At 40.9% G+C, this 243,793-nt stretch overlaps 1 protein-coding gene and 1 long non-coding RNA gene across 10 annotated transcripts; one reads left to right on the top strand and one right to left on the bottom strand.

The window, feature by feature from the left end:
• Window positions 1–106,014: 106,014 nt before the first annotated feature.
• On the top strand, window positions 106,015–243,427 carry NR3C2 (nuclear receptor subfamily 3 group C member 2). 9 transcript variants are annotated; one of them, XM_081875254.1, is made up of 10 exons: window positions 106,031–106,170; window positions 110,697–110,763; window positions 114,424–116,209; window positions 189,037–189,188; window positions 209,507–209,623; window positions 218,095–218,430; window positions 219,678–219,822; window positions 229,130–229,260; window positions 233,955–234,112; window positions 239,345–243,427. In XM_081875254.1, the coding sequence occupies exons 3-10, from the start codon at window positions 114,426–114,428 to the stop codon at window positions 239,498–239,500; spliced, it is 2,979 nt and encodes a 992-aa protein (XP_081731380.1). In that variant the 5' UTR covers window positions 106,031–106,170; window positions 110,697–110,763; window positions 114,424–114,425; the 3' UTR covers window positions 239,501–243,427. The 9 variants fall into 9 exon arrangements, with proteins under 9 accessions (XP_081731385.1, XP_081731380.1, XP_081731378.1 ...); XM_081875255.1 differs by lacking the exon at window positions 106,031–106,170 and adding an exon at window positions 106,700–106,790; XM_081875258.1 differs by lacking the exon at window positions 106,031–106,170 and adding an exon at window positions 107,319–107,407.
• Window positions 225,768–228,688, bottom strand: LOC309349515. Its single transcript, XR_014159994.1, has 2 exons — window positions 226,950–228,688; window positions 225,768–226,856 (listed from the first exon to the last, which is right to left on the bottom strand). It is a non-coding gene; the product is annotated as an uncharacterized lncRNA (long non-coding RNA).
• Window positions 243,428–243,793: the final 366 nt, after the last annotated feature.

Genomic DNA, 243,793 nt, shown 5'->3' on the forward strand with positions numbered 1-243,793 from the left:
GTTGATGTCCCATTGCCATTCAAATGGTGTGTTGGGCAGAGCTCACCTGCCCCCCACATTTTATTCAAGTTGGCACCCCTGAATTTGGTCAGTGTTATCAAATGGCTTTGAGAGAGCAATGAAAATAATAAAGGTATCTATCTCCTGACAAAGGTCAACAGTTAAGGACAGCTGTGTAGACAAATGAATGCCCACCTAATGTTATACCACTGCCTGGTCAGTCGTGCTGTGCAGCATCTTCTCTCTGCCCCTTTAAGTAGCATAGGAAGCACTTGCAATCAAAGTGGCTCCATGCTAAGCATTACAGTCTTTCTGAGCATTAGTGTTCCTCTTTTTCTCTTGTCTTTATCAAGTACTGCCCCCACCCCAGCTTGTTCTCAAATATGCTAATATCATCCATCATTGTTTCTTATTGGCTTATGTTACCCTGCCTTGAGTGTTGGAGAAAGAGTGTTAAGCGCAGAAAGGTTAGAAATCTGACGAGCAAGGATGAAGATTGTGTGTTTTACAGGTTAGAACCTCCTGCAAATCCTACAGCCACATAAGTGGTCAGAATAATACCGGAAGGAATATGCCTCCTGTCCACTTTAGGATGGAGACAATAGGCTCCTTTCAACAGTGCTTTCAGAGCTACCATAGCTGTTTAAACTTATCAAAAAGAAGAATAACCTGGTCTGAGGCAGCATATAATCATGTACCTTGCAGAAATAGGGGGTTAATAGAGCATGCATTTGGACAGCTGAAGATTTGCTTCAGGATACTGCATTACACAGGTGGCAGCCCAATTCTGGCAGTTGATTGCATGGCCCACATTGCACAACATGACTATATATGACTAGAAGTGCTATCTCACTGCCACTGCACTGTGCGATGGGTGAGGTCTGCATGCCAGTGGAAGCAGCATGGTGGAATAGGAAGTGTAGGCATCCGACTTGATTAACTATGGATTTGTGCGAACGTGCAAAGGACGTCTTATAGACTACCAAGTGATCATTTCACAATATCATACCACACTTTCTGCACCATAATAAGTATTTTTGATTATTTTGGATACTAGCACAACATTTATTGTGTGGCAGTGGAAGTGGCTGTGCTAGCGTTTTGTGCGCATCTCCTGCAAGTGCATCACAAGCATTGGATATGAATCTTGCACTAAATTCATCACCAGGTTCTTGTAAGCAGAATAGCTTTTCTACAACATTATACAGTATAGCATTGTGGATATGACCCTTTGATGGAAAGGTGGGATATAATGCTGGGAAATGAAAGAGGACAGGGATTGGGTCTGTCTGTACCCTGTACTTTCTGAAGAGAGTCTGGTAAGATTCAAAGTAGATTCAGCTTCATTTGTCATCCAATAGCATCTATGAGATGAACATATTGTTGTATCACATAGTGACCCAGGCCCATTCTCTCCTGATCTCATATTTCACTCTCATTTTACATCAGGTCCAGACAGTAGCTTAAGCCTTCCTCATCTGGGTACATCTGAGCTAAGAAACCCATATAGAACTATTTGATTCAAGGGTGGAAGTTCCTAGCCTCCCTACTCCAAACAGGGCAGGTGGACTATCTTTACTTCCCAAGAGCTTCTGAGACAGAAAATGTATTGACTATATTGTGAAAAGAGTCAAACATTAACCTATGTAAGAATGGAAAGCATCTGCACTTTAAAAATGGGTTTTGGTAATAAGTGATATAATATTCAGGAAGATCCAGCAACAAAAGGTTTATTAAGATAACTGTAAGCAGAGGAAAAGCAAAGCCACTTTTTGTTTCAGCTGTAAGAGGACAGTGCCAAGGTGTGGTGCTAAAAATATGTAGATCTGGCTATAGCAATGCATTTGGGATATGTGATGTAGCCTTTTGTTGTCAAGTTGAATTGATTTCATGTGCATCATAATGTCACTTTTTATGAAAGCACCTAGGATTATTATAGCAAATGCCTTCCAAACACAATGTACACATGTTTATTCTTCTTAGAACAAGGTACATTTGTAACTGATTTGACCATGTATTTCACACAATAAAGTGCTTGTGTTTGGGGGTCACTGGTATCAAGTAAATCTTTCCGTAGATATGGAGAAAGAATCCGTTTCTATCTACTGTATTCTTCTGTGAAATTCTATTGATTTCAGATGCAATCCAAACTCTTCCCGAATACCAGAGCTTTATGAAATGGTGGGGTTGTGCATGGTGACCAAGGCGGAAAGTTGAGGATGCAGTAAGCACATGCACCAGCCAAGAGCTGGAACTGCTATCAGGCCCACATCAGGTCCAATGTTGTCATGCATTGGCAATAAGATCGGCTCAGTTCCAACAGATCATGGGATGGCTCACTCCCTCACCTCTAAAATGTCACATCTGGGGACCTTGCACTGGCTATGTCAGGAATGAGCCAGCTCCAAGTGAAGGTTTGCAGTCAACTGCAGAAAGCAGCCAGGAACAGAAAGGCTTACATGTTAGTCAGGCAGGGGTGAGCCAGCAGCCGCAGACTTAGGCTCCTCCTGACTTTGACAGGCAGGCTGATAAGGCAGTAGCTGAGAGCAGGCTAGAACACAGCCAAAGCTTGCAGGAAGCACAAAAAGGCGTGAATACTCTCAGAGGTAGCCTCTCAGACCAGGAAGAGGTTGAAGCTGATCCACTAAGTCCAAAGAGTCGCCAAATTGGAGGGCTGTTAGATAGGAGGCAAAACAAGAGGTGTAAGAGCAGTAAGTTCAATATCTTCTGTCGACACCAGAAGGAGTCTCCAGAAGGGTCATCTTGAGTAATTATGCCAGAGGCTTTGTTAGAGCTGTCCGGAGCTATCTGTTTGTTTTTGCAATAAAGCCTGGTGGAATGGTAGAGTGCTGCATCTTCAGGGTTCACTCATATGTCACTCTCTCTGCAATGGCTGGCAGGAGCCTGGCTTAGCCATGTGAGCTGGGCAGAGGGACACGTCAACCTAATCAACCACTTGGATTGCTGTGCCCATGACATTTCCTTTGAGCATTAGGCCCAATCTGAATGACTGGGGGCCATATTAAGGGCATCACTTGTAGGCTTCTTGAAACATCATTTGAAATGCAAATACTGTAATCTGCGCAGCCGGCAAAAGAGGTAGAACTTCCCCTTATCTGGGTTGCCAAAATTGAATGACTGTCTCCATGCCCACTGACACATGGTAGTATCTTAGTAGTGATTTGCAGTGCTGTGGTGATTGCCTCTATCACATGCGTAATCTCTTGTTATGCATTGTAAAGGTGGTGTTTCCCCTTCGCAGTAACACTCCGGCACAGTCAGTGTGGTATTTACAGTCTCTATTACATATATACAAGAAACAGCTACAGTTCAGAATTACGTGTCCGAACCTGTTGAGTCAGAGTCGGGGAGTGGCTTCCTACGATTCCCGCGCCAACAAAATAGGCGTGGGAATCGTGTGAGTCGTCTTTGATCCTTACGTTTCATTTCCCTCCTTGTTGGTGCTGATTTGAAAGCCCCCTCCCTTCCTGAGTCTGAACTTCCTTCCCGAGCCTGTGGGTGGTTGCAGGGCTCTTCAGCATCCCTGAGCCCTTGCTCTCCCTGGCTACTCAACACCCTCTCTTCCATTTCCTCTGTCTCTGGGTGGTTGTGGGGTTCTTCAGCATTCCTGAGCCCCTGTTCTGCCTCTTCTGTCCATTGCTCCTCCAAATCCTCCCTGCCTTGCATCCCTTCCCCCACCCACCACCACCTTAGTGGTAGGATTCAAAGACCTTTATTGAAAGAACATCTCAGGCTTGATTCTTATCAACGATGCATGTCTGGAGATTCCCTACATGCAGTTTAAGAACACAAAACAAGGAAGCATAATTATTTGTAAATGCTCTTTGTCTTGCTACATTAAGATTTTAGTTTTAAATCAAAGACACTGGATCTGAATTTAATAACATGCAGTGGCATAGGAAGGGGGTGCGGTCCACCCCAGTTGTCATCACTGAGGTGGGGGTGACAAAATGGCAAAAATATGTGTTTTTAAAATAAGAAATTCCCATCGTGAAAAAAAAGTTTTTAAGTGTTTATGCTCACAATGTTAAGTAAATAAACCAGAAAATAACACCTGCAGCTGTAAGTTCCTTATTTTCCCTTCTTTTAATAATTTCAAAGTGGGGGGGCTGACAAGAAATTTTTCGCACTGGGTACCACCTGACTTTGCTACGCCACTGATAACATGCTCTTGGAAACTAGAACTTGAAATCAACTTGTGGGTTTTATTTACTAAGAGTCATATTATTCAAGCAGTGGAATAAAAGCAACAGGAAGGTAAAAGTTTCATTTGAAAAGGTAAGTCGTATAAAAGGAGAAATTAAAATTAAAATACAATGAGGAAGTTTAATCTATGCTTTTAGGAAGGAAAAAATAAGTGACTCATTAGTAATATTATGTTATATTAATAGTGACAAATGTATTCAGCTTTCTTCATACATGATTAGATATTCAAAATCCTTATCAGTATAAAATATAATGCCAGTTCTTGTAATTAATATATGACTAATTCTTACTATGTGACTGTAATATAACCATCTTTGAAAGGAAAGGCCTCAACATTTAGTAATGTGATGGATTTGTGAACTTCCTTTTGCTTGAACTTTCAGAGCTGTACTGAACATGCCCATCGGATGTGCAGCCACCCTGGTGTGGCAGCACATGTATCACGTATTTGACCTTACAAGATACACTCCTCCATTTGAAGTTGTCCGGCCCAATTCTGATTTAAAGATAAAAACAAAGAGCAATAAGAACAGAAGGCAGAGACAGTGGAGACACATGAGTCATGTGGTCAGAGTCTTTCCCACCATGGTGAAAGATTTCTTCTTACATAAATTAGCATATGCTTGTTTGGTGGGGTGATCCGTTCTCATTTTGGGAAGGGTGCATATATAACCCACATAATTACTTTAATATCTCTGCACATTCTCAGTAAGAGAGTTGAAGCAGGGAGAAGTCACCATCAGTGGCGTAGCGTGGGTTGTCAGCACCCGGGGCAAGGCAAGTAATTTGTGCCCCCTAACCCTGGATTTGCGCCCCCTAACCCTATCCCTAACCCTAACCCCCAGATGTTGCGCCCGGTGCGGCCGGCACCCCTGCACCCCCCACGCTACGCCACTGGTCACCATTACGGGCAGTTCACCTACCTCAGTGCAGTTGGCTATCTCCTCTCTGTAAGGCCCTGCACTGTTAAGCACAAGTGAGATTTCCTTTTTAAAAAATAAAATGTGTCATGAATGTCTTCCAAACTTTAAGCTCGTTGTTTACGTTCTTTTATGTTATAAGGGGTCTGTAAATTCTATTTTCCCAAGTCAGTGGCACTACCAGCCATTTTGAGAAGACTGCTGTGGAGCTGAGGTGAATGAGAAGAGGCAATTTCCCTTCTGCTGCCAGCAAGATCAAGCTTCAAGGAGAGCAACTGTTGCTTAGAGGGACTGACTGGAGAGCTTCTGTAGCAGCAGCCAAAAAGACAGGACTCTCAAGGAACAGTGTTCTATTTTATAGTTCTGTGTCATTTATGTAAAATCTTTATATATATATCTATGAATATGTCATTAAGGTAGAATACTATTGTCATTTGATGCTTGAGAATTTTATGCCATTTACTTCTATAAAATTCCTTTGTTCTGTGTTTCTCCAGAGGCCTTCAATAAAGAATATTAAATATAGAAAAGAATATTTAAAATCTTTAAAAAGAGTTACACAAATGTGGCCACCCTAAGCCAAACTGAGGCCATATCCAGGGACCTCTTTCTTTATTCTTATTATTCTTTATTAACTTAAGGGTGGATCAGAGTGAAATAGCCCCTTCCCAAGTCCACTCTCAATCACGCTCCATCACTAGCCCAGCCATACTGCGCAACGCTGTCTAAGAGATGGAAATTAGGCACTCCTGCTCAAAGCCAATTGTTCAATGATTCAGGTAGCATGCTATTAATAAGTATTTGTGGTATTTCTATTTATTTATTATTTGCCTCTGTGCCTCAGTTCCAGGCCAGAACAATTGCAATAAGAATCCAATTTAAACCAAGCAATAAAACAAGATAAGGTGACAGCACAAAACTAAAGCTACAGAATCATTTTTAAGCAATGTATCCTACAGCAGGAAGGTCTTCACCATCCTTAAAACAAAGGCAATGCAGGCCATCTAATCCTCTCAAGATAGGGAGTTTCCTAGAGAGGGTACCACCATAGAGAAAGCTCTAGATGAGACAGACAGCCACCACACTTGAAAGGGTGAGAGTACCCGTAGCAGAACAGGGAATATGTTGTTTTTGGCACATGTCTGTCTCAAGAGACAATAGAAAGCATCTTGAGGGGTGAAGATAAACTGCTGCGTTAGCAGCGCCAAAGTGACCTCCCCAGGGTTCAAGCCTGGGCAGTGTGTATGGAGGTTCTGAGCTGCCCAGACAAGACCCCACTCTTGGCCTCACTAATGTGGTCCAAAGGAAAGCAGAGCAAGATGTTTGGCACCAGCTTGACTGCAGGAGTTCCCAGAAGGAGGCATATTAGGTGCCATCCAACAGTCATAGGGATTCAACTCTGGATTTGTGTGGGGGTTATTCCTTAGCCTTTTCTTCTCTCGAAGGTGTCCCACAAGGCAACAGAGTTTTCCTTCTTCTAGATCGGCTACCTTCCCAGGTTAACGAGCTCCATCTACCCACAAGGAACATAGCATTATGAATTCATAGTATTGTTAATTTAATTAATTTAACAAAATACTGGCTAGAGAAATCTAACCAATTTACAAGACCTCTTCACATGGCACACAGAGGACAAAGCAGAACTGTAACTGCTGATGCTGCCTAGTTTCCTAAAAGGCCATGTTGTCATGTGTAATATGGTGGTAAGCACATAATGTACTAGCTACACAGTTCTTCCTAGGCAGGGAATTCTAGAGAGTCAGAATAATAAACAAGTAAAAACAACAACCCTCTTTCATCGTTCCATCTAGCTACTGTAAATAAGACAACTCAGAATAAGGCATCTCCATGTAAGATAGTAACTTGAACAAGGCTACTCAGTGAGTTTTAGAGTGAAATAGGGATTTCAACTCTATTATCTCCAACCCATGCAATGTCACAGCCCAGCTTCCCCCACCTGATGCTCCCCAGCATGGCCATGCTGGCTGGGGCAGATGGGAGTTGTAGTCCAAGCCACTGAGGAGCCCCAGCCCCTACTATAGCTGCCACACTTGCACAGCACACTTGCCTTTTCAGCCTCTTTATCATGTCACTTTTCAAACCACTTAAGATTCTCTTCACCGAAACAATTACAGCTATAGTTTCTCTCATGATCACATCTTGCTTATTCCCATCAATATGGGCTAGAATGATGATAAAATATGACTCGAAGGGCTATTTTTGAAAGGAGGAGGACAATACAGTTCTTCTCATATCATTTTCTCTGTGGCTTTTCAGGTTGCTGCGAAAGAAATCTCCCAGAGAGAATGGGCAGAATAGGGGAGGATTCTCTGATCATAGTGCTGTGTCTCTTCTTCCCTAGGGTATTATGATTCAAGCCACTTTTATGTTTTAAAATGAAGGGATGGGAATATAATGGATAATAGAAAGTGTTTTATTTAAATTTAATAATTCACAAATGTTACAATTTTATAAATTAGAGCCCTGAGGACAAATTAGATGATTGTGAACCTTGCAGATGTGCAATGCAAGCTGATCTAATCAGCCCATGGCACTTGATGAACTGTAATGGAAAGAGAGAATCAATGTTAAATAGATTCTGCATTAATATATATTATCTTATCTAAATATTTATTTTTCTTGATGCGTCTCTGATGCTACTGGGAAATCATTAGAAAGAGAAGATGCAAAACACTGGAGGCTAAATTCTCTTAATGCATCAACTGACGGCTCAGGCTGATGTATTGCTTTGTGTGTTTTGCTCTAGACTTAAATAATGGATATTAATATAAGCGATGATAGGCAGACTGGGATTTCATACACCAGTGGTTCTCAAGTCAGGAGACCTAGCGCCCATCCCATAGCAGTTGTGTGATAGCGCATTTTCTTTCATTCAGTTTCTGTGACCTGTTTGTCATTTCAACAGTTTTCCACACTTATTCCAGTCGATGTGGTTAGGAAGAGGCTCATGCAGTCACCGCTCCGAATGGTGCATTCAGAAAACTGTCCTTAGTAAACACTCACATTCCTTTGTTTAGTTCCTGACCACTTATTCAGAGTGACCATGCCATCCAAATCACAACACAATGAAGCTGATTAATTATAAGTTCGAACAATGGTCCTTCTAGTCAAATACTGACAAGATGCCTCAGGTGGGAAAGCAGGATATTAATTGGGTAAAATAAAAATAAAAGAAATATTCTTGCTTGCTTTGAATCTCCAGGTGTCTTCCTTAGCTCTGCAACCTAAGGTCTTTCTTTAACTTGAGCTATCCTGGGGTCTTATACATGCAAAAACATGTGGCCTATGACTGAGAAAAGCATGTTTGGGATTGAAGCTCTATGTTTTTATATGTCTGTGTACATAGCTGAGATAATGAGGGAAGGGACAGAGAAGGGTCTCAGCACAAAAGACATGAAAGGTGGTGTGAGGATAGGGCAAAGAGGATCAATAATCACATTCCCAGATATATATATAGCACAGTAATGAGAAATCTTCTATACAACAATTGTATATTTTCCTATATAAAATATTTTTAAGTTTTAACATATGTCTATGTCCGCAGGAATCTCTCATTTCCTGCATTTCATATGTGTCTGGGGCTGGTTCAGCAACCAAGCATTCGTGCAATTGGTGTGCATTAGAAGTCCAACTTTCCATTTTGTATTTACATTTTGGTCACTGCAAAATATGTCTTCCAGCTGGTTGGCTTCACTAATAAGCATTATTTTAAATGAAAAGAGCTGTGTTGCCTTTTGCTTTAGTGGAAATGTTTTTCTTTATTCTAAATATTCTTTTCAGTGGACTTTACTGATCACGCCAACTGGCACTCGTTGGCTAATTCAGTACCAAGCTTTGGAGAGGAAAACAGAGAAGCGTTGGACAGTGAAAAAGAGACATTGACAAAGGCCAATTCTGTCCTAGGCTTACCTTAAATAGTGTAGTCTTTTTGGAAGCATAGCTGTGGTGGTAACTAGTCAATCTGTACTTGGCCTGTTTTTAATCTCTGCGCTCTCTCTCTCTCTCTCTCTCTCTCTCTCTCTCTCTCTCTCTCCTAGTCATGCAACCCAGCACCAAGATTTGACCTTGGCCAGATGTTTTGCCACTTTCACAGCAAGGAAATGTATGGCACTTGTCCACCAGGCTCCAGATATGCTTAGAAGCATGTCTGTTAAAAAGGCTTCATGAACGGCCTCCCTGTTGATGTAGCTGATCAACAGCAAACACTCATCGGATTTTTGTTTTAATTTGTTTTAAAAAAGCTTTAAGGCAGCTCTTGCAGCTCCTGGTTCCTACTGGCTAATAGTTAGGAGGAACAGTGTAGGCAGGAGCAGTCAATAGAATGAGGTACCAGGAGATAAGAAAGCTAAGAAAAAAGATGCCAAGAGCCTTGAGGAAGGGCTGCAGACCAATGGTAGGGCATCTGTCTTGCCTACAAAAGGCCTCAGGTTCGATTCCCATCATCTCCAGGTAGGGCTGGGAGAAACTTCTGCTCAAAATCGCTGCCAGTCAATTCTGAGCTAGATGAACTGAGGCAGCTTCCTGAATTCCTGCAGTGGCTAAGGAAAGAGGACAGAACAGGCAAAAACACAAAACTGAAGGAAAGGATATATAGATCTGAAAAAGAAAGCAAAGCAAAGAATAGGTGTCTAAAGAAAGGAAATATGAAAAACCTTGCAGAACCTAATATGAGAAGTGTACGCTGTTAGCAGGAAAGGGGGACAGAGAGACATGTTGAGCAGGAAGAAAGAGTCAATAAGGAAGTGAAAGAGGACATGTGCAAAGCTGATAAGCAGGAGGATGAAGAGACATTGCTGGAGGCATCATGGCATTTAGGAAACAGGGAACAATGGGATAGTGAAGCCAGCCAAAACACCACATAGGATCCAAGGCAGGGCTGGTATGTTGTTGGTAGGAAGGATGTAACTGGGCAAAGTGGCACTGAAGGTTTGAGGACTGTAGGCCAAGGAGACTAGGGGGTTGAGGTCACTAAGGCCACACCCTGAGATGCTCCTATATTTTACATGTTACATATAGAGACACAGTTCTCTCGTACAGCTGAGAATGTAGAATATTCCATTTCAAGCCCTCACTTCTCCAGTTAAAAGGGTTGTATAGGAGATGATGGGTATGACTTCTGCCTGCCATGCTACCAGTCAAAGTAGACAATTTTGGCCCAGATGGGCAAATATTCTGACCCAGTAGAAGGCAACTCCTTACATTCACAGAAGGTGTCAACCCATGTCCCAATAATTCAGCACTATGACTGGAAAACAACATCCCTGAAGAAATGTTCTGTTTTAAAAACTGTACAGAATCGTTCTCGGGAAGGGAAGAGAGTCAAACTTCATCAACACACCAATTAACCAATTATTGTGGGGCATGGTAGGGAAAGAAAGCTTTGGGTTGCTCTTGTAGATACGAATGGGTTAAGTTGGTGCTTTGTGGCCTGAGTGGCCTCCTGTGGCCTTTATTTTCATTCTAGCAGCTAAGTGGGGTTTTCTCCTCAGTCTAGTTATGTTATAATAAAGTATGGTTGTATTTGAAGGCCTGATTGTGTATTGTTTTCTCCCTGAACCCCAACACATCAGCTGCATAGCTACAAGCAGCAACCTCGCAATGATGTGCATGAAAGTGAATGGAGGCAAAGGAGAAGACCAGAAGGATGCCTTCCATCATTCCTTCACTGAATCTTCGAGCTGCTCAAAATATTGACTAACTCAAGAATTGGGAAGTAAGAAAAGCATGATGAACCTAGGAAAGTTGGAGTCATGAAAGGCAGGCAGCCAAAGTAATCAGAGGGAGGGGCTGCTCAGAAATTAGAGCTGAAACTCGGGACAGGGAGTTGCCCAAAGGAATAAAAGGGACAAAGCCAGAGAAAGAATCTGATCCTCTTCATTCCTCTGAACAATCTGGAAGAGTAAATAGGCAATCAAGAAAGGCACATGGCCAGTAGTTGCAGAGGTGAAGGTAGTTGAGACATTGGCTTAAAATAGCATGCAGACCTCTCTACAAAGAATAGTCAGCATGGTGCTCTTCAAATGTTGATGAAATATGATTCCTATCGTCTATAACCATTAGCCATGCTGCCTGATAGGATCTGGAGTCCAGCAATATCACAAGGGCTTCATGTTGATGACCCCTGCTCTAGACAATTGTAATATTCTAACACCACATAAAAACATATTCAAGAATCAGTATTCAGTCACAGTAAATACTGTGGGTCATCATAAAATAAATTCAAATGGATACAGAAGCAGAGGGAAACAGTCTGACTGCATTACAAATATATTTATATTTTATAGATATATAAAGTTGATGAAAATGTTAAATTTCAGTGTGTGCAAATCATTTAATATTCACTTCCCTGGCTCAGCTATAGTTCAGGACACATAGAATGAACAAATAAGTTGTCATTCTTTTGTTGTTTTTGACAGATCTGACAATGTCTATTAAGACTTTTGATTACTTGCTTTTACAGACTCCTAAATGCATCTGGAGCCTGTTTTGCTTTTGTTTATAGCCAAGTTCTTAATTTGCACTTGATTACACCCAGTCTTCTAGGTTGTTAGGCCAAATGCTGGAAGATCCTGAGTGCCTACAGCTCCCCTAGAAATCATAATTTCTCCACAATGTGATAATTATTGCATTCCAAGAGGATTAGCATAATAAAAGCCATACTTATGGTAGAATAAAATCTGATTATAACGAGGGAGAAACTTCCCTCTGGTCATAATCAATTTTCACACTATCTAAATGGAATAAAAACTCACTGAAACAATTTGGGACTTGCTCTCTATTCACTGAACATAAAATTTACCCAGTGGAGCATGGCGACACAAAAGCATTTTCTATGTATAAAAACGTGAGACATCCTTGTGGAGATAATCATTTGTGAAGGTTGCCCAAGTGCTTGTTTCATCATGTATGTGTACAGTTTATATCTGCTGGAATATCCAGCCAATCACAACTTTCCAGAACATGTACACACAGTGACAAAAATGCATGACATGTACATGTTCCATGCCATTCGATGCATGGCTTGCTGGCCATCTGTCATGTATGATCTAGTTGTTCATTGCTTCATTGTTTGTTTTCATGTTTTTTAATGATATTTTGATTTGCTGTACGCTGCCTTGGTGCTTTGCAGAAAGGTGGTATAAAAATATGGAAGACAAATAAATAAATTCCACAGGACACTTTTGTGAAGGGTAATTGGAAAGTAGAAGCATGCCAATATCTGAACACAGGATTAAATAGACCAACCTTAATGTATATAAAAAAGGGGAAATCCTATGGGTACATCTAAAGGAACCTCAATTCTAGGGTGCAAATGTATCTGTCAGAAGTCTCCCCGGCCCACACCCCTCACTGACCGTGCGTCAATTTGCATTTAAAGGTGAAGCATACTCATTCACACTTTCCAAAACAATACGTGAATTTTGCAAGGGATATTTCCAATCAAGCATTTGCACAAAAATGTCCACATTAGCTTTGAATGTGCATAAAAATGCATCATATATTGGTGCACATAACATACAAAAGTGCATTACACTGCAGGAAAATTACTTTGAAGAAGGAGTGTATCAGAAGACATTTGCACTAAAATGTCATGTATGATCTAGTTGCAATTCCTACATTGCAGGAAGTTAGAGTAGATCAACCTTGGGGCCCCTTCCAACTTTACAATTCTATGATTATATTATATGTTTATGTCGTAAAAGTTTAACATTTGATTCAAAATGGGGAGTTGCAACTGCTGTTAAAAGAAAAGCTGATGTTGCCATTGCTCATTTGTAGAATGATCCTTTTAAATCTACTAAAAATATCCATTACTCAACAGTAAAAGAACTTTTTTTAAAAAAAGATTCGTGTGGCAAAACCTAAGCCCATTTAAATCCATCCTTTACAACCTAATCTGAAATATATTGTGCACTTGCAAATATGAGTACAAACTAACTTTAAGGCTTTAGAAATTTAAGCAGAGAATTCATATGGGAAGGATGACGTGCTCCAGGAAACCGGGAGCAAAGCAGCAGAATCTACTCCTCCACCAGAGAGATTATCAGTGCCATCATATCTGACATTACCAAACATCTGTTTGGTTGTCAGGAAGCGGGGGCAGAAGGCCTCTGGTCTTAGTCAAACACCTGCTTCTCTCTCTCCCTGCCAAACCGGTGACTGATACTGTCAATAACCATGTTGATCCTTGCACAGGCAGGATGTACACAGTGCATGTACTGTGAGCACATTAGGGTCCAAATGTTCAACTGTGGTTTTGGAGACCCACAAGCAAAACCAGAATCTGGCTGAATAAAATGCAGGACGTCTATTCCCTGAAGGTATCAGCAGAGAGCCTTGATTCAATGTAGTGTAGAGTCAACTCATGTGCTTTTCTAATGTAACTATTTTCATAATGATATTGCTATTAGTTTTTCTGATTTTCTGGAAATTCTATATATGTTAGGAAGCGAGACTTCTCCTGCTTCACTACGCATTTTTTCTATCTGCTTTATAAAAATGCATGAGAATAAAAAAGGCACATGATGTATCATACTGATAAGCTGATTCTAATAGGAAATATTTGAATCTAATAGTCCATATGCCTCTGCAGAAACAGATACCTTTGCTCATATCACAGTCTTGCTCTGCTTAGTTCTCTACACGTAAACTATGATTTAAATTTAGTATAGTTTTCTGTGTCACTCTAAGATTGTGGAATGCACTACACTCAGAACTATGATCAGTGCCCACACTCTCCACTTTTAGAAAAAGTGTCCGGAAGCATCTTTTTTATTTGGCCTTTAAAATGTTTTCCTTCTTCTTGCAAGGTTTTGTAAAGGATGCTTCATTGTTTGTTTTCATGTTTTTTAATGATATTTTGATTTGCTGTACGCTGCCTTGGTGCTTTGCAGAAAGGTGGTATAAAAATATGGAAGACAAATAAATAAATTCCACAGGACACTTTTGTGAAGGGTAATTGGAAAGTAGAAGCATGCCAATATCTGAACACAGGATTAAATAGACCAACCTTAATGTATATAAAAAAGGGGAAATCCTATGGGTACATCTAAAGGAACCTCAATTCTAGGGTGCAAATGTATCTGTCAGAACTCTCCCCAGCCCACACCCCTCACTGACCCTGCGTCAATTTGCATTTAAAGGTGAAGCGTACTCATTCACACTTTCCAAAACAATACGTGAATTTTGCAAGGGATATTTCCAATTAAGCGTTTGCACAAAAATGTCCACATTAGGTTTGAATGTGCATAAAAATGCATCATATATTGGTGCACATAACATACATTGCAGGAAAATTACTTTGAAGAAGGAGTGTATCAGAAGACATTTGCACTAAAATGCTGGCGAATTTTCATGGTGGAGGGGAAGTTGCAGATTGCTGTGGAACTGTGGGTTACTGAAATTAAAACTGGGAAAGTGAGAAACTGAGAGAAATCAGATTTGAATGATTTGCCCATTCCTACTTTGAGCTGTGAAGAACTTTGAAGGTCAAAACCATCCATCACTTTGATTTGGGTGTTGTTTTGAAGTTGTTTGGAGCTGGTGAAGGAGACTGGGATTCACAGTATTTGGGCACTGGGCTGTCACAGTTCATGGCAGGCCCTTGGCAGGGTTGATGGCTAAATTGGTATAGGGCCCCTGCCAGGGACAAGCTGCTTTTTTGTTTGGGTTTATCACTTTATCCTAAAAAGACTTCCACCCCAGGCCTCAGACAAGCTCTGTACAAGCCTGGTTCATTGAGTATCAAAATGCAAAGCCCCAGACCTTCTCTGCAGCTTGGAGATAGAGAGAGGATAGGGGGATCTCCCTCTAAATTGCATTACACTTCTGTAGCGCTCTGTGTGCCTTCAAAGCACAGTGCAAGAGCAATCTGCCCCACTCCTTAGCTCATCAAACTTTTATGGTTGTAAACCACTTTGAGGGTGGTTTTATTATTATTATTATTATTATTATTATTATTATTATTATTATTACAATCAAGCAGTCTACAAATTTTATGAAATAAATACATGAATAAATAAATAAATAAATAAATACTTGCCAGAGGGCAATGGAACCCTAGGGAATGGGACAAGTAGAATGGTGGAGCTCTGCTTATGTCCAAAAAATCAATATAATTTCTGTTTCACATTCGAAATGGAAACTTCAGTTCTGCAGTTCTGTTGAGAATCTATCTTTTAAAGAGCGCTATAATGTTTTGGAGAAAAGAATAGCTAAATCAATAAATGGAAATCAAAGCTACTCTGCTTCAAATTAGAAATGAGGCACAAATCTTTAATGACAAAGCATAATTAACTATTCACATTGCTTGCTGGGGAAATACATAGAATGGATAATCCATTATTTACTCATTTAGTCATGAGTAAGCACTTTGTTAAAAGATGTGGTTTCATCCAATAACAACAATTGAAAATGGCCTATGTTTTATGTAATACTGACAGAGGCAATCACTATTTGAATATATACTTGTGCTCAAGTCCTATAAGTGTGCAAGTCTTAAGTCATAAATAAATAAATGATGTTTTATCTTACATAGTGTACATCACCTTGATATATTTTGTGATATGGCTGTGATATACAAATACTATACATCCTTCAGGCTGAGGGAGCCGGCGTTTGTCCACAGACAGCCTTCTGGGTCATGTGACCAGCATGACTAAACTGCTTCTGGTGCAACAGAACACCATGTCGGAAACCAGAGCGCACAGAAACACCATTTACCTTCCCACTGCAGTGGTACCTATATATCTACTTACACCGGCTTGCTTTTGAACTGCTAGTTTGGCAGCAGCTGGGATAGGGCAGCAGGAGCTCACCCCATCATGGGGATTCAAACCGCCGACCTCCCAATCAGCAAGAGGCTTAGTGGTTTAGACCACAGTGCCACCTTTGTCCCTATATATATGTAAAATCACCATTGTGAAGATAAATAATAATTGTACATGGTTTTTTTAAAAAAATCAAAGGTTTATAAAGGTTGTTGTGGTAGATATTTAGCAACATCAGATATTTTCTGATGTTTTAACATAGAAGCTGTCTTACACTGAGTCAGACCATTGGTCCCTCTAATTCAGTCTTGTTTACACTGACTAGCAGCCACTCTCAAAGGTTTCAGACAGGGATCTTTCACAGCCCTATCTGGAGATGGTAGGGGTTGACCCTGAGACTTTCTGAATCCCAAGCCCATGCTGTATCACTGAGCTCCATCCGTTCCTCAAGCACTTTAAAAACTAAAACATAAGCACTTCAAAAAAATGGACAATCAAGCATCTCAGTTGAAAAGATTTACTGTTTAAAATATTTATATTGTACAAGCAGTAGTAGACCTCTGCAATGTCAAGAGTTCTGTCTCTTCTTGATTATTATGGGGCGGCGGGGGGGGGGACATAATCAAGCACTATAAAAGTTTATTGCAATCAGCAGCCAACAGACAGTAAGTAAACCACAAGACTAAAATGTCGATTCATTCAGTCAGATGCCATCTGTGAAAATTAATGTGTTGAAAATTTGATATATTTAGCAGTTGCACCTGGTTCCTCCCTCTTTGACTCTGGACATTCTAAGAGGCCTGCAGTTCTGGGGAGAAATGATTATATGCATTGGCAGGCAACAGAATGTCCAAATGGAGCATGATCTCAAATGATCTCAAATGCAGCAGGATCTCAAATGAGGCAGAGAAAAAAAGGTGAGCTGGGGGTCAACGTCAAGAACCGCCCCCCCCCATAAGTCGTCTAATTTTAATTTGAAAATCAACTTTAGTCTTGCAGCAAGATAGGCTACTCAAACTCTCTACCGTTGGAGGTAAATACAAGGGCTGCACACATCCCTCAATCTGATTTACAACCTGATTTGGCAATTCCCATTGGCCTCAATCCAGATTGATGTGGACCCAGTCCAGCCTGCCTCCCAAATCTGGATCATGATTGGGGGAAAACAAATATTTGGAAATCATTTGATTTGCATTGGCAAACCAAAATGGCAGTAGCATGCTGCATGAAATTTGAAGGCATGGTAGCACCTACAGAGGAAATTAACCCTGACAAATTTCAGACAGGTATCTCCAGGATATTTTGTGCTAGCCATCTTTAAAGTTGCTCCCCGCTCCTTAAGACTACTTAAGACTACATTGAGGTATGAAGTATCACACTGTATGTTTGCTGGTTGTGTACTTACTGTGTACAATACATTGGACCATGTACAATGTATTCACAAGACAGTCAACACACATATCAATAGATACCCTAAAGTTTCATTGCCAATTTTCAGACCTGTGGTAATTTGAATTTAGAGAAATATCACATTTGAGTTTGTTTGCTTTTCACAAAATAAATGTCCTCTGGTCTTACATATTCCTTCTTTTTCTTTAATTAGTTCTAAAATTTTGTCCTTGGATCTTTGTCAACAGTGTTTGACATAATTTAGCAGATGCACACCAGACATTTATCTGAACACTTCCTTCGATGAAGACAGATGCAAAGAATTCACTCTAAGGTAGCCTTCAAATGTTGTTGAACTACAGCATTTTTAAAAGAAAATTATCCTGCCTTTTATAGTCATCTCGACTCTGCTATTTAACCAAGTTGACATCATCATGTTTTTTTCCTTTCTACTCTATAATATCCATTTTGTTTGAGCTCTGGTCAATTCAAAACATAAAACAAAAAAGAGAAATTCTGTTAAATGTAATTCTTATGTATTACCCTAATTGCATTGGTAAGTTGGAAAAATTATTAACATGGAGAATTTCACTTAATTAAGACTGGGTAAATGGGCTAAACTTTTTGCAGTAACAAAACCTTAACAGTGGAAACCCTTTAAGAAATCATTCTTCACAATTTAATTTTTTGCAGTTATTTAACATGGTAGGCAGAGCTTATACTGTTCTTTTGTTGGAGGATCTGCTTTTGTTTTGTAATCTGGAGGCTGAACAGAATGTGCAGTGCCAAAAAAAGCAAACAAGCTGAGCAAATACCAAATGCAGATTTTAATTTCATCTGATAAATAGCAGTCCTAAAAATCAGTTCTACTGTAAAGCTGTTCATTTCCAAAGGTGCCAATTCATCCTAGGTGAGACAGCTATGGTTACTTCAAATTCTCTCACATATAGGATTATAAGCATCCCTTTTCTGAAATAAGGCATACACACTTAAACAGAAAGTCAATGAAAATAATTTTATTTATTTATTTTATTACAGTTATTACATTTATATACTACTTTTCTTCCAAAGAGCTTAAGGTAACATACACGACACCCTTTTTGCCTCACAACACCCCTGTCACAGTGAGATCATGGCTGACTGTGGATTTGAACCCAGGTCTTTGCAATCTTAGGCTACATTCAGACAGCACTTTATTCTGTTTCTGTATCAAATCTTTTTTGATATTATACTATACTACACTGAAATGTTTCAACGTTCCTTTGATTGTCCTTGAATCTCCCTGCCACACCAGGCCGGGGCAACCCCTTATATACCTGCTGGGATTGACAGCTGAATCTCACAGCTCTGCTGTAGCTGCCTCTAATTAGTTATAATTAAGTTGCCAAACCAATTAAGAACGAGAAGGGATACTGTTAATAGCACCAGTTTTCCTATAGCTTGATATTGCTGGATAGTTTTGATGAACTGCAAAAGCATTTTTAGTTTGCTTTCTGTTGCCACCTTGGAACTTTTCTTTATTAGTACCACTTGCACGATTCCTTGCAAATGAAGGAAAAAAACTTTTCTGCTTGTATATATTGATAGTATTGTTTTGGTTACTGAGGACAAACAAGATTGTACAAAAACAAGGTTGTGTGCAGGACTGGCCAGGATATAGGCATCCTGACTCTGACAAAGGTGATCTGTGTCCTTGCTTTCTTGCTTGCTTGATTAACAGCTGTTGGGAACTTCAAGGTCCCTGCTCTCCCTTCTTATGGTCTTTGTACTGGACCTGGAGACTCCAATAGCGAGCATTCCATGTCAAGAAGGACAGCAAGTGGGCATTCTATCAAATGACAGGGCAGGAGTTACATGGAGCAGGGCCTTTTCACTGGTGGTGCCCATTGTATGCCTCACTCTTCCCAGACCTGCTCTCTTTTGGCCTGTATTTTGGAGCTTTATAATTTAGGAAGACTTTGGAAGAACTGGTTGACAAGTCTTATCAGTTGCTGAGGTATGAGCGAATTTTATTTGCTGCTATTCGGTGCTTCTGGTGCACCAGAGTTTACACCAGCATAACAGAGTTGGCCAGGATGCCAGAAGGGATACAATTTACAAGTTTTCTCCATTATCTGCACAGTGGGGGTGTTCAGTCAACAGTGCAAAGGCTGAGCTGAAGCGTTCCCTGCTGGTGACCTGCTTTCAGCAATAGGGGTCGCTGATTGGTAGTACCCAATTGGTTAGCTGTCAGATTCTAGAGCTCCCTATTGGTGGCTCTCAGGTAATTCACAAAATACAGAGTCCATTCATAAAACATCTCCCCTATGTTTGGAAGCAGAAAGTGGTGGAGCACATAAAAAATAAAGAGAAATAGTATGTCTGTGAATCTAAGCATATTACCTTAAAGCAAGACTTGAGGGATTATTGGTCCATTCTAAGTGCTCAAAGTCAGGTGTGATGCAACCTCACTTCTTCTCAGTGACTATTTGACCACCCTATAATGCTACACAAAGAAGGGTGAACATAAGAGCAACCTGATAGAACAGGCCAATAGCCCTTTTACTCCAGCATTCTGTTCTCACACATACATGGAGGCATTATGTACATCATGAAGCAGGTAACAAAAAACCCCAATGTGTTGTGACATAGATTGTTTGTTTGTTTGTTTAAATGATTTAGAATCCCTCCCAACCTAATTCTCATGTCCTCCTAGCCTTTATAGAACAAGTGTGAAGAATGGTGTCATCAAAGTAGCTGAACAGAAGAGTAACACTATGTTTAAAAAAAATTGCAGTGTGTTGCTTTAGAAATATGCAGCAGATGTTTGCAAATGAACTGAGAGCTTCCTATGTTGGTGACAGTCATGAACTTTTTAAAATGAAGGAAATGTTTATTGAGTTTCAAGCAGAACAATTATTCTTCGCATGAAGTTCCTGTATTTGTTTCTGAAGCAAACTTAGGGTAATTCTGAAGGAATTAGTATATATATTTTTTAAAATCTCTGCACAATTTTAAAATGCTGAATGCACACAAGCTCTTTAGTTTCAAGTTTAGCTAGAGAAGAACAAGAATGGAACTATGATGGGTATTGGTAGGAGGATATATTAATTAGATTTAATCCTCAACAGACCCACATGTGTGGAAAAATGTTTGGTGCCTGTTTTTAAAACCATAGGGCTTGCACACTGAGAACCCCAGTAGTGGAGCTTCAATCCCATCATTAGGCAGATTAATGAAGCATAGGAAGAGGCTATTAAACCTTATTTTAACACATTCCAGCTGCTTGAGGCAGCTTCCCCCCCCCCCTTTCACCCGCATGCAATAAAACAGATCACACTTTGAAGTAAGTTTAAAAATGCTTTACTTACTTAATCTGAGGTCACAGTCACACACTTTCCTTTTTGCAACAATTATAAATGCAAGTAACTGTTCTTGAGTAATAAAATACAGCAAGGGCAGCCTCACATATCTGAGGCAGAGAAATAAGTTGAGGCATGTCTGTCTCTGTTGCATGCAGCAGGGAGAGAGTGTGGAAAGAGAGAGAGAGAGAACAGGAACAGGAAACAAGCCTAGTTTCGTCATCTCAGGAGAAAAAGGTGGGTGATCTCACTGAGCCTACTCTAGCAATTTAGAACTCTGTGGTCCTTAACCACAGAAAGTGCAAAAAGAAGAAACGCCATGGTACACCTGCATCAGCACAACCAGACACCTTCATGTGCCCCACCTACAATAAAACATGTCTCTCCCATATCAGTCTCTATAGACACAGCAAGTGCTGTAACTCTCCAACAGTTTGGCTTCATGCCTGAAGGCACACTCTTCCATTGTCTCCCAAGACAGGCGGATGCCAACCAGAGTCATTAACCCCTTTCTGTACTAACTTGCAAAATATGCATTGTTAGGTTTTACTGCTAAAATCTCCCACAGAAACAACTTTGTATTTTATTTTTTACCTATATATCATGCCTCAAATAGCACACCTTCCCCCTGCTCCCTGACTATTAGTTTATCCTCACAACAACCATATAAAGAAGGTTAGGCTGTGAAACACAGTGACTGGTCCAAGGCCATCCACTGAGCTTAATGGATGAGTTGGCATTTGAACCCACTTTCCTAGTTTTAGCGCTGTCCTATTCAGATTCCTAATCCTAACTGAAGAATTTCAAACAGAATTCTAGCTACCAGAGCTATAATCCGTCTGCTTCTGGGAATCAAAGGAAATGCATTAAATTGCTCAGGGTATTTGTCCATCTCTAGCCCAGTATTTTCTTCCCTCACTATAAACAGCTTTCCGGGGTCTCATGAAGAGTTTACTCCCATCAGTAACTTTCTGACTTTTTACACTGTAGATGCCAGAGATTGAACTTGGGAGAGAGCGATGTATTGAAAGCATGTGCAGAGAACTACAGGTCCCCTCCCAAAAGAGTCACAACAATAGCCACCAATTGCAAAGTGGGTCTTGCTGATATCCCTGGTATCAAAATGTTTTTTATATTTAGGGTGGAAAATAATCCTCCATGTTCCTGTTCCATATGGAAATATATTCAGCGTATAGCATTGCCAGGACTGAAAGATCAGTTTTCAATTTCCATTTCACCTACCAAAGGATCTTTCTAAGAAAACAGGAAAGAAAAAAAGGAAAAGATGAATAGCAATACTGCAGATGTGTATTATAATGTCTGATTCAGGTTATAGCATGAAAATTCCTGTGAATTCTGACAACTCTGAGAGCCGGTGTGGTGTAGTGGTTAAGAGCGGTGGACTCGTAATCTGGTGAACCGGGTTCACGTCCCCGCTCCTCCACATGCAGCTGCTGGGTGACCTTGGGCTAGTCACACTTCTCTGAAGTCTCTCAGCCTCACTCACCTCACAGAGTGTTTGTTGTGGGGGAGGAAAGGAAAGGAGAATGTTAGCCACTTTGAGACTCCTTCAGGTAGTGATAAAGTGGGATATCAAATCCAAACTCTTCTTCTTTGAGGCTTTGGGGTTATAGTCGCAGTACCACCTACCCCTTGTTAGTGTCTATAACTCAGGTAGACAGCAATCTGGATTAATAATGGCCACAACTTTATTGATTACAGAATGTAGGTGGAATTTTGGCTCAAGCATTGGGTATAATAATATAATAATAATTTATTATTTATACCCCGCCCATCTGGCTGGGCCTCCCCAGCCACTCTGGGCGGCTTCCAAAAGAATATTAAAATACTATGATACATCAAACATTAAAAGCATCCCTAAACAGGGCTGCCTTCAGGTATATCCATTCCAGCCTTCTGCTGAAGGATTGAAGTGCTGCAGGGTCGTGCCAGGATTGTGGCCTCTCCAAGACTGAGTTGGCCACCCTAGGGCTGGCGCTGGAAGCCCTATAGACCCATCTGCCATACGCTTGGCCTCAGGGCAGGGACATCCACCAAAACCCCTTTAACAGGATATGCTGAAAATGCCGCTGGATCATATTGGGTGATGCACCACTTCACCCCATGCTTGAAGACTAGGATTCCACCCAATGCCTTAATTGCCAAAGTTGTGATGATTTGCTACAAGAAAGGCAAAACCTCTAGACCGGCCAATTTGTCAACAGAGAAAATTCCTTCCTGGCCCCGAATACAGCAACCATCTGCGACCATAGCAAGGTCAGGCAGCAAGGTCAGGCAGCAACCTGAAAGGCAGAAAACATCTAAGAACAAAATGAAATTGACCTGGAAAATAAAGAAGATTAGCGGTAAAAGGGGGGGGGGGTATGTTTCTCCGCCAACTGTGCTAAGACTGGACAGTGCTGCCGGCTTTCATGCCTTGCCGTCCGTGAGGGCAGGCGTGCAGCCAATGCCCTCCCAGACTGCGAGGCACACCCACTAGGGAGGCCTCTGATTGGCCCATTTAAGATGCTGCAGCAGGCAGGAACTTTAGCTGGGAAAATTTCCCTAACGGACATGTGTGCCCAGCTCTGACTGACCAGGAATGGCGGTTGAGCACAAGAGGTCACAACAGGCGCCCACCCAGGAAGGGGTAAGCGTCCATTGTTTTTACAATACCTATTGCCTCTTTCCTTCCTCTTCTCTCCCTTACATATAGCCATTTTCCTTCCTGTTTCTTTCTCCCTTGCATTATTTTGCTGGGAGTGCATCTGCAGTGTGTGAAAAGCACTTGAGTGTGCTTTGTGAGTGTGAAATAAAGCCTTTATTGTAGCATTAAGCAGAGCCATAGCTATTGGGGGCGGGGCTAGCCTGGTTTTTGTGCCCCAAAGTGAAGCCTCCAGAGGGCACCATTGAGGTTCCCAGCCTGGGGGAGGGGGGGAGTTCCAAACTGGGTCTTTGATCCGAGTGAAATAAAGCCTAGTTTTGACCCTGAGTTAAATGATGGGTTACATTTGGGACTGGGCCATCAGAGTTCAATTTACCACAGATTGATGGATGATGGGAGTTCTATTTCTGAAGAAAGCAAAACAGGGAAGTATCTGTATCAGGCTTGGTGGATCTCTTGAGAATTACTAGATTGATGTTTTTGCATCTGTTGGAAATATTTACAACCATGTATAACCAATCGTTGCCCTGGCATGTTTGAGATAAAGGGAAACTGCAATAGCCTCTTTCATGTGACTAAGCATGTGACTATGTGTACAATTTAGTTTTGCCTAACTGGTTTAACAGCATCTCTTATCTTTTTAATCTACTTCTTATCTCAAAAATTCTGAAGTCTCAATATGACCATGGCGAGAAGGCCCAGCCTGTGCAGCTGCCAAAAATGTGTTATTAATCATCCTGAACTCAGCAAGAGTAATTTTGCACAGACCTCCACATGATAGATCGTTGTCCGCTGCCAAAATGCTGGCATAGAAGAAAATCCTACATCCACCAGTGCAGGTGTGGTGCTATTGAGTCAGTATGGGAGGGAAAATAGAGATGGAGCAGGATTCTTGAGCTTGTGGGGAATGCATCCCAAACACATGCTTGTATAGGCAGACACCCTTCCAGACCTGTATAGTGTTATATATTCAGTGGTCTGTGTTTGCCTGAGCTTGAGTCTGGACTACAGATTCTGAGCCCCTGTGTTCTGATTTGATGCATGATATCCAATCACAGAATATTTCAGGATTTGGGCCTCTGCCATTGGCCCTTAAACTCTGAGTCATGATTCGCAGCTTGGAAGTTTAGACAGCCAATCACGTTGGGAGTGGGAGTGGCACAAGCCTTCAGAAATGTACGTAAGCAGTTGCTTTGCCCTTGTTGTCCAGTTCTGTTAGTTCAATAAAGGTTCTTGCTGTTATCACTGTGTCTTGCCTCGTGGGAACCCACCTATACTTCAATAGTATATGTATATGATCACACACCATCCTGCTTGCCCTTCACCTGTCATAAAATACTTGAAAAGGGCTCAAATGACGAGAAATCAAGGGGTTGCACATATATGAAGCAGCACTTTTCCAATATTTGTCTCTTTAAATTGATTTGTTGAAAATCCACATTCTCATTTCATCTCTTAAGAGAATCAAAACCAATTCACACAATTAAATATTGCTATAAATTGTCTCACACTACCACCCTGTCTTGGAATGCATGCTCACCTGAAACCACTCAGCTTCTTTAGCTGATGCATCACAGCAGCCTCTTCCACAAAGAAGGAGCAAGGCCCTGATGACTGATTTGCACACTGTGAACCTCTCTACTCTGTTCCTTCTGCTTTCCTGGCTCTCTCAGGTTGTCCTGAATCATGCCTGCATGATTTACCTGCTTCCTGCTCCTTTTTCCCATTCATGCAGGTGAACAGTGTGCATCCTGGGGGACTCACACAGCCCCCAGCCTCATTTTATGCAGCCTTTGGTGCTTTCTGAAACCGCCCCATTTTCTTGCCTCATCATAATCTGTTATTTCCTGTTTGTTCATTTCCATTGCTTGTGTCTCCAGGATGTGTTTGTAAAGTCAGAAAGAAGTTGTTTTCCCTTCCTTTTCAGAACAGTAGCTGCCTTAGTCTACTGTACTAAAACAAAAACAAAATCAAAATCAAAACAAAAGCATTCTTTATGCAAAACCAGTAGGGCTTACTTCTGACTAGACATGCATAGGATTTTGAATTCTAATTTAAGGTAGCTAGGATAAAATATGGTCTTTATTGTGGAGTAGTCTATCACTTTTTACTCTGCTCTTCATTGGCTCTGGCTTCAGCAGAACATCCCTTAACAGATTAACCACCCCACCCCAGAAATGTGGCCCTCAAGGGTTTGGGGAAGCCTATCTCATTCCTGATTCTTCAGTGCACACATGTGGATCAAGAAGCATTTACTCCCATAGGAAGGTTGCCAGCAGTAAATCAGAAACCTTTGATAATTTGTAAATTGAAAATATGCTGAGTTAAGCACTTGCACGATCACTTCAGCATATGCTTACCTGCACATGGGTGGATCTACTCTGCCCATATTCACAACATGTTCATATAGTTGTGCATGTTGAGCATTCATTAACTGTATGCAGAGCCAACTGAAACCAAGGAATACAAGTGAGCCATGGACCAGAGAAGGAACAACATTTCCATTCTACGTTACCTACCCAAGTGGGGTTTTGAATTTGCATTTGTACATTTTATTTTATTTTTCCTCTGTCTGTAAATATAGCAAATGTTTTGAGACTTTACAGCCTCTGAACAAAATTTATAGGCCACCCAGTTTTCCTCCATAAAAATATTCTCCCATAATTAAAGTGTAAGCAGCTATTATCAAGCACACTGCCAGGAAAATAGTCACTCCTAGTCATCAATTCTGAGGGAAGCACTAAAGCTGTGGCTCTTTCTGGGTGAAATATTTATGTGCGTGTTGAAACACATGAAAACCCATAGCGAGTGTTTGGGGAGAGTATTTGGGGGGGGGGGGAGAAGGGAGCTGGCAAAATGACCAGGAGGACATTGCAGTTCCTGTTAAGTTGCCATAGCCTGACAAGCACCTTCTGAAAGTTTGGGATGTGGCCTCCCAGAGGAATCCCTAAAGCTTCCTGGTAAACATATTAATACAACACTACACCTCTAGATTCCTAGGCAGCCTTTAGCAATCTAACAGGGCTGGGCAAGCTTTGACTTATTTAAAACTCAGCAATCAATCAGTTATGTTATTTAGGTCCCAATAAGCAGATGAATGACATGATACTGTCTTTTTGAAAAGTGCTAGCCCCTAGGTCATTCACTGCTTGTAACACTGCTTTGTGTTCACTCCCTGCTCCGTCAGGCCAGCCTTGACTGCAGACCTTTCTGCCTTCTGTTCACCAACAGAACATGTAGGGTTCCCACCTGCCCAATTTTAGAGAGGACAAGCCTTTATTTGAAGGGCTTCTGGTACAAGTCTGGTTTGAAGATAAGGAACTGAGCAGGCACCCAGGCCACCTGATCACAGGCTTCCCCACAGAAATAAATGGTATTTCTATTTAAATCATAGTTGGGCTGCCATACACCTGAGATTTCAAAGGCGGAATTGAGGAAATGTGGTGCTTTGTCCTAGATCTTAGGCAAGTCAATAAAAAAAAATCGAGCTTTTTGGGGGGGCAATTCGGGGGGGGACTCAACAACTTTAGGGTATCCTGGTTTTTACTTTTTGAAATATGGCAACCCTAATCATAGTAGGTGCTTTTACATTTGTATCTATGGCTATAAAGCAGCAATCACACATTTTTTGAAGATCTGTGTCATCTCTTGTCCTCTTTTGTTGATGCAAATCCTCCTTTGGGGGGTGAAGTGACCTCCCTATCAACTTATGTTACCCCTTTCCTTCCTTATACTGTCAAGGGGAGCCTCTGGTAATGAGCCTTGTTCTATAGATGTTGTTATCTGAACTCTCTCTTCCTTCCTCTCTCCTTCTTGCACAAGAGCTGTTATTTTTGCTCTTTGTTTTTAGCTCCTGTTAGTGCATAATTTCACTGTGTTGGTCTTTTGTATTTGAAAGACCTAGGCTCCTATGTAAAGATGCATACTTTTAGTACCTCTACACTTAGAAGAACATCTACTTCTGCTTCATTGACTATGCAAAAGCATTTGACTGTGTTGACCACAGCAAACTATGGCAGGTTCTTAAAGAAATGGGAGTGCCTGATCACCTCATCTGCCTCCTGAAAAATCTCTATGTGGGGCAAGAAGCTACAGTTAAAACTGGATATGGAACAACTGATTGGTTCAAAATTGGGAAAGGAGTACGACAAGGCTGTATATTGTCTCCCTGCTTGTTTAACTTATATGTAGAATTCATCATGTGAAAGACTAGACTGGCTGAATTGACTGGATGAATTGCCGGAAGAAATATCAGCAATATGCTGATGACACAACCTTGATGGCAGAAAATGAGGAATTAAAGAACCTTTTAATGAGGGTGAAAGAGGATAGCGCAAAATATGGTCTGAAGCTCAACATAAAAAAAACAAAGATCATGGCCACTAGACCCTGGCAAATAGAAGGGGAAGAAATGGAGACAGTGAGAGATTTTACTTTCTTGGGTTCCATGATCACTGCAGATGGTGACAGCAGTCACAAAATTAAAAGACGCCTGCTTCTTGGGAGAAAAGCAATGACAAACCTAGACAGCATCTTAAAAAGCAGAGACATCACCTTGCTGACAAAGGTCCATATAGTTAAAGCTATGGTTTTCCCAGTAGTGATATATGGAAGTGAGAGCTGGACCATAAAGAAGGCTGATCACTGAAGAATGGATGCTTTTGAATTATGGTGCTGGAGGAGACTCTTGAGAGTCCCATGGACTGCAAGAAGATCAAACCTATCCATTCTTAAGGAAATCCATTCTTAAGCCCTGAGTGCTCACTGGAAGGACAGATCGTGAAGCTGAGGCTCCAATACTTTGGCCACCTCATGAGAAGAGAAGACTCCCTGGAAAAGACCCTGATGTTGGGAAAGATTGACGGCACATGGAGAAGGGGATGACAGAGGTTGTTGGACAGTGTTCTCAAAGCTACCAACATGAGTCTGACCAAACTGCAGGAGGCAGTGTATGACAGGAGTGCCTGGCATGCTCTGGTCCATGGGGTCATGAAGAGTCAGACATGACTAAACGACTAAACAAAAACACTTAGGGATGCTGTACAATGAAGGTGTCAGATGCATTTCTGGTGGAGAGGGAGTTCCACAGCTTAAGGACTGCCACACACAATACCCTTTCATGGGCCACCCTGCCCAAAAGCCTCTGAAGGGAGAAGCACTACCAAAAGGGCCCCCTCTGCCAATCTTTGCACCCAAGAGAGACCATAGAGAAGGAGATAGTCTTTCAGATACAAAAGACCAACACAGTGAAATAAAGCACCAACCGAAGGAGCTAAAAACAAACAGCAAAAATGGAGAGGAAAGGAGAAGGAGATGAAGGATTTCTTATTTTTATTATTGTAAGTTGCTTTAAGCTGTTCTTAATGTTGTGTTTTAATGTTGTAAGACACCTTGGGACCTTAGAGTGAAAGGCGGGTAGTAAATTAATAATAAATTGATTTCTTCTGCTGCTGCTGGGGTAGGGTATTTTCATTTTATTGTGGATTTTATTGTTATGCTTTAAATTCATTTGCATGATATCTAGAAAATGACTTCACAAGGCATCTAAGAAGCAGAAGTAAATATATGTATGTCTCCTACTCAGCCCCTCCTTTCCCCATGAAATTCTCTAGGGCTGTTTCAGAGAGGCATGCTTACCTCGATGCATCCACTGCTTTCATAGTTTTGTGCCATTAAAGGGGGACTCTGGGGCATGTGTGGGCCATGGGGCACACTTTTCTGTCATTTTATAGTGCATGCAATTTTTCTGTTGAAATCCCAGAGCGAAGGCTGCGTAACTTTGCTTAAGAACCTCCACATCACATCAACACACCACCTGGCAAGTACAGAAGTGGAATACTGATTCCACGGCCAGCAGACTTATTGCTTTAGAATTGGTGATTTTGTGGCTTGTGTATAACAGAAACTCATTTCATGGAGAATGAAAAATGGATCCCTTCTATTATAGAAGACTCACCTCAGCATACCTCATCCATTGCTTATCAAGGCAGTGACTACCCTTGCAGGGAGGGTTGCCTTTTCAGCAATAGAAAGCATTTAAAAAATAATAATACACCAATGCAGAGAAAAATTGCTTCATTATCATTTATGCTGTGCTACTTTAAAATGTGACCAAAATTTAACACCATAAATTATATTATACATGAAAAAGATTACATTATCAAGCTATCCACGTACCTGATTAATCCCAGCTACTAAACTGCACATTAAATAAAAATATGTTGTTAGGATCAGAAGGTGCTTGGGCTTTGGCCAGCTGCCAAGAAAAGAGTTTCGTGGGAGTCTGTTGTAGCATAAAGACCGAAGAGTCCCATGGCACCTAAAAGGCTTAAGAGTTGGCTTCAGAGCAGAACCATCAATAGCAATGGGACAGTGATAGGAGTTATCCTAATTGTTGTTGTTGTTTAGTCGTTTAGTCGTGCCCGACTCTTCATGACCCCATGGACCAGAGCACTTCTGTCTTTCACTGCCTCCCGCAGTTGGGACAAACTCATGCTGGTAGCTTCGAGAACACTATCCAACCATCTCGTCCTCTGTCGTCCCCTTCTCCTTGTGCCCTCCATCTTTCCCAACATCAGGATCTTTTCCAGGGAGTCTTCTCTTCTCATGAAGTGGCCAAAGTATTGGAGCCTCAGCTTCACGATCTGTCCTTCCAGTGAGCACTCAGGGCTGATTTCCTTTAGAATGGATAGGTTTGATCTTCTTGCAGTCCATTGGACTCTCAAGAGTCTCCTCCAGCACCATAATTCAAATGCATCAATTCTTCGGCAATCAGCCTTCTTTATGGTCCAGCTCTCACTTCCATACATCACTACTGGGAAAACCATAGCTTTAACTATATGGACCTTTGTTGACAAGGTGATGTAAAGTGAGAAGCAATTTCATGGATCTGCCATCTAGCAATGGAAAGATCTGCCAGTTTCAGTTCTCTCTGTGTCTAATCCTAATTCAGTTCTCCACATTTCTTCCAGCAATTTGTGATTTATTTATTTTTAATCCTCATGAAAATTCTTCAACATTGAAGTGAAAATTTCTACTAATAAATACATTTTTGTATACCGTTTTGACTAATATACACAGTTCTGCAAGTAATTTTCCCAAATATAATGCATTTTTGTATGTTATTCTATATATATATATATATATATATATATATATATATCATTATTATGCACTCTTTTCCTAATATATGCACTTTTGTAAGCACTGTTTTGTTGGAGAGTTGAAAAATTCAGAAAGGTGCAAATTTTGAGGGATGGCTGTGTTTTGGAAAATACACATTTGACAGATGTGACATTAAATGCAAACTGAATTAATTTTCTCCCCATCCTGACTGCCAACACATCCAAGAGGCTGCTGGCTCATGCTTGCCAGGGCAGAAGCAGGAACAGTTTTGCCAAGTTTTTCAGCACATCAGGTTTATCCCCCCGCCCTTTTTTTTCATTGCTATGTCAAGTCCAAGTTGGCACATATGAGGTGCTCAAACCCTTTCAGAGGAATGGAGCAGCTCTGGATCCAGTTGATCCATAGTCAACTGTGCCTGCACAAAATGCTCCATTTCAGGCGTCTGCATTTGCAAGAACACTGCTAGTGGTAACTTTTCATGCACCAATATCTCTACTTACTCAGTGGAGGCCCCCGCAATAGTGGCATCCTTCCACCTCCACCTAACCCACTCCAGCAGGTAACATCAGCATTGCTTAGCCATGACTTCAGCGAGTCTACTCTAAGCATGACTGACTCTATATCCAACCCTAACACTTTAATCTTGGCTTAAGGTTTTGGATACAACAGCCAACTACAGGGAAGTGGTGTCCCATAGTAATCAGAATAGCTAAGGCTAATAGCTCCCCAGGTGTTAGATTTTTCAGCCTCAGTGCATCCCATATTTTTAGGAAACAAATCTATCCCCACTCAAGAAGGTGGAGTATTCTTATATTTCCAGTGTGCACAACTGTGTAAATATTATGAACCAGAGCTCTAGCAATACTCATGAACTATTACATGCAAGGAAGGTGTGTATATATATAAATTCAAATCAACTTGAATTATTTGAGTATGTCCCAGGGGGAAATGGCTTGTAATTTGATAGAATGTCTGATGGGAATTTCATGGACTCTTTAGAGAGATAACAATCCTTTCATCTGTAAAATGGGGTAGTGATATGTTCGCATCCACACAAGATTGATGTGAGGCTTAATTCAAGTTTAAAAGCCACTTGAAATGCTTCAATGAATTATAGATTAGGAAATGTGCATAATATAGAGTTATTATCTTTAATGGTGACCCTAACAGCTATTACTTTATTAGGTCAAGGACCTCAGTTTAACTGTCACTTTTCACAGTTCTTAACTGGAAGAACAGGGTTAGAGATGGAGTCAGAGGTGTTTGTCACCTTATTACATTTATTAGAAATGTTTAAGCCTCTTCATTTATTCCCAGGTATATAATCCTATTATTCAGCTTTCCATAAAAAGTACCAACTATTCTTAGCTAATCACTGTTTCATGGCTAGAACCTCTTTGTAAGTTTTTTTTTTTAAAAGAAAGCATTGTACTCTTTGGGATTTAAGCAGAATTAAATGTATTAAACATTTTTTGTAGCAGAGGAGACAACTTCCACAATGAGCCACTACATACAACTGGCGTGAGTTGACCTACACACATACCTCTGTTTGCATGGGAGCTACTTCTCCATGGTGCATCACACTAGTGCAGTACATCTGCAGGCAGGGCCAAAGATACCAGGGTGCAGCGAAAGGAAAGACATGAAGAAGAAGAAGAAGAAGAAGAAGAAGAAGAAGAAGAAGAAGAAGAGGAGGAGGAGGAGGAGGAGGAGGAGGAGGAGGAGGAGGAGGAGGAGGAGGAAGAGGAGTTTGGATTTGATATCCCACTTTATCACTACCCAAAGGAGTCTCAAAGCGGCTAACATTCTCCTTTCCCTTCCTCCCCCACAACAAACACTCTGTGAGGTGAGTGGGGCCGAGAAACTTCAGAGAAGTGTTACTAGCCCAAGGCCACCCACCAGCTGGAGGAGCGGAGACGTGAACCTGGTTCCCCAGTTTATGAATCTACTGCTCTTAACCACTACACCACACTGGCTCTCAGCTTGGGATCAAAATGGCCACAACTATATTGATTACAGATGTAAGTTATCTTTGGCATATGAACTGGGTATGTATCCTGAATCAGCCAACCCAGCTGCTGGCTGATGTCTTCATCAGGGTTGAACTTGATGATAGGGATACCTCACTGATTCAAATCTAATGAGTGATCCCACCGGGTCACCATTTGGGGATGTTCTATGGCTTGTCAGTCCACAGATTAGTCATGCTGGCCCCAGAAAGCTGTCTGTGAACAAACACCGGTTCCCTCGGCCTGAAGTGAGATGAGCGTTGCACCCCGCAATCGCCTTTGACTCAACTTAACCGTTCAGGGATCCTTTACCTTTCTTTCTTTTTTACTCACTTTCAGGGGCTTCAGACAGAACCCAGCCCCTGGACCCCTTTACTATGGTACCCTGAATTTTATCCTGGGCCAGGAATGGTACACCCATCCCCTAGGTTTAGACATCTGGTGAAAGGGAGCATTGAGTTGACAATGAGGAGGGCAAAACCCTCAGACAGCCCAATTCACCTGCAAGCAAATTCCTTCCTGGCATCAAATACAGTGACTGAAAAGTTCCACAGTGAGGCCATACACGTGTGCTGCCCACTTACTTTGGGGCAGGGCCATAACATACAGGGTTAGTGGATTGGTTGACTAATTCCTGGCTGTGCTGCCTATGAGCACAGCAGCCAGCTTTTATAGCCTGCTGGTGGAACCAGCAGAAGACTGCCTCCATCACGTCCATCACCGGGGCATCACTGCTGCTCTCCAGGGTCTTGATTGGCCCATTCAAATGTAAACATTTTTTTGGCAGCCAAAGCCTCCCATAGCATCAGCCAAGTGTGCAGGCAATCTGCTTTCCCCACCACCACCACCATCACCCCTGGGTCTGTGGAAGCTGCGCCAGACCACAACTGCTGCCAGCAGTTGGAATATAGTATGTGGTCTGTGTCAATGCCAGAGGCATGCAGGAAAGCCCAGGCTGGGTTTAAGGAGCTGGTGTTGTCCGATAGAGTTCAAATGGCTTCAGTCTCAAGCATCTGAAGGAACACCTCTCCTTATATGAGCCTGTCTGATTTCTTAGATCTGTTACCTTTCTTGTGTCCCTAGTATTGGGCAGAATGCATCATGTAATAAGAAGATAAAGGCCTTCTTCCGCAAGGGCACCTCAGTTGTGGGGTGCCCTAAGCACAGCTGGTACCAATGTTACCTGTTTGTATAATGCTAATACTAGTCTGATGCTCCAGTGGGTTGTTCTGTGTGGGCTTCTGATTTTAGGGATCTATTGTGTCATAGTTTTCTCTTTAATCTTGGATGGCTCTAAAACAAGGTTGGACAAAGGCTATCAAGAGCTATGAATCTAGATGGATATGTTCTATATCCATGGTCAGAGACTTCTGAATACCACAGGAAGGGAGAATATATTTGTGCTCAGATCCTGGTTATGGGCCTCCCATGGGCATGTGGTTGGCTACTTCAAGAAAAGCATGCTGCACTAGATGGACCACTGGCCTGATCCAGCAGGGCTCTGCTTGTGTTTTTTATGTTTTATTCCATTGTAACCCATCCTGGGAATGATACGGTGAAGGGCAGTTTTAAAAGACATTTAAACAAACTGGCTCAAGTTTTTTTGCCACTCCAGGTAGGTGAGGAAGGAAACAGGAAGAATGCATTAATTGGGACCACAACTATCTTTCTCTGAATGCTTACAATTATATTTATAAAGCCATATGGAATCTTTTATAAGCATCCATGCTGTAAAACAGATGAAATTATACAGTGGGTTACATGAGGACCTCAAGCTAAATGTATTATTATACCAAGGCTCTAATTACGCAACTCATGGCTCTTCACTAATCAATGCCAGTTAAAATGTTTCAGGCAAGCTTAAAGATATAGATATATAATCAGATATTAAGTACCTTCACAGGGCTCACTCTTCTCAGATGCTTTTCGTTTTACATTCTGAATGCTTAAACCATTTTAGCTGAATCAGTATGTTTTCTATTCTAACATCATGAATTTATCATATTAATTTTATTTCATTCTGTTCCATTTCCTCCTATTGTTGTGGCCTTCGTTGTTTTGCCATGCTTAACCACAGTCTCTGGTAATTAGAATGGTCACGGTCATTATTCAAACCGAGCGCATATGCCAGGGCACATGAATACAGTGAATCAGAAGGACCTTTTAAAAGGTGAGGTCAGGTCATTATATAAAGCTGTACATACCTGTTTATCCATGACTCACCATAGCTGAAGAGGTTTTTTAAAAGCAATTAATTGCATTTGCTCAGTAAATAAAACAGCTGGATACATTTGGGATTGACTCCATATGTCAACACACAATTTAATTATTCCACAATAATTACATGGAGCCCAGTACTACACTACAGTATTCAAACAAGGGTGCAGATCTCTTGGCTGAAAATGAATTAAAGGTCCAGATTAAAGTGCAATTAGGAAAGTTTTATAAATTTGATTGCTTATATCTCCAAATATCTCTTGGCAAGGAACAAAGCCATATAAAGTAGTTGATCCTTGAGAATTACTCTTTCACTTGAACAAATCACCTTCTGTTCATAAAACATTTTTAAGAGGCCACTTTTCATTGCAAGAGAAGTTAAATCTCAATTTGATCCCCTTGATGCTTGAGCTGAAACAGAAGACTTTTGTGTTAAATCAGAAATAACCGTACCACTTAGTGTGCTTTATACTTTGAATAAGACAGTGAAAAATCTTGCAGCGGGGAAGGGGCTGTGTGGAGGGAGCCCAATCCACCGATTGGGAAAGGTAGCATACAAGTTTCATATAGTGTCCATTGATATGACCATTTATAATGTGTGTAGTATATTGTGGATATTGTAAATTAAATACAGCTGTAGTACAGTGGTACCTCGGGTTAAGAACGTAATACGTTCTGGAGGTCTGTCCTTAACCTGGAACTGTTCTTAACCTGAGGTACCACTTTAGCTAATGGGGCCTCCCACTGCCGCTGTGCTGCCGCTGCGTGATTTCCGTTCTGATCCTGAAGCAAAGTTCTTAACCCAAGGTACTATTTCTGGGTTAGTGGAGTCTGTAACCTGAAGCGTATGTAACCCAAGGAACCACTGTACTAGGAACATTATACATTCATGCTATAGTACTTAGACTGTCCACTTATCACTGTGCAGACCAAAAGTCAGATCACCACTCAGACATGAATCTCATTACCGGTAGATGACTTTGGGCTGGTAACTCTCTCGTAGCCTAACCTAACTCACAGGGCTGTTCTAAGGCTAAAATGGAGTAGAAGCTCCTTGAACTCCTTGCAGCAAACATGGGATATCCTTACCAGGCTCTGCTGAAGATTTCCATTACTAGGGGAGTTCAGGGAGTGGTGGTTCATAGCAAGGCCTTCTCTGCATTGGCTCCCTATCTCTGGAATACTCTCTGCCCTGAGACACATTTGTCACCATAGCTATTAACTTTTTTGTCACTAACTTGGACAAGGCTACCTATGCATTAAGATCTGTGGAGGAAGGTCTATCTTGTTCCATCAGTGGGATGCAGTAACACGGGATAGAGTCTTCTCTGTGTTGGCACCCAGACTGTGGAATCCCCTCCCCTCTAAGTTATAACCGGCACTGATGTTGCTTGCCTTCCACCACCAATGGAAAACATACCTCTTTCCCCAGGTTTTTACAGTAGCTTCCACAGTCAGCTAAAGTAATGAAGCCAGCTGAAAATCAATGGTGAATCTGTCTTCTTTTGCTGTGCTGATTGCTGGCTTGAACTGGTGTTTCAACTGTGAGCTGTTTTATCATTACAGGTAGGTAGCCGTGTTGGTCTGCCATAGTTGAAACAAAATAATAATAATAAAAAAATCCTTCCAGTAGCACCTTAGAGACCAACTAAGTTTGTTATTGGTATGAGCTTTCATGTGCATGCACACGTAAGCTTATACCAATAACAAACTTAGTTGGTCTCTAAGGTGCTACTGGAAGGATTTTTTTTTTTATTTTTTTATCATTGTAACCTGCTCTGGGATCCTGAGTCAACATAAGGGCGGGCGAGAAATGGAAACAAATATATAAATAACTCTATTGATTCTGGCATAACATTTTTTTCCTCCATAAAAGGAATATATGTGAAAATGTTACATCAGAACTTGGAGTTAGGGGGAAAATGTTGAACAGGAACTGTGATCAAAATAATTATGATTGGGATTTTCTAATAAGCAGAGAAAAAGGCTACATCGCTTTGTCAGCCTGTCTCCTACTGAGGCATTTCTTTCACAACCTATTTTTCGCTGCAGTCTTGTCAAATAATATATATGTGGATTTTTGCCCCAGATCATACAAGTCTATTTTATATTATAGCCTATTCTTTCCTGCAGCAAAGGAGTCAAAAACATAGAAAGGAAAGAGAGAGCCAACAATTTCCAGCAATTACCTGGCTAACCCTTGATTTGTAGTTTTACTGCATAAGGATTGTCTGTAGGGAGAACTGACCTAGCAGCACGCTATGCGCTTTTTGCCTGACTAGACTCTCTATTAAATGCTTACATTTGGCAAGGCAGGCAAAAAATAATAAGGCAGGTTTAAAGAGCGGCAAAGAAAGAAAGTGCATTAGAAATGGGTCATTCCGCTATGTACTATGAAATGATTTCTTTTCGTTTGGTTTCCTTTCCATTTTTCATATACACTGTTACATGCAACTCTCAAAAAGTGGCAAAAGAACTGAAGTCCACCATGGCAATGACTCAAGCAGTTGCGCCAAATCATTCACAGTTATATAGAAGCACTCCACCCACTTTAGAAGTCACACACATTCAGACTCCAGTTAAGCGGTAACATGATCCAGCAGTGGCCATCAGGGAGGGTGTCCCATTAGCAGCGTTGCTGCAGTGTACTGGAAAAGTACAGTGATGTGGCAGATGGCAGTGAGGTCCAGTGCTTTGTGTGCACTGGCAGGAGTGCTGGATTGGCTACTCTGGTATGCCCAAACTACCCTGAACTCACCATTGCCCTGCCCCACCCCTTCACCATTCAACAGGGGTGCCAACTATAGTGGTCTCTGGGTGCCTGAGCGCCCACAATGTTTTTGTTGTGGGTGCTCAGCACCCACACTGCAGGGCCCCCAACACAACTTCCAGTGCCTCACAAAGCACCAAAAGTCACATCCAATGCCTCGCGAGACCTCAAAGATGCTGTCTGAGGTCTTGCAATACCTCAGAACTTGAGTTCCGGTGCCACCGCCAGGTTCTGAGGCCAGGGGGGTGCATGTGATGTCACAACGTGATGTCATGTCGTCACATGCACTGGGCACCCATAACCTCAGGCCAAGTCGGCTCCCCTGCCATCCAAGTACATGGCAGTGGTGCCACCTCCAGGAGACTTGGAGGACTATGATGACACCTCTCTGCACCATCCACTTCTGCAACGATCTACACACAGAATCAGAATCGTAGTGTTGGAAAGGACCGTGAGGGTTATCTAACTGAGCCCCTTGCAATGCAGGAATCTTTTGTCCAACATAACCCATGGCCCTGAGATGTACGCACCTTCCTTCTCAGAGCCACTTCCAAGGGACACAACTCTTTAATGTCATGTCCACACCATATATTTAAAGAACGTGGTTTCCCCAGAGAATTCTGGGAGCTGCAATTTGTTGTGGGTGCTGAGAATTATAGTGCTGTGAGGAGCAAACTATAGTTCCTAGGAGTGTTCGTGGAGAGCCACGTGCTTTAAAGGTAGCCATAGTGACATTGTAGCCATAGCGGTGTTCTTACATGCTAGTCTATTTTCCGAAATTCTTTTACGTTTTTCAAGATACCTCTGAGGAAGACTAAGCTCTTCACTTTAGCTGCTAGCGTTTGGTTATTCATCAACACTAAACATCCATTGTCTGCTTCCTTTTATCAAGTCATGAAACCCCGTATCCAACCACAAATTATACACCCCAGGCCCTTTATTTCCTTGATTTTAAATACCCCTCAGAATCTCAAATTGTACATCTGAATTCTGAATTCCATTCTGAATGCATATAGAGGACTACTTACTAGGATACAAAGAGCATTTTATTTTGGGAAGTAGCAAAAAAAACAGCTATTTCAGCAGCTGAGCAGCAAACACCATATTATCACATAACTTCCACCACACTGCTGCCATGTGGCACTGAAGTACGACTTTCTTTATAAGGTGGGAGATGTAGATCATAACAGTCAATGTCAGATATATAATAAAGAATCTCTTGATATCTATATTCCTTGGGAAAGCTAGAAATTGCATTTTTCCTTTACATAAGAGAGCATATAAGGTATAACCCAGGAAATGAGGAGTCCTGAGGTGGTACTTCTGCTTCTGCAATGGAATGTGTTCTCCCATGGGCCCACTGCACGCTCCCCAATTCCCCTGTGGAGCATTGGGAAAAACCTCATAACAGATTGAGGGAGAGGAGGGGGGGAAACATCCTTGTTGTTGTTTAGTCGTGTCCGACTCTTTGTGACCCCATGGACCAGAGCACGCCAGGCACTCCTGTCTTCCACTGCCTCCCTCAGTTTGGTCAAGCTCATGTTAGTAGCTTCGAGAACGCTGTCCAACCATCTCATCCTCTGTCGTCCCCTTCTCCTTGTGCCCTCAATCTTTCCCAATATCAGGGTCTTTTCCAGGGAGTCTTCTGTTCTCATGAGGTGGCCAAAGTACTGGAGCCTCAGCTTCAGGAGCCTCCTTCCAGTGAGCACTCAGGGCTGATTTCCTTAAGAATGGATAGGTTTGATCTTCTTGCAGTCCATGGGACTCTCAAGAGTCTCCTCCAGCACCATCATTCAAAAGCATCCATTCTTTGGCGATCAGCCTTCTTTATGGTCCAGCTCTCACTTCCATACATCGCTACTGGGAAAACCATGGCTTTAACTAGACGGACACACAGGCAGAAATCATTGCACTAGCAGAACTTTTTCATTGACTGTCACCCCTGATTTCAAATCCTTAGTCATGAAGCTGACTAGTGGGAGGACATAGACATAAGTTTTATCCTGGGTTGGCCATCCAGTGCAGTATTGTCTACACTACCCAAAGGCATCTTTCCATAATTTCAGACTGGATTCTCTCCCAGCCATATCTAGGGATGCCAGATCCCTTTTGCAAGCAAACATGTGCTCTGCCCTTCAGAAGGGTGGCTTCAGGTCAGTCGTTACCTGCCAGCTTAGCCTACTTCACACAGTTGCTCTGAGCATCCAAGGAGAGAGAGAGAGCGCCATCTGTAATGTCAAGAGCTTCACAAGAAAACCAGTGGACTATAAATAAAATAAACAAATAAGCAATCCCTGAAAATAAGGAAGGCTCTACATTAGAGAGATTACCTTACAAGTCATTATTATTTGGCTTTCCATGTCGCCAGCTGCACTGCATGCATCAGGGAGCTATAAAAATAAAGATCAAAATTTTAAAGTTGCATTTTTCATGTGGTAGGATGGAGATTTTCCTTTAGAAGAGAAGTAATGTGCATTTGTACTGTTGGGTCCATAAGCAAAATGGGCATATAGCTCAATATGTTTACTTAAGGACAGGTGAACAAGGAATTATTTATGAACTGAACAAGAAATATAATTCTGTATATTGTGCATAATTGAAAAGATCCTTTCAAATTTTGGGCAAGTTGCAATGGGCACCAGTCTCTATAGGCAACCCAACACAACCTGTGAATAACCAAAGAGAGATTTTCTCACCTTGTAAGTGTGGCACGTAAGAAAGCTGAATGGAAACAGAGCAGAAAGACTGCTTATTGTAATTTTTAGAGTGGGAGCAGCTGTGGCCTGTTGCAGCCTGGCACAGCTACTGGGGAGTCAAGGGTGGAAGGCTAGAGGTCCCATGTAGTCAGCCAATGTCAGCTGTGGCATCCACTGGCCCTGGGGGGCTAGCAGGATTTCCCACCAATAAAATTTAAATTTAAATGGGCCAATCAGTGGTCCAGAGGGGCAGGGGTTATCCCACATGTAGACCTGACTGGGAGTATGTCTGGAACTGTGATGTGTGCCTGCAATGTTCTTTGAGTACCGTTTGGAAAACCCTATGAAACACCCAATCATTGGTCCAATAAAATTACATTATCTGCTTTGTGAATCTTGGGTTCTTTAATGATCCCTGGATATACCTGAACATCTTTGTGTTACAAATTACACAGTGCATTGAGCCTAACTCTTACATAATAGACCCTGCCAGTTTGTACATTTGAATTAATGATGTGCAAATAATGCAGATATTACCATGAAGAAACTATAAGTTGATTATCTTGATCCTGTGTTTTCTTTGTGCATACAAAGTAGCTTTTCGCTCTCTGAAGTTGCCTTGATGAAATCCCATATCATTGCATTATCAGTGAATTCCATCCAAGAATTCAAAATTTAGCATGCTGATATTTTAAGCAACAAGCTTTATTTGGTTCAGTAATAAGGAACATCAAACTTGTTGAGTAACATTAAAGTGCAGTGATTAAAGTTTAGTACAAAACGAGTTTTGGAAGCAAGGGGAACCTGTGAAAGAAAGAGGACAACGTAGACTATTTAGCAAACACTTAATAAAAAGCAGTTGTTTGAAGACTCTTTTGGAAGCAACTTTACATAATTTCTAAGTAAATATTAAAGTGGTGCAGAACTGAAGTAAAAATAAAGTCCTAGGAGTATTATGAAAAATGTGCATATTCCCATTCCATTTTTTAGTTCTAATATATGCTTGCATGTATTTAAAAGCAGTGCTTTTTTTAAAAAAATGTTTAGGGGTACTCTCATTTTCCTACTCATATTGAAATACTGCCCCTCAATGAGGCCAGACTTAGATTCACAAAATGTTTAGGGGTATGCGTACCCCTGCATCCCCCCAGAAAAAAGCACTGTTTAAAAGTCACTATTTCCAATCCTTTTGAACCACTGTGTCAATGAAGATAAGACTGAAACCAAAATGTAAAGAAAAAGTGGGAACATTTTATCATATGTGGTGGGACTGTAAAAAGGTGAGACCCTTCTGGGAAGTGATATATAATGAACTGGAAAAAAAAATGTTGAAATATACATTTGTTAAAAAACCAGAAGCTTTTTTGTTAGGAATGGTTGGAAATGAAATAAGGATCATAAATAATTTTTATATGCAGTAACAGTGGCAAGGATACTACTGGCCCAAAAATGGAAGCAGGAAGAATTACCATCGATAGAAGAATGGAGAATGAAACTGATGGACTACGCAGAATTAGACAAATTAACAGGAAAGGTTCAAAACTGACGAGATCACAAGTTTACCAAGGACTGGAGTAAATTTGTAGACTATATGAAAAGCATATGTGATGTACAAATAACGTTTGTGGATTTACAGGAAGCTTTGTGAAGAAATAAGTACTAGAAACGTTGTAAAAAAGGGAACAAGGGAATAGGTTTATTTAAAATAAAAGGCAATGTTAAATTTAGAATTGCGGATAGAAGATTAGAAAACGGAAGATTTGCGGATGAGCTGAAGGAAGTCAAAATATGCATTTGTGACAATATTGAAAATGTATGTTTAAATTTTATATCGGAAATTGAATAAAAATAATTTTAAAAAAAGAAAAGACGGAAACCTTCATATAGGTTTCAGTTTCTACTGAAGTGCTCAAGCAATGCTTGGGCTCTACCACTGCAGGCGACAGGTTCACGTAAATGAATGTTCTTGATTTTTATAAATAATCCTGCACATAGAAAACTAGTCTTTCAGGGAGAAACTAGCCTAGGCCAAAGTTGCTATCCCTGACACTTAGATTTTATGTTTAAAAATTGTTTAGAATAGACTAGCTATGTTTTTTTTACTACCTTGAATATTCAGTAGAATATTGAAGCCAACTTGAAAATTCAGTCAAAAAGTGGACTATATGTTTTAGTACTGTATTGAATATATAACAAATAAAATAGGCTAGCTTCACCTAAGAGGTTCCAGAGCAGCTACACCATGCAGACAGCGCCAGAGAAACACACCCTTCCCATTAGTTCAGGCTTCCTCAAACTCAGCCCTCCAGATGTTTTTGGCCTACAACTCCCATGATCCCTATCTAGCAGGACCAGTGGTCAGGGAGGGTGGAAATTGTAGTCTCAAAACATCTGGAGGGCCGAGGTTGAGGAAGCCTGCAGTAGTTGATCCCAAAGCAGAAGTGGCATGTTGTGCAAGTGCCCCAGAAATCGCTTTAGAAAAAAACAGCAAATACCATTTTTATAGTTAAATTAATGGAGTACATGGGGCACAATTGGACACTTTGAAAGGAAGGCTACACATTTTAAAAGTAATCTCCGTGCACCTACTACCTCTGTTCCACCCCATTCCTTCACACACAAATGCCACCAACCTAGGAACATAGGAAGCTCTCTAAGACAGACCATTGGTCCATCTAACTCAGTACTGTCTACACTAGCTGGTAGCAGTTTCCCATGGTTTCAGTCTTTCCAGACATTTCCAGCCCTTTCTAGAGATTTCAGAGACTGAACCTGGAAAAACAGAACAAAGCAGATATTCTGTGACGGAGCTATAACCCTCCCCTGTCACTCAATCAGTTTCATTTACTGGTAGTTTTGGCCATCTTCTCCCCCCCCCTCAATAACTGCTCAAGTGTTTGTTCATATAGAAAGAAGGCATTTAAAAATATTCACATGTACTTTAAATATAAAAATTGCATCCAGGATAAGATGATTTGTAAATGGAGGAGCAGAAGAGAACAGATGAAAAGCGGTGACGCCAAATACTTCCACATGTCTTATTACAAATGTGGATATGTATGTAATTACCCAAAGATGCCATGACACTGGTTGTTACACAGAGCTACACTACTGTGCTTAATATTGAGTTGGGAATTATATAAGAGCTTGCAGCTCTGTATCCCCACAGTCTTGATTGATTCATTGCTCTGAATGAAACAGGGCTCCTTTTTATTTCAAAGTAGCTTGGAACAAGAATGTATGGCCAATTCTTTTCAGCAGTAGGAACAAAAGAATAGTTCAAAGATGGAGAGGTTTTAAACCCCAAGGCAAGTTGGAACGCTATGAGGAAGTTACAGCGTCACAAGCAGTCTGGCAGACATTTTGAAACACTCTGCCTAAGGACAGACTCATAACTTTTCGGGTTTGAACTATTTAATCACTGAATGATTAGAAGAGGGCAAAAGCACTTCTTAAAACATATTTCTCCACAGCTATGGAAATATATTTTCCAAGTGGTTCTCAATTCTGACCACTTTTAAGGCAGAAGGCAGATTTCATAACAGGATGTAGTGCTGAAAGATTTGTTGGGAGAGGTAACTGGAGGACGGTTTCTTCCTCACCCCTCTTGATATATGCAGACTGCAAAATGTGCAGCGGTCCAATGATGGGTTGCATTAACTTTTTTCCCCATAGGAGTGAATGGCTTCTATATTTCTGTGGGGAAAGTAAGGCAGCTTTCACTTCCATGTGATAAGTCCCTGAAACTGGAAGACCTAGGAGACCCTCTCACAAGGAGACATTAATCATCTTCCTGGCCTAGCCAGCTGTCTTCTCCCTGCTAGTTTTTATCAGCCAGGAGGGGCAAGGGCACTGGTGGTTGCCCGGACTGATCCAGGCACCTTGTCCACATCCTCAAGCCTTACAAACTAAAATTCAACCAACATGCCAGGATTAGACAGTGCCCTGGGCACCTCTCAAGATTCATCTGCTATTAACAGTAGAGTCAAGGTCCTGGTGATTGTCAGTGAATTTATACTTAAAATGCTTTGCAACCAAGCTATAGCCAGTTCTACCACTTCCTTTGGGCCAGAATGTACTGTATTTTTCCGTGCATAAGATGTCCCCATGTCCAAGACAACCCCTATTTTTTTGAACCAGAAATTAAGAAAACAGTATTTTAGGGTTGCCAGAACCCTAAACTAGAAGCGAAAATCCACATGATCGACGGCAGCAGCAAGTTGCCAACCCTTTTGGTGGAGATTGCCACAACCCCCATGACCCTGCCAAACACACACTCCAGCCCACCCAAGCCAAAATCCTGGACATTTGCTTAAAATTGTTTTAAAAAATCTGCCCAGATGACTATGTTCTGTATATAAGATGATCCCCAATCTTTGACTAAAATTTTAAGGAAAATAACCTTGTCTTATACACAGAAAAATACAGTAAAAGGCCCTGCACTGCTTGGAAAAGCTCTGCCAGGCAGCACAATGAGGATGCAATGGAGGCAGTAAAGTATGCCTTCTTTGCTGTCTTCACTGCCACTGAGTAGGCTCAATAATGAGCCCCCAGCAGTGTCCAATTTCATTTGACGAGTTTTGCTCCACTTGCATTCAAGCCATGTTCCAATTCGTCTCATTGCCCTGAGCTCTGGAGTATACCAAGGAACCAACTCTGCTGTCCCTAACCATTGGCCATGCTGGGATTTGTATTCCAGTGACATCTGGAGGGTTGCACGTTTCCCACCCCTGAAATGAATGATACTAGTAGTGTTGAGAGATCCTACCTATTTTGGGATGCTGAGCAAGGGATCTTATTGCCAGTGCACTGTGTCATAAGCACCTCAATGCATCCCTGGCATGCTGAGCAACAGAAAGAAATGTTTGCTTGACAGGTGCTGGCCTCAGTATGACCAACTGAGACTGAATTCAAACATGCAGATACAGTGGTACCTCGGGTTACCGATGCTTCAGGTTACAGACACTTCAGGTTATAGACTCCGCTAACCCAGAAATAGTACCTCGGGTTAAGAACTTTGCTTCAGGATAAGAACAGAAAATGTGTGGCCGCACGGCAACAGTGGGAGGCCCCATTAGCTGAAGTGGTACCTCAGGTTAAGAACAGTTTCAGGTTAAGAACGGACCTCCAGAACGAATTAAGTTCTTAACCCGAGGTACCACTGTACACTTAAACATGCAGACGCACATAGAGCGCCTACTTCCACATCTCCCTCTATTTCAAAGTATATGATTACTTTGAGAAACAAGATATTTCTATGAATTGACTTTTTGCACTAATCCAGCTCCTGTACACATTCATTACCTAGGCCAGATATTATACCTGCTGGGAGGAGAAGTTGCCACCTCACTCCTCCAAAATACCTGCCAGAAAAGTTTTACAATGATCCTCCCTTTCCTTTGGCAACCATCCTAGAGAACCACAGCAATTTTACAGCATGCGACTCTCTTAATGGAATGATAATTAGAGACACGGCCTTTCACTTCTCTGTTGTTGATTCAGCTGTAGTTCAGATGTTTGTCATGCACCCTATTGGTTGTTTCATGTGAAGCAGGATAGAGTTCCTTATCCTGAATCTATCTCTAACTTCTACTAGCACAGCCCTGCTGCCTTTATGGGCCAGCCATGTCATACCAATAATTACTTATTTCGTGGGTTTGTGTTTTTTTTTAAGGGAAATCACGCTTAATATCAGAATTGTTTGTTTGTCTGTTTGTTTTACACATGCATGTTGCATGGAAAGACAAACTGAATCTTTGTCAATCAAATTTCTTAACAAATAAAAACCACTGAACCCCCATTCACCAATATAGGCAACTTAAGTGCTGTTTTTTCTTATATATAGAAATGCTAATGTTTTAGTTAATAGTGAGAATAAACAGAATCCAAATTTGAATAGGAAACATCTATACAAGGCCGCCATGCCAACACCACCACAATGTGGTTTTTCCACATATTTGCATAAGCAACTGTCTAGATTTTTTGGAAAAACGCAACTCTAATGGTTCATATCCCACATTAAACTCTTTCAACAGCAATGATAATGAAGCATAAAACATGTTATTTCTTTGGCAAAACAAAACTGACAGTATGAACAATGTGCCGAAAACAAAGCCGATTTAATAATGAAACCATTACCAGCTACATCAATCACTGAGCAGGGTCAGGCGATGCGCCTCTGCCTCGTTTCTACCCATTCACAGAACCCAGAACGTGTAGGCTATTTGCATAATGCTAATTACTCCATCAGCCCAGGGAATCCCCTTGCACGTGATGTCTGAGGGTGAGTCATATGAAACTGCTTCAAATAGGTGTGACTAAAATGACAGTGCCAAGTCATTTCAGCAGCACATGTGGGACTGCTCTGAGGTGAAGGAATGGGTATTTCTGAGCACTGAGGCGAAGCAGATGTAGGGCTTTTTTCCCTCCTTTGGCTAAAAATAAGGCACAAAGGAACCATATTACATTTTCATGAACTGCCAGCCTGTTTTGTTTGGGAAGATTTGTTTTATTTTATTTTTTATTGGCTCCTGGGCCCTCTCACAGTCAATTTGATGCTTTTAATAGCAGCTACTATCGGACTTTGACTTCAACAATAGCCACACACAGAAAAGCCAGTGACTGTGCATCTGCTAAAACTATTAAGTAGTTAATCCACTTATGGACTCTACAGTGTGCTTTTATCGTGCATAGTGTGTCTCCCCCACTGCTCCCATGCCACGGATTCTGACACAGTGCTGAAGTCCTGAAAAATAAAAGGATCCTGTTAGAGATCCATTGGGTCCCATCCGTAAACTTTACTTAACGCTGTCGAATCTGGAATTTGTTTCTGAGCATGCATTTCCTACATGAATGTCTAACTATTAAATCTTTTAGCAAAAGTTATGCTTTTTGCTGCTCTCCAAAATCCATTTGTGCCTCGGTTCATATGACAAATTGGAATGTGACCTGTGTATGTATGTATGTATGTATGTATGTATGTATGTATGTATGTATGTTTTAAGCCAGACCTCCTAGGGGGACACACCACAAATGAATGATCTGGATCATTCATCACGCTCAACCACAAAAATGGCATGAATTTGCATGTCACCACTTAAGTCACATTAGGCAGTTCACGTTTGCAGTTCACATGCAAAATCAGGGCTTCTGCTCATGACTGAAAGATTCAGACATGCATGGTGTGTTCTGAGCAGAGAAAAGGAAAATAAGTGCCTGGACATGTTGAAAGTGAGTAAAGTAGCTTATCATTGCCTGCTATCAGCAGAACATGAAAGCCACATTTTTTCAAGCTCACACAATAGAAATGTGCCAGCTGCATGTGGCAATTCCAGGTGCTTCTATGTGTTTTTTACATGGAGCAGAAATATTTTATCTTCTGGACTATGCTAAAAACTGTACCTACAGCTTTTCAGATTATTTAAACTATCCACCTACAAAATAACAGCCATGCAGAAGCAACTCAAAATTAAATCTGCAGTTTGAATGCCATGGACACCACAGGGAAAGGAAACTAGCACATGGTTTATCCCCATAGTTCCAGGAAACATCCCTATCCATTGTTTATGAGAGCATGGATAAATCTGTGTGGTGGCAACCAGTTAATTAGGTAGATTGTAGCATCTAAATGGCTCGACATGTGCAGAATTAACCATGTGGGTGGAAGTTCAACTGACCTCCATTTAATTATGTATGCCAGTGTATGCCAACTGGGACTCATGTGAAGGATATAGAATTTTGCTGAAGGGGCTGGGAGATAAAACACATAAACACCACTTCAGGCTGCATGTGGTGTACTCATTTTTTAGTCATTTACGTATATGAAAATATCTCTGTGTGTTCAAAAGCTTCTTTGACAAGGCAAAGGATAATTTCTCCTTGATATTCACAGGTTTGTATGCTCAGAGAAGGTTTCGTACGAAGAATCCGTTCCACCCCCCCCCCAACCACACACACACTGGACCTGTCTAAAATAGTATCTGCATAACAAGGGGCAATGTTTTATTTCTCAATTAAATGAAAGTTTCCAGTTGAAGTGTTTTAAAAGAACCATTAATATAATCATGATCAGCCCTTCATTCATGGAGCAGGGAAAGTATCCATGAGAATGCAAAGGAACGTTTATAGCCAAATCTAGACATAGATGAGGCATGATAAAAACCCATTTGTTTTATGAGCAAAGGGTGTTTCGTGAGCTGTGCTGCGTTGCAGCTAATGTTCTTCTGTATTTATGTTTCTCCTACTGATTTCCTTACAAACGCTCCAGTTCTCAGAAATGTTACCAGATTTGCAGCTTTCTTCCTTGTAAAGTCATCTGTAAAGGAAGGATCTATTTCAAGGCTCTCTTTCAATGAAGGTGAAGCAAAGGACTGTAAAATATGTCACGGTGGGAGGATATGATTATAGCTCTGATTAAGAGCAGCAAGTTGATTGGCACAACCTATGCGAAAGGCTGGACTGGATGAATCCCAAGCCGGAATTAAGATTGCCGGAAGAAATATCAACAATCTCAGATATGCTGACACAAACTTGATGGCAGAAAATGAGGAGGAATTAAAGAACCTTTTGATGAGGGTGAAAGACTAGAGTGCAAAATATGGTCTGAAGCTCAACATAAAAAAAACTAAGATCATGGCCACTAGTCCCATCACCTCTTGGCAAATAGAAGGGGAAGAAATGGAGGCAGTGGGAGATTTTACTTTCTAGGGTTCCATGATCAGTGCAGATGGTGACAGCAGTCACAAAATGAAAAGATGCCTGCTTCTTGGGAGAAAAGCAATAACAAACCTAGACAGCATCTTAAAAAGCAGAGATGTCACCTTGCTGACAAAGGTCCGTATAGTTAAAGCTATGGTTTTCCCAGTAGTGATGTATGGAAGTGAGAGCTGGACCATAAAGAAGGCTGATCGCCGAAGAATGGATGCTTTTGAATTATGGTGCTGGAGGAGACTCTTGAGAGTCCCATGGACTGCAAGAAAATCAAACCTCTTCATTCTTAAGGAAATTAGCCCTGAGTGCTCACTGGAAGGACAGATCCTGAAACTGAGGCTTCAGTACTTTGGCCACCTCATGAAAAGAGAAGACTCCCTGGAAAAGACCCTGATTTTGGGAAAGATTGAGGGCACAAGGAGAAGGGGACGACAGAGGACGAGATGTTTGGATAGTGTTCTTGAAGCTACCAACATGAGTCTAACCAAACTGCGGGAGGCAGTGGAAGACAGGAGTGCCTGGTGTGCTCTGGTCCATGGGGTCATGACGAGTCGGACATGACTAAACAACTAAACAACAACAACAAAAATTCACCAAAAGATTACATAAAAGCTTCCTTCCTGGTGAAATAAGCACTCAGCTTTTTCTAAATTTCAGCCCACTTCTCAAAGTTGGCACAGCTAAGTCAGCAGTTTTCCCTGGTTTTGGCAAAGCTTTGGTTTTTTTGCTCCTGGATTTTTTGAATTTCAACCAATACATATTTCCCATGCATTTTGTTTTTTAAAAAAAAGATTCAGTAGCATTAGTGTCTAAATTATACCTATAAATATATGGCTACATGTAAACTCATAAGTATTAAAAGTCTATATTCTGTTATCTCCTTTATAGGTGTGTAAGAGAAGGCAAAGGTTATAAGGGATACTTGATTCTATTTTCGTATTTCCTGTCTCTGAAAAATGATGTCATACCTTTGTCCTTCCAGAGGTTGTTGGACTCAAACTCCCATCAGCCTTGACTATTGGTGAAGCTAGGGAGATGTAGTACAGCAATATATTAGAAGGCCAAAAGTTCTCCACCTTGGCATATGTCATTAACTGTTTTGGTGTTTTTTATTAAAAAAGAAAAGCAAGTGGCAATAATTTCTTAAAGTTATTTATAAAAGGTAAAGGTAAAGGACCCCTGACAGTTAAGTCCAGTCGCGAACGACTCTGGGATTGCAGCGCTCATCTCTCTTTACTGGCCAAGGGAGCCAACGTTTGTCCACAGACAGTTTTTCCGGGTCATGTGGCCAGCATGACTATGCCACTTCTGACAAAACTAGAGCAGTGCACGGAAACGCCATTCACCTTCCCGCCATTCACCTATTTATCTACTTGCACTTTGACGTGCTTTCGAACTGCTAGGTTGGCAGGAGCTGGGACCAAGCAATGGGAGCTCACCCCGTCACGGGGATTCAAACCACCAACCTTCTGATCAGCAAGCCCTAGGCTCAGTGGTTTAGACCACAGTGCCACCCGTGTACCAAAAAGTTATTTATAAAAGTAGCAAATCTGAGTCAATGTGCTTAATTCTTATTTCACTTAATTATTATATCACAAAAGCACAGAGACTCAAACTCTATTCAGAAGGCTGTGCCTCATGTCTTCTCTGGAATTAGGACTGATCACTAGCATTCCAGAGATTAAAGAAGATTGCTGAATCCTTACAACTACCTCTTCACATGGCACTACATGTGAATCTTGATGCCACACTACGTGCAAGACTATATTTGCAGCATGATGCCCATATGCCTTGCAATCAACATTCCTATTTTATATGCAGTTAGGATGTGGTTAATAACCTGACAAGACATTCCAGTTTAAAAGTGCCCGTGTCTTTATACTGTATATCTTTGTTGTGCAGTGAATCAGTCTCAAAATGTCATTTTTATATGGATGTCTTACAGAGGAGCTGACTAGCAGCTAGACCTAAGTGCCACCTCTGTAAGTGGTACAGTACTGTAATAATTTTGTGGCAACCCTCACAACGAGAAGGATCCAAGTGCAGGATGTGAATGTGGCTCCCAGGTGTGAAACCAGACCAATCTTGAAAGGTGTAACCAGTTCTGCAGGACCAATAAAAAGAATGTGAAAGGCTGATGGTTCATAACTCTTAAGGGCTTGTCTGCAGTATAATTTACCGTCAGGTGACCTCCCTTGAACTCCTTTCAACTTTCAGTTTGTTTACATATAAACAGAAGGGAAACTCAAAGAGGAAGAAAGTTAAAAGTAGGCACAGTTGTTTTAACAGGTTCAAAGCCTGCATACTGAATAGAAAAGTAAACAAAGGGGTATCCGGTTTAAAAATGGGAATTTTCTGTCTACGTATTCCTGTTCTGGGAAGAGGCAAGAGGACATTCTCCATCCTTTGGTGGTTGCTCCTCCTATGCAGTAAGGAGGCAAGGACAGCTTGCCAACAGGCTCCTCCTGCTGAGGGACCCCCCCCCCAACCTTCCACATTTTCAAGAATGCTGACTGGAAATAAAACAGCCCTTGCCTCTGCTGGCCTTGAAGCCCTCAGGAGCTCTACAAAATCTCCTCCCCTTGGTGGGGCAGAGGGAGAGAAGTCAACAGAGAGGGAGCCTGATGAATGAACAAGAGGAAGTTGCCCTAGAAGTGAGGTGCCACAGCTCTGTTCCACACTGCCAACCTTTAGAGAAGGTGAGGTACTGCAATGGGGCAAAACTTGCCTACCATGCTGAACTCAAGGTGGATGTCTGGGTCAGACATCAACAGTGGACATATGGTGGGAGGGAGGAATGCCAAAATTTTAAGGGAAGGGAAATTTCCTTCTCAAAAAAAAATGTAAAGCAGGTTTTGAGGGCAGAATCGTTCCTTGCCACTTTTCCTCATGTCCTGGAGGCCACATTCAGTAAGATGCACAGAGCCAAGTTTGGAAAAAATTGACTTGGCCCCATCCATTGCTCTGCCAATGGCAATGGCCTCAGCAAAGGATGGGAGAATGGGAACTCAGTGACACTATCTCTTCCTCCTTTTCCCATCCTCCAGCCATCAAACCTGACAGATCTAGTGTTTAATTAAAGCCCCAAATTAGGTACTGGTGCGGTGTGTGCCCACATCAAATAAGCAAGCCCAAGCTTGTCTGGTTTTCCTATTACTTTCTTTGGTAGAGGAAGTCAGGCAGAAGCTGTTTTGCCATTTCTGATATCTCACAATTCTTATCCAAACGGGGTTGTCTAGTACAGGTGTGCACCAGCCACAAGATTCAACTTGCACTGCTTTGGGAAGCAGCCCGATCTCTCGTGGAGATGCGCTGTGTCTTTCAACCTTTCTCATTATTCAGTACAGTGGTACCTCTGCTTAAGAACTTAATTCGTTCCAGAGGTCCGTTCTTAACCTGAAACTGTTCTTAACCTGAGGTACCACTTTAGCTAATGGGGCCACCGCGCCACCGCCACTCAATTTCTGTTCTCATCCTGAAGCAAAGTTCTTAACCTGAGGTACTATTTCTGGGTTAGCGGAGTCTGTAACCTGAAGTGTCTGTAACCTGAAGCGTATGTAACTCGAGGTACCACTGTACTGAATTAGATCTGCTAAAACAAAATCTCTGTTTTCAACCCATTCACTATAAAGAGCTTTAATTTTTTTCCCCACAGAATTGAATGCAATTTGCTGACATCATCATCCTTCCTGAGGGGGCAAACTTTGCCCAATTTCAGACTGGTGTCTGCAGTGGTTTTCTCCTTTGCCATTTTATGATGGATGCCATAGGAATCATAACTGGTGACAGCGACTTGCACAGGAGAAAGGGAGTGGGGAAAGAGCATGGATCACTCTCCCAGCAAGGACCCTGTTGGGTCAAGGATTATTGGTGGCGGGTGCCTCCCTTGTCCTAGCCCCTTCATGCATTACCTAGAGTGAAACATGCTAGTTATATAAGGCTGCATTTCCCACAAATCTCTTCTCTGGCTAATATCTTTTATAAAAATTGAATTAATTTTCAAGAAAATATATAAACATAAACATTATCAATACTTTTGCTTTCCCCTTCCCTTCCCTTCCCAACCCCCAAAACAGAATACTAATGAGTCAATTCTTCCAATAAATTGATATGCCTAGTTGGTGTGTGCCGGTCACCAGGATGTTCATTTCAATATTTTCTAAAGGGGCATCGTATTTCAACAAAGTTGTCCATATCAAATATGTCATTCAGGCTGTGGATTCTGTTAGCTAGTGTCTCAGACAAAGCAATTGTCCCTATGTTCTGATTCCATTATGTGATGTGTAAATGATCAAGTCCTTTCCAATGTTTTGCTATAAGTAATTGTGCCACTACCAAAAGGAAAGCGATAAGTTTTTTGTGTTGTAATTTAAGTTGAATATATTTGAAGATAGTTAATAAACCTAGGCATGGATAGCATGGTATATCCTGGTTCGTGATTTTGCTTAGTTCTGCAAATGCTCTCTTCAAAAATGGTTGCACTAATTCAGAGGTCCGCCACACATGAAAAGTCATGTCAATTACCTTGCAACCTGTCCAGCATGCTGAAGAGGATGCTTTACCCAGTGTTCCCAACCTTGTGCCTCCAGCTGTTTTTGAACTACAACTCCCATCATCCCTGACTAGCAAGACCAGTGGCAAGGGATGATGGGAATTGTAGTCCAAAAACAGCTGGAGGCACAAGGTTGGGAAACACTGGCTTTACCTATATAGCTCAGTCCTGCAGGTGTTAAATGTCATCTATGCATTAGCTTAAAAGAATTTTCTCTGATGTCGATTTTAGATGGGTTTTTTGTCCATAGATTGCTCCAATTTGTGTCTTCAAATTTTGTGCCTAGGTCCTTTTCCCAATTTTGTTTAAAAACTGAGCATTGTCCAATAGCCAGATCAGTATTTTATATAAAATTAACAGTATATTTTTGAATGTTCAGTCAGAGTCAATCTTTCAAATGGTGTTGCTAATCTAATTGCTTGAGATTTAACGGTTGAATTTGAGATAAAATGCATCACCTGATAGATTAATAACCAGAATCCCTATATTCTTTCCATGATTTGCCTTGCTATAAGTATCATTTTTACAAAAGTGTTATCAATCTGCAAAAGCCTTTTTCTTTCCGTTTCGTAACAACCAGTTTTCTATTAGGTGTGCAAAAGGTCAGGAAGTACATACCTCTAAGTACTTAGAGCCTACCAAGTTCCCTTGTTGTCTTTGGCACAGATAATTAGAATTCATTATTACGTAGATGATCTTCCCTACCTTCCCCCCAATTCAAATCCAGCTGGTCTGGTCTGGTCTATTCCTTAAGTAGGGCCAGGAAGTCAAAACAGACTGGCAAGCAGCACAATCCTCAAAGTTTTCTCCCTATTAAAGTAAACAGAGCTTCTTCTGTTAAAATACTTTGATGCATCAGGCAATGGGTAAAATAAGATGTTAACCGTGACAAATGCCTGTGCCTTTCCAGGTACGGTACTGAGGATTTATAACAACACCATGAATAATAAGCATGATTTGGAAATTCTAAGAAAATGCAGAAGGGTACAAGCCATTCTGAGGGACATGCCCTTCCGTACCTGGAAGTAGTTTAACCATTTCAACCTTTTCCTATGTATAATAATAATAATAATTTTTATTTATACCTCACCCTCCCCAGTCAAGGCTGGGCTCAGTATGTTTCCTTAGAACCGATTTCAGAAGGCATTTACTCCTGGTGGGCATAGGAGTGCAGTTTACACTCCTATGTAACACTTGTCTATTCAGAAGAAATAGACATATGTAACACTGTACACTCCTATGTAACACTTGTCTATTCAGAAGAAAACTCCACTAAGTCCCGTGGTACCAAGTCCCAGGTAAAGGTGTATAAGGTGGAAGCCTTTAATCTTCAAGGGCTGGTTGTGGTTATTCAAAGGTGTGGGAGAGGCATTCTGCACATGCTTAAAAGGGCACCCTATTTTTGCTTCAAATGTTCAAAGTGCTGAAATTGCTTCCAGAGCTGTTCACTAAACTGAAACCAGCACTAGACTTTGCGATTCCAATGGTAAACAGGAAACACAAGTCACTCAGGCTTTCACATGGACCATGGAAGTTGTCGTGCTTGAAGCCAGTCTTTGATTAAGCACTGCTGCCTGCAAACTCCTCTCATAAACTATACTAACACTCTCAAAACACTTCTGGCACGAGGTTTGCTTGTAAGGATTTGAGGGCAAAGTGTATGGTGGTCATTAGTGCTGTGGTGAGACCTGCCATGTGACTGCCTATCACTGGAAAGAGGAAGGGGTCACACATTACAGGCAAGAACAGATACAGAACTGGTGGGGGTGGGGGCAGACAGATTGTGAATGTTCCAGTTAAGCGGGAAACAGGTCAGGCACTAAAATCTTCCCTCAGTCACAGTGTCCTCAGTTGAAACTTAGGGACGCCTCTTCCGACGCCAGCCTGTCCACATTCTTAGACCATCTAGTGGGGCACCAAAGTTTCTGCTTTGGACGTCTCACTTTTTGAAGCAACACTAGCGGCAACCAGGAAGTGAGCCATCACAGTTGTGGCCCTGCAACTTTGATAGTCCCTCCCCAGGGAATCTTACCTGGTACCAACACTGTTGCCTTTTCAGTTCCAACTGAATACCTTTCAATTCTTTGAAGCTTTTGAAATCTTTAAAATTCTTTCAAAAGCTGCTTTTGAAATTGGTGTTTTATCACTACTTTACACTAATGTTTTTAAAGCTGTTTTGTGTTTTCTAAACTGTTCTGGAAACATTTGTTGAAGGGAGGGGATATAAAAGTAACTAAATAACAAGCCCCACGTTCTCCCCTCTGGTGATGATCCGTAAGGCTGCCATTGACATGATGCAGAATAGCTTAGCACTCATTGAAGCAGTAAACCTGCGTCTGGGCTATTCTTTTCTTACTCAAGGAAGAGGAACTAGTCTAGCCTTCTCCTTGGCACGCTTCTCCCTGACACGCTGTGCAAAGATTTATCTCTGCTTTCATTTATTTTTGGATGTAGAGCATTCAATCATATGAGCTCCCACCAGAGTTCTGGCACAGGTTTACCACCTCACTGAAAACTGGGCTATATCCATACTTGGATTATAGTATAACAGCAGGGATCCCAATTTGGCTGGGACCCTTTTCCCATGCTAATTTGGTTGTTGGTCAATCCAGATCTGGCAGCTATATTGTTGTTATGGTTTAGGTTATGAAAGCCGTACTTGTTTTGATACCATTATCAGTTCAGTCAACAGCGATGAAGTATCAGCTGTTAGCACATCTAATGCTTGCCCCACCCTCCTGTCTAATTTTGATCCCCATGAACCCCCGCCCACAAGAGAAAGTCAATTATCTCATCACCTTTTCTTCTTCAAAACACTCCATATTAGCAGTATCACCATGTGGTTGTTTTTCTTTCCATGGAAATACATGGAAGTATACACATGTTCTCATGTGTCCAATTCATCTTCCCACATCTCTTCTTAAATATACGGTGTTTTATTTATGATGGATCCATTGCTGTCAATGGCACCCAGATGTTGATTCTTGCTGCCCCACAGAAGCCAACTGAACTGGGTGCTGGGTCTTACTTCAACCCAGCATCCTCCACTGGACCTGCAGACAGATGCTAGTTGAAGGACAAGTTGCATGACATATTCTGCTTTGCACTCCAGCACCTTGATGCCCTGCCATTTCCCCACAGTGTGTGCTGTCTGACATGACCACCTCACTCTGCCTAACGGTAGGGGTGGCCCTAATTCCACGATGCGGGGAGGAGAGATTACAAAAATGGCATGCATGCACTTCAAATTCCTGCTGAAAGAGAAGTGTTTATTGGCCTATGAAGAGGGCATTTTTTTGTCAGGATCACAGTGATTGCTTCAGCCGACTCCCTGCACTGTGCCACTATCCAGCGACTGCTATTATACAAGGAGGGAAATGTACATTCCGTGTAACATCTAGTTTGACTCTCATTAAGGCATATGGCGAGGCTTAGGACATGCTTCCTAACAGGACAAAGTCTCCAATTCATCATGTGCCTATACAAAACAGAACCTTGTATAAATAAAGTGCATGTAATGTAGTCTTCATTCAGCTACTATTTTCAACTCCCCATTATTCAGAAAAGCAATTAACCTACATTTGATGAAACTTGTTCTTTATTCTAAATTATTAATAACAAAAAACATTCTTTCAGCAAAATCTATATACTTTAATCATTCAGCATGAAAAATAGGATTGAACACATTAACAGTAATAGCACTTTTCTTTGATTAAAAATGTAGCAAATGGTCTCTGCTTTCTTTGCTTTGCATATTACAATTAGGATTTCTTTTAATATATTGACCATATTTAAAGTATATTCATATACCTTTTAAAAGGCTTGTATTTTAGGAAACAAAAGGTTAGGGAAAGGTTGTTTTCTTGTGCATGGTCCATCCCATAGCTTTGCAAAATAGAGAATAAAAAGATTCCAAAGTGCTAAATGCTTAAAATCAAAACAAAGCAAAACCTTGCATCCAAGTGAAGTGTGTATCACTGTTTATGAGCTCAGTTCCATGTATTTTTTGGCATGGTGTTAATGCATACCTTGGTGTGGATTCGTATGAAATACCGTGGTACCTCGGGTTACAAATTTAATTTGTTTCGGAGGTCCGTTCTTAACTCGAAACCGTTCTTAACTTGAGGTACTACTTTAGCTAATGGGGCCTCCCGCTGCTGCCATGCCGCTGGTGCACGATTTCCGTTCTCATCCTGGGGCAAAGTTCTCAACCCAAGGTACTAATTCCGGGTTAACGGAGTTTGTAACCCGAAGCATTTGTAACCCAAGGTACCACTGTATATGCAACCTGGAGCAATGACACAGTTTGATCTGTTTGGGCATAGGACATTGTCAAAAGAAAATGTTAAACATGAATTAATGGTTTTTAAATTAATTTGATTTAGCATTATTTGGATGTGACAGAAAGGGCAAGTTATTGCCTTTTAAGCATAAAATTCCACGTTTCAGATTTCTACTTAAGAATTTCTATTAAAACATATATAATGTACATAGCACTAAAAGGTACTTTAAAATATCAGAACCAAAAATTATATATTTCAGTATGTGTTTTGTTGCATTTTAGTTGCTACAGTGTTGATCAGGGTCAGTTATGGCATAAAAGGGCAGCATGGACTCCAAAGTCTATCATAATAAATCATGCAGAACAACTATATTTGCATATACTGACACATTTATGGATTTTCTAAATCCATTTTTTTCTAATTAATCTTTTGCATTAGCACTAAGATGATTTTCTGGCTACAATTTTATTGTAATATTGCATTTGGTGTTTTAATGCTAATTTTTCAGCAGCAAGAAGAAGAAAAATATTCAGGTCATTGTTATTTTAGCAATATCATTTCTCTCTCTCTCTCTCTCTCTCACACACACACACACACAAACATTTCAATCAAATATGTCCAATTTTGCTTTCTGATCCATTTTTTCAAAAATATTAAAATATTGGAGAAAGAGTCATACAGTCATATATTTGTAGAGATGGAAGGGATTCCGAGGATTAAATTGTTTCATTTACTTGCTAAATGAGAGAGTGTAATAACCAAACTGCTGTATTAAAGCAACAACAACAACAACCCTGTTTTGGTCAACACAATTTTGTTGACATGGCTTTTTCCTAATTGGGGGTTGTTGTTGTTGTGATGATGATGATGATGATGATGATGTAGTGGCGGTGGTAGAGGTGTTAGACTTCTCAGAATATAAATGGCTCCTAAGGAGTATTGCACTGCCTCCTTTCTGTCCCATGGCACCAATATCATGACTAGAGATGAGCAAACAAGTCAGCTTTGTTTTCTCACCTCATTTTTCCAAGCTTCAGCTCTCCACATCCATTCTGCAGCCATTTGAACTTGGGCCTGTGAATCACATTGCTACGTACTGAAAAGACTCAGGCTATAGGCTCATGACAAAAATGTGCACAATATTTGGATATTTTAATTTATATTATAGATACAGATTCTTGTCTCTAAGCAAATTAAGACTTTGTTGGCTGGAGTCTTAGAGGGACCCTGTAAGCAAAATAAAATATGAATTGCAACCTTAAGGCATGAATTTGGGAGATTCCTTTCACAACTGGTGAAAAAGAGCAATAACTGCTTGGAGCATTTCTGTTTAGGCAGATATCTCCCTATTGTGAATATACAACAGCAATACAGTTCCTTATAAGTGACTACAGACCGCTGAGTGATAATTGACACAACCACAATCTTCTTTAGGCATGCCTTTGCTGTCTCAGTACAATCAGGTTTCTGAAAAAGACAAAACATAAGACTTTTCCTGTTTCCTCTTGGCTTTGTTTTGGTTAGTTCAGTCGTTCAGTTCCCTCACGTCCAAAAGTTGTCTCATTTCCTCACTCCACTTGTCCATTTTTATTTAAATTGTTTCCTCCTTCTGCAAAAGTAACTAGATTTCAAATGTTGGGATTTAAAATAAAAGATAAAAATCTTCAGTCCTAATCTGCAGATCATCCTACAGCAGGGGTAGGCAACCTAAGGATGCGGCCCAATCACCTTCTAAATCTGGCCCGCAGACAATCCAGGAATCACCATATTTTTACATGAGTAGAATGTGTCCTTTTATTTAAAATGCATCTCTGGGTTATTTGTGGGGCATAGGAATTCGTTCATATTTTTCCCCAAAATATAGTCCGGCCCACCACATGGTCTGAGGGATGGTGGACCGGCCCCCTGCTGAAAAAGGTTGCTGACCCCTGTCCTATAGTCACAGCAGAACCCTTGGTTATGTACAAAGCAGATGTTCTGTACATGCAAACCCATTCTGGATTCTGCAAAGGGGAACAAAAGGGCATATGTAGAGATTTTCTCTCTATTCAATAGGTCAGGTCTAGATGTTTATGCTGTAATACATTTGTTAGTCTCTAAGACACCACAAGAATCTTACTTGTTTTTGTTTCAGCCACCGAACATAGCTGCCCCTCTAGAAATGTTATTAGATGCTGTATGAACTGTATGGCCTTTGTTTGCATCATCTGTGTACTGCCCAATTAACAGTCTTCTGGATGGTTAACAGGAAAAGTTCAAAGCCATAAAAACAAAGCAAGAATTCTTAAAATGGCAGTATGACATAATGGTTAGAGTGTTGGACAAGGTCCTGGGAGGCCAGGGTTCGAATCCCTGCTCAGCAATGAAGCTCGGCTGGCTTGTGGAATGCTCTCCCCAGGGAGGTTTGCTTGGCACCTTCATTTTACACCTTTAGGCCCCTGGCAAAACGTTCTTCTTTAACCAGGCCTTTGGCTGATTGACATCTAATGTCCTTTTAACATATGTTGAGAAGGGGGGTGGGGTACTGGCAGTGGCATCACAACGGGGGGGCAGGGGCCGGTGCGCCCCAGGTTCCACATCTGGGAGGGTGACAAGTCGGGACACCACGGGGTGCTTTCCCTGCCGCCCTGGCCCAGGTATGGCGGTGCGAGCAGCCATCATGCATGTGGATCCCAGTGCTGGCGGCAAACCGCTATGTACAGCGCATTTGTGGCATTGCGACATACAGTGCATGTGTTGTGCGTAGCAACGCCACACATGTGCCCTACGTAGCAACGCCCCACCCCGGTGTCACGGCGCCTTCATTCGCCCCTGGGTACTGGGTTGGTTTTGTTTTGGTTTTTATTATGTATTTTGTGTTTTGATATTGTGATTTTATGTTATAACCATCCTGAGACCTGCAGGGATAGGGCGGTATACAAATATAATAAATATAATAATAAACCCACAGAGCAAAACTAATTAAACAAATAAAACCAGCAAAAGCCAAATATAAATTCACACAGAGGAACTAAAGACACTAAAGACCTTGAAATGACATTAATATCCTTGGGAAAGTAAAGAGGGGCTGAAAATACAATCACATAGACACTAGGCAAGCCTCTGCAGTGAGGGTGTTCTACAGTTGGGGCACCACCACTGAAAAGGCCCTTTCTCTTGTTGCCACTGCTGTACCTCATTTGTGGTAAAAGGAAATGATACAATGTCTCTGGAGCAATGCGTACAAGTACTATGGCAGTTGACAGAAATCGGCTATTTTGCTGCCATCACCACTACCCCTGAAATGAACAGGCACATGGGAGTCCTACCAAATGAGAATCCCACACACAACCTTTCATTCCTCTGTGCATTCATTTTGGAATACTCTAGTGAACCAAATGAGCCGCCTTCGGTTGAATCAAAGAGAACTAAGCAGACATTTCCATTTCAAATACATCCACAGCTAAACCAGTGATTATGAATGTCTAACTTCTTTCTGATATATCCTCTGGGCATTATGTTAATCACAAATATGAGCTCTCTTATAGAGTCTTCTGCAATAGAAGAGCAACCAAGGATGGTGAATTATATTAAACAAAACAATCATTAAACAAAAATAACCAGGTTTGATCATCCTCATTGTGTGCACATTGAACTTTTCTAAAATACTTGTTGTTTCCAGCAGGTTCTTATTTTAAAATAAAAATATGAAAGTTTTTAAGCCAATAATATAAAGAGTTATACTCCTAGCTCTTCTTTCTGTCCGGATTCTTTTTGTGTAGGAGATGTTCAAAATATAAATAAATAAAAAAGAAATCATGCTTCGTATATCCTGTCTGTTTTATCCTTAATAGAGACTTTTATTTGGCCACCGTTCTGATAATTTCTCAGGTTAAACAAAGTTATAAAGTTTGTCTTTAAAGAGTAGGCATTTATTTAATGTACTCCTCTGTATTTTCCAGGACAGAGGACCCATCGAATGCTGATTGTCCTTTTACCATCCTTGCTCCTCTCCTCTTATGAGATGACCTTCCCAGACCAAGGATTTCAGCAGGCAGTTATGAGGTATGCTCACCCACAATGTCTTGATTAGATGTCTCTATAAATCTGTCTTACTGCTTCTCCAGTTCAGTAACTCAGGCCTCCAGATAGCATAGAAACCTCTGTCACTGCAACCTTTGCTCTGTGCTTGCACACTTTTGGGCAATAGGGCATGTAACACACTTTTTTTCATCTGCCAAGATGTAGAAAATCAATTTTAATGTCCCTATATAAAATGCCTAGTGAAGCAGAAGGGTATTACATCAGCCACTGTATTAAGGCTAAACGTTTGAAGAATAGCTCTCTATAGAGGGGGGGGGAACTAAATTCCATTTTCAATCAATTGTTATTGTGGCAGCAATTATCAGTGTATAGCACACAATGAGGAAATGAACTTTTTTTAAAAAAATAAAAAACACATTCTCACATTATACTTCTTCAAAGAAGAGTATTAGGCTTTTAATGAAGGGGAGAGGAGAGATGCTGTATTCCTCCTGGCTCAGGAGATTCTGATTTACCAGCCGCATGTAGAAAGTATAGATTAAGATATTGATATACAGCATATAAATCCAGAGATTTTCATGTCACTCTCTGCAATCCAGCCTGCTGTTACCTACAAGCAGGGAAGCAGGATATTGCTTTCTCTTCCAAACAGCCTACTGTCTCCCTCTAGCAGATGGAGAAGTTGTAATTTGGAGGGGGCCTGGGGGCAGGGCTCTCTGCTTTCAGAAAAGAAAGGAGAAACCTACCATTGTACATCCAATTTCTCCATGTTCTCCTGCCTTCCAGATTACAATTATGAATGTAAAACTATTGAAAATTATAACAGCGGACCCACCCTTCAGATGACAGGCGCTTGAGAGGAAACACTTGATCATCCCGTGGTCAATATAAAAAGCATCTCTAGTGTAATGGGGGTGTATGAAACAAGAGGCTGCCTTTCTGCATGAAGTTCAGCACATTTTCCTTCATGGTTATGCCACCCTCCAGAGCATTTCATTCTGTTAGGTTCAACGGCTACATATTTATTAACACATTTCTTAACACCTGAAGAAGAAGAAGAGTTTGGATTTGATATCCCGCCTTTCACTCCCCTTCAGGAGTCTCAAAGTGGCTAACATTCTCCTTTCCCTTCCTCCCCCACAACAAACACTCTGTGAGGTGAGTGGGGCTGAGAGACTTCAAAGAAGTGTGACTGGCCCACGGTCACCCAGCAGCTGCATGTGGAGGAGCGGGGAAGCGAACCCGGTTCCCCAGATTACGAGACTACCGCTCTTAACCACTACACCACACTGGCTCTTGAACCAGATTGGATATACAGAAGCCAAGGGGTGTGGTGATTAGAGTGTTGGACTATGGTAGGAAAGAGCCAGGTTCAAATCCCCCCCTCAGCCATGAAGCTCACTGGCTGACCTTGAGCTGAGCCAGTCAGCCCAACCTACCACACAGGGGATAAAATTGGATCAAGGAAAAAGCTTGAATTCCTTAAAGCAGCAGTAGTGAGCCTACTGCACATCCTGCAGCCCTCATGCTGCCTTCCCAAAGCCTGGTAACTGAGGTGCTGGGTTTGGGGAAGGAAGCGTGTGGGCTCTGACAGGGGGCTGGAGTACCCCTGCCTCCTTCTCAAAGCCCAGTGTCTCACTTAGCCAGCTTTGTGAAGGTAGTGCATGGGTTGTGGGGGCGTCAGATTTGAGGCTTGCTCCCCATTCTGTGTGACTAGGCAGTGTGCAGCCCATGGGTTCTGTGTCAAAGTACTCTTGCAGTCCACTTCAGATGAAAAGTATAACAATATAATGTAAAAACAACAAATAGTACTAATCAACTCCAGTGGAATTTGTATGTTACTGTTTTATTTCTGTTATTTTTCAATCTACCGCTACTTGCATTTTTCTCTTGCTCTATTTAAGTTAAAATATCTTATTTATTGCATTTGCTGTTTTTTAACGTTTCTACTTTATTTTGATGGAAATTCAGCCTATAAATCTTTTATACAAACAAAAATGAATAAACTCATTTTGCATGCTCGGTTCTCTGCCATCTGACTACATATAATCAGCTGGAGATCTTATGGTCCTCATCCATCACATTCACAGATGTATCACACACAGAGGCTGCCCACAGGTCAAAAGCTCATGTTCTTTGTTTGACATTTTGAAGAATTAAAAGTGTGGGAAGTGCATCCGTAAAGGTCATGTCACCTTGCCTCTTTGGACAGCACTAGTTGTGAAAAAAAATGCTGGACAAGACCACATCCATGGCAATAGGCAGCAAGCGAGTGCAGGATGAAACTTGTAGTGTATATGGTACAAGCTACATAAGTACCAACGCATAAGCACCACCCAGAAACCTGGCCTGCATTGCAGTCTCTCTCATTGCCACAGTGCTGCTCATTTGCTACAGAATTCCTTAACCGTGAATATCGTGATTAACATGCATAGTTAGGCAATTTTTAGTGTCTGGACCATAGTAGACAACTCCTAAGAGCCGAAGTCCCTTCAGCCCCCCGCCCAATAAAATATTTGAGGGGCAGAGGCTCCCCAAAGTTTATGGCCATTGCCATTCAAATACCTCCCCCCCCCCAATATTTTATTCAAGTAAATAAAAAATTTGACCGCACACCACAGGGCTCAGGTTCAGGGACCAAATGTGGTCCTCCAGTCTTCTCTGTCTGTCCCTTGAGAGGACTCTCCCTAGACCCCACCCTTTGCTGTCTGAGTGCTCTTGCCTAGCTGAATGCAGACATAATAATAATAATAATAATAATAATAATAATAATAATAATAATAATTTATTATTTGTACCCCGCCTATCTGGCTGGGTTTCCCCAACCACTCTGGGCGGCTTCCAACAGAGATAAAAAATACACTAAAATGTCACATATTAAAAACTTCCCTGAACAGAGCTGCCTTCAGATGTCTTCTGAATGTCAGGTAGTTGTCCATCGCCTTGACATCCGATGGGAGGGCATTCCGCAGGGCGGGCGCCACCACCGAGAAGGCCCTCTGCCTGGTTCCCTGCATGCAGACATGTGCATGCAGAAACCTTTTGACTTCCATGCGACTGGAAAGTCACATTCACTGCTCCCCCAACTTTTGCCTCTGGTTTTGCCCACTGATAAAAGGTTCCCAACCCTCGTTTTAGATCATGACTCAATTCTATCTTTATTTGCATCATGTTGTTTTGTTTGGATTCATCCCATAGCCTCGCTTGTAGAGACAGTAGAATTCTAGAAGATAGGTCAGGCCCTGAAACAAAACGTTGCAAAATGTTTCTGGCATGCAGGTGTTACAAAACCCTGTGGCCGAAGGGGCTGAAAAATAAAACTGAGCATCCGAGAGCAAAGGTGGGCATTTCTGCTCTCACTTGAGTCTTACATGCAGGCTTTGAGCATTTGCAAGTGTATCCAGTCTGCTTGTGAGACAATTGAGCAAGGGGAGGAGGCTGCTTGGTTTGCTTGGTCTCAGAGAAAGGGAAGGCTAAGTTTAAGCAGTTCCACCCTGAAAATAAGAGTGGAATACATTTCAGGACTGCTGACAGCTGCTCTCCTCCTCTCAGCCCACCAATCCAAATTGCAACAGGGGTTACAAGAATGAAATATACGGCAGCACTGTTATGTACTACCTTTCAACAAAAACCAGCGCTGTGTGGATAAAAGCAATGGATACTACAGCAGAGTTGTCATGAGCTAGGGATTCCTCCAGATGATGTGCTTATTCAGCATTCATCCTGATTTGCTTGCACAAAGCTTACACAGTTGTTAGACTTAACGTCTGGTCTTTATTGAACTGATTTGTTAATGGGGCATTTATATGACCAGGATCATTCACTGTGATATACTTGTGGTGTATTTACAGGTCTTCTGTTAATCATTTATTCATCCCAAAATGTTTAGTACATTTTCTCTTCACTTTCCTAACCACAAAAAGTCCATTAAAAAAAGGAACAGATTTGTGCTTGAATCCTTCCAGCAAAAAAGTGACAGTATAGAGATACCCTTATTCTCTCAACTTCAGCCCAAGCTGCAATAGGGGCTCGATATCTCTGCAAGATTGTTGTAAACCACTCAGAACCTGACCTGCAGAGTTTAGTTTAACTTAGAGCACTACTGCTGGGGGGCAGCTTGAGCACTGACAAAATAGTGGCATAGGCTGGTAGCTCCTTTGCATGACGGTAAACCATCCCTGACTGCTGTTCTTCAGGACATCTGCAGTGTTCCATATTTGATTTCTGAGTGGGGTATGCAGTCAGGAATGAGCAGGCCCAAGGATACTAGCATTCAATGCTATTTTATAGTGTCAAACAATTAGGGAAGTTTGGGGCATGAGAATGACGCTGATTATTTTGCAATCAGGTGTGGGATTGCCTTGCTGTCTTCCTGTTTGTAATGATAAAGGAAAATGTAAAATGAATTAAATAACAATAATAAAAGAATGCTGCTGGTGCAACAATTTAGTTGCTGAATTCTCCAATATCTGAGCTTTGAGTTCTCCTAGCCTGCTTGGTTGCTGTTGCTCTTAGCTACCTTAGTTTTATCAGCTCAGTGGCATGAGCTTCAGGCTATCTCACCTTTGACGCCCATCTATCTGTGATGAGCTTTGTTGTGTTAGCTCTCAGCTTTCTAGATATTTATCCTTTTTGAGGTTGTTCCTTATAGCTAGCACAGCCTTCCTACAAGCTCTAGGAAAATTCATTTCTAACCACAATACAGGGGAAACTAGACGTGACCTTAAGCATGTGACTGGTCCCTGTGTTCCTTGGTTTTTTTCATTAAATAGAAGCTGGCGTGTTTTTTTGAAAGGGGAATAAAGATCATGCAACAGATTTGGGTATAGTGAGGAGCAGTGGTGATATGAGAAGATGGACCTGTGTGTGTCATGTGGGCTGTACTGCACCCTCTAAGCTGTACACCTTTCTTCCTTCTTTGGTGGAAGACACTTTGAAGGAATTGCCAGGCTGGTCAGCTTCTCTCCATGAAAAAGGAATATGTGACATCTAGACTGGACTGAGACAACTGTAGCCACTTCTTGGGAAATTAAAATACTCATACGGTAGCTCAGGTGAAATCTAGCCACGTCTGAGCATATTTCAACCTTTTAAAAACTGCATCCTTTATCTGGAATAAATGACAGCAGAGCAAACAGGTTTAGCTTCTGTTTTATTTTCCCTGTAAATGTTTCACATAATTATAGCATCCTGGAGCTACTTCAGAAAGAATGTGAAGAGTGGAAGGAGCCAAGTGGAGCAAAGCGTTTATGAAAGTGTTCATCAATCCATTTACATGTGCACCAGAACTGAAGATCTATAGCTCTCCAGAAACACCTAAAATAAACAAATGTTGGTGTGAATAACTGTTTCCATTACAGCCCATCTGCTCTCAAGATTTATCACATTATTCTGCAACAGAAGTGGTTTAAATGTATTCTTTCTGAAGCATTCGTGGAATGAAAGGTTTGCATAGATACAGCACTGGGGGAAAATATTTCAGCATACCATGACTTAGCACTTCAAACATTTATGAAGTATATCCACACAATGCCTGTTGTTGATGGGGACTGCAATCCCCATCATCCCTAACTAGCAAGACCAGTGGTCAGGGATGATGAGAGTTGTAATCTAACATCAGCTGGGGATCCAAGTTTGAGAAACACTAGAATAATGGGCAATCCAATAAAATGAAGAGGGTCCAGCAATAATCAATACTGCATTGATAAGTAGTGCTATGGAGGTTGCATGTTACGTATTAATTGTGGCTAGATAATTTAAACACTGGACTTAATTGCCTTCCATAAGGAGGCCCCATTAGATAGCTAAGTGTTGTACTTCAGTTATGAAGCACACAATTAACATTTATACAAACACCAGCAATAACTACCACCTCCTCAATTAAGATGACTTTTGCATGTTTCTTTCCTAACTGTTCAGCAAGGGTTCACCACAAAGCAGCTGATATTTCAGGCCAAACCAAAAGTGGAAATTTAACATTACAGTTAGGGATCTAGATCTTGTGAGCCCCAATTTAGGTGTTGTCATTGCAGACACCACCATCTCAAAAGACAAAACACAAAGGCAGCTGTGTTGACTTATAAGAAAAACTCCAAAATACTCCGTAGGTCAATATGTTTATCAGGACTGACCAAAAACTTACAGAATAGTGAGTAAGTTAGGGGTTCTCCAGGTTGGGTATTAAGCAAAGTGGGAGCAGGAAGGAAGAGAGAAGCTAGCAGGGTGTTAAAGCCATCAGGTCTGCATTGGTTGCAGTCTTACGTGTTCTGCAGAAAATGAAAGCTTGGTCACCACTGTTTTTTTGACTTTTTGTTGATCCTAAGAAAAGTATCAACCCTCTGTGTATTTTGAATGTTTTCATATTGTATGGAATCCTAAAACTAGAGGAAGAGTATTTTATACCTCCTGAAGATGAGGTTTTATTCTTGGGGGGGGGGTACATTTCCTCCAACCACTAAATAAAGCTATCTATATTGCTTTCTACTGAGGTTTCTTTTTGCTGCACCACCTAGAATTAATCTCTGGCTTTGCCAGTATAAACACTTACATGTTTCTCTTAGTCAAAACAAAATAAAAAAATTCCTTCCAGTAGCACCTTAAAGACCAACTAAGTTAGTTCTAGGTATGAGCTTTCGTGTGCATGCACACTTCTTCAGATACCCTCTTAAGCGCTGTTTCTCTTAAGCGCTGTTCTCTACCAGAAGGAAGTTGTGTGTTTCACTTAAGACTAGAGGAAGACATGGGCAACTGTTGGGTTTTCTACTCTCTGCCTAATTAAAGAGCCTGATCTTCTTCCCCTTCCCTGCTTGACATCCAGCTTGATGGAGAGTTCTAGGTAACTTGAAAGCTTGTTTGCAATTTTGTGACCTTTGGCTTGGTCCTAATAAAATGCATTGCCCTGCTGTGTATTTTGGAGCATCTCAGAAGGGGCATTCTCTCCTGTGGGAGAGAGGAAGGGAAATGCCTATTCACCGACAACTACCCATATATTTGTAAGTATTTATACTGGAAATAATGGACAGTTCTTAAACAACAACCTGAAGCACACCTTTTTATGGGGTTATTTGATAGGCTAGTTAATTTAGTGACTAAACCAGGGGTGGGGAGCCTATCTGTGCAACTTTTCAAAAGACCACATGCCAGTGCTGGAAAGGGCTAGAGGCAAAAGTAGACAAAACAACAAATATGAAGTTACATTTGGACAGAAGAGTAGTTTCTAGGCATGCTATTTTTCACCTAGGTGAGCAAGAGGCATTATCGGAGTTTAGAGACACATTCCAGCCAGGCAAAAACATCCAAGCTGAGCCAGTGAGCAGGGTGGCCTGGTTGGAGAGGGAGGTGGGGTATGAGGAGAATCCTGATGGGCATGTAACAAGTCCTGCAGCAGTAATTTGCCACCCTAGAGTGTGGCCTGTCTCTTCCCTAGGTAAAAAGGGAATTAAGCAAGGCAAAACGCCCCTAGTTGGGATTAGGTCTATTAAGAGTTCTCTTGAGAGGAATTCATCCTTCACATCTAAAATGCAATTTTATTCAGTCGGCACACATTATTCATTATTAAATAAGCCTAAATCTTTTATCTTTCTGTTTACCATTTGCAAAGGACAAACTGAATTAAACCAGCAGATAACTGTCAGCAAGAGAAGAAACACAAAAAGCAAATGTTGTGTAAATTTATCTTTTTCATTTAAGAAGTGAATATATACATTTTTATTTTTAAAAAATATCATGGGCTTTGTTGCATTCTTGTTATTCTGACTTTATGAAAATGTGACACTTTAAAAAGTATTCTCTGTGCCAGATGATTGTACAACAGGAAACATCTAGACATGAAGGGAACAATCTGGTGGAAAGTTATCATTTAAAGGAGCTGGTTGAAAGTTTTGCACCTGAAATGTAAGAGAGATGGTGCTGCTAGCCAAGAACCTCTTAGCAGCTTCACCTGCCACCTTCCCAAGCCAGAATTGCTTTTTCATCCCTGGCCAAATTCAAGATTGCACAAGCCCTCCTCTTCAGGGCCACACAGGATGCAACATTAACTGTTCAAATGCGGTTAACGTGCACATTTAAAAATAAAAATAAAACAGCAGCTGAGGGTGGCAGGGAGTGTGAACAGTGTCAGGATCACTGGCACCACCACCCTCCCATATACAGTGGTTCCAACAACAAAAAACCTCCCAGATGATATTTGCAGCAGGAGATAAGTCTCCATTAGTAGCACTGGCACTAGATCAGGACCCAGGAAGCAAAGACAGGTCAAGCAAAACTCAAGTTCCAGCAAGGTCAGACAAAGCAGACAATAGGTTCAGATAAACAAGAGCGAGCAAAGCAGAGGTCAAGGTCCAAAAGGCAAACAAACAAGGTGGTAGCACCCTAGATAGGTCCAAGTGGACATGACATGAGGCAGGCTGAAATGTTGCTCCACCTACCTGCAAACTCAGACCAAGCTTTAAGCACATAAGAAGAGCTATGATGGATCCAATCCATTTTGTCATAGTGGCCGACCAGATGCCTATGGGGAGCCAACAAGCAGGGTCTCCGTGCAACAGCTCCCTCTCCACTTGTGAGTCTCAGCAACAGGTATTCAGAAGCATACTGCCATCCTCCATGAATTTGTCTTATCACCTTTCAGAGTAATCCAAACTGGTGGCCATCGCTACCTCTTGTGTGAGAGAATTCTATAACTTGACTATGCACTGTGTGAAGAAGGCTTAAACAGGGTTGCACTTTCCTCTGAGCAGCTACCCCCTACTCCATCTTACAATTAAAGGACCATTGTCTCAATTGACTCCAGTAGTTCAGGACAGTCTGAAGTTTTCCCATGACCTCTGAGACTAATGAAGACAATTGACCTCTTCATGCTGTATCAACACTGAGGCATCATGGTCTTGTGACTGCTTGTCTTGGGATCAATGAAGAGGCAGGGACATTAAAGGCTGGTTCTGAGGGCAATTCATCCTCCTGCACTGAAATGTCCATGACTTCTCCTCTGGGAGTCAGGACCCTGAGCCATGACACAAAATATCATCTATCTACCCAGTTGCTCAGCTCTTGAAGAATTATCTATAAGAATGTGTGAGCTCACTGTGAATTGGGTGTGGAATCTGTAACTCTCTAGATGTTGCTGGACTGGAACGCCCACCTTCCTCTGGGCTGATGCGAGTTGGAGTTTAACAGTATATGGAGGGCCACAGGTTCCCCCTCCCTGTTCAGTTAAACATCGCCGTCTCCAAACGTTTAATAATCCATATAGACCAAAGATATTCAGACATCTCCTGCCAACACCCCTCATCCCAATCAATTTGTTCCTGAGATTACTATTTTAAAAACTTTCCATTCTTTCAAATCATGCTGGTAAATAAAGTTTGTGGGAGTGTGCCTGTACAACCCACTCCAGCTTTGGGGCTGTTGTGGATTTAAGCCAAACACACATACACACACACACACAAAAGTTAATCCACTTCACCATCAGCCCCTCTGGGGGTTCATAACTCAACCATGAATGTTTGTTTTGAACTGAAACTTGTTATGCAGGTTTTAGGCCTAGGAGCAATTTGAGAGTGGAATGAGAGAACATTTGAGCAGGAGTCTTGCACGTTGGCTAGAGGTTCTGAGAAACAGTGGAAGGAGGATTACTTCTAAGACGACGAGAAACAGGAAACCCTTACAATGGTATCTAATACCATGTGGTTGTTTCATTTAAATGTTGCATTATGTATCTACCACAGCCAATCCATCTGATTTAAGCTTAGAACTCTACAGAGAAGAACAATTATTTCCTTAAAATGTCGGCTTGACACAACGTACAAATGACTGCTCACAGAAAGTTGGGAAGGGCCATAGCTCAGTTGTAGAGTGCATGCACTGTACACAAACGGTCCCATGTTTAATCCATAACATCTCCAGGTAGATCTGAGAAAGACTCCAATCTCAAACTCTGAAGAGTTGATGCCAGCCAGTGCAGACCAGGGATAGGGAACCTGTGGCTTTACATATATTGTTAGACTCCATCTCCTATCAACTTTGACCATTGGCCGTGCTGGCTGGGGCTCATTAGAGCTGGAGTGCATTAACAAATAGAAGGTCACTGCTCCCAATTACTAGTATAGACAATTCTGTGTTAGATGATCCAATGATCTGATTCAGTTTAAGGCAGCTTCCTGTGTTCCTAATGTTGAATGTGTCTATTCATACATATGTATCCTAATAGATCCCTGGCTGAGGATCTTTGGAAATTTTTAACTAGGGTCACATTTTGTGTGAGAAGGTCAAACTGCCTACTGTCAGATACAGTCTTTGGTTTCTAACGTTTCCCAGTTATGATGACTCCTACTTACATGTTGTGGTGGTGGTGATAGTACTTAGACTGCAATCCTGTAGGTACTTCTTTGTATTCACTGAATATAATTGAATTCAATAGGGCCTTATTTCTTAGTAGGACTGCACTATAATTTAAAACTCTAATTATATTGGACTTTCTTGCAACTGAAAACACTGGGAGTTTCCATCCCTATCCTCTGGCACTTTCTCCAAGAGCCACAATCATATGGATGGACTCAAGTATGCCGGCTGTTTTTCACAAAATATGTTGTCTCTGTTGGGTACTCATTTGTATAATGCAGTAGAGAAAATGAATAGTGTGCACCAGCCTCTTCAAGAGCGAGCAGGTCTTCTGATTGGACAAAGTGGAAGCGACAAGCACAGAGCCTTAAAGGAACTGGGGCTAAAACTGATGTCCTGGAACATAGCAGGTTGGCATTCAAAGCAGAATAATAAAAGCTGATGAACTATTTGGAGCAATTTGATATTATTCTGCTACAAGAAACATGGCACAATGATTCTATAATGCTTAACAGATACAAATATCACTCACTGACAGCCACTCCCTCAACAAAAGGTGGTAGGCCCAGTGGGATCTAGCATGCTTCATCTCCACAAAGTTGAATGCAACCACAACAGCCATGATTTCATGTAACCCGTTTGCAACTACTGTCTTGGTTATAGTTTTAAAAGTATGTTTAATGCTGATTAACGTCTACATACCACCTTGTCAAAAAAAATCTGTAAATACTATCTGGACAGAACTAGAGAATTATATAGAATCCCTGGAGTCCCTATATCCTACTACAGTGTTTATCACTGCAGGGGATTTTAATGCACGTATGGGAGCCAATGATGTAAATTTATACACCCATTACAATCAGATTCTGGAACCAGATATTTACTTAGCTGGAGGTACCTCCTATCTGTCTGAAGATCATAGATGTAATTATTCAGGGCTTTGTTTAACCCAAATTGTAAGGTGGGGGGACTTGCTAATATTAAATAGCATGATAAAGGGAGATTGGCCTGGAGAATATACCCACTTTACAAACCATGGAGGCAGTGTGATAGATTATATTGTGATTTCACAATTTGCCTATAAGTTTGTCATGGAGTTTGAGGTGGGCCATAATACTGAAAGCGATCATTTACCTCTAATAATGGTACTATGCCCAGTATTTAACAATTCTTCCCACAAAATTCAATTCATCTATAATGCAAACTTAGGTGTGACTGCAGGCAATAGAATTTAGTGGACAGCAGTACTCAATCCAGCGCTGACTCACCTTCTTCATACAAATGACTTAAGGGCTATTCATACTGCTATCATCTAAACTACCTCTGCTGCTGAGACTATGAATTTACTTAAGATCTTGACTGACAGGTTGCAAGACCACTTGAGAACTGAGATCAAGAACAGTGGCTCAGGAAGATCAATGGGATCTTCCAGCTGGTTTGACAAAGAGTGCAAGCAGCCTAAAAGCCAACTGAAGAGAGTTTACCATAAATATAGGAACACTAATTTACCCCTCTTAATTAATGAATGTTTCCCTCAGACAGAAGTATATGTCTATCCCTTCTCCACTCCAGCTCACTGGATCCCACAATAGGAGAGGGAGAGAAAAGGGGGCTCGTAAAACCTTTATATTAGCTGGCCCCTCCCTGAGTATAAAGCAGCAAGCCGAAGAATGGGATACTGTACTTGAGCATCCTTCCAATTTTTAATTCATAGCTTCACCTTCCTTTTCTTCCTCTTTCTTTTACATTTGTTTTTCCAATGATTTTATATTTGAAATGAATATGTTCTTATGAGAAGATTGTCAGGCTGTATGTGTGCACTTTATTTTATATTGAATTGACGTTTTTGAACTCCAATCTAGAAAAACACATGAGAAGAAAGGAACTGTCCTGAGAAAAATGTGCAAATGGCTTACAAAATTTTGTAAAAATGGCTTTGCAAAAGCTTCCATCTTTTGTAAATGCACTTTTTTGGGGGGGGTGAGGGGGGGTGGAGAAATATAGAAGGATCCATGCCTGTGACCAGACAGCAAGATGGGCTAGAGATACATTATGTTATAAAATACATTGGGGAATGATTTAGAGAGGGAAAGTGACTGGCAAGGAATTAAGTGATCACCTGACCTATCTCTGTGATGGATTGCAGCCTCTAGTGGCTACTTTTCATTTAAAAAATATCATGTGGAAGTCATATGAAAGCACATCATTTGGTCCTGCAGTAATCAGTACTGTCCTAATAATCTGCAGTACTGATGGGAGAAAGACCAATGTAGGGCATTCTTAAGGCTGCAGAAGGTAAAGTGTGCACAGAAGCACATTGAATGTGTCTCTGGTACCCATTGGGACTAGTAGGATGAAAGGCAGGGAGCGCAAACTGCAGGTGGAGCCAGAGCCAATGGCAGGCAGAGCCAACTAATTCTAGTTTTTTTGTCCCTAGCCTCTTCCCTGTTGAGTTCTACAAGGGCATCTTGGAGACTAAGGCAGAGGAGAAGGAAGCTGACAGGCAGATCAACCCCTTGTACTGGCTGTAAGTAGGAAACTTGGCAGATGGGTGCTGGTTGAGGGCAGAATGAGCTTGGTGGTGCCCTGTCTGCCCTAATAAACTAGTCTTCACTTGTCCAAGGTGAGTTGTGGGAAGAAGCAGTGGTACACCAGTTCAACACATTACCCTAGGATACAACAACCCCAGTGACAGGCCACAGTTTCCTCCTTTTACAGATGAGTGACTGAAAGGCAGATACTTTCTCTGGGGCTTGCAGTGCCTCTCCTCAGACGCAGGCACCTCTTCTAATGATGCTTTACTGATGGGAACAGGAATATTGGTGTGACAAGAACCTCTTTCAGCCTTGCCCAGCACATCTCTCTGGTGCCTCCTTAAGAGTGAGGAGAAAGCGGCAGGTGGATTATTTCTGACTAGGCTTAACTCCTCCCACTTTCCAGGAGTAACCCCCCCCCCCAAAGCATGCATTGCATACAAAACCTGTATTGGGTGTGCCTTGTTATCCCATGGAAGCTATCAAAAGTTAAGTAAAGAAGAAATATATAACCAGTCAAAACTGTTGCAGCTTGCAAGCTGTGCAAGGCTGAGTGGTAAAGCATGAAAATGCTGACACTGTGTAGGTGTGGATTGTTGGTGATCTTGTGTTTATAGAGTTTATATGTATTTAAACTATGGTCATTTTCATAGTTTGTATGTATTGCACCCACACCCACAATAAGACATATGCCAGTGGACTGAACTAGGCCACACCTAGTTACAAGAATAAAGTTACCTTTTACAAAGAATACGGTGGCTAAATCCTAGGGTAGAGGTAGGAGCTGCTTAGCAAGCCTCTACCTCCCAGCTGTAATGGATGAGCTCAGAGTCTGAGATACGGCTCCTCATCTGATTCTTCTTGTCACATTTCTTTTTGTATTGAAGGAGGCTTGTCCCATCAACTTCCTTCAACCCTGTGTCTGAGTTTGTATCAGATGTGACATGACTAGGGATGTAAGAAGGGCATAATTTTCCATCCTGCCCTGTGTTTATTGCATGCTGTGCTGTTTCCATTCCGCTGCAGTTCACCTTTCGCCAAAAACAATGTTATATGTTTCACTGTCTGCGGTGGTGAAATAATATAATTTGCATAGTTTATGGAGTAAATTATGTACATTGTGCAAATGTCATTGTCATTACATTATTCTACCCTATTCATTTCACTAGAAAGGAAATGTAATGCTAATCAATTAGGCTTCATATGTGAACTGAAAACAAAGAGGACAGCAAATACTGATCATATTAGCTGAACTGATTTCTGTTCTGGACATGGGATGAATAAGCAAACATCAGTAATGTCTGCTTTCATCGGAATTATCAGACATCCCTAGACATAGCCCTGATACAGTCTGAAAGCTAATGAAATACCCCCAAATCCATATTGGGGCAATGCCTTTAATAGGTTGCTGTTGTTAATCAGTGCATGTCCTGTAACTTTCTGCTAAAATCCTGTAGCTTTTTATATCCCAAATGTTTTGGTGGTGGCAGTGTTTTTCCACGCTTGTTGCTTTATAGCGCAAGAGTTCACCTCCAGACAGCAATAATGCATTAACGTTGGGGAACCACCCAGAACAACTAATGAAGCAGAATGTTTGTGGATGCTCCAGTCAAAATCCACCACGAAGATACTATTATTGTGTCAATGACATGTTGGAAAATACCCCTTCCCCCTTAAACAAAAACAAAAACCAAAAAAACCAGTAGTCAGGAGCGGGGCTCTGAAGTGTGCAAGCTTTTGGGCTCTTCAGAAGCTAAATACTGTTGGCGCTAACAAAGGTGGAGGTTACTTTTAGGTGATAACCTAAGAGCATAATACAAGCCTGCTGCATCAGTCCAGGGGCCATTGAGTTCAGCATCCTGTACTCACAGAGGTCAAGTGGATGCCTATGGGAAGCATGTAAGCAGAACCTGAGCATGGCAGCAGTCTCCCCTCCTCCATCAGCTGGTATTCAGAAGCTGCTGCCTCTTGTCAGTGGAAGCAGAACATATCCTAAGGTGATGTGATAGCTTAAAAAAAAAAAAGATAAGTCAATGGAAGCTACATTTGGTTGGCAGTTTTATCAAGTTGTTGGAGAAAATGTTTCCTCCAAGGATAAAGACCCATATTCAGACGCTATGAGGATCTTTTCCTTCACTTTAGTAACCTGATGCTGAACAAGCTACGTTCTCAGGTAGCTTCTGTTTTGCATATTTGTAGAATAGCTACTATTTAGCATACTGGTCCTTTAAAACTGTTCACACCATGGGATTTTCCGAAATGATTGAAACTGGCATAATTGTTACTATTAAGCTAGTTAATGCTTGGCAGCTTCAGGAATTTCCCACTTTTAATGACTAACCTGCAGCTAATTACACCTCAGTAATATTTCTGCATGGCTCTTAACAGATACATCATGACAAGCTTGATGCTCCTTACCATGAATGTAGTAAAGCTTATGTGTGATCTAAGAATAGAACGTTCTCCCTTCCCCAGGAAAAAAAAGCCCAACCCTTGAGGTTATTGGCCAATCTTCTGAGTGATATGTGTGGTTTCGAAATGAGGATGGAGGTTTTGGCATCATCCAAATTATGCCTTGGGATCCAAATACTGTACACACATCAACTGGAAGGAATTAGCAGCACACATGTGAACAAGTGTGTTCGTCATAACCACATGTGCTAGACAGAATATAGTTCCCTGGTAGGAAAGAGGAAATCTGTTAGTTTCACATAAAAGGAGAGCCACATAAACCACATTTTTGTAGATTAGATTAGAGGAAAAGGTATCTTGCCTTTGGACTCAGTGTGCCAGTTACTATACTCTGCTACAATGCAGCAACAGATTGTCATTATATATAAAGACCTACTAATCCTAACATTTTTATGAATAATTCTTAATACAAGGTATGACCAGAAAGTTTGGTGAATTGTCATAGAAATCAGACAGCGAGAAATATTCGAGCATACATGCCTTTTGTTGTTTAGTTGATTAGTCGTTTCCGACTCTTCATGACCCCATGGACCAGAGTACGCCAGGCACTCCTGTCTTCTACTGCCTCCTGGAGTTTCGTCAAATTCATGTTGGTCGCTTCTCTAACAATGTCCAATCATCTCGTCCTCTGTCATCCCCTTCTCCTTGTGCCCTCAATCTTACTCAACATCAGAGTTTTTTCCAGAGTGTCTCATCTTCTCATGAGGTGGCCAAAGTATTGGAGCCTCAGCTTCAGAATATGTCCTTCCAGTGAGCACTCAGGGTTGATTTCCTTCAGAATGGATAGGTTTGATCTTTTTGAAGTCCATGAGCCTCTTAAGAGTCTCCTCCAGCACCACAATTCAAAAGCATCCATTCTCCGGCGATCAGCCTTCTTTGTGGTCTAGCTCTCACTTCCATACAGGCCTTCAAAGTAGGCCCCCTCTGATACAGTGCACCATTGACAACGTTCGTAGAACTGTTGGAAATTTCTGGAGAAGTCCTCTTTTTGTACTGCTTTCAGTTCCCTCATCACAGCAGCTTGGATATGTGAAATGTTGAAAAATCTGTGCTGTTTTCAGTTTTGGAAAAAGAAAGAAATCCGGTGGTTCCATATCAGGAGAATATGGAGGGTGGGAAAACACAGTAACCTCAGTAATGATTTCACGCAGAATATGCAATTCTTCTGCCATCATTTGGATGTACAAACAATGATACCGCATCACGAACTCTGTCAATATTTGCCGCCGTTCTGCTCATCAACGGTCTGCCAGAATGAGGGTCATCTTCGATGGTTTGCCGCCCTTCACAGAAATGCTTAAACCACTCATACACTGTCTTTCGAGTTGCAGCTTCATCTCCATACACAATTGTGAGCATTTTGTGGGTTTCCAATGTTGATTGTATTTTCGAATATTTCACGCTGTCCGATTTCTGTGACCATTCACCGAACATTCTGGTCACACCTTGTAGATTTGTAACCATTCCTGGAAAATAGCCATTGTGGCTAGCAGCCATTGATAGACCTAAAATCTACTTCCACTGCCAGAGGCAGTATGTCTTTCAATATCAGTTGCTGGGACTCACAGGTGGGGAAACTGCACTTGCCCTCAGGTTCTCGTGAGTGTCCCCGGGGATCTGAATGAGCCCTGTGGCCTTTGGCCTGACCCAGCAGGCTCCTCTTCTTTCGTTCTAAGAATATACAACTCCTACAAGATACAAGGTTTGCAAATTTGGTTCCATTCACCAGCAGGATTTGTCCTGCTTTGTCAGCATGTTGAGATCTGTCCTTTGTGTTTATTTCATGGAAGATGTGTTGTTTATCTACACAACCAAAGTCCATTGAAGTAGTAGAACCAAGGCCTGTATCTTCATGTTCCTTTCATTCAGTATCATTCACCGTATTGTGCTCTGCCCCTGAGCTAGAGGCTTTCAACACATCTTAGTACCATGCCAGGCTAGGAAAAGGAGCTGCTGTTCAGCAACATCTGGAGCTGAATCCCACTGACTACCCCTTCTCTAGCTGGACTATTTTTTGCTAAATTGAACTTACTTCAACCTTTATGGGCCAAACTAGGCAATACATTAAATGTGTGATTGCATTGTTGTTGATGTTATTTTGAAGAAACATGGGTGTGTGGAAGGAATCCAGATCAGATCAAGACTGTGAAACAAAAATGGGAGTTTTAGCGCATTCCACATGCTGTTTTCCTGACAAAAATAGCCCCTACACCAAAGCTACTATTTGTTTTGGGAGATAAGTAAATTTTGGGTGCAAATAGCAGCTTGGAGGAGAGATTTTTAACTGGGAAAAGACACAGGAAATCCTCTCCCCTGCTGTCACAGACCCAATCTGGGTTTGCCCCTCCACCTGCTGTTTTATGATTCATATTTAATATATCTGTTGCTCTCGGAGTTCATACAATGATTTTCATGCAACACATGAATTCCTTGGGATGGAGAGAAGAACTGTGAATATATTGCACACTATTGCTCATGTCAGCTTTGGATAGTCATGCAAACCGTTCCACGAGTAAGGTTGCAATCCTATGCAAACCTTAGCATTAAAAAACCAGGATAAGAAGAACATAGAATACATTGATCCTATCTTTCCTGGGATTGCACAATCTTACGGACTCTTTGCCCCATGAAAATAATGAACTTGCATTTGAACAATACTGTTTAGGATTTCAGTGCATATGCTGGGTGGGCTGTGGGAGAAATTTGATAATCTCCACCTGATCTGGTCTTTGGAGTAAGCTGACCCAGAACAGAGCGGACTTGGTTTTCTACACAACTTTAGATAGCTGGCTGTGCATATAATGTACTAGTTTAAACACTTTGATGGAAAAGAATTGTATGCTATACCAAAGGCCTTCAGAGCTGTCAGCTGATGCCCTTCTCCCCTGCAACAGCATCTGTTCTATAACAGAGTTTCTTTAAAATCACAAGATGATAAGATTTCAGAAATGTAATATATTTTCAATAAATTGTTCACTATTTCTATGTCGCAATGCTTTCTATTAGCTGAGATAGCTCAGTCAGTAGAGCATGAGACTTGTGATAACATGGCTGTGGGTTCAAGCCCACATTGGGCAAATGATTCCTGCATTGCAGGGGGTTGGAGTACATGACCCTTGGGGTCCCTTCCAGTTCCACAATTCCATGGGTCTATGCATGTACCTGTATGTATCTGTCTACCGCCCTTGCATCTCACCATCAACTAACACTGACTTAGGTGGTAAAAAAAGATTTAAAGGTCTGGTTGGCCTTCCTCGAGGCCTACAATGGAGTTTCCTTCTGGCAGGACCTACAGAACTCCCCACAATTTCCAGGTACATTCTGATGCCTCCAGCAGTCTGGGACTGGGGGTCTGTTTCAGGGGTTGTTGTTGCTCCCGGCCATGATTTGATCATTGATGGGAGCAGGGGATCACACACAATCTCACCTTCCTGGAATTCGTCTCCATCCTAGTAGCCATCCACTTTTAGTTTGACTTATTCCGCAACTTCAGGGTGTTATTCTAGTCTGGCAACGAGGCAGTGATAAGGGTTCTGGTAAAGCAGTCTTCTCAATTCATCTAGATCCTCAGGTTGTTACAGGGCACTACTGAAATTTGAGACCCCAAGAGCCGCCACTGTGTCCAGACATTCAGACAGGGGCTGGTGTGGCATAGCTCCACCAAGGTGATCTTGAACAAGTCGCCCTGATTTGGTGTGCATCATAAGGTAACCCACAACCTTGGTTAACACTGGCAAAATAATCAACCAACAGATGGATTGGTTGGCTTGGGGTTGACACCCAATACCTATGCCAAAACCTGTTAACATCTGTAATCAATAAAGTTGTGGCCTGTTTAAATCCCAAGCAGTTGTCCTGTGTTTGCTGCAATTTTGACATGCTCGGACCCCACCACTTGAAGCCTGCAATGAAATGTCCTTGCTTTGTAGCTCCAGCCTTTTAAATCACAAATGCAGGAGTAAGCACACCAGCCTTTGGTGGGGCTTGCAGTTCGCTGGATTTAGACCAAAATAATCATTTGATCTACTCAGGTCCTCAAGAGGTTATCATGATTTGCTAAATTTAAACCTAATGGGGCATCCATACACTGAATATATTCTTTTAGATGTAATTTCTCAGCATGAACAGCCTAAAAGATCTGAGGATTCTTTTCTTCCCTGCTCTCTCTCCTGAAGAGGCTCTAACACAGAAGTAGACTTAGAAAACAATCCTGCCCTTAACACATTGCTAAATAGCTTATATGTACAACATGTCCATGTCAACTTCAAAAATTAATTTACCTTTTAAAAAAAATTACAAACAGATTTCAGAGCATGTAGCATCACTTTCACACTAGTGGTTTCATCATTAATGAGTTTCATCATTAAGATGATTGATATTCTTAAGCAACATTTTTCTAGACTTAGAAGTTTCACAGGGATTGGTTCATTATTTATAAGAAACTACATATTTTATATGGTATTGGGGATTCGGTGTAATAACAAATCACTTTTGAACCACTTCATGATTTTAAAGTTTTGTTCTATGTTGAACACATTTAGGTAGATGCTTTCTGAATACATACAAGACATTAATGTAATTTGGAAACCTAACAACTACCCCCCTCCCCCCAAAAAAAGCTCATCAGAGCAGGAACTATGACAGCAGCATTCAAAAACGCCTTTTAGTCAGGGTGGGTGGTGATGGTGCGAATTTCATTGGCCCCCATATTAAACATTTTAGCTGTTAATAAATTCACTTTTGGAGTTAGGCAATAACTGATATTTGATTATATATATATATATATATATATATATATATATATATTCTGTTTTACAATTTAAAATACTCATTCTGCATCCTTAAGGGAAGTCAATGACTTCCCTTCTTCTCTTTCCATGATTCATTTTACATATCATAAATCCCTGAATATTTTACAGAAACTATACCATTCAGTATTCCATTATTGCATTCATCAAAACTTATTTACACTGTTGAATTTATCTTGATACTGCCAGCATTTTCAGCTGTACACAATTATTTCCCATATACGGTATTCCGCAAATGTTTTCCAATCTTCTTTAAACGTATGTTCTTCTTGTTCTCTTATTCTATATGTTAAGTCTGCAAGTTGTGCGTATTGATTATTCATTCTTAGGACTTTTGAATAGGTCCACTGATGTGCACACCTTAAATCTCCTTGAGTCAAAACCAAAACAGAAATACCTACCTTATGCATATAAAAAAGCCTTGCAAAAGTGGGAACTTTTATTGTGAAAGCTGCCGTAAGAAAGAAACAGTATGCTTATTATTGCCCATCTTTAAGATAACTAACGAGTAGATCTTATCTTGCCATTCTCAAGGTCACTCTGTATAGCCATGCAATCCCTCCTTTGGGAGAAATTTCCCAATATTTGTGTTCAGACTTGTCACTTCCCAGACCACAATGGGGTGTGGATATCTGAAAGCCAGGAGCTGCCTGTGAGGCCTAGCTATGAGGAAATGTGGTTTCAATCTGCTCAGCCAAGCTCAGGCGACTAGGGGGCAAGGACACCATATTTCTGGCCTCTACAGCTTCACATGGTTATTGGAAAGAAAACATCACAAAATGATTGCCAATTATATTGTCTCAATCCTATAGACTACATATTGCTGAAATTGCGCATCGTGCACCTGGCATCAATGTAGCAACAGTAGCATCCTGCAGCAGGCAAGTGGAGCATGTAAATTGTGCTATGCTGCTTGTCAATAGCAATTTCACTGGAAATCATTGCAAGTGACAAATATTAGGTGCATTACGTTGGACTCATGTAACTTCTGCTATGATGGCCAGACTCTTTTTAGTATTCAGCACAGGTGATTACATTAATATAGGAACTCTCGGCACCTGATTCTTTGCCTCATGAGCTTTAGAAAAAGGCTTTAGCCTGGTGGTAAGAGCACATGTTTGCATGCAGAAGGTCCCAGACCTGGGGGGAAACCCTATCTGAAACCCTGGAAAGCCACTGCCAGTCAGTGCAGACAGTACTGAGCTCTAGATGGGCCAACGGTCTGATTCAGTATAAGGCAGCTTTCTAGCTCTTTGTGTAAAGCCATGACACTTGACTTATTGTTCCCACTAGTACTGACATCACAGTTTGTATACCAAATGCAGTCAAACACATTCATTCCTAACATACTGTGCATGTTAGCTGGCTGAGTGACTTGAACAGGAATTGGAGAGTTGAGCTACTCTCATGATGTACTCAAAATTCATGCTTTCACCATGATAGCTACAATCTTATAATTCATTTTTTATTCAGATGGTTAGGAATCCACTATGCTTTCGAATTAAATGGAGTATTTCGCTCTCCAAAGTAAGACGATATTTCTGCTTCTAATGAGGAACAGGAATTGAAACCTGTGCTAGAAACATTCTGCAGCACAAAGAAACTCAGTGAAGATCAGCACCCAAAGTTATGATAAAAATCTGTATTAAGCTATGAGATCTTCTGTGGTTTGTTTATCACTTGTTATTGTTCTTTACCTAGAATTCAGTTCTATGCAAATTCTACATCATCATGAGCAATGAGAATAACAGTAAATCCCTAGTTCGATCATCCAGGCAATCTAGAACTACAGCGGTGACTGACACGGCAGAAACAAAAACAAAGTTCTGTTCCTAAGCTGTAACTTTATTAAATTTGCACATCTGGGAGTACTTACCAATACAATTGCAACTTTTACAATGAGTGAAGGTTAGACTTCCTGTCATCCATATGTGTCACCTGGGCTAATTTCAGCATCCATGTTCCTCTTTAAAAATTGCAAGAAATGTAGCTCTAGTATGGCCCTCACCATCTTCCTATTCCAAAATCAGGACCTGGTTGGTTTAGGGGGTTAACAGGTCACTAAGGCCCATAAATAAAAACAAAGCCAGGAGTTTTAGAAGATTTCATTAAATCCTGCTTCCAGTTCAGTTTCATCCAATAACTCTACATCATCTTTGACTTCTTCCTATAATTCCACATAATGCTTTCAAAAAGGCCGTGTTTCTACAAAGGAGGCTTTTTTCTATGTGTGAAAGGAAAATCATAGGAGTGTTTAAAAAGCTTCTATAAATTAAGAAACTGACTTTGCAGTCAATGTTGAGATAGCTGAAGGACAATTCACAGCACAATCCTACCACCACAGTTCAAGAAGGACACTGACAAACTGGAACGTGTCCAGAGGAGGGCAACCAAAATGGTCAAAGGCCTGGAAACGATGCCTTATGAGGAACGGCTAAGGGAGCTGGGCATGTTTAGCCTGGAGAAGAGGAGGTTAAGGGGTGATATGATAGCCATGTTCACATATATAAAAGGATGTCACATAGAGGAGGGAGAAAGGTTGTTTTCTGCTGCTCCAGAGAAGCGGACACGGAGCAATGGATCCAAACTACAAGAAAGAAGATTCCACCTAAACATTAGGAAGAACTTCCTGACAGTAAGAGCTGTTCGACAGTGAAATTTGCTGCCAAGGAGTGTGGTAGAGTCTCCTTCTTTGGAGGTCTTTAAGCAGAGGCTTGACAACCATATGTCAGGAGTGCTCTGATGGTGTTTCCTGCTTGGCAGGGGGTTGGACTCGATGGCCCTTGTGGTCTCTTCCAACTCTATGATTCTATGATTCACTCATCAGTAAGTCTACTTGCAACCTTCAATGGTGCTTACTCCCAGGTAAGTTACCACCTTTCATTCCCATTTTCTTGGACTGATCGCTGCTGTCATCTATGTCTGGTCAGTGCAATTTTTCTAGAAAAAGGGGTGCCAGAGCTCACCATGGACTTCTCCCTTGTTCTCTTAGAATGCCAATAGCGCCCACCTGAGAGGTGCCGGAATTGAGTTCCAGTGAGCTCTGGCTGAAAAAAAGCCCTGTGTCTAGTGACTAATAAGGAAGGAAGGAGGTAGACCACATCATAACATGCTTAGACGATTTCTATGTACATATGTCAACAAGAGGCTGCATAGCTGCTGGCTTAATGAGAGACTGCTTTCTCACATGCAGCATTAAACTATCCATCTGGTGGCTTACATCAAATCCCTATAGCTATGTAGCTACATCGATATTTAAAAGGCCTAGAACAGGGGTAGCTAACCTGATGTGCTCCAAATGGTTTTGGACAACAACTTCCCATATCCCTGACCATTGGCCCTGCTGGTTAGGCTGATGTAAGTTGAAGTTCAACAACATCTGAAGAGCATCATACTTGCTACCCCAGTGGAAGGGAACACGTATCTGTCCAGGTCTCTTATGCAGTGCTATAAAACACTGAAGCATGCTCTTAATGAACATGAAGCCTTAATAATGAAGAAGGTGTCCTAAAAAGAACATGAACTATTAATACATAACAATAATGAAAATAATTTTGCATTTGTTATTTCATAATATTAATACACCACTTGATTGTAAAAAAAAAGAACAAAACTTCAAAGTGGTATACACGGTAGCATGTATGTTGGATAAATAGACATACATTTTGCTCTGACTATACAGTTATCAAATAGCCATTTTTATGTGGCCTGCAACAAGAAATGTGGTGAGGTTTTTTGTGCTAAGGGGCACCGTTTAATAATGGAATTCAAAGTTATTCACCACCAGCTCCCTTGCTATTTACACATTATTAGTAAGCCAACACAGTCAATTTGTAAAATATTAGTCAGACATAAATACATATGTATATCTAAGCCTTTTAAAAATGTGTTATGGCACATTTTTAAAATCTTATTAAGGTTTGGAGTGTTTTTTGGGGACACGGGGATTTGTTGAAAAGCAGCGTCTTGAAATAACTGTGAAGCGAAACATAAAAAGTCTTCTTTAGCTTTCTCCACTGCTTTGTTTCCAGTTCAGTAGGTTTCTCTTGGAGTTAGTTCAGCTCTTTGGTGATGTCATTCCCATTCAGAATCAGCCCTGCTCACTGGGATCAGCCAATCCTCATTATATTTCACTGCAAATGGTTCTCCCAAAATTGCAGCTTCCCTGACAACGAGGGTTTTTTTACACAACCAAAAACCAAATGGGCAAATTCTATGAAGCAAATAATAATGCACCCAAAACGTTTCTGTGAATCTATAAGGGACCACACCAGAACAGTGGATATAAAGCATTAGTGAGCCATTAAGGTAAGCAGATTCTTGCGCTTGAAGTTTGTCTATTGTTTAGGAAAGCTTCCCTCAAATCCTGAAAGAGCCCGCTTGATAAGATAGTCTCGTCATTTTTCAAACAGACATTTAAAAAAAAAGACTTCATAGTGAGAGCTCAGATTTGACTGATAATCAAGATTGTCTGATCCAAGGAAAGGTCAACCTCCTGTGGATTTCTCAAGAAGTCGGAAAAATACCTATCCCACAATGGAAACTTCTTCCTGTTGTTATTTCATATAATTTATGCAGATAACGTCACATCACACAGTGTAATTTCCCAGTCTTCTAGCATCATCTAACACCTCTGAAAGGCAAAAAAATCAACATAAGTAACCAAAATAGAATCCTCTTCCTAGCCAGCCTTCAGACTTTTGGAATCCTAGAGTGGGGGAGAAGAAATCTATGGTTAAAAAAGATGCAGTGATCTAATGCCAGAGACTTGAAGTCTAAGTGGCAAGTGATAACAACAGAAGCAGGAGCTGAGTGGAATCCTGGCTGTGATATAGAAGGGACAAGGCCAAGTAAAACATTGGCAAAGGCAACCCAGGAAGTGTAATTCATTTGCCAGGGTCATTGTGCAACTGGCTGGTAGCCATCCTCCTTCCTGTGAAACTGTTTTATTAATCTTATCTAAAAGATGGTGTGCCCTGTCTCAGCAGGTGACACATGGTATGAGCCTCCTGGACTCCTAAGAAGCTACTCTCTGCTTTCTAAGCCCTTTGCAACAGGCTCCTTAATAGCTGACAATCAGGTGGCTGTTGGGTCTTGCAAAGTGCTTTGCAAAGCCCATGCCAATGGTCAGGTCCTGTGAAGCCCTTTCACACAGGTATGTAGGTACCGTCAATCAGCTGATCATTGGTGCCTGCAGGCCCCTTTCATTCAGCTAAGCCAGCTCTTTACCTGCCCCACACCCAATTTCATTAGCTCACAGGCCAAATAGGAAGGCCTAATTAAGCCTGTGGGTTAGAGGTTCCCCATCCTTGCTCTACTGAATCAGGTCTTGGTCCACACTAGAACAGCACTGTGTCTACTCACTGACAGGAGCTCTCCAAAGTCTCAGGAAGGGGCCTTTCTCGATCTTGTTGCCTGATTTCCTTTTGATCTGCCTGTCCACAAAGAAGAGGACCATCAGGATGGTTATCTTTCCCAAGTACAAGAAGTAGTTGGGAAGAAATCTAAGATGCAAAGACCTTTCACTAAAGGGGCACAAAGAATCTGGAAATGGAGTTGCATCTCTCTACTATGTCCAGTGGTTAGAAGCAGAACCACAAAGGAGAATTGCTTTTTCACTGGATTCAATCTACTGGCAAGAGATTACTGTAGACCAGCAGTCAAATCCTTGTATGGGGAACAGCAGCAGAAATAATAGGATGGAGAAAGAAATGTGCCATCTCCCTTGGTTCTGGAAACAGAATCCTGGAGAAATGGCTGCAGAGAAAGGGAACAAAGCATGTCTTAAATATTTAGCTTGAATGAAGGTTCAATCAGTCTTGATTTAAACTAATTTCCAGCTTTCATTCTGCTTCTAGGCCAACATTCCATTTTAATGCCAGGTCATACCAGATACTAAAGACAAAGACATTTAGCGTCTGGTTGGCCAAAGAAAGAACAGGATGCTGGACTGGATTGGCCATTGGTGTGATCCAGCAGGATCTTCGTGGGCAAAGATGATATGTAGTTTTGCTTTTTAAATCCCAAATACTCAACTTAAGACAAAGCCAATACCCTCTTGGCATTACTGGCCATTTCAGTGTCACTGCCAGCAATATTATTCTGTAGAAGGGGTTTGTGTGAGCAATTTTTCTGTCATCCTTTGAAAGGCATCAGGTGAACAGTAGTCAAAATAGCAGTGCCTCCCTGGGACAACTTCATGCTGTTACTTGGCATGCCGTATTCACGTGACCCTGCCTATCTTTTAGTGAAGTGTGTGGGGGTTTTTAAGCAAGCTCTGCAACACAGTGGTAAAGGATCTTTCTGTTAAGCAGAGATGAATCCTTAAAATAATCCTCTGCACAGCTCTCTTGCTGTCTGATACAAAAGAACCCAGAAGACTAGGAGAAGGATACATAAAGCAATCCCAAAAAAAGAGTGAGTGGCTTTCAAAGGCAGCTCTTTACTTTATTGGTTAAAGGCATGTTATGAAGAAGGGAAGGAGGAGGGGAAGGAGGAAGGGAGGAAGGGTAAAGCAAAGCAGAGTACAGCAAAGCAAAAGATTACTGTCTACCACTATATCAGCAGTGGCTGGTGCTCATTGCAACTGGCAGAAAACAGGGGTGCCCAACAAGAGGTGGAACCAAAGCCAATAATAGGTGGAGACAAGGCCAATGACAGGTGGAGCCAAGTAATTCTAGTTTTGTCCCAAACTTCCTGCTGAGTTCTACAAGGGCAACACTGAGACTAAGGAGGAGGAAGCTGACAGCTGGTTGTAAATAAGAAGGCAGGCAAGAGCTGGCTCACAGCAGACTGAGGGGGGTGGGGCAGTGAGAGGGGTGTTTCCAGCTATCTCACCCCTTGCCCCTGGAAGCCTGATAAGATGCTGCTACAGCAGAGGGTTGTGTGAGCAATGGGAGGGGTGTTTCTAGGATTGTGAAGCTCCCTTCTTATTTTGCCATTGGGTGCTGCATGTTGTTTAAGTAATCTTGTTATATTTACAGTACAGAAATGTGGGGGTTTTGTATATTATTATAGTTGCTATTGTTTTGCTATGTTGTTGTGAATTTTTTGTAGTGCTTGTTTGAAATGTATTATTGTTTTGGTTTTTTGCAAGCTTCTTTGACCATGACTTTTCCTGTGGAAAAGCAACATACAAATAAATGGAAAATGAAATGCTTACAATATCCATTCATTATAAGAGCTAGAGTATAGGAACAGCTCTGCTGGATCTCACCAGAAGACTATGTAGTCCCACATCACAGTTTCCATCCTGGCCATCTAAATACCTATGGGAGGCCAACAAGCAAGACCTGAGCCCATGAGCCCTTTCTCTCTGTTGTTTCTCAGAAACTGGTATTCAAAAGCATGATGCTTCTGAACCTGTAGATAGTATATATCTCTCATGACTAATAGCCACTGATAGTCTTAGTCACCATTAATTTGTCTCATCTCTCCTTAAAGCCAGTCTAAGATGGTAGCTAACACCACATCTTGTGGAAGTGAATTCTACTCTCTAACTATGTGCTGTGTTGCAAATAGTTATTTCCAGTATTGTTTTAAGGTTTACCCTAACTAATATGGTAATGTATTGAAATCATTTGGGGTTAACATGGAAGAGGTATCTGATCGGTGAATGATGAGGGTTTTAATGTACAGTGTTTTAGAGACGTGCTTTAGCGCCTAGCACTGTAACTGCATCGCCTCCCTAGGCATTGATGACATTGCTGCTTTGCATCCTATGTGCCTTTTTTCTACATGTCAGAAGCTCCTGAAAGCTTTTCTTCTACTAGTGGTTCTGTGAAGCCCAAAACCTCCTAAACCTCACACCTTTATTTTAATGTAATAAACATTTTAAAGTAATTGTCCAATTTCCAGTTCCTTTGGTGTTTTGAGAGAGGGGCAGTAATCATTATAATTCAGCCTCTGCTAAGATTTGTCTAATGTAATTCAGCATTAATTAGCTGAATCATTATTTTAAAGTGTTAGTGAATTGCCTTATAATTACCACATAATAGTGCTTGTAAACGAGACAATGGAAAGAAGCGACAAGTCCCCCAAATGTGCTGAATTTAAAAGGTGTAACTAAGAGACCAATATAACATGCTGTTACTGTGAGACAATGGCTAAATGTGAGACCATCATTTCCCAAGGGGTAATTTACCACGCCATGCATGTAACTACTCACCACTTGGCAGGACCATTGAACCAAGCTGGGGATAGTTTAACTATTCCTCAGCTTCCCCACATTTCTAATAAAATGGACTGTAACATTCTCACCACCACCTGGCAAGATGGAACAACCAACCAATGCTAGTTTATTGGGAATGCATTCATTGGTATGGAGTACTATTACTTTCTTTGTTTGCTTGCTTGGTTGGTTGACAAGTCAGCCATTTTATGCTGGCACCTATAGCACTTTTCTCATGATATGAGCAGCAGTATCTATCTTTTTTACAACAACAACAAAAAGCACTGCAACAATCAGTACTACTAGTTACCACTGCATCAAAAGTCATCTGTGCATTGGAAGAGTAGCCAATGCAGAGCCCTCAGATGTTGTTGGACTACAACTCTCATAACTCCCAGCTGGCATGACCAATGGTCAGGGATTGTGGGAACTGTAGTCCAACAAAATCTGGAGAATGGCTTCTATCATGACCAAGGCCGAAGGTGCCAGATGATTCAGTTGCAATTGCAATTTCAGATAGACCAGGGTCAAGTGGGTGGATTGCCTCTCCTCCGTGCCTCCCCTCAATTAAGCCATACACATCTAAAACAGTTCTGGGGGAAGCCCTCCTCAACAGGATGTTTCTCAAAATTTAAATGCAGTCTTGCAAGCTATGAATTCTCTTCATATTTTTCTTGCTTCTCATGATGCTCATACTCTCAAAGGCCCAACAAGAGTGTTAACTGTTGCCCTGACAACTGGCCTACTCTGGCTGGGCAACAGTAGCTTCCTGTTAACTTCCTGTTGTCCCTGCAAGTGATTTTTAAAAACGTATTCCACACAATTCAATCCTAGTTTTGTTGCCTCGCCAACCCAACCCAACCAGCATGACTCCTCCTAGGATTGCAGGAGAAAAACAAGAGCAGGCTCCAGACCACTGTATAACAGCATAACAGCAGCTATCAGCACCACTATACAGGAACTGACTCCCCTTCCTCTGCACCAAACCTCTGTTGTATAGGGAGCTTTCTGGTCAGGAAAGGAGAACACAATAATAGCTCTGCTGAATCAGGCTGATAGTCATAGGGTTAGAAAGCATTCCAAGGGTCATCTTGTTCAATGCCTATAATGCAGGAATCAGTTAAAGAATCTTTGACAAATGGCCATCCAAACTCTGTTTAAAAACGTCCAGTGAAGGAGGTTCCACTACTTTCTGAGGGTAGTCCATTTCATTCTCTTCCTAAAGTTTAATCAGAATCTCTTGTAGTTTGAATCCAATGGGTTGGGTCCTACCCTCTGGAGCAGCAGAAAACAAGCTTGTTCCATCTTCCATGGGATATCCCTTATGGAACTTATAATAATATAATAATAATTTATTATTTATACCCCACCCATCTGGCTGGGTTTCCCCAGCCACTCTGGGCAGCTTCCAACTGAATATTAAAAACAATACAGCATCAGACATTAAAAACTTCCCTAAACAGGGCTGCCTTCAGTTGTTTTTTTAAAGTAAAATACTGGTAGTTGTTTATTGCCTTGACATCTGCTGGGAGGGCGTTCCACAGGGCAGGTGCCACTACTGAGAAGGCCCTCTGCCTGGTTCCCTGTAACCTCACTTCTCACAGTGAGGGAACCGCCAGAAGGCCCTCGGCGCTGGACCTCAGTGTTTGGGCTGGATGATGGGAGTGGAGACACTCTTTCAGGTGTACAGAACCAAGGCCGTTTAGGGCTTTAAAGGTCAGCACCAACACTTTGAATTGTGCTTGGAAATGTACTGGGAGCCAATAGTTTACATCCAGAGGAGGATAACCTCCCCCACCCCAACCTATTATTATTATTATTATTATTATTATTATTATTATTATTATTATTATTAATGTTGCCTTATGGTTGCATTTACTTTGGCCAATGTCACATGCCAGATGTGGGAGTGGCCAAAGCAAAAGTAGATGTGGCTAAAGTAGGCATGGCTGCCCTGCATATGTAATAACACACATAAACACACACAGCAGCAGCAGCAGCACAACTTGCATAATTGTTTCTTGGAACCAACATTTTTTCCTGCATCCACATGTGTTCCAGAGGGAGCTTTACCACCCAGATCTGCTATTATACTGTATCTTCATAGATATATAATATTCATAACACAAAGCAACTAGTTAGAATTTAAATTAAACATGCTTCCCTGAATCACAGAGGCTCACCTAGCAATAGTTTTTTCCAACTCACTTGACCAGTACAAAAGAGAATATTCAAGAGACCAGCAGATTTTAATTGTGTTAGACTAATGGAGAACGAATGCTGTGCAACCAGTTACACTAGCAAGTATACATAACTTGCATGCCTTGCTACTTCTGGATATTTTCAAAGGCCTTCAACAAGTAGTTTAGCATTTATAAACCATTGTATTTTGTCATATCTTTCTTTTCACTCTTCTGTGTTTTCACTTTAGCAGTGCGTTAGCATTTCTGTTGCACGTTTTAAAATAAATTTTGTCTGTTAAAGTAATTTGTGATGTGCTATTAAATTAGGTACATTTGAAAAAATGAGATACTCTTGACAGATTACTCTCAGGGCCAGCCCTACTGTTAGACAGAGTAGGGCAGCTGCATTATATGGCAGATATTGAACAGTGGATAGCGGAAGTAAGATGCTGAACAACACAGCTGTGTGTACCACATAGGCTTCCTAGCGCACCTAGTCTGTCATCCATGGGTACAGAGGAGGGCATTCTCCTGTCAACAGGAGGTTTATAAAATCTTAATGTTTTGTAGCTTATCTCTCTAAGTTTACTATACATTGCTTAGCTATAATTGTAAATACCGGTAAGTGGCATATAAATTGTCAAAATAAGTAGTGTCACAGTAAGATTCAACTGCCAGCCCCTGTGGCTTTTCCACATGGAAAGAGAGGAGGCACCATCTTTTCTCTCACTTCAGGTAGAAAACTACTCAGATATCTTCCAACAATTGCTGTATTTTCTCTGTATTAGGTAGAGAATACAGTAGCAAAATAATGCAACGGTTAGCTTTGGTTGATGAATGCCTAAATATAGCTCATGTAATTTGCAATATTCACAGAATAACTCCCATAATGTAGCCCAGGTGACTGCCGGTTTTGCATTCTGGGTCTAGAAAAAGTGTAAACCATCTTACTATTTATCCAAATGAATGTTGTTTGTGTCTTTATTTCTATGGGCTCCAGGCTGGAAGTGTAAACAGGCCATTGTCTCCCATGCTACTACCAGAACTGTAAGAGAGGTATAAAAACAAAGCTTTTTGTATCTTGTTCGGACTTACCTGAATCTTTCATATTTAATATTTTTTTTAGAACTTTGCCGGGGGAGGGCTTACAGCACAATCAGCAAGAGAATAAAATATTATTGTAAGTGTAGAACATTGCTGCTGCTGCTGCTGTTGCTGCCATTTCTGCCAATGGTGGTTTATGGCAGCCATGACTCAGTGACCTGGATCTGCACTAAGAGGCAGCCTAGGTGGCCTCTTTTGTAGCCGGGGTCAGTCAGGGCCCCGCCCTCCCAGGCCAGGTGGGGAAAAGGGCCTGCAAGGCAGGGAGCAGGTCTTCCAGGAGTCACAGCTGGGTTTTCTACAATTAGAAAGAATATATGGTGATAGTGTTAATACAGTGGTACCTCGGGTTACATACGCTTCAGGTTACATATGCTTCAGGTTACACACTCCGCTAACCCAGAAATAGTGCTTCAGGTTAAGAACTTTGCTTCAGGATAAGAACAGAAATTGGGCTCCTGCGGCGCAGCGGCAGCAGGAGGCCCCATTAGCTAAAGTGGTGCTTCAGGTTAAGAACAGTTTCAGGTTAAGAACGGACCTCCGGAACAAATTAAGTACTTAACCCGAGGTACCACTGTACCAATATATACCATATAGAAAGCGAATAATAGATGACAAATAGGGAAGCAGAATAACAGGTGGCAGAGAAACATGTCTGTAAAATTAAAAAGCAGAAATCTGACAAAATAATTTCTCTGTCTTAAAAGCTGGCCCAGTCTCCCTCTTGTAGTTGTAAAATGAGGACAGGTAACAATAGATCTCGTAGACATTTATATGAACATGCATAGCAATATATATGCACCATACCATTGTGCCTCTGCTACCTAATAGTATGTCAACGACATGATATAACTCTTTTCATTAAAGACTGTAAACCCATAGGAAGTCAGTGAAGGGAAACACAGTAAACATCAAGGGGTGGGGTGCGGGGTGGGGGTTGCGAGCAAAGAAAGAAAACAAAAGGAGCCAGACAGATTAGGACAATAGCACAGAAAACAATGAAAGCTTTATAGCAAATCCCTTTGGAGTTGGTGGCAGTCTTTCCATTGATTTCAGAGGCTCTGGGATTATGTCCAAAAGGAGATTAATTTCTGAAACTTCATGCAACGAAGGGAAAGTTAAACTGGGGGTGGGGGAAGGAACCGTGACACAGGAATTTGGGAGAAATCCCAAACGTAACCCGCCTTAATGGGCCAGTGTGATGCAGCAGATAAGCGACATTTCACACTTTATGGGAGCGGCCAAACTCTGTGGGTGTTCTGATATGCTTACCATGGTAAAAATTAAGTGTGAAGGGGAGATGCGTATCTCCAAATTGCAGTGGTCATGCTCCATGGAGCTGCAGCGGAGCATGCTTCTCCAACCCAAATGCCTTGAGTGTTTAAGGAAGTGTGCTTCCCTTTTAAGCTTTCCTGGCAGTTGTAGGCAGCAGGAAGCTGAAGTGGCTCTGCAGCTGAAAGCTTCTGTACACCTGCCCCCAAGTCCCACTGTGAAGCCAGAGGCTGAGTAAGCATCAATAGGTTCATGCAGCAGACCCATCCTCAACCATTAACTTCTCCATATAATACATATATCTATTCCATAGACTAATAATGTATAACCCAGAGAGTAGTGAGTACTACCTTGCAAGAACAAGAACATGTGGGCATCTTGAATCAGGGCTAGGGTACAGTAATGGATTGGATGAGGGTGAACAAACTGAGGTGATCTATACAGAACCGAAGGAAGGGCAGCAACTCCATGGTAGAGAAGAAGAAAAGAGAAGAGGAGTTTGGATTTGATATCCCGCTTTATCACTACCCTAAGGAGTCTCAAAGCGGCTAACATTCTCCTTTCCCTTCTTCCCCCACAACAAACACTTTGTGAGGTGAGTGAGGCTGAGAGACTTCAGAGAAATGTGACTAGCCCAAGGTCACCCAGCAGCTGCATGTGGAGGAGCGGAGACGCGAACCCAGTTCACCAGATTATGAGTCAACTGCTCTATACCACTACACCACACTGGCTCTCTTTGCATGCAGACGGTCCCAAGTTCAGTGCCTCCACTAGGGAACAGACTCTTGTCTAAAACCCTAGAGAACCGCTTCCAGTCAGAGCAAACAATACTGAGGTAGATGGACCAACAGTCTGACTTGCTACAAGGCAGCTTCCTATGTTCCTGTATGCATGTTGGAAATTAATTGCTCTCTCAGTGAAATCAGGTGGTGACAAAAAATGAACCAACCTAAAGCCACTGAGAAACAAATGGTAGGTATTGGAATTCTCAGGGGATCCCTCAGATTTGGTTAATAAGCATTTATCAATCTATCAACCTAACACCCACCAAAAAACACAGCCCAATGAAAACTGAGCATGCTACTTAGCCAAAGCATGTTGAATGTCAGTTGGGAGTAGAAAATGTGGTAGGGGCAGCACTGTAGCCAGTTATCTTTGTTAGGTGAGGCAGCCAGATTTCTAGGTAGGGTATTTTGGTTAGGGTGCAAACTGCCACCCAATTCCCCTCACTGGCATCGAAGATGTGAGGCTCAGGCCACCTTCACTCTACCTCCATGCAGAGTGTGGGTTAACTTACATAATGGACTACGTAAAGGTCCAGTCCATTCTGAAGGAAATCAGCCCTGAGTGCTCACTGGAAGGACAGATCCTGAAGCTGAAGCTCCAATGCCCACCTCATGAGAAGAGAAGACTCCCTGGAAAAGACCCTGATGTTGGGAAAGATTGAGGGCACTAGGAGAAGGGGACAACAGAGGACGAGATGGTTGGACAGTGTTCTCGAAGCTACCAGCATGAGTTTGACCAAACTGTGGGAGACAGTGGAAGACAGGAGTGCCTGGCGTGCTCTGGTCCATGGGGTCACGAAGAGTCAGACACGACTAAACGATTAAACAACAACAACAAAGGTCAAGTTAACATAAAATTTAGTATTTGGGTATGAATGAAGTTTAATCTGATGAATTGTCTCACTATTTTTTTTTGAGAGATTTTCAGGAATACCACTCAAAAACTTTACTTCCACTTGTGCTCTGTGCCCCTCTGTTCTGATTCTTCATGAACTTTGGTAATGACAACGAGCTGCTGATCTGGGCTTTGCTACTGGATTAGGTATCTCATTTTTAGATTCCACCTGAAAAACGAACTTTTCCAGTAAAAAAAATAAAATACTTTAGGGTCTCTGTGTTAAGTCCTTCTTGAGGGTTCCTCCTTCTAGTCTTGCTTCTGTCTTGTTAGATTTTCCTTCCTGTTGAACAATTGAAGGAAAAGTTTTTAACTGGTTGCTATATAAAGGGCTAACTAAGCAATTTGAAACTAATAGTGGAAAGCAATTCTATCTTCTTTTTTTACTGATTGCTGGGTTCATATTTCTGCACAGAAAACCCAAAAAGGTCTCATGCTGAGCTACTCACGTTGGGGAAATAATAAATTAGGCTAGATTTATAGTCTAAGTAGCCAGTCAGCTAACTGTCATGTGCACACCAGTGTTTCTGTTCCTCTAGGGCTATTTTCATCCTATGCCATAAAGAACTCAAGAAAAAGAAAAAAAAAATAGCCACTATGTTTGTGAGTATAGTGAGTGCTTTAAAAGAGCACAGTAACTTGTGTAGACTTTTTCAGATCACTTTATCTCTTTATTTCACCCCTTATCATCATCATCATAACTGCAGAATAAAGAAACTCGCACGTCTTACAGTAGGCAAACAAACATGCCTCTTTATTGCTCGCTGGATAAAGAGCACATCTGAAATTGAAATACAGAGCAAAGGAAAGTCCAAGATGTGGTGTCTAACTCTAGCAAAAAAAAAAAAAGTTCTAATATTTAGCTCCTCAGGATCATTGCAGTAATTACAGTGTGATTGTGATGATGAAAAATCCGCCCTCAGTCAGAGAAAGTCTTGAGTGAGCAGCCTGCTTGAGGCTCCTACAGCTTGCACCCTAGAAGAAAACCAGCTGGCTGGAAGCCATTTTGCTGTGCAACAATATGGGTGCCTGCCAGCTAGTTCCCCTCTAAGTGTAGAGTTAATCTGATCCTAATTAAAAATAAAATAAAACCAGCAACTTACATGTTCAGCACAGCATTTTTTGCAGAATAAAGCAAATATGATGCAGCAATGAAATGTGGCTTAGTTCACAACTAGCTGCTCTGTTATACTCACATTCACAGTACAGTAGTAGCTCGGGTTACAGACGCTTCAGGTTACATACGGCTCAGGTTACAGACTCCGCTAACACAGAAGTAGTACCTCGGGTTAAGAACTTTGCTTCAGGATGAGAACAGAAATCGTGCTCCTGTGGCGCGGTGGCAGCAGGAGGCCCCATTAGCTAAAGTGGTGCTTCAGGTTAAGAACAGACCTCCGGAATGAATTAAGTACTTAACCCGAGGTATCACTGTACAGTCGTACCTTGGAAGCCAAATGCAATCTGTTCCAGAAGTCTGTTCAACTTCCAAAAACATTTGATAACCAAGGCGTGGCTTCTGATTGGCTGCAGGAGCTTGCTGCACGCAATCAGAAGCTGCAGAAGCCGTGCCGGACGTTCGGCTTCCAAAGAACATTTGCAATCCCCCACCCCAGCCCCGTTTTAAATGTGCATTCTGTATTTGACTTCCTTTAGCCATGTTTTCTTTTGAAATCTTCAAGATAATTTTTTGTTGTTGTTAACTGCATTAAATGTGCATTCTGCAGTTGACCTCCTTTGTCATGTTTTATTTTGAAATCTTTAAGATAATATTTTAGTTTCCAATTAATTATGTTGAATTTGAATGTGTCCTTTATATTTGGCTTTATTCAGCAATGTTTTATTGTGGATTGTTTAATTGATGTTTTAATGTAGATTGTTAACTGGTTTGAGATTATTAAAAATATAAAGTGGTATAGAAATAAAATGAAATGAAATAATAATAATAATAATAATAATAATAATAATAATACATGTAGTTCATCTGAAAGGCTTTCTATCCATAATGTCCTGGTTTGGTCCCAGGCCAGAGTCTTTATGGGGAAAGGGCCAGAAGTGGGTGGGGAAGCTCCAGAGACAAGAAGTATGACTGTCAATCAGATCGACTGATACATTAACCACCAATATAGCAACCACTTTAAATTTTGCCTAGTCCCCTTTCTCTCCTTTACCCACCCCCCTCCAGTCTTCAGGTGGTTGATACTGGAACAGCCCATACATACTAGCAATCTGTCAGGGATGATGTAGCTGCATCTTGTATTGTGGATCCCAGACTAATGACCTCCAAGGTCGCTTCCAAAGTTATCACACAAGCAGTATTTGGCCAGGGGAATGGGGAAGCCACAAAGACAGTGAATTGCTATGATAGCTCCCTTACCTTCCATAGTACATCAGAACAGCAGGTTATACAGTAGGTCTTGTAATAAAAGAACCCACAGCTCCCATTCTCAATGTTCATACTTCATCATGGAGGCTTATGGCCCCAGTCCAATCTAGTCACGCTTTTAAAAAGCATTTATGTACTACTAGTTGCACTAGAATGTGTCTGGAAAGCAATGCATTTCAATGCATTTACTGATCTAAAAAGTAGCAAGTGCACAGACTGGAACCTGTCTTTGCATGCTGAATTTGTTCTCTGGATCAGGGTGGATATTTTTTTTAAAAAAATCCTGAAGCCAAAAGGTAGCAGCTCTAGGCATCTAGTTAATAATATTACCATACAGCTAGGTGACAGTTACTTTTGCTTTATGACATTCTTTCACCGAGTAAAATGTGTGAGTGAAAATGACATGCCCAGATAAATAGTGTCTTACTCTGATGCAACTGCAGATTCAAATGCTGCATGTGCTATCAGTGCTTCAACTGAGAAAATTTGCCAGGTTTTGCAGGGCTTGAACCTGGAGCCATGGAAAGCAGGTTCCAGCTACTTACACTAAACCATCAGGACAGCTAGTTGGGAAGTTGGGACTGCAAGATCTCCAGGTTAACTGACAGAAGCTTCTAGGCAAAGCCCTTCAGAGAGAGTCTAGTTATCCCTTCCCACCTCTGCCTACACAAACTGCAGGACCTGCTGTTGTTTCTCAGTGTGACTGGCAAGCCATCAACTGTAGAGGTTTGACTGCTCCTGAATGCCTAGCACAACCTTCCACAACTGCTGCCACCAGTTCTTCTCCTTTCTATACTCACTCGACTAGGGGATTGACTAAGGGGCCTACAACAAATTAGAAACACCCAATTTCCCCCTCCCCTTGGTATCCACTCTTTTGGACAGAGCATTTTAGAGCTAGTTATCTGACCAGACTCTCACTCATTTCTTTAAGAAATGCATTGACTGGGCTGTGTTTCCAAATGATGCCCATTGCAGTCTTGAATGACCACTTCAGCAAGATCCCATAAGCAGACAGACTTTGTATTTGTGGTCAACCTCAGGTGGAAGACACCACTCACTATCTGTTAGGCTGCACCTTATATAGAAACCAAGAGATCTCTTTTTTAAAAAAATATTTTTATTAGTTTTAATGAAAACAAACATCATATAAAAATAAACACTGGAAAGAAAAAAACAGAAAAAGAAAAAAACAACTGTAACATTTTTCGTTCTGTTTATACAATATCCAAATGTGGGATTTCTCAAATCTGTTGACTTCCCCCTATCCTCTTGATGGTTCCATTATTTCATTATTATTTCATGCATGTCCAAATTGTATTCTCCATCTATTTGTATCTAATTCTGTCTTTTGTCATAAAATTGCAAATGTTTGGGGATTTCACCAACAGAAGCAATCTCAGTAAAGAAGCCAAATTTGAGAACAAAGTGGATAACATATAGAGAATTATTAGTTGAAGTAGATAATCAATTAAAATTGAAATAATACAATGAAGTAAGAGGTGAAGTAATGAATTGGTTACAACACTTCCAGGTAAATGAATTATTTTAAAATAACAAACAGAAAGGATTTGCTCATGAAATCTCAAAATTACAGAGAGAAATAATAGAATGTGGTACAAAAGTATTATCGAGAATGTACAATTTGTTGTTGGAAAGGGAAACTAAGGATGAAGAGGTCAAATATGTAATGATAAAGTGGGCTAAAGACCCAAGAGATCTCTTTTTGAAACATTTGTTCACACAAGCAAACCGCCACACTCTGGCCGAAATGGTTTGGTTTATTTTGTATCTTTGTAACACAGAGAGTGGCCCTCTATGCACTGGCTGCAAGGGGTGGGGATCAGGAAAAAGGAAAAGGAAAAATTGCTATAAAATGGTTGGTGATCAGAGGTTAATCTCAAATCAAGCTGGATTTCAGTTTTCTGGCGTCTCTGGTAACCTCTCTCACATCATGGTTGTTGGCAAATTGGATTTTAAAAAGGCAAAATAATATGAGAATTGGAGCTGTCAGAGATGCACAAGGGAAACTGTGTTTTAATGCTCAGGAACTTGCCAAAGTCTTTTTTATTATGGATTTTTATATTATGGATTGTGTTCTGCATTCTTTTATTAATACCGCTGCTTAATACAAGTGTGTCATAGCCTTTGGCTAGAAAAACAAACCTATGAACTGAACTACTCACTTGACTACACTTGTTGCTAACTCATTCCAGATGTTGTTGGACTACAACACTTATCATCCTTAACTGGCTGGGGCTGATGGGAGCTGAGAAAGAAACATCATCTGGAACATCATCAGCTGGAGGTAGGCTGCTCTTCTACTCAGACCTGAAACTGCACCAATGGGTCCCTGGTCAATGTAGCCACTGCCAAATGCTTGATCAATGTCATATTTCAAACATGTAATGCTTTGCCAAAACTTCAGTGCTGAGCTCACTGAACAAAAGTACAACATTAAAATATGTTTGTAACCTGTTTCCAAATGCCATGTTCTGCCCGCCCCCCTCCAATACAAGGTCGTGGTTGCTAATGTCAATATGCATTAGAAATGTTACTGTACTATCCTTGGAAGTGGTTCAGCCACATTTATTGCTTGGGCCACTAAATGGCATTTAGGAGTGGGGGAGGGTGGGGGAGAGAGAAACTAGGTTAAAAGGGAGCATATCCTGTAATTCAGCTAAATCATTCAAGTATATAGCTGGAGTTGGGACACTAGGAGTTAAAAATAGATTGTGGATTAAATATTAATGCAAAATAAGAATGTAAACAGAAAGTATAAGATGTGTTGATGTATTTCACTTCATTAGGCATAAAAAGTTGAAAGCATCTCTTTGGAGCCTAGATCATTTTAATAAAATAATCTAGTAGATTACAGAACACTGTATTTGCTTCATCTCGGGGGTCATGTCAAGACAAAGTTTGGTTTTCATTTTGCCTCTAACAAAAGAAAACAGCCTGGTGAAAAATATCTACAGCTGTGGCTCAATTTGACCCAGAGCTTGTACCTTGGAACCAGCGTAAAATACCACCAACACATGACCTTAAAAAATACTAAACAATAAGATGATTGCCTTTACATATGGGCAGAGTACCCTGCCCTCATTACGATGAATATAATCATCCCCCCTACACACACATCTAAGAGTAGGAGGAAGGGCTTCCTGGTCACAGAGCTGGGCTTCTAGTGAGTCACACCACCTCTCCTGTGAGAAATTAATCAGTAACAAAAGTTGAAGAAATAACATTTAGAACTGTAATGTTCTATGCGATAGATGTTGATCAAGCAAGGTTGGAATAGCAAATGCCCAGCTGCTTGAACTGGAACCAATTCAAAACTCCATCCACTTCTCAAAATAAGACACATGACCATTAAATAACACTGTACAGTAGACTGATTTGGCACTGCACCATTACTCCTGCTGCCCCCAATATAAACTCAGTCTAGCTGTAGGGTGGAGGGGAAATGTGACACTTGCTGAACTTCAGCGTAATCTTGTTTTGCAATGCATTATCCACAGCACATTTATCTCTATCTATCTTTGGGAACAAAGATGACATCTGCCACAGAATGGCTTACATTTGTCTGACTGCTGCTTTCAATGTCATGTATCTGACACAAGTTAACCTTTCTTATAAAATCTAATGGAAGGGAAGAGAATTTCTCATCTGAAATGCCCTTACTGCTACTCTTGACCTACTTGGAAATTGTGGCCTGATGCTCTGAGCATTCACTTATTACTGCATGGCTGCAGTAGGTAATCACAACACACTTTTGGCTACATTTTTTAAATAATAATAATAAAAATATCTTCTCGTTTAGATGATGAATCTTAAAATTCATACAATCCTTGATCTCTTTGCACTTGTGCTGTAAGCAGGAAGTGTGTTAAGACAGATATTGTGGTATTTTGTAAATTCAGCTCTGCATGGTGGGAGCACTATTTGGACAAAGAGAAAAATATTGTGTTAATCTACCCTGAAAGCATGTTCGACTTAAAATTGTGTGTGTGTGTGTGTGTGTGTGTGTGTGGTTATTTTAAAGGGCATCTCCAATGACCTAGGGCCTTATTAATTCATAACATTTAGGATTATTATTTTTGTTCAGGATATTATGGTTGTTAACAACAGCTGTTAAAAAGTTGCTAAAAATACATGTGTTGCCACTTGCTCCTCTAAGGCACAAATAGAAAGTTTAGGCTGCAATTCTATACACAATGAGGACTGACTTCTCAGTAGTAATGCAGGCATGCTGTTAGTCTCCCAATGAGTGAGTGAGTGAGCTGAGCATCCAGGTCTGAATTTTTCATTCTTTCAGTAGCCATCTCTAGTGACACACAGTATCATTAAATATAATCAACTGCATTAATAAGCAAGTCAGTCCATATCTGGCTAAATGTTGCTGATCATTTTATGGCCACAACCTGGAAGCTGTCTTGAGTACACAAGCCATGACACCAAAAATGGTGAACTGGTACCAAGTGTGCTGAATAAGGTTGAATGTGGTTTGTTGTTGTTGTTTTTTGCAAGTTCTATATCTCAGCAATTGGGAAGTAGGTGGTGACCTTGCAGTTATCACAGTCCTATTTGCTTTTTATGATGCTGAGGTTGGTTCCCGGTTCCTTATTCAACAGAGCACTCCATGAATCGCCTAAACCGCTAACTTGACCCAATAACATGTATACACTATATCATACATCTCCATCATCGGGAAACTCTCCTCTTTGAGGTGCATCATCATGTTCTGGGACAAAAAAAAGTTGCTTTTGTGCAAAGCAGATTAATGCACAATGACCTCAGTCTGCAGTTATGAGTAAGGGAACCGTAGCCGTGCACCCTAAAATAAGCATTAGGCCACCCCAAATGACACATCTGCACCACCAGGGTGACATGCCATAGAGCCCTCAGAGAAGTCCAGCTGCTCAGCCCCATTCCTTTGCCTCTGCCTACCAGCTGCCAACAAGGGAAGACTTCTATCACAGACTGAGGAAGACCCAGCTGCCCTGCTCCATCTGCTTTCCTCTGATATTTTTTGGCTGGAGCTGCTGCCTGCTATGCTACCAGAGAGGAACAGGGGCAAGGGTAGGAAATGTTGCCTGAATAATTCTGCCTCCATACAGACACCCTGCAATTGCTATTCCTGTGCTAGTTGTGATTGTCTGTTGAGCATCTTCACCGAATGGTGAAGGATGGGCAAGAAGTCCAATAGATAAACAAGCTGGAGGGAGAGGCCTTGGATGAGAAGATGGAAGATTCAAAATAATTGTGACAGGCTGTAAAACTAGGCCAAAGGCAACATGACAAAAAGTCCTGAAATTAGGTACAGTGAAAGAAATAAAATCCACTAATATAGGGTAGACTGGAGGACTGTCATTCAAGGGAGATAGAGCAGGCTTCTACTCTGTTGTTCCTCGTGGCAGTTCTAGAACCAATGGATGGAAATTGCACAGAAGGAAATTCCAGCAAAAACACGAGAAACTTCTTGACTATAGGAGTTGCTCCATGGTGGACCAAACTGCCTCAGCAGGTGGTGGCAGACTTTGTTTTGCTGGAGCAAATGTATCTGAGCAAACTAAAGGCCGGGTGGCCATTTCAGCCATGCTGTGGTTGCATCCTGCATTACAGATCATGCACTGAGCATGGGGTTGTTTTAGAGTGGCCTTTCTCAACCTGGGCCCTTGGCTATATTTTAGACCACAACTCCCTGTGCTGCCTAAGGCTGATGAGAGCTGTGGTCCAGAAGAGCCCCAAGGATGGGGAAGGCTGGGCTAGAGGACCTTCCAACTCTTTGGGTTCCAATTTGTGATTTTGCACCACACCGTCTGGAATCTGGATAATTCATGGTTTGTGCACTGAAGTCGGCAGACATGATACGGCGAGGGCAGACTTCGAGTTAATAAATCATGATCCCCGATGAGTTTTAGCCTGATCTCAGACCGTTTCACATTGCCAAAGGGCGCTTAGATTGCGCTGTGAGCCCACCCGTCCCTCTCCAAACCCACCGAGTGATGAAATCCATTCTTCTTTCGACTCTTTGGCGCTGTCCTGAACGCAGCCCTCAAACTTCCCCGCGAGAGGAGGGCCCGGTCCTTGTCGCGGGGTGGACGCGCCTGGGGGCGGGGGGGGGGGCGAAAAAGAAACAGGAACCTGTTGTGGCGCGTCGCTGGATGTGGGGCAGAGGGTGGGAATCCTGGCCCGGGAAAGGCGCGCCTACTGTAGGTACAGTACGCAGCAGGCGGAAACTGCCCTCCCCGCTCGGAGCGGGAGCGTTTTCCTCCGCGTGATGCGTGTGCAGCTCAGCCTTGCCCGCCCGCCCGCCCGCTCGCTGGCTGGGCTGGCCTTGCGTGGCCTGCTCTACCCGCCTCCCCTCCCTGGGTGTGGAAGCGCGGCTGGGCGGCCAGCCCTCGACCCAAGCCGGCCGGAGACAGCCCTTGCCGCGCTCCCGCCGTTGCCTGCACTTTGGTGCCGGGAGGGGCGGAGAGGCGGCTCTTCCGAGCCCGCTGCTGCTGCTGCTGCTGCGAGACGCGCCTGGACAGAGAGCGAGAGCGCGAGGGAGGGAGGGAGGGAGGGAGGGAGGGAGACCGCTAAGCTCCTCCTCTCGCTCGCCTTCCCTTCCCTCCAGCAGCTCCAGGAACCAGCTCCAGCAGCAGCAGCAGCAGCAGCCCGCTGGGTGACTGCGAGAGACGGAGCGAGGCGGAAAAACACACCGGGAAGCAAAAGCGGCGAGGAGGAAGGAGGAAGGAAGGGAGGCGTGAGGGGGGAAAGCGGCGGCAGCAGCAGCAGCGGGAGAAGGTGAAGAGGAAAGGACAAGCGCGCAAAGAAGCGGGGGGGGGGGAGAGAAGAGCGGAGGGCGCGCGCAGTGGGAGAGGGGGGAAAACCCCCCAAAAGTTTACACCCTCCGAAGCTGCTCTCTGGTCTCCCACCCACCTCTTCCCTGGGCGGCGCTGCTGGCGCGGATGGGAGTTTCACCTGGAATGACAGAAGTTTCAATTTTATTTTATTTTGGGTGACCCTTCTCCACGGCGTCTGTCTTCTCTTCAAGAATAAGAATAAGAATAAAATCAAAAGAATAAAACCTGCCGGATCCGACGCTCCCTCCCCTTTCTACCTCCCCACGCCCTCCAGCAACGGTCGGCGATGTGACAGCCAGGGGGCAAAGCTTTTTCGCCAGCCTTGCCTTGCGGAGAGAGCTGTCAGCGCGGAGGCTGAGCCGAGCGGCCCCGGCGCCCCCTCCAAAGAGGCTGGAAGTACGGCGGCGCTCTCCCCCCGCTTCGCTGCCGGGTCTTGCGGGTGAGAGCGTTGCAACCTCCTCCTCCTCAGTCTCTCGCAACCTCCCCCCCCCCCCGCTCCCCGCTTCCAGGATTTAACCCCAAATCTCCTCTGGATCCACCTTCTTCCGTGGCCATTCGTTCCCCATTGGCTGCGGTCAGCGCCTCTGGATCGGACTCGCAGAAGTGCAGGGTCTCGCCTCCTCCGGCCATTGCACGACGCGGGGGGTGGCGGAAAAATGAAGGTGAGTACCCGGGGGGTGGGGTGGGGTGGGGTGGGGGGCGGGCAGCTCGCCACACTTTGCTTAGAGTCGCAGCGCCTCCAGGGCAGAAAAGAGCTTTCCTTTTTTTAATGGAGGGGAAGAGCTGGAGGTCCAGATGTATTTAGTTCTCAGGATGGTGAGATTTTATTTATTTCTTTTGAAAAAGAGCGAAGTAATTGGGAACACCAGTAACTCAGGATCTCCTCTTGGGGAGAGGATGTGCAGAAAAGGCACTTCCAGGACGCTGCCAGTGCTGGCCATACCCAATTTAAAAACTTGGTTAGGGGTTTGGGGGGGGGCATTGCAAGCCCTCCGGCCTTGGGAGAGCAATTCCGGAGCTTGCACTAGTTCTTCGGCGCGTTATTAGCTGTAGAAACGGGGATCGATATCTGTCAGAAGGGCTGAAACCCGGGGGGGGGGCACGTGACTTCTAAAATAGTCTGCCGATCTTGTGGAGGTCTGCTGTGCCCTCTCTCTTAGGAAGAAAACAGTCTTTGCAGTTTTAAATATGCACGAAGCCGAGGTAGTGTGTGTCAGTCTGCCTGCCTGCGTGTTTGATTTTCGAGTCGCCTTTTGGAGCGGTTTTCTCGCTCGTGGCAGAGGTACTTTTCCCGCGAGTCTCTCTCGCCCGGGGTGCCTGGAATTCCATTAAACTTTATTTCTCTGGGAGTTATTTTGGTCTGGGTATGAAATGGAGAGAAACGGGATCGAGAAGGGTGTGTGCGCGCAAACCGAGGGGAGGGGGAAGGCGATGTCTGCTGTCGGGAGGAGGGGGGGGGGCGGAATCGCTTACACCGCTGCTGTCGACTTCGGGTTGGGGGGGAGGTCAGCATTTGGGGAGGGGGGGCACGGGCGGGCGGAGGGGATCTTGCTTCCTTGACCCCCCGGAAACGTGCGTCATTTCAGCCAGCTTTCCAGACGGAGAAGTGGCGGGGAACGGGGGGGGGGGGGGAGGAAGAGAGAGAGAGAGAGAAATGTCCGTGCCTTCCTAAAAATATATTTAGAAACTCTGCCCTCAAAGATGGAGCGCGGGGGGGGGGAAATGCTCCTTAGCTCTCCTGGGGGGTCTCTTGTTTTGGGGGATCCGGTTGGAGGGCTCCCGGGTATTAGTCCGCGCAACTTTCCTAAATAAAAAGAAAGAAAATGCCCCGAGCAGGACTTGGCGAAGAAGATACTAGACGCAATGAGGGAACCAGAGGGCAAGTCCTTGAGGCGCTTGGTGGGTTTCTGTGTGTGCGTTTTCCAAAGGGGGGTGGAGAGGAAGGAGAGCTGTTTCTTGCATCGGCAGCGCTTGTGTTCGTTTTTAAAAAGAAATTTATTAAGGGGGGGGGTGACACGAAAACGTGACCGTTGTTGCTTTTGCGGCTCCTGGCAGGGGGAGGCGGGGGGAGGAGGGAGAGGCAGCGGTTCGGGCGCAGAACGGAAGCGGCCCCCCTCGCGCTCACCTTGGTACAGGTGGAGTTAATGTCTCCGAGAGAGCTCGGGAGGCGGGGAAAGGAGGCTGGGAAGCCAGCCCCCGATCTGGATATCGCCTCCATTAAAAAGAAAAAGAAAAGGGAGGGGGGAAGGAAGGAGGCGCAGCTTCAGGGCATGGGGGGTGTGGATCCAGCTCCAACTCTCGCCTGAATGGATTTCTTCTGCGGGAAGGCTTTGCTCAAAAGCTATTTTCCCTTTCGCTGGCCATATGTTTTGGTGGAGCGCTTTAAACATTATCCGATTAGTTTCTAAGTCTCGCTCTTCCCGGCAGCTCCAGCTGCAAAAGGCACTCGGGAGGGTCAGGGAAAGGGGAAGGAAATTTACAGGTCCCCCCCCCCCACCGCGCAAGCCCCGCCGCCGGGGCGCCTCTCCTAGGTAGGCTCTGCAGCTTTAAGGAGAGATACATTTTCTAGCTTGTGTCGCAGCAACTTTGTATCAGTCATGTCGCCCGCCAGGTGACTGACAAAAGCTTCCGCCCAATGGGAAGCGCCGTAGACCCTGGTGCCGCGGCTCGGCTCTCCTCGCCGCCCAATGGGAGAGAGGGAGGGGCGGAACCCGGTTCTGAACTTTATCTGAGCATGTGACATGTTTTTAAAAGGACTTGGCACCTTCGCACGCGCGCCCCCTCCTCTGCTCGCTCTCTCTGCCCTGAATAGTGTCATTGGGCGACACAACAAATCTCGAGTTGGGAATAACTGTCCGGAGAATAAAGCTGGCTGCTCGTTGTTTCCTCCTCCGCGCCGAGACAGCCTTTCATTTCCGACCGTGGAGGTTGACTTTAGGCGGGTGACACTTGCAAGGGGACGTGCGTATTATGCCTACAGGTGGAGGGAAAGTGTAATAGGTGTGCTGGGCGGGGCGGGGGGGGGGGAGATCGTGACTAGCAGGGAGGAGTGACTGCACCCGTTAAATTATAGCAATACTGTGTAGCGGGAGAGTTCAGGGACTTTTAATTAGGAAGGAAAACGTAACTTTTTAAACGTGCATTAGAATCATGCTATGTTCGCACGTGGGGACGCAAGTTTCCAATGTTGCGTGTTCTCTCCGGTGTTTCCTGCGCGGGCTGGACGAGCCACAAATGATCGGCCATTCTGTGCAACTTTAAATATTATTTCTGGCAGATACAACCCTGAGGAGATCCTTAGGAGGAAAAGCAGAACCTAAATATCCTGTCTCAAGAGGACGCTTCTGGGTCAGGGAAGACATAAGGAGTCTAAAGTTTTTTTGTGGGGTTTGGGGTAATTTGTCCACAGAGCGAAGGAGGCAAATGCTGTTTTTAGGCTGGGTTTGTCTGCGTTGTTTAGATGGGAAACTAGGTTGGGTTAAACTGCATGCTGGGTTTTTAGAGGCTAGGAGAACCGTGTTTGGAGGCTATAGACTAGGCTTTCTGCTGAGTTAAAGGGCTGTGAGCCAGAAAAGCAACCACCAAGCTGAGATACAAAATATAGGATAGCATGCCTTGCAGGAGTCGGATAGAGTGTGGAATTTTCAATGTTTCATTGTCGGGGATTGCTACTTCTACAGTAGAATGTGTATTTCTGTATCAAAGCTGATAGTCGCATTTAGGGTTACTCAGCTTTGCTGGTTTCTGTGGAACTCACAGATTTTACTTCAAAGTACTGTAGTTCCAAATGTGACAGCTTGATAAGGGTACAGTATTTTAGTTTCAAACTTATGCTAGAAAGGGGACATGCATTAGTTACTGTTTCATCATATTTAAAGTTAACTGCAAGTTCTGTTACAAATGCAAGCCATGATGGGAGAGGCAGCAATTTCAGACCCTGTGACGTGTAGCTTATTACTTTAGACAGATATAGAATATATTTCTTTTTGGGGGCGGGGGGGGGGGGAGAGATGGAAAGAAGAAGCAATAATTGAGTGTGAGATTTTATATCAATTTATACTGCTCGTGGTTGTTGTAAAATGGGGGAAGCCTGCTTCAGTTTATAAATAAAAGCATAATCTCCATATAAAATATTTTGAAGTGAAGTGTATCTAATTTTCCAACTCAGTTCTGACATAATGATGGACACCAAAAGCCAGCTTTCATAAAATGCTTTCTGTGTGTGCCTTAGCCGCCCCAACATACATATGGTATGTGCAAAGACCACCCATCTAGTAGACAAGATGGACACTGGAGGTGAAGTGGTAACTCAGGTGTGCAGGGATTTGGGTTGTTGAGGAAATAGCACAAGAACCTTGAATTGCAGAACGCAACAGGGAGTAGGCGCAAATTTCCTTGTAGTGCCGTGAACAGTGTTGACTTAAGATCATGGTTAGCAATAAAGCTCTGGGTGGCCTATGGACAAGTCATTCTTGGCCCACTTGTTAGATGTGTTCATAGGTAAAGTTAAATAATGTTATGCCCCACGCTCCATGGAGAAATGCTGTTTGCTAGTGTCACCTTTGGAAGAGGTGGGCTTCAGTATTCTGTACCAGTGGAAGCTTCCAAGTAGACATAATAGATCATCTAACAGACTTTCAGCTTTGAGGTTATGAATGCATAAACAACAGTTGCCAGGTCACCAGATGAATGGGTTGAAAAATCTTTAGGCTGTTCCAGAGATCTAAAATTTTAGGTACTAGGAGCCTCTGTCCTCCAAAGTTATCAGGCTTGCACAATACCTTTGTCTAGGGTGTGAGAAAGGTACAGGAGTAGCTTAATGTCTTTGCTTGTGTGATCTGGTAACACATATATCTTATCACAGTCAACAGTGAAAAGGGCACAGAGAAATCAGCAGGGTAAAAATGCTCAGACAATCTTCAGGTGAACCTCACTGACCAACAGCAGAAGCAGATTCTCAGTTTCAAGTCCACACTGGGGAGTAGGACATAGAAATCCAGTGTTGGTTTCACCAATATTTGCTTGTTCTCTTACTTAAAAGTTACTTGTACTCCCTATAAAAAGTTTATTTTTATTTTCATTTTCAGGGTTTTTTGGGGGGGGTTTGAAGAAAATAGTAAACAAATTAACAGTTTTAAGTCAAGTTTAGTTCATTTTTTAAAAATATGCAATTTATATTTAACTCTAGGGGGAAGTTGAATGAAGTGATGCACATTTGATAGATACATGCCATGATTTGCTACACGTGGCTTCATGTGAGTTAAGCAATGTTATAAATATTTTACGGCTATGACGTTATGCATGAATTTGTCACTTTTCTCTGTAAGATTTCACAAGTGTGTCTTCCTTACAAACCGGTCTCTGTGTGTTTAGGCTAGCATGACCTTTTATCTCTTATTTACTTACAGAAATTAGAATGATAGGCTTGTCAGATTTAAGTCACCATGACTTTATTCATACCTGTTTTTTTTTTTTTCAAGTTCTAGCTAGTCTACACAAAAGTATATCTATTACCGTACTTCAGTACAGAGAGCAATACGAAGGGAGAAAACTAAGGACTAAGTCACTGAAACAGTAGATTATCAACAGTTTGACAAGGGCAAGTAAACAGATGACAAAGTAATACTTAAATAAGGAGGCATAATGTTTAGCAAAATTAAAAATGCAAGCATGTGCATTGAATAGAAATAAGGCATGCATTCTGCAAACAGATCACCTGAACATCTTTCAATGCATGTATTTTGAATAACTAAATAATGTATCCATGCTGCCTTTATTATTAAAGATTCAAATCATCTGGTCTTTTTGTTTATTAGAGTAAAGATGACCAATTAATTCTTTCTCCCTTTAAAGATTACAGTTCAGTTGCACAGCAAGGATATAGCCTTGTATATATGTTTTTCTAGAGGTTATTGTTGGTCAATTGGAATATGGTGTAATCGGTGTTAATCCTAGATACAGAAGTAAATTCCACTGAAATAAGGTAATTTGCTTGTGGATTTCGGACTGGGGTTTCAGTTTGTAAATGGCTCCTCAGTTATGTGAGAGGGAAAATTGTGTTATGAACAGTAAAGCTGTAATCATAAATGCACTTCCTAGAGATTAAACATATATAGGAATGTGCTGCAAAGCTACAATCCTATGTACACTTACCTGAAAGCAAACACTGCTAAATGCTGGGACTTAATTCTGAATAAGCATGCTTTGGACTGGGCTCCATATAAGATTCTCATGAATAATCTTTCAGCTCAAAGAAAATGTATTATTTTTTAACTGTGCTGATAAGAATGAGGTTTTAAGAATTAGAATTCTTAGACTCCAAAAGCCAGATTTAATTTTGATTTCATTATGCAGATGTTTGGCAAACTGGCTAAAGTGGCAGTTTATGCATCATGTAAACCATGGTTAATGGTGCACCATGAACACACCTACCTGGGCTCCTTTCCCATTTAGAAACAAACCACTAATCCTGGCTATGCATTGCATGTGAATCATGGATCATTGTTCCTTTCTTCCCTTCAGTAGCAAGGAGGAGCAAAGCGAGTGCAGTTGGCTTATGCATGGTGAGCCCTGATTTATGGCTAACTGTGACATAATAACTCATCAAGTGTGTGTTGGGACAACAATATGGACCTGTCAGGTCCATTTGCCCTACCTTGATCTCCATGCATTTGATGTAATATTGACACAGTTTAGAGTGCTATGTATGTATGCCCGATACCCTTTGAAATCAGAGAGTTATCAAGTATGTGTAGGAATCTTCAACGATGTTCACCATTTAAACACTGTGTATTAAGCTCTCATGAATTGAAGGGTAAAACTCCATACTAGCCAGTATCCATGGGCCATATTAAAAGAAGACGATGACCAGTTTTTGTAAGAGTGAGCTGTGATGGGACCACAGAAAGACCCTTGTCATCCAATGCTAGTATGCCAGCATTCCGTATCTTACCTCTTAAAATCCCATTGCCAGTGTCACCACTCAATGAATTTTCTTCTCCACCCTCCTTGACCTCTCAGCTGCTAAATTAAAGAAATGGATAGGAAAGAAACTGATGCCCATTGGTGACCCATTGGTGACCCTTCCTGACTTTCCATCTATGAGGATGGCTTAATGATGTGGATGGAATGGGCTGGTCATCATGGGCCATCCTTGGGACCTCAAAGAGCTTGATAAGCACCCCAGCTCTTAGGTTTGACAGTTCTTATTTAGATGCTAGTTTGAATGTTCAGTTTACACAATCTGCTGAAAGCATTGCAGAGGCATTAAGTGACATTTTAGACACGTGTTCAGGTACCATAGCATTTTACATTTTATTTGATGTGTGCTGGGAGACATGCTGACTAGCCTTAAATTGGAGGATAAGGCTACAAATCTGTTTGATAAGGATTGTAGATATCTAATGAATAAAAACATGTTGCACGGTGTTTTTGGGGATGATAAAATTATTGTCTTCAGATGGTTTGCATATCTTTATAAAATGTTTTTAACCTGTTAACATTAAGTATGCTTGACATTTTGTGCATGTTCAATGTGCCTTATTTGTGTTCAGCATGTTTGTTTCCTGACCAGTGGGTTTTATTCTAGATTATGTGCATGATGTTAAGTTGAAACTGTAAACATCACATTTCTAAAGGGTACAAATTTAGAACAAATTAATAAATGATAAACATATGATTTACATTTGTATAGATGAGAGGGAAATACCCCTCAACAAACAGATGCAAATAGTTCTGCTTTTCCATATGCATATCATTTAAATTCAATTATTTAAACAAAATGGGAACATGTTGTATCTTGTATATTTACAGTGCAATCATCTACATTGCATCTCAGAAGTCCCATATAGTTCATTGGGACTTATTCCCAGGTAGGTAGGTATAGGATTGCAACATTAAGGTAGCAATTTCAGTACCTGGGATCTCAAGTCAACATTCTGTCTAAAGTTGCTGCCTGTAATGTAGACCTTTTTTGGACTACACAGACTATTGATGTGGCTCAATGAAAGACATTCATATGTTCTTATAAAATAGCCAAGATTGATACAACATTAATATTTTGTAATACAAAGGTATGATTTTTCACTTGATTGAAAAATGTGGGTTTGTATTTTGTATTCCGCCCCTTTTAAAAGTCCAAATGCAAATCAGGGATGATTTGTATTTCTTATTTATATTACTGAATAATGTCGCTTGGAGATCAGCCTCCTTCCAAGCACAAAATACTTTTCTATGGCTTTCTCTATGATTTATGTCCTCTTCCTGTCAGTTTTCTGATTCTTAATGAAGGAAGAGAACCATGGGCTCAGTTTATTTATCAGTTACCTTAGCTTTGATCAATACCTTCTGGGTGACTGTACTGTCAAAAAAAGTGGTCAAACTCTGGGAACTATAGAACATCATTTTCATTGGAGATTCTTAGTCCTACAACAGGACTACCATTTATAGAGTCCCTAGAAAGAAATCTTTAGCAGTTAAATATGTTATGTTTTGGTGTCAAAAGGGAGGGGTAAGAAACCTGTCTTACTTCTTGCCTACTGAGTTTGCTTGAGTTTCCAAAATGTATTTACTCATTACCTATACCATTGTGAGAACAATTAAAATGCATGGAACATTCAAATGAAATATTAAATATACTCTGAGGTCATTGTATCCACTGTCAATAGCAAAGATAGTGGAATAACTTTACCAAGTTGTTTTAGTTATTTTGGCTTAGAAAGTTGAAAAAATATTTCCCAAGGGTGGACAGGGTACAAAATATAACATTCAGTATCATAGTTTTAAAAATTAGTTTATATGTAAGTAGTGAGGCTTATTCTTATGTAAGTGTGATTTCAGCCATAGTCTTTTGACGTATCACAGTGGTTACATATGCATACATACTTACATTTTAATGTGCTATTTTCTTTTTATAGTTATGGAGACCAAAGGCTATCGCAATTATCCAAAAAGCCTAGATATGGAGAGACGCTGGAGTCAAGGCTCCCAGTCGATGGAGTATACTTCTGCAGGAGCAGAAGAGCGGTCCGAAGAGAGTAATAACTATATGGAGATAGTAAACGTGAGCTGTGCTTCTGGTGCTTTTCCAAACAGCAGTGCTCAAGGAAGCAACAAAGAAAAACCTGAACTACTTTCTTGCCTTCAGCAAGACCATAATCACTCTGGCATTTCACCCTCTGACATAAAAACTGAGTCAGACTCAAAGGAACTTTCTGCAACTGTAGCTGAATCAATGGGTTTGTACATGGATTCTGTAAGAGATGCTGATTTTACCTACGACCAGCAGAGTCAACAAGGCAACATAAATCCTGGAAAGATGTATCAGAATGTGGAACAACTCGTCAAGCTATACAAAGAGAATGGTCACCACACGTCTCCCTTGAACACCCCAAGCAGATCCCTGAGACCTCTAATATTGGAGCGTGCAAGCTCTATGAATGGTGGCATCATGCCAGGCACTGTCAAAAGCCCAAGAGTATGTCGAGAGAAGAGTCCTCCTGACTGTAGTCCTCAGAACATGACGACTTCAGTGTGCAGCCCTCCTGGAATTAATTCTGTATCGTCATCTACACCTACTAACTTTGAAAATTTCACAGTAAATAGCCCGGTCAACCAAGGAACTCCTTTGTCATGTTCACCCAACATTGAAAACCGAGGCTCAATGCTGCACAGTCCTGCACATGCTAGCAACGTGGGATCTCCTCTTTCTAGTCCTATAAGTAGCATGAAATCACCCATTTCAAGCCCTCCTAGTCACTGTAGTGTGAAATCTCCAGTTTCAAGTCCTAATAATATCACTATGAGATCCTCAGTATCCAGTCCTGCAAATATAAACTCAAGATGCTCTATTGCCAGCCCTTCCAATGCCAATAATAGGTCCACACTTTCTAGTCCAGCTGTTAGTACTGTGGGATCCTCTATGTGTAGTCCAGTAAATGGTTCACTAGCCTTTCCTGCATCGAGCACACCTGTTGGACCTGGCACAGGCCAAGACATCGTTCCTAGTCCAGATACAAAAGACAATAAAGGTGCTCTAGCAATCATATTTCCTAAAATAGAGGAAATGGAAGATGCCATCCCTAATAGTGAAGTAGCTAATCAAATGACTCTTGTTCAGCGTATAAAACCTGAACCCGAAGGGGTATTCAGTAGCTCATGTCTTGGAGAAAATAGCAAAATCAGTTCTGATTCTCCATTTTCAGTATCAATAAAGCAAGAATCAGCTAAACATTCTTGCTCTGGTGCTTCTTTTAAAGGGAATCAAACTGTAAATCCATTTCCATTTATGGATGGGCCCTATTTTTCATTCATGGATGATAAAGACTTCTATTCTCTTTCTGGGATTTTAGGACCACCTAATTCATTTGATGGCACATGTGAAAGTAGTGGGTTTCTAAATCCAGGCCTATCTGTAGGAATTAAACAGGAGTCTGATGAGAGCAGCTATTATCAAGAGAACACTCTGCCACCCTCTGCCATTGTTGGTGTGAATTCAAGTGGACAGTCATTTCACTATAGGATTGGAGCTCAAGGCAAAATATCTGTACACCGACCTGTGGGCAGAGAGCAGTCTTTTCAGCATATGAGCTCGTTTCCTCCAGTAAGTACTCTTGTGGAGCCATGGAAATCACATTCTGAATTGTCTGCCAGAAGAAATGATGGGTATCCAGTCCTAGAATACATTCCAGAAAATGTGTCAAGGTAAGTGTGCTCTTCTTGTATTGCATGAAAATAACGCTTGCCTTCATTTTCAATTTTGTTTTTGTTTGGTAATATTCTTCAAAACTGCACAGTAATGTGTGTTGCAATGTGTATTATTAGAATATTAGTCGGTTTCCCCTGTAAACATGCCAGATTTTGTTATTGGCTAGTTATGCACACTCAAGCAGCACATTTAAATTTTAAATTGTTAAAACATGTAATAATGTTTTTACTCATTTTAATGGTGATACTTTAGTAGGCTTCTGGGTTTCAGCATGAAAAGATCATTATATACAGAACATTAGCATGGAGATTCAATGGGTTTGGGGGGGTTTCTATCATTACTCCCAGTGCTTTGCAACCATTGCCTAAAAGTGTGAATCATATGGAGAAAAAATAATTATATTTACAAAGTTTCCTTGATTGCATGTATGCATTAGTTTCGAATGGGCTAAATTTAGAAAATTACAAAGGCTTTTACGAGCATTATTTCCCTGTTTGTACTAATTTATAAGCATGGTAGCTTAATTGTACTCTCAGATGCCTCCTGAAATTAGGAGAGTAGTAAAGCTTAATAACTTCTGAAACAATTACAAGATTGTAGTACAGTCGTACCTTGGTTTTTAAACAGCTTAGTTCACGAATAACTTGGAACTAAAACGTCACAAACCCAGAAGTAGGTGTTCCTGTTTGCAAACCTTGCCTTGGAAGCCGAATGTCTGGTTCAGCTTCTGTGGCTTCTGATTGGCTGCAGGAGCATCCTGCAGCCAATCAGAAGCTGTGCCTTGGTTTCTGAATCTTTCAGAAGTTTAATGGGCTTCCAGAACGCATTCTGTTCAAAAACCAAGGTATGACTGTATAGTGCAGTCTAGTCCATTGAAAACAGTTCCACAGTATGAAATCACTCCTTGCACAACAGACCACTGTAAACAATCCTGAAATCATAACCCTGTTTACTCAAGATGTGATCTACTAAATTCTGGGGGACCACTCCACAGTTGTTATAGTTGTGCAGAATGCTTAACCTTTTTAAAAAAATACATGTGAGAGTGTTAAGAAAAGGAGGCTCCTGTTGTTCAGATTTCTAGGGATGTCCTAAGAAAGTCTATGGTTTCTTCTTTGCACTGCTTGTTTGGAGTTTCCTCCCAACCTTTCACATCCTGGTTTCCTCCCAACCTTTCACATCCTGGTTTTAGTCATACCTTTCTCACCAGCCCTTTCTGATTAATTATTTTATGTATTATTCTATATGTTGTACCCAAACACATGCAACTAATCCCTAACTGTGCTTTAAAATGAAAAGTCTGAATGGGTCACCACTGAGTGGTTGCTCAACCCTTTCCATTGCTCACCATTTCTTCCCCCAAATTGTCCTACTAAGTAGCTTGCCCATGCTGTGGGGTTTCCAAACACTTCTGGAACATTGTTATGGAGGAGAATGATCCGGAGTGGAGGAGAAATTTTGGGTGAATAAAAAGGATCAAGTTGCCCTTCTTTCCCCTGCCGCTTCTTTCTTTTAAGTTTTTCCATCTCCAATAAACTTTTCATCTTGAAAATTGTGCAGTTAGGCCACCAGGGATCAGTACTGGGTGGGTCATATTCTCTTTACCATTTTCAGTCTTCCTGTTATTTGTATAATTCATCATTTAGTTTTCTGAACCATCTGTTGTACATTAGTTGTGCATTAGTTATATATATAGTATTTCCTAGGTATGCAATTATCTGGGAGAAAAGGCTGCTTGCAATGTTGAACCTGCCCAATTTGACCGATATTGTATCCGCTCATTATTTTACTAATAAACAATGTTTTCTTTAGAAAATCCATAGAAGAAATATAGCAGTGGGGAGGGGACATCCATTTTACAGCATTGCTAGTTCTACTCTTCCCAGGCACACACATCCTTCAGAGTTTGTTGGCCTTACTTTAGAAATCTGGTTTGTCATTTCCTGATAGGGTGCATGGCAACTGTAGTTTCCTGTGTTTTCCAGCCCAGTTAATTTAATGGGGGTACAAACTACAATGTGATGACCCTCAGCTTCTCTGGTCTTTTTCAAGCCAGTGCTTTTTTCTTTAAAAAAAAAAATGTTTAAGGGTACTCTCGTTTTTCTACTCATATTGAAATACTGCTCCTCAATGAGGCCAAACTTAGATTCACAAAATGTTTAGGGGGTATGTGTACCCCTGCGTGCCCCCAGCAAAAAAAGCACTGCTTCAAGCCCTTTTATACTTTCAGCGCCCCCCCCCCCATTCCCAAGAGGAAGTTTGCTTAGGAAGGGGTTAAGTTTCTGGAAGTTCTGCAACAAGCTTTCCAAGGTTTCTTTGCTTTTTTGAATTTTATTGGGGGGGGGGACTTGGAAAGACCCAACCATTTTCTGAAAGAGCTTGGGGAAAAACTCACTAGTTAAAAGTGTGGTAATGTAATGACTAGCAAACTGAACTTCGTTAAGTGATTTTGGCTATGCATTTCTTGGAATCCACACAGGGCTGTTTCGTGTGGAAGATAATAGTAGCATCAACTCACTAGATTAATGGTTCTCAAATCACACACACACTTCCTGCCTTATTTACAGTAATGAATAATCACCTTCTAATATGCATAAAAAATTAGTGTTTTATATATTTGCCTGGCAAAGCCAAACACTTCCAAATGATCTTGGATTTAAGAAGAAGCACTCTGCCTATAATTATCCTAAGTCGTTTTGCATAGCATATTTACCTAATTTTGATCAGAAAGGTACAAATAAGTTACATCTTCAGGAACTATATAGAGAAATGATCAGAAGCTATGTTTTCTTTTTCTAAAACAGCTGCTTGATACAAAACTGTACTAGGATTTTCATGTATGTTGAACGATCAGAGATCTAGTTCTTCCTACGAGTCCTGCAAGTGAGGGGAAGTGATTAACAAAGGAGGGGCTTCCTTTAAGGGCATTCAGTTTTCCTACACTTTGTTGTTTGTCTTTTCCTTACACAACAACATAAACTGGATCTTTTCAGACCTACAAAAAACCATACCTGCTAAATGTTGTTCTCAATATCATCTTTGTTGTTTTATATATCTTAATGGGTTTTTAATTAGCCAATTATTTGTTGAGTGGTTTTTTTATACAAACATTTTATATGTTTTATTAACAAAATACATTAGAAATACTTGCATATTTTTCTGCTGTAGGAATTGGCATCCTACTGTTAGAACTTTTTGGTTAGCCAAGAAGCAGTCTCTCTCACAAGCAAAGTTGACAGAGAATTAGGGGATACAGTGGTTTGATCAGCAACAGGGAAGACAGGCCGGTGAAGGATCCGTGCTGGAGATGGATAAATTCCTGTGTGGGTTTTCTAGGGAAGCTCAGGATGTAACAAATGAGTCTGGGGAAACCCTGTGTCATTTGTTCACAATTATTTTCAAGCCTAAAGGGCCTCTCTGAGGATTTCAGGCTGAACAGGGAAATGTTTTTGGTGATCATAAAGGACATGCTCGTAACTTTTCCCTTGTACAGTAAAAGTCTGTAACGCCAAAGTTCAGGATAAATTGAGCCCTAGTTCTGCTTAATTTGGCATAAATTCAATGGGAAGAGAAGGCCATCAGTGTCCATACAATCTTCTTGTTCCATTTGCTGAGTATAAAGATTCAGTGGTCAAATTACACCAGTCTATGGAATCCACCAACCCTCTCAGAAAACCATTTGTTGTTGTTGTTTAGTCGTTTAGTCGTGTCTGACTCTTCGTGACCCCATGGACCAGAGCACGCTAGGCACTTCTGTCTTCCACTGCCTCCCGCAGTTTGGTCAAACTCATGCTGGTAGCTTCGAGAACACTATCCAACCATCTCGTCCTCTGTCGTCCCCTTCTCCTTGTGCCCTCCATCTTTCCCATATCACCCTTTTAAATGAGGAAGGGACAAATTCTTCCCTTCCATCAGCTGTCTTGTGAAAACTATATTTCCGTATGATTTTTCTCTTTTGAACCAATCAGTATTTGTTGATGTTTGATTGATGTTTTGAATGATGTTTTCATAGATGATTTCCCTAGTATTAGTTTTGTAAGGTCTTGATGTATTTTTTGAAACTGTGGATTATGAAAATAAAAGTTTCAGGGGTCACAATTACATCATTGTGTGGAATCCACCGAACTCATCAAAACTATAGCACCTTAAAAAAAAAATACACAGAGGAAGGAACAAATACACAATGAGTCATTATTCTCATGTCTTTCCTACAATGAGTTTGCAAAGGGCTCATTACCTTTGCAGTGTTTGTCATGGCATCACATCAGACAACCAGGAAGTGATGCAAGCAATTTCTCTCTCACTCAGTTGAGCTTTGCTGGGTTTTGGGTGGCGTGAGTGGAGGGCTATGGGTGGAAAAGTCTAAATGAAATTCCCCCTAAGCCCAGTTCTTCACAGGCAGTATTAGTGTGGGAAGTAGCCATATCACAGATCCCTGCCATTTTCTTTTCTATGTTACTGGAGCAGTTTGGGAACAAATCACACACACAGCCTTTCAAGCAGCTGATATAATATTGAAACTGGTTCTTAGACCCAAGTAATCTTCCCTGCCACCTCTCAAATATTGGAAACTTTCATACACATGTAAAATTCTTTTTTATTTCAATGATCAAGGAAGGCTTAAAGCCCACCAGAAAATGGTATTTGTGTCACTTCAGTGATTGAACAATATATTTAGAGTCAAAATACAATACTTTATTAAAATGATTGTCTGAGTGAGAGTGCAGTTCTAAACTTGTGATTATGCCAGCAACATAATTTTCAAAAGTGGTTTGGGAAAATGTCACAGTTACTTGAAAAAACAATAAAGCTGAAGAGGCTGACCTTTTGTACAGCTTCAGCAAAAGTTTTCCTTTTAAAAAAAGTCAGTGAACTCTTTGCTTGCAACTTTCTAGATACCCCGCCTAACACATTTACTTTTCCTTAGTTAGGCTCTCAATTTTTTTTAGAAACAAAAGGGGCTAAACACAATGGGTTGGATCCAAACCAGATTGTCCTATTGATTGCAGATGGACTACAGCATGACTAACCCAGGCTGCAGTCATTTTGAAAGTAGGCCCATTGAACTGAATGAGACTGACTTCAGAGTAAATATGGACATCGTTACCCTTTGAGTCTGGATGCAGCCCACTGCATTTGGTCAGAAATGTGAAGTTAAAAGGGTGTATTGACTAGGCCAATCCAGCATATCAGCAATCACGCTTAGAGTATTATTACTGTTCCCTGAGACTTTTTGTTTTGTTTTGTTGAGGTTTCTGCCCATTTCTAATTGCCCCATTATAAGATTTGCTGCTCAATTGAACAACTGGCATTGTAGACACATTCCCTTGGTCTTGCAGGCAGATATTTGCAGTGTTGCAAAAAGTGCAAATATTTGACTTTGGTATACACAAGTTGAAATATAGGCCAACCCAGGAACGGTCACATTTTCTTTGTATTTTGTTCTTTGCTTTTCCAAACAAGACTTTTGATTTTCATCTTTTTTTCTGACAACTAGGCAAGCATGATGTCCCGTTAGTTTTTAAAACTATGTTTTATAGAAGCATTGTTGAAATTTAACCAGAAACTGTAAGACAGTAAAGTATGCTGTCGTGCTGTCTCCTTGTTTATGCATACTTTCCCCCTTCGGTTGTGTTTTTACTTCTCTTGATGCTTATCAACTTTTTTTTTTTTTTTTTTTAAATACTGTACAAGATGAAATGTGCCTCTCCTCCCCAGGCCTGGAGAAATCATATGTAGACATTCTCTCTGTTTATCAATTTGGGGATGTTTCTGTTCGAAACTGTTTCTTGTTATGGTGGGAAAGAGGAGCTGTGTGTTTATGCTGGCTGAACCCCCATGGGCCTTGCTGAAGCAATCACATTTAGGATAACTGCCAAAATGAGGATGTTCATATTGATTTTTGGATTCTAGTGATAGTTGGACAAACTTGGTCAGTGACATTCTAACACCTGGAACCCAAACAAATTACTTGGAAATAAGTTCCATTGAAATTCAGGGAACTTAGTTTCCACATAATGTGTTTAGGATTGGGCAGTAATTTAAGTTAAAAGTTATTTTAATTTAACCTTTTATTTCCTTATGGTTGCCTGTATTTGAGTAATTTTGTTAACCTGCCAACTTTTTAATGGCTTTGAGTTCCCCTTAGTCATCTTCTTGGGAATCCAGGGGCTTGGCCAATCATGACAGTGGTTCACAGGGAAAAATACATATCTGACATAGACAGATTTCAGACATGTAAGAAAGATCAGAGAAAAGATCCCATTGTGTTAATTATTGTCAATTTATGGAAGTGTTTCTGTGTTGGGATGCTTGCAATGGAGCATCTGTTTAAGAAAGTTTGTTTTTAAAGCAGTTTTAAGAATGAGTGTGAAGTCTGTTACGGTAAAATTCCGGGTGCGGAGTTGCCCTTCCGGTTGGAAGGAAGCTTGCTATTTAGAAGTAGGAAATTTGCATCGAGATTTTCTCCCTTTATAAATGTGTAGTTGAAGTGTTAAGGCGAAGGCTGCCTTCCTTATATCACTGCATACTATTATTCAGCAAAGATCTTGGCTCCGATTCAGTTCACTATGCACATGCAAACGGGCTCTTCTTGCCAGACATGGGAGGCAGAGATCTCTGTGTGCAAAGCTGATCCATAGCAGATAATGGGAAAACCCCAGGAATTACTTTGATGGCTTGTAGCCACTGGGTACAATCCCAAATTCTACCAAAGAAATTAGCTTAGTTAAATGGGATGTGGATTGCACCCATTCTGGCAGAGCCGTGGGCTCTGTCTAGATGTGGGAGGTCTGTTCACACTGTGGGGCTTCCTCATTCCTTGCAAGGATAGGAGCAACTCTCCATACACACACCGCCGCTCATTTGACTGGAGAGCTTTGGAGTGGAGCCACTATGACTGAGAGGCATGATTTATTTCTACAGTACTTTAGGGCCTCAATCAAAGTTCACTGGAGATGGATAAAAAAAGGTTTCTGTTCTTGCTAAATGCTGAATCAAGGCAGTGGCAAGTGGAAAGAAGGGGGGAGGTAACATATTGCTTATAAGAGCTTTAAAAAGGTCAGTGGTTAATTAGTTACCAGGAGAATAAAGACTTTCTCATTTGCTGTGGGTTAACACAGCTATAATTTTAGTTATAGCTTACTGTACTTTGTGCTGAAAACCATATAGTCTGGGGGTGTGTAGGTGTGTATGAAAAGATAAATTTGCTCAGTCCTAAAAACTGACTTTGTGCTCTTGAAACCTACTGTCTCCAGGTGTTGTTTCGTATGATATTTATGTATTCTACATTAACTATCTTATTTCTACATTATAGTTTGAATAAAAGACACTTTAAAAAATGAAATTGGAACAATATCCATTATTTGCTATGTAGTCTAGGAGATCTCTTAAACTCTGGAGAACACTGTACTATTAAAATCTGAAACTCTTGCACACTGCCTGTTTCTGAATTAGTCCCTGTCTTTCAATTGAATCTTATTTCGTTATTTAAAACAGCGATTTCAACTTCCATTGCTGCGTTAGAATATATTGCTTGTGGTTTACTGCAAAATTAGAATCGAAAAATGCAATGGAGCAAGTTTCAGTATACCTAGGAAAATTGTTCCTAACTTGATTAAGCCATCCTAGGCCTACGGTGGACAATTTGGGTTGTCACTTTGAGAAGGCAGGGGGGGGGGTTAGGGTCATATGTGGAGGCAGAACAACACTTGTCTCCAGCTTTGTCAAAATAGGTCATGTGCTTCTTCTTACTGGGAGTGGAGAGTGGGAACTCTAGATATGTGCCCAGCCATGCACTTCTGTTGCTTCCACAAACTCAGAAGCAATAGCATAGGAGAAGAACTCTGCTTGAAATGTGTGGTTCATTTTAACTAGCACTGAGCCAAAAAGCAAAGAAGTGATTTTTGTGAACTTAGTTGTTGGTGTCGAAAGCAATTTTCAGGGGAGGATTGTTGCAAAGGGAAATAAAATTGTTCACCCGTTTTGTTTATTATTTATTAAAACATATTTATATACTGCCTTTTATGAAAACATATTCAGGTGGGTTACAATCAAACCCATTAAAAATACAGTAACAATGGTTAAAAATAAATCCAGCTGCATTAACACTCAGTACAAAATTGAATTTTAAATTATAGCAATTCACTGGCATTAAGAGCCAACAAAGGTCTCAAAAAACCAAGAGGGTTTTTAGCATGTGCCAAAACAGTATCATTGTGTTTGTCATATTTCCGGAAGTCATGTGCTATTGTTTCTAGAGAACCTTGCAGTTTTGCAGATATGCAAGTGTTTGTGTTAAATAGTCGTACCATTCTTTAGAGGAAATCTGCACTTCAGTTCCAGACATGTCTCTGAAAATGCCCATTCCATTAATTTCAATGTAATTTACTTCTTTATTTCCAAGAAGGTTTATATATTTCCCAGTCCTTATTAACCACATTATGTGGAAGTGCCCATTGAAATTTAAACTGTCAACCAGTTGGTCTAAGATTGGTCAGGTAGTAAAATGGCAACTTTTTAGTGTTTCATTGCTTCACGGTAGCATTGCCCCACCTACCTAGATTGAATTTGCCCTCAGTGATGTCATCTAGAAACGACTGACCTGGTGGGGCAGTGCCACAACCAGAGCTCTTGGCAGCTGCTCACTGGGGTGGGCCACTTCTGATGTCTTCACCTTTATTATAAGATAAACTAGGATTATCTGTGTGACCTGCCCAGGCAACATACCGTTGTGGCGTCATCATGTTCATGGCATTATCCCTCTAGGAATGAGAAATAAGTCATAACCATAGGGAAAAAATGGGGCAGATGAAAGCAGCTTAGAAAAAGATGATAACGGGCACAATGAACAGCTTTGAAGGGAAATATCTCTGTCTCCTTGAAAGCCAAAAATCAAAAGTGGTGTTAATGTGATGGTGCCTTGGTTCTGGCCAGCCTACTGAAGCATATGGGAATTCTAACCGAACTTATTGACTCATTAATATGCTATAGGATTGAACATGGGTCTAGATACCCTACATGAGAGAATTCATATTTGACCCTAGTGTTAGGGGTGTTGTCTGCCTGGCCAAGTCACCATTTGGTTATCTAGGTTCTGGGATTGGATGCCACCTGCTGTTCACTGAATACATTGCAACATTCCTCTGATGTGTAGGCCCATTCTATATTAAAGTGGGGTTTTTTTAGTGCTGTCCTTTTCTACAACTGTTAGCTTTAATATATTAGACTGGATTGGTCATATCACAGGTAGCACCTCTACTTTAGATCCAGCCTAGAATTTGCTTCCTTTTGACATCATTGATCACAAATCAATATCCACCTTTTTTTCTTAATTAAAGTTGACAGCTAACTAAAAAGTATAATATATCCCACTCTCTCTAAATTCTTCAGTGGCTTGGCAAAGTATAGGATTTTTAAGTTTATCAAGAAATTACATATCAAATTAAAGTTAACACATGCAAAGCTAAATCAGAGGCTTTCTGCTTCTGTGGATTATACTGCACATATATATTTACATTGCCATATTTTATGCTGGATATTATTTTCCTTTTACCTCTGACATAAACAGCTTTGATATCAAGTGCAAAAGGATTGTCCACCAGTATGCTCTTTATATGTAAAAAAAGCCTGTTCTTTTAATTCTAAGCAATTCTCTTCCAATTCAGTATCAGCCAAATCTGATAGGAAATGTGTGGGCAGACCATGCTGTTTACAACGCTCCAAAGTATATTCCAACGCCAACCTTGTCTCATACTTCAAGAGCCATCAACCAACATAATCCTCTCCACCTCCCACATTTCTTGCTAGATGTTGCACTCACTAATACGTTTCCTTGCTTAATGAAGGGATCTTGCCTGAATTCTAAGGTGAATCTTTAAAGAAGGAATACAATCTTGTATTACATTAATGATAGAATAATTTGTTTCAGAACAGTGGTAAGAACTGTGTAGACCAGTGTTTGAAACTTCTAATGTTCTAGGTGCATTTTGTGACAGGGAATTTCATTAGCGTGAGCAGTTTCTGAGCTCTGGGTGCAGTACTGTGCCTAAGATTTCAGAGTAAAACTGCAGAGTGGAAGGAAAGGAGGACCTTTTTCTGCCTCCCCACTTCCAGCTATTCTCTAAAGACTGGAGAAGGGACCCTCTTAAGAATATTAGGGGGTTGGGTAGGGGTAGCATGGCTTTGTTTTTGCAGTCTTCAGATGAGGACTAGATCATGTGAAAAATGAATATAAGATTTTAACTGCAGTTCATTCATTTTCAGCTTTGTAGCCTTGTTATATAAAAAAAATGTGTGCCTGGACATTGTGTTGTTGCACCCATAACCTAGGTTTAAGGTGCTATTTTATATCTCAGTTTCTAACAGTGGTGTAGACTGAATGTGCATATAGGAAGGAGAAGGATCAGACCCACTAGTTCTCTCCATCTACCTCCCTTCCACATTGAGCATAATGCCTGCATGCATGCACACTGCACACATCAGCTTTGCAGGCATTTATGCTCAGTGTGTGTTGAAGGGAGAAAGGAACAGCATGCATGTTCCCCCCGCCCTCTTTCTCTGTTCCCCAATATGCACCAGACCGGCACTTATACCAATGTTTCTGCATCTCTATGTGCAATGCCCCTCCCCCTTCTTGTAGAATACTTTATTCCAGATTCTCTATTTGGTGGTGGTTGTTGTTTAGTCGTGTCCAACTCTTCGTGACCCCATGGACCAGAGCACGCCAGGCACTCCTGTCTTCCACTGCCTCCCACAGTTTGGTCAAACTCATGTTCGTAGATTCAAGAACACTGTCCAACCATCTTGTCCTCTGTCATCCCCTTCTCCTTGTGCCCTCCATCTTTCCCAACATCAGGGTCTTTTCCAGGGAGTCTTCTTTTCTCATGAGGTGGCCAAAGTATTGGAGCCTCAGTTTTAGGATCTGTCCTTCCAGTGAGCACTCAGGGCTGATTACCTTAAGAATGGATAGATTTGATCTTCTTGCCATCTATGGGACTCTCAAGAGTCTCCTCCAGCCCCATAATTCTCTATATGGTAGAGTCACATAAATTTATAACTGGAAGAGGCTTGTGCATCCCTTTAGAGTCCATTTCCCTAAAGCAAGGTTGGGGAACCTTGGGCCCAGGGAATGAATTAAGCCTCCAATATGCCCTGTCTGGCTCTCAGGACTTTTCCTGGCCACACCCGTCCCTAGTCCTGTTCTGTGCCCTCCTCAAGTGCTTCAGCGTGGTTAGAATGCGTATTTCAATTGTGGTGCTTCTTCTTTCTTGCCTAGATGGGGGTTGTGTGCAGGTGTGTATGTGTTTTGTGTGTAGAAACCTATTGACCTTTACATGGTTGGAATGTTGCCTGTTGTAGAAATGTAAGAATCGCATCCACTTTTGCCTCAGGTGCTACCCAAAGGTTGCCCATGAGGAAATGAAACCCTTGTGTTGAAAAAACCTAAGAGGAGGCGTGTAGTGGTGATAGGGGATTCCCTACTGAGGGGAACAGAAGCAGTGATCTGTGGGCCTGACAAAATGTCTCGGGAAGTGTGCTGTCTCCCTGGGGCTAAGATCCAAGATGTAACTGAACGACTGCAAGGAATCATAAAACCCACTGACAAATACCCCTTCCTCTTGGTTCATGTGGGAACCAATGACACTGCAAGCAATAGCCTCCAGAAGATCAAAAGAGACTATGAGGCTCTGGGCAGGAAATTGAAGCAATTAAATGGACAAATTGTCATCTCATCTGTCCTCCCAGTTGAACGACGTGGCCCAGGGAGAGAGAGAAAAATAGTGGAAGTGAACAGCTGGCTTCGCAAATAGTGTAAACAGGAACGGTTTGGATTCTTAGATCACGAACTGCAGTTTCTTGAAGATGGACTTCTGGCAAGAGATGGGCTGCACCTCACAACGGTTGGGAGGAATGTTTTTGCCAAAAATCTCAGAAACCTCATCAGGAGGGCTTTAAACTGACTAAAGTGGGGGAGGAAGACAGTGCTCCTGAAGGTAGGAGTCTATCAATTGATGATCATCCAATGTCATAGACCGAATTGAGCAAACAGCACGCAGACCTAGTGATGGGAGGAAAAACTCCTTAAATAAGAGACACGGGGGAATGATTAATGGACTTCAATGTCTGTACACTAATGCGCAAAGCATGGGTAATAAACCAGATGAGCTTGAGCTCTTGGTACAGCAAACTAAATATGACATAATAGGCATCACTGAAACCTGGTGGGATAAGTCCCATGACTGGAATGTAATAATGGAGGGATACAATCTATTTCAGAGAAACAGACCAGACAAGAAAGGAGGAGGCATGGCATTATATGTCAGGGATGTGTATACCTGTGAAGAGATCCAAGATTTAGAACCTCAAAGCCAAAGTGAGAGCATTTGGGTCAAAATTAAGGGAAAGAAGAATAACAGGGACCTCATTGTGGGAGTTTACTATCGATCCCCAAGCCAAACGGAGGACATAGATGATGCCTTCCTGGAACAGATGGCCAAGCATGCAAAAGGAAGGGAGATAGTAGTAATGGGGGACTTCAATTACCCAGATATTTGCTGGGTGTCAAACTCAGCCAAGAGCATAAGGTCAAACAGATTCCTCACTGGCCTTGCAGACAACTTCATTGTCCAGAAAGTGGGAGAAGCAACAAGAGGAACAGCCATTTTAGATCTGGTCCTAACCAATGTTGATGACCTGGTTAGTGGGGTAGAAGTGGAAGGATCATTAGGCACGAGTGATCATGCTCTTCTGAAGTTTACTATACAGCGGAAAGGAGCAGCCAAGCATACTAGGACTCAATTTCTTGACTTTAAGAAAGCCGACTTCATAAAACTTAGGAAAGTGCTGGGTGAGATCCCATGGACAGTAATACTAAAAGGAAAGGGAGTTCATGATGGCTGGGAGTTTCTTAAGAGGGAGATAGTAAAAGCACAACTTCAGGCAATACCAATGAGACGGAAACATGGAAGGTGCCTAAAGAAGCCAGGGTGGCTATCTAAAGAACTTTTAACTGAGTTAAGATTAAAAAAGGATGTGTACAAAAAATGGAAAAGGGGGGAAACCACCAAAGAGGAATTCAAACAAATAGCCAGCACGTGTAGACACAAAGTCAGAAAAGCTAAAGCACAGAATGAACTCAGGCTTGCTAGAGAGGTTAAAAGCAACAAAAAAGGCTTTTATGGGTATGTTCGTAGCAAAAGGAAGAACAAAGAAACAGTGGGGTCACTCAGAGGAGAAGATGGTGAAATGCAAACAGGGGATACAGAAAGGGCTGAACTCCTCAATGCCTTCTTTGCCTCAGTCTTCTCCGATAAAGAAAACAATGCCCGACCTGAAGAATTTGGAGCAAATGATTCAGCAGAGGAAACACAGCCCAGAATAACTAAGGAGATAGTACAAGAATACTTGGCTAGTTTAGATGTATTCAAGTCTCCAGGGCCAGATGAACTGCATCCAGGAGTATTAAAAGAACTGGCAGATGTGATCTCAGAACCACTGGCACTCATCTTTGAGAATTCCTGGAGAACAGGCGAAGTCCCGGCAGACTGGAGGAGGGCAAATGTTGTCCCTATTTTCAAAAAGGGGAAAAGAGAGGACCCAAATAATTACCACCCAGTCAGTCTGACATCAATACCAGGGAAGATTCTGGAGCAGATCATTAAGCAAACAGTCTGTGAGCACCTAGAAAGGAATACCGTGATCACCAATAGTCAGCATGGATTTCTGAAAAATAAGTCATGTCAGACTAACCTGATCTCGTTTTTTGACAGAATTACAAGCCTGGTAGATGAAGGGAACGCAGTGGATGTAGTCTACCTTGATTTCAGCAAGGCATTTGACAAGGTGCCCCATGATATTCTCGTAAAGAAGCTGGTAAAATGCGGACTTGACTATGCTACCACTCAGTGGATTTGTAACTGGCTGACTGACCGAACCCAAAGGGTGCTCATCAATGGTTCCTCTTCATCCTGGAGAAGAGTGACTAGTGGGGTGCCACAGGGTTCTGTCTTGGGCCCGGTCTTATTCAACATCTTTATCAACGACTTGGATGATGGACTCAAGGGCATCCTGATCAAATTTGCAGATGACACCAAACTGGGAGGGGTGGCTAACACCCCAGAGGACAGGATCACACTTCAAAATGACCTTGACATATTAGAGAACTGGGCCCAAACAAACAAGATGAATTTTAACAGGGAGAAATGTAAAGTATTGCACTTGGGCAAAAAAAAATGAGAGGCACAAATACAAGATGGGTGACACCTGGCTTGAGAGCAGTACATGTGAAAAGGATCTAGGAGTCTTGGTTGACCACAAGCTTGACATGAGCCAACAGTGTGATGCGGCAGCTAAAAAAGCCAATGCAATTCTGGGCTGCATCAATAGGAGTATAGCATCTAGATCAAGGGAAGTAATAGTGCCACTATATTCTGCTCTGGTCAGACCTCACCTGGAGTACTGTGTCCAGTTCTGGGCACCACAGTTCAAGAAGGACACTGACAAACTGGAACTTGTCCAGAGGAGGGCAACCAAAATGGTCAAAGGCCTGGAAATGATGCCTTATGAGGAACGGCTAAGGGAGCTGGGCATGTTTAGCCTGGAGAAGAGGAGGTTAAGGGGTGATATGATAGCCATGTTCAAATATATAAAAGGATGTCACATAGAGGAGGGAGAAAGGTTGTTTTCTGCTGCTCCAGAGAAGCGGACACGGAGCAATGGTTCCAAACTACAAGAAAAAAGATTCCACCTAAACATTAGGAAGAACTTCCTGACAGTGAGAGCTGTTCGACAGTGGAATTTGCTGCCAAGGAGTGTGGTGGAGTCTCCTTCTTTGGAGGTCTTTAAGCAGAGGCTTGACGACCATATGTCAGGAGTACTCTGATGGTGTTTCCTGCTTGGCAGGGGGTTGGACTCGATGGCCCTTGTGGTCTTTTCCAACTCTATGATTCTATGATTCTATGATTCTATGAAAAAGGTTGATTAACCTGGCATAAAACATCCCCTTGTCTGAAAGATTAGAAGGAAGGAAGTCACCCAACTTCCCTAGACTAGGCAATTTCTTTCTGAACTGACAGCATTTCTCTTTCCCCACACTAACATTTGATTTAAATAATATATTTGCCTTGGTCTCAAAGGACAGGGTGAATGGCTGTTTTGTATGTTCCTGCCAATATCCTTTTATATATTTGTAGCTTTGTACTCTCATTTGTCCTCCCTCCCATTTTTAAATCTTCCACATAAATTACAAAGTGCTCATGTAAAGAAGAAAAGAACTCTTTTTTGGCGACTTTTACAGATTTATGCACAGAATAATTTCTGTTGTGTATTCTTAGATCTATGATTGCGTACCAGTGATTGTAGACTTTTCTTAACTATAATGATCATGAGCACGGGTCAGTCTCTTGCACAATAATTGTACCAGTGTAGCTGTATCCATTATTTGTCTTCACATTTGTGTGTGTTGGTCCTAAAGCAAACATTAAGAGGGCAAATTACATAATGATAAGGTGTGAAAGTACAAAGACTGGCAGTGTGCCATTCACATCGTTCATTGTATGCAATGGCTCTTAGTACTGAAGACTTCAGAAGCATCTTGGAATTTGACAGAACTGCTTTAAAGAAGGTGACTGTATGAGCAGGGCCATTAAGCTCATTGCAATATGTTATTGATCTGAACTAATTGTAATATCACTCTGGAATATGCTATAATTTAGTATAGTACTATAATTTAGTTTGGTACTAGTTATTTTTTTGTTAACTAGCTTTTGCTTTTTTTCTTGTCTTTAGTTTGAATTCAAGAAAGGAAAGCCTTCTACCCTTTGCAGCAGCTAATCTACTGTTTAATCCATGGGAGCGTCTCTTTTTCTTTACTGTACAGTGGTACCTCGGGTTACAGACGCTTCAGGTTACAGACTCTGCTAACCCAGAAATAGTACCTCAGGTTAAGAACTTTGCTTCAGGATGAGAACAGAAATAGCACCGCAGCAGCAGCGGGAGGCCCCATTAGCTAAAGTGGTGCTTCAGGTTAAGAACAGTTTCAGGTTAAGAACGGACCTCCAGAACGAATTAAGTTCTTAACTCGAGGTACCACTGTATTTATTATAATATGCTTATCCTTTCCAATACCTGCTATAGATATGGCAGTCAATATCGTAAACTCTCACAACTGAAACAGGATGCATAAAATAAAGACAGCCATGGGTTATGTTGTTTTCAAGCCAGTGGCCAGAAATGCTTAGGAATTACGTTTGACCGCAAGGATCTTTGTGAAATTGAAGGAAGTAATTTACCATCTTCTTTATTAATATAAACAATGAAGGGGCACCAGGTAATGGAGAAAGATTTTTACATTTTGACTCCTCTAGACTGTCTATTGCGCTCTGCTGATTTCTCAGCCAAAACTAATCCACTAACTCTGTAGATTAAATTACATGTGGCCACCTTGAACAGTGTGGAAAGGGGCATGGGATGTTGCTGTGGGGAGAAAAGGGACAGGAAGATTTCCTTCTGGGTGATTCTTTAAGTTAACTCATCCCAAGCCATTACGTTTAAGGCAATTTTTCATTAGACCTTAGCTTAGTGAGCTGAAGCGAAAAGTTGTCTCAAATAGTGTTTCTCAAGATGCATTAGATATTTCCCGTTTAAAGATTCTCATCGAAAAATGTCAGGAAGCATCTATCTCTTGCATTTTCTCTTTTAGCTGCTGCTGTTCTTGGTAACCCCCATTACAAAAGAAAATCAAATGTTAGTTTGTATTTATTTTTTTTAAATGCGTCATTCTGGAAAACAATTTCTTAGATAGTTCCTTTATATGCAGCTAACTATATAATAAAGAGAACAAATAGGTCCTCTTCTACTTTCTTATTATATTATAACTTAATGTGTTATGTTTGAGAAGACTGGCAGAAAAGCTGAACGTTTGATTCAGCCTTTTTTGAGGTTTCTCCTGCCTTTCCCAAAACAAGAGGAGCGCTGGTGATTACCACCAAATTAGTCAATTTCTTCACAAGCCGAAAGTAAATGTTGAGTGGGGTTTCCTAGCAACAGTTGTAAGGTTAATCTTATCCAATGAAATATTGATTCTACTGCACACTGTTCTTTTTTCCCCTTCATGGATTGATGTCTTGGTGTGACACCTACAAAATATACCACCACCACCACCACCAAGGATGATGTATGTCACTTTTCTCATAGCTGCCCTAATGTTGATAAGCGGCAGCATTATTTGATGCCATGATCTGCATTTTACTAGACACTCTATAGCCATTGCCTAACTTAGTCAGAACCTGTTTGAATTGGATTGGCTTGTTCCTTCTGCAACAGTTGCCCAGGAAAATAGCATTAGCATAGCTTGTTGTGAATAATTTGTAGAATGCTTTGGTTGGAGTTGATTTATTTTATTCATATTTTGAATTGGTGCAGTCTGAACCAATATCTGAATTTACCTGTCATGAGCGCTGCTAAAACTGAACGACATTTTCCCATCACCAGTTAGCCTTACCGATGTAGATTAAATGGTCAATTGTTTGAAGAAAAAAACTAGACTATATATGATATGTAGTCTGATGTATATGCATGTGTGAATCAGGCCTAATTATGTAAAATGTTGTTGTTGGCCTAAATTCTTTAATCTAAACATTTTCTAGGAAAAGTCAGCTATTGTCAAGGGAACTACTGAAAGGAGCGAGAAAAGTATGGTGCAAGATAGATTGGAAGAATCAGCAAGTGATGCCTGCAGAATATGTTCTGTCTTTTAATAGGAAAATAAGAAAATTCTATGTTGGGGCTTCCAATTTAGAAGGACAGCATTCAAATTAGTTTTGGGGATTCTTGCAGGGTGCGACTTCAATAAACATTACAAAATTAAATAAATTTAGGTTAAAAAAAATTAAGATTTCAGTTAATTCAGTTTTCAGCAGAGCTATTATTCAGGATCTACATTTTAATTTTAATGAAAACTGATACAGAAGTGCATTATACACAGTGTTTTAGCTCGTGTGTTGGTCTTGCTACATAATTATCCCTGTGTGAACAGGTAACTTATAGATAGCCAGTAGAAAGAAAGGATTGTGTCCAATGTTACTCATACTCGGAGTGGAACCATTGGAATTAATGGATATGAGTAATTTAGCACTGAGTATAACTTAGTTGGAAAAAAACAGTAATAATGACATAACTTTGTAGATTTTTCTATTTTCCCCAAAAGTAGGAGTATGTTTCTTAAGTTCCTTGCTGGGAAGGCAACTCGCCTTGTTTTTAAACATGCACACTATCCATCATTTGACCTTACCCCTGTTTTCAAGTCCAAGCTGAAGGGTCGGTGGCAAGTGCTGTGGTAAGACTGGACCAAAAATAAGCCATAAGTTGGAACCAGTACTTTGATACCACAGTTAAGGAAGGTTCTTGCTCAGTGAAAGGTTGGGACACAGAGTTCTTACCCAACAGTATCTATTGTGGGTTGGGGTGGCCACATGAAGCTTTTGTCGTTTCCATTCACTTTTGAACATCTCTTGCTAAAGGATTTTATGACAGGCCTTTCTGCATACTTAGTTCCCTGCTCCAAATGTAGCCTCATTTCTGGGTGACAATGTTAATCTGCAAGCTTTATTCTACAAGCCATGTTGGCTGGCTGACCACTTTTTAAGACTGTTTGAATTATTGGGAACAAGTTGCTGATGGAAAGAATTCTCCTCTACTTGCAACTAGATTAGTGTCTAGAGGGAGTGTAGAAACAATGACTGGAAGACGGCAATTGTGGGAGGCAATGCACAAGCAAACACTATATGTGCAGTATTCAGAGGAGTCGTTTAATAACTAATCATAAGGAGATAAGAGGTGAGCAATCCTGAAAAGCTCTTATACTGCTGACTTGCATTTTGGAGACTGCAGATTGGAGACAGAGCTGTTCAATTCAAGACAAAGAAAATACTTCTTCACACAGCACATAGTTAAACTATGGAATTCTCTCCCACAAAACACCATCAAATTTAAAGATGATGGGACAAATTCATGGAGGAGAAGGCTATCAATGGCTGTTAGCCACACAGCGGCTGTGTTCTATCTCCGCTGCCAGAGGAAGCAAGTCTTTGAATACGACTTACTGGGAATTGCAGATGGGACTCAAGTTGGACTCGAGTTCTGCTTGTGGTCTTCTCCTGGACATCTGGTTGGCCATTGTGAGACTAGATGGGACTAGATGGGCTTTGGGCCTGATCCAGCAGACTCTTCATCCATTCTCTTTTAGCAGAAAGTGTTGCTTTCAAGTAGTTTCAGAATGTTTCCTCAAGTTTCATTATAGGATGAGAATACAAAAGGAGACAAAGGAGTCAAGGGGGGAGGGGGATGTTACATTGTGATTAGCAAGAAAAGCTCCTTGAAACTTTTTAAGAAGGAGGATATTCTAAGCCAGTCATGGATCTCTTGCATACTGGGAGAAGCTACAGGGTTTTTCTTTCTTGTTGCAATTTTGACATCAAATGACAGTCTTTACAAAATTATTTATGGAATGTTCAAACTATCTAGTAGGACCTTGTGTGTTCCTTTAAAGATTGGACGCAGGCCCCCCTGCTCTGGGTATCCTTAATCTGTACTGCAGCAATGACAACCAATTATGTTGATGTTCCCCAAGAGCTGCTCCTACATAATACAGGAGACATTATATAGGAGGGGGAGGCATGTAGAGATGTTGTAGTGAGACCGCTTGCATCTTACAACCCTAGACTTAGAGCAATCCTTGATCTCACTGATTTGCAAAGCACTACCAGGTAGATTTCCCATTTTGTTAGAGGCAAGAACCTGCTACTGTCTATTTATAGCACTACAACTGAGGAAGGGATTTATCAGACCAGCAGTTTAGTAGAGCAATACTGTATGGGGAACAGAGATATTTTTAATAGGGAAAAGTAACTCTAGTATTTGATTATGTAATTCCGGTATCATGAAATTATTTTAATTATTACAGTTTTTGTTTTGAATCTCCATGGGCTATACATGTCTTGCATTGAAGCAAATTAAAATTTACAGATAGTATCTAATTGAACCATGGCATGCCCAAGCTAGCTTTCCCTCTTCACTTTAAGTGTTTTAATTTATTTTATTTACTTGTATGTGGTGCTAGAAATGGTAGCTGAGCATGAATGTGATTTTATGAAGCTATCTCCTGGTTTGAACTCACCGAGTTTCTTCTTCTTGTATTTTTTTTTTTTTTTAATGTGCTAGTGGTGAGCTGCTACTGTGAATGAGACAAGAATAAAAATGACCCTGGCTGGCAAGAAAGAGAAGTAGCTAGTTGAAAACGGATGTGTTTTCTTGGAGATACTGCGGTAGATAAATGTGGGCTCACAACATCTCTTTATTGGTTCTATTGAATATATCTGAGATAGGTTGTACACAACCAAAAGCAAGAGTGACTAATGAACCTGTTGTTGTTTTCTAAGCTATATTATATTTAGCACATGGGAGTATAGATGTATGCCCTTGAATTGAAAAGAGCATTTCAAATAGAAATCTGAAGAACCTGAGGTTGCTGTATGGAATATAACAGAGGCTTCAATGAATAATTAAAAAGTGAAAGCTAATAAAATATACAGCACACAAGATATTGTAACTCTGCCTTGGGGATGAATACTTCCCATTACTTTTAATTGTTGCCAAGGTTGACCTTCAAGGTCTTTTTCTGGCAGATAATTTGTTATGGTAGGAATAAGTTCAGTAAATATTTCAGCAGAAGATACAGATAAGTTCCTAATATTATGGAATATTAATATTTTCAAGGAGTTTTCCCTTAGGAATTTGTTTCTGTGCATAGTATATTTTAGGCTGTATCTTAAAAGTACACATACCATGTGCACAAAAAGCTATGGAATACTGTAATTAGTAGTCAGTGTTAGCTGGATATTTGTGTCTTACAGAGTTACGAAAGTGTGCATCTAGACTGAGCAATGCGGGTTCAAATTCTTGCTTGGTCACAAAACCTATTGGGAAAGGTTGAGCCAATCACTGGTTCACAAAGTTGTGAATATAAGAAGAGGAAGCCATGGATGTTGTTTGGAGTTCCTTGGAGGGGGAAAATTATGAACATAATTCAATATGACCTTTGGCTCATAACCAGTTGTCTCATGCCAACAATGTGCAATGATAATTGATTCATGAAGCCAGCTTAACTGGTGCCTGATTAAAACTTTTTGCTCTGGCATTTTAGATGGAATTTCAATAATAACTGCTTCTTCTGTTCCTTAATTTTATGCTCTAAACCTATCTCTTACTTTGTTGGATATATTTTTCATATTGTATTAATATGAATCTTCTGATGAAGAGCAGTGAACCTGGAATCTTCTGATGAAGAGTAGTGAAGAAATATTTTAAACCAATAAAACAGATAAATACATTTTATGTTGGACTGTTCTTGAAGCAGTTGGAAAACTGCAATTGTAAAATGCAGTTTTGTGGCTTTTGGCCAGAATGATCTAGAAAGAGTCTATTCAAGAGGCTCCATTGGTTGGTAATTCTTTTCTGAGCACAACTCAAGGCATTCTTTAATGCCCTAATGTTTAGATCCAGTATATATCACACTGTGCTTTCTTTGGTATGAATCCTTTATAATAGTCTGGAGATGGCTTGCACCGTGGCCCTCCCTCAGAATATGAATGGTGGCCTACAGTAATGGGATTGCCTCCCATTACTGTAGGTAATGTAGAAGGCTTCTTAAGGCATTTGGGTAGAGCCAATCACTTGATTTTATTCTTGCTGCTACTTTCATAATTTGATTTTATGAACTGTAACTCATTATTTATTTTAATTGAGTTATATTGTGAGCTACCTTGAATACCAGGTATAGATAATAGTGACAGTGTAAGTATTGAAAAAATGACAAGAAAGATAAAGCAGAAGAACATATACTCATTTTCTGGCAAGTACAGGTTATGTGACATGTCCTTGGTTGACTGCAGAGTTGGACGTGATGAATCCCATGCTCTAGGAAAAAAGCTAGAGAAATATTGGTTTCCTTACTTGATGACAGTACCCTGCTGCCAGTGGCACCTCCCTTTAATAATTTTGTGCAGACCAGGCTGCGGCATTCACAGTTCATAGAAGCGTTTGAGATGGGAATCGAAATACATTGAAAAGTAGTTTGTTTTGGATTATAGGTTGCAGACTTCGGTTAGAAACTGATCTTCACGCCTTATGACCAGATACATGCTGCTTCCTGAGAGGAAAGGTTTTAATAGATGCTTTCCTGGTTGTTTTTATTGATCATGGCGCTCCTTTCAATTCAGTGCTTTTGTTCAGAAGTCACATTTGGTTATTAACATCATCTGTGAAACTACAGTTGTTTTACTCCTAGCAGCTGCAAGTCTTGCTTTGCTGGTTCTTCTTGAAGCAGTCCTCTTATTCACCATACAAACACTGACTAAACCAAGCCAAATTGCTTTAGCCAGCTCTGCTTAAATTGACAGGCAACAGCTGCCATGTTGTTTCAGTTAGTCCTTAAGGCTGGTCCTCCCTCCAGTATGCATTTCTGACATACCTCTAATGTGCCAAAGCCAACTGGTAAAAAACATGGTCCCCACCCCCGTATGGCATATAAGAGGACCATCCTCAGAAACATACTCTGATTATGCTACTTGGATTTTTCCAAGGCAACAGTCAGGATAGGGAAAGTGGGATGATAGGCTGAAGCTCTGTAGCAACAGAGATGTGAGACATAGAGGAAAATAGTCTAGATGTATTGAGGGAAGGACCATTCTGAAGCCTGCCAGTGGCTACTTAAAGCTGCCAGAATATGGACCAAAGAGGAGTACCCTGCACCTAACCTAGGATGTCATAGAAGGAGGAGGTATGGGAGGGAGGGAGGGAGGGAGGGAGGGAGGAAGGAAGGAAGGTGTGAGCAGTAGCCCTTTCTTCCATGAGCAGAGAGATGCCCAGGCAGTTGTAAAGAACTAAGGCTCTTCTCCTTGTTTGGGAGCAATGCCCCAAGAACTTTGATACCCTGTTCTTGCGCCACACCAGATCCTTGCAAGTTTTTTATGAGATTTATTCTTAAGTTTGGAGGTGTAGCCAAAATAGCACCATCCGTGCACAAAAGGGAGGCATCATTATGTTACCTTGGGGACCCCTAAGGTTGTAGAAGTAGAAAAGAAAACTTATGGAGGGGAACCCTAAGGAGAGAATCCTCAAAAATAGTCCAACAAAGCATGCTCACCATAGAATGCTGGTTGACAGGTGTGGGGGAGGGTGGGTGGAACACCAAGGAGAAGGCTATGGCTGGCTGGCTGAATAATTGCACTTTGTACTATGACACTTTAGTGCAGGGCCCACTTTCCTTTCCCAATGTTAAAGTTGACAGTGAAACTTCCGTTTTTTTTGTTTTAAGGAAATATACCCACTATTTATTTTGCATCATGACTACATTTTGCTACCCATCATACAGCTACATTCTTTGTGAGTACAGAAATCTAGCCATGTATGGGCAGTGGCAAGGTCATCCATCATATCCCAGCTGAGAGTTTCTTGGAAATTATTCAAAACAGACTTGCTGATTTTGCTTTATATCAGATCAGACAGAAGTTGTAGACATCAGTCTCCCTCCGTTCCCCACCCTTATTTGGGAAACATTTGTTATGTGGGAGACTTTTCACAATATTTTGTTCTATTATAAATATAAAAAGCAGCATAAGAACACTGGAAATGAGATGCAGTTAGCCAAGTGTATGTGTTAGAGAAATTAGTTTTAGCTTTCATAATTGCCTTTGTAATTTATTGCAGAGGAGACTATAATCAATAATTCTAGAAGTTTGCTTTTTCCATAGTTTTTGTACTTAAAGTTCTTCCTGAAGCAGCAACAGCTTTCATTTCAAAATTACAATTCTCTGGTGTGTGACACATACAAAGGTGACCTTAGCACAACATCAGTCCAGAATCTAAACTCTAGAATTATTGGCTCTACAACACCATGGTATAGTATTAGCTCCTGACAAGTGAAAATATAGGTGATGAGCTGGAACTAATCTAATACTTAGATTATAGAATACCAGGGTCTTACTTTGAGTTTTGAAAAACGAAAGTGCAGAAAGGGAAGTGACCTACCTGTGATGGGGTTCGTGTGTGCAATTGTGGTATTATGCACCCTCAGAACTTGATTGCACTGGGGTTTTTAAGCAAATTCCTGTCAAAGGCTTGTCTTTGCAAAGTCATAAATCAGAGAGTTATATGCTGAATCATGTTAGCTCGATTTGAATTTTATCCTAGTTACAGTTTAATTCCTGGTATTTGCCTTTAGTCAGGCCATCCTTAGTATTGACACTTCTTAGAGCACATGCTTTTCATCCTCTAATCTTGACCACAATGTTCACATGACCCTTGGAATCATTTCCGTTAAAGCCTTCTCTTCCTTATAGTTTGCTTTTCTAGTTTTCTAGCTCAGAATGGGCAGTAAAATGGCAAGTACACTTCAGTGTAAATAAGTGTAAAGTGATGCATGCTAAGGCAAAAAAAATCTTAATTTCACATAAATATTCACTGGGTCTAAACTGGCAATGTCTAACCAGGAATGAGACCATCAGAACATAGTGGATAGCTTGATGAAGATGTTGACCCAGTGCACAGCAGTTGTGAAGAATGGGAAATCCATGCTAGGGCTCGTTAGGGTAATTAAAAACAAAACTGCCAATATCATAATGCCATTATACAAATCTGTGGTGTGACCACATGTGGACTACTGTGTGCAGTTATGGTCACCTTACCATAGCAAGGGTATTGTAGAGTTGGAAAGGGTTCAGAAAAAGGAAGCCAAAGTGATCAAGGTAGGGGAGCAACTCCCCTATGAGCAAAGGTTACAGCATTTGGAGTTTAGAGATATGGTGAATAAGAGGCACATAAAATTATACATGACCTGGAGAAAGTGGATAGTTGCACACTCACTTGTAACACCAGAATGTGTGGACATAGTCTAATGTTGGAAGATTTGGGACAGGCAGAAGAAAGTAGATCACATAGTTGAACTATGAAATTCAGTCCCAAAAGAAGCAGTGATGACCACCAACTCTGATGGATTTCAAAGTTTAGTCAGACTCATGGAGTCAATGACAACTAGCCAGGATGGCTATTCTCTGCCTCCATGATCGGAAGTAGCATGCTTCTGAAAGCCATTTGCTGGAAACTGCAGGAGGGGAGAGTGCTGTTTTTCTCAAGCCCTGCTTGCATGCTTCCCATGGACATGTGGTCGGTCACTGTGAGAACAGGATGCTGGACTAGATGGACCATTGGCCTGATCCATTACAGCTATGCTAAATTGGACAGGGAGGACCTGTAGTAATATTTGCTCTGCCCCTCGCCATCTGCTTGAAAGAACCAAGTGTGAAAAGGGAGCTTAGATGTTTTGATAGTATAACATCTGAAGGATGGAACCTCGCTTGGCCAGGGTTTATACAGACTATGTATGTTTTGCTTTTTTATCTCACCTTTCTCGGCTCTGTGACTGGCTGGCACCTCTAAAAAGTATCACAGAGAAAATGCTGTGCTGGACAAGTTAATATGGTGCCTTCCCACTGAAGCCCACATTAGAGAGTAAAAATGAGCACATTTTGTACTTAATGTTCAGAGTACATTTTATTTGCTTGCTCTTTCCCCCTGTATCTTACAGCCTGAATTTTATTTTAAGAGACATCCCTGGGGTCTTTTAAGCTTTAAATATGGGAATTTATTGTGGTAGCTATAATCATAAAAGAGAGGTAATTTCCACCTGTTCTTCTTCCCTGGAGTAATATAGCCCAGAGAATTGACTTTTCATAATGTTTTGATTCATCCAGGTGAGGATGCTGAAATGTTACTCTTGCAGTGGTACAGCTCTTGCAACCCCAGTTAGCTTGCCAAAATGAGTTACTTTAAGGCCCAGACCTATATTGCAGCTGTTCTGCTGCTGATGTGGGGGGGGGGGGGTGCCATGGGCAATATCACCATATCCCAGAAAGCCTGGATAAGGCAGGAATCTTGAATTAAACTGACTTGCAAATGCAGCCATGTGAAGCTTTTAACACTGCTGCAAGTATACAGCTCCTAGCACAACAGCTGCAGTTGCCTCACAGATTTCCCTTCCTTGCTCAAAGATAATTCGAGAAGAAGAGAGAGGCAGGATTCTTTATCATTCCTTTACCTTAGATCCTCTGGGCCTTTTTGAGCACATCTAGTAGAAGCAATGAGGGTGGGAGAATAGATGTTTTCTGGATCTGAACCTCCTGGAATTGTAGTTGTCAGTATCACCCTTTTGCAAATGTTTACCAGTTTTCTTTCCTTTTTTCTGGTAGAAGTATTTGTCCTTGTGTGTGTAGTTTTTGCATTATTTATTCCTCTAGTAATGGCCACCGTTATTGAGATTATTTTGAAAGAAATTAACTACTGAAATAATTGGAGCAGACCAGCTGGCAACCAGAGAATCCTGAACACTTGACATTGAACCAATTTGCTTCAGAACTTTCAAGCTTCTGCCAGGGCTGTGTGCCCTAAAAATATTTTTTTGATTGCCTCACTCAACAGCTCCCTTTCTCCCCCTAACATCACATCTATTGCCACCCTTTATTGTTCATTACTGTTCTGGTTTCCAGACCCCTTCCTTGCCTTCTCAGGCAGTTACAACATACTCTGCCTCTGTAGTTGTGGCTGCTGTGTCACTCAAAATCAGTGAGGCTAGAATCCCCTCCCCAAGAACCAATATTTGCTTTCCTACAGGGATGGAAAATAAAACGCCATCTTTAGGATTCTATAAACTGTTGTATGCTGGATCTGTTATTGGTCGCCCAGGTGACAAAGTACCAGGGCATTTTTATTTTTTTCCCTCCAGTTGAAGACATAAAAATCAGGGCTTCCTTCGAGCCAGGGCTGAGATCCAAACCTGTTTTTGTGCTGGGTCTTTGCCATAGAATGTGGAATGATGAAAAGATTGGCTTCTTCCCCTTAGTGATTAACCACAAAATAGCCCCGATTTTGCTGGGATAGAGGGCATTTGTCGCTGCATCTCTTCATGGAAACTGAGCAAAACATAACACTACATTTTACTAATTTTAGGTGTATATATTAGGCAGATATTTAGGACATGAGAGCTAGTAACTTGTACAGATTATTTCACAGCCAGTATATCCAATGTTCAGGGGAGATAGGAGTTGTAGTCCAACAACATCTGGAGGCTAATGGGTTCCTATTCCTCCTCTAGGTCTCTCAACAGTGGAAAATGTGTGCTTTAGGTAGGATATCTGTGTCTAGTTTTGTTGTTGCTGAACACATTTTTATTGACTTGTTAGGTTAGCCTTCTTTGAGATTTTTTAGGACATACTCTAAAGGGCTTTTTAAAGTTTAGCTTTAATTCAATAGAAGTGTCTCTTTAAAAAAATATTCCTGTTGACCATGTTGAAGGTTATAGTCCCAATCCACTGGGACAATTCACCAGGTTTTGTGTGGAGCACAAACCCACTGAATCTTTTGTCCTTTGTCTGGGAGAAACACTAGATGCTTACTGTAAATATGGAAGACTGCCAATCTGTGGCGCAGATTCTTTTTTTAATACTGTAAGCTGGCAAGTGTTCAAGAATTACAGTCCTGCCTCTCTTATTTGTTTTCTCCTTCCTTGTGCATTAAATAAGCAAGTTCAAGGGATATAGGAAGGGTACAGCTTTAGCACTGTTGAGTGAAAGAGTCTAGATTGCATAATTTAGTCAATATAAAAGTTAATCTGTTGAGACATTTCTTGCAGTTATTTTTTATATCATTTTTTATGAGGAGGGGATCGAAACATCTTTTCATCTGGAAAAAGTTTAAACATGGAAGGGCTTCTGCAGCATTTTAAGTTTGAACAGAATAGGATTTCTCATGCATCCTTTTGAAAGTAGCTTTCCTGGCTCTGGTTTGATGCCTATTTGCTATTCCTACCCACTCCTTTAAATACATTTAATCTTAATAATGCATGCTTTATCCCTGCAGGCAAAAAACAGCAACACCATGGAAACATTTATACATTAATTAAAATATGTTTCATCTGTCTATGGTTTTATCTACATGTGTCTAAAAAAGAAGTTAGATTTCCCTCCAAACATAGTGTTAAACTATATTGCGGTCTTGTTTAAAATCTATATGTGGAAGTTATAGAAAAGAGTGGAGTTCTTGCAATTTGTTTTAAAATGCAAGATGTGTCTTCAAGTGGTTTCTTTTCCATTCCACAAGGAACAGGTTAAGGAATTAACATTGTAAACTTTTAATTTAGGGTGGATTTTGGTACATGCTTGTTTCTTTCAGGCATGCATGAAGAAATTAATTACCTTTTGATTTTAAGAAAGTGGTGGTGCGGTGCAGGGAATGGACCTGTAACATTTTAACTAGCTGCCATGATGCCATACACACAGGGCTCAGAACTGGGTTGTGTGGCCAAGATCAGTAAAACAGGTGGTTAGATAACCATAATTGTAGAAAGCAAAATATAATCTCTTCTATGAATTGGGAATGCCTGACAAACAGCTTTAACACTGTTGTGTGAAAGATTCTAGATTGCATAATTTAGTCAATATAAATGAAGTGCCTCCACTTCATGATACTACTTGAAAAACTTTGAAGAGTTGATTACTTTCAAGTTGGGATACTTGAGGAATATAACATTTGTGAATTCCCATATGATCTGGCCTTATCCATAACTCCCAGGAACAGACTGGAATTTAGCTATCCAATAACGGCCTCGGCCCAGTATACCTGACGGAGCGTCTCCACCCCCATCGTTATGCCCGGATGCTGAGGTCCAGCACCGAGGGCCTTCTGGTGGTTCCCTCATTGCGAGAAGCAAAGCTACAGGGAACCAGGCAGAGGGCCTTCTCGGTAGTGGCGCCCGCCCTGTGGAACGCCCTCCCATCAGATGTCAAAGCAATAAACAACTACCTGACATTCAGAAGACATCTTAAGGCAGCCCTGTTCAGGGAAATTTTTATTGTGTGACATTTTAGTGTATTTTTGGTCTCTGTGGAAGCCGCCCAGAGTGGCTGGGGAAACCCCGCCAGATGGGCGGGGTACAAATAATAAATTATTATTATTATTATTATTATTATTATTATTATTATTATTATTATTATTCTTCCACACTTCCTAAGTATTCTGACATAGTTTTTTCGTCAACCAAAGTATCAAAATTTGCTAAAATTATGCATTTTGTGAGGGGAAACTTTTAGAAATGTGTATTTTGAAATACAATACACATATAACATGTTAATACTAATGAGAATTTTTGTTCAGTTTAAAAAAAATATATCATAGATTAATGTGAATGGAATAAATTTGTGTGTAAACACATCTGAAAATGACACAGGCTGGAAATGGTGATTTGTTCATCCATACTTTCAAGGTTTTTGTGTCTACCAGTGTCAGAGAACTTCATATGAAACGCTCATCCCTACTGGCATATCCATGACTTCTCCTGACTTCACCTTAGCCCAATTTTTCAGAGTCTTGTTTGGGCTATGAGTAATCCCACTGTTATTTATTTATTTTTACCGTGGAAACAACAAACCTATGAAAGGTCACCACTTTTAAAAATTAAACTGCAGCTGGTAACATGCTTTATTTACTAAGATGTGCTCTATCGCATTCATCAGCAGCTAGTTTCTGAACTGCCTTGCAATACTGATCGCAAGATAATTGTAAAGGGCAACAAATATCACCACATCTCCAGACTGGACTAATGTCCTTTATGAAGTTGCATGACTTTTCTGTAGCTGTGAATATTAACATATGACATTGATTTAATAAAAGCATTATTTCTAGGAGTTGTGATTTGTTTTTAAAAAGAAAAATATCCAGCTAATGTTTTAACAGTTAAATATAACTATATTTGGTTCAGTATGAAATGTACTGTGGAGGGTTTAGTTTAAGCATACAAAAGTTTTAGGCGAGTACTCAGAAATTTCAAACATTTTAATGACGCTCACTAGTGTTGCCATTCTTTTTAACTAATGTAGCAGACATAGGTAGCTTTAAAAAATAATAGGAAAGAATAACCACAGTGTACAATAGTGCCCTTTCCTGCTTCGTTTGCTTTAATTTACATTGCCATTTTAGTTTCTGCTTAAAATCCGTTCTCTAAATTGCTACTCAACCCCCCCCCCCTTCTGTAGCTCATTCTGTTCCTTGAGATTAACTGCTAACTACTTTTTAGTTACGAAATGGAGTTATTAGTCTAAGTTGTGCTCTAAAATGTTGTGCACCCAGGTGCATTGCTGACTTGTTATAAATAATTTGTAATAAAGGTAGACTAAATACAACAACCCAAAGATGGTATTATAATAAGCACATTTGAGATAATTCTTTATCAGTGGAATACTCTTAGTACATTTCTTAGTAAAAGCTGCTTGGAACAAGGCTTTGATATTTTCCCCAAAGTTGTGTCTGACCCTGGAGGTAGTAACCTCCAGCCTTATCTCCCCCAGTGAGGGGGTGTGGTGTGACCTCCTTGACATTTTGGAATATCTGCTTTCATTAATGAAGAAATTCCTGTATCTGAAATTAGGTCAGGGTTTCAGTTTGGAGACTGGAGTTTAGAGTTGTCTCTGAACTGAACTCCTGTCCTAATTGAACTTCGGGCATTTTTTTTTCATAGGAAAAAGTAGATATCCCGAATTGCCAACTTGGCAGATCTAGAATGCCTTTCTCCCTTCAGTTTATTAACTTTCTAGTTGACTGTTCTGTGACATCTTCATTTCCCAGCTGGGGGGAAATGGACTACTGGAAGGTGCTAAATTTCAGAGGTTTCCCTTCCTAGTCCAGTGACTTGGAGACAAGTATTTATAAAATAAATATTGTGAGTTTCAAGAAACGTTTTACCACAACCCTATCCTAAAAATGTTTACTTGGAAGCAAGTCCCACTTACAACTTAATGTGACTTAGTCTGAATGAGCTTTTTTTAGGAATGCAGCTTAAATAAACTTTCAAGCTATCTAGAATTCAGAAAGAATTATATTCTTAAAATGACCTCTGATCATTTCTGCAAATTGGGAGCTAAGGTGTCCAAAATATATTTCCTCTCCCAAAATCCCCCACCAGAAGTGAAGTTCAGATAAAGGGTCCTGTGATTGCCAAGTATCTCTCAAAACTCAGTCCACAGAACTTGCTGTTCTTAGAGGATTCTGCTTTGTAAAGGTGGATATTGCCTCTTGGACAATGACAGAGGTTCTTCTAGTGCAGTCTGACTGAGGAAGAATAAGGGCCTAACAAGTGGTACTTCTCTGCTTTATTCTAAATTGTCTTTTGCAATATTTTCCACACACATGTGCGTGATTATAATCTGATTATGCCATGTCACAGATAGGTGAAATTAGGTATGAAGAGGAAGGCAGACCCTCCAAGTGCCCCTATTTTCCAAGTTACAGTCCCGGATTTACAGAAGCCATCCCAGTTTCTGATTTGATCCCAGAATGTCCCACTTTTCTTTCGGACATCCCTATTTTCATTTGAGAAATGTTGACGTCTCTATGTTCATTGGATAAATGCTGGAGGGTATGGAAGACATCCCTATTTTGATCAGAGAAATATTGGAGGATATGGAATAGGTTGTCCCTATTTTCATCGGAGAAATGTTGGAGGGTATGGGAAGAGCTAGCACATAGTGAAGAGCATTTTTTTTCTGCAGTATGTAGTTTATTAGGAGCTAATGTTTGCATTAGTATTAGTGTGGGTGGGGGGGGCATGATTGCCAGTGCTGATCTTCAAATAACAGTATAGTTGCCACATAGCTGGACTGTGTGAGAGCAGGGCTGCGTGGGCCCCCACCTCACCATTGCTCCACCCAGATCCTGTAGTGTTTAAGCCGCAGCAGTGTTGCTGTTAGGAAGGAAATTCTGTGGCACTGCCCCACCATGCAAGTCGCTCTTGTTTGGGAGTGTGGACTTCTGTGGGGCATCTTCACGTATAAAACAAAGAGCATCCTGATGTTCATTATATTCAACTGATTCACTGAAGCCTAGGCAGCTTAATGTTACATATTTAATGTGCATCTTCCCTCTGTTACTGTTTTGTGATGAGAATGTTCTATTATCTACACTCTTGTGGTGTAGTGATAAAATAAATAATCTAAATAATCTAGTATGGCTGCAAGGAAGTGCTCTCATCATTTCTGGCTGTGTGCATTCCCAAAATGTAATGTATTCTGAGTTTCCCATCCTCCCCGCTGCCTCTTTTCCTACCCACAGTGCCACATTCATTTTGCATTTGCATTGTTTTTTTTTAGTTCTGTAGCTGTGTACACATCTCCCCAATAAGACTTTGGGGCTGCTTATTTAATAGTGTTTTCAAATGTGTATTCAGCTGTTTGAGGAACAGAGTGGCAGAGAGGATGGGTGCTACACACTGAGCTAGGTTTATATAACAAGTTTATTGCTTATAATTTCCAATGATTTACTGTAAAGTAGGGACTAATGCAGCAGTGTTGCTGTTGATCATCTGGATGCTGACCGGGAGAAATGGACCCACACTACCTGTGGGAATAAACCGGGGAGAAGACACAATCTGAGAAAACATACAATGTGAGCTGCTGGTAATGCCCATTGCCACCAACCTGGAGCTATGGTTGTTGACTAGTCCCTGCATTGAACCTGGCTGTGTGGTACCTAGTCTCCTGCAGCCGGGAGACCACTTTGTCTGACATCCTCCCTGAATTGTGGTCATTTCCCAATGCCTAGTTGCTACTTGTGACATTAAAAATGACATAATCACTTGCTTCAGCCAAGTTATGCTGCTGCAACAACAACAACAATTTTGCTCCGAGGGAGGCATAAACCCTTAACATGCCACACTAGGAATCTAGTAGATTTGCTCCCAGTTGTGTCAACTGGCAACCAAAGTCAAAAGGAAGATGTCAACTCCATAAGGTGGGTGGGCGGATATAGAAAGGAAGTGTGCGCTGGCCTTCTAGGTCAGAGCCAGTTTTAAATTCCAGGGTGGAATAGTCCCCATGCACATTAGTTCAAGCCCACCCTCATCCAGTCATCACCAAGCTGGCGACTAAGGGATGGGACATCCTGAATGGGAGTCACGGTCAGCAAATGATATTGTAATGTGTGGGCTCACCACCCTTCCTTTTCACCTATCCCTTGCTTCAGGCAAAAATGGGGTGGTGGTAAAACAGTACTTTTGCTCCTGATTTATTTTCTTAAACAACCATAGGCATTTGGAGAGTGTTGAATGCCTTATATGACTCTGCTTCGAAACCTGTTAAGTCTATTCATACATACAGTTCAGCCTTTCTTTTTCTACAACTGGAAAAATAAATATTTTTTAGTCTGCTTCTGTAATTACATGCTAATTGTTCATGATTAGCTAGAAATTAAATTAATTATTTGGAGTATTTGACATGGCCGCGTGTTCTGGCATTTTATGTAAACTTAATTATTTGGCTCTGCACAATCCCCAGCCCTCTCTTAACTACAGACAACTTCAAATATGTCTACTAAATGCTATTGAATTTTGTCTCCTTGCTGCTTAAGCATTAGCATGAGATAAAATAGCTAACTGAAGTTCATGAAACTGAGTCAAGTCAATTTAAACTAGTTTTGGATTAGAGCTATGGCTGTATTGATGACAACAGCTTTCTGCTGAAGAGCAAAGCTGATATGTAATTAAAAGTTCGGAATGAGGCATCTTGTGTACTTGTTGTGTTTGTTGGGCTTTCCATTTCCTTTTTGAATTGTTAATTAAAAATGGAAAGCCAACATATTTTCTTTCTGGAATAATTTTGTTCAAGATGGTGTTGCAGCAATGAGGGAAAGCTTTTGAAGGATCTATTGTCCTACAGAAAGAACTGCTGAACAACCAGCTAATTTTAATAGCTGGTGTGCCCTGGTTGCATGGCTTTATCTTCAAGTCCCAAGTGTATAGACTAAATAATCACAGCTTATCACAAAAGATTTGGACATGGTCACAAATACCAGAATATAAATCATGTGCATAATTTCTGAAGGACACATTTCATTCTTCAGTATAAGCAATTTGTGTCCTTCACAATTTAGGCATGTGTATTTGATACTTTGGTTAACTGTACATAATTATCTGTTGGATGTTCCACATGGTTGATGGGGAGGTTTTGGAAAGCCTGGAGGGACACCCTAAGAAGGTTTTTCAGTGGGCAAATGAAATGTTTGCAAACTCCATAATAGGTCAGTTTCTGTTATTCAACATCCTGCTTCTCCAAACATCTGCACCTGTGCTCAGACCATCAAGCTCAAGGTAACTCCCCACTCCCTGAATTTCTACAGTGACATCCAGTTGTGCCAGTCTGCTTTTGAAACAGATGTCCCCTCATGTGACCAGACTTCTCCTTCCTGTCTCCCCACCCTCACTCCCGCTGCGTGAGTCCAGAATCTGCTCTAGAGGGTTGAGGGTCATTCCAGAACAGATGTTGGCGAACACGAGGGGCAGCAGAGGGATGGCAATGCATGAACAGAAACCCACTTGAACAGCATTTGATTTTGCTGCAGTTTTTGTGGCTGAAGTGCAGGTTTTATTATCCAGGTGGTTTCAGACGATCATGATTTCAGTGCAAGTGAGTTGGGACCCAGACTTCATGGAGCCCTTATTGTCTAAAGTGTGGAGGGGATACATGCTCCTCATGTGGGTGCAGCAGACAACACACACACAACCCCCTCGGAGGATGTACATTTTGGATATTGATGATATCTGTGACTCATTTGCTCTTCCTGCACTTTCACATATAACCAATGTGCAGAGCTACATTTATTTACAGTCCGACAAACAAGTTATCAATGATAGGTGACATGAAGAGTCAAAATTATATTTTAGGAATATAGAAGTTTGGTGCCTACAATAAAATATTATGCAGTTTTGTCATGAATCTCAGCTGTTTCTTTTTCTCTTATGTGAAATCCTAGACTCTGTGGTGAAGAGAACTATGTTTTGGCACTTCCTTTTTTTCCCTCCTTTGTGGTGTTCCATTTCTCTTCTGCAAACAGCTAGAATGAACTAAAGCATTCCCTGTTTTCCATTAGGTCTCATTTGCTACAGCTTTCTGCTTTTAAATTACTTCTGAACTACAGAATCTGGCAGAGCTCATTGGAAGGCATTTGAGGACAGCTATTCAATCTGGAGTCTAGCCATGTACAGTACTTGGAGGAATAGGAAAAGAGTTGGGATTATTTTACTAAATATTTATGGCCTTTTCAGGAATAACATAAGAATTACAGAAGAAATAATGAAGTATGTCAATCTATAAATATTAACGTTTGAATATTCAGGAGATGCATTTTGTTTTTTTATTTTGTTTTTTTAAAAAACACCCAGACAATTTCACACCACCCCCCTGGTTAGTGTCTCAGTTCTAACATTGCTTGTCTAATCATGGACAATTAAAAGGTAAAGGTACCCCTGCCCGTACGGACCAGTCTTGACAGACTCTAGGGTTGTGCACTCATCTCACTCTAGAGGCCGGGAGCCAGCGCTGTCCACAGACACTTCCGGGTCACGTGGCCAGCGTGACGACGCTGCTCCGGCGAACCGGCACCAGAGCAGCACACGGAAATGCCGTTTACCTTCCCGCTATAAAGCGGTACCTATTTATCTATTTGCACTTAAGGGTGCTTTTGAACTGCTAGTTGGGCAGGAGCTGGGACTGAACGACAGAAGCTCACCCCGACGCAGGGATTCGAACCGCCGACCATGCGATCGGCAAGTCCTAGGCACTGAGGTTTTACCCACAGCGCCACCCGCGTCCCTAATCATGGACAATTAAGTGTATATAAATGATTGATAACATCAGACTACCTAATAAGTAATTGAAGAAGATCTGTCTGGCTTAGCAGACTGAATTCTACCACTGCAATCATATACATACAGTTGATTTCCACTCTGCATTTTTAGAATTCACCTCAAAGTGAACAAAATTGATAGGTGGATTTGCATTTTTTAAATAGCTTTCATGTCAAAGGTTTCTGTGAGAAACAGTTTTTCCCTCTCGTTTTCCAGAAGTGGGTTGAAAACCTGCCCTTATTTTACTGGGCCAAAATTTCAAATATTTTACTTGTGAATCATTTACAATAGTAGCAGATTTATTTTCAACCGGCATGAAATTTCCCAGACTCTTTAAGTGATGCCAATTAAGCCTGCAGCAATATGAGTCATTCTATAGGGTTTCTCTCCCTGTCAAAAGAGGGAATTGACCAAAAATCCACAGTTGTCTGTATCAATTGTGAATTGTTTCACTCTAAATTGCAGTCTAAAAATAACAACTGCATGTCGTTTTAGTGTTGGCATTCCAAGGCCAACTGATTACTTAACAAGCATAAAAGGGGAAGACACATCTCTAGAACACCTACCTCTTAATTTGCTTTTCATTCTCAAAACCAGCACACTACCAGCAAGCTGACCACTGAAGTTCAAGAAAGTAGACCTGAGAGGCCCAACCAAACAGAAGCTTACTTCTTTCCCATTTGATTTTTTTCCTCCTGTTTCTAAAACTGCTTGACTCTTAAGACCTCTTCTGCCTCTTGTGTGTCTATTCTTCCCTGCCTAGAACAGTGCCCTCTGCTCCATAAAAGCAGTTCTGCTGCTTAAAAGGTGCTGCAAGAACTTTTTTCTTCTTCTCCCACAAGCTGGAAGCTATTTTGAGCAGCACGAAGAAGAAACTTGGCAGTATTCAATGCATTCCTTATTCAAGCTGAGCTGCAGAAGAATGAGGCAAAAATTGGAACAATTCACTGGTATTAAAAACACAGTTACACCATAATAGACTAATACAGTGTTTGACTTCATCGTAAGGGAACATTCCTTAATCCTACTGTACTCAGCACAGCCAAGATAGTTTGTGTGAAGCTGCAAAACAGGCATGGGCAGAACTACAAGCAAAAGACTTTGGAGATGTGCAACTACTGCTAAATAAGTAACAGGAAAAGAGAAATAGAAATGGAAGTCAAGAAAAAGCACTAAAGCTGTAGTATGAAAGTACCTTTCTTTTGTTCATGGTAATCCAACACATCCACATGTGGTTGTACAGATGGAGGTATCTGTGGCTGATGGCTAGCTAGGAAACTAATTTAGCTGAGAAGAATATAAGGATCGTAGGGGAAAACTGAAAATGTAAACACTGTAATAGTGTGAAACAAAAATCTGTACAAACTGAGTGTTCCTGCTGACATGGATTTATCTGGATCCACTTCAGTTGGGGTTTAGGTCTGATTTGGGGACTTAATGAGCCTTGCTCATCCTGATTGAGGACCTTGACTGAGAGAGGGACAGAAGGAGTTCAACCCTGCTACACTTGATCTTTCAGCAGCCTTTTGACTATGGTATCCTCTTGGATCAAATGTTTCAGCTGGGTTTGGGAGTCACCATATTACAATGGTTCTCTTCCTACCTGAGTGGTTGGGTCCAGAAAGTAACATTGGGGGACTGTTCTTCATCTCCTTGGCATCTGTGCCATGGGGTTCATCAGGGCACTATGTTGTTCCCATTGTTATTTTAAATATATTATATATATATATATATATATATATATATATATATATATATATATAGCCACTGGGAGTGGTAATTTAGGAGTCTTGGAGCATTATGCCATCAGTATTCTGATGACACACAGCTGTATTTGTCCATAACATCTGAATCAGGAGAGGCTGCGGAAGTCCTGTACCAGTACCTTAATTGCAGTGGTGGGCTGGATGAAGGCTAATAAACAAAGTTTGAATCCTGGGAAGATGGAGGCTCTGTGTGGAGGTGGTTCCCATGTCTGGAAGATAGACTAGTTGCCTGTTTTGGATGGCGTTGCACTTACACTAAAGGAGCAGTTACATTGCTTGTGTTTGTGCATTGGGGGTTCCTTCTGGATACATCTTGGCCCAAGTAATTTCTATGGTTAGGAGTGCCCTTTATCAGCTTATTCTGGTATGCCAGCTATAGCCATATCTGGATCAGGATAACTTTGCCACTGTAGTTCATGCATTGAGACAGGATGGCTGTAATGTGCTGCATGTGAGACTGGATTGGACCTGGCCCAGAAGCTCCTGCAAGTGCAGAATTCAGTAGCTAGATTGCTGATGGGGACAGATGGCTAAATGCATGTGACACTGGCTGGCTATATGCTACAGGGCTAGGTTCAATGTACTTGTGTCGATATTCAAAACCCTGAACAAATTGGGTCTAGGATACCTTAAGGACTTCCTGAGCCCTTGCATTACAGTTTGTTCACTGAGATAATCTGGAGGAGCACTGTCGTTGCAGAGGCCAGAATGCCGTCAACTAGACAAGGCATTTAGTATTGCCAGTCCCATGCTGTGGAAAACTCTTCTAGAATAAATTTGGCAGGCTCCCTTGCTTTTGATGCTTGGGCATCTCTTGAAGACATTTCTTTTTATGCTGACAAGCCTATCCAGCAGTTTGAAGCTTCTTTTTCTTCATCTTTTTTAACTGGCCAGTCATTTTAATGATTGTTTTGTACTGGTTTTAATGTTGTTTTATGTCTTATTGCTGTACAATGCCCTGATATTGCAGTATATAAATATTAAATATAGATAATTTTATAAATAAATAAACACAACGTAGTCTGCTTATGAGTGATAATATCATTCAGCTGCATATTAGTAAGATACGATTAGGAAGGATTGTCGTTCAGTTTAGGTGGTCATACTTCAAGGGTGATGTCAATCTGAAAAGATTCAGAAGAGAGCTGTGTATCTCTGTGTTTATCTATTGTGTCTGATCGGACTAGGAAGCAGTTCATATGAAGAGAGGCTGTATAAATGGTGTTGTATGGAATACATGTTTCCTCATATTTAAAAAGATGGAAGCTGGAGAAAAATGGGTGGGTCAGTGTCTACAATCATATGCATCACATGTCGCACATAATTCCCCAAGGCTGCCTGTGGGGAAGAAAAAATATGGGGCTTGGCATAAATCAGCTTTGTGCAGCAAGGCACATATGCAGTCCTTAGGATTGCTTTGGTCGTCCAAAGTCAGGAACCAAAGAATCACACAACTAGTTCTGCCTGCCCAAGGCAACTTTGGTCATGTGTTTATCAAACAGTGGCTCTCTGTGCCACTTGGTAAATCCTGTTTTAAAACTGAGAAGGCTTTCAAAAAGCTGTTTTTGCAAAAAACAACAACAACAAAAAACAGTCTCACTGGGCATGTCCAAGAATATCTGAAAGGTAATGGTCCTAAGAACCAAAGCATTATATCCAGTATTTGTCATACTTAGAGTAGACCCATTGAAATTAATGGACATTAGTAACTTAGGCCCATTAATTTCAATGGGTTTACTTGGAGTCAAACCATTATGGCGAGCTTTTTATCTAACAGAACTGATCAGCATAGGCGCCGACTCCATGGGGCCTGAGGGGGCCCGAGCCCCCTCAAAAATTCGTTTGGGGGGGCTCTGCCCCCCAATAATTTAAGAAAATTATTAGTTATATTATGCTTTGTAAAATCACAAAATTATGTTGGTATTTTTTATTTTCCTTGTTTGACGATAGTTACCTTTTAAAATACATTCAGCAATGAGTTAAAACAAAGCCACTCCCGATCTAGAGAGGGGGTGGGGTTGCGGGCTCTCGACCCATCAACAATCTCGCGGGGCTGGCATCAGCCCCGCGAGAAGCGGGGATTCCCCCTAGCTCATTAATATTCACCGCCCACGGCGGCAGCCAATCGGCTGCCGCAAAGGGCAGGCCCTCACAGGTTCACTTAAGGTCGGGGCAGCCCGGGGCTCGCCCCTTTCGTTCCCCCAGCAGCAGCGGTTTGGAGGTCTTGAGCCCCCCCCCAATATTTTTTATAAGTCGGTATGGGACCCCGCCCCCCCAATATTTTTTATAAGTCGGCGCCCCTGCTGATCAGTAACCCAAAAAGCTTTTGAGGTAGGTTGTGCAAATACCTTCCATGTTATTTGTGAGTAAAAGTTTAGGTAGAGTTTTTGAGATACTGGGGTTGTTTTGCCTTGGCATCATCAGGCAGTCTGGGGACCATGTGGCCCTTGTGAGAATCTTGAGGTGAATTATTATTTCATAATAATTTTGGTGATGCTTTATTTAAAGCAGTGGTAGAGAAAATTTTCAGCCTGAGTACTGTAATACCGTTCATATTCTTCCCTCTTAAGTGTTTTTGTTGTCCTTAACTAGCCAGCTATTATGGTGTTATTTTCATCAATGCAATGTGTTCCCACATGCCAATCACAAAACAAAAATATATCTTTAGGGCAAACACACTAACAATGTAACACAAATTATAATAATTGCACAACAAATAGGTATCTGCATCCAATACAAATGTTTGTTTTTATTCACTTTATATATTCTGGTGGTGGGACAAGGAAAGATTAAATGTGCTTTTGTTTACTCTTTTTATTTTCAGCGCCATTTTATTACTAGTATTTGCAGCAAAGGTGCATTACATTTGTAGAAACATTGTACTAAAGGAAAAAGGTGTGTCTATCAGTATAAATTGGTTACTAAATGTTACAAGTGGTTTTGTAAACCTAGGCGGAGGAGGGAAAATTATGATGGCGTGGTTTCACAAAAGTGCTTACCTCAGTGCACTTCTATATCTGTCTACTCAGAAGTAGAATGGGACTTATTTCCAAGGAATCCTGGAAATCCTGCAATACTAACCACTCAGCTGGAATTCAGTAGGACTTGCTTGTGAGAAGGTGTGGTTAAGAGTGGATGTGAGTGCAGAATTGTAGCTTAAATGAGTACAATGGTACCTCGGGTTACAAGCATTTCAAGTTACAAACACTTTGGGTTACAAACTCTGCTAACCCTGAAGTAGTACCTCAAGTTGAGAACTTTGCCTCAGGATGAGAATGGAAATTGCATGCCAGCGGCACGGTGGCAGTAGGAGGCCCCATTAGTGAAAGTGCGCCTCAGGTTAAGAACGGTTTCGGGTTAAGAACAGGCCTCTGGAACGAATTAAGTTTGTAACACGAGGTACCACTGTAATTGTGTTTTGAGGTGAAGCAGGACCAGCTTGGAATGACTTTTCTCATCTATGTGATAGGCAAGAGAATACATGTGCAAAAGCTGAGGTGACTAACCACAGACACTGGCTGACATTAACTTTATGTCATGGCAGTTTGTTTTTTTAAAATCATAGAGGTTGCTGCTGGCCAAAATCTACAATGGCTGAGTTAACACACCAACGTTTGTAAATATGAGAATGTACTTGGAGACAGCCAGCATGACTTCAGTGGATAAGAAGTATAATGTCTTAACCAGCCCTTTGATGCAAGGAAAAAGAAAAGCCAAATAGGTCAACATACAAGCCAAAATGCACAAATGAAGGAAACCATAAAGCAGTAGGCCCCGGACCAAAAACTTGTTTTCACAAAATGCCCGCTAAATGGCACATTAAAAAGAAGAAGCCAGTTGAGCCTTCTGAAAGAACCACTTGCCTAATTTTTGTGCTCACTGGTGGGCTCAAAGGGGTGCAGCATACTGTGTATTAATATTATTTTTCATGCAGTGAGACTGTTATCTATTGCTACACACTGTATCTAAACGTCTTTTTTTCTAACTTAAGAGCAAAAAAAATAAATTCAAAATATGTGAATGCAATGAATGGAGTTCACTTCTTCCTTTCTTTTAAGTTTCAGAAGAGAAATGTGTACCTTAAATACATATGTAAAATAAATACGTAGTCTACAGATGGGGAACCTGTGGCTTTTCAGCTTCCACCAGCTCCATATAGCATATCCAGTGGTAAGGGATGGTGGAAGCTTTAGTCCAATGCCATCTAGGTATGGGCACAGATTTCCCATCCCTGATACAGCATTTGCTGTCTTTGACATTTGATGAATTGAATAGTACAGTGGAGGGCCTCTTGTGGATGCCCTCCGCACCTGAGGGGAAGCAGATGAATACCAGAGAGTCTTCTGGGCTGTAGCACCTCAGCTGTAGAACATTCTTTCCATAGATGTTACCTTATTGTGCTGGTGGTGCCAAAGACCTTTTTTATTTTTACAAGCTTTGCAAATGCATGTTATGGTGCTTATTTAATTATTTGTATTTTAATTCTTTATTTTTTTAAAAAAAACAGCTCTGATAATACAATTGAAGTGTGGCATAAAAATATAGTAAATAACAGACTGTGCTTTGACAAAAAATTGTCCTTTTGTGCTCTCCTATACACTATTCTCTCACCTCTCAAGTTTTCTTATCTTCAAGCATCACCTTTCACAGCATACCTTTTATCATTGTTTTTTGAACCCCTTTGAATTTGTTTGTATGGAATTCCCACTTAGATAATGTCAGGGAACTGCCATCGGAGAGTCAGGTGGTGGAAGGGCTCAAGGAGGCTAGGAGACCCTCGGATGCTGAGGAAGGAACCAGCAGGGGGAGAGAGAGAGTTCCCGCAGAAACTCAGTCGGAGGGATGGCTCCAAGATACTTCCAGTGAGAACAGCGGAGAGGTTTCAGGACCTCCGCTGGGGACGCCTACTCTGCGCAGGAAACTGTCACGCAGAGAATCCAGAAGGAGAGTTTCCGTTAAGGAACTCTTATGTTGGCGTAAATTCTGGAAGCGCCCACTGACGGATTCTGCCAGCGATTGAGGTAGCCATGCATCCATGGCTCCGCGGACTGGGAGAGTTTAGAAACTGATTGCAGGAGTTGAGAACTCAACCATTTACGCACAAGCAGCCCCTTAACCCATTACACATAATGAGAGAAAACCTATATAGGGTATGGGGAAAACACAAACATTTATTGGAAAGAAAAATGCTGATGTGGCTGTCAGCAACAGAGGTCCTTGCAAGGAAAAAAATTAACATACAGACAAATTGGAGTACATATAGACTTGCTAACTGTCACCGGGGAGGAATATAAACTGAAAGAGAATGAAGAAACAAAGGACAAGGTGACAGATTGGTTAAGTTATCGTCAGTTGAATGCAATATTTAAGCTAGATAAAAAACATGGACTAGCAGAACAAAACTCACAATTTTAAAGGGAGCTTTTAGGATACAGGGTTAAACTATAATGTATAATTTATTACTTGAGTGGAATACAAAGGATGAAATGGTGAAATCATCAATGATAAGGTGAGCCAGAGACATGGGACACAAGATTGATTTTGCACTATGGGAACAATTGTGGAAAGTAAATATAAAGTTTACAGCATGCTACATGCTAAGGGAAAACTTCATTAAGATGATGCCTAGGTGGTATTTGAGGCCAAATAGACTAGCAAAAGTGTCAAAATCCACAATAGGCAACTGTTGGAAGTGCAAGGTAGCAGAGGGAACTTCTCAATACATGTGGTGGTCATGCAGCATAATTAAAAATTACTGGGAAATGATCCATAATGAACTTTTTAAAAGTTAAATTTATTTTCTAAAAATCCAGAAGCATTTTTGCTGGGGTTAATAACAACAGAAGTTACTAACAAAGAAAAAGAGAGAGAAATTTGTTCCTGTATGCGACAACTGCCACCCGTGTGTTATTAGTGCAAAAATGGAAAACAGATAAGGTAACAACAAAGGAAAACTGGCATATAAACTGTTAGAGTATGCAGAGCTAGCAGCGATGACTACTAGAATAAGAAATCAAAATGATAAAAGATATAAGGAGGACTGGATATTTCTTATTGAATATATGAAAAAGTATTATAAGCAGAGAATTAACCTAGCAGTCAGATGGTAAGGTTATCAGCAGTGTAAGAGATTACTAAAGTTCATATAAGGAGTTGTGATAGATGGGGTGAACCAAGAAAACACAAAAAAGAGGAGATAAAAGGAACCACCAAGTCAGTCACAGAATGGTTTTTTGTTGTTGTTTTCTGTTCTTTTATGCTATTTTAAAATTTTATTCAATATTATTTCAGAGACTTTTTCTTTATTTTTGTTTATGCTTTGCTGATATTGAAATGTATCAGAAATGCAAATGAATGAATGAATTCCCAGTGTACTTGTACTTGGATGCCTCTTCATACTGCTTCATACAGAATCACTCCTTGACAGCTTGTTCTGGTACATCTCGCATTCTGTAAGCAGAATGGAGATAGCACTAGCACTGGAAAGCAGAGTGGCAGGTTGGAAGGCCATCTCCATGAACAAATTTGGAGGCAACAGCAGTAAGGTATCAACTTTCCTTCCAAAGCAAAAAAAACCACCTTCAAAAGAAAGCAGAGGAAGAAAGCATTAAATTTTCTCTGTGTGCGTGATCTGATTCCATGAATTATGCCCCCCCCCAGCTGATGCAATTTGTCTTTTAAAATTCTGTGCGTTAGAGGCAAATATGCATTAATGTCACTTGTAGTTTTAGCTCTTAGTTTCACTGCATTGGGCTCTGAAAAAGTAACTCCTACGTGTGTGGTGTTTTTTTTTACATATGCTGTGTTGAAATCCAGTCCAGAAACTATTTAAATGGAAATACTTGGTTTCAAGCCATTTACATTTATGATGTCTTATTAAGGACTGCATTATCATATCTGCCTGCAATTTTTGTATGACATTCTGGCAAAGCTAGAACGATATTGTTTGTGGTAGCATGCTTATGCAGTAGTCAGTATGCTTTTAGTTCAAGATGAAATATTTCATACTGTCTTAGAACTAGGCTTCACTCCTAGTGGAAACTTCCCTTGAGCAGAGTTTCACTCAATGGGGGGAGAAGCAGCTTTTGCTGATTCCCCCTTACTCCACTTTCCACTTGGGGGAACTCACTGGTGGGTGCTGTGACAGGCACATGTGATGATCTGGCTTGCTTATTACTTTTCACATGGAAGCACTTTCCATATAGGGGGGGGAAACACAACACACATTTTTGAGCATGGGCTTCTTAAACTCATTTTTGCGTAGAATAATACCAGCCACTTAATTTCAGTATGCCAATACTGGATTTAATTTTTGTGTTTTGTAGTCAACATCTGAAGGAAGACAGCTTGGTATCTCAGCTCTTTGAAATTTTGATTTGAAGCTCAGTTCTCATTTACATGTTAGACAAATCCTTGGAGGATAAGGTTATTGATTGCTGTTAGTCATAATGGCTGTGTGCTAGCTTGAGGATCAGAGCTGGCTTGCCCCTGAAGACCAGTCAGTGGGCAAAAACAGTGGGAGAGGACTATTTTGCTAATCTACTGCTTGTGGGTGTGCCAGAGACATCTGATTCTGGGAAGCAGAATTTTGGACTGGATAATCATTTTGTCTGATCTAGAGGGGCTCTTCTTAGATAATTATAGAAAACAAATGTTCAAGAAGATGTATGCTTGGTTCCGGGAAGTTTTGGGAGGTTAAGTACCGTAAGCTCAGGAAGATCAAGACTTCCTTCAACAGTTTGTGAAACCACTTCAAAATGCAGAGTCTGTAAAAAGGCTCCATTTTTTAAAAAAATGGCTCAGAGTACGAAAGTTGGCTGAAATGTGATTACCAACATATACTTACAGCCATTGTGAGGCAAAGTTTCAGAACACAAGCAAAATTAAAAGATTGAATAATTAGGAAAATATTTATTTGTGGTTTTCCTTGTACCAATAAAACAGTGGGGAAGCAGTTGCAATTCATTCTGTGGATAATAAAATATTATCCAACCCAACAAATGCTATTGTGTTCACTTATATTGCTCTGTCTTATGACACATGATTAAAACTATGCGTTGAAAAATTGTCATGCTGAGTTTTTTTTTCCCTTCAGGAAAATCATATTGCAGCATAAGGAAAAGTCCTTGTTCTACCTTCCTGTTCTCTAACAAAAATAAAAAAGCAGCCGGTGAAAGATAATTAGAAATAGCGTTACCTCAGCCTGAATGTATTCATGGTAGTGCAATGAATTCTGCTTGAAATACCCAGTGATGAATGATGTTAACAAGCTGTGTCAGACATGCTTGCCGTATGCTGCAGGCTGAGGATGGAAACATTTACTTGTGCATGAGAGATGAGTAGAGGCATAGAAAGGTGTTCATTTAGGCCAAAGTTGGGAAAACTTTGGCCCTTCAAATGTTGCTGGACTCGAGCTCCCACCAGCCCTAGCCAGTATGGCCAATGGCTAGGGATGATGGGACTTGCAGTCTAGAAACATCTGCAGAGCCAAAGGTTCACATACAGTGTGGTGAAGACTGTTGCTGCTCTGTCACTTTACAAATTTGCTATGAAACATGTCACAGCTTCTTCTGGCCTAGCTGGCCCATGCAGCTCAGGGACATTTGCAGGAGCTTCAGATAATCCTCTGCTGGCCTACTGATAACAGTTCATAGGCTGCCAGTTTGCCATCGCTAGTCTGTAGACGGATAGTTAACCTTAAAATTACACACTGGGCATTTATGCTGAAGAGGTTGGTTGGGGTCCTGATCCAGAGACTTCTCATGTGCAGGAAGAATTCCGTAAAACACACACACACACACACACACACACACACACACACCACTATCAGGTTTTTATATTACTGATCATGTGATCAGCAGGGAGAAGAAGCGGGTGCTTGGGCTTATTTCTCCTCCGATAGGAATACTCCAAGTTATTCAAAGTTAGTTTCAACTGAAATGCCATTTGCCCAAGCTGGCTCATTACGTGACCCATGAGAGCCACTTTTAAGACCATGCAACATGCCACGTGCAACATTTTGTACTTTTCCAGCAGCAGTTAGAGAGTGCCTAATACATTTTACTTTTTTCATACTTAAAATTGACATGTAGAGCTACAGATGTCGAAATGTGGAGCTACTGAGCTTTTGGTGTGTTGCTGTTCTTTTAAAGTAGCCTGTAGATATGACAAATGGAAATTGTCTGCATGTGATGGCTATCTTCAAAGAAATGTTTGAAATCAAAAAGAATTTCTAGAGCTTCCATTGTTTTAAAAAATAGTGTGGGATCCAGATTTATTCTCTCTTCCTGTTTCTGCTGTTACCTAAATTGACTTTTGAACATTATGACTCAGAGATCCCTGCGGATGTAATGCGTGTGGATTATTAAAACAAAACTATAGTTCAGTATGAAGGGCAAGGGGTTTTTTGTGGGGTTTTTTTTAAAGGCAGTTTCTATACTGCATATTACTATCATTTTCTGTTCATTTTTCTGCAAATGTAACACCATTGCATCAATGTTCTAGAAAATAAATTATTATTATTATTATTATTATTATTATTATTATTATTATTATTATTATTTATACCCCACCTTCCTGGTTCAGAAACCAGGCTCAGGGCAGCTAACAACAAATTTAAAACACTTAACTGTAATACAACATAGAAGCACCATAAAATACAGTATAAAAACATGAATAACAATAAAATTCAAAGTTCAAAAATCAATTTGGGGGAAATCCATCCAATAAGCATTAGATAGTCACCAGGGCTAGCTGGCTGAATTAGTCCAACTTGGGCCAGCAAGGAGGCCAGGGGAGAATTAGCTGTGGGGTCTCAGAGCAGGTAATCTTCATAAAAGGGGAGGGGGAGGGAAGAGAAGGGAAATTAAAGATTAGGCTGAATTCAAATTAAAGGCCAGGAAAAAGATGAAGCTACAACTAACACAATTATCTCCACACAACCAGCAGGATTTCTCCTTTATGTCACCGAAAACCACCCCCCAATGGTCTTGCTCAAATGCTTTTGATGCAGAAAGGAACTTCAGAAACTATGGAAGAGCAGCTCAAAGTGGAGCAATGACTCTCTGGGATATAGCAGTGTTTCTGTGCATCTAAACTCCTTCTCTGGACTGTAGTACAAGACTCCAGTTCTTGGCAGATAATGAGGTGTTATGTGAACCTGAGCAGCTGAACTGGTTTTCTTTGCTAAGATGGGAATCTTCCCCATTTAGTTGGAGGGTTAAATGCAGGGAAGACCTTGGGGAAGGTTTCCTTGGTTCACCTTGGTTTCCCCTAGGCCTTAGGTCAGAGGAAAGGAAGGGAGGAAGGGTGTGCTGTGTATTTATGCATATAGGAGTGTGGTGTTTTAAGGAAATGTTTGTTTTAATGCAAAGGTTAACAGTTTAATGTTTGGAATAAATAAATTGAATATCATTTGTAGATTTCTGGTTTCAGAGATGTTCGCAAAATGTATATATGTTATGCTCCTTAAAAAAACAAACACTTCTTAAAAATCTGTCAGCACATTCTGTTCCTGGTTTTTATAGTTTCTACTCAAATCTTGAAACAAGAATAGTATAGGATGTAGCTCTTAAAAGTTCTAGAATATATCGTTGCTATTAGCATATACCTACAAACAAAAGTTCGCCTAGTGTCATCTAGTTGATTGATGGGACCTGAATTGTGGAGGTGTCAGTGCTGCATGACCAGCACAGGTGGTATTATATCGTCTACTAGTACAATGGAATATCGAGTAAAGTAGGGAAAATCACAAAGCTGTGGTCATTTTCCTCCTCCCCTACTTACTGCACAGAAGGCTTAAGAGCATGTCCCATTGCCTGCCAGCTTGGCTATTCTCCCTTTCTTCTCTGCATCTAAATATTCCAAACATCTCTACTACAAGTGTTATTGGCTTATTCATTTTGGGTGGGGTTGTTTTTATATTTTATTTTATTTTATTTTGGTGCTGACCTTTAAAGCCCTAAACAGCCTTGGCCCAGTATACCCAAAGGAGCGTCTCCACCCTCATCGTTCTGCCCGGACACTGAGGTCCAGTGCTGAGGGCCTTCTGGCGGTTCCCTCGCTGCGAAAAAACAAGCTACAGGAAACCAGGCAGAGGGCCTTCTCGGTAGTGGCACCCGCCCTGTGGAACGCTTTCCCACCAGATGTTAAAGAGAAAAACAACTACCAGACTTTTAGAAGACATATGAAGGCAGCCCTGTGTAGGGAAGCTTTTAGTGTTTAATAGACTATTGTATTTTAATATTCTGTTGGAAGCCACCCAGAGTGGCTGGGGAAACCCAGCCAGATGGGCGGGGATTTATTTATTTATTTATTGGGTTGTTGTTTCTATTTTGATTATATATTTTGTGGTTTTATATTTTGATTTTGTTCTGTGAACCGCCCTGAGATCTCTGGGTACAGGGCAGTATATAAGTTCAAATTATTATTATTATTATTATTATTATTATTATTATTATTATTATTCATGCTTAACTTAAAATATCAGGTGTGCTCAGTAGACTTTGTACAACTGCAGTGCAGATTTATTGTTTCAGGTCTGTATTGAAAGGGCTACTGTAATTTGTTGAAAACTGTTTTTAATATTGGTTGGGGGTGTCCCCCCCCCCGCAATTGCTATGCCTGCCCTGGGGCTTTATGGTGCAGGGTGGGCAATAAATCAAATGATTATTGTTACTGCTACTACTATTATTTTATTGATCAAATAATTGATGAAAGTGTAACAGAACAAAGAATTTTCACTGTTAGACCTTGTGTGATATAGTCAGTTTACGCACTGCATAAATATGAAGCGTATCCAACAAAGATATGCAAGGAATTCTGCACAGTGGAATTTCTCCTTTCTCTGCATCTCCTCAAATCTGTTCGGGGGGGGGGGCATTCCACAACCCTCTGGAGCAGGTTACTCTGCACTGATAATTGCAGCTATAGATGAGAGATGGTTTCTGCATTTTTTCATTGGATCACTGGAGTTTCAGAGAATGCCAGAAATCTATATAGTGAAGGACAAACAAATTGCTTATTTGTTAAGGGTAACTCTATGAGGTAATCACCTTATGCTATGTTGCGTAATCATATTATGCAATTTTTGCATACCATGATAGCAGCGCGTTTCTTGTGTTTTCAGTGAGTTGTGATGAGAGTCTAAATGCTGGTAGCATTTTGCTTCTGGCTGCCAAGCAGTAGGCGAATGACAGTACAAACCTTTGATGGTTATTGGCTGATGTCTATTCTGAAAGAAAACTGAATGCAGTTCACGTGCATGTTTGTTCATGCTGCAAAAGCTTGCTTTCCTGCTGCCCTCTAATATAAGCTGCCGTGCCCTTGAACAATGAAATGGGAGTATGAAACATTTTTCTGTTCCATATTTAATTCGTGGCATTATATTGTGATTCAACATTCATCTCCCCCTCCCCCCCCCCCGCCCATCTCAGAGGGTAAGGATGGCTCACTTGCTCTTAGTCATATTAGGAATTAAGGCTGCATTCCCATTCTGGAAAAATCCATGAGAGTTCTGTCATTGACATGAATGGGACAGGATTGTAGCATAAGTGGGTTGTTGGTTTTTTACATAGACCATCCTCACATGGCATCTTCCATAATAGACCACATCTTCCATCTTCCCTGAAGATGTCAGCTTTGTTCTGTCCCCCTTTCTCATAGAATAATAGAATGGTAGAGTTGGAAGGGACCCCAAGGCTAGTCCAGCCCTTTTCAATGCAGGATTCCTGCTCACAGCTGTCCCTGGGTGGGCTTGAACCACCAGCCTTCTGGTTAACAGGCAAACACACTAACCTATTGCACCACAGAGGCACCCACCATTCGTTGATTTGCTCTAATTGGGCTGGTTTGGTTGAAATTTGGCGCAGTGATTTTTATTTCATCTCATCTATTTATTTTAAAGGATTTCACACCACGCCTTTCTCGATGAACACAGTGTTCAAGGCTTTTGCAGTCAAAGCTTTAGCTGGAAGGGCCAGTGTGGACTGAAGTTAAACATCCAGGGTCAGCTGGAGTATAGGATGTGTTCTGATTCTTGGGCCAGGCATCTCCTTATGACAGGAAGAGTGGCAGAAGTCTTACACGTCTGAGACAACTGTGAGCAAACTGCTCTCTCTGGTTGTGAGGATTGAAGCAATTACAGTGGTACCTTGGGTTACAGACGCTTCAGGTTACAGACTCCACTAATCCAGAAATAGTACCTCAGGTTAAGAACTTTGCTTCAGGATGGGAACAGAAATCGCATGGTGGCAGTCTAGCGGCAGCAGGAAGCCCCATTAGCTAAAGTGGTACCTCAGGTTAAGAATAGACCTCCAGAACGAATTGACTTCTTAACCTGAGGTACCACTGTAATAGCAGTTGATTGCTTCACACCATCTTTTTTTTTAAGGAAGGGGTGCAAGTAAGTTCACCTGGGCAGGGTGACGTAGCTGGATGAACCAGACAGGTGGGCAATCAGTTACAGAAGGCTGTGATCTTCCTTCCATAGTGGCCTGGGTGAAATGTAGGCTGAGGTACTGCACTCCTTAAGAAAGCTGTGGGCTTGAAACCTCATGTGCTTGAGTCTGCTTTTAAAGGAAGCACTTTTTGCCAGACATCATTCCAGCTGCTCTGTGACATACAAGTATGTACATGTATGAGGGTTGGTAGTTGCTTAATTGGTAGAAGCTTCTGAGTAAGTGTAAGGCACGTGCCTGAAGTAGGGCACAATATGCCAAGTACTTAAAAGTCCCAGTGATTTCTGCCGTACTGAAACCAACAGAACATACAAGAGCTTTTAAATATACATTTCATTTGTGCGCCAGTGTTTGACCCATAAGATCTTCACCTTAACTATGGCTGGATTGGTCTAATTGGTCTAACTATGGCTTCTTTTTGCATAGGACTGCACCCAGTGGCTGTATGTGCAGGGCCCTATGACAGGCAAAGCTCTTCAAGGACAGTGGCTCCATTTCCTGCTTATGCAGGTGTGCCTGCCTTGCTGGACCACATCCAGTTATTTTAGAAACTGGATATTAATAATGAATTGACTTAAGTGGGACTGAATTACATCACAATTCTTGGGGGGGGGGGGGAAGCAACTTAGCACTAGTAATAGAGGTTTGTATTTGACTTTCCTAGAGTTCCCACATTGCATCAATTTTTGGTGGAATTAATGAAACGTGGCTAATTTTTAATGAAATTATCAGTGGGTGGATGGGAACCTCCGGCCAAAACTAATATACTTTTTGCCTTCTGCTCTTTGTCTTGGTCACTTTTGGACATATTGTCAGGAAGTAGTACAAAGTCCTCTTTTTGGATGGAAAACATTATTAAGGACATTTGCCTTTCCACAGTCACAGGAGAACTACTGGAATATTTTTTTCATTACAATTGTTGGCAGAAACTTTTTACATTGAATTAATGAGGAGAAGGAATCCCAACTTCCTAAAAAACATAGACATTGGATTATACTAATTTAAAACACTGGTATAATAATAATAATAATAATAATAATAATAATAATAATAATAATAATAATGGCTTATTTATTTATCTCATTTTAAAACCACCCTTCCTCAGTCAAGTGATCCTAGGGCAAGGTACATCAAATATAAAATCAACAGATCCATTCCAGTATAACAATTCTTTCTCCTTATTACAGGAGTCAGTGGCCTGATATATCAAGATCCCTCATTATTAAAATCTTGGATAAAGAATTACAATTGTTTGTTAACATTGATTCCTCACTGATTTAAAACTAAATTGCTTGTAAATGTGATGGAAGTTTGTAGCCTTACTTGAAGTAAGTTAATTCATGAGGGATGCCTGCTTTAAGGTATATATGTATAGGATAAGGCTGATGTTAGTATACATATGGAGCATATTAATTCCTCTTGAAAATCACATTGTGTGATTCCAGTCTCCAGTTTTGTGTCAGGGTAATTTCACTGTCACTAAAGTATCCTTGTTTCAACTGGTCTGAAATGGAACATTCTGTTAAGATTTTTCTGTGTCAGAAATAATACAGTGCTGAAACAGAGTTGCTGTTTTCATAGTATAACATGTGTCCTCAGGGCAGAATCCATCAGTAGTATAGCTTAGTGGTTCTCAAAACTTTTTTCTCTGAGCCACAGTTTCAGAATAAAAATTTGCTCACACCACACCATTTTTTAAAATAAGAAATACGTTGGAAAACGAAAAGAAAAAGCTCATAGCAGTGCCTGATTTATGACACAGAGCACAACTGCTTTATAATATGATCATGTTATTAGGACGTCTAGAGCATATAAAACAATGCAGCTACATAAGAACGTGAATCATTCCCAAAATATAATTATAAATGAGTCTTCTTCAGCACTCTGTTCAAATGGTGATTCTGGGTCATAACTAGAATGGTCCTCAGTATCAGTTGATGCTCTTGCTCTCATTTTGAAAAGATATCTATCCATATTCTGAAAATAAAAAATATTATTTTGATGCTGTACTATACTAATATAATATAATATAATATAATATAATATAATATAATATAATATAATATACTGAAATGTTTCTTTAATGTCCTTGAATCTTCTCACCACATGCCATCCTCTCCTGCCACACCAGTGTGGCATGCCACACCCTTTAAGAACCACTGATATTGCTTGATGTAATAATTCAAATACTGCATGTGGAAACAAAGATTAGAAATATTTAGTACTGTTGATGTGAATTCTGTTCTAGGAGGAGGGAATAAATATGGAATTCTATATGTGTCATGAGTGCTGTAGGTAATGGGAGAATACCACAGATGAATGAAATAAGTCTGGATTTACTATCTATCCATCTTTATATATCTATCTTTATAGTAGCATAGCTAGTTGGGATGCTATGCTTCTCCAGTAGTTCTGTCAATAACTCCCTGGTGACTCTTGATTATCTATAGCTTGGTGCTTTGTACTTGCAGCCTCCGTTGCAGGAGGCTAGGGCTTGTGGTGGCTGTAGATATCTGTGAGCCCCAAGGCCAGTGTATCTGTGACGGGTTCTGAGAAGGCAAATAATATTAGTTATTCTCCTTGACTTCTGTTTCTGCAAGCTGTCCTTTCATCAAAGTTACCCTCCCCCAAAGCCCCACAGAATTTGGGGGCTGAATGATGTTATCCCATGCTGCATGTCTTGATAAAGTGAGCTGTGTTCCCTTGCTGGTTCTCTGGGCCAGCCCTATGATGAGGCAGAGTGAGGCAGCTGCCTCAGGTGGCAGGTGCTGAGGAGCAAGGAGTGGACCGAGTGGCAAGTTCCTAAGCTATCCTGCTGCTCTCAAGTGCCGTGAAGGATACTGTCCTTTCACTGGTATTGGGGTAAGATTCAACTACCAGTCCATTTAGTTTCTCTATGTGCCTTTGGAGAGAGAGTCATTTTGTCCTTTGCCTCAGGCAGCAAAATGTATTAAGCCAGCCCTGCTGGTTCTTAAATGCATCTGTTACTCTGCCCTGTATGACAACTGATTTTGTAGGCTTCCTGCTCTCTATTGTGGCTGGGGAGAAAGAGAAGAAACAGGAACATTTATTTCAGGTTTTTCATAGTTCTGACAGCTATTTTTCTTCTCTAATATTATACTGGTGGGATGCGGGTGGCGCTGTGGGTTAAACCACAGAGCCCAGGACTTGCCAATCAGAAGGTCGGCGGTTCGAATCCCCATGACGGGGTGAGCTCCCGTTGCTCGGTCCCTGCTCCTGCCAACCTAGCAGTTCGAAAGCACATCAAAGTGCAAGTAGATAAATAGGTACCGCTCCGGCGGAAAGGTAAACGGCGTTTCCGTGCACTGCTCTGGTTCGCCAGAAGCAGCTTAGTCATGCTGGCCACATGACCCAGAAGCTGTACACCGGCTCCCTCGGCCAATAAAGCGAGATGAGCGCCGCAACCCCAGAGTCGGTCACGACTGGACCTAATGGTCAGGGGTCCCTTTACCTTTACCTTTAATATTATACTGGTACAGGAGGTGGGAGCATGCCCAGGATCGCTGTCGAAATATGGTTTGTTGAATGGTGCTCATCATATAACCAGGGGGACTAAGTAAAGCATAACATAAAGTGGCAGTGAATGATGGGGAATAGTTCAGTGGGGATTTGCAAAGACTGGGATGTAGGCCATGGAAAAAGAGAAAGTAATTCTTCTTTCAAAACACTAAATCTTCTTAAAATAAATGGGTATCTGACATTAATTATTTGTGAAACTGAATGGAAAACACAGTTCTCCTTATTATCGGTTGTTTATGTATTGAGATTTTAATAAGCTCTCTTTTATTTACAAAGGTAAATGTGATATCCTGCCAGACAGAGCACCTTGGAGCCTCTCAAGTCTGATGAGTTTAGAAGAGATCTACTATGTGTGGGTCTTTTATTTCAGTTATATGTAATAGCTTTGCAGTGGATTAAGGATTACTTTCTATACTAACTGCTCTCATTACGTAGTGCGTGTCTGTTAATGGCAGGAAAAAAGGATTGGAAACATATTTCTCAAGTGACATGAATGTATCTAAGCAGCTTTTCTGCTGGAGTTTATTATAATTGAAGTGTGCTATAGCAGTTGTGATAACCAGAACTGAATGAATGCCACATAGTGCTACTTCACAGTATGAAGTGTTTAATAATTCACATTCATTCTGTGTATTCCATCACTTTCTGCTCACCCAGGTTGTATACTTAATATTGTGCCTTTGTGGTACATGTGTGTACCTGTATATGATACAAAGGCAGATTGCGTACATGAAGAGGTTGGTGTGAGAGGTGTTCCATTTTAGCAAAATTTATATACTACTTACCAAAACAAAAGGCCTCTAAGTGATTTACAATAGTTGTTTTACAGGCATACAATATAGGTGACACACAATATGGAGATGTGCTTGCAAAATACAAAATTGTGGTTATGGTACCGGTAACTTCCTAAAGCAAATTCATCGAAAACCCCAAAAGTGATACTAGATTGCCTATGGCTTAATGCATTTCTCTGTGTCTGCAAATGAGAGGGTTTTCCAAAAAAAAAATCACACAATGGCCTGCTTTCTAATTTTGTGAATAACATAAAATTTAGCTCTAGAACTTTATGGCAGTGGTGTTAAGAAACCCAGTGAATTTCAACTAGGTATTAGCAAACTGATGGATTCAAGTTGTGAACATTTCTAGTTTAGTCTTGACAATTCTGTCAAGACAAATTTGAACTTTGTCAGTACTTGTCATCACTTCAGAAGACATGCCCAAAACCTTTGCTGTATTGGTGATTTCAGCTGCAGTCAGATGCATGACCAAAATACTCCATGATAATTTGCAGTCTTTTATATTCACTCTGAGAACGGTTTTTTATTAAACCGTAGAAAGCAGGTTAAATAGCTGTGTGCTTGCATATTACGGCCAGATGGTATATGGCTAGGAATAGAATCCTAGGTATATTTAGGAGGAAGAGAAGTCAGTGGGACATAATAATAATAATAATAATAATAATAATAATAATAATAATAATAATAATAATATGCTTCTCATCTGACTGGGTTGCCCCAGCCACTCTGGGTGGCTTCCAGTAAAATATATAAAACTCAGTGAAACATCAAACATTAAAAACCTCCCTGTAGAGAGCTGCCTTCAGATGTCTTCTAAAGGTTATATAGGTGTTTATCTGTTTGACATCTGATAGGAGAGCATTCCACAGGGTGGGTGCCACTACCAAGAAGGCCCTTACTTACATAGAAACAGATAAGGGGAAAAGTCTTCATTTCTGTGGACATGGAGTATAATTATTGACATTTGCTTCCAAGTTTAAAGATCAAAGTGCAAGGTTTGGTTTTGCTAGTCTACCTAATTGGATCTCTGTCACAACAACAAACCTTGGTTACTGCTTGTGGTTTGTTTGGAGAGAAACAAACCATAAACCTGGATTTGGACATCACAACAAGCCAGCAGCTGGAGCAGGGAAGGAATGGCATGATAACTTTTTTAGCAGTGTGCTCCAGCAGGCTATATTAAACTATAGTTTGTTTTAGAACTGTGGTTTAATGTGATGTGTACACCAGGCCTATGAGTAACTTGGTTATAACTTCAGAAAAGGGAGACCTTTCATTGGTGAAACACACGCTTTCCATGCAGAATGTCCCAAGTTCAATCTTGGGGATTTCCAGCTCTACATTTATCCAATGAGTTGTTGATATATTTCCCAAAGCCCTGTAGTTTCATAACATGGGCATTTCCCACAAACTGTCAAGAAGCACGTGTAGCTAGATGTCAAACTAGAAGAGAGGGGTGAGTTTTGCCTGGCTACCTGGAGGAGAGGAGAGGTGGTTTGAGCAGAGCTGTGGAAAGAAGTCGGATAACTCTTACTCCAGATGTGCCCTCAATAAAAAGAGCTTTAAGAAAACGTGATCACATGGAGGTATCTGTGCTTCTGCTCCATTATGCTGTTTACTGTTTCCTTTTATCTAGACACCGCAGCCATATTAATGGAACATCAAAAGGCAGGAGAACAGGGAATAGATAGAGCCATTGTTGTGTTGGGAAATGTGGGTTGAAAGAAGCTCCACCAATGGGGGTAGAACAGGTGGCAGGAAAATGGAGAAGTTGACAAGATAACTGAGCATGAATGGAACAGCAAAGGTTGCAGAAAAGTGAAGACAGAATACAAAACCTGGGCAGCAATGGTAGTGGGATACAGGAAGATGTCAGAACACTTGCGCTTTCAGAATTTATTTGCATTAAATTTAAATGGTATCTGCTTTGGTTTTAACTGGCTACTTAGATTTTTTTTTTAAATTAATTGCTGGCAACTCCTGCTAGCTTTCATTGCCTGTGTTGATTTTGATCCTTTCTCTCTCCCGTATTTAGCATTGCTTTTCTTTTCTAATTATCTTGCTGTTGGGTTGTTTCATTTATTGTATAGTGCTAGCCACCTTTTGTTGACTTTTGATAAGATAGGGTGATATATGAATGTTTAAAATAAAACAATAAAAAATGCCAATCAACAGATGATGAGGAAAGAAAGATATTTTTTATTTTTATTTAAAAAGATATGCACAGGTTGTTGATCTTGTGCGCTGGAAACTAGGTTCAAAGTCACTCTCCCTTAGCCTCGTTTTCCTCTACAGGGTTGATGCAGAGATAAATGTCATATAAACTGGAAGTTTCTATTGGCATTTCAGTCAGTGCTGATTAATTCCCTTCCTCCAAATCTGAGATCAGAGAGAGATGGAGGAGAGTTGGTAAATTATCTAGTCCTTGGTCCTTTGGCTGTAACCCAAATGTGCTAGTTAAGATCAGTGGGAATGGATCACTTAAAGTGTTTTATGAGCACAAGTTTCTTTTGCAAATATTACTTCAGTTACTCGACCAGGGATAAATCCTTGCTGGGTAAAAATATAGCAGAGCAGCTGGTAAACAAAAAACAATAGAACAAGCCAAAAGCAATCCTTCTTATCTGACTTGGAACTCAAAATGGTCCTGTAAGTGGATGCTAAAGTCCATGTAAAAGTGTGCTTTGGTGGCTTGTTAGCTTCTGCATCTGTGGCCTGCAAAATGGGTTATTTGGAGTCTGATGGAACTTTTAAAGATTTAAATAAATGTCTTGGCTTTTTCTTTCGAAAGCCAGCTTCCTTATCTGTGTCACACTGACCTAATTCTACAATGTCTCTTAATATGGCTCTTGCATTGGTATCAATGAACAGAGTGTTTACTGTACACCACTATGATATACAGTAAGCCAATCCTGCCTTTGAGGGTCCCTCTACATGTGCCTTCCTCTGTTAAACCTACAGGTATCTGTGAAAACATAGAAGCTGTGCCAAGCACACTTGGTCCTTGTTTGTGTATTCAACATCTTTTCTATTTCCTATCTGAAGTTCTGTGAAGACTAATAGATCAGTCTCTGTTTTCTCTATCACATAGAGAAGAAGACAGCATTAAAAATATTAACAGTGTGTATTTAAGAATGAATTCATAGGAATGCCTGTTAAGTTGGAGGAGAGTCAAACATAGGCACGATTCTAAATTCTCTGCGGAAATATGGAATGATGTGTGTTGGTGCTAGTATTCTTGATCTCCAAGCCCATGACCCATTTAAGTTAAAATATGCACACTGAAATCTAGCTGAAGTTTAGGGGGGGAGCTATAGCTCAATGGTATAGCACATGCCTTGCATGCAGAAGGTCCTAGCTTCATGTTCCAACCCCAACAATTAAAAGGATTGGGTACAAAGGGATAGGAAAGATGTCTTACCTGCGGCCAGTCAAGAGTAAACAATAGCCAATGGAATGACCGCTTGCCACAGTACACAGCTTTGACAATTTGAAGTATAGGGGTTTCATTCTGAGGCGCACACACCCCTGTTCCACCCTTTTAGTGAAATTTCACTGACGTCTTTATGACGTTTCTGGGTCACTTCCAGGTTTGCACGTATACATGGCCACACACATATTGAAAGGGGGCCGCCTGTACACCACATTATAGTGACACTGAATATATATATATATATATATATATATATATATATATAGCAAGCATTTTAAATGTAAATCAGAATAATTATAAGTATTGGTTCTACAGTTTTCCCGTAGGCTTCCCACACACCACAAAGTAGCACAGTTTACTGCGATGTTACAAAATATAATTATTAGCTTTTTGCTTTGTTTGGTTTACTTTGTAATGTTTTCTGCAGAGTTCAGTTTGCATGAATAAGGTGAGTTGTGTGGGTTTTTTGTATTATCCAGAATCATTATATATATTACCATAGATCGTTGGTTTTTTTGACAAAACAGTGCACATCTTTTTGTCACTTGGCTAGAGCCTGCACAAATGCCTTCCCCAATGGAGTGACTTACATGACTGAATATAATTGACATAAACAAGAATAACAGGAGTGAAGAATTCTTTTGGCTGACTGGAAGCCAGCCTTTGTTCCCATGGCAACTTTTTGATGTTATGGTGCCTGGGTTACTAGCAGTGGGTTTCATTTAGTGTGTGTGCCGGAGGGGGTGGGCAGATTGGTAGCAATTTTAATGGGAATCTCACCTTTGCTAACCTAGTTTAAGGTTTCACAGTCATCTTTTCTCCCCAACCCCCTTAACACAGCTCGCGACTGTTTTGGTTAGAAAGCTTTTAGGTATATAAAACAACAGATAAATATTAAAAGATATTCCACTTCATATACTTGTATTGTAATTTGGTGGCGTTTGCAGGAAGATGAATATTCCTGAGTGACTCTTAAACTACAATAGCTGGGCTTGCTGTGCTCTGAAATGAATGAGCACTTATACGGGGTAGTTCACATAAGAACGGCTGCCTAATTGCTTGCTTCACCTTTACTACCCAGAGTCAACTGTAGCTGCTTACACTGGCCGGAAATCCCAGCTATACTTCCTGCTCACTACCAGTTTACTTTCTGAATACTCTGTGCTTGCAGTGAATTGTGAAGTTCACTCATGCCTCTCGAGCATCCAGAGATGAAACACAAGCGAGTCAAGAGCCTCTACTTAAAACCAGGCGGGGCTGTTTTCTATTGAGGCTTGTATCCATGTGAATTGCTAGGTACTTCTGTAGGAACTATTCAAGGCTGTGTGTATTACTTTTCTAATATCCACACATGGTTTAAGAATGGGAATGTAGTATAGTGTGTTTTTCTTTCTTTCTGGGGAGTTCATGTCCGGTGAATTCACCCCAGGCTGTCCAAGCATTTTGTTAGATCCTCTGTGCCCTGCATTTCTCTTTGATGAACAGACATATCCTAGGAAGGGTGACCTCAGACACCGTTCTTATACTGTTTACACAAACAGTGAATGGAGATATCACTGCATTCTAAAGGGTGGTCTGCACCCCTGTACCTTCCTGTGGAAACCACTGGAAATGCCACCTGTAAATTTGAAAGATGCTCACCAGATGGAGAGTCCCAAATGTGGATGTTTCTTCAAATGGTCACCAAGAGTGCCCCATGTTATGACTATATATGCACTCTATAAGAATTAAAGTCAGTTAAATAGATTTACATGCCTCAGTTGTGTGGTATAAAGTTTATAAATTAATCAGCAATGATTAACTAGGTCCTTCCATGGGTAAATGAATGTTTCTGCCTTATCTTATCATATAATAGACTGTAATTTGTATTCAGCCTAACTGACACCAATGCTGGAGCTGTTTATGTGGCACTTGTTTTGTAAGTGAACCCAGTATTTTTTTATAATAATAATAATAATAATAATAATAATAATAATAATAATAATGGCACTGTTGTGCCTTGCCATTGTTCTGTGCCAGTTTTCTCCAATTGGGTGCCCGCCAGGTGTCTTGACACACCTTCCATAAGCCCCACCCACTATAGCCAACAGTCAAGTATGAAGGTGTTATTGTTCAAACCATCTGAAGGGCACCAGGGTGCAGAAGGCACCATCTTTTTCTCTGCCTACTGTGCATGGTTCTATATTAGCCTTCAAATAAATTCCCAGGGTGGTTTTAAAAAATAGTAAGCTTTCTTAAGTAAAATCATTAGATTAAGATGACTCCCTCTTTGGCCTATACCAAGGGCAGTCCAACTTTTCATCCCAAGTGGGCTGCAAGAGTACTTTGACACAGAACTCAGAGGCTGCACACTGCCTTGCCGTGTGGGGGGTAAGGGAGCAAGACCCATATTTGATGCCCCCTGCCCTTGTGCTGCTTTCCCAAAGCGGTGTAAGTGAGGCACTGGGCTTTGGGAAGAAGGCACAAGGCTCTAGCAGGGTCCTAGAGACTTTCCATCTCCCTCCTTAGAGAAAGCACTAACTAGCATTTGGGAAGGAGGAAGGAGGACTCTAGGACTCTGTCAGAACCCTCACTTCATTATCAAAGCCCAGCACCTTGCTCACCCAGCTTTGGGAAGGGCTGCGAGGGGAGGATGTGTCAGATGTTGCTGAGGGCCATCAAAAAAGGTCTCAAGGATCACACATGGCCTTTGTTTTGTGTGGGACCACTCTGATCTAGACTAATCAAAGCCAAGAGGGTTAGGCTGTGGATGAGTATAACTGCATTTTAATGCAGAAGTTGTGGAATTAGAACTGGCTTTTGCACATGACGCCTCTCCAGTCCTTTGGTTCTAAGTGCCTTGTAATAATGGTGGCAGAACTCTGCTTTTCTCAGAATTTTTTGGACATGAATTGCTTTGATAGTGATCCCATAAGCTGTGTTTCCTTTCCGAGAAGGCACTATAGTACTATAGTATAGTACTATAGTATAACAGTACTCAGGTTTATCTGTGAGGAATGAATTTGCATTTTATGTGCATTCAACAACGTGCTTGAAAGTGGGATGAAGCCTGAAGAAGTGGCCTGATATCTGTTTGTGGCCAACTGCAATTACTAATGGAGTCTGAACTACTGAAAGCACCTAGTCAATTTTATTGAGAGTCTACAGTGTGTCTGAGCACTTTACTGAACATTGGAGTAGCAGAGTTCAGGGTCATGGAAGTAGGATAGAGGAAATGTGGTAGTGGTGGAACTGTTATTTTGAGAGAGACTATGTAGTATACGTATATTGATCTGGAGGAGAGGAGAATGAGTTCCTCAAACAGAGCAGGTAAAGCTGGTTCAGCTCTAAGCAGAATATGTAAATTTTGATAAAGTATTCTGTTCACGTGATCAAGGAATGAGTGAAAGGTCTAGTGAGAATGCGCAGGCTGTTTTTCCCCATTGGATGCTCAATATGTGGTACCTAGGGGTGTGGCCAGCAATATCAAGGAGGTTTTGACTAGCTCATATATTTTTGCTACCTGCTTCATGCATTCAATAGCTATGGATACCAAATGGACTGTTAGGGCTTGTGCCTTCTGTCATTTTGTTTGCAACTAAAACAGCTTTTGCAAAACCCATTCCTCTCTACTCCAGAACAATTTTTCTTTATCTAAATATGCTATCCTGACTTTGGCCTACCCTATGTTTACTATCCAGGTAAGGTACCAAATGAATGATTACGGTTGTAAAATTAAGAAAAAGTGAATTGGGGGGAGGGTACTGTAGCTCTGTAGAAAAGTGCATGCTTGCATGCAGAAAATCCCATGTTCAATCCATGGCATTTCCCATTTGAAGGATCAAGTTGTAGGCAATGTTAAAGGCCTCTGTCAGAGTTGAGAATAGTAGGCTAGATGGACAGCTTGCTTGATCTAGTGTAAGGCAGCCTCCTGTGTTCTTATGTAACAAAAGAAGAGAAATAGAAGCCAAGAGGCAGGATGAGAAGTGAAGAGTATATGATGAAGCACTTCTGGTTTGAAGAAGAGAGGCTTGTGGTACATACCACTGCAGTTCCATTAATTTCTGCCTTCCAGATTAGAGTCTGAAGTCACTTAGCAGTTTGCCATACTGAAAACCTTGCTTCAGTTTTTACACAGAAGGAGGTATGTGTGTGGTGTTCCTCTAGGCTAAATGTAATATAGATGCTTCCCACTGATGACTCATAAATAAGAAATCAGATTTTGAGCCTGAAGAGCTTAACCCTGCAGTTGAAATGCTTTATGATGCCTGCTCTGTGATGTCCCATGGAAATGGTATCCTGTCATCTATGATGTACACATCCTATGCTGTTTGGATAGGATAACTGCCTACTAGTTCAGATTATGTTTGAAATAGATGGGGCTTGTTAATTCATTATGCTAGTCTGTGGCATTGAGTTATGGTATGGCTGGATCTAAGAACAAGTGGAAAGAATAGTTTTCTCAAGGAAGAGTAAGGATGGAAAGTTAGTAAGAAAAATGAACATTGTTACAGAACTAGGTTATATACCATGACCTTACATTGTCCTAACAAAACTGCACGGGGAGTTAAAAGTTCTGCCTGCCAAGTTGAATGTACATTTTCTGTTGTTGAATTATAAGAGGTTGAAGCATATTCAGGCTTGCAGGGCAAGACCTTGAATGACTACTGGATTTTGTCTGGGAGACTTAAAGGTCTCTGTATTACAGAATCCTAATATGGTGAGGGCACATTTTAAACTGCTGGGTATTATATGATTTGGAAGGTTCTGTGGTAGTCACAAGTCAAAATGTTCACAGTCTTGGATGTGTGATGTCTTAAGGAGCAAAGGTGAGAAAAGACAAGTGAATTGGTTGGTTGGGAGGACAGCGAAAACTCAAGAGTATAAAAAAGGGTTGGGGCCAAAACCATTTCTGAAGGAACCGTACCCTTTTTTTCCAAGAGTAGATGGATAATACAATCTGGATCTTATTGAAACCATTGCAGCGTTTGCCATTGACTTATGCATGTTCAGTGAAGCTAAGCTAATTGCATGAAGCTTGAAAATATCTGCCTGGTTAGACAAGCTCAGGAACTGCATAGCATCTTCATTCCCAAGGCATAAGAGCATCCCTGGTTTGCTTATAGTTCTCTGGAGCCTTGAAAATAGCATTTTGATGTGTCTAGTGTCTAAGATGTGGACAAAAAATAAATAAACTTTTGCCCATTGAAACTGATAAGATAATAAGGTACAGCCAGCATACACACACACACACACACACACACACACACACACACACACACACACTCTAAGAGAACTCAAAACTAATTCTAAATCAAACTGTGGGAAGTTTACATGTCACTATGAACAACTTCTCATCAGACCCTTTTATGTTTTCTCTTGGTAGATGAACCAGAAAAACAGAAAAATGTAGTAGGAAGGAGTATATATTACATAATTTCAATAGCCAGCTGAATTACTGTGCACGTAATTCAAATTCTTCTACATTGTTTACTTTGGGATGTGAATTGCATAGAGTTTCAATGAAAATTGTTGGTGACAAAACCGATGAATAACTGAACAGCCCATGAAAGAGTTGTGTCAAATCTAACGTTATTTCTTTTTTCCTTTCAAATGTAGCTAATATATTAAGAGTGCAAATGTTCAAGGTTGTATGTATTTCAAATTCTTTGCATTTACTTATTAATTAGTAATTATATTAGAAAAGGTGTAGAGAGCTAGCTCATAATTACTCATTTGGGCTTAAATAAAATGCAGAAATTTTGGGACGTGTTTGTTCAAGTTTAGTAGTTAGAACTTGAAAACAAGCATTCCAGACATGATTTTTCATAATGGTTTAAATTTTTCCTCATATATTTAACATCTGGTTTGAGAAGGATAATAACTCATATAATCAGCTTTTAAACATGATTATCTACCGTAATTTTATTGATTTTTTTAAAAAATGCAAAATCCATTCTTTTTAATTAAAATTCTGCAGAAATGTTACCAAAGCCAACTTAGAAAGCCAAAAATGGACTTATGGCAATAGTTTGTCAAGGTCGGTAGTTTAAAGCCACCATTAGCATTGTTAAGCACATCAAATTAAGCTCATTTCCACTCATTTCCTGTAAAAGTGGGTAATGAATTACTCCAAGAGAGAAATGTGAACTAGATGCAGAAAACTTAGCATACAGACATAAAATGGTTCATTTAATAACACAGTGCTACTTAAGCTGCAATTCTGTATCTGCTTACTTGAGAGTAAGCCTCCATCAAATTCAATTGAATTTACACCTGAATAAATAATAGATAGATGAGTGCACTGTAAGCCATTCCAATTTATTATTTGTAAACTCTCAAGAACGCACACACTGAAGCTAGTTACAATTCTCTGTAGCCTTCTCTTCTTTCCTTCCAATTTTCTATTGTTTTCTTTTGCAGAGCCATTGGCCCACCATGGCTAAGCATGACTGAGCAAGGCTGAGAGTGCACAGAGTGAAATTTTTGCTCTTCCCCTGGTCCAGTAATTCCCCTGGTCCTAGTAATTTTGCTCTTCCCCTGGTCCAGCTGCACTATCCAGAGCTAAGCTGTAGTTTGGCTTAGTGTTACGTCAAAACCCAGCCTCGTGCTTTGTCTCCTTCTGGCAAACATTGAGTGATAAGCAAAGAGCAAACCATGGCTGCAGCTTGTAGTATATCTGGAGCAAGAGGAACCATGGTTTAGCTGGAATGAGACAAACTATGGGCTTGTGACTAAGCTTCAGGTGGCTCAGCAGCAGGACCAGGGGACTGCAAAGCAGCCACAGTTGTAACTCCATGCATTCACATGCTCACTTGTTCATGCTTTCCCTATGACTCATCTTAGTGTTATATATAAAGCAAGCCACTGTGTTGCTGGTTTATACATTTCTGCTGCCATGTGGGAGGCCACTTCATATCACTTCATATGAGAGTGATTACTGTGAAAAAAGTCTAAAGTGAATTGGGCGCTATTCACTACAAACTGAGTTGAGAGAAGAGATTTGAGAGAGAGAGAGAGAGAGAGAGAGAGAGAGAGAGAGAGAGAGAGAGAGAGAGTTGACAGCCCATTTGGGAAATTATGATGTTTTGTTCACTCAGTAGTAAGAATGCTATTAAACTGGAGTGTATAAACTCTCTTCTTGTGTGGCCTATCACACACGATCTATCACACACCTCTCACGTAATGGCTATTTGGATTAATGTGTCAGTGAAGTTTCTCATGTTTATTTCTCATTTTTCCTTGTCTCTTAATGTTGTTAGGTGTGCAGAGATTTTGCACAACTGACTTGAAAGTGCTATCACATCCTTGGTTTTTATGTGGGTTGAGGAATAACAAAACGGGGGGCGGATTTCAATTATGTAACCATTGTTATATCTTTTATAATACATCTGTTATATTTTTTTATAAGACATGTGAAGGCAGCCCTGTTTAGGGAAGTTTTTAATATTTTAATATTTAATGCTGTATTGTTGCTAACACTTGATTGGGAGCCGCCCAGAGTGGCTGGGAAAACTCAGCCAGATGGGCGGGGTATAAATAATAAATTATTATTATTATTATTATTATTATTATTATTATTATTATTATTATTATTATTACTGCAGTTTATGAGATGGCAGTATTACTAAAGGTTCTCTAGACCTATCATAGAAATCTCCCCTAAATGTAAAGCTGAATATGTGTGGAGGGGCTTTGGAACCACTCTCTCCTGGCCTACCTCTGAGGTTGTATGTCTGACAGGTCCTTTTCTTGACATTAATATAATGAGCATGGACATCTGCAAAGTGCAGGCCAGATAACTACATTCAGCTGAAGGTTTCTTCTTTGCAGATTTTCAGCATGCGGGCATTCTGGGGGCAAAAGCAATAGGGCATGCATTAGAGATGGAACCAATACATGTGGATGGCAACATCTGAAGATGTTCCCGGCTCCTTGTGTGTGCCTAAATTGGACTAGGAGTTACACAGTGCTTAGCTACTCCCTCCTTAAGCCACTTGTGCAAACCCCTGCATGCTCTTACATTGCTCCCCTTTATCTGCTGTACACTTGCCATGCTTCCATTTCAGTGGGGATTTTGCAGGAGAACAGGGAAGATTGTGTCTCAAATCGTTAGGAGACATAGGAAGTTGTGTTCCCAGGCTTTTACTGTGAGAGGGGCAGCTCTAATGTAGACCTGTCATTTGGCCTCATCTTTTTTGTTGTTGTTTTGTACCTCATGGCAGAAGAAGAGCACTATCAATTATTCTATTTAAAAAATGGTGTCATCTGTGAAGAAGGCATTATGCCTTGGAACTGCTGGAAACCTTGGTCATTACACCAAGAAAACAGAGCTTAGCTTACTCTCTTTAACAATACAGTGGTACCTAGGGTTACAGATGCTTCAGGTTACAGGCACTTCAGATTACAGACTCCCCTAACCCAGAAATAGTACTTCGGGTTAAGAACTTTACCTCAGGATGAAAACATAAATTGTGCGGTGGCGGCACGGCGGCAGTGGGAGGCCCCATCAGCTAAAGTGGTACCTCAGGTTAAGAACAGTTTCAGGTTAAGAACGGACCTCCAGAATGAATTAAGTTCTTAACCCAAGGTACCACTGTACAGCTTGATTTTGTTCTGATATTGGGAAACTCTGACCTCCAAATATCATAGAAATAAATTACTTGGGGACTGAGTACTGGGAGAGTATTTTTGTTATTGTCATCAAGGTAAATGCTTCCATTGTGATGTAAAGTGCCTCTGTCGGTTCTCCTTCAGTTGCCTTTGTCTGTAGTTTCATTTGACCTAGTAAATTCAGTGAGAGCAGAACTGCAGATTCGTTGCTGAAATAAAGTATGAAACCACATTTAATGCCACCCTGTATCAGGTTACAAATATAGGTACAGATGAATTATAGCAGCGACCAGCCTTAGTGCTGTTAGGCAGTGTTAGATATCACTTACTTGCACAACTAAAATGTAAAATAACATTGCTCATCCATTCATATACATTTGCAAGGGCTTCCCTGAATGTATAATAAATAAGCCATTGTCATCATCCAACAATTGCCAGACAGTGTTATGCTGTTATGTAATGAATGTATAAATATCACAATGAGTAGGGCTAGTAAGCCTCACAGATTAGCAGAGGCAAAACGGGAGGAGGAGCATTATTTCCAGTGTGGGATTAATGCACTGAATGCAGATTCATTTAAAAGGCAGTTTAGTTATATGCATGTAAGAGGCTCAGAGCCAATACAATCCTAGTTCCTAATCTGGTCTGAGCCACTGATATTTGTGACATGGCCTAGGATAAACTACTTGACCTCTTCCTGGCTCAGCTGGTGCAGCCATAAACCAGCACAAAGGCAACTGATTGTATTTAACCTACAAGAAAGGAATCAGGATGAGATCTAATCACACAAGTAGTTCCATGTGCCCAATGGGGCTTTGGGTTTAAGTTTCTCGAAGAACAGCCACATGACAGATCACTTCTGCAACTGTGTAGGCTCTTAAATTTAGATTGGTAGAAGGTTCCCAGACCCTATCACAGTGTGTCTGTGTGTTTTTTTAAAAAAAATTCCACTGGGCGTGCCCAAGCCCTCAGGTGCACCTGAAACAATTGTTTGGATCCCAGTTTAAATGGCACCCCTAAGTGCTTTTGTTAACTCTCACTTTCATAATGAATGTGAACTCCCACTCTCATAATGAATGTGAAGGTTACATAATTTTGAAGCTGGAGAATTTTTAGACTGCAGACTTCCACTTTCTAATGTCAAATTATCCTGACACCATAATATACCATTTATGTAGCTGTGCACAATTATGAAATAGTCTTTGTATAGCTGAATAAATTTGGAACTTGATCTAAAACTCTTCTGGGGATATTTTTACTTTGCATCATAAAAAGCTGACAGAGTTAAAATTAGTGAGCTTTTAAGATTGTGGAATTTATGTTGTGTGCAAGGGGAAATAGGAGGGTGTAAAGGTCACTGTTGAGCTCATCCTGGTTCAGGGGTTTGAGAGTTAGAAGGGGATCCGGAAGCCATGCCTCTCATTACATTGGCATGCAGTACACAGCACAGGCACTGCATTTTAAGCAGCATAATGTCAAAATCACACGTATAGTTTATAGCATTTTAATTATCACTCTACGATTCACCACTATGCTCCTTCAGTTTAGACACATTAGCACTGTTCACAGGTTCTGTTTTCCTACTTTGAATGCCACCGTGCCGCAACTTATGGAATTTATGGTGGAAAAGTCATCTCCGCATTTTCCTACCTGGATGTTAGCCAATACTGCCCTGCAACAGTAGTCAGTGACATGGTTTGATGGTGGTGACAGTTTGTAACTCCCCATCTTTCTGCATTACCAGTGCTCCTGACTCCTTGTCTTTCCCATCTCTCCCTCTCCTGAGCTGGTGGATTTCTAGGAGAAGCTCCTTTTCAATCATAGTACCAGTTTTTACATTGAAGGGCAAGGGAAGACCTCTGGTCAGTTTCTTTAAAAAATACTACTGCTCTGTAGTATTGACCTTGAAGCCTTGACCTTCATTCATCTTCTTTTAAAGGAAGAAATGTGATTATCTTTTTAGAAGACTGAGAAAATATAATAATGAATCAAAGCAGTTCTGGGTCTTGCATCCTAAAATACTGTATTTTTTTATCTATAAGACTCACTTTTTCCCTCCTAAAAAGGAAGGGGAAATGTGTGTGCGTATTATGGAGCGAATGCAGGCTGCGCAGCTATCCCAGAAGCCAGAACAGTAAGAGGGATTGTATAGTAATTTATCTATATGTATGTTTATATGTTTATTGATATGATGATTTGTACAGTGCATATTTACATGGACATGTGTATTTGTAAAGTTTGAATAAAAAGTATTAAAAAAAAAAAAGAGGGATTGCTGCTTTCACTGCGCAGTGATCCCTCTTGCTGTTCTGGCTTCTGAGATTCAGAATATTTTTTTTCTTGTTTTCCTCCTCCAAAAACTAGGTGCGTCTTGTGGTCTGGTGCGTCTTATAGAGCGAAAAATGCAGTACTTAGAGGGAGCTACAGCAGAAATCCTCCAAGTTAAGGCCCCTTCCAAGTGCTCCCAACCTGTCTTCTCTTGAATCTGTCTTTTTTTGCCTAATGTCAGTTGTCTTGCCATCAAATAGTTGTCTTTTTCTCCAGTTCAGCTAGAGCTGAGCCTTTCTACCATAGCTAAGAAAAGGAGGAGTACCAATAGCTGAAGTTGTTGCCTGGAGTGTTTGTGTAAGAGCAAGGGTAAACGTGCACTGAACTTTTGGACAGCTCTTTACCTCACCACAGGAAACTCCTGTTTTCTGTTCCCCAACTACAGGTGCTGCTAACATCTGCCCATCTTGCTTGCTATTAGACTTGTCAGTTTTGTCCTGTGTGATTGCAGCTAAGCAGAGAAGTTGCTAAGGTGAAAGCATGGGGTGAAGGCCTACCATGCCTTGCCATTGTGCAAGAACCCACAGTCTCCTCCGTCCCTTTTAAAAACCTAAAATAGTCGGATGTGCAATCATCCTTCCAACACTGGAGCACACACACAGCCTTTAAAAGGAAAAAGGGCATCTTCCTCCGCGGCCATCAATTGATTTAAAACTTTCATGCCAGCATACCGACAGCAGGAGAGAGTCTCAAAAGTGCTTTAAGTGGCATGTATGAATTCAGTCTCAGATATTGCTGCCAATTACTACCAGCCATTAGCTAGCAAGGGTAATGAGCAAGCCAGTTACCTGAAATGTGCTTGAAGCTCACTACCCCCCAGAGCTTTCTTTTGAAAATTGCTTCCCCTCCAACATGTAAGCTATACTTACATAGAGCAGCCGTAGAGTCTACCAAGGCAGGCAGAGCTTAGCAGGAGCAGGGAAAAGCCACAGTGCAGTGCCCATGCATATTTCTCCACTTCTACTGCAACTGCTTCTCCTCCTCCCTCTCCTTTTATCAGCTAAGAGCCCTGAGTTCCAGCTGTGCTGGGAAAATGGTCACTTCTAAATCCTAACCTAGATTCCTTTCTTGAAGCTCTTTTGGCTTCAGCCCCTTCTCTCTTTGCTAAGCAGCATTCCTTTCCCTTAGAGAACTGTCTTTTCCCTGGGCATTCATTCCGGTTGCTATATCTAATGCTTGGTTAAAGGTAACAGACATGGATATAAAATTATCATATGATTCTGAAGCTCCCACTGATGTGCATAATAGTGAAATTAAATACTTCCCGTGGTTAAGGCAGGTCTTCTAGCTCTGAAATTATGCTCTAGCCCCAGAGACCAGCCAAAAAAAGATGTTTATGGCCCAAGATGCACCTAGCAGAAGAAGATGAAATCTCACACATCCCCATTCATCAGTACTATGGCATCCTCAATGCCTCAGAAGCAGTAGACTTTGGGAATGGCTGTCATAGCTATGGAGAGTAGAGAACTTAATTACAAGAAAAGGGGATGTTACCAGGAAAAAGAGCAGCAGGGAAATGACATTCATTTTATTTAGGGAAGGGCAGCACCCCTGATGGGACCAGTATGTGAATTGAGTAGTGCTTACAGGAAGCTTTTAAGCAATTGCCATCAGTGGTGGGGAGACTGCTCTACTATCATTGGCTTAGATTGCTGAAAGAGTGGAGAAATCACTTGCCTGCTAGGGATGGTGGAGAAATTCAATTCAGTACACATTTAACACGGAACCCATCAAACCTGCAGTTTCCAAAATAATATGTGAACCAATATACATCTAACCTTCAAAAGTTGCACTTACCAGAATGCTATTTGGAGTGGTGTATGTGTATACAAAGACAGAAGTGTGTGTATACAAAGACAGAAATATTTTAGTGAAATTTTGTGAGTCCCTACTTTTAAGGTTTTTAATCAGGCCATGACTAATGGACATACTTGAGTAGAACTTTTCAGTGCACTCATTTAAAGAACTACTCAGGTGTAAGTTACATTGAATTTAATGGGACTTGCCCCCAGGCAAGTGAGTATAGTAGTAGTAGTAATAATAATAATAATAATAATAATAATAATAATAATAATAATAATTTATTATTTATACCCCGCCCATCTGGCTGGGTTTCCCCAGCCACTCTGGGCAGCTTCCAACAAAATATTAAAAATACAATAAATCATCAGACATTCAGATGTAGTTTGGTTTGGCATTAATCTCAACATTTAATGCCTGTGCATTTGGTCTTCATAAAATATGTTTTTAAAGCATATGCTGTTTTTTTCTTAATGGATAGCCTACTGAAATGTGTAAATGCTTTCTTCATATGTTTCCCTGGTGATTTTGAGGAGATAAAGGAGGTAGATTCCAAGGAGGAGTTGGGTTTTTTGTGATTGCAGTTTTTGTAAATTGTAAGTTTTCAAAACTATTTTAAAGTTGTATTTTAAATTGTTGTAATCCACCCTTGGGCATTAGGGTGAAGGGCAAGTAATAAATTAAAATGATGATGGAGTTTGTGGCACTCATTCAATCTGACTGCACTTGAACGTTTGATAAATCATGGTTCATCATGATATGAATGAGCTCAGCATTCTGCTGTGCTGCACTGCTCCCCGGCTCTTTCTGTAGCTGTGAGGAGGAATTCAGACATTTTCACTTTTATTTTTGCTTAACCCATTTGTCATGTCATCTGAACCCACTAATCTCTGATTGATCTTAACTACGGTTTAATTGAAACAAGCCAGCTTCAAACTGTGGCTTATTAATCTGACTTGCTTCAATAAACTATAGTTAAGATTAACCAAAAATTTACAGTTTAGATGCAACACTTCAATGTGACTAATCATAAGCAAAGGTTTCTGATCTCACAGCAGCTCTGGAGGAGAGCCTGAAGGAAAACTAGGTTTGTTCCCTTAATGATAATCCATAACGATAGTTTACTGTGACATTCAAAAACAGTCACTGTGTGTTTATGGGTGGTTTTCATATAACAAGTGAAATCTAACACAAACAATGCCAATGTCAAGGGGTTGTGGCTCCCTAAATTCATGATCCTTATAGTCATTGAACACACATAACAATGAATTGGAGATTATTTGTGGCAAGTATGACTTGAATTGATCGAACTTGTTTTTTCCTCTCCCTCATAGCTCCTCATTGAGAAGTGTGTCGTCTGGATCCTCAAGACCTTCCAAAGTCTGTTTGGTGTGTGGAGATGAGGCATCTGGGTGTCATTATGGAGTAGTTACCTGTGGCAGCTGTAAAGTCTTTTTCAAAAGAGCCGTGGAAGGTAAATCCTCATGTGGGTTCTTCTTTTATATTCTTTCTTATATGATAAGGAATTTTCATTGCATGTTCCACAATGCCTTTAACCTTAAGAACTATCACTTTAAAATGATTCCAAAGATGTATGCACCATCAGCTTTATCTACAAAACACCTGGCCGCAGTCTGCTGTATGCCTCTAAGCTTTAATTCACATTTCCATAACTTTATTTTAAACCCTGATTTGTTTCATCTGCTAGAAGAAGTAAAGTAAAGAATTTTTCTGTAGCCACAAATAAACATGTCCAAACCTTTCATAAGCTGGAGGGGGATTCTGGGTAGAGTCAGGCAGATGATGCATCCAACTGTTCTTCAGAAATCCATAAATAATAACAAATGTAGCTTAAAGCTAATTTATGCATGGTAGTTATACAATCATGAACCCACCCTTTTAAGATTGATAAGCATTTGCATTCTCCTTCTAAAAAAGAAATGTTTAGGCCTGGGGAGGAATCTACTTTTCATTAAGAAGCATGGGTTTCAAGTGCCTGGAAATAAGTGATTTGTTTTTTAAGAAGGCATTTCAAGAACGCATACTTCTCACTCTGAAAACAATCTTTTGGACTATTCTGTATCCCCTACTCTTTTTCACTCATTTGCTCTAGCTTCATTTGACAGTCCTGTCCCTTTATCCTGGCAATTTCTCTCCACTTTCTGTCCTGTTCTTGATCTTAGTTAACACACCTTCCCTTCCGTAGTGTTGTGTCCTGCACTATATTAGACTGTTCATGCCATTCAACTGTACCTATCAGTATAAAGGTTTAAAGGTGAATGGCTGGAAATAGAACAATTCAGCAAAACAGAGTTTTCGGGTAACTAATTTTCCTCTAGAGTTATGGACTTGAATTCTGTGCCTCTGTCTTCCTACTAAGAAGTTCCGCTGTATGTAATGGGACTCACTTAAAGTGAGTGTGACTGAGGTTACTATCTTAGGGTGTTTAATGATGACACACTGTTGAAAAGTTCAGCATTATAAAGTTCATTGGAATACCCAAATTTATTGAGTGGGAAAACTCACTACTAGATGATGTGAGACAGCATATTCTGTTTTACCAGGTGTTTCTTATATGGATAAAAGGAGAAAGAGAAGCAGGCTGCTGCTTTGAGTGACAGGCACATTGTCCTCCTAACCTCCAACTCTGCCTCTGAATGTATCTTTGGCTCAATGTAGATGTCAAGGTTAACTATAGTTTGGCAGGATGTCTGGTGTATATTTGGAAGCTCATACTGTGGTTTGAGGTCTAGAATTATGGTTAGAGATGGTTTGGGGTGATCTCAGGGTTGAATTTGTGTTTATATGCATGCATGTATATTCCTTTGTGGGGGCTTATTTGTATAGGGGCCCAGAGGCAGATTAATAGCTCTCTGTCCATCTTGTATTCAAAACTTTTGCAATTACAGTGGTACCTCGAGTTACAAACACCTCAGGTTACAAACACTTTGGGTTACAGACTCCGCTAACCCAGAAGTAGTACCTCAGGTTAAGAACTTTACCTCAGGATGAGAACAGAAACCGTGCATGGGTGGCATGGCGGCAGCGGGAGGCCCCATTAGCTAAAGTGGTACCTCAGGTTAAGAATGGTTTCAGGTTAGGAACGGACCTCCGGAACGAATTAAATTCGTAACCAGAGGTACCACTGTACTTGTCATGTTTGTTTTGCTACCTTTGGAATTGACAATTAATTTAAGCATCCCAGCAAAAAAAAGAAAAGAAAAGAAAAGAAAGAAAGAAAAAAGAGGGAAAATAGAGCTTAATCTAACAAAAATATTAGATTCACAGAATTGGTATGTTTTCAGATTCCCCCTCCCACTCATTTGCCAGCAGATATTCTCCCACATGTTCAAAGTGATTCTGCATCCTGTAGTGACTAGAGAGACATGCGGTGGCAATGTATACAAGGGTGACTGGAGTACTGCTTTTCAGTATTTTTCTCTATGTCTTTTACCTGGGCATTATGCTACTGCTGACCGCTTCTAGCCTCTAGAGTTTAAATTTACTTTTCTGTTAGGAAAAAGTACAGCAGACCTGCAACTTATGCACACTTAAGTTGTGCCCATTCAGCTTTAGGTGCTTGGCAGAATAAATCAAAAAATTAAAAACGAGGCAGAAAATAAGAGGGTATCCATGGGGGCAGGGGACTTTGGCAACCCCAACTGCCATTGCACCCAGTGTGGTTTGACGATATATGATTTTGGCTTTAGGCACTATCCCTGAAATGTAAGCTCCACATAAGTTGTGGGTCTGCTCCATGTAGCAATAGTCTGATATTGTCTTCTCCAACTCTAGCTTCCCTCCTTCTCTAATGAGATTTTAGCCACATTCAATTATTGTGCTAAAGATGCAGCAGAAAAGAGTCATGATTGCTTGTGTTCACCTGTTGACTCTACCTTTTTCCCCTAGTTATTCCTTTTACTAACAAAATTGAGATTGTACGTTCTTCAAGACAGAGATCTGTATAGTTTGCTTACATTGCTCTGTAAGGTGACATGTAGGACAGTAATGCTATATAAATAATAAACTTGGCAAAGAACATTTATGAGAGATATTAATTAAAGGCAAGACATTTTACAATGGATCATTTACAAGTTGTTAGTGATCAGTGTTCAGTTGTTGCTCGTCACTTGTTGCTGCAGGCTTGTGTGAACTACATAGCAACAGCACAGTGAAACTGAAAGCTTGGAAGGCGTTAGGTACATAGTACAGATGGAATAAGCTTGTCTGTTACCTGATTAAAGCCCTTCATTTTAAAAAGGGGCAAGGAGCGAGTTACCATTTTAGCTGATTCAGTAGCACAGTTAGCTACAAACAGAAGCTGCTTAGGATGGTGTGGATTTTTTTTAAAACGACATCAATTTTTCTACTCAAATTCAGAAAATACTATCTTGTGTGTTTTGTTTTCGAGGATTACTGGTGTTCATTAGCTAGATGAGGTTTTCGGTGCAGCGCTAGTATATACTTGGTGTCTGCAATGGGGTGGGGGTTGAAGTTGCCTATTAGTATTCTCTGTTTCTCATTAGGTTTACTATCTGGGTGAGCATTTGTTTGGAGTGTCCCTCCCCTCCAATGTGGACTATTGGGGCACATTAGAGATCCTGTACCACCCATCTCTGCATTCTCCCTCTGCCTGATCTGATAGTGGTGATCTCAAACATGAGGAGGAGGAACCTCCAGAATGGATGTTCTGGGAGACCTCAATATCCATGTCAAGGCTTACTTGTCAGAGGTAGTTCAGGATTGTCATGGCAACTATAAGGTCATGGAGCTGCCTCCAGTTGTCAGTGGCCCAACATGTGCTAAAGGTCATGCTATGGTATAGGAATGAGAGGGATTTTTCTTCTCTCCTTTCATGGCCAAATCACTTTTGAATGAGATTTAGGCTTGCTGTGTCTTCCTCTCTCTGCATGGGTGAGAGAACAATCCATGGGTGAGAGAACAATGCAATCTCAGGTTGATGGGTCCTAGAGAGAGTTATGAGAGCACTTGCAATATTTCTATTAGCATGGCTGGTGGTCCTGTCATAGCCCTGGTTGCTTTGTGGAATGTGGAAATGACTCAGTTGATGTAATTGCTCCTAAGCTCCCTTTTGGTGCTATTGGTTTGGCCCCTTGGTTTACAGGCAGATACCACTCATACCACTGTCATGAGAACAGACAGTGATGGGAATGCAAGTCAGAAGTGGATCCTGCAAAACACAATGAAAAGCTCATCTCAGAGTCTTCTGTGACTTTATTTGCTAAGCACTTGGAAATTTGCATCCTTAATAATTTGCATGCCACTTCATTGCCATTAAATGGGTCTCTAGTGAACTGGGATTAATTTCATTTATTGAGGCCTAGGGACATAAACAAGGTGCTTGGAAGAGTACAGGGTGCCATCTTTTTGCTTGGCCGTTGCTGCTTCTGGCTCATAATATTGAGCAGGAAGTAATAAATACCTGCTTGCTAGAAGGTGAGTTCTGAACCACCTTAAAGGACTATTCCAGCTCTCAGCCAAATGTCCAACGTAATATTTTTGGAAACTGCTCAAGTGGATGGTTGTTGTGCAAGACTTGGATGGCACTGATTATCTAGATCCATTTCAGTGTACTTACAGGGTTGAACTTTGCACTGAAAAGGCTATTTGCAGATAAACAGTGATTTGTACACTAATAGTTACCTTGGCTGTGAACATGGATAAGTGGAAAGGCTATTTGTAGGATTGGCCAAAGCAGTCTAGGTTCTCTATTATTAGAAAACTGTAAGTCTTGGTGAAAAATAATGCAGAGTCCTACTGCTCCCCTCCCACTTCTTGATCCTTGTGCATTTTCTTTCTCTTTTTCCTTTTTTCATATCTGGGACCAATGGATTGCAATCTTTGTCTGTGCATTTGGAATGAACATAATCTTTAAAAAGGAAAGGCAACTTTATTAATCTCTGTGTCTGGGAGTTTCACATTTCTCCTAAATGTAATTTGATACCTGAAGCCAAGAACTCAATCATTCATTCTCTGCCACATGGATCCAGAAATAAGACACTTCTGTTAGCCTGTGCACCGCATAATGCATGCAAATGCTATGCTTAACAATGCTAGCTGGAACTGTGAAAGTGATAGGTGCTTATTTGCTCTGATATTGTGTCATTATAATGATATACTATTGGGAGAAATTAATAACAGCACTCATTGTTTAGTATGCACTAGCACGTAAAATCAAAAGCTAATGAAAGCCACCACTGTTGGAAAGTAATAATCTCAGACTTGCCATCATAAAACAGAATAGCCTAGCAGTGAGGAGAAATTTCTGCAGAATCAAACATAAAATGCCAAATTGAAAGATGGGAACTTTACAGGCTTTGGGAATTGGGACGGATATCTCATATTTGTTTTCCCACTGGGTCACCTTGTCGGTACTTGTGTGCTATTCAGTTTGAAACATAAGAGGAAGCCATTTTACAATAATATGCCTTTACACTGATTACAGGCACACAAATGTCTCTATCCCCAATAAGAGTGTGACATTTAGTCTTGATTTATTAGAACCAATTGAAATGAGATTTATTGATTGGTCTCTGCTTTACTCTTTCACAATTAATTTGTTGAGGACACAGTATCCCCTAGTTTGGAGAATGTTAAAACCTTGCAAATTAGAAATGCGAAGGAAGGGGTGGGCGTGGCTTGTTGGAAAGCTAAATGGCAGCATAATTCTGTGTCTCCAATCGTCCTGGGACAAAGTCTAAGCAAAGTGGATCCTATTGACATCTGATCAAAAGTTTTATATAGCCTTGGCAAGGAGATGATTCAAGGAATACATGGACCAAAAAGCAAACCTGCAAGGTTAGTTAGAGGGAGCTTTATCTGAGGCTTCAGAGGAGGCCTCAGACATTGACATGGCTAAAAGCAGCATGAAAGCCCCCAAAGGCAGGAAAGTAGCTGCTACAATGGAGGAGGCCAGAGACGCAGATGTGTACATTAACAAAATAAGGCATGCCCTAGCCTTGGACTGGAGAGCAGCCCTAGCTCCACTTGAGAAGAAATTCGATTTGCTATCTGACCAACTGTCAGGTGTTTCTAAAACTGCAAATGATGCACACAATCTTGCTCTAACCACCCAATCTGAGATCCAGCTCTTACAAATGGAGACTGAATATTTAGCTGTGAAGCTGGAGGAACAATCAGACAGGGACAGGAAGAGAAATGTGAAGGAACAACTGGTGCTGGAAATGAACTTTTAAATGTTGCAGGATGTAGAACACATATTTGGTGCAGTTTGGCAGCCTGCCAAACATATTGCTTCTGCAATATGGTGGCAAGGCATTTGTACAGCGTAACATTTGACCCAATATCTGGCTTAGTTCCTGGTGATCATACGTAGAGCCATATCTTTTCTCTAGCTTTCTGGAGGGCTGTAGGCAACACAATGACTGGGCAACAAAGGTGAGCAGTTTGAAATTAGCATGGTCAAACACACATGAGAAACTGTCATAGGGTTTCTTGTGTGGCAGTGATGATGGCTAATAATTCCTACTTTTCCATCACCATGTGAACTGTTGGCCAGCAGAGTAGTCCTGAATGGTAAAGAGACTCAACTATTGTAATGTATCTGCCTGCCTTAAAAATAATAATGCATTTTTTATACATTTCAATAGAAGAAAAAACGGAAAGTAATAAACAATAGGAAAAAAGAGTTACATATTCTATTACATTCAAAAATACCATCACTGACGGACTTCCCTTCCTTGGTTCCTTTTATATTCCACTTCCTCTCGCATCATCTTAGTTACCCCAGTCTTTCCCATTAATTCTCATTCTGGGCCTGCCTTTTAAGATAATTTGAAAACTTCAGATGGTGCATTTAAAAAATAAGCTGAGCCTCCCCGCATGCTCACTCACTAGTGCAATTGTGGGGAAGAGCTCAGAAGCTTTCTGATTAACTATAATTTCTCCTGAGCCCTGTCCCTTCAATTATTTTTAAAAATAGATTAATATTTATCCCACCCATCCCTGGATAGCAACAGTAGCCAGTGGGGTGACGCCACAGCCCTTACTTGGCATCACTGCCTACTGAGAGGGAGAGGTCAAAGGTCAAGGCGGAGGCATGGTTAGCACAGTGCAAACTCAGTGGTGGGAGCACTGATGATGGCAGTGCATGGGAGGTCAGGCAACTACTGCCTCCCTGCCCTGCCGCTGGATAACATTCTGAGAGCACTGCCCAGTGTTTCAAAGAGCATTTAAAACTTAGACGAGGACTCCCAAACATCATGCCTGCATATAGCAGTTCAGTGCCTGGTTGCAGTTGTGGACTGACTGAGGGCTAAGAAACTGATAGAGACATTGATGACAGATGATTCCTCTAGATGAGTGAAGTCTGGAGTGGGTTTATTTGACAGTGGCTGAGGAACGCTCTTCTTAAAGAGGCTTGCTTGGTGGTCCCACATTAATAATAATAATAAAAACTTCTCCCAAAAAATGCTACTAACGATATATATTTACCTCTGCACATTGATGTTTGTTGCTTGCTTTTCAGCTAACATGAAGCGTTTTGGGCTGTTTTGTGTATTGTTATCCATTTCTATATGCTTAACCTCTGTTTTACTTTCTGGTGCTGGTTTGGACTTCAGCATTGAATTGATTGTATTTTATTGTGTTCTTAATTTTGTGTTACATTTAAAGTGTGTATGTCTTCTAGAGAATTCATTTTGTGCAGTGACAAATAAGGGTTGTTGTTGTTGTTTAGTCGTTTAGTCGTGTCCGACTCTTCGTGACCCCATGGACCAGAGAACGCCAGGCACCTCTGTCCTCCACTGCCTCCCGCAGTTTGGTCAAACTCATGCTGGTAACCTCGAAATCACTATCCAACCATCTCGTCCTCTGCCGTCCCCTTCTCCTTGTGCCCTCCATCTTTCCCAACATCAGGGTCTTCTCCAGGGAGTCTTCTCTTCTCATGAGGTGGCCAAAGTACTGGAGCCTCAGCTTCACAATCTGTCCTCCCAGTGAGCACTCAGGGTTGATTTCCTTCAGTATGGAGAGGTTTTATCTTCTTGCAGTCCATGGGACTCTCAAGAGTCTCCTCCAGCACCATAATTCAAAAGCATCAATTCTTCGGCGATCAGGGTAAATGTATTATAATCGAGATAAAATGCCACATTAGTTTTACCACTACTCTGTGGTAAACAATGTATGTAAACAATACTCTGAAACAATATGCACAAATTTATATTAGATGTAAGCCTTTTTATGAATCCTTTGGTGGAAGCAGCCTTGGCTACAAACTACACGATGAATGAATAAGATATATTTTTTCAGATGCATGTTGCAACTGATATATCAACAAGCTATATTTCCATTAAGGAAAAAATCTGATATTCAGACTACATCATGACTAGTAGTCACAATATAGCCTTCTGATCCATGATTTTTTCCAATCTTCTTTTCTTATTATAGAATCCTATAATAAAGCTAAGTGTCTTCTTTTTCTTGTCCAGCTTGTCAAATATGGGGGTTTCACAATAATACTATTTCAAAATTTAAGCAAGTGTTTAAGTAGGTTGAAGTCCTCACATTATTTCAAATTGCTGTACTTATTTTCAGCATTTTCAGAGTTGAACAACTTATTTTCAGCATTGTATATGAATACTTTCTATTAATATCACCAGCTGCTGCTTCTTTTAGCAGGGCTCTTAGCATTAATAGCTTCATGGCTTCTTCTTGTTGTTGTTTTAAAAGCTGTTGAAAATCTTCCTGCCTCAGTTTGTAGAGGCCTTCAACTAAAGAAGTTGGCAAAACTATTGTCCCTTAGCAGGAGACACACACTTAAACAAAAAGTGACTGACAGACTAAATCAGACTAAATTGCTTGGCTAAATGCATTGTTGTAAGTTAACTTGTGCCCATTTAGAGGTGTCAGAAACATGGAGTTTGGCTTTGAGCCCTTCTGTGTGTTTGCATAGTAGGCATTAATCATTATACTCATTACCAGGGTTAACTGACCACTTCCGAGCAATAGTGAAAATTGAGGTCATCAGTCTTTCTTGTTAAACCAGAAAGAGAGATCTCTCTCACATTATATTAATCATTAGCTCACAAATTGTGCAACATTTATACTTGATTTTCTTCTGCTAGGAACAAACTTTATCTTCTTTTTCTTCCCTCCACCTTATATATGTCTATCTATAAATGCCATCTTAATTATGGTGGGTTAACCTCTGTCACATCTACATAACAAATAATAATAATAAATGAACTCGTTACCTAATTGAAGTACAAGCACTTGTTCTAGACATCAGTATTCATTAAGTCCTACTGCCAGATTCAATAGCTGTAGCTGGAATTGGTCAGTGTGATTTCCTGATTTGAAGCAACATTTTTATGGAGATCGTTACTTCTACACTTCTTTTGTATTTTTACTTCTTTGTGTGTGATCAACTTGTGTTACAGTATCAGTGTCTCAGTTTGGAATGTCTCAGTTTCATTTGGAACGAAGTTTGATGAATGGAACAGTTAAACATCAGGACCAACAAAATGAGCAGATTAGTCAAAGAACATGATACTTCCTTTTAAATTATTTCTATGAGAGGCCTTGAAACAATGCTCATTGCCTTACTACCATGAAGAAGATTAATCTCTTAAAGCTGAGATTTCCCAACATCTGAAGTACTGAGGCAATCAAAAAATAATCTGAAAGTTGACTTTTAAAGTGCTTTCAGTACCCTTGGTTATTAGATAGGAGAGCAATAGATATTTCATAACTAATATTTGTTCATGTTCCTGGGTTTTTTAAAAAACAAAAACACCCTCTTGTTTCATTGACAATTTTAGGAAACGGCCTTGTATGAAATGAAGTAAGGACATAAACTCTTTGTGAATGAGATATTGTTTAAAATCGAGAACTTTTCCAAGCAAGTGGAGAATTGCTATATATTTAAACAGGTTTTTGTTTGTTTGTTACATTTTCTGTTTAGCTGGCCTTTGCATGATTTGAGTTTGGCACCGTATTTTAGGGGTTATTAAAAATTCTGTAATGCGGTGGAGTTTTTGTGTTGGCATAAGGAGTGGAGCCAAAGAATTGGAATGTGATTGTTGTTCCATACATTTCCTGCATCTTCTGTTGTTTCAGCAATACTTGGCAAACAGAAAAACTAAGAGCAGCCTGTAGAACATTATTATTTAGTCTAAGAAACTAACACACTCTTGAGCTGCGATAAGCATGCCTGTGTTGGGGGGAATTATCTAGGACTGATGATGACAAATAAATGGATTAAAAGGAAGACAGAAGTCTTAGTAAAAATGCTCACTTCTTTCTTTGAGGTTTCTTTGATGGTCTAAGCATATATTGCTTGTATGGAAACAGTAGAAAGGCAATGAGTAATTACATATGCAAGTACTGCTGTTTAATATTTACTTAATGCCAGAACTGTTTAAGGCATTGCAGTGATATGAACCATGCCCTGGAGGCTTATGTGGCACCCCAGACATAACAACATGCTAAACATACTTTCTTTCTTAGGATAATGGCATTCCAAGTGATAGAAAGTGACGGATTTCATTTGCAAATAGAATAACTTTGATTCCTCACTTTTCCTTGCTCACCTGCTTTAGTGCATTTGCATAGGAATACTTTAAGTATTGTAATAATCCCTGTGCAGTATTGTAGAAAAGCAATTTCATTCTGTTTCTGTATGTGCAATATGTTACAATTGACCTTTCTGGATTTGGGGCTCTTCATTTTATAGGCATTAGAAACTGTGATTTATTTATTTTTTTAAACCCTACAAAACTCCACTACAGAAATTATGCCTTTTAAAGTGTGTCATGTCTCTCCCCCACCCCCCAATGTTGGTTTTGGCTACTTTCCAGCTTTGAAAACCTCACACTGCTTCAAGAGTGTACATAAGTGGGAACATACTAATCAGTTATATGAAATATTTTACTACGTTTCATTATAATCTACTTACTAAAGTGGAAAAACCTTTTTAGCACGCTAAATTCATTTGCTCTAATTTTTGTTTGATTTAGTGCATGTGGCATTTTCAAACACACCTCTTACAGAGCTAATTTTATCTGGTTCACAGCCATACTAAGAGAAATTCTTGATTACCACCATATTTTAAATCAGAATGCATTTTATGCAGTGCCGGATTTACGTATAAGCTAAACAAGCTATAGCTTAGGGCCCCCTCTCTTGGGGGCCCCAAAAAAATTTAAAGGAAAAAAACCTGGATGTACATTTCCAAAATATAAGATAAAAAACAAATACAATAAAACCTACATACAGCAACAGTGTTTTATTTTGTGTTGTGTAGGCTTTTGTGATGTAAGTAGTGGGCCCCACCTGCTAGCCTGCTCCCTAAAAGATCACTGGTTTGCTCATTTCTATATATAGGGTGCCTACATTCTGCATGGACTGGTTGTATGGCAACATGTGCAAATGGCTTTAGATACCTATTAGGTCCATAAATTACCATATAGCATATATTCAACACAAAAAACAGTGACAATTTGTTGTTGACAAAGGACAGCTGGACATATAAAAGGCTCCATTACCTTCAGTAGCTTAGGGTCTCCTCAAACCTAAATCTGGCCCCGATTTTATTGAATATTTAAAAACATATGTTTAAAAAGAGGATTGTGGTGTTGCCATAGCAGAACCCTTCACTTTAGGCTTCAGAATACCAGTTGCCAGAAACCAAGGGAGGGGACTGTGCTCTTGTGCTCAGGTCCTGCATCTTGGCTTCCCATAAGCACCTGTTTGGCCACTGTGAGAACAAGATGCTGGACTAGGTGGGTTGCTGCCCCATCTAGAAGGTTCTCCTTATGTTCTTACATGAGTTAATGATTTGGTGATGCTGACATTTTTTGTCAAAACTGCAAGTCAGGACCCCTGAAGTTGGTAGGTCCCAAGGCTCTAATGCTGGTAACATGCTTGGGCTGGAGAGTTCCAGTGTCTTAACCAATACCTTTCCATTCACTTCATTCTCAGGAATGGGTCCACATGCAACCTCTGTTGTACACACAGAGCTCTCTGTGACACTGAAGTGAATGGGGAAAGCTGTGATCATGCAGGAGTCTCTTTGTCTGATATGAATTGCAATAGCACATGCTTGAGATAACTAAACATAGTGACTCCCCCCCCCTCAACCATTTTATTGAAAAAGTTTTCACTGATAACAATGAACCCAAATCCCCCATCCCACTCTATCAGGTAAAGTGCAATCACAAAATCAAATATGTAAGCTCGTCTTCCCTCACTTTTCCCTGCGCTCTTAGGATTATGGCAAATATTTGGATAAAACTGGTGAAGGGGACTACTCTTTTGCATTCATAATAGAGAGACCAAGGTGATCCAATGCATGGCCCAAGGGCAGCATGCGGCCCTCGAGGCCTTTTTTAGTGGCCCTCGGCAACATTTGACATGCCCCACTCCCGTCTTCACACTGCCTTCCCAAAGCTGGGTAGTGCTTTCCTCACTTTCAGAAGGATGTGGGAGGGCTCTTGGACCCTGCCAGAGTCTCACATCTCCTTTCCAAAGCCCTGTAACTCACTTATCCAGCTTTGGGAAAGCAGCATGAGAGCTAGGGTGGACGGGTGCCAAATTTGGGTCTCACTCCCTGCCCCCCATGCAAAAAGGCAGTGTGTAACCCATGGGTTCCTTGTCAAAATACTCTTGCAGTCCAGTTGGTATGAAAAATCGGACCACTCTAAGATAGACTATGGTAAATTGTTGTTTCTTCCTCTTTCAGTATATGCTTCTGATGGTGATGAGAAGGAAGCTCAGGGCGGTAGTCCTACTGAATATACTTGTCCAAAGAGTGTGACCTTTTCTGTATGATGTTAAACATCAAGCACTCTTGAAATGAGGCCCTGAATAACAAACGTTGCTTTGCTTTCCCATTTTGCTTCTCTTGAGTTTCATCATTAAGTCTGCTGAATTATGTTGTTGAATTCAAACCTTCCTTCTCCACCCGGTTGCTTCTGTGCTCACTCAACAGTGTTCGCTCACAAGAAGCTCCCTGTTTGCCTCAAAGCAAGATGCATTTCTGTATGCATTCTTGGGTGCGACAAAAGTTCTTCCATTCATTTAAGAAATCCCATTGTGGTGGAGCTCATCCAATGCACCTGTATCTATGGAGGCAGCCTATGAAATACATTGAGGCCACCATAATAGAGCTGCTGTTGAATTGAAAATAGACCTCCCATTTTGGAATTCAGTGTAGACTTCTAAAATTTAAATGTTCTGACGAATGTATGCTAGAAACACTACAAATAACTTCCTGTATCTCTTGAACCATCCAAAGGAACAAGATAAAACCAGCATTTATCTTTCTGATAAAGTTACCCTAAATAAACAGAGTCCTTTTTTAGGCCTCATTAGGACTTGAAGCAAAGTTAAAGACATGCTTTGAAAGTCACCTTCAGCATAATAAGGCTTCCTTTTTTTAATATGCATTTTGAACCCCCAATATAGTTGATGTGCCTCCAATTATTACATTATTGGCAACCTGTAAAAAATCATCCATCTTAAATCACTAGATCAGCAGATAGATGGATTTACCGGAGTATTTTAGTGGCACTGTTTAAGTATAATTGTTTCATAATCTACACAAAAGAAACAGAGGTTAAATGAATATTTGGAGCATGTTGAAAGACACATGCAAAAGAAGGAAAAACATCTACAAGGCCTGCTGAGAAAACTGTAACAGCATAATTGTAGAAAATAGGAGGGAGGGAGCAAAGGAAGGAAGAAGGGGGCAAATACATATTAGAACAGAGATACAGAACAATCATGTGTTTGTTGTAATCTGATAATGGAATGGGCAGAATGATCTATGAAAGATAAAGCAGGAGACGCAATGCCTTTTAATTGAAATTTTTTATTTTGTTTTGTTAAAGTTTAACATATCCTGTTTATCAAACATTCATTGTTAACATAAATGGCCTCCCCTTCAGTATTTGTACAGATTATTCTAGCAGTTCTGTTCATTTAGCTCAGAGTATCGCCTGCTTTCTTCCTTCGCGTCCCTTTTGAAGGGAATATAGGAAAAATCTTTGTAGCTGAAAGTGCACAAGCATTTTGAGCTTCACAGGCATATTTGTCTTGTCTATGAGAAGAGGTGAAAGAGGCAACAGGGCAGGGGCAGGCAAAGAAGAAAAGAAATAGGAATATCCACTAAAGATAAAAGATACGTGAATCTATAAAGTCCGACATATGCTAGCCCTATGAAAGCATATTAAGTTATTGGCTCCTTTTGCTGAATGTAATGGACGGAAACAGTGTTTTTCCCCACTTCCTAGCATACTGCCTCTCATTGGTTTTCACATCTTCCCAGTGGGAATAGATAATGCTATGTTACATCTTCTAAAGTACACAGGAGTGTTAATTAGTGTAAAGTGGTTGTGTAGTATTGTCAGTTTCAATATATTAACCATATCGGAGATCTGAAGTACTGAACTTTCTTGTTTATATGCATAATTACTTAGGTATCCATTTAATTGAGGTTTTTTTGGCACTGGCTGCCAATTAGCATCCAGGCCTAATTCAGAGCACCGGTTTTGACCTATAAAGCCTTAAGCAGTTCAGGGCCGCAATACCTCAAGGACAGCCCCTCCTCATATTGCCTGCCCTGGGCCCTGCGCTCATCATCTGAGGCCCTTCTTCATGTGCCCACTCCACAAGAGGTCTGGAGCATGGCAGCATGAAAACGGGCCATTTCTGTGATGATTCACTGTTTGTGGAATGCTGTCTCCAAGGAGGTTTTCCTGGTGTTCTCATTACATATCTTTCTTTGTGAAAACAAAATTATATGAAATAAAATCCCACCACACTGAATAGAAATGATCAGCATGAGAGGAGGTGTAATTTATGTGTCATTTTTTCTTTCAATAACTAAATTCAAAATAGAACTTGGTTCAAGTGGTTAGTGCATCTTTCTAAATGAAGAATAGGAGAGATCTATGAGACTAAGGGTTTTGAGCCAATGATGGTTGAACCCTATTGAGCTAGTCCTCTTTGCCCGGGACATTTTATTCATGCTTAGAACATGGTGAAAGAGAGCTGGATGGGCATATTGGAAATGTGCATATATCTCCCAGTGCTTATTATTTATTTGCTTGTTTTATGCATTTGTACTTCCCTTCATCGATAGGAAGAGCTGTAGCTCAATGGTAGAACATCTGCTTTGCATGCAGACGGTCCCAGGTTCAGTCCTCGTCATCTCCAGCTGTATAATTTTTATTGAATGAATGAATGAATATGCCTGATGGTCTCTTGTTCTGCCTGTATATGTACCTCTGTGTGTATGTACACATAGAACTAAGGTGGGAAACACTTCCCTATCTTAATACTCTTTGTAGAGATGCTACACCAATGTTGCGAGTGTACACTTTTGAACCGCCCTTGGGATGCAATTAGAAAAGAAGCCAGATAATATCATGTTAAACCACTTTGTAGTAATATTAGACAATGCCACTTTTATAAAAGAATATTTGCAGAAATAGTATCTTGGGGAGAAGATTGTTTCTAAAAATTAAAGTGGAAACTCTAGATGGTATAGAGAGTTGGAAGACTGAAGATGTGAAGTCAATGTGCATACTAATTATTATGAAATATCTAATTTACTTGGGAAAATGAGCCATATTCCTTTTGTGCCTTGCTTAAACATTTGCTTTTCTCCTTTTAATTGTGTTATTTTAACATGTGCTTCAACAGAAAGGTGAGGAGTAGAAAAAATTATGAAACGGGGAATTAAAGTACTGTAATGAGCAACTGATCTCTCCATCGTTGATAAAGATACTTTGGCTGCAGTTCCCAGTCCACTTACTTGAGAATAGTTCCATTTAGTCAGCAAAATAATAGAAGCCACGATATGGAAGGAGGAAACAGCAGAGATATTCAGACTAAAGCGAAAGTTAGAATAAGAGAGAAGCAGAGATAATGGATTAAAAAAAGGAGAAAGAACACTGAAGATAAAATAAGTAGTAGAAGCAATCTAGGTCAGCAAAGAAAGATGAAATAAATGGTATAATCCACCAGAAACTTGTGCAAGCCCTAAGTAAATTGTGCTCGACCATTTTAGAAAGAAAATAACCTTAAAAGAAATGACAAAGTAGTTGATTGAACTGAATGGGTGGGAAATATTATCACATGGTTTTAATGCAAGGGGGAAGTATATTAAGGTTGCATACGTATACACACTCTGGAATTAACTTGTGAGCATAGGTGCATGAGGCACAGTGTGAGGGTTCAGGTTTTTGGAGCCTGGTGTGTTTACTCAGATGGTGTGAACATTGTGCCTTGATGACTCAAAATAGGTGTAGTTGTTGGTTGGTTAATTAATTTACCGCTTAATGCCAAAATAGTCTTTTAAGTGATTTACAAAATATTTTTTAAAAATTACACATTATAAAATACACCATAAAACAATCCCATTAAAACATTAAAACCTTTAATCATTAAAGTTGGTGGTTAAAATATGCAATAAAATAATCCTCAGGTACACTGTGTCATGTATTTTCTCTAGGGTCCTCAGGTCTCTTGATTTAATTATCTCTTTAGCTTGTTTAGCAACATGAAGTTGTTTCTGGTTATGGCCACATTGTTGCTGATGTTCCTCTTTGTTTATAAAAATAACTAATGATTATGGATGTGATTTCCTTCTACAATCCCAGGTGAGCTCTTGTTTAGGGGAGACTAAGCATCTCACCAGAAAAGGATGGCTTCTCAGGACAAGAGGGAAAGCAAATGGCTGATAATTCCAAGAGAGGTTAATCCAATAGCAGAGAAATGGATCAAAGAATATGGAAGGCGGTGTGACAAAGCTGGGAAATGAATAAATGGGTTAACCTTGAATTAGACTACCTGTGACCTGACAGTTCAGTGCTCAGGTGCACTGAGTCCTATGCTAGCACAGTGAAAATGATCAGTGTGCAGGGAAAATGTTGATTATGAAAATACATTGCATGGAGACAGACTTTAAATTATGGGAGTATGAAAATCAGTTTGTGTGTGCAGGCACACATTTGCGAGTGTGTGTGTGTGTGTGTGAGAGAGAGAGAGAGAGAGAGAGAGTTTGTGTGTGTGATCGCATCATCTTGCTATTTTTTTCTTGATTTTAAAACATTCTTCTCTTTTTTCTTGAACAGACCTCTGGAAATTTACATTTGTTCATGACACAGCTGTGCAGGCTCTGATTCCTTTAAATCTGTGTGCTGCAACTCAGTAATTCCCAACCCCTCTCCCTCCCCTAAAAAAAAAAACAAAACTAAAATAAACTTTGCAAGCTTCTGGCACACCCTTGATCTACTTTTTGTAAATTACAATTAATTATATTACTGTACATACACCTGAGCAATACAGGCCATTATTTATTAGTTTACTGTTGCTACTGCATAGTCAGAATGCACTGGTTTAAACAGAATTGGGGAAGTTAATTATCACAAGCTTTAGTTTGCTCTAATAATAAGTAACCAGTTATGGAGAGAAACTGAACATAGGTGTAATATTTTATTAAGTGGTAGGAATTTGGGCATGTAGTTGAATTTGCATTGCAGAATTTCGAGGGACTGCCCTAATCTGTTTCCCGGGTTGTTCCAACCAGTTCAAGAGCAGTAAAACAAGGTTATGTAATTGACATGTGATGTAGCCTAAAATAGTGAGTGCAAACATAGGCTGCTGTTGCTGGGCAGTTGGCAACTGCTTTGAAAAAAAACCCTGTTCACTGTATAAGAGAGAACATTTTAAAATCAAAACGTATAGCTCAGTTTTAAAAATCTCACAAAATGGAAAAGTTTGTGGACCCCCCCCCCCCTCCCCCAGTAAAATACAGTGAGGTTTTTTTAAAAGCTTGAAACAACTGATGTTGTCAATTGTGCTTTGTTTTAAAAATGATGAGTATTAATATTGAAAGAGAGAAATGGCATGATGCCTGTGTGCCTATCTGTCTATGTTTTAAAACATATCACTTGCTGAGGGTGGGCTTGCGTTGTACCTAATACTGTTAAAGTGAAATATTATTTAGCAGTCATGTTTCACCACTTAGGAGATTGCAGGCATGCAGTGATATAACAGCACTGATTTAAGTAAGTGAGGTATTGACTTGAAAGCTGCTAGGAAAAGTTGTATTTCACATGCAACTGGGTGAGTCGAAAGGAAAGCCTGCTGCTGAATTATATGATTTTTGTTCTGCAGCAGTAAAGACTGCTTCACTGAGCTTAAGGCAGAGAGGGGCAGATCCCTCCACTACAGAGAAAGGCCTGTTTGAGAGCTAGATTTCCAAGAGATGCGTCCTCCCTGCCCCCAGTCGCCTTTTCCTCATTGATTTTCCACAGCATATTTTCATTCCATTCCACTGGGCAAATAATTAAAACAGCCAGTTTCAGAAGTGAAACGAGACCCAAAATAAGTATGTGAAGTTAATGTAGCCAAGGGGCTGTTAATAATGTTTATTTATGAGCATGAAGCAAGCTTATGAATGTGAAGAAAGAATCTGGCCTTGGTTCCATCCCTCTGTAAGTTAGGAAGAACAATCTGTGGAACTGAGTTTTCTTAAAGCCCAAATGAAAAATCACACAGGTATGCATGGCATCATTTCATTACATTGGTATCATCAGAATAAAACCCCTTTTTTAAAGTTCAACACCCATTTTAGGGATGTACTAGGACCTAGGTAATATATTCCCAAAGTCCAAATTACTTAATTAGCACAATATGCAGAAACATTAACCCAGCTCTGAAAACTCTACATTCTGTAGCCATTTTGTCAAGCCACATCGCGGCTATTAACACATACCAAAAGCAATTCATTCAGCATAAGGAGCAGTGGATTTTATATCCTGATTATCGGCTGTTGTGTGACTGCCTGTGTTGTGGTTGTCATTCACTCGGTCCACTCAAGGGTGATGTGGATTTTGCTGCAAGGGATGGGAAGGCAGGGAAATTAGGCTGCTATGCTTCGTATTTGATTTATTGCAACATGAAAGGCTACTTCCCAACAGCCTTGTTTCAAAGTTTCTCATGGGCCTGTTGGAAGGTTAGATTTGATTACTTTGTGTCGTTAAAATGAACATATCATAAAAAGTGCATGGGTAGATGGCATGTTGCATTTTAACAGTTCAAATAAATTCAGTTTTTTGAAAATTGCCCCCTAAAACATACAAGTGTGGGGGGAAACACAGTACAAACCAAACCTGACTGTTTCTTTTAAGCAAGAGCAGAGTTCTTAATTGCTCATCTGAGAAAACCTGGTCCGTAAATTTTGAATAACGTACCTGACCAGCTTTGTGGTTCTGGTGCAAAGAAAGGGTCCTCTTTGGCTGATGTGAACATAAGAACATTCAATCTGGATCAGACCAAAAGTCCTTTCTAGTTCAGTATCCTATTCTTGCAGTGGCCAACCAGGTGCTTAGGGGAAGCCCCCAAACCAAATATAAACACAACAGCCCCCTCCTGCTTTTTCCCAGTAACTCCTTTGGTAACTTCTTTCCTTGGTAGGCATAGTACATTCAGAGGGTTGTACGCCATGTGTCCCTTGCACCAATGGATGGGCACCTTTGTGCAAGTGACTATGGATCCAGCACAGACTGCTGTTTGAGGGTGGGGGGTGTATTGCTGGTGCCTCTGCATCACCTGCTTCTGCATCACTTCCCATACTGTTGTGGTGGAGGATCCCCAAACCCTACAGTGTTTTCCTTCAGGGAAGGAAAAATCAGAAACTCATACCTGCATTCCTCTAGCTGGAGCATACCACATGTTGAGTTCCAACCCAGGGCATGCAATATGGCTGAATTTTGTAAACTGGGCTTTTACCTTTTGCAGGTGGGACTTGATTAGCAACAACACAACTATTTATTTATTTTGCAATATTAGGGTGATTCCATTAGCCTCAATTTCTTCTGTAGTGAATGATTACTGTGCTTATTTTGATCACCTTTGGTAAAACTCCAAAAGACTTTGGTCAGCATGAATGTGACTCTTCTCACACGCATGCACAACACACACAGGCACACTCCCTAGTCTTCAGCTGATCCATTTAGATCAGCTGAAGAGGACACATAAAACACACAGGGGACAGACAGACAGACACACTCTCACACTCACGGATCAGCACTTCCTTTTTGCTTATCAGATCACTCATCTGATGAGTGAGGGCACTGGCACTGGACTAAGCAGAGAAACTGAAACCTCTGTGCCTGACCCAGCACCACGATGAGGATAAAAAATGCACCACCTCTGCTGCTGGCGCTCTGTATTTTCCTCCTCAGTGGTAGTGCCGCCACCAGAAAATTAGATCAGGGACTGCCAGACCACCAGGGAAAGCTTTCTAAACTAGATCAAGCCTGCAAGCCAGCAGTTCACCACCCCTGATTTAAGCTTTAATTGAACTCTCACTAGCCAAGCTTTTCGCATGTCTTTTGCCATTTTGACCCCATTTTGTACAGTTTGCCCTCTGTATCCTTGTGTTTATAAACCTGTTAACTCAGAATAATGCTTTTTTGCATTTGATAAAGTGAATTCTAGTCCATGAAAGCTGGAACTCTGGACTATATATAATGTGTATTAGCCTTTATGGCACTACAAAGGTCTCTGTTGTTTTTGCTACCTCTTTGGAAGTTTTTGCTAAAGAAGTAACTTTCCTGATTTTATGCTCTTCATTTATGAATTCTATTCTGCTCTCTTGGGTATCGTGCTGGAGGGCTCTTTTCTTTTAAAAATTGTTTTATGATTTAATGTGGTGTGCTGCATCAGGTGCTCTGGAGGGTTTGTGTTTAAAAAGACAGTTGAATGCAGTAGAATATAACTTTTTTTCTTTTCCTCTTTTTGCTAATGCAGGGCAACACAATTATTTATGTGCTGGACGGAATGACTGTATAATTGATAAGATTCGAAGAAAAAACTGTCCAGCTTGCCGATTACAGAAATGTCTTCAAGCTGGAATGAATTTGGGAGGTAAGCATATATCACTACTAGATACTCACTGAGAAAACATGTTTTAAACATGTCTATTCTTAAACTGGTATCAGCTGGATGGTCTCAGAAGTTTTATCCTGAATTACTCAACTAAGAAAGAAGTATTATACAAAAGCTACTAAAACCCTATTGTCATTCTAGGTTTTTTCCTTTTTTTGAAATATGTATTTTATAGCTCAGAATAAGGAAGGTGGGTGTTAGATGATGACAGTAATTTTAGTGGAGTTTCACACAGCTAAGAAGATTAAAGCATCAGGAGTTGTGCGGGTTTTTTTGGTGGTGCTGTGGGAACGTTCCAAAAGAATATCAAAATAGAATTAACTGAAAGAAAGTTCAAGCTATGTGTTATCTGCCAGATTTCCTGCTAATTTCCAGCCTAGTAATATATATATTTATATTAAAAATGGGCAGAGTGATCCAAGAGGGTGGGGAGAGCAAGAACCAAAGGCAGACAGACCACATCTTCCTAGGCTTTTGCCGGGCTTGTGCTGGCAGGTTGGAAGATGGTAGTGATGATGGTGGGTGTCCCCCCCCCCCTTTTCCCCTTCCAGTTCCTTTTCTTTTTGTTATTTTAAAAGCAGTTTTGTCTCTCATTGATACCAATGGGAGAGAAGCAAACTGCATGTGTAGCATAGTTGGTTTTCCTGTTGTTGGGTATGTCAGAAGGAGAGGACTGCGGGATCTTTGCTCTCCAGCCTCCTTCCCACACACCCTCAACGTGCCTATGGAAATCCTTCTCTTTTCCCTTTCTGACATCCGAGTCAGAGATGAACCAACTTTAGGTATTCCCACAGCCACAGAAAGGGGGCATCAGATGTCAAGACTCTGTCTCTGAAGGTGAACCTCTCTGTCCGTCCTCTGAGAGGAGGTGCTGACGGATTCTATGTACCCTATATTCATTATTAAATTGAGTAATTGCTTTTAGCAGTATAATTTCATACCTGCGCTATCAAGATATAAAAGTCCATTTCTAGCCAGGCCTCTCATAAATGTAAGGTGTCAAGTTGAGCTGGGCCAAAGTATCACCAAAATATTTTCGTGTGTGAGGTGAAGAGGGTTGTTCGGTAGAAAAGGTGTTCTGCGTACCTTTGTTATTTTTGTGGGTGTTTAGCCACTCAGTCGTTTTTACCTGCCTTCTGTGTATCTCTGAGCAGGGGGAAGTAAAAGGACAGCTGTCGTCCAACGTATGTCCAACATATTCTAATATATTTCTAATTATAACTGATTTCATAAATCACCTCATTTGTAGGGACCTCAAGCAGAAGGAAGCATGTCCCCAAATCGCCTAAGCAACATCTCTTTTTGGTTGCACTGCAACCTTGCAACACAGCAAGGGAACAAAGGAGCAGGTCCTTGTGCTACCGCAGCAATGCAGTTGTGTACTTCCTTCCTCTTGCCCCTTGCAAAGATCAAAGCTCACCCAATATGAAGAGCTTTCTCCCTTTACAATGTGTCTGAAAGGGGGGCGACTTCTCAGCCAGCAAATCTTTGTTTTGACTCCACTGCAGAAACTGTAGTGAATGGAGGCTTAAGATGATGTAATCAGTTTGGAAACAGCATTTCACGGACAGAATGCCCTCTTTCCTTGAATATTAGAAGCAAATGACATGTAAAATCATCATCAGCATTATCATTAACCTGCATTTGCAACAAAACATATTTATGCTAAATGTATTCCCGTGGTGGGAAGCTGTAGCTGGCTAAAAGAAGAATGATGGTCGAGGGTAGAAGCAGGGGGGGGGGACTTACAGAAATTGCCATTCAGTTGCACAGGAAGGAAGGAAACTAAAGACTCCAGGCAGGAATTGGGAGGGGAGGGTGAAATTCAGATGAAGAGCAGGGAATGGCTCTTGGGAGTAGCAAAGTTCAGCCAGAGGGAACAGTTGGGTGTGGAAGCAACCGGGGGTGGGGGTGGGGAGCTGGAAGGAGGATTGGCCAGTCTTAATTCTAGTAAAGACTAAGTTGTTTCAACAAAGTTAGCAGGAGGGTCCGATGAAGGTGCTTACTTTAGCTACGGGATAGTGCCAGAGAAATTAAGGAGGGATGAAGGATGATGCAGAAAGATGGTTCTTTAATATTATAATGTTTGCTAAACCTGGAATATGGTTTTAAAGAACAAAATATTTCAATTGCTCACATAAATAGCTCATTTCTAAATTTTATTGATGAAGTGTATCTTGTTCCTAAAGTAATCCAGAAAATAACTTAGTCTACATCCGGCATTTAATTCTTTTAATTAGCTCAAATGAACTGTGAATCTGGTGAATCAATCTAACTGATTCACTATTTTGGTCAGTATGGTTAGAGTATGATAACTTTTCTAGATTTAGCAAGAAATTTGTGTGCTATTATCTAAACTTAAGATAATGTTTAGTTTCCATGGAATAAGCTGGGATCAGTGAGGAGAAGAAGAAAAAGACCTGTAGCCTGGTATGTACTTAAAGAGTGTGTTATGTGAACTTTAGTGCAAATTGCATCAGATTTCATTTGAGCACTATTTTTAAAAGAAAATATTTGATTGACTTCAGATAAGATCAGCAGGGTATTCTATGTTTTTGTAGAATTTTGCTCAGTTGTTTGTTCTTTTAATGTGAGATTTATATTGCTAAAGTATAGGGAACCTGTGTAAGGTTTTCTGGATGGGAAGAGCATTACTGGATTTCAAGTTGGAATCAGTAAGATATCTCCTCAAAAAACAATGACCTCTAATTTACCTACTTATCTTCCATATTGTCTTTTAAGGTGTGTTTACTCTGGCCTATAATGTAATCTAAGAGGTTCTGTAGCCCAGAGCCAGACCACCTATGGCCATGAGCTTGTCGGTTTTCATAAATTAAGCAGCACCTGGCTACTCTTAGAAGAAAGAGCTGCAAGTAAATCCAAGTTGCTAACAGCAGTTGAGTTGGTGATTTATTATAAGGTGTTATCTTGATATATTCTTTCCTCTAAGTTACTGCTTGACATCCATACCTGCAATTGTTCCTCAACTGTGTTTTTGGCTTTTTGGGCTAAGCATGGCCCGGTCATCCTCAACCCATCCTATTTAGGACACTCGAGACTTAAATTGTTCCATTCAGGAAATAGAAGCCCACTTATCTTGTCACATGTATGTCCTAGATAATTGGATAAATTATTTGATTTGGCGTCTATAGTGTCAATCAGAATTTGGTCGGGCAGTTTCTGTCACACAAACCACCACAATGTCTTCCAATTAGTTCTTGCAATGTGTTCCAATTCCTTGGTGTAATATACATTATCCACCGGGCATCCCAGCTTGCAATGTACAAGGCTGTTTGTGTAGACCCATTTGACTCTGAGTTCAGATCTGAATCAACCTTGGTTACCCTAATGGACAACCTTTATTGAGGTCCCATCAGCATTATACATTTAAAGCAGTATCAAATTTTTAAATAGTTTTTAAGGGGGCTGAGTTTTCTTAGGCCCTGTTTCCTTCATAGAGCTGCAATTTCCAGGGTGCTTTAACAGACAATACCTCTTTTCAGGAAAGTCTAGAAATAGTAGCTTGGGGGCAGGGGGGAAATAGTGGTTCCTATGCCCAGTCAGTTGGTCAGTTACCTGCTCTGGACAGGATGCACTCTCTCTGAAGGAACAGGTACACAGTATTGAGGTGCTTCTAGATGCATCTCTGTTGCCTGATGCATAGGTTGCCTCAGTGGTCAGGAGTGCCTTTTATCAGCTTTGATTGCTAAGATAGCTACGACTGGTTTTGGTAAGATAGCTGTGACTTGGTCCAGGCATTGGTAACGTCAGTACTGGATTACTGTAGCATGTGAGGCTTCCCTTGGAAATAGTCTGGAAGCTGCAGGTAATGCCATTTTTCAGGGTTTTGCTCCTAGCATTTAAGGCCCTGCACAGCTTTGGACCAGGCCACCTGAGGAACCACCTTCCATCATCTACCCCTCCTGGCAATAGTATTCTTCTGATGGGACCTTGTTAAGAGGGGTAGCTGGCAACAAACAAACAAAAATAGGCTTTTAGTGCTGCAGCTCCAGCTCTCTGAAATCAGATTCCTATCGAAACTAGACAAGCAGCTAGCATTCTTGCTTCTGGGTGGCATCTGAAAACCTTTATTTTGAATATTCTTTCCTGATTTGTAAGTCAGCCATTTTATAGTGAACATTGAATTTGATATTTTAAGACTTGATTTTACACTGCTGTGTATATATTTAGTTCTTCTATACATTCTGATATTTTTATTGTAAATGGCCGGGAAGCCATTTATAAATTTAATAATAATAATAATAATAATAATAATAATAATAATAATAAATATTCTGTCTGTGAAAGGCAGAACAACAGAATCAAAAAATGTATGTATGTGTGGGTGTGTGGACGCATGAGGTTTTGCTAGCAAGGGTACAGAAGGACACAATATATATAAGTAAGCAATTTACATTTATGGATCTCTTCTTTCTCATATGGTTTGCTGGAGTTCTGGTTTCAACACATCTGAGTAAGCAGTGCAGGATCTTTCTGAGTGGAAGTACATGTCTATGTTGGTTATATATTATGATCTCTTTCCACACTTATTTTTCTTTTGTTGATTACATCCCACTCTGAGTAATCTATAGAAAAGAATGTGAGATTATCCTAAATAGATAAACTCTAATTTTCTTACCCATTACTTCCTTATATATTTTCTTCCTGATAAATTTAGGAATGTGTTGAGAGTCAGACCTCCCTAACTGTGCATCTTAAAGCTAAGAAACTGACACTTGCATAGCCAGGCATCTCTTTGGAGCTATTTCTTAACAAGCATCTTTTAAGATGTTGACTGGGGAAAGTACCGTATTTTTCGCCCTATAGGACGCACCGTCCCATAAGGCGCACCTAGTTTTTGGGGAGGCAAATAAAGGGGGGGGTATTTTTTCCCCCAAGCGCGGGGCTAGGGCGGGGGAAGCCCGAGCTTCCTTGCGGAGAGCCGCGCAAAGTCTGGGTGCGCTGAGCTCAGCGTGCCCAGCCTTCGGCATGCAGGCAACTCTCCACAAGCCGCGGGAGCCTGGTGCGGGCTTCCACGACTTGCGGCGATCTGCGCGGAGCCTGGAGAGCGAGAGGGGTCAGTGCGCACTGACCCCTCTTGCTCTCCAGGCTTCAGAGAAAGCCTGCATTTGCCCCATAGGACACACACACATTTCCCCTTCATTTTTGGAAGGGACAAAGTGCATCCTATGGGGCAAAAAATACGGTAATGTGGGAGCCAACATCTGCCCTGAATGAGCATATAGTCTCTATTTCTGAAGAAGCCCATCATTGGGACTAGATGTTCTGCTCAATATGTATTACTTTGGTCTTCCTTCCATACGTTAAGATCATGCTAAGACATCCTGCTCAGAGTGCCATTCTCATCATATGCAAAGCTCATTGTCTCAAGGAGTAAGATTCTCTCCATAGGATAGCTCACCAATCTCCCCCTCTGCTATGCACTTGTTTGATAAGCATTTGGATACATTAACTATTCTTATTTGTTGTAGCATTTTTGGCACTTCTCATTAATCTCCAGGCATTTCAGAGATCTGTCCCTTCAAATTGTTTAGAACACTATGTGTGGTGAAGCCTTATAAGATCAGTGGGCACCTTCCTCTCTATTCATTCAAGGGACCCCTGACCATTAGGTCCAGTTGTGACCGACTCTGGGGTTGCGGCGCTCATCTCGCTTTATTGGCTGAGGGAGCCGGCGTACAGCTTCCAGGTCATGTGGCCAGCATGACTAAGCCGCTTGTGGCGAACAAGAGCAGTGCACGGAAACACTGTTTACCTTCCCACCAGACTGGTACCTATTTATCTACTTGCACTTGACTTGCTTTCAAACTGCTAGGTTGGCAGGAGCAGGGACCAAGCAATGGGAGCTCACCCCATCGCGGGGATTTGAACAGCCAACCTTTTGATCGGCAAGTCCTAGGCTCTGTGGTTTAACCCACAGCGCCACATTAGGTTGTGGCTAATGTCTTCACTTCTCTGTCTTGAGCACCCTTTCATGAGAAAACCAATAGGATAGGGCAGAAACATAGCCTTGTGACCCAGTGGTGTTCCTTTAGTCCAAACATTCTTCCAGTGTCAAGTCAATAAACATTCATCTGACCTTCACGGTATTTTGGTCCACATTCTAATGTGCGTGTTTTCCCCACGATACTTTTTTTGTCACATTGTGCACATTTTGCTTCTTGTTTCTTCAGCATCTCCAGAAGTCATTCTTCACGATGCCCAACTCCAAAGTTCTTGTCCTTGCTATTTCTTAACTTCACTAATGCAGCCTTCACTTTCCCTTCCAAGTTTCCACGTCATCATATTGACTGCATCCAAAATGATTCTGCAGAAATGAATAATCCAGTCTGCTTCAGTGACAGATGCAAGCCTAATTTTAAAAAGAGGCATAATATACACAGAGCGACATTATCAGTTTTTTGCTGCCTTTCTTCCAGTAAAATCTCAGTTAAGGTAAATGGAGATAGAAGGTTGGCAATTTTAGTACAATGGAAGCCCTGCAGACACAACAATTTCTGTTGGATACCAGCACTTCCTTTCTGGAAGAGAAGCCATATGATGACTCCTGAATTTGGCATCTGCACTGCATTAGTGCTGTTTCCTTTTCAGAATTCTACTTTCATGTTGTTTTTTTTAAGGTGGGTGGAATCTAGAGTTCTTTGTATACCCATAATAAGGTCCCTCAATAACCCTATTCAGGCAACCCGACTCACAAGTTGAATCAATGCGTGGGGCCATGCCGATTAGACTAACCCTCGATTTGTCTTGCTCTGAATCTCTCTACTCCATGGCATCTGCACAAATGTATTCAGAAAGAAGAAACTTCACAAATACAGCTGTATACACTTAGAACTCTCATGCAAGCTGGAGCCTTCTTTGAAATCAGGGTTCCGGGTTCAGTAGAAGCCTTCACATGTACAAATGTGCACATTAAGCAGGGTAAAGGTTTCGTCTCTGCAGACAGTCATGGAGCGCATGCAGACACCTGGGGAAAATCCTAAACTGGAGCACCCAGCATCAGGGGAGGACTAGCTAGTGTGGCCTGGGCAAGCATGAGTTGGGTGGCCTGAACAGGACTAATGTCTCCTAGCAAAGCAGTAGTTGTGCATTTGAAAAACAGACAGTTCTTCAAGACATTCCTGTTGAAATATTCTCAGAGTTGAGTAGTAATTTCATGCTCTTTATTTCAGCTCATAGGAACAGTGATTGAATCCCCTCCCCCCCCCAAAAAAACCCCTCAGGCTTTATATACATTCTTTACACAATGAGTACCTGATTGGTTGATTATGTTTCCCTTCTGGCACCTGATTGGGCTGCTGCTGTAGGCCAATCAGTTGTTGCATCCTAGTATCCTACTGGCCTAATAGGCTGATTAACTTCATCCTGTGGTCTGATTGGGCTGCTCCTGCAGACCAATCAGGTTGTTGCATTCTAGGCTCCTACCTGCCTACTGTTCTAGGATCCAAGCTTAGTACATAACACCCGTGTATTGGGATACATCATGATCTGTGTATCTGAAAAACAAGTATGTGTCAGGAAGATCCTGTATATTGGGGCACATCTGGAACTTCCAAACTCAGTATGTATATAACCAAGGCAGTGTAACAAAATACCTTAGTCTAAAGTGCTAGAGAAAAGAATTTTACTGATTTAAGCATCTCAAAAGTCTGGGCACATCCGGACGCATTTAGAAATGTGGAGAAGGGTATTTCTAGAGTCTCCCTTAGAAACATAGAATTGTCCATGTTTTGTGATTTATTCCTGCCAAATATATGAGAAGAAAATATATACACCAGATCATACCATTTATATGAATGAATGAAAGCAGCAGAGAGTAGAAATCATTCATGACTGTAAGGCCGGGTGACTTAATCCATTTGTTTTTCACAAGATGCAAGGGACAGGTTCTTCATATGCACATGCTTAACATACAACTGAACAATTTTCAGGGATGCTCAATCTCTATTAGGATAATTGTCTTCCAAATATCTATTCACATACAGTGCAGTGTAAATAAATTAATGTAGCAAATCTTTTCTTTTAGTTGGCACAGAGTTAGAAAAACATTGATAACTGCTAATTCTTGAATATCTGCCATTTTATGGATGGATGTCTTTCCAGACATAGTTTTGCATATTTCTCAAATCCTAACTTTTGCCTAACTTTTTTTTATATATAACTGGTAAGGTGAGTGGAAGATTGGAGAAGGGTCTGGTCTGCAGTCATTTGGACCCCACCTGCTCCAACCACATATAAATAAACAAATCAATAAATTAAAAACACAAGGTTCATTTAAAAAAATACTAACTGATCTTTCTGGTTCTTGCTGTGTTAAGTCATTGTGACCTGGTTACTATTCCCTTAGGTGTCATTCATACTATTTTTTTATTGAAGAAAGCTGATAACATTTTGCTAACATTCTTCCCATATTCCCTCCTCCCCCACAGCTCGTAAGTCAAAGAAGTTGGGCAAATTAAAAGGGATCCATGATGAACCGCAGCAGCAGCAGCAGCCGCCACCCCAAAGTCCAGAAGAAGGAACGACGTATATCGCTCCAGCAAAAGAACCTTCTGTAAACACAGCACTTGTTCCTCACTTATCTGCAGTTTCGCCGGCACTTACTCCCTCGCCTGCTATGGTCCTTGAGAACATTGAACCTGAAATTGTATATGCTGGGTATGACGGCTCCAAGCCAGATACGGCAGAACACCTGCTCTCCACTTTAAACCGTCTTGCTGGCAAGCAGATGATTCAGGTGGTAAAGTGGGCAAAGATACTTCCAGGTAAGGGGGCTCCTCTAGCACATCCCTTTAATAAGGGCCTCGTGGCTTTCAGGCATGCCCTGCCCAAAAGAACTTGGTAAGAATACTTTCCCTGTATCAACATTTAATTAATAGCTTCCTCTGAGGAAGCAATAGTCCTTTGTGTGTGACCCTGCTTGTGTCAGTGAATAGAAATTCAAACTTCCTCTCCCAACAATGCATGCATGTGTTTTGCATAAGCTATTGCCTAAATAAAATTAATATTTGTTTAGAACACATGAAAAACATAGCATCCAACTGCTCCAAGTTGGACAGAAACCCAACAGCCATTCTTAGGCCTTCTCCCCCAGATATATATTGTTTCATTATTTTTTTTAATGGGCTCATGAGGACCTTGACCTGAAATTATTTCAAACGAGAGAGGCTTAGCCATGAAAATTGTGAAATGACAGTAAGGACTTAAATTGTCCCTTCCTAGAGAGAGCCAGTGTGGTGTAGTGGTTAAGAGCGGTAGACTCATAATCTGTTGAACCGGGTTCGCATCTCCGCTCCTCCACATGCAGCTGCTGGGTGACCTTGGGCCAGTCACACTTCTTTGAAGTCTGTCAGCCCCACTCACCTCACAGAGTGTTTGTTGTGGGGGAGGAAGGGAAAGGAGAATGTTAGCCACTTTGAGACTCCTTCAGGTAGTGATAAAGCAGGATATCAAATCCAAACTCTCTTCCATATACTGGCTGGATTTCCCTCCATTTCCTTGGGATTAGGGTACAAAGTATGTCAATTACGCATGATGTTAGCCATGTAGTTTTGCCATTAAAGATGGTTTGTGATGAAAACTAGCCAGTGTGGACGAAAGGCGATATGGATCGGGACCATAGTGTGTTAGGGCAGAGGGCTCTGCCCTCCCCACTCATGCGCTTGGCAGTTGAAATTGCAAGTGCAGAGGGCCCAATCCAGATTGGATCCATAGCAGGGCAAAGGGTAAAAGACACCCCTCCCCACATACTTCCTTGGATTTAAGGGTGGAGATAAAGTCAGATGCAGTTTGGACCCTGGAGGGCGTGGTTTCCTAGCAAGCCTGAACCTCAACACCTCTCTCTAAAAATTAATCACTGCTGCGTCTTCAAAACGTAGCATATTTCATTGTTAAAAATGGATGTGGATAAACTGCCTGCACAATGGTGTTTTGTTTTCCATACTTATGATGGTGGTAAAGTAGCTCACTGATCTATTAAATGCTGTTTTTGATTTGTTGTTCTGTTCTTCAGGTTTTCGAAGCTTGCCTCTTGAGGACCAAATTACTCTAATCCAGTATTCTTGGATGTGTCTATCGTCATTTGCCTTGAGCTGGAGATCATACAGGCATACAAATAGCCAATTCCTCTATTTTGCTCCTGATTTAGTCTTTAATGAGTAAGTTATCTGTCAAATATTTGCTTTTACAAAGGAAGAATAAATAGAGCACTATTAGATATGCAGAGATGCAAAGGCCGCAAAATATGGATGCCAATGAAAGAGAGCACAGGAAATATCTTTCTGAGAAACCTTCCTCCTACCCATCCATTTGATCCGCATCTGCCATTGTATCGGATACTGTTTCCAAAGCATTAACATTCCATTGGCTTTGAAATGTAGCCGATATGAAACCTAAATTAACAGAAAACATCATTCTTCCCTTCCCCGCGGCGCCCCCCCCCCCCCCGCGCGCCTTTGGTGCCTACTGTAGTTTGGAGCACTCTCTACCTTTCAGTATACAAAAACACCCATGTTGCTGGTTTTTCTAAGCACATTCACAGAATAGTTATTTTGTATACAGCTAGCAGTTTGCCCAGTGTGTGTTCATGACGATTATAATTCCTTTTCTTTGCAGTCTTGAAAGAAACCAACATGTTTTAATGAAGCATTCCTAGCTTCATATTATAGCTATAACTGCTGGGGGGAGGGAGCCAGTCCATGTCCGTCTTCCTTTCTGTTTTAAATTCACCTTTAAAGCCTTGCCCATGCTATTCTCCAGATTCTTAAGGCGCTCTGTCTGGCATGTGCCCTTTTGCTGTGTGTGTTGAAAGTATTTGGAATGTATTAAACTGTTACACTTGCATATTTGCTATACCGTTGCAATATTGTTATTTGTCCTGTGATACATATGTTATGTGGGTTGCAGTGGAACACTACTGCTGTAAATGTTTTCTTCTACAGACTAGCAGTTCAGGCCCCCCCTGAGCTTCATTTGTGGATAAAGTAACATGTAAACCAGACTGTCCCAATGTAGATAGCAAAGTCGTCCCCATAATCTCAGCAGCTCAGTCGGTAGAGCATGAGGCTCTTAATAATATTTTATTTATATCTCGCCCTCCCCAGCCAAAGCCGGGCTCAGAGCGGCTAACAACCAATTCAAAATCAAATTAATGGCAACCATTGGGCTAGAGTGCTATGAGGATTACAGAAGGAGGGAGTCAGGCTGTGCCCTGACCAAAGGCCTGGTGGAATAGCTCTGTCTTGCAGGCCCTGCGGAAAGATGTCAAGTCCCGCAGGGTCCTTGTTTCTTGTGACAGAGCATTCCACCAGATCGGGGCCACAGCCGAAAAAGCCCTGGCTCTGGTTGAGGCCAGCCTAACCTCCCTTTGGCCCGGGACCTCCAAGATGTTTTTGTTTGAAGACCGTAAGGTCCTCCGTGGGACATACCAGGAGAGGCGGTCCCGTAGGTACGAGGGTCCTGGGCCATATAGGGCTTTAAAGGTTAAAACCAGCACCTTAAACCTGATCCTGTACTCCACTGGGACCAGTGCAGCTGGTATAGCACCGGGTGAATGTGCTCCCACGGCAAGGACCCTGTAAGGAGTCTCGCCACAGCATTCTGCACCTGCTGGAGTTTCTGGGTCAGTCTCAAGGGCAGCACCACTTAATCTCAGGGCCGTGGGTTTGAGCCACACGTCGGGCCAAAAGATTTCTGTATCACATGGGGTTGGACCCCTGTGGTCCCTTCCAACTCTACACTTCTATGATCTATGAACTGCAAACACTGCTGCTGTGATGGTGAGCTGTATTTATGAATGCCAGATTCTCACTGTGGCATTATTCACCCAAGCAGGTCCTTGAGGAGTGTTAGGCTACTTGTACAAGGAAGGCTCATTACCACTACTCAGCCTACTGAGGTCACAATGTTCCCTACATCAGACAGATGCTCTGTATGATGATGCTGGACCTGAAGAGTTGTTGGGTCTTCCACCTTCTAGACCTAAGGGGGAAGGGCTCCATGGCTCAGGGACAGAGCATCTATCTGCATTGCATGCATAAGGTCCCATTTTCAACCCTTGGCATCTCCAGGTAGGGCACAGAGACAACCCTCTCTGAAATCCTGGAGAGCCACTGTTAGTCAGTGCAGGCAATACTGAGCTAGGTAAGTACAAGTCAGCTTCCCATGTTCCTATTCTAGCTTAGCTGTTTTAGCTAATTTGAAGGGAATTGAACTAGATGACCCTTGGGGTCCCATCCAAATCTGAGTCTATGAGTCTAACATCTAAAAATATTTTCTATTCTTCAATTCCTTTTATTAGCCCAAAACTGTTGGAATTGCTCCTTGGCCCATATATAAACATATTAAGCATGGGGATTCTTTCTGCGACTACAAGGGGTTTGATGAAATTCACATATGATTTTACTATTCATCAGGTTTAACTTACTACTAGTACCCCTAGTAGAGTCCAGTGCAGGGGAACAGTATGCTCAGATTAATATGAAACAAATAAATGGAACAGCATAGCTAACAAATAAGTGCAGGGTTTTTTCAATGTTAGATTTTAAAAGTGTTTCCCAAAAAGTAGGTCAGAAACCGGTAGTGTGCAGCTAGTTTATTGCCTAATGAGAAGCACTGGATTTTAGGGCCATGAAGCATATTTCTGGAGTTTGGAATCAACAAATAGATATGGGCAGTGCAGCTGGCGTGCTGTATTTTGAAGGGGCACTTATTTTTAGGAAACTTTTTTTTGTGATGCATCTTTTCAGTTTAAATATGCTATACCGTGGTGGCACTGAAAGGCAAATCTGAAAGCAGGTTAGGCAGCTAGAATTCACATGGGATGAATAAGTGTCCTTGGCTACTGCAGACAACTCTATGTCAGTGAATCATGAATTGAAATGGGCAGTGAAGATGGGTAATGCTAAGAACCAGTCATGTTTTCAGTTAAGATCCAGTACATTAGGCCTTAGTTATAGCTAGGATTTTTAAAAATTTCCTTTTCTAATTGATTTTATAAGTGTTCTGGTTAAATAACCATTCGGATGAGTGCCTTTCTATTGTGTCATGTGCAGTCACTGTGGGAATCCTTGCTGAACTTGAGAGCAATGGGTTTATCATTGCATAACACAACTGTAAGGCCGCAGTTACCTCTATGTGACCTTTCAGCTATTTCAGCTTGTAACTCTTCCTGGTATCCTGAACAGCTAATTCTGTGTTAACAGTTAAGGAGGGAGAAGAGTAAAATAAAAGGCTGCGTTTTCAAGCATATCAGATTTACTTTAATTGTATAGTTTAAGAGGAGGAAAAGCTCGTTTGCTGTCATTGTTGCATTTAGCAGAGTATTATTCCACAACTTTCGTAGGTCATTTGCTATATTGCCTTTCCTACTGACATTTCTTTTGCTTTCGCTCTGTTAATCCCATGGGCCTAATTTTAGGAAGCCTTTTATAATCTTGTAAATATTAATAAAACATTAGCACCTATGTTATTTAAGTAGTTGGCCAGAGAATTTTTGCAATTGGTATGACAGTGAGATGTATACAGTTGTGCATTTAATGGGTAAGGGTTGTAATTCATGATCTTGTTGGAGAATCAACCAAGTATTTTTGGTATACTATCCCATATTTTTTCTGCTTCAGAAGGTCTGGACTTCATGGAAATGTGTACCAAAAGTTTAACAAGAAGTTCAGACACATACATTGGATAGATATTCTTATTAACAACTTACATCAGTATTTCTCATGCTCCTTTTAGCTAATATTTTAAAAAATCCATTCCCCCTTCAGGCCTGGCTTCCCTAATTATTTTATTTGACTTTTCAAAAGGATTGAAATATTGCTACTTTAATTATAAATCATATTTTTGGGCTTAATAATGAAGGCAATGAAAGTACTTAAATTATTTTTTAAAAACCTCAAATTTTCAAAAAGAAATCTCATAAAATTTCAAAGTGTCCATTTCAATTATGTGATAAGCTGCGTGCTTGACACAAGCTTTTGGATTTATGGTGTTGTGGAAGACAGAACACTCCTTAGGTCACTTTCAGCATCCAGACTGTTGTGCTGCTTTGTTTTAATAGCTATAAGAGTGGAAATACCAAATCTACAAAGGCATGTATGCAGAGGAAAATAGCAATTTCCATTCCAAGCTGTACTTGTCACAATCAGCGCTGCTTCCATTCTGCTGCACTTAGGCTTCCCACCAAATACTGTTATGCATCTCACTGTCTGCTATTTAGCAGAAGTTATGGATATATTTACAGAACTTACAGAACTTTTGTTCCAATGTAAAGGAAATGTCAAAACAGTGTAAAAACAAGGCCATTAATTAATGTGATGTGAAAAAATTCCATTCTTGATCAGAGAGATACATGCAAACTGATGCAATTTCCATTTCCTTTTCTGCCTTCATCCGTATTCTCCAACATCTGTAGCTGACAGCATCAATTATCTAGTGGGCTGGACATAAGGGGAAAACAGGTCCTGGACTCTGTTTAGGTTCCTCTTGGTCCATACCCCGATAACTACTGCTGTCAGAATATTTGTTGTTGTTGTTGTTTAGTCGTTTAGTCGTGTCTGACTCTTCGTGACCCCATGGACCAGAGCATGCCAGGAACTTCTGTCTTCCACTGCCTCCCGCAGTTTAGTCAAACTCATGCTGGTAGCTTCGAGAACACTATCCACCCATCTCGTCCTCTGTCGTCCCCTTCTCCTTGTGCCTTCCATCTTTCCCAACATCAGGGTCTTTTCCAGAGAGTCTTCTCTTCTCATGTCAGAACATACAGTGCTACTAATCTTGCAGAAACACGGTTTACATACATTTGGTGCTTTATGTGGCATACTGCATCCCTTCTCCCTGGCCCAGTGCTGGTTATGTATTTCTCAGATGGAGGGGAACTTATGCTCAAGTGGCGTAGCAGCCATAGTTCTTCTGTTGCACTGGAGTATCTTTGGAGCTTTATAGGACATAATGCTTTCTGTAATACATCTTCATACATAGTCTGTACCTGCACTGCTGTAACTTGGTGTTGCACGTGGTATTCTGTTCTTGTAAAAGTGGATATGGGGGATTATTGGGTTGCTGTTTTTATTTTGATTATCTATTTTGTGGTCTTGTGTTTTGATTTTGTCCTGTGAACCGCCCTGAGACCTCCAGGTATAGGGCAGTATATCAACTCAATAAATAATACTAATACTAATACCAAAATACTACTAATAAAAGAATAATAACTATCAAGCACACGTGCCATTGAATTCTAAGCAAACTGTTACTGAAGGAGATTTTTCCACTGCTATGGAAATAATAATAATAATAATTAAATATCAGGATCATGAGAGCATTTGAAGGTGCTGGAATATCTTTATAGAATAAATCAGTAGTATAAGGTTGATTTTCACAGTACAAGGGGGGGGGGGAATAATATTTTCATTACATCTGACTACCAGTTGTTGGGGAATATACATTGGGAGGGTGCTGTTGCACTTAGATCCTGCTTGCGGGTTTCCGATAGGCATTTGGTTGGCCCATGTGGGACAAGGATGCTGGACTAGATGGGCTCTTCTAGCAGGGCTCTTCTCTGTATCAGTTCCTTGCTTTGTAGCGGTGGCTACTTAGTCTTGTGAGCAGGTCATGGCCTTCACTGTTGGAAGCTTTCTGTATGACACTCCCTCCCTGGTTTTTAGTTCTGTCTTAGTGCAAGCCTTGACACTGGCGGAGGAAGAGGAGTGCGGGGGGAGTGCACTGCCCCTGGCAGGCCATTACGGCTGCCCCCTCCCACCCGCACTGGGTGCCCCAACCCTGCAGGTGTCACACCCCGCCCCCAGGATGGGTGCCAGCCCTGCCCCCGCATGCTCTCCACCCCCGGTGCCAAAGCATGAAGCTCTGCTACTGAGCCTTGATCCATGGCCGGGGCCACAATATCTTACCCTGTTGGAAATGAGCCCAGAGCCTCCATAGAAGAAATGTGAAAAAAGAAAAAAAATGTCAGGATATGCGTAGTTGTGAAAGCAGAATGGGTGGTATTTTGATGTCTGGCCTTCTTTGAGATTTGAGTGCTACAGTGGGGAAATGCTTGGTTGAGAGAGAAATGGATAAATAAGTAAACATGTTTTTTTTTTAAAAAAAAAAAACGAGGTGTGTTGCTCTTTGCCATTGACATCATGGCCACTATCTGAATAGATGTCTATCAGATTTGCATAACTGCTTTCCGTACAACAGTCTTTATTGCAATAGATAGGGAAAGGACCTCTGCATTCCTTGAAACATAAATAACAACTGTGCAGTTATTGTGTAACAAAATGATTACCTTGCTTGAAAGGTCTGAAAATGGTTTTATACGCTTTCACAACTTGCTGCAATTCAGGTGCTGCAATTTGTACAACCCAGCTGGAGATGGGCCTTTGAGAGAATTTTGTACCAGTGCTTTCAAGTCTGTAGTGGTACCTCTGCTTACAAACACCTCAGGTTATAAACACTTCGGGTTACAGACTCCGCTAACCCAGAAGTAGTACCTTGGGTTAAGAACTTTACCTCAGGATGAGAACCGAAATCTTTTGGCAGCAGTGCAACGGCAGCGGGAGGCCCCATTATCTAAAGTGGTACCTCAGATTAAGAGCAGTTTCAGGTTAAGAACAGACCTCCGGAACAAATTAAGTTTGTAACCAGAGGTATCACTGTAGTGGCTACTTTGAGCTTTCTGGGCACAGTTTAGGTTTCTATTTGTATATTCTTATGGAGATAGAATGAACATTCTTCCTCAAACGACTGACAAAAACATTAGTTTGATAGTGCTATGTAGAAGGGATGGCTAACCTGCAGCCCTCCAGATACTTGCTGAACTACAACTTCCTTCAGCCCCTGCCAACATTACCAATGGCCAGGGATTATGGGAGTTGTAGTTTAGTGCCATCTGTAGTAACACAGATTAACCACCACATAGCAATATATTTTTTATGGTGGATGACAGGAGCGAGCCAGCAGTAAATCGCACCATGCACATTGGAGTCACCTCTTTATTAGCAAGAACAGGATCTGCACAGACTTGGCAGAATGTCAGGCCTAATGATCATGGAACTCACCTCCAATATATCCCCGTTCCCCCCCCCCCCGCCCATGGATCAGTTGCTAAGACTGAAGGTACCTACAGCAGCCTAAGTCCCCTCCTCTCTGGGGTTTCTCCCAAGCAATCTGAGCAATCTGGACCTGTGTGGTGCTATCTTATCTTTTGCCCCTTTCATGCCTCTCTGGGTTCTGGGGTCGGGGGGGGGGGGGGAGGAAAGCTGGTTGCAGCAGGAAGGAGAGTCACCTGTGACTCCCTACCAACCAGACTCATCTCTGCCTTTTGCCATCCCTCCTCTCCTGCTTCAGCTTCTGCCTCTGATTCTGGACTCCTCTCTGCCACAGACTCTCCCAGCTCACCAAGCCCTGTTACCTCTTCACCTTCTGATACCTCCACCTCCCAGTCTTCTCCCTCTTCTCCCTCTGACCACTCATTGTCTTCACACCACCACTCCTTGAACTCTGAGCCTTCTTCCCCGGGGGTTCCCCAGCCGATTCCTCCCATCATTCCTTTGTGTCCAACCAGTCCATGACAGTGGTCAATCTCTGGCTCTGGGGCTTCATCAAGCACAATACAAGTGTTTGTATTTAAATGGATGCATTTCTTCCTCTCTCTTCTCTCTCTCTCTCTCTCTGTGTGTGTGTGTGTGTTATTCTCCCCCTCTCCTAAATAACAACATTAGTATGACAGAGTGCCCAGCCTTTCCTTGTTGCAAGCAGCACTATCTCAGGTACTTTTTGGGAAAACACTCATATTTATGGTTGGTGACAGCTGGATAAATCAAAAGGCACCAAATTACAGGAGCTGAACTATGTTGCTTTATCTACTGGAAGAATCAGCTAGCTTTCAATGTAATGCATGACTTACAGCTGAGTGGGTGGTAACCATATACTCCTTCCTCTGAGACTGTTGAAGAAGTACAGAAAACAACTCTGAACATTTGTCCTTACAAACTTCCTTTTTTGCTTTCAAAACACTATCTAAGAAGTGATACCTGAATTCTAACATAAGCCTTCCTAAGAGCAAATTATTCCTGTGATTCATTCTCTTGCAACACAAGTATTCTCTTTTTTAATATCCTAAAGCTTGATTTGCTATATTTCCAGGAAAACATGTATCATTCACTATTTAGAAAATGAAATCTATTAGGGTGGCATTAATGGTGTATATATTTAGAACTCTTCTATTTAATTCTGATGTTCACTTTAATATACAAATGTCCTTCCACAGCATTAACCTGTGAACTCCTTGATAGTTCACACTTCACATCTCTGAAAGTGGTTGCATAGTACTGCACAACTAGTTTGGCCAGTCTCTTGCCTTTTAGAAATATTTTTACACTGGACTGGGATGGGGTAGAAATTGAGCAATTTGGTTGTGAAAGTTTTTCTAAGCTGATGTATATAAAATCAATAATCATTGGTTTCCTCTTATTACTTCACTTGCTCAACTGCGTCAGTTCCTTTGAAACTAAAATATCAATTGATGTTCCTTCTGTCATTCTCAACGCATTTTGCAAGCACTGTATGTTTAGTAATACTGAAGTTTTGCTCCCAACCAGGGGAAAACATTACTGTGTTTGAAATTAAAAGTTTTTTTAAATGTGTAGTAGCATTGTGCCACTGTTGTTCCCCAGCAACTAACATTCAGAAGAACACTGCCTGAGATATTTGATGTAACATTTAGCCATCATGGCTTGTTGCTGCTGATGGCCTCCATGAATTTATCTATTCCCCTTTTAAAGTCATCTAGTAAGTTGGTGGCTTCTAAAGGTCTGATCCTTGAGTTTTCTCTTCAGAGCAAGATGAATGAACAGTGGTGGCCAACTCCCAAGAGACTGCGATCTACTCACAGAGTTAAAAACTGGCAGTGATCTACCCCCTTTTTTGGGGTTCGGGTCAAAGTTTGTTGTTGAGTTTTTTCATGGAGGAGATAAAATGTTGAGCTTTTTTGGGGGAGCCACAGTTGTTCAGCTTCTTTGGGGGAGGCCATGATCTACCGTGATCTACCGCAGACGTCCAGTGATCTACCAGTAGATCATGATCTTCCTGTTGGACATGCCTGAATTATAGAATTGCTCGAAACTGATGTGCTGTTTGAGTGTTGCCTTCAAAGTGTTTCATGAGATGCAGCACTAGACATGATTGTGTCACCAGTCTAGGGTAGTTTCCATGATTTAATATATGTCTCTAGTTCAGGAATTTTAGGACCGACAAGGACCTGTCTGGCTTAGGAGGAAGTTAGCCGATGGTTGAGCTGCATCAATACTTACAACCAAGCATGTCCTACTTGTGCTTATTTCACAATGAGTATATGGCTGTGTGATTTGACTCTTAAGTAAGTCAGGACTTGCGTAGCCTTGGGACTCTACCAACCAAGCTTGCCTATTCTTATCTGTATTCTGTCCCCTTTTTTTCCTTTTGCAGAGAGAGAATGCGCCAGTCTGCAATGTTTGAGTTGTGCCAGGGGATGCACCAGATCAGCCTTCAGTTTGTTCGCTTGCAACTTAGCTTTGAAGAATATACTATAATGAAAGTTTTGCTGCTATTAAGCACAGGTAAGTTTGCCATTCCAGTCATAATTGTCAACTGTGCTAAATTTACATATTGTTCTAAACGACTAGTCCAAATGACTCACTAAATGGTGAAAAAGGAACTAGATTGCAGGAGCCACAAGGCCTTGGTGCCAGTGTTTTAAATTAGACACCTACAGCAAATTGTTTAAAACAAAGACCAAATGCTTCCGAGGATGACTGCTACAATACATTGTATGTGGATCTGCCTTTGAATGCTTCAAAGTCCATTAAAAATACAGCCACTTAGCTACTAGAAGAGATTGGTTGTTGGGAACATGACATATGGGTTGCAGAGCCCTATAATATTACTCCCAGTCTGTTTCTGAGCAAAATTCAAACTGCTAGCTCTTAGTGTTAAAGCTATTAAAGAATGTCTGCTCTCACACCAACCTGCTCATGTGAAGAGTTCTTTTCCAGCACTACCAGCTGTGCTAAGATGGGCGGTAAGCAGAGTGAGGACTTTTGGGACAGTGACAGTTTGCTTGTGGAAAATCTCTCTCCAGGAAGGCTCACTTGGTGCCTGCATTGTTGCCTGCTTGGCACCAGGCTTTTAAAATGCTCACAGCATTTTAACTGCTCATTTTAACTGCTCTCTTAATTATTGTTTTGCTTGTGTACTTTATTATGTTGTTATTTTACTGTCAACCTGTCTCTTTCTTGTAAACTGCCCTGGTTGTTTACATGGTAGAAGGGTATTCTAAGCATCTATGCAATAATATTTCTGCTTAAGTTCATCATAGATCTAAAAATAATAATAATTCAAAATGCTAGGTGCCAGGATTAAAAGGTTAAGCACTACAGTGATCCAAAACCTAGGTCTTTTCTAGCATTAAATGCATCATAGGAAATGAATAGCCAAGAAACATTCCAAGAACAGATTGACATTTGTGGGGGAGACAGAAGGGAATCCTGCTGTGTGCATAACTCAGTTTTAACAAAAACAGCGAATAGCTGTAAATGGCAGCTCAGTTCCAAATAATGCCACCCATATACTGCATTACAGTATAGATTTCCAAGCTAGTTTGATTTTATTTTTTTAATCATTTGACTAGCTGTTGGAATTTGTTTAGGAACTTGAATGATGGCCACATCAAGGAAGTTTTTCTCAATTAACATTGAAGAAACCACACATTACATCTCAATTGTTTTCTTGCTTTTCCCCAGCCCACAGAGTAGGGACGTTTGCCAGTTGCCTCAGCACATTTAATAATCGGAGAAACAACTGGGCGTATGTCCAACAATCTGAAGTTTCAATTGTGTTTCTGATTATTGTAATTTTATATAATTAATTCTGTTTGATGCTAGTGTAATAATTTTCATATTTGCCAGTAAAAAAAGCATTCAGTACTCCTTCACACATTTATTTGGGTGCCAGCATCATATAGGCACATAGAAATGATCTTTATTAAAATGAGGCATGCAACGTATGTCTGGTTATGCAAACCTGAAACCCTTGGGTCTTCAGTGGATCTATAAACATTGAAACCATTACACATAGAGTGGTAGGCAACCAAATCAATACTCAAGAATAGAGATCGGTGGATCCACTCTGAATAAGACTTGGTTGGATGCTGCCCCTTAAGCACATGATGTTGGATGTGCACATGAGTGTGCAATGCCACAATTTGATTTGGACAGGGCACTGATTCATTTGCAAAGATTGTTGGGATATGATGCTTTTTGAATACATGAAGCACTAGAAAGAGAACAACAATTTTATTCTCTTCTTGGAATGAAAATAATTATTGCTGCGTGGCAGCTTTCCTAGAACGGACTCACATAGCAAGAACACCTGTCGGTGGGGGTGGGGAAATGGGCAAAGACCCAATATATGATGAAATGCCCAATGTGTAGTCAGATTAGGAAAACTGGGTCAGGGCCAAGCCGTAACATAGATTACTCCCATCTCACATATTGAGGGCATGGCTACCTTTCTGGGAGTGGAACCTTTCCAAGAAACTCATTGTTTCCAGAGCCAGCTTCATTAATGGGTACAGGTAGACCTTCTGGCTTCCTCCCCCTGGGAGATCCAGTTGTGATTACACAATTATAATATTACAGAAGCCAAAAACCACCACCACCACCCACCATCCACCAACAGAGCCCCTGCAACAAAAGCGAAAAGGTCTGTTAATTCCACAGTCTAGGGGTACCTGGGGAAAAGAGAGAGAAAAGCTTCCCAGCCCAATTGCCTTATGAATAACATAGTGAGCCTGGGAGGAGAAGCAGGGACTTTGTTGAGCATTGTCGCCTTACTCCCGGGCAAACGTATATGCTGCTTCAAGACCACAGCAAATAAGTTCACCCCTGCCCTTCCCTCTAAACAGTGTGCAACTTATTCTTGCTATTCCGGGATGGGCCATTAGAACTTCTCCTCCCAGCGTTAGCCCAAATAGGCTCCCATTCAAATATATGATCTGCCATTTACCACCCATTAGGCATTTTTTCAAAACCAAGATTGTCTAATAACTGCTCCCAGAACAGCTATTTGTTTGTAGGCAGCTTGTCTCATGTTGCTAAATTATTTACATGCACATCTAAAAACGAGAGCCATATTGAAACAGCTATTGTGCTTTCCATTTCACTCTCACTTTTATTTTTCCCCCTAATTCTAACTCCTGACATCTTTTTGCAAAATCCAGCAATTATTGTTGTTGTTGTTGTTTTTAAATTAGGTGTTGGATAACTGGCCTGGGATCTGAGTGTGTGGAAATAGAGGCAAGGATTTCTCATTTCACACACCAACTCTGACTGGTCACAGGGAGCAGCATGTAGCACATATTCACAAATTCCAGGGTTGTTTCTAATGGAAGGCAAAGTCTTGCCACTGATCATCCCTTGTCCTCTTGTAGCCTTCACCAGGCCTCACCAGAAGGTCGGGGAGACCTTCCAAGCATTGTTAGGTGCATTGGGAGCGGGGAATTGCCTGCAGACAGGCCAAGGCATCCTGTGATTCTCTTCCACTGCAGCCTCAGACGACCCACATCCCACAATGTATGGGAGGTTGCCTCCATCCCTCTAGAGAAGCTTCTTTTGGGAGAGTGTGTGTTTGGCTTAGCGGGGGGGAGAAGAGGGATAGATCCCTTGTCCAATCTGCCACCTCATTAGGAAACTAATCTGATATTTGTGCAAGTTAGAAATTAAGTACTACTAATAATAATTAATAATGACATTGGATACACCCCCCTAATGTTCTGTCTGAATTATGCTCCCCGTCAAAATACCTTTTTTGTAAACTGCTTTGAGGGGTTTTTTAAACACAATCAAGCAGTATATAGATTTTTAAATGAGATAAATCAATCAAAATATTTGAACATGAAATCTGAATCTAGCGAAAGGCAGGTCGTCTCTATTAACAGCATTAAAAAGTAATGCATAAAATAGAAATTGAAGAAGAGGGTGCAGTCAGTCATAATAAAAGAACTGATTATTCTTAAGGTTATGACTAGGTGGCTTGGTTTAGAGGAGACATGAAATAATCTCTCTGCCTAATAGGTTACCAACCATCAGAACAGACATCTTCTGTACAGTGCTGAGATTTGTGAAGCCCAAATAGAAACCAACTGATGTTGCTTTGAATCTCCTAGTTATAATACAAGCATCTTGATGGTTGTTCTAATGGCAATGGAATTAGATTCTGTAGCCTTCTCTCTGCAGATGCAGTCCCGCCACCAGTGCTCCCCTTGCCACACCTAGGCTTGGAAAACCCATCATATTGGCTCAAATGGGGGGCTTTTTTTCAAGCTGAAATGCAAACCGTTAAAAATGCAAACCATCACTATTCGGTAAAGAATGTAGTACACAGGCCCTGAGCGGAGTTTGGGCGGGGGGGGGGGGGGCAGGGGGCGGAAAGGCAAAACCAAAGGTTGAAAGTATATCTGAGAGTTTTATGCATATAAGCCATAACGTGGCACTGGATTCCAAGTGGTTCATAGATTAGTGAGAGGAGATATCCTTGAATCAGAAGGTGCAGCCTTCTTGTAGCCTTTTGATCAAGCATGAATATTTGCAGATGACCCATGCCTGAGTAGCACTACTGTGTCGATTGGGGAGAGCACACTTTTAAAAGCTGGATGCATCCTAGCACTGAAATTGCAGTCCATGGCACAACAATAATTCATTTTATTCTGTATAGCATAAAACTCCATTTTTATTTCAGCACGTGTGCTCAGAAACATATTTCAACCTAAAAGCATTTTCATCCCTAGGAATAGATTTTGAATTCATCGTAAAAAGCAATTATGTGTATTTTTATATTTTTACGCAACTGTTTAATAAGAGTATGCAGTATTAGAGTTGACTGGAAGTTTAAGAACCTATTTTTTTGTTTTCTACAAGAAAAAATCCATCTCTTCCCTCTCTCTGTGTGTGCACAGGCAGGCATGGTTTTCTCTTAGGTCAAAGTGGGTAATCAAACACATTGCTTTTTACTGTTCTTCAGCAAGGTCTTTCTCATATACTCACCTGTGAAGAATGTTTGCAAAACCTCAAAGGATTTATGAAGTTGCTACGTTTTCATAATGCGCAAGAAATATGGGGAAAGCATTTGTACACAGTAGCAAGCTTTTCTGAACGTTAGTGAATGGCCTTGTAGTAACACATTGTTCTCCTTTTTTAATATATATGTAAACTTAACAGATCGTTGATTAATAATTATTTGTATCCTTTTATGACAGTACCCAAGGATGGCCTCAAGAGTCAAGCTGCATTTGAAGAAATGAGGGCAAATTATATTAAAGAGCTGCGGAAGATGGTAATTAAGCATCCAAACAGTTCTGGGCAAAGTTGGCAGCGGTTTTACCAACTGACAAAGCTCCTGGACTCCATTCATGATGTAAGTAATTGGCTTGATAGCTTGGAGGAGACTGTTATATACTGTAGGAATCAAACAAATACCTTGACTGAAGTTGATTGGTATCGTGATGTAGTGTTGTTACAAAAAAGTGAGGCGATACCTGTTCATCAGCGCAAAAGGTGAGATGGCAGGCAAACGTGGCTCGTCAGTAGCAGAAGTGGCACTGAGCAATGGCGAAGTGGTACTACTGAACCCCCCATTACATCACACCATACAGGAAATGCACAGTGTGATGACATCATACATTTCCCTACCTACCTACCAACTGGAGAAAAGGAACAGTGGGATTCAGGTTGCTGTTTTGAGTTGCAGGCACATGAACAGTATTAAGTCTTGTTCAGTTAACAAGCACCAAATACGAAAAGAAAAAGTAACTAGTTTGTAGATTTTTGTATAGAAAATGAGCGGTATCCAAGTGACTGCCTTTATGGACAGGGCTTCAGCGAGGGCACCAACACTGCCCACCCCCTGTATTGTACTGCAGTCTTCCATGGAATAATATTTACTGTTGCAGACGGTCGCCCAAACCCTCAGGAACAGCTTGTGGGTGGGATAAGGTGGATGCAGGAGATAGTTTGGTAAAAACTGGCTGACCTGACTTGCAGAAAGGGAAGCGCTTCCACAAAGGCAGTGCCACCATTGAATACAACCAAGTGAGAAAGCTACTTTCTGGGCCTACTGGGTAAGGGATCTGCTTATGTGCTGGGAGAAATAATTTAATGAGTAATGTTCTGCAAGCAAGAGGACAGGAAGTTTCTTTTGAGTCATCACATGGTTTAAAACAGAAAGCAAAGTTCATGAACTGTGCTCAGAGCTAACCTTGTGAGTCAGTGCAAGTCAATTTTAGGCACTCGATCAGAATTCCATTGAAATGTAAGGGTGTAATTACAAATGCTGAAAATCTTTGTATGTGAAACCCAAGTTTTCAATTGCTGCTGTCCTCTGCCCCACCCTCACCCTCGCCACCCCCTGCCCTCAAGCCACAATTCTCAGTACCTCTTATTTCTGCGTAATCTTATTGAAGTCCATGCAGCCATTTCAAAGTACGGCTATTTGTGAATAGTATCTCCAGTCTTTCAAAGACAATGCAAATTGCTTTGAACCAGAATGAGTCAGTCATACGCAGGCTTTAAAATTCAACAACTCATTTAAATGTATTGTTATTGACATAATTCCCAACTTATTCTCCAAAGGGATTTTGGTTTCTTTATGAGCTTCTGTTTTGTGGAACCACCAGTTACAAGAGGACAGCCTACTGCTAAGTGCCTCTTTAAAGCTGATTAATTGTACAGCAAGAGCAAGCAAACTTCTCAGCTCCATTCTTATGATGTAGCAAGGAAATACACTTTTGATACACATGCTGTGCACAGAATCTTTGGCCTCAGTATGTGAGAGGCCACATATAAATGTGCTTCTTTGTACTTGACTGGCTTATTTGTGAAGACGCAGTACAGTATGGTGCATTTCAGGTCAAATCTGCACCAAAGCCCGAGGTCTGTTTACAGAACATACATATGGAATTATTTGTCAAGTAATGTGCTGTTAATTAAAACACTGAAATATCTCGGTGGGAGTCAGAGTATTATTAGTACTGCAGTAACAGCTCATTCCTTTGAGACTAGCTTTTGCTTTTGAGGAGGGGGGGGTAGATGTTTTTCTGCTCAACATCAGCTTGCTCTGCAAACCAGATTAGTTAAAGTCCTTGGATTCAAGCCAGTAGAGTTGCATTGAAGTCAGTGAATCCAAGTCAGCATCAGTTCAAATGCTTCAGATTTACCGTATTATGTAGCAAGCTGCCTGTGAAAGTTGGGGTGGTGCGTGCGTGCAATATTTTGAACCGTGCCAGTAAAATGGTGCATCATATATTTTCAGAGCCAGAACTAATTATACTCTCCATATATAATTGGACAGAATTTAACAAACACCAGGGGAAATATCCGTTATTTGTGGGTTGTTGTACTGTCTGAAAATGTGTTGGGGGACACTGCTGCGAAAAGTTGTTCATGTGGCGTTCCCCCACATCAGAATCTCTGTGCACATGGAAGCCTGTTGAGAGGTATTCAATGAAGCTATGCTGACAGACCCATTAAAATCCATAGACCTAGCTTTATATTATGAATTGATTTCAGTCCGTCTATCTACTCGGAGTAAAACTTAAGTTTAATGCCAACCAATGTGTCAGGGAGAAATAAGAGGGTGGCATTGTTTCACACAGAGTAGACCCTCTAAAATTCATGGGCCTAAGTTAGTCAGTGTTTGTTCATTTAAATGGGTCTACTTAAATGAGTAATATTTCGCTGACTCCCACCTATTGTCTTCCGAAGAAGGAAAGAGCATGTGTGCTCTTGTCCAAATTGGTCTGAGGTAGCAAATCTCATTGACCGGATCCAGCAGTTTTTTATGTTCTAATGCTGGAATTGTCTATGGGTACATGGAGCCCATTGATTTCAATGGGACTGACTCCTGGGTATGAGGGTTGCAGGCTGTGAGGATGTAGAATAGAAACAAAATTAAGGCAACACAATACTCTGTAATATAGGGAGCACAAGTGAAGGGAAATATTTTACATTACTCAGTGGTTTTAGCTGGCCTTCCACATGGTGAACATATGTGCATGCAAAAAAATATGCCAAGGTGTGAAAAAAATTCCATGAAAGGAAAGGTAAGCAAATAAGAATTTGAAAGCATCAGCAACTTTATTTACAGAGCCCCTAAAAACAAAACAAAGCAATTATAGAACAGCTTGAATTCAGACCTGCAGAGGTCACAATGCTGATTAAGGCAGATTTGTGCTGATTTAAGCGTCGGTAGGATTCACATCTCAATTCTATGCATTGTCCCACCTGCAAGACATGCTTAAGAACATTAGGGTATGATGCCTTGGAGGGGCAGTGACTGGAGCATAGCCTGTATGAAAAAATAATTGCAGGTAAATACTTAAGTAATTTTACATTCAAATAGTTTGTGTCATGGGGGGGGGTCAAAGCTCTAGTTAGTCCTCCTCCTCCTCCCTCCAAAAGAAATGTTTCAATGTGACATAATGGCAATTCCTTTTAAAAATGTAAACAAATAAAATTATGAATTGAGCACTGTATAGACTTGAAACAATTGGGGTCCCTTTTCCATCCATTTCAGAAGGGTTTTATGCTCAAGCTCCCCACCAAATTCAGAGACACAAAATATCAGCAGGCATCTGATATGGACGCAGAAATGCATGTTATATCACTTTGGGTTGGAGAGAATGGGTGACAGCTTAGGTGCTGATATAGAGTCTTACTGGTTGAATTGAACTGTTCACTTGCTAACACAAAAAGCACTTAATAGCTACAGAAGCACAGCTACTTAGGGATACATTCAGTGGCGAGTGGAATTTAGTAAAGCCTGCAACTAAAGAACGGACTTCAATTGACGCCTACTTGGTATCAGGTAATACTTCTGGTTTTTTCTCTGAAAGGGAGAGAAACCCTCACTGGCGGATCAGGGCTTTTCCATCTCTTCTCTGCACTGCAGCCACCAGCTCTCTTAAAAAGTTACTCCTGAGGGAACAGCATGGGAACTAGCATGGTGTACTGCCAATGAAGGAGAGTGAAAGTTTAGACCAGGGATGGGGAACTAACGTAGTCCAGCATCCTTGATTTTGGGTGATGCTGAGGCCAATGAGAGTTGGAAGTCCAACATCTGGAAGCCCCAAAGTTTCCCATCCCTGATGTAGAACAATGTGTTATTTTTGTCATCCAGCAGTTGAACCAGTTAGGAGGGGCGGGGGGGGGGGAGATGCCTATACCTTTATAAGCCAATTTTCATGGCTTAATGAAAAGAAAATGCATTAAAATGATGGCTTTTGTTTGGAGATTCTAAGCCTGAAATCCAGCCCTGGAACAATGAAAATTTTCACTCCATTTAGTTTGCTCCACTGAGCTAGCGGTGGTAATCAGAAAGGGATCAAAGTCAGATAAGAATAAAAAGAATGTACAAATCAATTTATAAATGGAAAATATTAGATGAGCAAATAAAAATAATTACCCCATCAGCTACCAGTAAAGCATATATAATACTAAGCCCTTAATTGCTTGCTCATAACCTTCCACCTGTTCAAACTAGTTAAAAGCTTACTAAATCCCTAGCCTTACAACAGTTCAACCTAAAGATTAAGGGGTGGGTGGGGTTTAGCTACCAATCCCAGAAGGGATAAAAGAAACTATTTTTTTTGGACCTGGGGCAAAGTTGAGAACGATGAACTCAGGATCTAGTGTAAAGGCTTCAGCATCGTCCAAATGGTAAATAGGTTCATGTAAAAAATAAAGGGAGGATGTTTAAAATTGGAATTGCAAGATTTGAGTCGCACAAGAGAATAAACAGAAAGTAAAATAAAAATAAATAGGATTTTATGGTAAAGAAACCATAAACTGTCTATTCAAAACTGTCCATCAGCCAAACTTCCAGACCCAAAAAGCAGGCTCAGAATAAATGAGCAACTTCTAAAAATGAAGGTGGGACATGCACAAAGCAACAAATCCCTTCTCCTATCAGAGAGGACAAACTGGGCTCCAAAAGTCTGATCATAGGACTCCTTTTAGAAATCTCTTCTTCTTAGTAGACAGCCCCATGTGGTCTTAGCAGCATAGTTCCTACGTGTGCTCTTTTGCCAGTGTGCATAAAACATTGTTCAGGAAGAAAAGGTGTTATTGAGAATCTGGCTTTATATTCAGAGGCATGTCTGGTTTGGTTTGTTCTTATTTTTTATGTTGTGAACAGCCCTAATCAGAAGTATAGAATAAACTGGTTGCTGGTGATGGGAGCTCTCTAATGAAGTCATAGTCAGAAAAGAAGCAGTTTGAAAAAAGGAGCTGTTCTGTAACCAAAGGTTCTATTTCTTTTACACACACAACAGAGAGGCACATGGGGTATGTGTGGACTATTTACATGATTGGAACAAATATTCATTTGCCATAAACCAGAGCAAACCCTGCTTAGATCCCATTGATTTCTGTGGGAATTAATTGGTACGAAATTTCTCTGGCTTCTAACTACTCTTTACTAGCACATCCACATATGAGTGGTGGGTGGGGAGCTTACTTACTGGTCTTTGTCTGATACCTATTCTACTAAGGAAAATTGTTTCTTAACGCTGTTTGTTTTTGCATCATGAAGACTTTCTACATCAATTTCAATGTGCGCCATTCCTGACCCTTTTCCCCTGTTGCATTTCAGCTTGTTAGCGATTTGTTGGAATTCTGTTTCTACACCTTCCGGGAGTCTCAAGCTCTGAAAGTGGAGTTTCCAGCCATGCTGGTAGAAATCATCAGTGACCAGTTGCCCAAGGTGGAATCTGGGAATGCCAAGCCCCTCTACTTCCACAGGAAGTGACAGAAAATGTCTTAATGGAGAAAAAAAAAAACTTTGCCTTAAGTTTCCCTGTGCTATTCCACACCCATGAAGGACCCGAGAAGCCAACATTTAAAACATGCTATACAAAATTGTTCAATGGTCTCTAAATAGTCTGAAAACCATAGCCAGGGTTTGGAGGATGGAAAGCAGCTTATGTGAACTAGACGAGCAAAGTCGTCAAGATGCATCTCCCCCCCAATAACCCAACATTTAGGAGAGAAAAAAAAAATGTTCCTGTTCCTCTGGATGAAAAGCCATATCTAGTCAAATAACTCTTTGATTTTGATATTTTAAGAGATGAACATTTTAAATATGCCATGTAGTTTCCGGTATTGTTTGCTTGTTTTAAAAAGGGTTCAAGGACTAATATGAACTTTTGAAAAGCTTACTGTTGGTTTGCACATAAAACAAAGTCAATATGGGGCATTAATAATTGTACTATACACACACACACACACACACACACACACAAATCCCTGGATGTGTAAAATAAATAATGGAGCATTTGGTGTGGAATAATCTTGGTATATTAACCTGCGGCATTTGTTATCCCATATTATCCATCACAGATGATCTACACTGTGTTAAGTGTTCATTTATTATTTAACTTGAAAGGATAAGATGTTAAAATAAATGCCCTGGTTTCGATTTCTAGTATCTATTGTGCTGGCTTTACCAATAATTTTTCGCAGTCTTTTGCTGTATTGTACATTGCTGTATGTATAAATTGAAGGACCTGGAAAAAATGGTATAAGGAACTTTTGTAAATGAGACCTAAAAAATCTTTAATGGTTAATAGGATGAATGGGAAAGTATTTTTGGAAGAATTCTATTTTGCTGGAGACTATTTAATTACTCTTTTTGTCTAAACACAAGGTAATTTTTTTTGTAAAGTGAATTGTTCTGCATGCATAATGAACCGTTTACAGTGTATTTCAGAAAGGGAAAGCTGTGCCTTTTTAGCATCATATCTAATTTACCATCTGACAGTGTCTGCTGTAAATAACCACCCATAGCCATTTTCAGTTGCACTTCTTTTCTGTCCATTTTCATCCATAGTATCTGTCTGCTTTTACATGACTCTAGCACACAAGAGTTCTGCTCCATGCCTCTAGCTAGCTGTGTTTGCAGCTATCTGCACATTTCACATCTACCAAGATAGACTCCAAAGGGCACAACCCACTAAGAAATTGTCTCGCTGAAGTGAATGAAGATGTGGAAGCACACAGTACTTCATACATTTCAGTACAGCTTCCTGAGGACAGTATCCTATTAGGTTGTGCCTAGAGTCTCCTCAAAGGCTCGTCAGTCATGGGACAAGGTGAGATTCTGCCTGCCAATCTGTTTTATTTCCAAGGCTGCAACTCAACACACAGCTAGGCTGAAATCCTATACACACTTATCTGGGACTCACCTTTGAGCAGACATGCATAGGATTGCACTCCTTGATTTCAGTGGGACAGTTTGGGTGTCTAATATTGTAACAAAGTTGTGGCTAAAAGGGAGAGCTAAATAATAATAGTGGGGTTGGTTTTTTTGCTTCTCCTTTTCAATCTGGAATGTACATAAACTACAAAAAAATGGGGCTAAAAATGTGAGAAAATAAATTTCAACACACATACTAGGTAAAATTCTGGAATGATATAATTATGTGAAAGAAGATACGCTATTGACAAATTTGGACTGGGGTGTGTGTGTTATCCTAGATCATAAACCTACTTATTTGGAATTATGTGCTACTGACTTTTAGTACAAATTATTTCCTTGTAACTATGTTTAGAATTACTGCTCAACTAGTTAGTAACTTAATATTAATACCATAACACTTTTACAAATCAGTGCTAAAACATAGCTAACAACTTTAGGCATGAGCCTTTAATCTGGATTTCTCTCAAGACTTCCTTTATGAACTGAGATGATGAAAAATGTATCTTTCTTGGGGTGATCAACATTATACATTTTATAAATAATTTAAGCATTGGAGGCTGCATTATAGCAACATTTCCTATGACCATTGATATTAAATACAAATGTAAAGAGAATAATTGTCAGAGTTATACTTCTGGTAAACTTGTGTCTAGGTAAAGTTTGTGACAATAAAAGAAACCTTAACAAAGTCTGGGATCCAAAGACCTCCAAGTAGGCATTGCCCAGTGGGATTTTCCCTCCCCCAGCTGAACACCAGATTCCAATGATGTATCACAAGCTGCTTTTGAAAGTGCCCTCAGTTTCAAAGTGGTTTTCTATGTGGCACAGAGAGAAGAAAAAGAAGCCCAAAGTTTCCTTACAAAGTCTCTTTGTATCCTGCCCGCAAACTCTCAATAATCAAGTGTGCATTAGATTCAGAAATTTGAATGTTTGCATCTCATAAACAGGATGCAAACATTACTACTACTATTTTTAAGTCACATGTCTCATTGAATGGGAAATCTGTTAAGGTACGCTCAGAAAGAGTCAATTTACACATGCATATATTATTTGCAGTTTTAGAAATCTTAATTCATAAATTAGCTCCTTTGATCTGCACAGCAATATGAAAGCTGCTCTTCTAAAGTGATAAAAATACACCGCATGCAGACTGGTTGTTTATATTGAAGAAGTGGTCACAAATCTCCCTTTCATTTACCGTTTTTTTTTAAAACCATACTGAAATTGGAATTTCAAATTATTCAGGTTTGTGGTAAACGCAGTATGGTGCTGCATTTTTTTATTAACAAAGTTACTGAATCTTTTTTTATCACTAAGTAACTTTGCCTAATTAAAATATTAAAGCCATATTCTTTTTTTAAAAAATCCACTGTTAGATGTCTGTCCCAATTCATGTTGTTGTCTGATTGCTATTATTTTTTGTACCTTATTGCATATAATCTTGGTTTGGTACAATTCATAATTCACAGAAATGTCATAAGTAAAACACTACATTAGTTTTAAAAACAGTTTATATCTTTATGCAAAATATATGTCTGTCTTTGCAAACAATTGTAAGCAGATTATAATAAATCCTTTACTTTAATCACCTGTTTATGAAACCATTGATTATTGCTTAGAAATAATAAAAATGAAAAATGAAAAAAGGAAGGAATCAGGAGTACATTGTACTTTAGAATGAAACAGGCATCTGTCTCCTGCAAAATAAGATAAAAGTTAACTTCAAAATGTCAAAATGATAAATTGTGTTGATCGAGTGTAATGATTTTGTGGCTATGAATGACTGAAAATATACAGCAAGAATATTGTATTCTTAAGTAAAAAATGTAAAATAGTTTTAATTTACTGCAGTGGGTATTTCAAGAATAACATTGCATTGCAGTGTGTAACCATTTTGTTGCACAGAACAAAAGAGAAAAAGGACTAAAAGCTTGCAATATCAACATCTTAATAAAATATACTTTATAATCAATAATGCAAAAATCTAATTCACAGGGTGGTATTTTCACTGACTTTTTTTTTTTTAAAAAAAAACCTTTATGAATTTAACCCATTCTACATTTAATGCACTTTTGATTGTCTATTAAAGATGTGACTTTTTATAGAGGGGAGGGGGGAGAAAGAGAGAGAGAGAGAGAGAGAGAGAGAGAGAGAGAGAGAGAGAGAGAGTGTGCAGGAGGGTGCAATTTCATCTGGCAGGTGAATAACCTGATAGGCAGCAGTTATAATGCCAGGATTCTCAGTTATGTTTCAGAGTTCATGGCGTTGAAGAGCACATTCCTCTGGGAACTTTGCACTTGTGCAGAAGAAGTTCTTGGCAGATTGTGTCCTGATTATATAATGCTAGATGAAAAATATAAGCAGGCAGAAACTATGGTGTAAAACGACATCTATGCATAATAATGCATTAACAATTAGGGGCTTGCTTCTGTATGTTTAAACTTTTTGAATAAATAGAAGATTATTGTTTGGCCTTTATGTTAATGTCTTTAAGTACCTAATTTTTTATAAGTTGTATAAATATACACAAATTAAAATGGTGTGATTCCCGGTATTCCTTGCGCTTTGATATCAACCACACTCACCTGAAGATGCATCTGTTTCTTTGGGGAAATGCCCTTGAGTGAAATTAGATACATGATGCAGTTTTTGTAAGTCTTATTTGCAACACCTGCCTTCGTAGTAACAAGGGCTTTGATGGTGCAAGTTGCTTCACCTGGGCTTCACCATTCAGGTAATCTCTCCGATATTGTAGACTGGCACAAATTGCCCTTAACATCCAAGTAAACTTATTAGGATGAGGCAGCTAAGGGCAATTTGGCTCCAAGAAGCCAGTATTGGAGC

This window comes from Podarcis erhardii, assembly GCF_964252035.2.
Source record: "Podarcis erhardii genome assembly, chromosome: 9".
NCBI lineage: Eukaryota > Metazoa > Chordata > Lepidosauria > Squamata > Lacertidae > Podarcis > Podarcis erhardii.

Bases quoted from the DNA above. Each gene is read 5' to 3' on its own strand.
- NR3C2 (XM_081875252.1), top strand. From the start codon at position 106,697: ATGCACGAAGCCGAGGTAGTGTGTGTCAGTCTGCCTGCCTGCGTGTTT. The intron at 218,431-219,677 runs GTAAGGGGGCTC...TCTGTTCTTCAG, and splicing joins GTGGGCAAAGATACTTCCAG to GTTTTCGAAGCTTGCCTCTT. The intron at 234,113-239,344 runs GTAAGTAATTGG...GTTGCATTTCAG, and splicing joins TCCTGGACTCCATTCATGAT to CTTGTTAGCGATTTGTTGGA.